Raw genomic sequence first — 288358 nt, 5'->3', positions numbered from 1 at the left:
ACTGCAGGCCAGTCAGTTTAACCTTAGTGGTGGGGAAACTTTTAGAAACGATAATCCGGGACAGAATTAACAGTCACTTGGACGAGGATGGATTGATTAGGGAAAGCCAGCACAGATTTGTTAAAGGCAAATCATGTTTAACTAACCTGATAGAGTTTTTTGATGAGGTAACAGAGAGGGTAGATGAGGGCAATGCAGTTGATGTGGTGTATATGGACTTTCAAAAGGCGTTTGATAAAGTGCCGCACGGTTGGCTTATCATCAAGATTAAAGCCCATGGAATAAAGGGGGCAGTAGCAACATGGATACAGAATTGGCTAAGAGACAGGAAACAGAGAGTAGTAGTGAATGGTTGTTTTTCAGACTGGAGGGAGGTGTACAGTGGTGTTCCCCAGGGGTCAGTGCTGGGCCCAGTTTCAAAATTTGCAGATGACACAAAACTTGGAAGAGTAGTAAACAGTGAGGAGGATATTGACAGGCTGGTGGAATGGGCAGACACGTGGCAGATGAAATTTAATGCAGAAAGATGTGAAATGATACATTTCGATAGGAAGAATGAGGAGAGGCAATATAAACTAGAGGGCACAACTCTAAAAGGAACAGAGAGATCTGGGGGTATATTTGCACAAATCGTTGAAGGTGGCAGGGCAGGTTGAGAAAGCAGTTAAAAAAGCATACGGGATCCTGGGCTTCATAAATAGAGGCATAGAGTACAAAAGCAAGGAAGTCATTATGAACCTTTTTTAAAACATTGGTTTGGCCACAACTGGAGTATTGTGTCCAGTCTGGGCACCGCACTTTAGGAAAGATGTGAAGGCCTTAGAGAGGGTGTAGAAGAGATTTAGTAGAATGATTCCAGGGATGAGGGACTTTCGTTACGTAGATAGACTGGAGAAGCTAGAGTTGTTCTCCTTGGAACTGAGACAGTTGCGAGGAGATTTGATCGAGGTATTCAAAATCATGAAGGGTCCAGACAGAGTAGATAGAGAGAAACTGTTCCCATTGGTGAAAGGGTGAAGAACCAGAGGACATAGATTTAAGGTGATTGGCAAAAGAACCAAAGGTGACATGAGGAAAAACTTTTTTACACAGCGAGTGGTTATGATCTGGAATGTACTGCCCGAGGGGGTGGAGGCAGATTCAATCATGGCTTTCAAAAGGGAACTGGATAAGTACTTGAAAGGAAAAAAATTGCAGGGCTACTGGGAAAGGGCGGGGAGTGGGACTAGCTGGATTGCTCTTACAAAGAGCTGGCATGGACTCGATGGGCCAAATGGCCTCCTTCCGTGCTGTAACCTTTCTATGATTCTAGGACTGAAGCCAAAGTGCAAAGTTCAATGATAAAAACAGGTTCTTTGATGAAGTAACGGAGAGGGTTGATGAGGGGAGTGCGGTTGATGTTGTGTTTCTGGACTTTCAAAAGGTGTTTGAAAAAGTGCCACATAATAGACTTGTTAGCAAAATTAAAGCCCATTGGATTAAAGGGACAGTGACAGTGTGGATACAAAAATTGGTTAAAGGACAGAAAGCAGAGAGTAGTGGTGAACGGTTGTTTTTCAGACTGGAGGGAAGTATACAGTGGTGTTCCCCAGGGGTCAGTATTAGGACCACTGCTCTTTTTAATAAATATTAATGACCTGGACTTGGGTATAGAGGGTATAATTTCAAAGTTTGCAGATGATACAAAACTCAGGAATGTAATCAACAGTAAGGAGGACAGAGACAGACTGGTGAAATGGGCAGACACGTGGCAGATGAAATTTAATGTAGAGAGAAGTGTGAAGTGATGCATTTTGATAGGAAGAATGAGGAGAGGCAATATAAACTAAATGGTACAATTTTAAAGGGGGTGCAGGAACAGAGAGACCTGGGGGTGAACAAACACAAATCTTTGAAGGTGGCAGGACAAGTTGAGAAGGCTGTTAAAAAAACACATGGGATCCTGGGCTTTATTTATAGATTGTAAACAATTTTACAACACCAAGTTATAGTCCAACAATTTTTATTTGAAATCTACAAGCTTTCGGAGGCTTCCTCCTTCCTCAGGTAAATGTTTATTAATAGAGGCATAGAGTCCAACAGCAAGGAAGTTATGCTGAACCTTTATAAACACTGGTTAGGCCTCAGCTGGAGAATTGTGTCCAGTTCTGGGCCCCTCACTTTAGGAAGGATGTCAAGGCCTTAGAGAGGGTGCAGAAGAGATTTACTGGAATGATTCCAGGGATGAGGGGCTTCAGTTATGTGGAGAGACTGGAGAAGCCGGGATTGTTCTCCTTAGAACAGAGAAGGTTAAGGGGAGATTTGATAGAGGTGTTCAAAATCATGAATGGTTTTGATAGAGTAAATAAGGAGAAACTGTTCCCATTGGCAGGAGGGTCGGTAACCAGAGGACACAGATTTAAGGTGATCGGCAAAAGAACCAGAGGTGAGATGAGGAAACATTTTTTATACAGCGAGTTGTGATGATCTGGAATGCACTGCCTGAAAGGGCGGTGGAAACAGATTCAATAATAACTTTCAAAAGGGAATTGGAGAAATACTTAAAGGGGAAAAATTTGCAGGGCTCTGGGGAAAGACCAGGCAAGTGGGACCAATTGGATAGCTCTTTCAAAGAGCTGGGTCAGGCATAGTGGGCTGAATGGCCTCGTTCTATGCTGTAGCATTCTCTGATTCTATGATTCTACTCTGACCAAGTGAAATGCACCCTATCGTACACTGAGTCCCGCTCCCTATCACCCCCTCCTTGCTGACCTTCATTAGCTCCCATCTCCCAATGCATTTAATTCAAAATCCTCATCCTCATCTACAGGCCTGTCCTCTTAACCCAGTGCGCACCCCACTCTTCGATTTCTGGCCTCCTGATTGTCCACCCTCTCTGTTCTATCATTAGCAGCCGAGCCTTCACCTGCCTCAGCCCCACTCTCTCGAACTCTCTCCTTAAACCCCTCGCCCTTGCTACCCCTCTCCCCAACATCAACAGCTTCCTCAAACCTCTTTAACAAAAACAGAAAGTGCTGGGGACGTTCAGCCAGGCAGACAGCGTCTGTGGAGAAAGAATCAGAGTTAATGTTTCAGACACTGCCTGACCGGCTGAGCTCCTCCAGCACTTTCTGTTTGTGTTTCAGATTTCCAGCATCCGCAGTATTTTGCTCTCCCTTTAACTGTGTTTTCAGCCTCCCCTAACTCTCCTTCTACTGCTCAGTATCTCTTTCTCCAATCTGAAATGCTTTAGGATCTTTTCTACATTAAAGTGATTCAGAAGTTCCTGTTGCTGATTTTGTTAATGGGTGCTGTGTATCTCCAGCATTTCCTATTATTACTTCAGACTTTAGTATTCCCAGTTTTTTAAAAATTCCAATGCAAACTGCCTTCAGTTTGTCACCTCTCCCTGCCACGAGGCACACTGCTGCTAACAAATCTGGTGAGATTGTCACAGTCGGCGACACTGGCCCCATGAATGGCAATCTGCAACCGCAGGGGAAGGTAGAGCTGCAGGTGTGATTTGTGGGCCTTGTTTCTGGAATAGGGTGAGAGCATCACTGGGACAGAACTCAGCGTTTGGAAAACACACACTGCGTGTGGAGGACGCAGGCCGTCTTGTGGCTGTCGGCCAGCAGACAAATCACAACAGTTTGATTCTGAAATGAGGCAAGTGGACATGGAGTATGTGCCAGTGGGGAGAGAGAGCCAGACAGGACTGCTAATGAATCCAGTGAAGTGAGGAGCTGGAATCAGCAACATTCCCTGTGTTCCATCCTCCTCCGAGTGGGAGGGAGAGGAGGGGCAGATAGATAGTGCTCGAACACTGTCAGATAAATCATTCTTTCTTGCACTTGTTACAAACCCTGCCATTTTGTTCTTGTTAGCTGACACCATTATTTTTCTGAACATTTCCAATTTCACGCACTGTGACCAGGTTGGAAAAGGTGAGGTGAACACAGCAGCCTTTACTCCTGTAAAGGAGTACGTGTTGCCCACTGACACGAGCACACTGCAGCTGAGACTGTCCCTTCTTTCATTCCACTCTAGACCCCCATTACAGGCCATTCTGCTCTCCTCTCTTCACCACCCCGCCTGATGGCCTCACATTGTGACTCAGCCCAATCCCCTTGAGGCCCTTAACCAGCCCCCCTCCTCCCAACAATCGTGACCTTGCCCAGTCTGCTCTCCATCCTCAGGTGCCAATGAGACTGGCTGGTCTCCTTTCATTCTCGGCCCCTATTATTACTGTACTCCATCTTATCTTCACTCTTTACTCTCATCGTAGCCAAGCCCAGTCTCCTCACGTTGCAGCTCAGTCAGTCTCCTCTCCAACCTGAGACCCCATTGTGACTCAGTCTGGGGGTCTCTCCATCCTTGATCCGATCGCAGCTCAGACGGGTCTGCTCTCCGCTCTTGCACAGTGTGAACACGCTGAATGTAACTATCTGCCCTCCCTTGTAGAATGAATTAAGCAGGTGCTGCAATAATCTTTTCTCGATTTCCTCTCCTCGAGGCACCGACTATTGCTGGGGTTCACTCCCCAGGCACGAGTTACTTTCTGGTACCCCACCCAAAGAAGTAACAGAAAAAGGGTGGAAGGAATTTGAGACCAGGGGTGGGTCAATGTGATTCGGACTATTTGCTCGGATGGAGGATAAATGGTAACATGGACTGGTTGTGCCGAATAGCCTGTTTCTGTGTTATAACTTCGATGTATTTCATTGGCCGCCACACTCTGGGGGACCCACGACGTTGAACTCTCTGAGGTTGGATGCCGAGAGGGGCTGAGACTGGATTATCACTGACTCCGGCAGGGCTGCAGAGCCATCCACCTCCCCTTCCTATAAACTTGGATTCCATCCAGAGACTCAGCACAAAGCATCTCAGAGACTTTTTTTCCCTGAAATAATAACGCACACAGGAGAAATCTGTGAAATTAGGTTAAAGGTACAGCATCCCCCAGCCTGGGCCTCTCAGACCAGCATTCCAATCTGCCTTAAAGGGGCAGGCACCACATTCATATCTTCTTTAATATTTTTTCTCAACATCTGCTTTTTTTAAATTGCTTTAGAAGAACCATGTGCTTGCTTTTTTATTTACTTGTTGAAATGAGGTTGGATTTATGTGTCTCCAATCCCTCATCTCACTCTTGTTAAAATTTCCCTCTCCTCCTTGACTCGAACAAGTTCCACAGGCTCTGACCGCCCTCTGGTACCTCCCCAGCGCTCATTCTGTGAATTCGGACTGGAAGTGTCAGCAGGTTATTCGACTGTGGGGAGCATCACAGCTGAGTACAATGCTATCCTCACCTGACACACACACACCTGTACTTTCCAGCAGGTGTCACGCGATGGTGATCAGGAGCAGGAACCCTGGCTGCTTTTCTTACCCCCGTGCCCCACCCCCACCACATCATGGAAGCCGAGGCCAATTCAAACACCCATACCGCTGCCCCACTGAGATTGGCAAACTGAGCAAAGACTAGAAACAGTTTCAAAATCTGGAAATAAAAAGCTGGTCTCAGTAAAAGTGACCATGAAGATGGCAGATTGTCGTAAAAACCCATCTGGTTCACTAATGACCTTTAGGGAAGGAAACCTGCCGTCCTTACCCGGTCTGGGCCTATAGGTGACTCCAGACCCACACCAATGTGGTTGACTTTTAACTACCTTCTGAAGTAGCCCAGCAAGCCACTCAGTTGTATTTTTGTTTTATTTGTTCATGGGATGTGGGCGTCGCTGGCGAGGCCAGCATTTATTGCCCATCCCTAATTGCCCTTGAGAAGGTGGTGGTGAGCCGTCTTCTTGAACCGCTGCAGTCCGTGTGGTGACGGTTCTCCCACAGTGCTGTTAGGAAGGGAGTGCCAGGATTTTGACCCAGCGACGATGAAGGAACGGCGATATATTTCCAAGTCGGGATGGTGTGTGACTTGGAGGGGAACGTGCAGGTGGTGTTGTTCCCATGTGCCTGCTGCTCTTGTCCTTCTAGGTGGTAGAGGTCGCGGGTTTGGGAGGTGCTGTTGAAGAAGCCTTGGCGAGTTGCTGCAGTGCATCCTGTGGATGGTACACACTGCAGCCACTGTGCGCCGGTGGTGAAGGGAGTGAATGTTTAGGGTGGTGGATGGGGTGCCAATCAAGCAAGAGTGTGATGGAATACTCTCCACTTGCCTGGATGAGTGCAGCTCCAACAACATTCAAGAAGCTCGACACCATCCAGGACAAAGCAGCCCGCTTGATTGGCACCCCATCCACCACCCTAAACATTCACTCCCTTCACCACCGGCGCACTGTGGCTGCAGTGTGTACCATCCACAGGATGCACTGCAGCAACTCGCCAAGGCTTCTTCGACAGCACCTCCCAAACCCGTGACCTCTGCCACCTAGAAGGACAAGAACAGCAGGCACATGGGAACAACACCACCTGCATGTTCCCCTCCAAGTCACACACCATCCCGACTTGGAAATATATCGCCGTTCCTTCATCGTCGCTGGGTCAAAATCCTGGAACTCCCTTCCTAACAGCACTGTGGGAGAACCTTCACCACACGGACTGCAGCGGTTCAAGAAGGCGGCTCACCACCACCTTCTCAAGGGCAATTAGGGATGGGCAATAAATGCCGGCCTCGCCAGTGACGCCCACATCCCATGAACGAATAAAAAAAGTCATCCCTCCTCACAGCCGTAATTGTTTCTATAACCGAAATTGCCACCCCCCCTTATCTCATCTGAAAACCCTGCAACCAGGAACGTTGAGTTGCCATTCCTGCCCCTCTTTAAGACGTGTTCAGCTCATCTGCCGTATTCACTATACTCCTTGCATTGAGGTATATGCCTTTAAGCACTGCCAAACTCCTGTGTTGTTTATTTTCTAACCTTTGTTTCCTCTGCCTTCCTAAGTCACTTACTAATTTTCTGCCTTCCATTTCCAGTTCTGCTTCTGTCCCACCTGGATCTACACTCAGGTTCCCATCCTCCTGCCAAGTTAGTTTAAACCCTCCCTAACACCACCAGCAAACCTCCCTGCAAGGATATTGGTCCCGGCCCTTTTGAGGTGCAACTCGTCCGGCCTGTACAGGTCCCACCTCCCCCAGAACCGGTCCCAATGCCCCAGGAATCTAAAGCCCTCCCTCCTGCACCATCTCTCCAGCCACACATTCATCTTCATTCAGTTCATGGAGACAGCCGAGTTGATATATATGGCAATATGCGTGCAGTCAGTGGCACTCTGCACCATGGGGAAGCCTGCAATGTGAGCAAACCCTCGTGCTCGCTCGTTCTGCTTGTCTCTACCAGGAGGGAACGTGATGAACCTATTCCGCATCCCGTATAGTGCGTCTGTGACCTCCCTTTATGTAGCAGTGTACTGCATACTGCGAGATGTTGCACAGATCACCAGCAGAGGCCTGAAAGGATCCACAGCAATCGAAGTTCAGCATCGCGATTACCTTCACAGCCAGAGGTAACGCTGTCCTTGCACTGCTTTGAGGCTGTAGTTGTGGCTGCAGCAGTTGTCATATCTCCGTCATGACCTCCTTGGTGAACCCAACCTGGCGGATGCACTGATCTTCGCTCATGTTGAGGTAAGAGAATTGGTCCTTGAAGGTCCAAATGGGATACGGCCTTCTGCTCAGTGCCCTGCGCCTCCTCCTCTCTCTCCTCGTAGTTTGACCTGCTGTGTGTAGCCTCTCTGCATGCTCCCAATCGTGTTCAATGCTCAGCAGGAGCCCGAGCAATCCACCCGTGGTTGCCTAGAGTGTTGTTCAACCACTGTTGTAACTTTCCGAACCATAAGGCAGTAGCTGCCAAACCACTCTCAAATGTACTTTAAGAATTCTCAGTAACAATAGGGAGTTCAAAAAACACTTCCTACTCCTCCAGCAGCCAGAAGCAATAATCCAGCAACTAACCTGCAACACCTGCATGGTCCCTTTAAATAGCACTGGAGGGGGGTCCTTCAGGCACTCTAAGACATGTTCAGGTGTGCATGGTTAAGACTGTGCGTTGAGTTGAGCATTAAGTTCCAAAATGGTGTCTATCACTTTAAATCGTTGTTGCACACTGATTACATGCATTTTCTCCCTACTTTAAATGACACCATCGCTCGCTCTCTGCGCATGTGCTAATACCTTGACCAAGATGGCGTCCGGCGCACGCCACACTAGAAGCGTGCGCTACTTGGCCCAATTTTGCGCCCGATGTTTCCACTTGTGGGGAGACCAGAACTAGGGGCCATCAATATAAGATAGTCACTAATAAATCCAATAGGGAATTCAGGAGAAACCTCTTCACCCAGAGAGTGGTGAGAATGTGGAACTCGCTCCCACAAGGAGTAGTTGAGGCGAATAGTGTAGATGGATTTAAGGGGAAGCTCGATAAACACATGAGGGAGAAAGGAATAGAAGGATATGGTGATAGGGTGAGATGAAATAGGAAGGGAGGAGGCTCGTGTGGAGCATAAACACCAGCATGGATCTGTTGGGCCGAATGGCCTGTTTCTGTGCTGTACATTCTATGTAATTCGATGTAATGTTCTATGTAATTCTAGAATAGTACATTTCTAGTCCAACAAGGATTCACTGCTTGATTTAGTTCTGGGAAATAAGAACATAAGAACATAAGAAATAGGAGCAGGAGTAGGCCAATCGGCCCCTCGAACCTGCTCCGCCATTCAATAAGATCATGGCTGATCTGATCCCAACCACAAATCTAAAGAACACAAGAAGTAGGAGCAGGACCCGGCCACTCAGCCCCTGGGCCCACTCCGCCACCCACAGGGCCTTGACCGATCCGAACTCAGCCTCATGTCCAATTTCCTGCCAAATAATTGAAGTAAGAGAAGGAGAACACTAACGACCTCAACTTCGGTTAAATATAAAATCGTAAAGCTTAATGAAGTCAAAGACAAACATGCTGGACTGGAAGAGGGCAAAGTTCAGTGAAAGAGGGAGGATCTGACCCCAAATTACTGTACAGAAAGTTTAGTGAATCGACCGTGTGGACAATCTTCAATATGAGCTAGACCGAGTACAGAATAGATGTATTCCAAATGGACAAAAAGCAGGTTCATCAAAGAATAAAGTTCCATGGATACAGGGAGATTAAAACCAGACAAATTTAAAAGGGCGGCATATGATAAGATTCGGATTAACAATACCGAACCCGTCACCCTCCCACCCTTGCCCTGAACTCCTGTCTTTATCTAGTTTCCTCCACATTGTCCTCTGGTCAGATCACAACTTGACTAATGTGCCAGTTCTGGTCACTGAGACAGAAGGAAGACATTCAAGAATTGGAGACAATATAGAGGAGCCAAAGTGTCAAACCTTAGTATTCGAGGTCTGAGCTAAGAGGAAAGATTGAAGAAACTTGGGGGTTTGAGGCTTGAAAGGAGGTGTCTGTGAAGTGAGCTTAGAAAAATATGTAAGATCGAAAACAGCATGGAAAAGGAAAATTTGGAAAACCGCTTCAAACTACATTGCAAGAAAGCGACAAGGGGACACAGATGCACACTGGTAAAAGGCAACTTTCAGACTGATATCGGAGTTCTTCACATTGATTGATTAAGAAAGGGAAGATAGATTATGAAAATAAATCAGCAAAAAATATAAAAACAGATAGCAAGAGTTTCTATAGTTATATAAAAAGAAAAAGGGTGGCTAAAGCAAACGTAGGTCCCTTAAAGGATGAGACCAGGAAATTAATGGTGGGAAACATGGAGATGGCAAAAATGCTGAACAAATATTTTGTTTCAGTCTTTACGGTCGAGGACACTAAGAATATCCCAACACTGGACAAACAGGGGGCTCGAGGGGGGGAGGAGCTAAATACGATTAAAATCACGAAGGAATTGGTACTCAGTAAATTAATGGGACTCAAGGCGGATAAATCCCCTGGACCTGATGGCTTACATCCCAGGGTCTTGAGGGAAGTGGCAATAGGGATTGTGGATGCTTTGGGAATAATTTTCTAAAATTCCCTGGACTCGGCAAAGGTCCCGGCAGATTGGAAAACTGCTAATGTAACACCCTTATTTAAAAAGGGTAGTAGGCAGAAGGCTGGAAATTATAGACCAGTTAGCCTAACATCTGTGGTGGGTAAAATTTTGGAGTCTATTATTAAGGAGACAGTAGCAGAACACTTGGATAAACATAATTTAATAGGACAAAGTCAGCATGGCTTTACGAAGGGGAAGTCATGTCTGACAAATTTGCTTGAGTTCTTTGAGGACATAACGTACAGGGTGGATAAAGGGGAACCAGTGGACGTAGTGTATTTAGACTTCCAGAAGGCATTCGACAAGGTGCCACATAAAAGATTATTGCTCAAGATAAAGAATCACTGGATTGGGGGTAATATTCTGGCATGGGTGGAGGATTGGTTATCTAACAGGAAGCAGAGAGTTGGGATAAATGGTTCATTCTCGGACTGGCAACCAGTAACCAGTGGTGTTCCGCAGGGGTCGGTGCTGGGTCCCCAACTCTTTACAATCTATAATAACGATTTGGAGGAGGGGACTGAGTGTAACATATCAAAATTTGCAGATGATACAAAGATGGGAGGGAAAGTGGAGAGTGAGGAGGACATAAAAAACCTACAAGGGGATATAGACAGGCTGGGTGAGTGGGCGGAGATTTGGCAGATGCAATACAATATTGGAAAATGTGAGGTTATGCACTTTGGCAGGAAAAATCAGAGAGCAAGTTTTTTTCTTAATGGCGAGAAACTGGAAAGTACTGCAGTACAAAGGGATCTGGGGGTCCTAGTGCAAGAAAATCAAAAAGTTAGTATGCAGGTGCAGCAGGTGATCAAGAAGGCCAACAGAATGTTGGCTTTTATTGCTAGGGGGATAGAATATAAAAACAGGGAGGTATTGCTGCAGTTATATAAGTATTGGTGAGACCGCACCTGGAATACTGCATACAGTTTTGGTGTCCATACTTAAGAAAAGACATACTTGCTCTCGAGGCAGTACAAAGAAGGTTCACTCGGTTAATCCCGGGGATGAGGGGGCGGACATATGAGGAGAGGTTGAGTAGATTGGGACTCTACTCATTGGAGTTCAGAAGAATGAGAGGCGATCTTATTGAAACATGTAAGATTGTGAAGGGGCTTGATCGGGTGGATGCGGTAAGGATGTTCCCAAGGATGGGTGAAACTAGAACTAGGGGGCATAATCTTAGAATAAGGGGCTGCTCTTTCAAAACTGAGATGAGGAGAAACTTCTTCACTCAGAGGGTTGTAGGTCTGTGGAATTTGCTGCCCCAGGAAGCTGTGGAAGCTACATCATTAAATAAATTTAAAACAGAAATAGACCGTTTCCTAGAAGTAAAGGGAATTAGGGGTTACGGGGAGCGGGCAAGTAATTGGACATGAATTTAGATTTGAGGTTAGGATCAGATCAGCCATGATCTTATTGAATGGCGGAGCAGGCTCGAGGGGCCGATTGGCCTACTCCTGCTCCTATTTCTTATGTTCAAATGGAATAGTAGAGGTGACAGCCCCAGAATTGTTTAAGAACCAATTGGATGCTGCAGTGGATGAATTTAGGGACCTTCTGGATTGATAAACGAAGAGAAGCTGAATGGCCTTTTTTATTCATAAACATCTTGTGATAGAGAGGTCCATGTCTGTGTTACTGTTTCATTCCGTTCCGTGTTCTCCTCAAAAGAGATAAATAAAAAACACAGGCTATTTTCTGATTTTTTTTCAGAATTCCCAGTAAGCAATCTCTGTATCCAGAGCATGAATTTGTAAAATGGTCCTTGTAAGTTTCCATTTAAATCTGCAATGCCCTATTTCAATTCTTTTGGAGCCATAGACTTTTACAGTGCAGGAGGAGGCCACTCGGCCCATCGTGCCTGTGCCGGCTCTTTGAAAGAGCGATCCAATGAGTCCCACTCCCCTGCTCTTTCCCCCTAGCCCTCCAATTTTCTCCCCTTCAAGTATTCGCCCTGAGGGCATCTCGCTCTCTAGTTCCGAATACTGCTGGGGGGAGAGGGTTCCTCTGGGGAGTGCAGCCAGACCCAAGACCACAGCACCATGGGGTGGCTCAGCTGTACAGGGGGGGGGGGGAGGAGACAGGTCAGGAGAACGATAGTGAGAGGGGTTTCTGTAGTTAGGAGATTCCAGGATGGTATGTTGCCTCCCTGCTGCCAGTATCAAGGATGTCACTGAGCTGCTGCAGAATATTCTGGGGTGGGGGGGAGGGTGAACAGCCAGAGGTCGTGGTCCATATCTGTACCAACGACATAGGTAGGAAGAGAGATGAGGTCCTACAGGCAGATTTTAAGGAGTTAGGAAAGAGATTAACAAGCAGGACCTCAAAGGTAGTAATCTCCAGGTTACTCTTGGTGCCACGCGCTAAAGGTTGGTCTTTAAAGGAGAAGATGGTTCAGGTACAGTCCAGGTACATTCCCACGAGGCAGAAAGGAGGGCAACTAAAGCCAGAGCTCCCTGGATGACAAAAGAGATAGAGAGTAAGATGAAACAGAAAAAAGGGGCGTATGCCAGTTGTCAGGTTGATAACACAAGTGAGAACCAGGCTGAATATAGAAAGTTCAGAGAGGAAGTGAAAAAGGAAATAAGAGGGGCAAAGAGAGAGTATCAGAATAGACTGGTGGTAAATATAAAAGGGAATCCAAAGGTCTTCTCCAGGCATGTAAACGGGTAGTAAGAGGAGGGGTGGGGCCGATTAGGGACCATAAAGGATATCTACTCATGGAGGCAGGGGGAATGGTCGAGGTACTAAATGAGTACTTTGCATCTGTCTTTACCAAGGAAGAAGATGCTGCCAGAGTCTCAGTAAAGGAAGATATAGTTGAGATACTGGATGGGCTAAAGAAGAGGTACTAGAAAGGCTAGCTGTACTTAAAGTAGATAAGTCACCCGGTCCGGATGGGATGCATCCTAGGTTGCTGAGGGAAGTAAAGGGTGGAAATTGCGGAGGTACTGGCCATAATCTTCCAAACATCCGTAGATACAGGGGTGGTGCCAGAGGACTGGAGAATTGCAAATGTTACACCCTTGTTCAAAAAAGGGTGTAAGGATAAACCCAGCAACTATAGGCCAGTCAGTTTAATCTCAGTGGTGGGGAAACTTCTGGAAACGATAATCCGGAACAGAATTAACAGTCACTTGGACAAGGATGGATTGATTAGGGAAAGCCAGCACAGATTTGTTAAAGGCAAATCGTGTTTAACTGACCTGATAGAGTTTTTTGATGAGGTGACAGAGAGGGTAGATGAGGGCAATGCAGTTGATATGTATATGGATTTTCAAAAGGCGTTTGATAAAGTGTCAAATAATAGACTTGTCATTAAGATTGAAGCCCATGGAATAAAGGGGGAATAAAGCCCATGGATACAGAATTGGCTAAGTAACAGAAAAGAGAGAGTAGTGGTGAACGGTTGTTTTTCGGACTGGAGGGAGGTGTACAGTGGTGTTCCCCAGGGGTCGGTGCTGGGACCACTGCTTTTCTTGATATATATTAATGACTTGGACTTGGGTGTACAGGGCACAATTTCAAAATTTGCTGATGACACAAAACTTGGAAGTGTAGTGAACAGTGAGGAGGATAGTGATAGACATCAAGAGGATATAGACAGGCTGGTGGAATGGGCGGACACGTGGCAGATGAAATTTAACGCAGTGAAATAGGAAGTGATGCATTTCGGTAGGAAGAATGAAGAGAGGCAATATAAACTAGAGGGTACAATTCTAAAAGGGGTACAGGAACAGAGAGATCTGGGGGTATATGTACACAAATCGTAGGTGGCAGGGCAGGTTGAGAAAGTGCTTTATAAATAGAGGCATAGAGTACAAAAGCAAGGAAGTCATCATGAACCTTTATAAAACACTGGTTTGGCCACAGCTGGAGTATTGTGTCCAGTTCTGGGCACCGCACTTTAGGAAAGATGTGAAGGCCTTAGAGAGGGTGCAGAAGAGATTTACTAGAATGATTCCAGGGATGAGGGTCTGTAGTTACGTGGATAGACTGGAGAAGCTGGGGTTGTTCTCCTTGGAACAGAGACGGTTACAAGCAGATTTGATAGAGGTGTTCAAAATCATGAAGGGTCTAGACAGAGTAGATAGAGAGAAACTGTTCCCATTGGCAGAAAGGTCAAGAACCAGAGGACACAGATTTAAGGTGATTGGCAAAAGAACCAAAGGTGATATAAGGAAAAACTTTTTTACACAGCGAGTGGTTATGATCTGGAATGCACTGCCCGAGGGGGTGGTGGAGGCAGATTCAATCATGGCCTTCAAAAGGGAACTGGATAAGTACTTGAAAGGAAAAAATTTGGAGGGCTACGGGGATAGGATGGGGGACTGGGACTAGCTGGATTGCTCTTGCAGAGAGCCGGCACGGACTCGATGGGCCGAATGATCTCCTTCCGTGCTGCAACCTTTCTATGAATCTATGATTCTATTTCTCCAATTCCCTTTTGAAAGTTATTATTGAATCTGCTTCCACCGCCCTTTCAGGCAGTGAATTCCAGATCAGAACAACTCTCTGCGTAAAAAAAAAATAATTTTCCTCGTGTTGCCTCTGGCTCTTTGCCGATCGCCTTAATTTATCCTATTTTTTGTGGCTTGGTGATACCTGGACAATTATGCTTTTTTAACAGCCTTATCAACTTGTCCTGCCACCTTCACAGATTTCTGTTCCTGCACCCCCTTTAAAATTGTACCATTTTGTTTATATTGCCTCTCCTCAATCTTCCTTCCAAAATGTATCACTTCACACTTCTCTCCACATTAAATTGCATCTGCCGTGTGTCTGCCCATTTCACCAGTCTGTCTATGTCCTCCTGAAGTCTGTTACTATCCTCCTCATTGTTTACTACATTTCCAAGTTTCGTGTCATCTGCAAATGTTGAAATTATACCCTCTATACCCAAGTCCAGGTCATTAATATATATCAAAAAGAGCAGTGGTGCTAATACCGACCCCTGGGGTACACCAGTATATACTTCCCTCCAATCTGAAAAACAACCGTTCACCACTACTCTCTGCTTTCTGTCCCTTATCCACACTGTCACTGTCCCTTTAATCCAATGGGCTTTAATTTTGCTAACAAGTCTATTATGTGGTACCTTATCAAACGCCTTTTGAAAGTCCATATACACAATATCAACCACACTCCCCTCATCAACCCTCTCCGTTACTTCATCAAAGAACTCAATCAAACTCGATTTGGCTTTAACAAATCAGTGCTGGCTTTCATTGATGAACCCATGTTTTTCCAAATAACAATTCATTTTGCCGTATTATTGCCTCTAAAAGTTTCCCCACACCAAGGTTAGGCTGACTAGTCAGTAGTTACCTGGTTTATCACTCTCCCCTTTTTTGAACAGGGATGAAACATTTGCAATCCTCCAGTCCTCTGGCACCATTCCCATATCTAAGGAGGATTGGAAGATTGTGGCCAGAGTCTCCATAATTTCCACCCTTCCCTCAGTAACCGAGGATGCATCCTATCCGGACCGGGTGACTTTTCTACTTTGAGTACTGCCAAACTTTTAAATCCCTCTTTATCTATTTTTATCCCATCCAATTTCTCAACCACCTCCTCCTTTACTGCTACAATGGCAACATCTTCTTTAGTGAAGACCGATGCAAAGTGCTGATTTAGTACCTCAGCCATGACCTCTGCCTCCACAAGAAGATCTCATTTTTGGTCCCTAATCGGACTCACCCTTCCTTTGACTATCCCTTTACTCTCTATATCTTTATAAAAGACTTTATTGTTCCCTTTTATGTTACCTGCTAATCTTTTCTCATACATTCTCTTAGCCTCTCTTACATTGTACAGTACATTGATTGCTGCTTCCTCCTCTAACCCCAGATTGGAAAATGTCATCAACATTGCTTCCAATTTCCATGCCTGTAGAAGTCTTTTGGATTCCCTTTTATGTTGGCCGCCAGTCTATTCTCATACTCTCTCTTTGCCCCTCTTATTTCCTTTTTCACTTCCCCTCTGAACTATCCATGTTCTGCCTGATTCGCACTTGTGTTATCATACGGCCCTTTTTTCTGTTTCATCTTACTCCCTATCTCTTTTTTCATCCAGGGAGCTCTGGCTTTAGTTGCCCTACCTTTCTCCCTCGTGGGAATGTACCTAGACTGTACCAGAACCATCTCCTCCTTTAAAAGCCGCCCATTGGTCAATTACAGTTTTCTCTGCCAATCTGTGATTCCAATTTACCCGGGTCAGATCAGTTCTCATCCCACTGAAATTGGCCCTCCTCCAATGGAGTATTTTTACTTTAGAGTGGTCCGTGTCCTTTTCCATAGCTATTCTAAACCTTATGATACTATGATCGCTGCTCCCCAAATGCTCCCCCACTGACACTTGCTCCATTTGGCCCGTCTCATTCCCTAGAACCAAGTCCAGCAATGCCTCCTTCCTCATTGGGCCAGAAACATACTGGTTAAGAAAGTTAACCTGAACATATTTCAAAAATTCCTCCCCCTCTGTGCCCCTTATATTATTATTGTTATCCCAGTCTATATTAGGATAGTTGAAGTCCCCAGTTATCATTACTCTATAGCTTTTGCACCTCTCTGTAATTTCCCTGCAAATTTGCTCCTTTATGACCTTCCCACTAGTTGGTGGCCTATAGAATACACCCAGTAGTGTAATGGCACCTCTATTATTTCAGGAACTGTCCCTCTAGATTGGAAAATTGCACATGTTACTCCGCTTTTTAAGAAAGGAGAGAGAGGGAAACCAGGGAATTATAGACCAGTTAGCCTAACATCTGTTGTGGGGAAAATGCTGGAGTCTATAATTAAGGATAGGGTGACTGAACACCTCGAGAATTTTCAGTTAATCAGAGAGAGCCAGCATGGATTTGTGAAAGGTAGGTCGTGCCTGACAAACCTGATTGAATTTTTTGAAGAGGTGACTAAAGTAGTGGACAGGGGAATGTCAATGGATGTTATTTATATGGACTTCCAGAAGGCATTTGATAAAGTCCCACATAAGAGACTGTTAGGAACATAGGAACAGAAGTAGGCCATTCAGCCCCTCGTGCCTGCTCCGCCATTTGATAAGATCATGGCTGATCTGTGGTCGAGCTCCATTTACCTGCCTTTGGCCCATATCCCATAATCCCTTAATAGCTAAGATAGAAGCCCATGGAACCAAGGGAAAAGTACGGACTTGGTTAGGAAGTTGGCTGAGCGAAAGTCGACAGAGAGGAGGGATAATGGGTAAGTATTCACATTGGCAGGATGTGACTAGTGGAGTCCCGCAGGGATCTGTCTTGGGGCCTCAATTATTCACAATATTTATTAACGACTTAGATGAAGGCATAGAAAGTCTCATATCTAAGTATGGCGATGACAAAGATTGGTGGCATTGTAAGCAGTGTAGATGGAAACATAAAATTACAAAGGGATATTGATAGATTAGGTGAATGGGCAAAACTGTGGCAAATGGAATTCAATGTAGACAAATGTGAGGTCATCCACTTTGGATCAAAAAAGGATAGAACAGGGTACTTTCTAAATGGTAAAAAGTTAAAAACAGTGGATGTCCAAAGGGACTTGGAGGTTCAGGTACATAGATCACTGAAGTGTCATGAACAGGTGCAGAAAATAATCAAGAAGGCTAATGGAATGCTGGCCTTTATATCTGGAGGACTGGAGTACAAGGGGGCAGAAGTTATGCTGCAGCTATACAAAACCCTGGTTAGACCGCACCTGGAGTACTGTGAGCAGTTCTGGGCACCGCACCTTCGGAAGGACATATTGGCCTTGGAGGGAGTGCAGCGTAGGTTTACTAGAATGATACCCGGACTTCAAGGGTTAAGTTACGAGGAGAGATTACACAAATTGGGGTTGTATTCTCTCGAGTTTCGAAGGTTAAGGGGTGATCTGATCGAAGTTTATAAGATATTAAGGGGAACGGATAGGGTGGATAGAGAGAAACTATTTCCGCTGGTTGGGGATTCTAGGAGTAGGGGGCACAGTCTAAAAATTAGAGCCAGACCTTTCAGGAGCGAGATTAGAAAACATTTCTACACACAAAGGGTGGTAGAAGTTTGGAACTCTCTTCCGCAAATGGTAATTGATACTAGCTCAATTGTTAAATTTAAATCTGAGATAGATAGCTTTTTGGCAACCAAAGGTATTAAGGGATATGGGCCAAAGGCAGGTATATGGAGTTAGATCACAGATCAGCCATGATCTTATCAAATGGCGGAGCGGGCACGAGGGGCTGAATGGCCTACTCCTGTTCCTATGTTCCTATGACAACATCCAGGATTGGGCTGATAAGTGGCAAGTAACATTCGCGCCAGACAAGTGCCAGGCAATGACCACCTCCCCTTGACATTCAATGGCATTACCATCACCAAATCCCCCACCATCAACATCCTGGGGGTCACCATTGACCAGAAACTTAACTGGACCAGCCATATAAATACTGTGGCTACAAGAGCAGGTCAGAGGCTGGGTATTCTGCGGTGAGTGACTCACCTCCTGACTCCCCAAAGCCTTTCCACCATCTGCAAGGCACAAGTCAGGAGTGTGATGGAATACTCTCCACTTGCCTGGATGAGTGCAGCTCCAACAACACTCAAGAAGCTCAACACCATCCAGGACAAAGCAGCCTGCTTGATTGGCACCCCATCCACCACCCTAAACATTCACTCCCTTCATCACCGGCACACTGTGGCTGCAGTGTGTACCATCCACAGGATGCACTGCAGCAATTTGCCAAGGCTTCTTCGACAGCACCTCCCAAACCCACGACTCTGCCACCTAGAAGGACAAGAGCAGCAGGCACATGGGAACAGCACCACCTGCACGTTCCCCTCCAAGTCACACCCCATCCCGACTTGGAAATATATCGCCATTCCTTCATCGTCGCTGGGTCAAAATCCTGGAACTCCCTTCCTAACAGCACTGTGGGAGAACCGTCACCACACGGACTGCAGCGGTTCAAGGCGGTAGCTCACCACCACCTTCTCAAGGGCAATTAGGGATGGGCAATAAATGCCGGCCTCGCCAGCGACGCCCACATCCCATGAATGAATTAAAAAAAATGTTCTATTTTCTTAACTCTAACCAAATAGATTCTGTCCTTGACCCCCTCCAGGACATCCTCTCTCTCCAGTACTGCAACATTCTCCTTAATCAATACTGACACCCCCCCCCTCCTTTCTTTTCTTCCCTATCTTTCCTGAACAACTTGTATCCAGGAATATTTAGTACCCAGTCCTGCCCTTTTTTGAGCCAGGTCTCCATTATCGCCATGACATCATATCCCCATGTGATTATTTGCTCCTGCAGCTCACCAACCTTGTTTACCACGCTTCGTGCGTTTATACACATGCACTGCAAAGCAGTCCTAGACTTTCTTGTACTCTGTCTTAGTCTGATCCCACGTAATACTGTACCATTACTTGCTCTAGTGCTATCTTTCTCTCCCGATCCTTTGTGCCCCTTGTTTTTCCTTTCCAATGCTACATCCTAATGCCCTTCCCCCTGCCAAATTAGATTAAACCCCCCCCACAGCACTATTGAACCTCCCTGCGAGGGCATTGGTCCCAGCTCCATTGAGGTGCAACCTGTCCGGCCTGTAGAGGTCCCACCTTCTCCAGAACCTGTCCCAATGCCCCAGGAATCTAAAGCCCTCCCTCCTGCACCATCTCTCCAGCCACACATTCATCTGCTCTATCCTCCTATTTCTATACTCACTAGCACGTGGCACTGGGAGTAATCCGGAGATTACTACCTTTGAGGTCCTGCTTCTTAATCTCTTTCCCAACTCCTTAAAACCTGCCTGCAGGACCTCATCCCTCTTTCTACCTATGTCGTTGGTACCGATAGGGACCACAACCTCTGGCCCTCCCCCCTCAGAATGTTCTGCAGCCGCTCAGTGACATCCTTGACCCTGGCACCAGGGAGGCAACATACCATCCTGGAATCACGTCTGTGGTCGCAGAAACGCCTGTCTGTTCCCCTAACTATATGAGGACAAACATTTTTACACAGCGAGTGGAATGCACTGCCCGAGGGGGTGGTGGAGGCAGATTCAATCGTGGCCTTCAAAAGGGAATTGAATAAGTACTTGAAGGTAAAAAAATTGTTGGGCTACGGGGATGGGGCGGGGGAGTGGGACTAGCTGGATTGCTCTTGCAGAGAGCAGGCACGGACTCGACTGGCTGAATGGCCTCCTTCTGTGCTGTAACCATTTTATGATTCTCTATCTCCATTTCTGAGGATAGGCTGTCAACTAATATCTATTCTCAGCCCAATAACTCCCACAGCTACCTTGATTACACTCCCACCCTGCTTCCTGTAAGGATTCTATTCTCTTCTCCCTGTTTCTCCATCTCCATCGTATCTGTTCTGACGATCCCACCTTCCACACCAGTGCTTCCGATATGTCTTCCTTTTTCCTCAACCGAGGATTCCCCCCCACTGCAGTTGGCAGGGCCCTCGGCCATGTCCGTCCTATTTCCCGCACTTCTGCCCTCACCCCTTCCCTTCCCTCCCAGATAGGGTCCCCCTTGTCCTCACCTTCCACCCCACCAGCCTCCACATTCAACGTATCATCCTCCGCCATTTCCACCACTTCCAGTGCGATCCCACCACCAAACACATCTTACCCTCCCCTCCCCTTTCAGCATTCCGAAGGGACCGCTCCCTCCATGACACCCTGGCCCACTCTTCCATCACTCCAAACACCCGCTCTCCTCCCCACGGCACCTTCCCATCCGAGTGCAGGAGATGCAACACCTGCCCTTTCACCTCCTCCCTTCCCACTGTCCAGAGTCCCAAACACTCCTTCCAGGTGAAACAATGATTTACTTGTACTTCTTCCAATTTACTATACTGTTTTCGCTGCTCACAATGCGGTCTCCTCTACACTGGGGAGACCAGACGCAGACTGGGTGATCGCTTTGCTGAACACCTCCGCTCTGTCCGCAAGTGTGACCCTGACCTGCCGGTCACTTGTCATTTTAATTCCCCGTCCCACTCCCCCTCTGACCTCTCTGTCCTCGGCCTCTTACTCTGTTCCAATGAAGCTCAACAGAAGCTCAAGGAACAGCACCTCATCTTTCGATTGGGCACTTTACAACCTTCTGGACTCGACATTGATTTCAATAACTTCAGATCAGAACGACTGCTCCCATTTTTTCGGTCAGTTAGTGCTGGTGGTTCTGCTGCCATTTACAGCTACTCCTGACCAATCTTTTGTTTCTTAACCTGTCCCATTATCACCCTCCTTGCCTTGCACCATCATCACTTTTATCATTTAATCATTCCTGCCCTCACCCTCTCACAGACCTTCCCTCTTGTTCTCTCCTTCCCTCTCCTCCCACCCCCCTTCCCCTGGCTCTGTACTTGCTCAAAAACTTTAACATCTTCCAGTTCTGATGAAAGGTCTTTGACCTGAAACGTTAACTCTGTTTCTCTCTCCACAGACGCTACCTCACTTGCTGAGCTTTTCCAGCATTTTCTGTTTTTAGTCCTTATCATTGTCCAAACAAATCAAAATAATCACCAAACATGAGAGACAAAAAACAAAGACATTGCAATTCTAGAATAAGAACAGACAGTGCTGCAAATACACAGCAGGTCAGTCAGCAACAGTGAGTTCAAAGGTCGGTTAACGGCCAAGGAAGGATTATCCAGAGAACACATTTAGACAAAGTCAGTCCTGCTTTAAACAGGCCAGTGACACCCTGTGTAGGAGCTCGGTGTTGAGTGTAACTTTTAAGAGTTCAATGTTTGTATTTCTAGTGACACAGCAGATGTGAGCAGCCTCAAACCTTAATATACTCACCTCTGACATTCGACAAAGAGAATCAGTCTAGGGAAATCCAGTTAATCCGATATTACAGTACAGGAGAGAGAGATGGAGCCACTGACTGGGATTCACAAGGACAATCTGAGAAAGGACCTGGCAAATATGAGGCCTCACAATATCATTAGGTTTAGAGTAGTTATGGAAAAGGACAAGGAACAATCATCCATAAAAATACCCAACTGGAGGAGGGCTAATTTCCGTGAGTTGAAAGGGGATCTAGCCCATGGATTGGAATCAAAGGTTGGCAGGTAAAACAGTAAATGGGCAATGGGAGGCCTTCAAAGAGGAGATAGTTCAGGTGCAGAGTAGTCACAGTCCCTCGTCACCAATGACATCCTATGTAACTGTGACCGAGGTAAACTATCCCTCCTCATCCTTTGACACATTGACCACACCATCCTCCTCCGATCCAGCGTCCAGCTGGGTGGGACTGCGCTCGCCTGGTTCCAATCTTATCCATCCAGTCGTAGCCAGAGAATCACCTGCAATGGCTTCTCTTCCCACTCCCTCACCGTTACCTCTGGAGTCCCCCCAGGATCTATCCTTGGCCCCCTCCTATTCCTCATCTACATGCTGCCCCTCGGCGACATCATCCGAAAACACGACGTCAGGTTCCACATGTACGCTGACAACACCCAGCTCTCCCTCACCACCACCTCCCTCGACCCCTCCACTCTCTCTCATTGGTCACACTGCTCGACTGACATCCAGTACTGGATGAGCAGAAATTTCCTCCAATTAAATATTGGGAAGACTGAAGCCATTGTCTTCAGTCCCCGCCAAAAACTCCGTTCCCTCGTCACCGACTCCATCCCTCTCCCCGGTCACTGTCTGAGGCTGAACCAGGCCGTTCGCAACCTTGGCCTCCTGTTTGACCCTGAGATGAGCTTCTGACCCCATATTCTCTCCATCACCAAGACCGCCTGCTTCCACCTCTGTAACATCGCCCGTTCCTGCCTCAGCTCATCTGCTGCTGAAACCCTCATCGATGCCTTTGTTACCTCCAGATGTGACTATTCCAATGCTCCCCTGGCCGGCCTCCCATCTTCCACCCTCCATAAACTTGAGCTCATCCACAACCCTGTGCCTGTACCCTAACTCGCACCAAGTCCCGTTCACCCATCACCCCTGTGCTCGCTGACCTACATTACCTCCCGATCAGGGAATGCCTCGATTTTAAAATTCTCATCCTTGTTTTCAAATCCCTCCAAGGTCCTCCCTATCTCTGTAACCTCCTCCAGCCCTACAACACTATGAGATCTCTGCGCTCCTCCAATTCTGGCCTCGTGCGTATCCCTGATTTTAATCGCTCCACCATTGGCGGCCGTGCCTTCTGCTGCCTAGACCCTAAGCTCTGGAATTCCCTCCCTAAATCTCTCCGCCTCTCCTCCTCTCTCTCCTCCTTTAAGATGCTTCTTAAAATCTACCTCTTTGACCAAGCTTTTGGTTGTCTATCATAATATCTCCTTAAATAAAAACAGAAGCTCAGCAAGTCAGGCAGCATCTGTGGACAAAGAAACAGAGTTAATGGTTCAGGTCGAAGACTTTTCATCAGAACTGGAAGATTTTGAAAGAGTTAAAGATTTTGAGCAAGTACAGAGCCAGGGAAATGGGGGGGAGGGAGGGAAGGAAAGGACAAAAGGGAAGGTCTGTGATAGGATGGAGGGCAGGAGTGATTAAATGACAAAAGGGATGATGGTGCAAGGCAGGGAGGGTGGGAATGGGACAGGTAAAGAAACAAAAGATGGGTCAGGAGTAGCTGTAAATGGCAGCAACAGAACCATTGCCAGCACTCGCTGACCGTAAAAATGGGAGCAGTGGTTGTGATCTGAAATTATTGAAATCAATGTGCTGCCCCTCGAGCCTCACCTTTCATTCAGGCACTTTACAACCTTCCAAACTCAACATTGAAAGTACATTAACACCATATTCCTAACTTTATTGTTTTTGGTTGAAAAGGGGGCAATGTGGATCATTTCCAGTCCCACTCAGGTCCCTTTCCTCACCTCTTCAGCCGTCCTTTGACAGGAGTCCGTTGCCATGATAATGTGATGATGTTGTGTGAGCTATTGGTGAATTGGTGGTGCCCCTCAGACAGAGCTGCGTGGCAACGACATTCATCCGTTTACTCGTGCAACCGTGCTGGGGGTTTCACCTCCAGATGGGGAGGATTCTGAAAGCTTCTCCAATGAGTTCAGGTCCCCAGTGAGCAGGTGGGAGCCTTATGGAATTATGTTTGACTGTAGCCTCCAGCAGAAGCAGCGATGGAACAGAAGGGAAAGAATCAGAGAGGAAAAAAATGGAGAGAGGGCGGGAAGGATAAGAAAATATCAAGTTCGAGTGTCTGGTTACAGGAGTAAGACAGAAGGGCAAGGACAGGTAATAAAACCACGCCAGAACCCTGGAAAATCAGTGTCAGTTAGGAGTGGAGGCAGTCCCACCCTAGGAGATCCAAGGGGATATGCCCCTTTCTGGAATTGGAAAAATTGCAGATATAAGGGTTCGTGTACAAGAATATCTGTTGCGGTGCTTGCCAAGGAGGGGAGATGCTTGGTGCAATGTATGATGCGTTTTGTCCTTGGACTGCAGATACAGGGTCAGCTGTGGAGAAAAGGAGCATCTGATAAGATTCTCGTAAGCAGCTTTGCAGAAACATTGAGCTGGGCTGATAAAAGATTACTGTGGCCACTTAATACATAATGTCCAATTGTCACCCTGTAATCTCTGCACAGCTGGTTCCTGACAATGCAGATTGTATTCTTGCTAAAAGCAGAGGAAACATTATTCGGACAAAGTTCCCTGAGCCATGAGGGCATGGCGTACCTCAGCTTTGTTCACACTCTCGAGCGTGTCAGTGCTGCACAGTTTATTTTACTCATATCCTCCCAGTTTTCTCCACTCTCCTCCTTAAAGCACTCACTCATGGTGGGCACTGCTATCCCATCAGGGATTTGCGAGGATGCTGACTTCAACCTTGGAACATCTGGCCTTTGGTGAAGGACACGTTGATCTTTTTCACCTTTCCTCACTGACAACAAAGTTCCAGTGCAGGTTAAGTTTGTGGCAGATGAGTGGCAGTTCTCAAACTGTTTTCATACATGGTTCAGAACTCCTCGGCGTGTAACTCAAGAGTTTCTCTGGTTTGTATCAGATCCACGACTAAGTTGTGAGGTAGATTTGTGGCAAAAAAGGGACAGTGGCTGCAAGGAGAGAGGGCTCCCCCGAGACCTACCCATCACTGAATACCTGAATACCTGAAGGCACAGCTATCTGCTCGAACTTGAATTGCCATAGCCTCTCACATAAGGGCCTGGATCAGCAGTTGGTGATGAGTGAACCTGATACGCAGTGCCAGACTTGGACTCCGAGAACATCAAGGTGGCTGGCATGAATATTACGTGCTGCCTGAGTCACTTGCTCCTCGCCCCCCAGCGGCCCAAATACCAGGCAAGATCGGATTTCTAGGCCTTTGTCTTTCCAGTATGAAACTGAAAAATTTTAATGAATATTCGACCTTCATACCTCTATAGTGTCTCTCCCGACCTCAAATAAGAGTCAGACGGGTGCGGATAAAAACTAATTCCGCCAAGGCAGCTGGGGAATTTAAATTCAATTAATTAAATAAAATTCTGGAATTAAAATAATATCAGTAATGATGGCCATGAAACTACCGGATTGTCGTAAAAACCCATCTGGTTCACTAATGTCCTTTAGGGAAGGAAACCTGCCGTCCTTACCCGGTCTGGCCTAGATGTGACTCCAGACCCACAGCAATGTGGTTGATTCTTAATTGCCCTCTGAAATGGCCTAGCAAGACACTCAGTTGTACAATCTCACTAAAAAAAAGTCATAATAAGAATAAAACCGGACGGACCATCTGACATCGGACCACGAGGCACCGGACACGACAACGGCAAACCAAGCCCAGTCGACCCTGCAAATTCCTCCTCACTAACATCTGGGGACTTGTGCCAAAATTGGGAGAGTTGTCCCACAGACTAGTCAAGCAACAGCCTGACATAGCCATACTCACAGAATCATATCTTTCAGCCAACGTCCCAGACTCTTCCATCACCATCCCTGGGTATGTCCTGTCCCACCGGCAGGACAGACCCACCAGAGGTGGCGGTACAGTGATATACAGTCAGGAGGGAGTGGCCCTGGGCGTCCTCAACATTGACTCTGGACCCCATGAAATCTCATGGCATCAGGTCAAACATGGGCAAGGAAACCTCCTGCTGATTATCACCTACCGCCCTCCCTCAGCTGATGAATCAGTCCTCCTCCATGTTGAGCGCCACTTGGAGGAAGCACTGAGGGTAGCAAGGGCACAGAATGTACTCTGGGTGGGGGACTTCAATGTCCATCACCAACAGTGGCTCGGTAGCACCACTATTGACCGAGCTGGCCGAGTCCTGAAGGTCATAGCTGCCAGACTGGGCCTGCGGCAGGTGGTGAGCGAACCAACACGAGGGAAAAACTTACTTGACCTCATCCTCACCAATCTACCTGTCGCAGATGCATCTGTCCATAACAGTATTAGTAGGAGTGACCACCGCACAGTCCTCGTGGAGATGAAGTCCCGTCTTCGCACTGAGGACACCATCCAACGTGTTGTGTGGCACTATCACTGTGCTAAATGGGATAGATTCAGAACAGATCTAGCAGCTCAAAACTGGGCATCCATGAGGCGCTGTGGGCCATCAGCAGCAGCAGAATTGTATTCCAGCACAATCTGTAACCTCATGGCCCGGCATATTCCTCACTCTACCATTACCAACAAGCCAGGGGATCAACCCTGGTTCAATGAGGAGTGTAGAAGAGCATGCCAGGAGCAGCACCAGGCATACCTAAAAATGAGGTGCCAACCTGGTGAAGCTACAACTCAGGACTACATGCATGCTAAACAGCGGAAGCAACATGCTATAGAGAGAGCTAAGCGATTCCACAACCAACGGATCAGATCGAAGCTCTGCAGTCCTGCCGCATCCAGTCGTGAATGGTGGTGGACAATTAAACAACTAACAGGAGGAGGAGGCTCTGCAAACATCCCCATCCTCAATGATGGCGGAGTCCAGCACGTGAGTGCAAAAGACAAAGCTGAAGCATTTGCAACCATCTTCAGCCAGAAGTGCCGAGTGGATGATCCATCTCGGCCTCCTCCCGATATCCCCACCATCACGGAAGCCAGTCTTCAGCCAATTCGATTCACTCCACGTGATATCAAGAAACGGCTGAGTGCACTGGATACAGCAAAGGCTATGGGCCCCGACAACATCCCAGCTGTAGTGCTGAAGACTTGTGCTCCAGAACTAGCTGCGCCTCTAGCCAAGCTGTTACAGTACAGCTACAACACTGGCATCTGCCCGACAATGTGGAAAATTGTCCAGGTATGTCCTGTCCACAAAAAGCAGGACAAATCCAATCCGGCCAATTACCGCCCCATCAGTCTACTCTCAATCATCAGCAAAGTGATGGAAGGTGTCGTCGACAGTGCTATCAAGCGGCACTTACTCACCAATAACCTGCTCACCGATGCTCAGTTTGGGTTCCGCCAGGACCACTCGGCTCCAGACCTCATTATAGGCTTGGTCCAAACATGGACACAGGGGTTGAATTCCAGAGGTGAGGTGAGAGTGACTGCCCTTGACATCAAGGCAGCATTTGACCGAGTGTAGCACCAAGGAGCCCTAGTAAAATTGAAGTCAATGGGAATCAGGGAGAAAACTCTCCAGTGGTTGGAATCATACCTAGCACAAAGGTACTGGCTACTGTTGGAGACCAGCCTGCTGTTATAAATTTCAGGTCTGTCTTAGATATTCTCTCGAGTTGAGCAGAGCTGATCACTCCTGTAAGTCTCTTGAATTCAGGAATGTGCCTGTACTGCCTAGTATCTAATCATATGATAGCCTAACCTGGGTGGGGTGGGGGTGACGACAGTTCCCCGTGACCTGAACTGGATATCATGTTTTCCACATGTGTCCTCATGTCCACTCCTCCAATCTTTCAGTAGATGGACTAATATAATTTCAATGAGACAAGGCCATAGACGAATCATTAAGCTGCGTTACAGGCAGCAAGTGATTATAATCAATGATCATATCTTATAATCAGTGATTATAATCAGTGATTATAAGATATTATAATCCAAACTCTGCCTCACTGATGTCCAATCACCATTTGTTGATGTTACCATCTCACTGATTTTCCTTGTGTGGGTGCTACTGCCTTGTTGATGTACAATATCTCCAAGTGTTGGTCTTACCATCTCATTTGGGAAGGCCGCTTCTGAAAAAGTCAGAGTCCAACTCAATTTCCAGCTTTCTTCATTAGTTGTCAGAGACATGTTTGCATAACTCTAGGAATATTGAACTGGAAAGACAAATACACAGAGAACATAGTGTGCAGACTCAATGCAAATATCTAATCAAAACAACCAAAGTAAGAGGCACTTCTTTTATCCAGCGGTCAGCGAGTGTACAATGGGAGACGGTCATTTTAAGCTGAAATCCAGTGTATTGATCAGCTTGTGTTCCATAATATAGAAAGGAAGCTGCAGCACTGACTGGTCAGCTCCATCTTTTGATGGCTAACTCCCTGTCCTCTTCCCTCTACACCTGACCACTCTCCAGCTCCTCACCCACTCCAATATTGTCACTCTGCAACTTCTTTCCCATCTCACTCACTCCCTTTCCACCCTCATGTCTTCTATGAGACCTCCTGGTCCCTCAAACCCCATTTCACTCAACTTCCCTTCCTGGCTGCCATGCTAACTGGAGGGGTAATTGTTATTGGCTCCCTTTGCTCAGGTCCCATCACTCGTCTTTTTAAAACTGCCATCAGTAGCTCAGTCTTTAAAAAGCGCCCATGCTCAAACCGTCTGTACTCTCCAGCTCGTGTCTCATCCCTAACCCCCTTTTCCTCCAGGTTTCTCGAACGTTTAGTTGCCTCCCAGCTCCATGCCCATCTCTCCCACAACTTTCGATTCAAATCCCTTGAGTCTGGTTTGAACCCTGTTTAGCACCAAGACCACTTTGATCAACCTCACCCACTATATGCTGTGTGACTCCCATCGTGACGTACTCTCCATTCTTGTTCTTCTTGCCCTCTCCACACGGTTGACTGCATCATTCTCCTCCACCCCCTTATATCTTATGGTTCCACTCCTATCCGACACAGTCCAGCCAGCACATCTCCTCCCAGCTCTGCATCGTCACCTCCAGTGCATCCCTGGCCCTCTCTCTTTCCTCATTCACGTGTTGCCCCTCAGCGCACCATCTGTAGATATGGAGAGAGTTTCTCTAATGTACAGCGATGACACACAGAACTATCTCACTCAACCCGACGGCCTCCTCTGTGCTGTCAGGCCGCCCGTCTGGTATTAAATCGTAACGAGCCCTAATTTCCTCGAGTTGAATATTTGGGAAGCCATTGTTTTCAAGCCCCGAAAGATAATGCACTCTCCTGCCAGAGGAGGGAAATTGAGGTTGGGATGGTGAGATGGTTTTGTCCCATTCTCCGCCCGCTATCCTGCTTTATTTTAGATGGGAACAAGGATGGAGAATCCAGCCCAATGGCTCAGGAGCTGTTGCATAAACTCATCCTCCCCCTGTAGGTTGTGGATTGGAAGCACGACCCCCCCCGTAGAAATTCCTATCCTTTGTTTGCAGCAATTAAATTACAGCTGCCAGCAGCGATACTGGGACAAAGGCTTTTGAAAAGTAAGATCTTATTCAGGAATGGTGCTTTCCCAGTGCAGGTGTACAATGTAGCAACACTTGATGAAGAAAAGCCACAACTTTGGTCGCACCTTTGCTGCAGAAACTTTGTTTTAAGAATCCAACGTCGATCGGCCAAGCCAATGAATTCATCATACACTCATTTTATTCAGGTGAGGTGAGTGCTGGAGTTAATGGGAACTTCGGTCTGGGGCAATTCATTTCTGGGGCTGACGCCGGCACATAATGCACACTGGGTCCAATCTGGGGCCGTGCTCACGCACACATAGAGGCCCTGCACTGCCAGTAAAGCCTTGCAAAATCAAATAATGGGCCCACTAATGGAATAATCCAATCTAGTCGAGGGACTGGAATGATTTATATACAAAATAAGAGATACTCGGGAGTGAGTTACAGGCTGGAATCTAATTTAGGTGGATTCAGTGTTGAATATGAGGGATTCTTGTAACAGTGGGATTGTGCATTGTGACAATGAAACGAATCCCTGACACAGAATTCCCATTTTTGCTTCACCCCTCCACACATGGGGCTCGATTTTAAAACCAAAGTCCGGGTGCGTTGGGGGCTGGGGGACAAAGAAAACCGGGATCTTCTGGAGCGGGCAGGAATCCCGGCTCCAACACACTGAAGAACACGACAGCCCAGAGTCACCAGGGGGCGCGCGCCGTCCCCGAACCGGAAAGTCCCGTCTGCAATTAAAGCCGACGGGCTGATAACTAAAGGAGTAAATGTACCTCATTGAGGTAATTAAGGTAGTTTATTTTTTGCATATTGGACAGTTAAAAAAATGTTAACGTTACCTGGGCAGCTTTCCCGTGGCTTCCGATTCACACCTGGTGAAAGCAGACGGGAAGGGCCAGCTCAGTGAAAAATGAACAAAATAAATTCAATAAAATTACATTTCCCATTGTAAAAAAATATATAAACATACCTTACAAACAATGTCACCTGCACCCACCTGCCTCCGATGTCCGATCTCTCCCCCCCCCCGATGTCCGATGTCTCCCCCCCTGATGTCCGATCTCTCCCCCCCCCCGATGTCCGATGTCTCCCCCCCTGATGTCCGATCTATCCCCCCCCGATGTCCGATCTCTCCCCCCCCGATGTCCGATCTCTCCCCCCCCCGATGTCCGATGTCTCCCCCCCTGATGTCCGATCTCTCCCCCCCCCCGATGTCCGATCTCTCCCCCCCCCCCGATGTCCGATGTCTCCCCCCCTGATGTCCGATCTCTCCCCCCCCCCCGATGTCCGATGTCTCCCCCCCTGATGTCCGATCTATCCCCCCCCGATGTCCGATCTCTCCCCCCCCGATGTCCGATCTCTCCCCCCCCCAATGTCCGATGTCTCCCCCCGATGTCCGATGTCACCCCCCCGATGTCCGATGTCCCCCCCCCCAATGTCCGATGTCTCCCCCCGATGTCCGATGTCCCCCCCTGATGTCCGATGTCTCCCCCCCCAATGTCCGATGTCTCCCCCCCCAATGTCCGATGTCTCCCCCCGATGTCCGATGTCACCCCCCCGATGTCCGATGTCCCTCCCCGATGTCCGATGTCTCCCCCCGATGTCCGATGTCTCCCCCCGATGTCCGATGTCTCCCCCCGATGTCCGATGTCCCCCCCGATGTCCGATGTCCCCCCCGATGTCCGATGTCTCCCCCCGATGTCCGGTGTCTCCCCCCGATGTCCGGTGTCTCCCCCCCCCCCGATGTCCGGTGTCTCCCCCCAATGTCCGATGTCCCCCCCGATGTCCGATGTCACCCCCCCAATGTCCGATGTCTCCCCCCGATGTCCGATGTCCCCCCCGATGTCCGATGTCACCCCCCCAATGTCCGATGTCTCCCCCCGATGTCCGATGTCCCCCCCGATGTCCGGTGTCTCCCCCCCCCCGATGTCCGGTGTCTCCCCCCGATGTCCGATGTCTCCCCCCGATGTCCGGTGTCTCCCCCCCCACCGATGTCCGATGTCCCTCCCCGATGTCCGATGTCTCCCCCCGATGTCCGATGTCACCCCCCCAATGTCCGATGTCTCCCCCCGATGTCCGATGTCCCCCCCCGATGTCCGATGTCCCCCCCGATGTCCGATGTCTCCCCCCGATGTCCGGTGTCTCCCCCCGATGTCCGGTGTCTCCCCCCCCACCGATGTCCGATGTCACCCCCCCGATGTCCGATGTCTCCCCCCCGATGTCCGATGTCTCCCCCCCGATGTCCGATGTCCCCCCCGATGTCCGATGTCTCCCCCCAGATGTCCGATGTCCCCCCCCGATGTCCGCTGTCTCTCCCCCCCCCCCCCGATGTCCGATGTCACCCCCCCGATGTCCGATGTCCCCCCCGATGTCCGACGTCTCCCCTCCTGATGTCCGATGTCTCCCCCCCCCGATGTCCGATGTCTCCCCCCAGATGTCCGATGTCTCCCCCCGATGTCCGATGTCTCCCCCCCCCGATGTCCGATGTCTCCCCCCAGATGTCCGATGTCTCCCCCCCGATGTCCACTGTCTCTCCCCCCCCCCCCCGATGTCCGATGTCTCCCCCCCCCCCGATGTCCGCTGTCTCTCCCCCCCCCCCCCCCGATGTCCGATGTCTCCCCCCCCCCGATGTCCGATGTCCCCCCCGATGTCCGATGTCTCCCCCCCCCGATGTCCGTTGTCTCCCCCCCCGATGTCCGATGTCTCCCCCACCGATGTCCGATGTCGGATGTTCCCCCCGATGTCCGATGTCTCCCCCCTCCGATGTCCGATGTCTCTCCCCCCCACAGATGTCCGATGTCCCCCCCGATATCCGATGTCTCCCCCCCCCGATATCCGATGTCCCCCCCCCCGATGTCCGATGTCTCCCCCCTCCGATGTCCGATGTCTCTCCCCCCCACAGATGTCCGATGTTCCCCCCGATGTCCGATGTCCCCCCCGATGTCCGATGTCTCCCCCACCACAGATGTCCGATGTCCCCCCCCCGATGTCCGACGTCTCCCCCCGATGACCGATCTCTCCCTCCTGATGTACGTTCTCCACCCGCCCCCCCAGATGTCCGATGTCCCCCCCACTCTGATCTTTGTCTGTCCCCCTGCCCCCCACCCCCAAATCTCTCTCCCAGAGATGGAAGATGCAGCATCAAATTAATGCACTGGGGCTCTGGGGAATGGCAATATTACCAGACTGACAGATTGCAGAATATACGTTAACCAGAAGATTTTTAGACTTGGACTAGAACTTCTGGAAAAAACACACATTGCAATATCGACACAAATTAGTCACATTTTATGAGCAGTTAATGAACTGCCCATTAACCACATTATCTGACCATGGCCAAGTATTTATCAAATCCAAAATGTTGCCGGTTTCTTTAAACTCAAGCTCTTTCTTTCTTGTCGCTGACCATGAATCGACCCCCAGCACTGAAGTACAAGTTCCCAACAGGAAAGTAAGTGTAGCCTGGACACTAGTTTTGTTTCAAAACAAGTTCATGTAACTTTCTTGTGCCAGGATATTAACGGGATGAGGAAAATAATACCTGAGGAAGAGAGCCCGGTCCATAATCAGATTATCACTCTCCCAGCGGCCGATGAGGTCTCTCTCTCTCTCTCTCTCCCTTTCTCCCCACCGCCCCCCACCCCCCCTCGGATGTGCAGCGTCGGCAGCCAGCCTGTCAATCACCTGCAGCACCCGCCTACTTCCCTTCCGGGATTGGCGCCGGAAAATCACCACCGCCGGAATATTAAAATGGTGCCCATGGCAAATCAGGAGATTCTGCACAGCCAGCCTGAGCTTTTCTGTCCATTAAAGTGAATCGATGGTAAACCTTGGGCTGTGCCGGGAGTGTTGAATTGAATCGATGGTAAACCATGGGCTGTGCCGGGAGTGTTGAAGTGAATCGATGGTAAACCTTGGGCTGTGCCGGGAGTGTTGAAGTGAATCGATGGTAAACCTTGGGCTGTGCCGGGAGTGTTGAATTGAATCGATGGTAAACCATGGGCTGTGCCGGGAGTGTTGAAGTGAATCGATGGTAAACCTTGGGCTGTGCCGGGAGTGTTGAAGTGAATCGATGGTAAACCATGGGCTGTGCCGGGAGTGTTGAAGTGAATCGATGGTAAACCATGGACTGTGCCGGGAGTGTTGAATTGAATGGATGGTAAACCATGGGCTGTGCCGGGAGTGTTGAATTGAATCGATGGTAAACCATGGACTGTGCCGGGAGTGTTGAAGTGAATCGATGGTAAACCATGGGCTGTGCCGGGAGTGTTGAAGTGAATCGATGGTAAACCATGGGCTGTGCCGGGAGTGTTGAATTGAATGGATGGTAAACCATGGGCTGTGCCGGGAGTGTTGAAGTGAATCGATGGTAAACCATGGACTGTGCCGGGAGTGTTGAAGTGAATCGATGGTAAACCATGGACTGTGCCGGGAGTGTTGAAGTGAATCGATGGTAAACCATGGACTGTGCCGGGAGTGTTGAATTGAATGGATGGTAAACCATGGGCTGTGCCGGGAGTGTTGAAGTGAATCGATGGTAAACCATGGACTGTGCCGGGAGTGTTGAAGTGAATCGATGGTAAACCATGGGCTGTGCCGGGAGTGTTGAAGTGAATCGATGGTAAACCATGGGCTGTGCCGGGATTGTTGAAGTGAATCGATGGTAAACCATGGGCTGTGCCGGGAGTGTTGAAGTGAATCGATGGTAAACCATGGGCTGTGCCGGGAGTGTTGAAGTGAATCGATGGTAAACCATGGGCTGTGCCGGGAGTGTTGAAGTGAATCGATGGTAAACCATGGGCTGTGCCGGGAGTGTTGAAGTGAATCGATGGTAAACCATGGGCTGTGCCGAGAGTGTTGAAGTGAATCGATGGTAAACCATGGGCTGTGCCGGGAGTGTTGAAGTGAATCGATGGTAAACCATGGACTGTGCCGGGAGTGTTGAAGTGAATCGATGGTAAACCATGGGCTGTGCCGGGAGTGTTGAAGTGAATCGATGGTAAACCATGGGCTGTGCCGGGAGTGTTGAAGTGAATCGATGGTAAACCATGGACTGTGCCGGGAGTGTTGAAGTGAATCAATGGTAAACCATGGGCTGTGCCGGGAGTGTTGAAGTGAATCGATGGTAAACCATGGGCTGTGCCGGGAGTGTTGAAGTGAATCGATGGTAAACCATGGGCTGTGCCGAGAGTGTTGAAGTGAATCGATGGTAAACCATGGGCTGTGCCGGGAGTGTTGAAGTGAATCGATGGTAAACCATGGGCTGTGCCGGGAGTGTTGAAGTGAATCGATGGTAAACCATGGGCTGTGCCGGGAGTGTTGAAGTGAATCGATGGTAAACCATGGGCTGTGCCGGGAGTGTTGAATTGAATGGATGGTAAACCATGGGCTGTGCCGAGAGTGTTGAAGTGAATCGATGGTAAACCATGGACTGTGCCGGGAGTGTTGAATTGAATCGATGGTAAACCATGGGCTGTTCCGGGAGTGTTGAAGTGAATCGATGGTAAACCATGGGCTGTGCCGGGAGTGTTGAAGTGAATCGATGGTAAACCATGGGCTGTGCCGGGAGTGTTGAAGTGAATCGATGGTAAACCATGGGCTGTGCCGGGAGTGTTGAAGTGAATCGATGGTAAACCATGGGCTGTGCCGGGAGTGTTGAAGTGAATCGATGGTAAACCATGGGCTGTGCCGGGAGTGTTGAAGTGAATCGATGGTAAACCATGGACTGTGCCGGGAGTGTTGAAGTGAATCGATGGTAAACCATGGGCTGTGCCGGGAGTGTTGAAGTGATTCGATGGTAAACCATGGGCTGTGCCGGGAGTGTTGAAGTGAATCGATGGTAAACCATGGACTGTGCCGGGAGTGTTGAAGTGAATCGATGGTAAACCATGGGCTGTGCCGGGAGTGTTGAAGTGAATCGATGGTAAACCATGGGCTGTGCCGGGAGTGTTGAAGTGAAGGATCTCCCCTCTGGTGTTTCAGACTGTACATCAAGAACGATTGGAAAAGATCATAACATACAAATGCTGATCTCAAAACACAACTGCAGCCAGCGGTTCGAGCTGGAATGGAAGCTGTTTATTATTGTGAATGAGTGAGCACAGGGAATTTTTCTTGGCTATTAGATAAGTGCTGTGCTGTGTAAAGTCTGAAACAGAAGAGTGCCTCTTTTACCTTAACCCTTTTGGGGTTTAAAGCTGCATTATCTCCCTCCTCCACTGAAGATGCCTACTCTTGCTGGGTTAGGTCTCCCTGCTGTTAGCATGTCAAATGGCCATTCTTCACATGTATTCCTAGAAACTGAAACTCGGACTTTCACTTCAGCGCCCTGGTGCACTTTAGGAGATATTGTGAGAAATTCATGATTTACCATTGGTCAGAAAATTGGGGCTGAGGGTACTCAGTAGGAGCGTCGCCACAGAACACCGCGGCCTGAGAGTCAGCAGCATGGTGACAACCATCGCAGATGGAAAAATCTTCACTTTTATTTTTGGTGTTTTTATTCCATAGCTCAGATCTCCTACTCTCCTGGATCAAGAGGATGACCCTCTCCTGGCCTCTGCTAATGCAATGCAGCTCTGAAACTAGGGTCCTGAGAGGAGCCAGGCATAGCAGGTTTTCACTCCAGCTGTACCCTCCTCTCCCATGGGGAAGAGCCTGGTCTTCATGTGGCAACTTTGTGCAGTAATGAGGCTAAAATTGGCACCAGCGAAGCATAGACTGTATTGTCAAATTGGAGGGCAGGTGAGGGAAGAGCTGGAGAGTGTTTGACCCCTGCCAGCTATCCCCATCACTTCGGTACAGTTTAGTTAAGTGGGTAGCACACTCCATGCAGGCACATTGAGCTCATAATCTAGGCTGACACTCCAATGCAGTACTGAGAGAATGCTGCATTGTCAGAGGAGCCATGTTTTGGATGAGACATTAAACCGAGGCCCTGTCTGCCTGTTCCGGTAATTCAGGTGGATGTTAAAAGGTCAAACGGCACTATTGAAGGAGGATGAGGGAATTATCCCGGTATCTTGGCCAACATTTCCCCCACAGCTAGCACGACCAAATACAGATTTTTTTTTCTGATGGGCATAGAGGGAGATTGGTAAAGATCGTGGAGCAGGGAGCAGTTTCACCGCTTGGGCTGGAAACAGTGCGTTAAAAATGGGGCAACAAGAAACCAACACTGCCAAATTGATGGTGAATCTTGCTGAACACAAGCCTGAACCATATCAAACTGTGCTTCAATAACCTCATAAACCCATGCACTGTCATCTTCACAGAACTGCTGTGGAGGCCACATCGCTGATAAATTTATTAATTATTTACCAAGGAATGTTGCATTTAGATTGGGATTTCAAATCAAAATAACCACTTTCTTTATCTCTATCCTGCTGTCATGGATAAAGAAATGAAAGAGTTGAATAAATACCTGGGTAGTAAATGGATTGAAAGTTTGTTAAACCTGGAGATCGGCCTTTGTAAAGGGGACCAGCATCGCCAAACTTACGGTGGTCGATCAGGAGATCCACAGTGGGAATTCTCCCCTCTGACTCTCATCCAAGAAGGAAAGTTCTGGGAAAGTGAAACCGGTCTCCAGATGGGCGAAAGTAGCCCCCATTGGTGGGTCCAAGCCACGGGAGCAGCCTAGACCCCAGGTGGTAAAGTTTAATCCCCGGGGACGGGTGGGTTGGGGGCGGTGAAAATGGTAAGTTTTCGGAGCGGGGCCGCATCCCGGCTCCAACACCCCCACTCCAGATGTGTTTGGATGTGCGCGCTTCTGTCACCCAGAATTAGGGTGATATTTAAAGGGGCAATTTAGGCATTTAAACCACTTAAAGTGATTAACGTATTGATTGTATTGTATTGATTGGCAGAAACCATTTTAACTTCTCCTGAACGTGTCTCTCTTGGCCTCTGAAACGCGCCATGGAAACGGAGGCGAGTTGCAGCCGGCACCCATTTGGACCTTTAAACCAGTGATTAACACATGGGGATAAAAGATGAGTTTTTGCAGCAAGACAATCAGTTCTCTCAGACAAAACTTTGGCTGGGAGTTCTTTGTGTTTAGACTGAGATTTCTTTGTTCGCACTCAGAATTCTTGTGTCCAAACATATTTACCTACTTTTTGGACACCCTCATGGATGGGGGTGCGTAATGGATTTATTCAGCAGTACATCTGAGGAGGAGGCATATCACTATCCGTGGCAGGCATGTCATGCAGTTCGAGGAGTTGCAGCTCCACAAGGCAGAGGTGTGTCACAAGGACCTGCAGAAGAGCAGAAAAGGGACCAACGGAGGGGCCAAGGTCACAGGAGGCACTACTCTCATGAGAGGGTCTACGGACAGAGGCTGAGCTTTCTGGACCTCTCTGAGGAGCAGTTCCTACAAAGGCTCAGATTGAGTCGCCAAGTGGTCGCAGACATCTGCAGGCTGCTTCATACAGAGCTGCTCCCGGCTGGGTCTGGTGGCCACGCATTGTGACAGTGATGGTGAGAATTAGAACATTTAATGTGCATTTAACAAAAAGCAAATATAAATGACATTCAGTCAGACACCCTTGTGCGTCCCCTTGGTGATCACAAAACCTTCGCCTTCCACTTCCTACCGCTTCTACGTGGTGCATCCCCTGTGGCTGCAGCAGAGGTAGTGGCAGGTTGCTCTTGTTCATGCCCTGATCGATTAGATGCTTTGGGCCTACGCCCTCTGGGTCTTGGAGCCCGTGAGGGCCCCTCCGAAGACTGCTCCACATTCGCCTGTGCAGGGGCAGACTCGGCCATCAGGAGAGGAGGCAGCATGTTGGGTACTGGTTGAGAGGGGGGCAACGGGCGAGACGTGGAAACACTTTGAGTGGCGTCCCCACTTCCATGTCCCCTTTCGCCATCATCCCTCTCCCAGGCCAGGGCCACATCACTCCCACCACTCTGCTGGACAGAAGGCTGGTGAGGAGAGGTGGCACTTTCTAAGGCCACCGATGAAGTTTCTGTCTGCCTGTTTATGGCGGCAGACACGTTGGCATCCAGAGTCCGCACGGCCGTTGTCAGGGCCTGAATGGACTCACTTGTGAGCCGTGCTTGAAGCTCACTGGAGGCTGCCCTTCTCTCCATCGCAGATATTCCTGCACTTGCCTGTGCCACCAATCCACCAGCGATGGAGTCGGGCTCCTCCATCCTATCCGTTATTGTGGAGAGTGTGCATGACACGTTTTCCATTACCTCACTGTACCTCGATCATTCTCACTCTCAACAATGTCCCCCAGGGTTCATCGTCTGGGTCCAGCTGAGCACAGCTTGGGGACGGGTGTGCGCCCCCCCCGACGCGGACTCTCCACCACTGACACTGCCACCAGTGTCTGCTTGTATGAGTGTTGAATCACCAGGTGACAACCCAACTATCTGCCTAACAGGACCCACCGACCTGCCAGTATCTGCGCTGGTAAATGGCTCACTGTGATGTGACGATGTACCCTCAGAGGAATTGAGCTCCTCTGAGGAATCGCCTTCTTCCATGGCCTGTGCCTCCTCACAATCCTTGAAGGCCCTGGAAAAGAACATACAGCAATATTAACAATCATCGTGGAAGTGAGTTTGCGATGAGCATCCTGAGATGTGCAACAGGTCAATCATTAATAACATCAATTCACGTTTAGTGTGAAGGATGTTAAAGTTCTGTCACCAGCCAGTTGTGGGTTGCCAATCTCTCCATCCCCGACGGCCAGGTGTTCAACCGTCCGGCTCAGATCTAACGCCTCCTCCGCCCCTGTCAGGGCCATTTTTTGTGGTGGCCCCCCCCCTCCAGTCCCACTCCTCTCCCATGCATTTTGTGCTCTCTTCTCCTACAAGGAGAGAAAGAACAGACTTGTGAGTGAGTGAGGGTGATGGGGTCACTCGATGGATGCATTGCTCTGGGTGAGGCTGACAACGAAGCAGATAGATCAGAGGGTGAGTATCAGACAGATTCATCACATTGCGTCAGGATTGGGGTGAGTGGGAGCGGTGGGTTCATAAATGGGGAGGTGAGGAAGTGCATGGAAAGTGAAGGTAAGTTGATAATGAGCCTTAAGTGGGTGTGAGGAGTGATGTGATGGAGCAGGCTTGGCAAGACAGAGTGAGAGGGGGGTAATGTACACCACAGGATGTGGGTGAATCAGAACCGTACTCACCTATCCTGACCTAGTTAGGTCATTAAAGTGCTTCCTGCATTGTACCCACAACCTTGCCACTGTGCTCCTGCTGCTCAGCTCCTCTGCCACCTCCAGCCATGCCTTCTTGGTGGCAGAAGCAGGGCTGACCGGGTTTCATATCTCCCTCCTGCTCCTCGCACCAGCCAATAGCAACTCAAGAGAGGAGTCTCTAAAACGGGGTGCTGCCTTACACCTGTGATGCTGCATCTCTGAACACACCTCCTTTCTCCCTCAAAATCCATGCTTGCACTGGCCCTTTAAATACTCCAGTTCACTGCACATCATTCGGGTGTGCAGTACGCCTGCTGCACAGCTTGGAGATGCTAAACTGAAAGTTACATTAAAGGCCATCAATTTAGTCACAATCGCTCGAGCCGACACACAGAAAATTTTTCCAGGTTTCCCATGTGACAATTCACACCCCCCCACCCCCGCCCCTGCTGAGTTCCCACCGCCATGTTAAAATTATGCCCCAGATCTCTCTCTCTATCTTATCCCCAATGTTTAATGGCCTGTAATGCACATCAGGATTTATACAAATTCCCTTCCTATTGCGTAACTCTATCCATATGGATTCTGCCTTAACAAAATGTGCAGACACTTAGGTTATCAACTTGCTGAGCCTTGGAATTTCTTTCTCCTTTGCTGCCATGTTCAATAAGAGCATAAGATATAGGAGCAGAAGTAGGCCATTCGGCCCCTCGAGCCTGCTGCACCATTCAATTAGATCATGGCTGATCTTCAACCTCAACTCCACTTTCCCGCCCGATCCCCATATCCCTTGATTCCCCTAGAGTCCAAAAATCTATCGATCTCAGACTTAAATATACTCAATGACTCAGCATCCACAGCCCTCTGGGGTCCAGAATTCCAAAGATTCACAGCCCTCTGAGTGAAGAAATTCCTCCTCACCTCAGTCCTAAATGTCCGACCCCTTATCCTGAGACTATGCCCCCTAGTTCTAGACTCTCCAGCCAGGGGAAGCAGCCTCTCAGCATCTACCCTGTCAAGCCCCCTCAGAATCTTATATGTTTCAATGAGATCACCTCTCATTCTTTTAAACTCCGGAGAGTATAGGCCCATTCTACTCAATCTCTCCTCATAGGACAACCCTCTCATCCCAGGAATTAATCTAGTGAACCTTTGTTGCACCGCCTCTAAGGCAAGTATATCCTTCCTCAGGTAAGGAGACCAAAACTGTACACAGTACTCCAGGTGAGGTCTCACCAAAGCCCTGTACAATTGTAGTAAGACTTCCTTACTCTTGTACTCCAACCCCCTTGCAATAAAGGCCAACATGACATTTGCCTTCCTAATTGTTTGCTGCACCTGCGTGTTAACTTTCTGTGATTCATGTACGAGGACGCCCAAGTCTCTCTGAACACCAATATTTAATAGTTTCTCACCATTTAAAAAATATTCTGTTTTTCTATTCTTCCTACCAAAGTGAATAACCTCACATTTCCCCACATTATACTCCATCTGCCACCTTCTTGCCCACTCAGCTAACCTGTCTATATCCCTTTGCAGACTCTTTGTGTCCTCCTCACAGCTTACTTTCCCACCTAGCTTTGTATCGTCAGCAAACTTGGATACATTACACTCGGTCCCCTCATCTAAGTCATTAATATAGATTGTAAATAGCTGAGGCCCAAGCACTGATCCTTGCGGCACCCCACTAGTTACAGTCTGCCAACCTGAAAATGACCCGTTTATCCCTACTCTCTGTTTTCAGTCCATTAACCAATCCCCAGTCCATGCTAATATATTACCCCCAACCCCATCAGCCCTTGTGTAACATGTATATCTAAGATAACATTCACATGCATTGCCAGCTCCGGGCCTTATGTGCATTGGCCAGTAATGGAGGCTGCCCCTGAGATCCAAAGAGGACAACTCTTCCTTCCCGTACCTTATAGAATAAGGCCTTCAAAGCAGCGGCCTCTAAAGGAGCAGTCCTGCACCCCACCCTCCTTACTGCCATGGTTAATTTGATTGTGTAAGTTGCAGATAAATCAACGTGCAGGACAGCTCCAAGAGAGTGATGAGCAACTACTCCTGTCAGACATGTTGCACACATTGATCCCATAGGTGATCCGCGCAGGGAGTGTTGCAAAAATATCGACATCATCTGAACTCGGGCATGGTCAGGTCAGTTTGCTGGTCTGTGTGAAGAGGAGTGGCCTTGATAGGGCCGCATAATCAGCCCATTATTCACAAGCATTAGGTCAATTTTGATTTGTATGCTGACACCTAGGTGTATCTCCCCACTGCCACCCTCAACTCCATGGCCACCTCTGCCTTGTCAGATTGCTTTTGTGGCTTCAAGTCATGGTGAACCAGATCTTTCTCCAGTTGAACACTCAGAAAGCTGAACCCACCTTATGTGCTGAAGGAGCCATAGAAATAGCACTTGCTGTCAATCAGAAAACAGATACATCCCGGGAATTGTTCTTTCTACTTTGTTGGATCCCTCCATATAACTGAGTCATATTTCGGGGAAATACTACAAACTCAAATACCAAGCTTTTTGAAAAGACATAGGCTGTGAACAAAAAAAATTGCTGGAGACATTTGAAACTTACAAAATATTGGAATCTGATTCCCTCACTGGCACTTCATTTATCTGCCCTGCCCCCCGCCATGTATGAGCAGGCACATTTCCATCAACGTGCCGGGAAATTGAGGGGAAGCCGAGATAGAGAATAGTATGTCCTCGAGCAATATTCCAGTCCTTGTCATCCTAGATCAACGAAGAAACTGGCAGGTGGGGGACCTATTATCCAGACATTGAGAATGACAAGTCTGTTGTCACTCCCAGGTTACATCTTCCTGTGCTAATTCTGTTCCATTCTTTGTATACCCGTGAACCACATGTTTTGTCCAATGAGCTTACAGCTATCGGTGTCTGTCCAGATGTATTGCCTATGTAAATTCAACTGTAAACCTATGCTGCATCGTCTGTCTCCACTCTCTACTTTAGTGTCATCATCAAATCTCACAAGCTTACATTTGATTTCAATATTCAAGTCATTTACATCGATTAGAAACAAAAAGAGGTACAATTACTGACCTCTGCCAGACACAAATCAGCACCTCCTCCCAGAATATATAAACCCAATTCAGAGAGGTTTAGCTCATAGCAGACGGCATGAGGCAGGGTGAAGTGCTCTTTATATTGTGTAGGGGCAATCCACTAATAGCCACAGTATGAAGCAAGATGGGAGGCCAGGGCCTCGAAAGTCAACAGGACATATATCTGGAAAAGTAGGATATCCACAAATCTGCATCTGACTTGATGACCGTGAGTAACTGGGAGCCTGCTGTCACATACACAGTAAACTATCGATGACCGTGAGTATCTGGGAGCCTGCTGTCACATACACAGTAAACTATCGATGACCGTGAGTAACTGGGAGCCTGCTGTCACATACACAGTAAACTATCGATGACCGTGAGTAACTGGGAGCCTGCTGTCACATACACAGTAAACTATCGATGACCGTGAGTAACTGGGAGCCTGCTGTCACATACACAGTAAACTATCGATGACCGTGAGTAACTGGGAGCCTGCTGTCACATACACAGTAAACTATCGATGACCGTGAGTAACTGGGAGCCTGCTGTCACATACACAGTAAACTATCGATGACCGTGAGTATCTGGGAGCCTGCTGTCACATACACAGTAAACTATCGATGACCGTGAGTATCTGGGAGCCTGCTGTCACATACACAGGCCAGGACCTACTCCGTTAATGGTAGGGTGTTGGGGAGAGTTATAGAACAAAGAGATCTAGGAGTACAGGTTCATAGCTCCTTGAAAGTGGAGTCACAGGTGGATAGGGTGGTGAAGAAGGCATTCAGCATGCTTGGTTTCATTGGTCAGAACATTGAATACAGGAGTTGGGATGTCTTGTTGAAGTTGTACAAGACATTAGTAAGGCCACACTTGGAATACTGTGTACAGTTCTGGTCACCCTATTATAGAAAGGATATTATTAAACTAGAAAGAGTGCAGAAAAGATTTACTAGGATGCTACCGGGACTTGATGGTTTGACTTACAGGGAGAGGTTAGACAGACTGGGACTTTTTTCCCTGGAGAGTAGGAGGTTAAGGAGTGATCTTATCGAAGTCTATAAAATAATGAGGGGCATAGATAAGGTCGATAGTCAAAATCTTTTCCCAAAGGTAGGGGAGTCTATAACGAGGGGGCATAGATTTAAGGTGAGAGGGGAGAGATACAAAAGGGTCCAGAGGGGCAATTTTTTCACTCAAAGGGTGGTGAGTGTCTGGAACGAGCTGCCAGAGGCAGTAGTAGAGGCGGGTACAATTTTGTCTTTTAAAAAGCATTTGGACAGTTACATGGGTAAGATGGGTATAGAGGGATATGGGCCAAGTGCAGGCAATTGGGACTAGCTTAGTGGTATAAACTGGGCGACATGGACATGTTGGGCCGAAGGGCCTGTTTCCATGTTGTAACTTCTATGATTCTATGATTCTAATTACCATAGCGGAGAACTCGTACGGTAAGACAAAAAGGAGAGCTTAGAATGGCTCAGCTGAGAAATATTCAAGTCCGATTATAATTATTTACATATATATCTGACAATTACACGTCTGTCAAACATTTTATTATAAAGTTTCTGTAGCCATAATACTTTATGCATAATGATGTAAAACTACCACAGCCTGAAATAAACAGCACAAAATATCCTCTCAATCAACAACAACTTGCATTTATATAGCGCCTTTAACATAGTAAAACATCCCAAGGCGCTTCACAAAATTTGACACCGAGCTACATCAGGAGGTATTAGGACAGGTGATCAAAAGCTTGGTCAAAGAGGTAGATTTTAAGGAGCATCTTAAAGGAGGAGAGGGAGGTAGAGAGGGGGAGAGGTTTAGGGAGGGAACTCCAGAGCTTAGGGCCCAGGCAGCTGAATGCACGGCCGCCAATGGTGGAGCGATTAAAATCAGGGATGCGCAAGAGGCAAGAATTGGAGGAACGCAGAGATCTCGGAGGGTTGTAGGGCTGGCGGAGGTCACAGAGATAGGGAGGGGCGAGGGCCATGGAGGGATTTGAAAACAAAGATGAGAATTTTAAAATCGAGGCGTTCCTGGACCGGGAGCCAATGTAGGTCAGTGAGCACAGGGGGGGATGTGTGAACGGGATTTAGTGCGAGTTAGGATACGGGCAGCAGAATTTTGGATGAGCTCAAGTTTATAGAGGATGGAAGATGGGAGGCCGGCCAGGAGAACATTGAGATAGTCCAGTCTGGAGGTCACAAAGGCATGGATTAGGGTCAATGTATGATTTTCTTCTTAGGAACATAGAAACAGGTCTAGGCCATTCAGCCCCTCAAATCTGCTCCGCCATTCAATTAGATCATGGCTGATCTGTACCTCAACCCCATTTACCCACCTTAGCTCCATATCCCATGACACTGTTACCGGGGCTAAAAGGGTTAAGTTATGAGGACAGGTTGTATAGACTAGGCTTGTATTCCCTTGAATATAGAAGATTAAGGCGTGATCTAATTGAGGTGTTTAAGATGATTCAAGGATTTGATAGGATAGATAGGGAGAAACTATTTCCTCTGGTGAAATAGTCCAGAACAAAGGGGAATAACCTTAAAATTAGAGCTAGGCCGTTCAGGGGTGATGTCAGGAAGCACTTCATCACAAAGGGGAGTGGAAATCTGGAACTCTCTCTCCCCAAAAAATCTGTTCAGGCTGAGGGTCAACTGAAAATTTCAAGACTGAGATCGCTAGATTTTTCTTCGGTAAGGGTATTAAGGGTTATGGAACCAAGGCAGATAGATGGAGTTAAGACACAGATCAACCATAATCTAATTGAATGACGGAACAGGCTTGAGGGGCTGAATGGCCTACTCCTGTTCCTATGTTCCTTACCTAACAAAAATCTATCGATCTCAGTCTGGAAAGCTCCAATTGTCCCCCAGCATCCACAGCTTTTTGGGGGAGAGAGTTCCAGATTTCCACTCCCCTTTGTGTGATGAAATGCTTCCTGACATCACTGCTGAACGGCCGAGCTCTAATTTTAAAGTTATGCCCCCTTGTTCTGGACTCCCCCCACCACAGGAAATAATTTCTCTCAATCTACCCTATCAAATCCTTTAATCATTTTAAACACCTCAGTTAGATCACTCCTCAACATTCTGAACTCATGAGCCAAATTTATGCAACCAGTCCTCATAATTTAACCCTTTAAGCCCTGGTATTATTCTCGTGAATCTGTGCTGCACCCCCTCCAAGGCCAATATATCTTTCCTGATGTGCGGTGCCCGAAATTGAACACAGTCTTTAGATGGGGTCTGACTAAGGTTTTATGTAACTGAAGCATCACTTCCTCACTTTTGTAATCCAGCCCCCTTGAGATAAAGGCCAACATTGCATTAACCTTTTTGATTACTTTTTGTACCTGTCCACCAGCTTTTAGTGATTTGTGTACATGGACACCTACATCCCTTTGCTCCTCCACAGTTCCTTGTCTCTCGCCATTACGAAATATTCCGATTTGTCTTTCTTGGAGCCAAAGTGGATGACCTCGCACTTCCCTAAATTGAACCCCATCTGCCCCAGTTTTGCCACTTACTTAATCTACCAATGTCCCTTTGCAACTTCCTGCTGCCATCCATACAATTTACTGTGCCTCCTAACTTAGTGCCATCTGCAAACCCAGATATACAAACTCTCTACTCCTTCATCTAAGTCATTAATATAGATGGTGAAAAACTGAGGCCAGTACAGATTCATGGGGACACCACTTGTCACATCCCACCAATTAGAGTATATTCCCTTTATCCCCACTGGATTAAAAACTGGTTAGAAGGGAAAATGGAGAGTAGAAGTTAAGGGCGGTTTCTCTGAGTGGTTGGAAGTGGGTAGTGGCATCTCATGGGGTTCAGCTCTGGGGCTACTTGGGTTCACTGTGTATAGCAATGAGTTCGACACAGGCCTAGAGGGAGAGATGTTGAAATTTGCATTTGATACCAAAATAGGAAGTATAGTTCATTCTTTAGAAGACCAAAGGAAACTGTAAAAGGCTATTGATCAGATGGGGAAATGGGCTGAAACGTGGGAGCTGGGAATTCAGTGTAAGTGTGAGGTGATGCATTTTGGTAAAAATAATAACAATGGTAGTTATACTCTAAACGGAAGTTCGCTCAGTGGACGTGGGCTGGGGAGGAGCAGAGGGACTTGGGGGCCAGGTTCGCAGGACCACGTTGATATATTTTCTGCCTCAACCACTAACCCTGGTCATGAATCCCACAGCCTCACAACTCTCTATGCAAAAACTTTTCTACTGCTCCCTGTTCTAAATCTCTTACATTTAATGTTGTATCGATGGTTCTTGACTCTTTAACTACGGGAAACAGTCTGATTCTATCTACTCTGTCCCATCTATTCATCATTTCCAAAGGCAGCACCTTAAGTTGAAAAGGCCACAAGGTAAGCTAATGAAATTCTAGGTTTTATCACAAGAGGCACAGAATATAAAAACCAATCGGTAAGGATGTGTCAATATTAAACCTTAATTAGACCTCAGTTGGACTATTTATGGGAAGGATATTGAGGTTTTAGAGAGGGTCTAACACAGATTCACTAGGATGCTGCCTGGAACAAGGAAATTCAAATAGAAAAAAAGACTTGAAAAACTGGGGCTTTTTTGTTCAATGATGACAGGGTGAAATGATAGAAATATTTAAAATGATGAAGAGATGGGACAGAGTAGATAGAATCAGACTGTTTCCTGTAGTTAAAGAGTCAAGAACCATCGATACAACATTAAATGTAAGAGATTTAGAACAGAGAGCAGTAGAAAAGTTTTTGCATGGAGAGTTATGAGGCTGTGGGATTCATGTTCAGGGTTAGTGGTTGAGGCAGAAAATATGTCAACATTGGAGATTAGATTAGAGAGGTGGATGAAGGGATATGGGAACAGGATGGGTAAATGTGATTAGAACTATTTGCTGTGTGGAGGGTAAACCAGACACGGACTGGTGGGGCCACTTCCATGTTGTAACTTCTGGCAACAGCTAATGCAGGACCTGCAGGGTGCACTGAGTCTCTCACACTTTAACCTGCGTCAGTCGGAACAAAAAGCAGGTGCCTGTTGCGGGCAGCATCAGCCAAAGCTCCCAGCTCCCAGCTCCGAGCACGGCCAGCACTCTAAGCACTAGGTCGGCAGCAGTACTGCAGGTGAGTCCTCACTGGCTCTTCAGAGGAGTGTTAGTTGTGCACTGTGTGTTCCCTGTACACCGAGAATTTGCGCTGCCTTTAGCAACTATCTTTATAATATTTTTTTTTAAAATCTCATTTGTAAGGTCTTCTAGATGAGTTATTAATTGTGAATTTGACTCGGTTTCAGCTGAAGTGACCGGCTCCAGTCAGTCTGTCCCTTTCCCAAGTTACAATAACTATTTTCAATATGTGATTCATAATTTGTCCTATCGACAGGGAAAAAAACTTTCATTTATATAGGAAAAAAACTTGCCTTTATATAGGAAAAAAACTTGCATTTATATAGCGCCTTATTTGTCTTTAAACGCCTGGAAGTACCTCCTATACTGAGGTCAGTTTTATAAACTAGCAGCCCTTTTTGCAGAGCTCCACACAACAGGACCATGTCTTGGGGATCAGTCATTTGATGCAATGGCCCAGGCATCAGGTGTGAATGAGCGGCGCGGAGATCCTGATGCTGCGGGGCATTGTATTAAATCACTGATCTCCCCCCCAAGACATGGTCCTGTTGGTGAAACCACCGCTCCCAATCCAGGGTGTGAAGCCCAGGGAGAGTGACAGGAGAAAGGGGATCCTCCAGTTCCCGGGCTGTGCCTGGGGATCAGATACAATGGCCATTTCTGTGCCTTCCTCGTTTAATTGTTTGATGATTTTTTGAAAAAATCTGAGAGTTGCCTCCTGATCCATGTGTCCCTGTTATTAATCCTGGGTGTGCTGGGATATATCCCGGGCTTTCCCGGTGCAGGGCTGGTGGTTTGTGCACAGAGGGCGCAGTCTCCCAGACTGGGCTTCAAATTTCAGGCTTCACGCAGTTTCTAGCAGGGTCAGAGGGAGAGGGAGGGAGTGAGTGAGACAGAGAGGGAGTAAGAGAGAGACACAGAGTGAGAGGGAGACACAGAGAGTGAGAGAGAGACACAGAGAGTAAGAGAGAGACACAGAGAGTAAGAGAGAGACACAGAGTGAGAGTGAGACACAGAGAGTGAGAGAGGGAGAGAGAGGGAGACACAGAGAGTGAGAGGGAGACACAGAGAGTGAGAGAGAGAGAGAGAGTAGCGGTGAGGGGTTGCTGCGGAATGCGGAGAGACCTCCGCTGTTTGCTGCCAGCCAGCGAGCCCGGCTCCACCGTAGCCTCCGACCCATGGACTCCCTCCCCTGGGAGGGAGCTAGACGCCTGATACGGAGGTTCTCCATTGCCGCAAGGAGAACTCCGTCTTCGGGGTGAAGAGCGGAGCCCGTTGCTGGGCAGACGGGGAGAAGAAGGACTGGAGCCTGAGCCAGGCTGAGGACCCGCAGGTAAGAGCGGCTCCCGCACACTCTGGCAGGCTGTGCCCGCCAGTCTGCAGGGTGATTGCCATTTGTGTTGTGTTGGGTCTGGTTTGTACCCCCCTCCCTCCCTGTGTATTTAATAAATGGATTTAGTGATCTGGTTTATTATTCTGAATTTAAATCCGTGCAATCTGCACATCTGTCTGCAATTTTCAAACCGTTTTCTGCTCAAATATTTTTCATTTTTTGCAACTTTGGGGACTTTTTTTTTAAAAAAATCAATTTTCAGAGGGGTGCTGGGAGAGATTTACGGTGCCAGTGATTTAAAGGGGTTTCTGTCTGTGGGGGAAAACCTGCATTTGGTGAAGTTTGGTTGTATTTTTTTGTTTGGGAGGGTGTGTGAGAGAGAGAGAGAGAGAGGGGGGTCTCATGACATGTGATACTGTGTTGTATTTTAGTGTAGCTCACATTCCAGGTTCTTTGGGAGATGCTGACCACCTTAATGGTGGCCTTTTAAACAACATGAAATATCCCAAGATAAGATCATGGACATGAATTTAGGTTTGAGGTTAGGATCAGATCAGCCATGATCTTATTGAATGGCGGAGCAGGCTCGAGGGGCCGATTGGCCTACTCCTGCTCCTATTTCTTATGTTCTTATAAGTGTAGGAAACTGTGCAAGCAGGGGTGGGGGGTGGAGAGGGGGTTAGGCAGGGTGACCGTGAGCTTGGTTGAAGAGATGAATTTTGAGGAGATTCTGAAGGAGGAGAGAGAATTGTAAAGTTGGCCGCCTGGACAATAACCTGGTGGAGTGGTTTGCCTGTCCTTTACGGCACCTGCCCAGTTCTTGTTCCAGGCGGCCAAGTGAAAAATGTGGAGGTGACAAAGGGTTTTGGTGCTGGCGGGGCTGAGATAGACTTTGTGATGGAGCGGAGCAGGGCTGTGGTTGCAAACAGGTTCGGCCTGAGACAGTGGCCAAGAAGGGAGTTGGACTCGGTGCCAAGGGTGCGAGGTCTGTGCAGGGGCTGTGGAAGATAATAGCTTCAGTCTTTCGATATTGAGCTGAAAGAAGTTTAAGATTCGTCCAGAACTGGATGTTGGTTCAACAGACTTCGAATACAGAGGCGGCCGACATCGAGCGAGCGCTGACGTCGAGCTGGGTGTCAGTGGCATCAGTGTGGCAGCTGACCCGGTGCTGCTGAGGGGCAGCGTGTTGATAGGGAAGAGGAAGGGGCCGTGGGCAGATCCTTGGTGGACTCTGGAGGTAAAAGTGTCGGATAGGAAAAAAAACAAATGGTAAAAATGCTTTGGCACTGACCAGACAGACGAGTGGTCCCATAGAACCAGCCAATGGAAGAGCAGTGTTCGAGGAGGATGGCATGGCCGACCATGTCGAAGGCTACAGACAGGACAAGGAGGGACAGTGCATCATGGTCACAGCCCCAAAGGTGTCAGTGGTGACGTTGATTAGGGCAGTTTGATGCTGGGGGAGATGTGGAGGCCTGATGAGAGGGATTGAAACAGGATGTTTGTTGAGAGAAGGGAACAAAGGGGACGTGACTACATTCAAGAAGTTTGAGAGGAAAGGGAGGTTGGAGAGGATGGAAGATTGAAGGTGGTTTTTTTGAGGAGGCAGTGATCATGGCAATGATGAAGGGGAGGGAGCCATTGATATGTTTCAAAAAACATTTTTTTATTCATTCTCAATGTGGGCATCACTGGCAAGGCCAGCATTTATTGCCCATCCCTAATTGCCCTTGAGAAGGTGGTGGTGAGCCGCCTTCTTGAACCGCTGCAGTCCGTGTGGTGAAGGTTCTCCCACAGTGCTGTTAGGAAGGGAGTTCCAGGATTTTGACCCAGCGACGATGAAGGAACGGCGATATATTTCCAAGTCGGGATGGTGTGTGACTTGGAGGGGAACGTGCAGGTGGTGTTGTTCCCATGTGTCTGCTGCCCTTGTCCTTCTAGGTGGTAGAGGTCGCAGGTTTGGGAGGTGCTGTTGAAGAAGCCTTGGCAAGTTGCTGCAGTGCATCCTGTGGATGGTACACACTGCAGCGGTGGTGAAGGGAGTGAATGTTTAGGGGAGTGGTGGACGAGGTGCCAATCAAGCGGGCTGCTTTGTTCTGGATGGTGTCAAGCTTTTTCAGTGTTGTTGTAACTACACTCATCCAGGCAAGTGGAGAGTATTCCATCACACTCCCGAGTTGTGCCTTGCAGGTGGTGCGGAGGCTTTGGGGAGTCAGGAGGTGAGTCACTCGCTGCAGAATACCCAGCCTCTGACCTGCTCTTGTAGCCACAGTATTTATATGTCTGTTCCAGTTAAGTTTCTGGTCAATGGTGACCCCCAGGATGTTGATTGTGGGGAATTTGGCGATGGTAATGCCGTTGAATGTCAAGGGGAGGTGGTTAGACTCTCTCTTGTTGGAGATGGTGATTGCCTGGCACTTGTCAGCCCAAGCCTGGATGGTGCCTAGGTCTGAACACTGTGCAATCATCAGCGAACATCCCCATTTCTGACCTTATGATGGAGGGAAGGTCATTGATGAGGCAACTGAAGATGGTTGGGCCTCGGACACTGCCCTGAGGAACTCCTGCAGCAATGTCCTGGGGCTGAGATGATTGGCCTCCAACAACCACTACCATCTTCCTTTGTGCTAGGTATGACTCCAGCCACTGGAGAGTTTTCCCCCTGATTCCCATTGACTTCAATTTTACGAGGGCTCCTTGGTGCCACATTCGGTCAAATGCTGCCTTGATATCAAGGGCAGTCACTCTCACCTCACCTCTGGAATTCAGCTCTTTTGTCCATGTTTGGACCAAGGCTGTAATGAGGTCTGGAGCCGAGTGGTCCTGGCGGAACCCAAACTGAGCATCGGTGAGGAGGTTATTGGTGTATGTGCTGCTTGACTGGGGTGGCCCCTGGACAGTGAGCAGGAGTTAGGGGAGGTGACAGAAGGGGCAGGCTTTGATGATGCTTCTGTAAAGCAATGTGTTAATAAACACTCTTCTGGTAAACTGAAAATATGATTTTTTTTCCAGTTAAGGTGTCCCAGCTGTAACTCAGTGGTAACACACTCACCTCTGAGTCAAAAGGTCATGAGTTTGAACCTCACTCCAGAGACATGAGCACATAATCTTGCCTGACATTCCCGTGCAGTACTGAGGGAGTGCTGCACTGCTGGAGGTGCCGGCTTTCGGATGAAAAGTTAAACTAAGGCCCTGTCTACCCTCTCAGGTGGATGCAAAAGATCCCACGGCCACTTTTTTGCAGAAGAGCAGGGGAATTCTCCCTGGTGTCCTGGCCAATATTTATCTCTCAAACAACATCACTAAAAACAGATTATCTGGTCATTATCTCATTGCTGTTTGTGGGATCTTGCTGTGCGCAAATTGGCTGCTGTGTTTCCTACATTACAACAGGGACTACACTTCAAAAGTATTTCATTGGCTGTAAACTGCTTTGGGACACCCAGAGATCGTGAAAGGCATTATAGAAATGCAAATCTTTCTTATTAGCAGCAAGAAGTTTCCCTTCAAAAGCAAATATGGTAAATAGTTGATAGTGTGGAGGCCTGCTCAATGTAAAGAGCTGATGGTTTACAGGCTTGATATTTGGATAGTGGTGCTGAGCCTTGTTTTGTTATACTCTTGCACTGGATGTTTGCTTTGTGCGTGGAGTATGTGATTGAATTAAAGGGACAGGCACTGTTCCTGAACCAGACACTGACCAGAATTACTGACATTGATATTTCCCTCTGACATTCTATTATGTTGAAGGTGTCAATGTTATTTTCTTTTAAAATTCATTTCAAGTGGGGCAGGGCTCCTTCTGTTCTGTCAGGCCGTACATTTGTGAATTACCCGGGGCAGTGCCCGGGAGCAGCTCCGTGTCTCAGCCGACTTGCACCTTGACCTTCCCACACGAAGCACACCAGGTTTAAGAAGCTTGATTTGCAGGGTATGTGGAATCTGGAGGGTAACTGCATCCAAAGAAATACTTGGTTCATTAGTAATATAAAAGATATAAACTAATCTCCTTTAATACAAATATTACTCTTACAGATTTCAGTGTGTAATTCCGTCCAGACAGGGCTGAGCTTTCTACATGTCTGTTTAAAAACACGATTCAGCCCCGAGGGGAGTGGTATATCCATAATGCAGCTGGAATAAACTGTAATCAGGACAGATAGCTCATCAATTGACCGTTGTGGTAGCTGGACACACAGAAATTGTACAACACCGTGGATTTAATTCGACTGGAGGTTCCAGCAATCACCCACAGACAGGAGGAGCAGAGTGTGAAGTCTCACTGATCACTGGGGGGGGGGAGAGTTGTGTGGGGGGGGGGCAGAGTGTGAAGTCTCACTGATCACTGGGGGGGGGGGGAGTTGTGTGGGGGGGGGGGCAGAGTGTGAAGTCTCACTGATCACTGGGGGGGGGGGAGAGTTGTGTGGGGGGAGGGGGGGCAGAGTGTGAAGTCTCACTGATCACTGGGGGGGGGGGGAGAGTTGTGGGGGGGGGGGCAGAGTGTGAAGTCTCACTGATCACTGGGGGGGGGGGGAGAGTTGTGGGGGGGGGGGCAGAGTGTGAAGTCTCACTGATCACTGGGGGGGGGGGGAGAGTTGTGGGGGGGGGGGCAGAGTGTGAAGTCTCACTGATCACTGGGGGGGGGGGAGAGTTGTGTGGGGGGAGGGGCAGAGTGTGAAGTCTCACTGATCACTGGGGGGGGGGGAGAGTTGTGTGGGGGGAGGGGGGGCAGAGTGTGAAGTCTCACTGATCACTGGGGGGGGGGGAGAGTTGTGTGGGGGGGGGGCAGAGTGTGAAGTCTCACTGATCACTGGGGGGGGGGGAGAGTTGTGTGGGGGGGGGGCAGAGTGTGAAGTCTCACTGATCACTGGGGGGGGGCAGAGTGTGAAGTCTCACTGATCACTGGGGGGGGGGGAGAGTTGTGTGGGGAGGGGCAGAGTGTGAAGTCTCACTGATCACTGGGGGGGGGGGAGAGTTGTGTGGGGGAGGGGCAGAGTGTGAAGTCTCACTGATCACTGTGGGGGGGGGGAGTTGTGTGGGGGGAGGGGGGGCAGAGTGTGAAGTCTCACTGATCACTGGGGGGGGGGGGGGAGTTGTGTGGGGGGGGCAGAGTGTGAAGTCTCACTGATCACTGGGGGGGGGGGGAGTTGTGTGGGGGGAGGGGCAGAGTGTGAAGTCTCACTGATCACTGGGGGGGGGGAGAGTTGTGTGGGGGGGGGGCAGAGTGTGAAGTCTCACTGATCACTGGGGGGGGGAGAGTTGTGTGGGGGGGGGCAGAGTGTGAAGTCTCACTGATCACTGGGGGGGGGGGAGAGTTGTGTGGGGGGGGGGCAGAGTGTGAAGTCTCACTGATCACTGGGGGGGGGAGAGTTGTGTGGGGGGGGGCAGAGTGTGAAGTCTCACTGATCACTGGGGGGGGGGAGAGTTGTGTGGGGGGAGGGTCAGAGTGTGAAGTCTCACTGATCACTGGGGGGGGGGGGGGGAGAGTTGTGTGGGGGGAGGGGCAGAGTGTGAAGTCTCACTGATCACTGGGGGGGGGGGGGTGAGTTGTGTGGGGGGGGGGCAGAGTGTGAAGTCTCACTGATCACTGGGGGGGGGGAGAGTTGTGTGTGGGGGAGGGGCAGAGTGTGAAGTCTCACTGATCACTCGGGGGGGGGGGGTGGGGAGAGTTGTGTGGGGGGGAGGGTCAGAGTGTGAAGTCTCACTGATCACTGGGGGGGGGGGGGTGAGTTGTGTGGGGGGGGCAGAGTGTGAAGTCTCACTGATCACTGGGGGGGGGGGGTGGGGAGAGTTGTGTGGGGGGGAGGGTCAGAGTGTGAAGTCTCACTGATCACTGGGGGGGGGGAGAGTTGTGTGGGGGGGGGCAGAGTGTGAAGTCTCACTGATCACTGGGGGGGGGGAGAGTTGTGTGTGGGGGAGGGGCAGAGTGTGAAGTCTCACTGATCACTGGGGGGGGGGAGAGTTGTGTGTGGGGGAGGGGCAGAGTGTGAAGTCTCACTGATCACTGGGGGGGGGGGAGAGTTGTGTGGGGGAGGGGCAGAGTGTGAAGTCTCACTGATCACTGGGGGGGGGGAGAGTTGTGTGTGGGGGAGGGGCAGAGTGTGAAGTCTCACTGATCACTGGGGGGGGGGAGAGTTGTGTGTGGGGGAGGGGCAGAGTGTGAAGTCTCACTGATCACTGGGGGGGGGGGGAGAGTTGTGTGGGGGGGGGGGCAGAGTGTGAAGTCTCACTGATCACTGGGGGGGGGGAGAGTTGTGTGGGGGAGGGGCAGAGTGTGAAGTCTCACTGATCACTGGGGGGGGGGAGAGTTGTGTGGGGGGAGGGGCAGAGTGTGAAGTCTCACTGATCACTGGGGGGGGGGGTGAGTTGTGTGGGGGGGGCAGAGTGTGAAGTCTCACTGATCACTGGGGGGGGGGGGTGGGGAGAGTTGTGTGGGGGGGAGGGTCAGAGTGTGAAGTCTCACTGATCACTGGGGGGGGGGAGTTGTGTGGGGGGGGGGCAGAGTGTGAAGTCTCACTGATCACTGGGGGGGGGGGAGAGTTGTGTGGGGGGAGGGGCAGAGTGTGAAGTCTCACTGATCACTGGGGGGGGGGAGAGTTGTGTGGGGGGGGGCAGAGTGTGAAGTCTCACTGATTACTGGGGGGGGGAGAGTTGTGTGGGGGGAGGGTCAGAGTGTGAAGTCTCACTGATCACTGGGGGGGGGAGAGTTGTGTGGGGGGGGGGGCAGAGTGTGAAGTCTCACTGATCACTGGGGGGGGGGGAGAGTTGTGTGGGGGGGGGGGCAGAGTGTGAAGTCTCACTGATCACTGGGGGGGGGGGAGAGTTGTGTTGGGGGGGGGCAGAGTGTGAAGTCTCACTGATCACTGGGGGGGGGAGTTCTGCAGGCAGGAGGAGCAGTGCTCTCTGTGCCGGAGGATTGGAGGATTGTTAACGCTGTATCGTTGTTTCAGGAGTGAGAGAGGGACAGACCGAGTAATTCCAGGCCAGTCAGTCTCACCTCGGTGGTGGGAAAGTCATTGGAATCAATTCTGAGGGACAGGATAAACCGTCACTTAGAAAGGCACGGAGTTATCAAGGACAGTCAGCATGGATTTGTTGAGTGAAGGTCGTGTCTGATTAACTTGATTGAGTTTTTTGAGGAGGTAACAAGGAGGGTTGATGAGGGTAGTACATTTGATGTAGTCTATGTGGATTTTAGCAAGGCTTTTCACAAAGTCCCACATGGCAGACTGGTCAGAAAAGTAAAAGCCCATGGGATCCGAGGGAAAGTGGCAAATTGGATCCAAAATTGGCTCAGTGGCAGGAAGCAAAGGGAAATGATTGGGTGTTCTTGTGTCTGGAAGGATGTTTCCAGTGGGGTTCTGCAGGGCTCAGTATTAGATCCTTTGCTTTTTGTGGTATATATCAATGATTTAGACTTAAATGTAGGAGGCATGATGAAGAAGTTTGCAGGTGATACAAAAATTGGCCGTGTGGTTGATAGTGAGGAGGAAAGCTGTAGACTGCAGGAAGATACGAATTAAGAGCAGGAGTAGGCCATTCGGCCCCTCAAGCCTGCTGTGCCATTTGATAAGATCAACCCTACTTTCCTGTCTACCGACTATAACCTTTGACTCCCTTGTTAATCAGGAATCTATCTAACTCAGTCTTAAAAATATTCAATGACCCTGCCTCCACCGCTCTCTGGGGAAGGGAGTTCCACAGACTCACGACCCTCTGAGAGAAAACATTTCTCCTCATCGCCCGTCTTAAATAGGAGACCCCATATCTTTAAACTGTGGCCCCTAGTTCTAGTCTCTCCCACAAGGGGAAACATCCTCTCAGCATCAACCCCTTCTCGTCCCCTCAGGATCTTATATGTTTCAATAAGATCACCTCTCATTCTTCTAAACTCCAATGTGCACAGGCCCAACTTGTCCAACCTTTCCTCATCAGATAACCCCCTCATCCCAGGAATCAGTCGAGTGAACCTTCTCTGAACCCCCTCCAAAGTAATTATGTCCTTTCTTAAATAAGGAGACCAAAACTGCACACAGTATTCTCGATGTGGTCTCACCAATGCCCTGTACAACTGGAGCAAAACATCTCTACTTTTATATTCCATTCCCCTTGCAATAAATGACAACATTCCATTTACCTTCCTAATCACTTGCAGTTCCTGCATACTAACTTTTTGCGATTCATGTATTAGGACACCCAGATCCCTCTGTACCTCAGAGTTCTGCAATCTCTCTCCATTTAAATAATATACTGCTTTTCTATTCCTCCTGCCAAAGTGGATAAGTTCACATTTTCCCACATCATACTCCATCTGCCGAATATTTGCCCACTCACTTAACCTATCTATATCCCTTTGCAGACTCCTTATGTCCTCTTCACAACTTACTTTCCTACCTACCTTTGTGTCATCAGCAAATTTAGCAACCATACATTCAGTCCCTTCATCCAAGTCATTGATATAGATTGTAAATTGTAAACAATTTTACAACACCAAGTTATAGTCCAGCAATTTTATTTTAAATTCACAAGCTTTCGGAGATTTTCTCCTTCCTCAGGCAAATGTTTCAAGAGCTCCTTGAAGCCTACGCATTTATACATATTGAACAATACATGGTGTTTACAGACTGCCCCTGCAACTGCCCGTTGCCAAGGCAATCACCGTGTTCAGACAGAGAGGTGTCACCTGCAGAAGCCCCGAATACACATTCAACAAAAAAACAAACAGGGAAAAAAAAACAGAGAAAAAAAAACACAGAGAGAGGCAGAAACATCCGGAAGGCAGAGAGAGCCAGCAAATGACCCATTATATTAAAAACAGATAACATTTGTTCGATGGTGGGGTAACGTGTAGCGTGACATGAACCCAAGATCCCGGTTGAGGCCGTCCTCATGGGTGCGGAACTTGGCTATCAACTTCTGCTCGACGATTCTGCGCCGTCGTGTGTCTCGAAGGCCGCCTTGGAGTACGCTTACCCGAAGGTCGGTGGATGAATGTCCATGACTGCTGAAGTGTTCCCCGACTGGGAGGGAACCCTCCTGTTTGGCGATTGCTGCGCGGTGTCCGTTCATCCGTTGTCGCAGCGTCTGCATGGTCTCGCCAATGTACCATGCTCTGGGGCATCCTTTCCTGCAACGTATGAGGTAGACAACGCTGGCCGAGTCACAGGAGTATGAACCATGCACCTGGTGGGTGGTGTCCTCTCGTGTGATGGTGGTATCTGTGTCGATGATCTGGCATGTCTTGCAGAGGTTACCGTGGCAGGGTTATGTGGCGTCGTGGACGCTGTTCTCTTGAAAGCTGGGTAATTTGCTGCGAACGATGGTCTGTTTGAGGTTGGGTGGCTGTTTAAAGGCGAGTAGTGGAGGTGTGGGGATGGCCATAGCGAGGTGTTTGTCCTCATTGATGACATGTTGAAGGCTGCGGAGAACATGGCGTAGTTTCTCCGCTCCGGGGAAGTACTGGACGACAAAGGGTACTCTGTTGGTTGCGTCCCGTGTTAGTCTCCTGAGGAGGTCTATGCGATTTTTTGCTGTGGCCCGTCGGAACTGTCGATCGATGAGTCGAGCGTCATATCCCGTTCTTACTAGGGCGTCTTTCAGCGTCTGTAGGTGTCCATCGCGTTCCTCCTCGTCTGAGCAGACCCTGTGTATTCGCAGGGCCTGTCCATAGGGGATGGCCTCTTTGACGTGGTTAGGGTGGAAGCTGGAAAAGTGGAGCATCGTGAGGTTGTCCGTGGGCTTGCGGTAGAGTGAGGTGCTGAGGTGCCCGTCTTTGATGGAGATTCGTGTGTCCAAGAAAGAAACTGATTCTGAGGAGTAGTCCATGGTGAGCTTGATGGTGGGATGGAACTTGTTGATGTTATCGTGTAGTCTCTTTAGTGATTCCTTGCCGTGGGTCCATAGAAAGAAAATGTCGTCGATGTATCTGGTGTATAGTGTTGGTTGGAGGTCTTGTGCAGTGAAGAAGTCCTGCTCGAACTTGTGCATGAAAATGTTGGCGTATTGGGGTGCGAATTTGGTCCCCATGGCTGTTCCGTGTGTTTGGGTAAAGAACTGGTTATCGAAGGTGAAGACATTGTGATCCAGGATGAAGCGGATGAGTTGTAGGATGGCTTCCGGAGATTGGCTGTTGTTGGTGTTGAGTATTGATGCTGTCGCAGCGATGCCGTCATCGTGGGGGATACTGGTGTATAGTGCCGAGACGTCCATCGTGGTGAGAAGTGTTCCTGGTTCAACTGGTCCGTGGGTACTGAGTTTTTGTAGGAAGTCTGTAGTGTCACGACAGAAGCTGGGGGTTCCCTGTACGATGGGTTTCAGGATGCCCTCGATGTATCCAGAGAGGTTCTCACACAGGGTTCCGTTGCCTGATACGATGGGACGTCCGGGTGTGTTGGCTTTGTGTATCTTTGGGAGGCAGTAGAAGTCTCCCACGCGGGGATTACGTGGGATGAGAATGCGTAGGATGCTTTGAAGGTCTGGATCGAAGGTCTTGATCAGTTTGTTGAGCTGGTGGGTGTGTTCTTTGGTCGGATCTGCGGGTAACCGTCTGTAGTGTTCCTGGTTGTCCAGTTGTCGGTATGCTTCTTTGCAATAGTCTGTTCTGTTCTGTATGACTATGGCTCCTCCTTTGTCCGCTGGTTTGATGACGATGTTGCGGTTGGTCTTGAGAGCGTTGATGGCGTTGCGTTGTGCTCGGGTGACATTCTGGACTGTCTTCTGAGTGCGGCTGATGAATCTGGCATTGACGCATTTCCTGATTGTAAATGATGAATCTGGCATTGACGCATTTCCTGATTGTAAATAGTTGAGGCCCAAGCACTGATCCCTGTGGCACTCCACTTGTTACATCTTGCCAACCTGAAAATGACCCATGTATTCTTACTCTCTGTTTCCTGTTAGCTAACCAATCTTTTATCCATGCTAATATGTTACCCCCTACACCATGAGCTCTTATTTTGTGTAATAGCCTTTGATGTGATACCTTGTCAAAAGCCTTCTGGAAATCCAAGTGCACCACATCCACAGGATCCCCTTTATCCACGTTACTTGTTACTTCCTCAAAGAACTCGAATAAATTAGTCAAACACGATTTCCCTTTCACAAAGCCATGTTGACTCTGCCTGATGGCACTTAGAAAATCTCAATGCCCTGCTATAACCTCCTTAATAATAGATTCTATCATTTTCCCTATGACAGATGTTAAGCTAACTGGCCTGTAGTTTCCTGCTTTCTGTCTCCCTCCTTTCTTGAATAGAGGAGTTACATTCACTATTTTCCAATCTGATGGGACCCTTCCAGAATCTAGGGAATTTTGGAAGATTAATACCAATGCATCTACTATCTCTGCAGCCACTTCTTTTAAGACCAGAGAACCACAGAGAAGATACAGCACAGAAGGGGGCCATTCGGCCCATCGTGTCCGTGCCGGCTCGAAGAACAACCAGGTGCCCATTCTAATCCCACCTTCCAGCACCCGGTCTGTAGCCCTGCAGCTTACAGCACTTTAGGTGCAGGTCCAGGTACTTTTTGAAAGAGTTGAGGGTCCCTGCCTCTACCACCCTAGGATGAAGTCCGTCAGGATCTGGGGACTTGTCAGCTTTTAGTTCTAATATTTTTTTCAGAACCCTTTCCCTGGTGATTGTAAATATTTTAAGTTCCTCTCTCCCTTTCACCTCTTGATTCACAATTATTTCTGACATGTTATTTGTATCCTCTACAGTGAAGACGGATGCAAAATATCTGTTCAATTCATCCACCATTTCCTTATTCTCCATTATTAATTCCCCAGACTCACTCTCTAGAGGACCAACACTCACTTTACTTACTCTTCCTTTTTAAATGCCTGTAGAAACTCTTGCTATCTGTTTTTATATTTCCAGCCAGCTTTCTCTCGTACTCGAATTTCTCCCTCCTTATTATTCTTTTAATCATTCTTTGCTGTTTTTTATATTCTGTCCAATCTTCTGACCTGCCACTAATCTTCACGGAATTGTATGCTTTTTCTTTCAATTTGATACTATCTTTAACTTCCTTAGTTAGCCACGGATGGTGCGTCCTTCCCCTGGAGTCTTTCTTTCTCACTGGAATGTATCTTTGCTGAGTGTTATGGTACGGTAGCATAGTGGTTATGTTACTGGACGAGTAATCCAGAGGCCTGGACTAAAATCCAGAGTCATGAGTTCAAATCCCGCCACGGCAGCTGGCGAATTTAAATTCAATTAATTAATTAAAATTCAATTAATTAAATAAAAATCTGGAATTAAAATACTAGTATCAGTAATGTTGCCATGAAACTACCGGATTGTCGTAAAAACCCATCTGGTTCACTGATGCCCTTTAGGGAAGGAAACCTGCCGTCCTTACCTGGTCTGGCCTAAATGTGACTCCAGACCCACAGCAATGTGGTTGATTCTTAATTGCCCTCTGAAATGGCCCAGCAAGACACTCAGTTGTAAAATCTCGCTACGAAAAGTCATAATAAGAATAAAACCGGACGGACCACTAGGCACCGGACACGACAAAGGCAAACCAAGCCCAGTCGACCCTGCAAGATCCTCCTCACCGTCTGGAGATTTGTGCCAAAATTGGGAGAGCTGTCCCACAGACGAGTCAAGCAACAGCCTGACATAGCCGTACTCACAGAATCATACCTTTCAGCCAATGTCCCAGACTCTTCCATCACCATCCCTGGGTATGTCCTGTCCCACTGGCAGGATAGACCCACCAGAGGTGGCGGTACAGTGATATACAGTCAGGAGGGAGTGGCCCTGGGAGTCCTCAACATTGACTCTGGACCCCATGAAATCTCATGGCATCAGGTCAAACATGGGCAAGGAAACCTGCTGATTACACCTACCGTCCTCCCTCAGCTGATGAATCAGTCCTCCTCCATGTTGAGCACCACTTGGAGGAAGCACTGAGGGTAGCAAGGGCACAAAATGTACTCTGGGTGGGGGACTTCAACATCCATCACCAAGAGTGGCTCGGTTGCACCACTACTGACCGAGCTGGCCGAGTCCTGAAGGACATAGCTGCAAGACTGGGCCTGCGGCAGGTGGTGAGCGAACCAAGGGAAAAACTTACTTGACCTCGTCCTCACCAATCTACCTGTCGCAAATGCATCTGTCCATGACAGTATTGGTAGGAGTGACCACCGCACAGTCCTCGTGGAGATGAAGTCCCGTCTTCGCACTGAGGACACCATCCAACGTGTTGTGTGGCACTACCACCGTGCTAAATGGGATAGACTCAGAACAGATCTAGCAGCTCAAAACTGAGCATCCATGAGTCACTGTGGGCCATCAGCAGCAGCAGAATTGTATTCCAGCACAATCTATAACCTCATGGCCCAGCATATTCCTCACTCTACCATTACCAACAAGCCAGGGGATCAACCCTGGTTCAATGAGGAGTGCAGAGGAGTGTAGAAGAGCATGCCAGGAGCAGCACCAGGCGTACCTAAAAATGAGGTGCCAACCTGGTGAAGCTACAACTCAGGACTGCATGCAGGCTAAACAGCGGAAGCAACATGCTATGGACAGAGCTAAGCGATTCCACAACCAACGGATCAGATCAAAGCTCTGCAGTCCTGCCACATCCAGTCGTGAATGGTGGTGGACAATTAAACAAATAACGGGAGGAGGAGGCTCTGCAAACATCCCCATCCTCAATGATGGCGGAGTCCAGCACGTGAGTGCAAAAGACAAGGCTGAAGCGTTTGCAACCATCTTCAGCCAGAAGTGTCGAGTGGATGATCCATCTCGGCCTCCTCCCGATATCCCCACCATCACGGAAGCCAGTCTTCAGCCAATTCGATTCACTTCACGTGATATCAAGAAACGGCTGAGTGCACTGGATACAGCAAAGGCTATGGGCCCCGACAACATCCCAGCTGTAGTGCTGAAGTCTTGTGCTCCAGAACTAGCTGCGCCTCTAGCCAAGCTGTTACAGTACAGCTACAACACTGGCATCCACCCGACAATGTGGAAAATTGTCCAGGTATGTCCTGTCCACAAAAAGCAGGACAAATCCAATCCGGCCAATTACCGCCCCATCAGTCTACTCTCAATCATCAGTAAAGTGATGGAAGGTGCCGTCGACAGTGCTATCAAGCGGCATTTACTCACCAATAACCTGCTCACCGATGCTCAGTTTGGGTTCCGCCAGGACCACTCGGCTCCAGACCTCATTACAGCCTTGGTCCAAACATGGACAAAAGAGCTGAATTCCAGAGGTGAGGTGAGAGTGACTGCCCTTGACATCAAGGCAGCATTTGACCGAGTGTGGCACCAAGGAGCCCTAGTAAAATTGAAGTCAATGGGAATCAGGGGGAAAACTCTCCAGTGGCTGGAGTCATACCTAGCACAAAGGAAGATGGTAGTGGTTGTTGGAGGCCAATCATCTCAGCCCCAGGATATTGCTGCAGGAGTTCCTCAGGGCAGTGTCCTCGGCCCAACCATCTTTAGCTGCTTCATCAATGACCTTCCCTCCATCATAAGGTCAGAAATGGGGATGTTCGCTGATGACTGCACAGTGTTCAGTTCCATTCGCAACCCCTCAGATAATGAAGCAGTCCGAGCCCGCATGCAGCAAGACCTGGACAACATCCAGGCTTGGGCTGATCAGTGGCAAGTAACATTCGCGCCAGAAATGTGCCAGGCAATGACCATCTCCAACAAGAGAGAGTCTAACCACCTCCCCCTGACATTCAACGGCATTACCATCAGCGAATCCCCCACCATCAACATCCTGGGGGTCACCATTGACCAGAAACTTAACTGGACCAGCCACATAAATACTGTGGCTACGAGAGCAGATCAGAGGCTGGGTATTCTGCGGCGAGTGACTCACCTCCTGACTCCCCAAAGCCTTTCCACCATCTACAAGGCACAAGTCAGGAGTGTGATGGAATACTCTCCACTTGCTTGGATGAGTGCAGCTCCAACAACACTCAAGAAACTCGACACCATCCAAGATAAAGCAGCCAGCTTGATTGGCACCCCATCCACCAAACTAAACATTCACTCCCTTCACCACCGGCGCACTGTGGCTGCAGTGTGTACCATCCACAGGATGCACTGCAGCAACTCGCCAAGGCTTCTTCGACAGCACCTCCCAAACCCGCGACCTCTCCCACCTAGAAGGACAAGAGCAGCAGGCACATGGGAACAACACCACCTGCACGTTCCCCTCCAAGTCACACACCATCCCGACTTGGAAATATATCGCCGTTCCTTCATTGTCGCTGGGTCAAAATCCTGGAACTCCCTTCCTAACAGCACTGTGGGAGAACCGTCACCACACGGACTGCAGCGGTTCAAGAAGGCGGCTCACCACCACCTTCTCGAGGGCAATTAGGGATGGGCAATAAATGCTGGCCTCGCCAGCGACGCCCACATCCCGTGAACGAATTTTTAAAAAAATGTCTCATTAAATGTCTAAAAAATGTTAAAAGCTATCAATGGACTGGTCAGAAAAGTGGCAAATGGAATTCAATCCGGAGAAGTGTGAGGTAATGCATTTGGGGAGGGCAAACAAGGCAAGGGAATACACAATGAACGGGAGGATACTGAGAGGTGTAGAGGAAGTGAGGGACCTTGGAGTGCATGTCCTCAGATCCCTGAAGGTAGCAGGACAGGTCGATAAGGTGGTTAAGAAGGCATATGGGATACTTTCCTTTATTAGCCGAGGTAAAAAATATAAGAGCAGGGATGTTATGCTGGAACTGTATATAACACTAGTTAGGCCACAGCTTGAGTACTGTGTACAGTTCTGGTCACCACATTACAGGAAAGATGTGATTGCACTAGAGAGGGTACAGGGGAGATTTACGAGGATGTTGCCAGGGCTGGAGAATTTTAGCTATGAGGAAAGATTGGATCGGCTGGGGGTGTTTTCTTTGGAACAGAGGAGGCTGAGGGGAGTTTTGATTGAGGTGTGTAAAATTATGAGGGGCCTGGATAGGAAGGACCTATTTCCCTTAGCAGAGGGGTCAATAACCAGGTGGCATAGATTTAAAGTAATTGGTGGAAGGATTAGAGGGGAGCTGAGGAGCAATTTTTTCACCCAGAGGTTGGTGGGGGTCTGGAACTCACTGCCTGAAAGGGTGGTAGAGGCAGAAACCCTCAACTCATTTAAAAAGTACTTGGATGAGCACTTGAAGTGCCGTAACCTACAGGGCTACGGACCAAGAGCTGGAAAGTGGGATTAGGCTGGGTCGCTCTTTTTCGACCGGCACAGACGCGATGGGCCGAATGGCCTCCTGTGCTGTAAATTTTCCATGTTTCTAAGCAGTGAGTGAAGTTTCATTGATTACTGTGAGAGAGCGTTCCCCACAGGCAGGAGAAGCAGTGGGTGTGGCTTTGTCTTTGGTGTTTTCTGAGGACGTTTCGGGCTGATGCCAAGGTACAGACTGTGAACTGATACATAAAGAAATCACTGGCGATGATTTGAGAATCAGGTAAAACAGGCTTCACTTGAATGCTGCAGAAATTTAAACGACAGTTAGCCCGAGTGTGGATAATTGTACCGTCTCCTTAAAGCGACATGCTCTCTTTTGAAAACTGACTTATAAGATGGAAATTTCACCCCATGTAAGACAACCCTGATATCAATCGTAATATTGATGTCAGTTTGTTAGCTTGTCTCAGTTGGTCAAAAGGTTGTGGGCTCAAACTCCACTGCAGGAGTTGATTCCATAATCGAGGCTGATACTGTAATACACTACTGAGGAGTGCTGGAATGTGAGAGGGGACATCTTTCCAATGAGACATTAAATCAAGGCCAAGACTGCCTGTTCAGTTGGATGCTGGAGATACCATGGCAGGGCTTCTCTCAGTACCTTGGGCCAGCTTTCCTCCCAAGGCCATCATTGCTCCTCGGCCAAAACGACCAAAAGAACTGATTAACTGGTTGTTCAGCTCAGGAGACGGGGCTTGTGTTTAGTATCTTATCTGAAGTTCTACTCTGACAATGCAGCATTCTTTCAGTACTGCACTGAAATGTCAGCACAAATTATGTTCTCAAGTGCTGGGATGGAACTTGAATAAGCAAGCCACATAAGGGGTTCGATTGGGACCATCACTGTATGGAGGGAATCTTTCTATAATGCCTGGAAACGTGAGAGTTTTGATTGATGTTTCATTCATCTGGGAATAAATATTTGGGTGGACCTATTTCCTCAATATGGAATGGACATTCGCAAAGGAGAGGAAGTGTTCTGAGATCACCACAGGCAGTTTTTTCTTATTCGTTTATGGGATGTGGGCGTCGCTGGCGAGGCCGGCATTTATTGCCCATCCCTAATTGCCCTTGAGAAGGTGGTGGTGAGCCGCCTTCTTGAACCGCTGCAGTCCGTGTGGTGAAGGTTCTCCCACAGTGCTGTTAGGAAGGGAGTTCCAGGATTTTGACCCAGCGACGATGAAGGAACGGCGATATATTTCCAAGTCGGGATGGTGTGTGACTTGGAGGGGAACGTGCAGGTGGTGTTGTTCCCATGTGCCTGCTGCCCTTGTCCTTCCAGCTGGTAGAGGTCACGGGTTTGGGAGGTGCTGTCGAAGAAGCCTTGGCGAGTTGCTGCATTGTATCCTGTGGATGGTGCACACTGCAGCCACAATGCGCCAGTGGTGAAGGGAGTGAATGTTTAGGGTGGTGGATGGGGTGTCAATCAAGCGGGCTGCTTTGTCCTGGATGGTGTCGAGCTTCTTGAGTGTTGTTGGAGCTGCACTCATCCAGGCAAGTGGAGAGTATTCTATCACACTCCTGACTTGTGCCTTGTAGATGGTATTTATGTGGCTGGTCCAGTTAAGTTTCTGGTCAATGGTGACCCCCAGGATGTTGATGGTGGGGCATTTGGCAATGGTAATGCCATTGAATGTCAAGGGGAGGTGGTTAGACTCTCTCTTGTTGGAGATGGTCATTGCCTGGCACTTATCTGGCGCGAATGTTACTTGCCATTTATCAGCCCAAGCCCAAGGATGTTGTCCAGGTCTTGTTGCATGCGGGCACGGACTGCTTCATTATCTGAGGGGTTGCGAATGGAACTGAACACTATGCAATCATCAGCAAACATCCCCATTTCTGACTTTATGATGGAGGGAAGGTCATTGATGAAGCAGCTAAAGATGGTTGGGCCGAGGACACTGCCCTGAGGAACTCCTGCAGCAACGCCCTGGGGCTGAGATGATTGGCCTCCAACAACCACTGCCATCTTCCTTTGTGGTAGGTATGACTCCAGCCACTGGAGAGTTTTCCCCCTGATTCCCATTGACTTCAATTTTACTAGGGCTCCTTGGTGCCACACTTGGTCAAATGCTGCCTTGATATCAAGGGCAGTCACTCTCACCTCACCTCTGGAATTCAGCTCTTTTGTCCATGTTTGGACCAAGGCTGTAATGAGGTCTGGAGCCGAGTGGTCCTGGCGGAACCCAAACTGAGCATCGGTGAGCAGGTTATTGGTGAGTAAGTGCCGCTTGATAGCACTGTCGACGACACCTTCCATCACTTTGCTGATGATTGAGAGTAGACTGATGGGGCGGTAATTGGCCGGATTGGATTTGTCCTGCTTTTTGTGGACAGGACATACCTGGGCAATTTTCCACATTGTCGGGTAGATGCCAGTGTTGTAGCTGTACTGGAACAGCTTGGCTAGAGGCGCAGCTAGTTCTGGAGCACAAGCCTTCAGCACTACAGCTGGGATGTTGTCAGGGCCCATAGCCTTTGCTGTGTCCAGTGCACTCAGCCGTTTCTTGATATCACGTGGAGTGAATCGAATTGGCTGAAGACTGGCTTCTGTCAGGGTGGGGATAGCAGGAGGAGGCCGAGATGGATCATCCACTCGACACTTCTGGCTGAAGATGGTTGCAAATGCTTCAGCCTTGTCTTTTGCACTCACGTGCTGGACTCTGCCATCATTGAGGATGGGGATGTTTGCAGAGCCTCCTCCTCCTGTCAGTTGTTTAATTGTCCACCACCATTCACGACTGGATGTGGCAGGACTGCAGAGCTTTGATCTGATCCGTTGGTTGTGGAATCGCTTAGCTCTGTCTATAGCATGTTGCTTCCGCTGTTTAGCATGCATGTAGTCCTGAGTTGTAGCTTCACCAGGTTGGCACCTCATTTCTCGGTACGCCAGGTGCTGCTCCTGGCATGCTCTTCTACACTCCTCATTGAACCAGGGTTGATCCCCTGGCTTGTTGGTAATGGTAGAGTGAGGAATATGCCGGGCCATGAGGTTACAGATTGTGCTGGAATACAATTCTGCTGCTGATGGCCCACAGTGCCTCCTGGATGCCCAGTTTTGAGCTGCCAGATCTGTTCTGAATTTATCCCATTTAGCACGGTGGTAGTGCCACACAACACGTTGGATGGTGCCCTCAGTGCGAAGACGGGACTTCATCTCCACGAGGACTGTGCGGTGGTCACTCCTACCAATACTGTCATGGACAGATGCATCTGCGACAGGTAGATTGGTGAGGATGAGGTCAAGTAAGTTTTTCCCTCGTGTTGATTCGCTCACCACCTGTCGCAGGCCCAGTCTAGCAGCTATGACCTTCAGGACTCGGCCAGCTCGGTCAGTAGTGGTGCTACCGAGTCACTCTTGGTGATGGACATTGAAGTCCCCCACCCAGAGTACATTCTGTGCCCTTGCTACCCTCAGTGCTTCCTCCAAGTGGTGTTCAACATGGAGGAGGACTGATTCATCAGCTGAGGGAGGGCGGTAGGTGGTCATCAGCAGGAGGTTTCCTTGCCCATGTTTGACCTGATGCCATGAGATTTCATGGGGTCCAGAGTCAATGTTGAGGACTCCCAGGGCCACTCCCTCCTGACTGTATATCACTGTACCACCACCTCTGGTGGGTCTGTCCTGCCAGTGGGACAGGACATACCCAGGGATGGTGATGAAGACACAAATACAAAGTTAACCAGCTTTAAGTAAGACTACAGACTGTGAGTAATGTTTTCCCGAGGTTCTCGGCTGGGATGACATACACTCCGGCTGTTTGCTGTGCTGGAACTGAAGAACTGTTATCTGTGGAAAGCAATCGGTCGGGGTTAACAGTGTAGATTGTAATAAATTGATGTCCGGATGTTAGTGGGAAGCCCTCGGGGATTAAGCAGAAATTTTCCAGGGACGTTTTCCCTCTGAGCGTTTCATCTTGCTCAGCAGATTCAGCGAGACACCATGAAAGCGGATTGTACATGACAGAAATACTTGAAAATACAGACATGAGTTAAGCAGCAGTGTGTTGCGCTGAAGCACTTCACACACAGTTACATCTGGAGTGCAAAGACTGGTATTTCGACAATTTGGTCCATGGAAAGAATGGGCTTGATGGGTTAAAAGGCCACGTTTCGTTCAGTGTTACATTCTTTGCAGAAGCCATGACCTGTTCTCTTTGTTTCTTTTAAATTTGACACCAGTTTCCAGAGGCCGAAGGTTACGGTATAAAGGCCGTTGAAATTGCGAGGTGTAACACAACTGATGTTTTTAATATCCTGCAGCAGTGGGATGATGTATGTGTCGTGGGCCTCTCAATCTGATTTCCATCAGGTTTGATTGGGGAGAATGGGAATCACAGGAAAAAGAATCCTTTATTTTTATTTGCTCCTGGGATGTGGGAAACTCTGCCAAGACTGCATCTATTGCTCATCCCTTGCTTCCCAGAGAAAGTGGCGATGGGCCATAATCTGGATAAATGAGTGGCTAGCTGGGCATGGGCCTGGAATCAAGTGTAGGCCAGATCAGGGAAGAGAAAGAAAGAGAGAGCTTGCATTGAAATATCCCAAAGCGCTTTACGGCCAGTGAAGTGCTTTATGTTTTGAAGTGTAGTCACTATTGTAATGTAGGAAATGTGGGCAGCCAATTTGCGCACAGCAAGATCCCACAAACAGCAAGATAATCAATTTTTTAAGTGACATTGATGAGGGACCAATATTGGCCAGGACTCCCTGCTCTGCTTCGAATATTGCCATGGGATATTTTACATTCACCTGACAGGGCAAATGGGGCCTCGGTTTAACGTCTTATCCGAGAAACGGCACCTCTGATAGTGCAGCACTCCCTCGGTGCTGCAGTGAAGTGTCGGTCTGGATTATCTGCTCTAGAGTCACATGAACCTGCGACCGTCTGACCCAGAGATGAGAGTGCAACCACTGAGACAAGGCTGACTCCAAAGCTAGGGGTGGGAGGTTCATAGAAAGGTTACAGTACGGAAGGAGGCCATTCGGCCCATCGAATCTGTGCTGGTTCTATGCAAGAGCAATCCAGCTAGACCCACTTCCCCACCCTTTCCCTGTAGCCCAGCAAATTTTTTCCTTTTCAAGTACTTATCCAGTTCCCTTTTGAAGGCCATGATTGAATCTGCCTCCACCACCCCCTCGGGCAGTGCATTCCAGATCATAACCACTCGCTGTATTTTTTTTAAAAAAGTTTCTCCTCATGTCACCTTTGGTTCTTTTGTCAATCACCTTAAATCCATGTCTTCTGGTCCTTGACCCTTCCACCAATGGGAACAGTTTCTCTCTATCTACTCTGTCTAGACCCTTCATGATTTTGAACTCCTCGATCAAATTTCCTCGCAACCATCTCTGTTCCAAGGAGAACAATCCCGGCTTCTCCAGTCTATCCACATAACTGAAGTCCCTCATCCCTGGAATCATTCTACTAAATCTCTTCTGCACCCTCTCTAAGGCCTTCACATATTTCCTAAAGTGCGGTGTCCAGAACTGGACACAATACTCCAGTTGTGGCCGAACCAGTGTTTTATAAAGGTTCAACATGACTTCCTTGCTTTTGTACTCTCTGCCTCTATTTATAAAGCCCAGGATCCCGTATGCTTTTTTAACCACTTTCTCAACCTGCCCTGCCACCTTCAGTGATTTGTGCACATATAACCCCAGATCTCTCTGTTCCTGTACCCCTTTTAGAATTGAGCCCTTTAGTTTATATTGCCTCTCCTCGTTCTTCCTACCGAAATGTATCACTTCACATTTTCCTGAACCAGTTGGGATTTTTTGACAAAATGATAGTTTTTTGTGACTAGCCACAAATTACCAGATTTATTGAATTAAATTTCACAATTTGCAATTGTGGGACTTGAACTCTGCTGGATTGAAAGTCCAGTGCCATAAACCACTGGGCTACAGTATTACAGATTTCTACCCTAGCTGGGTTATGTGAGATGGAGAATAATTGTACCCAATCTGGTTCATTTGTGTCTGCCATCAAGGCAGATGGTTGAACAGGAAAAGGGAATAGTTTGTAATTGAACAGTGGCGGAGGGGGGATTCTAATTAAAGGGAGCCAGAGATTCGAATCCTTTCAGCATTGACGCACGGACTCAGAACCTCTCTTCCAAAGAATTCTAAACACATTTAAGGGAAGTTATCAGACCCTGCAGAGTATTTGGCACCATCCTGCTCTCAGTTCACTTTGGTAATTCCCTGCTAAGGAAGTATTGGCGCCAAATTTAGCTTGTGCGAATCATGCTTGAATGTAAAGTGTGTTAGGACCAGGGAGGCGGTGCCATGGTTGTGTTAGTGGGGTGCACACTTTACTGCTGGGTGTGTAGACTCATGTAAGAAATGTACAGACTGACCGCTGCTGTTCAAGTGCTTGAGTGTATGGATTTGTGTCAGTGGGTTTGTCGCTGTATCATAGTATGTTACGGAGCAGAAGGAGGCCATTCAGCCCATCGTGTCTGTGCCGGCTCTTTGAAAGATCTATCCAATTAGTCCCACTCCCCTGCTCTTTCCCCATAGGCGTGTAAATTTTTTCCCTTCAAGTATTCGATAAAGTCCCGCACAGGAGACTGGTCAAGAAGGTACGAGCCCATGGAGTCCAGGGTGCCTTGGCACTTTGGATACAAAACTGGCTTAGTGGCAGAAGGTAGAGGGTGATGGTCGAAGGTTGTTTTTGTGACTGGAAGCCTGTGGCCAGTGGGGTACCACAGGGATCGGTGCTGGGTCCCTTGCTGTTTGTGGTCTACATTAATGACTTGGATATGAATGTAAAAGGTATGATCAGTAAGTTCGCTGATGATACAAAAATTGGTAGGGTGGTAAATAGCGAGGAGGATAGCCTCAGTCTGCAGGACGATATAGATGGGTTGGTCAGATGGGCGGAACAGTGGCAAATGGAATTTAACCCGGAAAAGTGCGAGGTGATGCACTTTGGAGGGACTAACAAGGCAAGGGAATACGCAATGAATGGGAAGACCCTAGGCAAGACAGAGGGTCAGAGGGATCTTGGTGTGCAAGTTCACAGATCCCTGAAGGCGGCGGAACAGGTAGATAAGGTGGTAAAGAAGGCATATGGGATACTTGCCTTTATTAGCCGAGGCATAGAATATAAGAGCAAGGAGGTTATGATGGAGCTGTATAAAACACTGGTTAGGCCACAGCTGGAGTACTGTGTGCAGTTCTGGTCGCCACACTACAGGAAGGATGTGATCGCTTTGGAGAGGGTGCAGAGGAGATTCACCAGGATGTTACCAGGGCTGGAGCGCTTCAGCTATGAAGAGAGACTGGGAAGATTGGGTTTGTTTTCCTTGGAGCAGAGGAGGCTGAGGGGGGACATGATTGAGGTGTACAAAATTATGAGGGGCATAGATAGGATGGATACTAAGGAGCTTTTTCCCTTCGTTGAGGGTTCTATAACAAGGGGACATAGATTCAAGGTAAAAGGCGGGAGGTTTAGAGGGGATTTGAGAAAGAACTTTTTCACCCAGAGGGTTGTTGGAGTCTGGAACTCACTGCCTGAAAGGGTTGTGGAGGCAGGAACCCTCACAACATTCAAGAAGCATTTGGATGAGCACTTGAAATGCCATAGCATACAAGGCTATGGACCAAATGCTGGAATATGAGATTAGAGTAGACAGGGCTTGATGGCCGGCGCGGACACGATGGGCCGAAGGGCCTCTATCCGTGCTGTATAACTCTATGACTCTATTTCTCCAATTCCCTTTTTGAAAGTTATTATTGAATCTGTTTCCACCACCCTTTCAGGCAGTGCATTCCAGATCATCACAACTCACTGTGTAAATAAATATTTCCTCATGTCGCCTCTGGTTCTTTTGCCGATCACCTTAAATCTGTGTCCTCTGGTTACCGACCCTCCTGCCACTGGAAACAGTTTCTCCTTATTTACTTTATCAAAACCCTTCATGATTTTGAACACCTCTATCAAATCTCCCCTTAACCTTCTCTGTTCTAAGGAGAACAATCCCAGCTTCTCCAGTCTCTCCACATAACTGAAGTCCCTCATCCCTTGCACCATTCTAGTAAATCTCTTCTGCACCCTCTCTAAGGCCTTGACATCCTTCCTAAAGTGTGGTGCCCAGAATTGAACGCAATACTCCAGCTGAGGCCTAACCAGTATTTTATAAAGGTTTAGCAAAACTTCCTTGCTTTTGGACTCTATGCCTCTATTATTAAATGTAAGGAATCTTACAACACCAGGTTATAGTCCAACAAATTTATTTTAAAATCACAAGCTTTCGGAGATTATCTCCTTCTCCACATCATGTCTATTATTAAAGCCCAGGATCCCATATGCTTTTTTAACAGCCTTCCCAACTTGTCCTGCCATCTTCAAAGATTTTTGTACATCTGTCCCCAGGTCTCTCTGTTCCTGCACCCCCTTTAAAATTGTACCATTTAGTTTATATTGCCTCTCCTCATTCTTCCTACCAAAATGTATCACTTCACACTTCTCTCCACATTAAATTGCATCTGCCGTGTGTCTGCCCATTTCACCAGTCTGTCTCTGTCCTCCTGAAGTCTGTTACTATCCTCCATATTGTTTACTATATTTCCGAGTTTCATGTTACCTGCAAACTTTGAAATTATACCCTCTATACCCAAGTCCAGGTCATTAATATATATCAAAAAGAGCAGTGGTCCTAATACTGACCCCTGGGGTACACCACTGTATACTTCCCTCCAGTCTGAAAAACAACAGTTCACCACTACTCTCTGCTTTCTGACCCTTGACCAATTTTGTATCCACACTGCCACTGTCCATTTAATCCCATGGGCTTTAATTTTGCTAACAAGTCCGTTATGTGGCACTTTATCAAACGCCTTTTGAAAGTCCATATACACAACATCAACCGCACTCCCCTCATCAACCCTCTCCGTTACTTCATCAAAGAACTCAATCACATTAGTCAAACACGATTTTCCTTTAAAACATCCATGCTGACCTTCATTTATTAGTCCATACTTTTCCAAGTACGAATTAATTTTGTCCGGGTTTATTGCCTGTAAAGGTTTCCCCACCACTGACGTTAGGCTGACTGGCCTGGAATTGCCAGTTTTCACTCTCCCCTTTTTTGAACAGGGTGTAACATTTGCAATCCTTCAATACTGTGACACCGTCCCCATATTTAAGGAGGATTGGAAGATTGTGGCCAGAACCTCTGCAATTTCCACCCTTACTTCCCTCAGTAAGAAAAAGTACTGGAGAAATTAATCTGACTGAAGGCTGACAAATCCCCTGGACCTGACGGCCTACATCCTAGGGTTCTAAAACAGGTGGCTGCAGAGATAGTGGATGCATTGGTTATGATCTTCCAGAATTCCCTTTATTCTAGAACGGTCCCCGCGGATTGGAAGGTAGCAAATGTAACCCCACTATTCAAGAAAGGAGGGAGAGAGAAAACAGGGAACTACAGACCAGTTAGCCTGACATCAGTCATCGGGAAAATGCTGGAATCCATTATTAAGGAAGTGGTAACAGGACACTGAGAAAATCATAATATGATTAGGCAGAGTCAACATGGTTTTATGAAAGGGAAATCGTGTTTGACAAACTTATTAGAATTTTTTGAGGATGTAACTAGCAGGGTAGATAAAGGGGAACCAGGGGATGTCGTATGTTTGGATTTTCAAAACGCCATTCGATAAGGTGCCACACAAAAGGTTGTTACATAAGATTAGGACTCATGGGATTGTGGGTAATATTTAGCATGGATAGAGGATTGGTTAACAGACAGAGAACAGAGAGTAGGGATAAACGGGTCATTTTCAGGTTGGCAGGCTGTAACTAGTGGGGTGCCTCAAGGATCAGTGCTTGGGCCTCAGCTATTTACAATCTATATTAATGACTTAGATGAAGGGACCGAGTGTAATGTATCCAAGTTTGCTGACGGTACAAAGCTAGGTGGGAAAGTAAGCTGTGAGGAGGATAGAATCAGAGAAAATTTACAGCACAGAAGGAGGCCATTCGGCCCATCGTGACCACGTCGCCTGAGAAACGAGCCACCCAGCCTAATCCCACTTTCCCGCATTTGGTCCATTGCCCTGCAGGTCACGGCTCTTCAGGTGCACATTCAGGTATTTTTTAAATGAGTTGAGGGTTTCTCCCTCTCCCACCCTCTCAGGCAGTGAGTTCCAGACCCCCACCACCCTCTGGGTGAAAAAAATTCTCCTAATTTCCGCTCTAATCCTTCTACCAATCACTTTAAATCTGTGCCCCCTGGTTATTGACCCCTTCGCTAAGGGAAATAGGTCCTTCCTATCCACTCTATCTAGGCCCCTCATAATTTTGTACACCTCAATCAAATCACCCCTCAGTCTCCTCTGTTCCAAGGAAAATAACCCCAGCCTATCCAAACTGTCATCATAGCTAAAATTCTCCAGTCCTGGCAACATCCTCGTAAATCTCCTCTGCACCCTCTCTAGTGCAATCACATCTTTCCTGTAATGTGGTGACCAGAACTGTACACAGTACTCAAGCTGTGGCCTAACCAGTGTTTTATACAGTTCCAGCATAACCTCCCTGCTTTTATATTCTATGCCTCGGCTAATAAAGGAAAGTATTCCATATGCCTTCTTAACCACCTTATCTACCTGTCCTGCTACCTTCAGGGATCTGTGCACATGCACTCCAAGGTCCCTCACTTTCTCTACACCTCTCAGTATCCTCCCACTTATTGTGTATTCCCTTGCCTCGTTTGCTCTCTCCAAATGCATTACCTCACACTTCTCCAGATTGAACTCCATTTGCCACTTTTCTGACCATCTGACCAGTCCATTGATATCTTCCTGCAGTCTACAGCTTTCCTCCTCACTATCAACCACATGGCCTATCTTTGTGTCATCCGCACATTTCTTAATCATGCTCCCTATGTTAAGTCCAAATCGTTAATGTATACCACAAAAAGAAAAGGACCTAGTACCGAGCCCTGCGGCACCCCAATGAAAACAGCCTTCCAGTCGCAAAATCACCCGTCGACCATTACCCTTTGCTTCCTGCCACTGAGCCAATTTTGGATCCAATTTGCCACATTCCCTTGGATCCCTTGGGCCTTTACTTTTCTGACCAATCTGCCACGTGGGACCTTGTCAAAAGCCTTGCTAAAATCCATGTAGACTACATCGATTACGCTACCCTCATCGATCCTCCTTGTCACCTCCTTGAAAAATTCAATCAAGTTAGTCAGACACGACCTCCCCTGAACAAATCCTTGCTCGCTGTCCTTGATTAGTCCGTGCCTTTCTAAGTGACAGGGATATAGACAGGTTAAGTAAGTGAGTGAGAAGGTGACAGATGTATATAATGTGGGGAAATGGGAAGTTATCCACTTTGGTAGGAAGAATAGAAAATCAGAATTTTTTTTTAAAAGGTGAGACTAAGAAATGTTGGTGTTCAGAGGGATTTGGGCGTCCTCGTACACAAATCACAGAAAGTTAACCTGCAGGTACAGCAAGCAATTAGGAAGGCAAGTGGTATGTTGGTCCTTATTGCAAGGGGGTTGAAATATAAGAGTAAGGAAGTCTTGCTGCACTTGTACAGGGCTCTGGTGAGACCTCACCTGGAGTACTGTGTACGGTTTTGGTCTCCTTATCTAAGGAAGGATATACTTGCGTTAAAAGGGGTGCAACGAAAGTTCACTAGATTGATTCCTGGGATGAGAGGGTTGTCCTATGAGGAGAGATTGAGTAGAATGGGCCTATACTCTCTGGAGTTTGGAAGAATGAGAGGTGATCTCATCGAAACATATAAGATTCCGAGAGGGCTTGACAGAGTAGATGCTGAGAGGTTGTTTCCACCGGCTGGAGAGTCTGGAACTAGGGGGCATAGTCTCAGTATAAGGGGTCGGCCATTTAGGACCGAGATGAGGAGAAATTTGTTCACACAGAGGGTTGTGAATCTTTGGAATTCTCTATCCCAGAGGGCTGTGGATGCTGAGTCAATGAGAATATTCAAGACTGAGATGGATAGATTTTTGGACTCGAGGGGAATCGAGGGATATGGGGATCAGGCGGGAAAGTGGAGTTGAGGTTGAAGATCAGCCATGATCTGATTGAATGGTGGAGCAGGCTCGAGGGGCCATATGGCCGACTCCTGCTCCTATTTGTTATGTTCTTATATAACCTAGGATGCATCCTATCTAGACTGGGTGACTTTTCTACTTTGAGTACTCCCAATTTTTTAAGTACCTCCTCTTTATCTATTTTTATCCTCTCCAATATCGCTCCTACCTCCTCCTCTACTGCTACATTGGCAGCATCCTCTTCTCTAGTGAAGACGGATGCGAAGTATTCATTTAGTGCCTCAGCCATGCCCTCTGTCTCCACAAGAAGATTTCCTTTTTTGTCCCTAATCGGTCCCACCCTTTCTTTGAGTACCCTTTTACTATTTATATGTTTATAAGAGACTTTTGGGATCCCTTTTATATTAGCCGCTAATCTATTCTCATACTCTCTCTGTGCCCCTCTTATTCCCTTTTTTAGATCTCCTCTGTACTTTCTGTATTCAGCTTGGTTCTCCACTTGTCATTTGTCATAAGCCTCCTTCTTCTGTTTCATTTTTATCTCTCTATCTTTAGCCATCCAGGGAGCTCTACCTTTGGACACCCTTCCTTTCCCCCTTGTAGGCATGTGTCTACTCTGTACCCGAACCAACTCCTCCTCGAGGCCTCCCCTTGTTCAGTTACTGTTTTATCAGCAATCAGTTATTGTTTTGCCTCCAGTGTTGCAGTATGTTGCTCATTCTTCACTCCATATACTATAGTCAGAATATTATCAGTTATATTAAGCGGTTTTAGATGAGTGTTGGGTTTATGTATTTGCCAATATTTCACAGCTCAAAATCTGGAGTATCTCCATGGAGAAAGGCTGAGAGTATCTCAGTGACGTTGGAGATACTGAGAGCAACTCCATCACTGAGAGTATCTCCATGGGGAAAGGCTGAGAGTATCTCAGTGACGCGGGAGATACTGAGAGCAACTCCGTCACTGAGAGTATCTCCATGGGGAAAGGCTGAGAGTATCTCAGTGACGTTGGAGATACTGAGAGCAACTCCGTCACTGAGAGTATCTCCATGGTGATACTGAATAGATGTGTGAGGAGAGGACGTTGAGAGTATTCCAATGAGGGGAATGCTAATCACGGCTGTGGGGGTGATCTTGAGAATCAATTTCAAGATTTTGATCCCAATAAACAAATCCAAATAATTTATTTTAACCAAGAACAAAAGCGGACCCAGCACTGACCCCTGCAATACACCACTTCCAACACGTCTCCAGTCTGAGCAACACCCATTCACTCTCGCCCTTTGTTTCCTGTCCGTCAGCCGACTTTCTATCCATGCTGCAACATGAAGTAACGGAGAGGGTTGATGAGGGGAGTGCAGTTGATGTTGTCTATATGGACTTTCAAAAGGCATTTGATGAAGTCACACATAATAGACTTGTTAGCAAAATTAAAGCCCATGGGATTAAAGGGACAGTGACAGTGTGGATATAAAATTGGCAGAAAGCAGAGAGTAGTGGTGAACAGTTGATTTTCAGACTGGAGGGAAGTGTACAGTGATGTTCCCCAGGTGTCAGTATTAAGAAAGAACATAAGAACATAAGAAATAGGAGCAGGAGTAGGCCAATCGGCCCCTCGAGCCTGCTCCGCCATTCAATAAGATCATGGCTGACTGATCCTAACCTCAAATTTAAATTCATGTCCAATTTCCTGCCCGCTCCCCATAACCCCTAATTCCCTTTACTTCTAGGAAACTGTCTATTTCTGTTTTAAATTTATTTAATGATGGAGCTTCCACAGCTTCCTGGGGCAGCAAATTCCACAGACCTACTACCCTCTGAGTGAAGAAGTTTCTCCTCATCTCAGTTTTGAAAGAGCAGCTCCTTATTCTAAGATTATGCCCCCTAGTTCTAGTTTCACCCATCCTTGGGAACATCCTTACCACATCCACCCGATCAAGCCCCTTCACAATCTTATATGTTTCAATAAGATCGCCTCTCATTCTTCTGAACTCCAGTGAGTAGAGTCCCAATCTACTCAACCTCTCCTCATATGTCCACCCCCTCATCCCCGGGATTAACCGAGTGAACCTTCTTTGTACTGCCTCGAGAGCAAGTATGTCTTTTCTTAAGTATGGACACCAAAACTGTATGCAGTATTCCAGGTGCGGTCTCACCAATACCTTATATAACTGCAGCAATACCTCCCTGTTTTTATATTCTATCCCCCTAGCAATAAAAGCCAACATTCCATTGGCCTTCTTGATCACCTGCTGCACCTGCATACTAACTTTTTGATTTTCTTGCACTAGGACCCCCAGATCCCTTTGTACTGCAGTACTTTCCAGTTTCTCGCCATTAAGATAATAACTTGCTCTCTGATTTTTCCTGCCAAAGTGCATAACCTCACATTTTCCAATATTGTATTGCATCTGCCAAATCTCCGCCCACTCACCCAGCCTGTCTATATCCCCTTGCAGGTTTTTTATGTCCTCCTCACTCTCTACTTTCCCTCCCATCTTTGTATCATCTGCAAATTTTGATATGTTGCACTCGGTCCCCTCCTCCAAATCGTTAATATAGATTGTAAAGAGTTGGGGACCCAGCACCGACCCCTGTGGAACACCACTGGTTACTGGTTGCCAGTCCGAAAATGAACCATTTATCCCAACTCTCTGCTTCCAGTTCGATAACCAATCCTCCACCCATGCCAGAATATTACCCCCAATCCAGTGATTCTTTATCTTGAGCAATAATCTTTTATGTGGCACCTTGTCGAATGCCTTCTGGAAGTCTAAATACAATACGTCCACTGGTTCCCCTTTATCCACCCTGTACGTTATGTCCTCAAAGAACTCAAGCAAATTTGTCAGACATGACTTCCCCTTCGTAAAGCCATGCTGACTTTGTCCTATTCAATTATGTTTATCCAAGTGTTCTGCTACTGTCTCCTTAATAATAGACTCCAAAATTTTACCCACCACAGATGTTAGGCTAACTGGTCTATAATTTCCAGCCTTCTGCCTACTACCCTTTTTAAATAACGGTGTTACATTAGCAGTTTTCCAATCTGCCGGGACCTTTGCCGAGTCCAGAGAATTTTGGAAAATTATTACCAAAGCATCCACAATCCCTACTGCCACTTCCCTCAAGACCCTAGAATGTAAGCCATCAGGTCCAGGGGATTTATCCGCCTTGAGTCCCATTAATTTACTGAGTACCAATTCCTTAGTGATTTTAATCGTATTTAGCTCCTCCCCCCCTAGAGCCCGCTGTTTGTCCACTGTTGGGATATTCTTAGTGTCCTCTACCGTAAAGACTGAAACAAAATATTTGTTCAGCATTTTTGCCATCTCCATGTTTCCCACCATTAATTTCCCGGTCTCATCCTCTAAGGGACCTACGTTTGCCTTAGCCACCCTTTTTCTTTTTATATAACTATAGAAACTCTTGCTATCTGTTTTTATATTTTTTGCTAATTTATTTTCATAATCTATCTTCCCTTTCTTAATCAATCCTTTAGTTACTTTTTGCTGTCTTTTGAAGCCTTCCCAATCTTCTATCCTCCCACTAAGTTTGGCTACCTTATATGTCCTTGTTTTTAGTTGGATACTATCCTTAATTTCTTTACTTAGCCACGGATGGCTGTCATTTCTTTTACATCCTTTTTTCCTCAGTGGAATATATTTTTTTACAAAGTTGTAAAATAACTCTTTAAATGAACACCACTGCTCATGTACCGTCTTACCCTTTAATCTATTTTCCCAGTCCACTTTAGTCAATTCCGCTCTCATACCATCATAGTCTCCTTTATTCAAGCTCAGTACGCTTGTTTGAGAACCAACCTTCTCACCCTCTAATTGGATATGGAATGTAACCATGTTATGGTCACTCATTCCAAGGGGGTCCTTAACTATGACATTATTAATTAATCCTGGCTCATTACACAGGACCAGGTCCAAGGTTGCCTGCCCCCTTGTAGGATCAGTTACATACTGCTCAAGAAATCCATCCCTAATACACTCAATAAACTCTTCCTCAAGGCTGCCCTGCCCAATTTGATTTGTCCAGTTAATATGATAGTTAAAATCCCCCATAATTATAGCTGTTCCCTTATTACATGCCCCGATTATTTCCTGATTAATACTTCTTCCAGCAGAGTTGCAACTATTAGGAGGCCGAGATACTACGCCCACTAGTGTTTTTTTCCCTTTATTATTCCTTATCTCTACCCAAACTGTTTCATTATCCTGATCTTTTGTCCCAATATCTTTTCTCTGTATTACAGTGATTCCTTCCTTTATTAACATAGCCACCCCACCTCCCCTTCCTTCCTGCCTGTCCTTCCTGATTGTTAAATACCCTGGCATATTTAATTCCCAGTCGTTGTCACCCTGCAGCCATGTTTCTGTAACGGCCACAAGATCATAGCCATACGTAGTTATTTGTGCTGTTAACTCGTCCATTTTGTTACGAATGCTACGTGCATTCAGATAAAGAATTTTCAAATATGTTTTGTGACACTTAGTTCCTGCTTTTTCCTTTTTTAACACTTTACCTTTTACTCCATACCTTCTGTCCCTTCCTGACACGCTTTCCTCTGTCTCCCTGCTCAGGTTCCCAACCCCCTGCCACAGCTTTGATGCTGGGTTAATCGCCTTGCGCCTTCTAGTTTTTATTTTATCTCTCGTGCCTAAAGTGCACTTTCTTTCCGCTGCTCTACGCTTTTCCCTCTCACTTGTTCTTGAACAACTGTTTGTACTATTTGTATTGTAGATTTCCCCTGGGCCTTCCCCTCTCTTGCTGCTCTCAACTTTATTCTCTTCTGACTCCCTGCTCAGGTTCCCACCCCCCGCCACTGTAGTTTAAACCTTCCCCAACAGCACTAGCAAACACCCCCGCGAGGACATTGGTCCCAGTCCTGCTCGGGTGTAACCCGTCACGTTTGTACAGGTCCCACCTTCCCCAGAACCGGTCCCAATGTCCCAGGAATCTAAATCCCTCCCTCCTACACCATCCCTGCAGCCACGCATTCATCCTGTCTATTCTCCTGTTCCTATACTCACTAGCACGTGGCACCGGTAGTAATCCTGAGATCACTACCTTTGAAGTCCTGCTTTTTAATTTATCTCCTAACTCCTTAAATTCACCTTGCAGGACCTCATCCCTTTTTTTACCTATGTCGTTGGTACCAATATGGACCACGACTACTGGCTGTTCACCCTCCTCCTCCAGAATGCCCTGCAGCCGCTCCGTGACATCCTTGACCCTAGCACCAGGGAGGCAACATACCATCCTGGAGTCACGTTTGTGGCCGCAGAAACGCCTATCTATTCCCCTTACAATTGAATCCCCTATCACTATAGCCCTGCCACTCTTCTTCCTCCCCTCCTGTGCAGCAGAGCCACCCGTGGAGCCCCGAACTTGGCTCTTGCTGCTTTCCCCTGATAAGCCATCTCCCCCAACAGTACCCAAAGCGGAATATCTGTTTGAGAGGGAGATGGCCCCAGGGGACTCCTGCTCTACCTGCTTGGTCCTTTTAATCTGCTTGGCGGTCACCCATTTCCTTTCTGCCTGCGTAATCTTTACCTGCGGTGTGACCACCCCACTGAACGTGCTATTCACCATAGTTTCAGCATCGCGGATGCTCCACAGTGAATCCACCCGCAGCTCCAGCTCCGAAATACGGTTAGCCAGTCGCTGCAGCTGGACACACTTCCTGCACACATGGTCGCCAGGGACACTGGTAGTGTCCATGACTTCCCACATAGTGCAGGAGGAGCATATCACTGGTGCGAGCTGTGCTGCCATCACTTGCCTTAGACTCCCAGATTCTCCTCCCGCTCTTGGTCTCTCCATGTATTAGGACTACTGTTTTTTTATATATATATTAATGACCTGGACTTGGGTATCGAGGGTATAATTTCAAAGTTTGAAGATGACGCATAACCCGGAAATGTAGTAAACAATGTGGAGGTTAGTAACAGACTTCAGGAGGACATAGACTGGTGAAATAGGCAGTCACATGGCAGATGAAATTTAATGTGGAGAAAAGTGTGAAGTGATACATTTTGGTAGGAAGAATGAGGAGAGGCAATATAAACTAAATGGTACAATTTTAAAGGGGGTGCAGGAACAGAGAGACTGGGGGTACATAAACACAAATCTTTGAAGGTGGCAGGACAAGTTGAGAAGGCTGTTAAAAAAGCATATGGGATCCTGGGCTTTATTAATAGAGGCATAGAGTACAAAAGCAAGGAAGTTATACTAAACCTTTACAAATCACTGGTTAGGCCCCAGCTGGAGAATTGTGTCCAGTTCTGGGCCCCACACTTTAGGAAGGATGTCAAGGCCTTAGAGAGGGTGCAGAAGAGATTTACTGGAATGGTGCCAGGGATGAGGGACTTCAGTTATATGGAGAGACTAGAGAAGCTGGGATTGTTCTCCTTGGAACAGAGAAGGTTAAGGGGAGATTTGATAGAGGTGTTCAAAATCATGAAGGGTTTTGATAGAGTAAATAAGGAGAAACTGTTTCCAGTGGCAGGAGGGTCGGTAACCAGAGGACACAGATTTAAGATAATTGTCAAAAAAACCAGAGGGGAGATGAGGAAACATTTTTTTTTACGCAGTGAGCTGGAATTCATTGCCTGAAAGGGCGGTGGGAGCAGATTCAGTCATAACTTTCAAAAGGCAATCGGATAAATACTTGAAGGGAAAAAAATTACAGGGCTGTGGGGAAAGAGCGGGGGAATGGGACTAATTGGATAGATCTTTCAAAGAGCCGGCACAGGCACGATGGGCCGAATGGCCTCCTCCTGTGCTGCACCTACTATGATATCTCCTCATAACACATGCCTGAATAGTTCCATCGAGCCTGTTGTGAAGGAGATTGAATGGGTGTGGTATCCATGATTGGGTAGAGCATAACAATACAGAGGTAATAATTAGTTACTTTTGTACATTACTGTACCGTGTTGAAACATCTCTTAAAGCACTTCACACAATTATTTGCGTTAGTTTCGATGTGCTGTGACTTGTTATGTCATCAAATCTGGTAACCATTCTGCACTAGCAGTGAGATAAACAACCAGTTTGAGTTCTTTGTTGAGGGAGGGGTGTTGGGCAGGACACTCTTGACAAGAATGACATTCTTGGTAAAGACTCATGGGATCGTTAGCATTCACCCGAACAGGCAGACAGCACCTTGATTCAACATTTCCTCAAAAAGGCAGCCCCTCTGACAGTGCTGCATGTGGGTGTCAGCCTGCATTATGTACTCGAGGCTACATTTGGGCTTGAACTCACAGTCTCATGACTCAGATGGAAGCACTACTGACTGAGTCAAGTTTGCTCCTACGTTGCACAACTTTTGGGACTGTGAAAAGTGTTGAGGGTAGGGTTCAGTGGGATGAAGAGTTAGAAAATAAAGTAACAGAAGGAAAATAGAATTTTTAAGGAAAAGAAAATTTCAGAATAAAAGAGAAAGATAATGGGGCCTAGAGCATAAGGCAAGAACCAAAGGGAAAAGTGTGAAAAACACACAAGCTGGAAGGTTGACAAATGTTTGTTAAGGCAGTTTATACGAATTTGCATTTCCAGCATGGAGCTTTGCATGCTGAGAATGTACATTGGCAATTTGGATGGGCCCGAAGGATTGTTTATCCATTAGTATTAACTAATTAATAGTACGAATTTGTAATGTCTGTTGCAAAAAGTTGAGAGCAACATTGGAAAGCAGATTGCAGATGAGAGGTAGGGGGAAATTGTGAGAAAGTGGGGAGGAGGAGGATTGAAGGCATCAGAAAATGGTCTGAGAGCAGCTAGGCATTAACAAGAAGCAGTGAACATCCAAAGTCTGAATGTCTCTACATTTTGATCAGTAATCCAAAATGGGTGCTGGCTTTGAGGAGCTCAGTGTTTTGTTATTTTAATTAGTGTATTTTATTTATGATGTACAATGTAGAGCAGCTTTGGATATAAGATTGACATGGACTATCTGTGTATAACTGTCTTCATCAGTGTAGTTCATGGGAAAGTACATTTTCATTACATTTGCAGAGGGTTGTTGGAATACGGAATGCTTTCCCACAAGTGGCTACTGAGGCAGAGACTATAACATCATTTAAAATCGTATAAATATTTGAAAAAGATTATTAGAAAAGGACGCAGGAAAGGGCAAGGAAATGGAATTGAGTAGATGGCTCCAGTAAAGGAGCCAGCACAAGCACTATGGGCCAAATGGCCTCCTTACATGTTGTAATTTCTATGATTCTGTGATTGATAAGAAAGCAACAAATCACTCGTTAACTGAGTGATGGTGATTACCTCAAATTTAAGTGAATGGGGAGGACGGGAAGGAGCAAGGAAATCGGAAAGGCTTCAATCAGCAGGGAACAACAACCTGAAAGATTCTTTTCCCAACTGGTTCGGTCACAATTTCCAAACCAGCTGAATAAAAATCCCTCTAATTAACTCTTCTAATGCAAGAAACATATAAAAAAAATACAATCATTCCAAAAAATTCATCATACTTATCCATGGGGGAATTTTATGAGTTTGTGTTCCAGGCAGGAATATCGCCTGCCTTCAGTGCGTATTGGAAAGTTGCAGGCGGACTGGCTGCTCATCGTGGGCTTACTTAATGGGAAATTACTCCCATCAAATAAGCCGACGTTCCTGAGAAGTGCCTCCAGTAGTTTCTCCACAGGAGCCCCTACCTCTTGCTGGAGCATAAGGTTTGAATTCAGCTGCTTGCCCCGGTTTTGTTACTGCACCACTGCCTGAATAAAGAAGCTGAGCCCAGATGTGGACTCCCAGATGTGCCAGTGGCATTCTCTGCATGTCCTGCTGATGGCCACCAACCCCCACAGTACAATATTCTCACTTGCATCAATCTGCTGGATTATAATTTACACAATGCACTGGTCTAATGTGTGTCACACTGATTACAACTCTCTGAATATACTAATGCCACTGCATTAACTGGAGGAGGGCTAATTTCAGTGAGTTAAGAACGGATCTTGCCCGGGTGGATTGGAATCAAATTGACAGGCAAAACAGTTATTGAACAATGGGAGGCCTTCAAGGAGGAGATGGTTCGGGTACGGAGTAGACAGAGAGTTGTAATGATCTGGAAAGCACAGTCTGAGAGGTGGAAGCAGATTCAATAATAACTTTCAAAGGGGAATTGGAGGGAAAAATTTACTGGACTATGGGAAAAGAGCAGGGGAATGGGACTAATTGGATAGCTCTTTCAAACTGCCAGCACAGGCACGATGGGCCAAATGGCCTCCTCATACCTACTACGATCTCTGAGACCTGGAGGGTGGTGAGGATCTGGTCCCTGAGAGTTCACTGCCTGACTCTAGGGGTGGTGCCTGATGAAGGAGGGGGTCTGCAATGTCTGACCTCCGATGGAGCGGTGTCTGACCTCAGGTGGTTCAATTTCTGACTCTTGAAAGAGAGGAATAACCACAGGGTTACCTTTTGAAGAAGGTAAAAACAATTGACCTTTCTCCAGGACCTGCCTGTCTGTTCTGGTGGTTTCAGTGGATATTAAAGATTCTATGGCACTAATTGAAGAAAAGCAGGAACTTTTCCTGGTGTCTTGGCCAACAGTTTTCTCTCTCTCTCTCTCTCTCTCTCGAGCAATACCACAAAATAACTATTGACTAGTCATTGATCTGGGATTTGGCTGTGTACAAAATGGTTACCTTATAAAAACAGTCGCTGCATTTCAAAACAATTTCTTGTACGTGAAATTAAAACAGAAAATGCTGGAAATACTCAGCAGGTCAGGCAGCGTCTGTGGAGAGAGAAACAGAGTTAATGGTTCAGGTCGAAGACCCTTCGTCAGAACTGGAAGAAGTTAAAGAATTAACAGTTTTTAAGCAAATACAGAGCCAGGGATGGGGACGGGTGGGGGGGGAGGAAAGAACAAAAGGGAAGGTCTGTGATAGGGTGGAGGGCTGGAGTGATTAAATAATAAAAGGGATGATGGTGCAAGGCAAGGAGGGTGGGAATGGGACAGGTAAAGAAACAAAAGATGGGTCTAGAGGAGCTGTGAATGGCAACAGCAGAACCATTGCCAGCAACTGCTGTCCGAAAAAATGGGAGCAATGGTTGTGATCTGAAGTTACTGAAATCAATGTTGAGTCCGGAAAGTTGTAAAGTGCCCAATCGAAAGCTGAGGTCCTGTTCCTCGAGCTTCCATTGAGCTTCATTGGAACGGTGTAAGAGGCCGAGGACAGAGAGGTCAGAGGGGGAGTGGGACGCAGAATTAAAGTGGCAGATGACCGGAAGGTCAGGGACAGAGCGGAGATGTTCAGCAAAGCGATAACCCAATCTGCTTTTGGTCTCCCCAGTGTAGAGGAGAGCGCATCATGAGCAGCGAATACAGTTTATTAAATTGAAAGAAGTACAAGTAAATCATTGTTTCACCTGGAAGGAGTGAATGTTTCGTGACATTTGAGACATAGTGAAAGTCTTTAATTTGTCTCTGGTTTTTGATCGGTAAATGAAAAGCAGCCATTTTCTGTCGTGCCAATAAATTGGGGACCCTTGTGCTAGTTGCCATATTCTACCATCACCATGGTGAGAACTTGTTAAAGTTACAGAACAAGTGAATAGGAGATACAGCTACACATCGACCGTAGAGCTGTTGGCAAGTTTTATTTACCCTCAAAAATATTCTTAATGCAATGATGGTATTGTGCATTGCACCCCTCTGTTTATTGATTCCAGCAGCCAGTTTTAGGATGACGATGTGCCTTTAAAAACCCATGTCTGCTTAAAGTGCAATTATGTGTGAACCCATTGACGCCTGCTCAGGTACCAATGAATCATTCATTAAACTCCTGGACAAGTCAGCAAACAAACCAGTCTTTATTCTCCAAATAACCCTTTACGGTCTCGGCCATGTAGTTATCTGATGCTCAGTACTGCCTCAAACATGACTGCACTGTCACCCAGACTCAGCTCTGTTCAAATTGAAGAACGTTATTTATGAAGGGAATAGCCTCTTTTAAAATTATTTTGTTCCCATTTCGTTTAATTTCTTGGTTTCTCTGTGTTTCGTACCACCCATAGAGATAGCATGAGAACCAGGGGATGGAGGTGCAGGGGATGTTTTGTTCTGTCGTTGTGTAAAGGATCAAGCTTTCAAACAAAGCCAACGGGGTGGGCACAGGAGGAGAGCTGTGAAAATCACTGGCCAAATCACGTGGAATCATAAAATGATACAGCACAGGAGGAGGCCATTTGGCCCATCGTGCCTGTGCCGGCTCTTTGAAAGAGCTATCCAAATAGTCCCATTCTCTTGCTCCCCCTCTCCCTGCAAATGTTTTCCCTCCAAGTATTTATCGGATTCCCTTTTGCAGGTTGCTTTTGAATTTGCTTCCACTCCAGATCATAACAACTCGCTGCGTAAAAAATCTTTTCCTCATGTCGCCTCCAGTTCTTTCACCTTAAACCTGTGTCCTGTGGTTCCCAACCCTTCCCCCACTGAAAACAATTTCTCCTTCACATATCTTCATGTATTCATTGGGCTGCCTGACCAGATGGTTGGCCCTGCACTGGTGTAATTTCAGCCCCCCTTCTCCTTCTGGAACTTGTTCCCCAATTGTGCACCCACCTCTCCGCTGCCACAAGCCTGGTCACCTGTGGTCTCTATTCCTCTGCTCTCTTCACCTCCTTTTTTGAGTTCAACTTTGCACAAGCTGTGATTTGTTCACACTCCCAGTTTGCATGTTCTGTTTGGCATTAGCCCTGCTCCCGCTGCCAGTCACCCTTGTCAATGTCAACCTTCATTAACCACCATCCCCCAGCATGTGAATGTCAAAATCCACTTATTTTCCCTGTGAACCACCTTGGGACGTTATATTATATTAAAGCACCGTATGAGTGCGAGTTGCTGGTCTCTCACACCCTCAGGTATCGGCCTTCACAGCAGCTGTTGTTTTTGTTGGACCAGCTGTCACAGCAGCAGTTGGACCCACACATCAACATGGAATACTGGCCTTCACTACAGTGCTCACACTTTGGACACTGGCCTTCACTACTGTGCTCACACTTTGGACACCGGCCTTCACTACAGTGCTCACACTTTGGACACCGGCCTTCACTACAGTGCTCACACTTTGGACACTGGCCTTCACTACTGTGCTCACACTTTGGACACCGGCCTTCACTACAGTGCTCACACTTTGGACACCGGCCTTCACTACTGTGCTCACACTTTGGACACCGGCCTTCACTACAGTGCTCACACTTTGGACACCGGCCTTCACTACAGTGCTCACACTTTGGACACCGGCCTTCACTACAGTGCTCACACTTTGGACACTGGCCTTCACTACAGTGCTCACACTTTGGACACCGGCCTTCACTACTGTGCTCACACTTTGGACACCGGCCCTCACTACAGTGCTCACACTTTGGACACTGGCCTTCACTACTGTGCTCACACTTTGGACACCGGCCCTCACTACAGTGCTCACACTTTGGACACTGGCCTTCACTACAGTGCTCACACTTTGGACACCGGCCTTCACTGCAGTGCTCACACTTTGGACACTGGCCTTCACTACAGTGCTCACACTTTGGACACTGGCCTTCACTACAGTGCTCACACTTTGGACACCGGCCCTCACTACATTGCTCACACTTTGGACACTGGCCTTCACCACAGTGCTCACACTTTGGACACCGGCCCTCACTACATTGCTCACACTTTGGACACTGGCCTTCACTACAGTGCTCACACTTTGGACACTGGCCTTCACTACAGTGCTCACACTTTGGACACCGGCCCTCACTACATTGCTCACACTTTGGACACCGGCCTTCACTACTGTGCTCACACTTTGGACACCGGCCTTCACTACAGTGCTCACACTTTGGACACCGGCCCTCACTACATTGCTCACACTTTGGACACCGGCCCTCACTACATTGCTCACACTTTGGACACCGGCCCTCACTACATTGCTCACACTTTGGACACCGGCCCTCACTACAGTGCTCACACTTTGGACACTGGCCTTCACTACTGTGCTCACACTTTGGACACCGGCCCTCACTACAGTGCTCACACTTTGGACACTGGCCTTCACTACAGTGCTCACACTTTGGACACCGGCCTTCACTGCAGTGCTCACACTTTGGACACTGGCCTTCACTACAGTGCTCACACTTTGGACACTGGCCTTCACTACAGTGCTCACACTTTGGACACCGGCCCTCACTACATTGCTCACACTTTGGACACTGGCCTTCACCACAGTGCTCACACTTTGGACACCGGCCCTCACTACATTGCTCACACTTTGGACACTGGCCTTCACTACAGTGCTCACACTTTGGACACCGGCCCTCACCACAGTGCTCACACTTTGGACACCGGCCCTCACTACAGTGCTCACACTTTGGACACTGGCCTTCACCACAGTGCTCACACTTTGGACACCGGCCTTCACTGCAGTGCTCACACTTTGGACACTGGCCTTCACCACAGTGCTCACACTTTGGACACCGGCCTTCACTACAGTGCTCACACTTTGGACACCGGCCCTCACTACAGTGCTCACACTTTGGACACCGGCCTTCACTACAGTGCTCACACTTTGGACACCGGCCCTCACCGCAGTGCTCACACTTTGGACACCGGCCTTCACTACAGTGCTCACACTTTGGACACCGGCCCTCACTACAGTGCTCACACTTTGGACACCGGCCTTCACCGCAGTGCTCACACTTTGGACACCGGCCCTCACTACAGTGCTCACACTTTGGACACCGGCCTTCACTACAGTGCTCACACTTTGGACACCGGCCCTCACTACAGTGCTCACACTTTGGACACCGGCCTTCACTACAGTGCTCACACTTTGGACACCGGCCCTCACTACAGTGCTCACACTTTGGACACCGGCCCTCACTACAGTGCTCACACTTTGGACACCGGCCCTCACTACAGTGCTCACACTTTGGACACCGGCCTTCACTACAGTGCTCACACTTTGGACACCGGCCTTCACTACAGTGCTCACACTTTGGACACCGGCCCTCACTACAGTGCTCACACTTTGGACACCGGCCTTCACTACAGTGCTCACACTTTGGACACCGGCCCTCACCGCAGTGCTCACACTTTGGACAATGGCCTTCACCACAGTGCTCACACTTTGGACACTGGCCTTCACCGCAGTGCTCACACTTTGGACACTGGCCTTCACCGCAGTGCTCACACTTTGGACACTGGCCTTCACTGCAGTGCTCACACTTTGGACACCGGCCCTCACCGCAGTGCTCACACTTTGGACACTGGCCTTCACTGCAGTGCTCACACTTTGGACACCGGCCCTCACCGCAGTGCTCACACTTTGGACACCGGCCTTCACCACAGTGCTCACACTTTGGACACTGGCCTTCACCGCAGTGCTCACACTTTGGACACTGGCCTTCACCGCAGTGCTCACACTTTGGACACTGGCCTTCACTGCAGTGCTCACACTTTGGACACCGGCCCTCACCGCAGTGCTCACACTTTGGACACCGGCCTTCACTACAGTGCTCACACTTTGGACACTGGCCTTCACTGCAGTGCTCACACTTTGGACACCGGCCCTCACCGCAGTGCTCACACTTTGGACACTGGCCTTCACTGCAGTGCTCACACTTTGGACACCGGCCCTCACCGCAGTGCTCACACTTTGGACACCGGCCCTCACCGCAGTGCTCACCCACGGTTAGGCCCAGCGATACAGCAGGATGTTCCTGAATGTATCTCCATCACTGATCTTTGGAAGTTGGGACGAGCTGGTAAAATAACCTTTTGTGAGTTGCTGCAGTGCATCTCAGAGAATGAACATACAGCAACCGCCAGTGATTGTGGGGGAGGTGCTGGATATTCAGTCCAGTGCCAGAAATGCAGTTCAAATGAACAGCTGTGTTCTTGGTGGTGTTGAGTTTCTTGAGTGTTGTTGTGGCTGCACCCATCCAATGTTGATAAGTATTCGATCACCCTCCTATCATGAGATCTGTAGATGGTGGAAAGCCTTTGAGCAGTCAGGAAGTGAGCCAGTCATTGCAAAGTATCCAGCCTCTGTCCTGCTCTTGCAGCCACAGCATTGATATCGCTGGTCCAATTCAACTTCTGATCAATGGTGATCTCTCAGATGTTGAGGGTGGGGGGCTTGGCGATAGTGATGCTTTTGAAGGTCAAGGTGAAGATGGCTGGGGTTTCTCATATTCTAGATGGTGGTCATTGCTTCCCTGAGGAACTCCTGCAGAAATGTCCTGTGGCTACGATATTTGGAGTCCAACATCTCCCGTCTTTCTTTGTGTCGGGTATGACCCCAGCCCTTTGACCCACATTGACTTATTGACCCCCACATGGGGGGTCCTTGTTGCTATGATTGATTGAATGTTATCTTGATGTCAAGGAAAAACTACTCTGGCCTCCTATCTGCCATTCAGCTCTTGCATCCATGTCTGAGTCAAGGTTGTGAAGAAGTCTAGAGTGGAGTGGTTTTGGTGGTAAGTCAGATATTTGTGGGTAGGTGTCCGTTGATTGCTTCTGTTGCTTTACTGATGATGGAAGGAGGCTGATAGGGTAGCATTTGGCCATGTTAGATTTCATAGTTTCATGGTAGGTACAGCACAGAAGGAGGCCATTCGGCCCATCATGCCTGTGCCGGCTCTTTGAATGAGCTATCCAATTAGTCCCACTCCCCTGCTCTCTCCCCATAGTCCTGTAATTCTTTTCCCTTCAAGTATTTATCCAATTCCCTTTTGAAAGTTATTATTGAATCTGCTTCCCTTTCAGGCAGTGCATTCCAAATCATCACAACTCAGTGCATAAAAAATAATTTTCCTCGTGTTGCCTCTGGCTCTTTGCCGATTTACCTTAATTTATCCCATTTTTTTGTGGCTAGGTGATACCTGGACAATTTTCCACAATCAGACGTGTTTCCGACACTGTTTGGATGCGGATGATTGCCCCCTAAATTGGTCCCATGTGCCCATGTTCTCCTCCTGGAATACAGGCACAGCAAGGTCCTGTGTGTGCGTGTGCGTGTGCGTGTGCGTGTGCGTGTGCGTGTGTGTGTGTGTGTGCAAAAGACAGATACACAGACCAAGACTGAAGGTCTATCCGGCCTCTGGCCTTTATTTGGTATTGCTTTGTCTGCTGACACCCTATTTAGGGAGCCTATGGACTCATGCAGGAATACAGCAGCTCATGAGGAACACAGGATCAATCACTTCTCCATCATTGCTTTTCCATAGCCGACTCTTTTCAGTCCTGTTGCATGGTTTTGCTGGCCTACAGAGGCTGAGTATAGATAGTCACTGTTTCATGTGTTTTAAAGGTCAGCTCTGTAAAGTAAAGTTGGACAATCTAGATTACCACTGGGAGCGGGGAGCTGAGGTTAGAATTCTTAACGTTACCTTGTAATTTGCACATAACCAAGTCCTTGGGCACCTGGCAATAATCTTGTTAGCGCTGAAGGAGCCCGCAGCTGTTTAACAAGGCTTTGCATGTTACCCTGACATCTAGGATTTTAACTCCCGAACTCCCAGTAACAAGGTAGCTTGTCCTAGAATGCCAACCCATACCGAGTAAGCAGCGACTGGCTTTTGCTGCATGTGTTAACCAAATTCATTGGAGGGTTGGCTGAGGCAGTTGATTATCACTGGTCCAAACTGCTGAGAGATGGAACTGTTCTTTTTAAAAAAAACCAGTCGTGTGCATTGGATGGGTCTGGTTTAGCTTGTGTGAAATGTGTCCAATTGAATACCAGTGAACGTGAAAGTACAGCAACTGAAAGCTGGAAATGTAGTCTCTTCCTCCCCCCTCCCCAGTCCCTGTTTCTGTGTCTTTGTTTGTACGCTGGCTCCCTGTCATAATTCCAGCAGAGACTTGCTGCATGTCAGCTGTGGCTTGGTGTTAACACACTCGCCTCTGAGTCACGAAGGTTGTGGGTTGAGGTCCCACTCCAGAGACCTAATGCAGGCTGACACTCCACTGTAGTACTAAGGGAGTGCAGCACTGTTGGAGGCGCCATCTTTCAGATGAGACATTAAACCGAGGCTCTGTCTGGATGTAAAAGATCCCATGGCACTATTCAAAGAAGAGCAGGGGAGTTCTCCCCAGTGTCCTGGGTCAATAATGATCCCTCAATCAACATCACTAAAAACAGATTATCTGGTCATTATCATATGTCTGTTTGTGGGATCTTGCTGTGCACAAATTGGCTGCTGTGTTCCCTACATTACAACAGGGACTACACTTCAAAAGTGACTGTAACGAAGATCCTGAGGTTGTAATATAAATCTTGTATTTTTTAGGGCACCATCTTCAGGGAGGGGGGGAGGGGGAGGCATCAAGGAAAAGGTTCTTGTGTGTTTAACTTATGTTAAATGAGATGGACTGTGTTTGAGAGCAGGTCCCCGTTAGAAAAAGTCTTAATGATGAGTTTGACTCTGAGAGAGTTGAGTAGTTCTGAGGTCAGCTGTTAAATGTAAGTCAATATGGTAATAAATCAGGCCGTTCCTGGCAGCACTGTGTAAACAGCACAACCAGCACTCTCAAGGGTCGGAAAGTCAGCTGGCTGCTGGATCCAGGCGAGTCACAGATCTGTGTTATGAAGTATTTTATTGAGAAGCAAAATGAAGGACCAAGGCCCAAAGTGCAGCAGGAGTAAAACGGGAGAAGGAGAGGCCAATCAGCATGACTGGCAGTGCCAACCCTGGGCCTTCTAAATCTGAAGATCAGAGGAGGAAAGGAGCACTGAAGGAGATGATGGGAGTCACAAAGAATGGGTTGGAGTAGGAGAGAGTGGTGGGAGGTGTGTCACTGGTGGGACTCTTTTGCTGATGGATTAAGTGCGGCCTATGGGAATACAGGGCAATGACAGAGCATTCTGGCCCAACTGTGATTACATTGGCCCCAACACTTGTGTCTATGCGATGTGTGACTCTGCACCTGTGTCTTTGTGGGTGCGACTGTGCAGTTCTCTCAATGGGTGTAATTCTTTGAGGGTGTGGCTCTGCAGCTCTGTCAATCTGACTGAGAGAGACTGGGGAGACTTTTAACCCCCCCCCGATGCCTGGTGGAAACCGGGGCGAGAGGGGATGGGCAGTTAAAATAAGGCAGCGGTTTGCCTGGGATTGGATTTTAAGCTGCTGCGTTCAGCAGGCACACTGGATATCTGCCAGAAGGCAGTGGGGCCCTGCTTTAAATATGCACCGATGATGTAATCGAACTCAATTTTAGCCTGAGGCCTGATTGGGAGAGCAGTGGTGCCTTCCCGGCCACGAGCTGCATCAGGGGCCAGAAGAGCAGGTGCTCCTCTGAGCCCCAGGGGTTCCTCGACTGCGATCGCCCACCATCTCCCGGTCAATCCATTGGTGTCGGTGACTGTCCCTGGCAGCAGCCTCCTGCGGCCTGAAATCCCCCTCCTGCCCATCTGCCGGATCGACGAGCTACATGGAAATGAGGCATTGATTTTATTAAATATGTAATTCAAAATAAACTTTATTCATAAAATTTGTAAAAGTACATTCAATACAATTTCAAGTCACACTTCAAACAATACAATATGGGTTGTACAGTTTGCAGTGGAACACACAGTACAGTTCAATGGTCCCAGTACAATCAATGCAACCATGCACCATACGTTGTACGTAAAGTTCATGGCACCCTCGGGTGCCTCATTGCATTACAGCCATTACTGGTTACGGATACAGTACATTTTGTTAAATTCATTTATCATTTTACATTTTGACCGTTTGGCCCCATTGATCCCCCACCCAAGGTAAAATCGACCAGAGAGAGAGAGACTCTGGGCAAAACTGTGTGTGTTAGTACTTTGGATCGGCTCCTATATTTGGCTGGGTAGTTGTACATTTAGTGCCTGATTTTAGATGTGGTGAGACCGGTTGGACAGAGCGAGGTGGAATGATTTAAACCAGCTGTTAACCGGTGGAGGAGAGAGCTTAGCTGAGGACCAGGCTCTGAATTCACTTCTCGTGAGGCTCTGATGGGGTTGGTATTAGAGGGGGGGGAGGGGTCTCCCACAGTTCTAATGTGGGGTCTATATGAAGGGGAGTTGTGTGGGCAGCTGGGTGGGCTTTGTGTTGGTCACGTTCCAGAGGACTGCCTTCCTCTGGGGTTGGGCTGCCCAGTTGTGGTAGTGCCTGAGGTCATGTTTGTGAAGTTGCAGGATTTGAGGGATATCGTGACATATTTTCCACTCCCAGCAATATGGATTTTTGCATTCGAAGAGGTGGACAACAGGGAACCAGATGTTCACAGTATCTGCCAGCAGTGCTCCCAGTTGTCTGCCCTGTGAATATCAATGCTTTTCAAATGTAATACCTCCTGTCCATTAATGGTTTGCTAAGGGCTAACGGTCAGGATTTGCACTTTTCCTGCTGGGTGAGATAGATAATCCCATGGTGCCCTTTCTTTCCCAAATCATAGAATCATAAATAATTTACGGCACAGAAGGAGGCCATTCGGCCCATCGTGTCTGTGCCGGCTGAGAAACGAGCCACCCAGCCTAATCCCACTTTCCCACATTTGGTCTGTATCCCTGTAGGTTACGGCACTTCAGGTGCACATCCAGGTACTTTTTAAATGAGTTGAGGGTTTCTCCCTCTACCACCCTCTCAGGCAGTGAGTTCCAGACCCCCACCACCCTCTGGGTGAAGAAATTTCTCCTCAGCTCCCCTCTCATCCTACCAATTACTTTAAATCTATGCCCCCTGGTTATTGACCCCTCTGCTAAGGGAAATAGGTCCTTCCTATCCACTCTATCTCAGCCCCTCATAATTTTGTACACCTCAATTAAATCTCCCCTCAGTCTCCTCTGTTCCAAGGAAAACAACCCCAGCCCATCCAATCTTTCCTCATAGCTAAAATTCTCCAGTCTGGCAACATCCTCGTAAATCTCCTCTGCACCCTCTCTAATGCAATCACATCCTGTAATGTGGTGACCAGAACTGTACACAGTACTCAAGCTGTGGCCTAACTAGTGTTTTATACAGTTCCAGCATAACTTCCCTGCTCTTATATTCTATATCTCGGCTAATAAAGGAAAGCATTCCATATGCCTTCTTAACCACCTTATCTACCTGACCTGCTACCTTCAGGGATCTGTGGACATGCACTCCAAGCTCCCTCACTTCCTCTACACCTCTCAGTATCCTCCCATTTATTGTGCACTCCCTTGCCTTGTTTGCTCTCCCCAAATGCATAACCTCACACTTCTCCAGATTGAATTCCATTTGCCACTTTTCTGTCCATCTGACCAGTCCATTGATATCTTCCTGCAGTCTACAGCTTTCCTCCTCACTATCAACCACATGGCCAACTTTTGTATCATCTGCAAACTTCTTAATCATGCCCCCTACATTCAAGTCCAAATCATTGACATGGACCACAAAAAGCAAGGGACCCAGTACTGAGCCCTGCGCAACCCCACTGGAAACAGCCTTCCAGTCACAAAAACACCCCTCGACCATTACCCTTTGCTTCCTGCCACTGAGCCAATTTTGGATCCAATTTGTCACTTTCCCTTGGATCCCATGGGCGTTTACTTTTCTGACCAGTCTGCCACGTGGGACCTTGTCAAAAGCCTTGCTAAAATCCATGTAGACTACATCAAATGCACTACCCTCATCGACCCTCCTTGTTACCTCCTCAAAAAATTCAATCAAGTCAGTCAGACACGACCTTCCCTAAACAAATCCGTGCTGACTGTCCTTGATTAATCCGTGCCTTTCTAAATGACCTGTGCCTCAAAATTGATTCCAATAATTTGCCCAGCACCGAGGCTAGGAAGCTGTCGGAGTTCTTTTCTCTGGTGAAGGTAAAGATTCTACCTGTGAATGTGGCTGTTGTAATCCTTCCTGTCCTGCGTTGATGCTTGAAATGTGAGCAGAGGCCGTCTGGGGGCCTGTTTACAGGCCCAGGTGCAGCTTCCTGTCATGGATGGAGTAGGAGTGTCTTGCTGGGCTGAGACTAATCATGGAAGAAGCTGATTGAACTCGCCCACCTCTTGAATGAAGGGTTTTAGGAGCAGTCGGCAGTGAGCACCACCCTCCCTACGCCGGTCCAGCTCATGACTCCAGTCCATTGTTACGCAGCTAACAACTTCCAGATATCAAGTCCTGTCGCAGGGTCACCAGCCTGAGACATTAACTCTGATTCTTTCTCCACAGTCGCTGCCTGACCCGCTGAGTATCTCCAGCATTTTCTGTTGTTATTTCAGATTTCCAGCATCCGCAGTATTTTGCTTTTGATCAAGTCTGACAGTGGTTGGAATGGGTAGCAGTGTCCCACTGGGATTACTACTATTCATATGTGTTCGGATATAGGGCTAGAGGGAGTCCAAGTTTGTGGATGATACTAAAATAAGAGGCACAGTAAATAATTCCGAGGACCAAAGGAAGCAGCAAGGAGAGATTGAGACGATGGTGGAATGGGTGAAAAAGTTGCAGGAAGTATTTTGTGTCAGTAAAGGTGAAGTGGTACATTTTGGTTTAATAAGAAGTATTGTGTATACTTTTGGGAGAAGCTGGGTGATGTGGAAGAACAGATGGGGTTTGGGAGGTTCAGCTACACACGTCCTTTAAAAGCAGCACCTCAAGTGGATAAGGCCATTAAGAATAGACACTGGAGGAATGGAACACTGGATTTAATGGCAAGGGGTATACAATATATAAGTTGAGATGTAATGGTGAATCTTTATAAAACCTTTAGTAAGACCACAGTTGAAGAACTGTGTGCAGGATTTGGCTCCACACTATAGGAAGGATGTTGAAGAAATGTAATCATGGATTCACTCGGACGCTCTGAGAACCATCTCAAACCCCAACAGTGAATCATCCCTTGCAGCTAAGTAGTAAACTTACAATTGACCAGATAGCCTGTTTGCGGTGGCCTTGGTTGAGGGCGAATGTTGGTTCGGACACTGGGAGAACCCCCTGGTCCTCTTTAATAATGTTGTACGATCTTCGATGTCCACCGGAATCACCAGAATAGGCAGAAGGGCGCTCAGATTCTGGTCCAAAGGTTGATTTAAATGTAGCTCTCCCTTAGGACTGCATTGAAATATCAGCTGGACTGTGCTTTTGGATCCTAAAATGAGGCTCGAGTCCACGAGCACCTAACTGCAAGACGTGAGTCGTACTATCCGAGTCAGGCTGACTCTGCTCACTGTGTCCAGTGAATTTAATATTTAAAAAAAAGTCTTCACTTGAATCATGACACAAGTGATGGCAGGCTTTGCTGAGCCGCACTATCGAGTATTATGGTTTGTGCCGGTGATTTCTCTGCTTATCGTTCCTGGGCTGCATTATAAGAACATAAGAAATAGGAGCAGGAGTAGGCCATTCGGCCCCTCGAGCCTGCTCCGCCATTCAATAAGATCATGGCTGATCTTCAACCTCATCTCCACTTTCCTGCCCGATCCCCATATCCCTTGATTCCAGAGTCCAAAAATTAGTGTCCAAAAATCCATCGATCTTAGTCTTGAATATACTCAATGACTGAGCATCCACTGCCCTCTGGGGTACAGAATTCCAAAGAATCACAACCCTCTGAGTGAAGAAATTTTTCTTCATCTCAGTCCTAAATGGCCGACCCCTTATCTTAGGACTGATCCCTAGTTCGAGACTCTCCAGATCTACCCTGTCAAGCCCTGTTAAGAATTTTATATGTTTCAATGAGATCACCTCTCGTTCCTCTAAACTCCAGAGAGCATAGGCCCATTCTACTCAATCTCCTCTCATCCCAGGAATCAATCTAGTGAACCTTTGTTGCACCATCTCTAAGGCAAGTATATCCTTCCTTGGGTAATATGGAGTATTATGATGCTGCTTTGTGCCTGTGGTTTCTCTGCATACACTTCCTGACCTTGCCTGGGGTGCATTATGGAATATTATGATGCTGGTTTGTGCCGGTGATTTCGCTGTGAATAGTTCCTGACTTTGTCTGTCTGTTCCATCTAACCCGTGCTGTACCTGCCCTGGGAGTGTTTGATGGGACAGTGTAAAGGGAGCTTTACTCTGTATCTAACCCGTGCTGTACCTGCCCTGGGAGTGTTTGATGGGACAGTGTAAAGGGAGCTTTACTCTGTATCTAACCCGTGCTGTACCTGCCCTGGGAGTGTTTGATGGGACAGTGTAAAGGGAGCTTTACTCTGTATCTAACCCGTGCTGTACCTGCCCTGGGAGTGTTTGATGGGACATTGTAGAGGGAGCCTCACTCTGTATCTAACCCTGTACCTGCCCTGGGAGTGTTTGATGGGACAGTGTAGAGGGAGCTTTACTCTGTATCTAACCCGTGCTGTACCTGTCCTGGGAGTGTTTGACGGGACAGTGTAGAGGGAGCTTTACTCTGTATCTAACCCGTGCTGTACCTGCTCTGGGAGTGTTTGATGGGACAGTGTAGTGGAAGTTTTAATCTTTATCTGTGCTGGGAGTGTTTGATTGGTAAAGTCACATATATCTGTGGGTTTCAGGCTTGATTGCTGAGTTGGTTGATCTCAGCCTTGGTTTGTTCGATGCTACAATTGCTGTCAGCACCGAGGGATTGGAATTTAGGAGGGTTTGTGCTTCTGGTGAAAGTTCAGCGACCCCTGCTGTACGTGTATGGATGTCAGATGAGGACAGGATCGGGCTTAGTCACAATGATCCTATGGTAAAATAGCCTGCCACCACTCACTGTGTAGAGTCTGAACTGAACTGGGACTTGGGTGACACCTATGGAATAGTACAACGAAGAACAACCAGGTTGGAGGAGAGGAGGAATAGGGGTAGAAAGATGGAATGTCAAAGTTAGTCATTGAGTTTGTTCCTCTTGCAGGTCATTCTGGATTGAAGTATGGGAGCTCTCCATGTGGTCTGGTACTTACTGGCTGTGACCTTCTGTGACTCGGTTTACTCCTCAGATGGTAAGTTAATTTATGTCAGTGATTTTCTCAGGTGTTTGATGAAAGTTAGTACGGTTTGGAAGGAAATGGGCAAAACGTCTAGTTTTTAAACTACTAAGACAGGGCGGGGGGACAGATCTGGTAGAAATAACAGGAGCCTGCAATTAAAGGAAAAAGGAGATGAGAGTACAGGTTCCTTATTCCGAAACGGTCAGGGAACAGATAAAGTTGTCGAACATAATTACAAAATAACTGTTAAAAATAAAGCGAGAGGAATGATTAATAAAAACAAATCAAATTGCCTGTACAGCAACGTACACAGCATCCGAAACAAGACGGGGGAACTGGAGGCAATAACTCGTCCAGGAACCAGATGTAGTAGATATCTGAAACATGGCTACATAAAGGACAGGATTGGCAGTTAAATATTCAGGATATAACTTATTTAGAAAGAATAGGGAAGGAAGAAGAAGGGTTAGGATAGCTGTACTAATCATGGCAGTAGAAGAAAATGACATAACTAACATTAACATAGAAACAGAATCCATATGGATTGAGTTAAAGGATAAGAAGGGATCGATCACGCTGATAGGGGTCTATTACTGACCACCTAATAGTGCAAGGAATGGGGATGGAGAAATATATAGGCAAATCTATCAAATGAGTAAAAGATATCGAATAATAATTATGGGAGATTTCAACGAACCCCAAATAAACTGGCAAGAAGAGGTGGGGAAAGGGGAATGGACTTTCTCATTGTGTACTGAACTCCTTTCTTATCCAGTACATAAGAAGCCCAAAAAGAGAGGAATCACTCTGGATCTAGTAATGGGAAATGAACTAGAGCAGATAAGAGAAGTAAGCGTAGGGGAGCATCTAAGCAATAGCGATCATAACATAATAAGGTTTTAGATAATTATTGAGAGGGACATAGTATCATAGTAGGTACAGCACAGGAGGAGGCCATCTGGCTCATCGTGCCTGTGCTGGCTCTTTGACTGAGCTATCCAATTAGTCCCATTCCCCTGCTCTTTCCCCGTAGCCCTGTAAACTTTTTCCCTTCAAATATTTAACCAATTCCCTTCTGAAATTTGTTATTGAATCTCCTTCCACCACCAGGCAGTGTATTTCAGATCATAACAACTCGCTGTGTAAATAAAATGTTTCCTCATGTCGCCTCTGGCTCTTTTGCCGATCTCCTTAAATCTGTGTCCTCTGGTTACCGACCCTTCTGCCACTGGAAACAGTTTCTCCTTATTTACTCTGTCAAAACCCTTCATGATTTTGAACACCTCTATCAAATCTCCCCTTAACCTTCTCTGTTCTAAGGAGAACAATCCCAGCTTCTCCAGTCTCTCCACATAACTGAAGTCCCTCATCCCTGGAATCATTCTAGTAAATCTCTTCTACACCCTCTCTAAGGCCTTGACATCTTTCCTAAAGTGTGTTGCCCAGAATTGAACACAATATTCCATCTGAGGTTTTATAAAAGTTTAGTATAATTTCCTTGCTTTTGTACTCTGTGCCTCTATTAATAGAGCCCAGGATCCCATATGCTTTTTTAACAACCTTCTCAACTTGTCCTGCCACCTTCAAAGATTTGTGTATGAGCAACCCCAGGTCTCTCTGTTCCTGGACCCTCTTTAAAATTGTACAATTTCGTTTATGTTGCCTCTCATTCTTCCTATCAAAATGTATCACTTCACACTTCTGTGTTAAATTTCATCTGCCACGTGTCTGCCCATTTCACCAGTCTGTCTCTGTCCTCCTGAAGTCTGTTACTATCCTCCACATTGTTTACTATATTTCCGAGTTTTGTGTCATCTGCAAACTTTGAAATTATACGCTCTATACCCAAGTCCAGGTCATTAATATATATCAAAAAGAGCAGTGGTCCTAATACTGACCTCCAGTCTGAAAAACAACTGTTCACCACCACTCTCTGCTTTCTGTCCCGTAGCCAATTTTGTATCCACACTGCCACTGTCCCTTTAATCCCATGGGCTATACGTAGGTAAGACAAAGACCAAAGTAATAGATTAGGAAAAAGCTAATTATAAGGGGATGAGGATGGAAGGAGAGAAGGTAAATTGGAAAGAATATTGACAAAGTCAGAGAACAGCAGTTGGAAATATTTAAATTGATAATTTAAATATCTATTTAAATATTTAAAGAGATAAAACTTAGAGACAGTAAAACCCTTGATCCAGACGGATCCAGCAGAGGCACTATTACATATTTATAAAAATTCACTAGAAAAGGGAATAGTGCCAGAGGACTGGTGGACAGATAATGTGATGCCTATGTTTAAAAAGGGAGATAGAACAAGTCCCGGGAACTATAGACCAGTTAGCTTAATGTTATTGATAGGAAAGATAATAGAATCTTTACTCAAAGATGTAATAGAAAAATATCCAGAAAATATAATAAAGGATAGTCAGCACGGATTTCAAAAGGGAGAGTGATGCTTGACCAATCTTATTGAATTCTTTGAAGTAGTAACAGAAAGGGTAGACAAGAGTAATGTAGTAGATGTAATATATTTGGATTTTCAAAAGACCTTCGATAAGGTACTGCATAGTAGACTCATGACTAACGTCAGAGCATGTGGAGTCAGGGGACAAGTAGCAGAATGGATAGCAAGCTGGCTACAAAACAGAAAACATAGAGTAAGAGTTAAAGGTAGTTACTCAGACTGGCAAAAGGTGGGAAGTGATGTTCCACAGGGATCGGTGCTGGGACCACTGTGGTTCACCACTTACATAAACGATTTGGACTCGGGAATCAGAAGTACAATTTCAAAATTTGCGGTGACAATAAACTGAAGGGTATAGTTAATACCGAGGAGGACCGCGACAAAATACAGGAAGACATCAATAAACGTGCAGAATGGGCATATATTGGCAAATTAATTTCAATATAGGTAAGTGAAGTGATGCATTTTGGTAGGAAGATTAAGGGAGCCACATACTGCTTGGATAATAAGAGTCTAAATGGGGTAGAGGAGCAGAGGGAAAAAAAAGCAAACCAGCACTGGGGTTCACGTCTAGAGGGACAGAATTGAAAAGCAGAGGAGTTATGTTAAACCTGTAAAGAACCTTGGAGTGCAGCGAACACTTCTGGTCTCCATATTATAAAAAGGATGTAGAGGCACTGGAGCAGGTGCATAAGGATTTCCTCAGATCATACCAGAACTGAGAGGTTATACTTATCAAGAACGATTGAGCAGGCTGGGGCTCTTTTCTCTGGAAAAGCGAAGGCTGAGAGATGACCTGATAGAGGTCTTTAAGATTATGAAAGGATTTGATAGGGTAGATGTGGAGAAGATGTTTCCACTTGTGGGGGAGACCAGAACTAGGGGCCATAAATATAAGACAGTCATTAAATCATCCAGTATAGAATTCAGGAGAAACTTCTTTACCCAGAGAGTGGTGAGAATGTGGAACTTGCTACCATAAGGAGTAGTTGAGACGACTGGCGCAGATGCATTTAAGGGGAAGCTTGATAAACACGAGGGAGAAAGGAATAGGATGAAGTAAAGTGGGAGGAGACTCATGTGGAGCATAAACGCTGGAATAGACCAGTTGGGCCGATTGGCCTGTTTCAGTGGTGTAAAATTCTATGTATGTAATTTTATATCGGATCCAAAGAATTGAAAATCGGGATTGATGGATATCCCATCAGGTTAGGTTATTTTATTTCCCCCCAGAGTGAGTTATCTGTGGCCCAGAATCCCAGTGTCAGTGGTCAGCGTTGTCCCAGCTCCTAAAGTCAATGGTGGTCACTGTGCCAATTAACATCTACAAAACGGAGCTGCTGAGATCTGTGGTTGGTGATAGGATCAGATGCTAGAAAGGCAGGTGTAGACTGAGATGGTCAAATACTCTACAGGACAGCTCCTATGCTGTTGTGATATGGTAATGTAATCTGTTATGTGTAACTGGTCAGAAGTGAAGAATGGGGTTGTGTTGTTGGACTGAGATCCTGCAGAGGATTAACGTGGATCATTGCAATGTTCAGTCACCACCTTGGCCTTCCAAATGTGTTCACAATTTGAAAAGGTGGTGTTCTGACTGACTTGAGTGTCATAGTTTCAAACTCATAGAATCAGAGCAGTTTACAACATGGAAACAGGCCCTTCGGCCCAACATGTCCATGTCGCCCAGTTTATACCACTAAGCTAGTCCCAGTGGCCTGCACTTGGCCCATATCCCTCTATACCCATCTTACCCATGTAACTGTCCAAATGCTTTTTAAAAGACAAAATTGTACCCGCCGCCACTACTGCCTCTGGCAGCTCGTTCCAGACACTCACCACCCTTTGAGTGAAAAAATTGCCCCTCTGGACCCTTTTGTATCTTTCCCCTCTCACCTTAAATCGATGTCCCCTCGTTATAGACTCCCCTACCTTTGGGAAAAGATTTTGACTATCTACCTTATCTATGCCCCTCATTATTTTATAGACTTCTATAAGATCACCCCGAAACCTCCTACTCTCCAGGGAAAAAAGTCCCAGTCTGTCTAACCTCTCCCTATAAGTCAAACCATCAAGTCCCGGTAGCATCCTAGTAAATCTTTTCTGCACTCTTTCTAGTTTAATAATATCCTTTCTATAATAGGGTGACCAGAACTGTACACAGTATTCCAAGTGTGGCCTTACTAATGTCTTGTACAACTTCAACAAGACATCCCAACTCCTGTATTCAATGTTCTGACCAATGAAACCAAGCATGCTGAATGCCTTCTTCACCACCCTATCCACCTGTGACTCCACTTTCAAGGAGCTATGAACCTGTACTCCTAGATCTCTTTGTTCTATAACTCTCCCCAACGCCCTACCATTAACGGAGTAGGTCCTGGCCTGATTCGATCTACCAAAATGCATCACCTCACATTTATCTAAATTAAACTCCATCTGCCATTCATCGGCCCACTGGCCCAATTTATCAAGATCCCGTTGCAATCCTAGATAACCTTCTTCACTGTCCACAATGCCACCAATCTTGGTGTCATCTGCAAATCCACTCAGTGGATCACATTTGGTAACAAAGAACAACCAAACACTTTTTAATGTCCTCAGTAGCAGCAATACGTTGTAGTCATTATCTGACTAAGCATTGTGGGAGCAGCAATATGGGAAGGATGCAAAAGGCCAAATCATCAATGGTTTCTGCATGAAAGTTGGAGGCGAAGAGTTTAAAAACTCCAGTTCATTAGATGTTCTCTTACCCAGTTATTGCACCGCCTCCATGTAGCTGAAGAGGGTTTCCTGATTTGTACGGTTTTATGTTGTGGTTCTTTGTTGAAGCTACACATTTGGGGTTACTTGGGGTTCAACTTGTAACAGAGCCTCATTGAATTGATTTCATCTCTAATCACTAAGGCTACTCCTCCCCCTATTCCATTTTCCCTATCTCTCCTGTGGATCTTATACCAGGTTACAAGGTCTACAGGAGAGATAGGGAAAATGGAAGAGGGGGAGGAGTAGCCTTAATGATTAGAGATGAAATCACTTCAATGATAAAGGAGGATATAACGAGAGATAAGCAGCCAACAGAGACCTTATGGGTTGAATTGAGAAATAGGAAAGGATCTAAGACTATTGTGGGAGTTGTATATAGGAGCCCTGGCAGCAGCTCTGAAGTGCTAGATTGTATAAATGTAGAGATTAGACAAGCATGTAAGAAAGGCATAGTGGTCTTAATGGGGGACTTTAACCTTCACATAGATTGGGAAAATCAGACTAGCAACTGTCAGAAAGGTAGTGAATTTCTTGAGTGTGTCCGGGATAGTTTTCTACAGCAGTATGTCCGAGAGGCAACAAGGGGGCAAGCCATACTAGATTTAGTAATGAGTAATGAACCAGATTTAGTTAACAGCTTAACTGTGCGTGAACATCTATCCAATAGCGATCATAACATGATCGAGTTCAATGTCGTGTTTGAAAGGGAAAAAAGTGAGTCAGCTGCTAAGATTCAAGACTTTGGTAAGGCCGACTTCAATGGGATGAGACAGAGACTGTCCACAGTAAACTGGGCAAATTTGTTAATGGGTAAAATGACTGATGATCAGTGGGAAATGTTTAAAGAAACATTTAACGTGATACAGAATCGGTTTATACCCCCGAGAGGCAAGAACTCTACTTGTCAAAAAAAAAGCCATGGACAACTAAAGAGGTAAGGGATAGTATAAGACATAAGGAAAGGGCATACAAAAAGGCAAAAAATGGCACAGATCTTGGCGAATGGGAAAGATACAAAGATCAACAAAACAGATAGTAAGGACTACAAAAAGAGAGTATGAAAAGAAACTTGCAAGGGATATCAAAACTAATACGAAGAACTTTTATAGTTATATTAGGAAAAAGAGGGTGGTCAGGAGCAGTGTTGGCCCCTTAAAACTGAAAGTGGGGATATTGTCATTGACAATGGGGAAATGGCGGACATGTTGAACAATTACTTTGCGTCAGTATTTAAAGAAAATACCGGAAATCCCAAGAAAACTAATATTGAATCGGGGACAGGGACTCAATAAAATTAACATAAGTAAAGCAACAGTAATGAAGAAAATAATAGCACTAAAGAGTGACAAATCCCCAGGACCAGATGGTTTCCATCCCAGGGTTTTGAAGGAAGTAGGTGAGCACATTGCGGATGCCCTAACTATAATCTTTCAAAGTTCTCTAGATTCAGGAACTGTCCCTCTGGATTGGAAAATTGCACATGTCACTCCGCTTTTTAAGAAAGGAGAGAGAGGGAAACCGGGGAATTATAGACCAGTTAGCCTAACATCTGTTATGGGGAAAATGCTGAGTCTATAATTAAGGATAGGGTGACTGAACACCTCGAGAATTTTCAGTTAATCAGAGAGAGCCAGCATGGATTTGTGAAAGGTAGGTCGTGCCTGACAAACCTGATTAAATTTTTTGAAGAGGTGACTAAAGTAGTGGACAGGGGAATGTCAATGGATGTTATTTATATGGACTTCCAGAAGGCATTTGATAAGGTCCCACATAAGAGTCTGTTAGCTAAGATAGAAGCCCATGGAATCGAGGGAAAAGTACGGACTTGGTTAGGAAGTTGGCTGAGCGAAAGGCGACAGAGAGTAGGGATAATGGGAAGGTACTCACATTGGCAGGATGTGACTAGTGGAGTCCCGCAGGGATCTGTCTTGGGGCCTCAATTATTCACAATATTTATTAACGACTTAGATGAAGGCATAGAAAGTCTCATATCTAAGTTTGCCGATGACACAAAGATTGGTGGCATTGTAAGCAGTGTAGATGGAAACATAAAATTACAAAGGGATATCGATAGATTAGGTGAATGGGCAAAACTGTGGCAAATGGAATTCAATGTGGACAAATGTGAGGTCATCCACTTTGGATCAAAAAAGGATAGAACAGGGTACTTTCTAAATGGTAAAAAGTTAAAAACAGTGGATGTCCAAAGGGACTTAGGGGTTCAGGTACAGAGATCATTGAAGTGTCATGAACAGGTGCAGAAAATAATCAAGAAGGCTAATGGAATGCTGGCCTTTATATCTGGAGAACTAGAGTACAAGGGGGCAGAAGTTATGCTGCAGCTATACAAAACCCTGGCTAGACCGCACCTGGAGCACTGTGAGCAGTTCTGGGCACCGCACCTTCGTAAGGACATATTGGCCTTGGAGGGAGTGCAGCGTAGGTTTACTAGAATAATACCCGGACTTCAAGGGTTAAGTTACGAGGAGAGATTACACAAATTGGGGTTATAGTCTCTAGTTTAGAAGGTTAAGGGGTGATCTGATCGAAGTTTATAAGATATTAAGGGGAACAGATAGGGTGGATAGAGAGAAACTATTTCCGCTGGTTGGGGATTCTAGGAGTAGGGGGCACAGTCTAAAAATTAGAACCAAACCTTTCAGGAGTGAGATTAGAAAACATTTCTACACACAAAGGGTGGTCGAAGTTTGGAACTCTCTTCCGCAAACGGCAATTGATACTAGCTCAATTGCTAAATTTAAATGTGAGATGGATAGCTTTTTGGCAACCAAAGGTATTAAGGGATATGGGCCAAAGGCAGGTATATGGAGTTAGATCACAGATCAGCCATGATCTTATCAAATGGCGGAACAGGCTCGAGGGGCTGAATGGCCTACTCCTCTTCCTATATTCCTATTAATGCTCGAGGCAGCTGGAGTGCCCAGAGCATGTGTTTGGCAGTGTGGTAGTAATCAATCATCATCACCAGTACTTTTGTATCCTCGGACAAACTGGTTTGAGTTTGGATGTCAGAATGTGCGTGCCTTACCAGATAACAGCTGAGCACAAGTTGGGTGTGTGTGTGTGTATATGTGTGTGTGTTCTTCCTAAGTTCCAAATCGGCCATCGTACATGTTCTTCCTGTACCTCACTGTGTTGAAATCAAGATTCATTCCACCATTTCCCAATCTAAGTCATTCTTTCCCAGGACCTCAAAGCTGTGGAATTCCCCACCTCCCTCAGACTTCCCTTTTTCCTACAATCTACAGGCTTTTAAAATCTAAGCTTGGTTTCATCTAATCACGACTTCGGTAAGATGAGTTTGAGCAGCCTCAGTCAGGTTCCGAATGGACATGTATCCGACAAACACCAGACTGCTGATATTTCAGCACAGATTGGCAATGCTGCTCAGTCAAGGTGTTAAGATGGGGTGGGGAATTTTAAAATGCCACCCCTTTTGCAGAAATGGGCACTAGTCTGAGTTTGGGGATGAGGCACATTGTTGCAGCAAGCAGAGGAAGCTTTTCTGTATCTGGTTGTTCTACACGTGACCTGGGAATGATTGATCTCTGACATGGAAAGTTTTCTAGCACTGATATCTCTCTCACTTTGATGGATAAAAATCATTAAAAATGTGGCTTCTCCTTTTTTAATGCCAGAGCAGAAATCTGATTTTCTACCTGATCAACTATTCCCATTTGGAAATAGCCACAACACGAAGCCGGTTACTGGCTAATTGTTGTGGAGGAAAACTTGAGGGTGAGCAGCGTTGGTCTGTCAATACCTAGATTGGCGGCTGCTTGTAAATCCCCTGCTCCTCACCTTGGGGAGAGGCCAGGTTACCAAAGTCAGGAAGAACCAGTAGAAGATGAGTGGCTTTCTTTTCTTTTACAATTTATTCAGTTGTGATTTGCAGTTCTTTTATGAATGATATTTGAGACAATCAGATCCAGGAGTGTCGTACACTTTGCAATATGGCAAATGTGCCAGATGTACTAGATGCAAGACTTTTATTATATTCAGGTTTTAATACATAAAAATACTACTTATGAAGTGTTTTGGGACTCCTTGAGGTCATAAAAGGCATTATATAAATGCAAGTTTGTTCTTTCTTTGTAGAAGATCTGAATATTTGTAACCAACATTGGTTAGAATGTTGCATGCGGCCTTGGCCATTTAATTCTAGATAGGATATGAGAACCATTGCGAGGGTACAGTAATCACAAGATTGAAACGGAATGAGAGCTTGTAATTATAAGGAAAGGGTCAAAAATGTTGGGTCTTTCTCACTGGAATAGAGAAGGTTAAGATAGGATCTAATACAGGTTTGCAAAAACGATGAGTGATTTTGAGAGGGTACATAGTGAAGCATTGTTTTCAATGGTTGGTGAATCAGTTACGAGGGGCAATGGTCCAGGATTATCCGGTGTCAGACTTGGCTCAGTGGTAGAATTTGAGTCAGAAAGTGTGGGTTTTAACCCCACTCCAGAGACTCCAAACACATAACCTAGGCTGACTCATCAATGCAGAAGGAGTGCTGCAGTATGGGAGGTGCCATTTTTCAGTTGAGACGTTACATGAGGCCCTGTCTGCCCCCTCAGACGATATAAAAGATCTCATGGCACTACTTAAAGAAGAGCATGGGAGTTCTCCTGGTGTCCTGGCCAAAATTTATCCTTTAACCAATGTCACTAGATCAGATTATCTGGCCATTTATCTCATTGCTGTTTGTGGGGCCTTGCTGTGATCAAATTAGCTGCCGTGTTTTCCTACATTACATCAGTGACTTCACTTCAAAGTACTTAACTAGCTGCAAAATGCTTTGGGAGGTCGTGAAAGGCAATATATAAATTTGTTTTCTTTCTTTCTTATCACTAAAAGAATGAACCAGAGCGAGCCAGCATGGATTTGTAAAGGGTAGGTCATGCCTGAAGAACCTGATTGAACTTTTTGAATAATGGACAGGGGGATGTCTATAGATGTTTCTATGGACTTCCAGAAGGCCTTCGATAAAGTACCTCACACAAGACTGTTAACTAAAGTTGAAGCTCGTGGAATTGAGGGCAGATTATTGACCTGGTTAGGAAATTGTCTGAGCAGCAGGAGACGAGACAGAGTAGGGATAATGGACAGGTACTCAAATTGGCAGGATGTGACTAGTGGAGTCCCACAGGGATCTGTGTTGGAGCCTCAACTATTCACTGTATTTATTAATGACTTAAATGACAGAATAGAGAGCCACATATGCAAGTTTGCCGATGACACAAAGATAGGCAGCATTGTAAGCAGTGTAGATGGAAGCATAAAATTACAGAGATATTAATAGATTAATTGAATGGGCAAAACTGTGGCAAATGGATTTCTATGTCGGCGAGTGTGAGGTCATCCACTTTGGATCTAAAAAGGATAAATCAGAGTATTTTCTAAATGGTGAAAAGCTCGAAACAGTGGAGGTCCAAAGAGACTTTGGGGTCCATGTACATAGATCATTAAAATGTCATGGACAGGTACAGAAAATAATCAAAAAGGCTAATGGAATGCTGGCCTTTATATCTAGAGGACTAGAATACAAGGGGATAGAAGTTATACTACAGCTATACAAAACCCTGGTTAGACCACACCTGGAGTATTGTGTTCAGTTCTGGGCACCTCACTTTAGGAAGGATATATTGGCCTTGGAGGGAGTGCAGTGTAGATTTACTAGAATGATACCTGGACTCCAAGGGTTAAATTACGAGGAGAGATTACACAAACTAGGGTTGTATTCCCTGGAATTTAGACGATTAAGGGGTGATTTGATCAAAGTTTTCAAGATATTAAGGGGAACTGATAGGGTAGGTAGAGAGAAACTATTACCGCTGGTTGGGGAGTCTAGGAGTAGGGGACATAGCCTAAAAATTAGAGCCAGGACTTTCAGGAGTGAAGTTAGGAAACACTTCTACACACAAAGGGCGGTAGAAGTTGGGAACTCTCTTCCGCAAACGGCATTTGATGCTAGCTCAATTGTTAATTTTAAATCTGAGATTGATAGATTTTTGTTAGCCTCATATTCCTTAATACTTTTGGTTAAAGTGGGTATATGGAGTTAGGTCACAGATCAGCCATGATCTCATTGAATGGCAGAACAGGCTCGAGGGGCTGAATGGCCTACTCCTGTTTCTATGTTCCTAAAGGGTAAGTTAAAAGAAATATTTTGACAGAGTTATTAGAACGTACAGTGCTTTCCCACAACTGGGTATTGAGGTAATTATAACATCTTTTGAATGGGAATTGGCTGTTTGAAAAGGAGGAATTTAAAAGGGATTCATGCAAGGGTAGGGAAATGGGATTTAAAAAGGTACCTCGGGTTGAAAACCTAGTCGTAGCCCAGGCAAGTTGGGATGAATGGCCTCCTGTGCTGTAATTGCTATGATTCTATGATATGCATGTGTATACAAGAGAGTATTTGGAGAATGCTCAGCCTAGATTGAATGAAGCCTGGTTAATTGGCCGAACTTTTACCCCGAACAACAGTCACTGCACGTCAAAGTAACTGATTGTATGTGAAGCTCTTTGGGACATTTCTGAGATGTGGTAAGTGCTACCTAAATGCAAGGCTGTCTTGAACAGAGACTGTCATTTTACAAGGCTGATTTGGCTGCGAATCTAATACCCGAGATCAGTTTGTTTTATTTTTTGCACTTGTTCCACTGGCAGAGCAAATGCAGTTTTAAAAATGAATGGTGAACTGGCAGGCACAACGCATCAGGCATTAACTGCATCACATGGCCGGTGACTCACCCGGGTCTGTGAACGGCAAACTGGGCATCCATGAGGCGCTGTGGGCCATCAGCAGCAGCAGAATTGTATTCCAGCACAATCTGTAACCTCATGGCCCGGCATATTCCTCACTCTACCATTACCAGCAAGCCAGGGGATCAATCCTGGCTCAATGAGGAGTGTAGAAGAGCATGCCAGGAGCAGCACCAGGCGTACCTAAAAATGAGGTGCCAACCTGGTGAAGCTACAACTCAGGACTACATCCATGCTAAACAGCAGAAGCAACATGCCATAGACAGAGCTAAGCGATTCCACAACCAACGGCTCAGATCAAAGCTCTGCAGTCCTGCCACATCCAGTCGTGAATGGTGGTGGACAATTAAACAACTAACGGGAGGAGGAGGCTCTGCAAACATCCCCATCCTCAATGATGGCGGAGTCCAGCACGTGCGTGCAAAAGACAAGGCTGAAGCGTTTGCAACCATCTTCAGCCAGAAGTGCCAAGTGGATGATCCATCTCGGCCTCCTCCCGATATCCCCACCATCACAGAAGCCAGTCTTCAGCCAATTTGATTCACTCCACGTGATATCAAGAAGCGGCTGAGTGCACTGGATACAGCAAAGGCTATGGGCCCCGACAACATCCCAGCTGCAGTGCTGAAGACTTGTGCTCCAGAACTAGCTGCGCCTCTAGCCAAACTGTTCCAGTACAGCTACAAGACTGGCATCTACCTGACAATGTGGAAAATTGCCCAGGTATGTCCTGTCCACAAAAAGCAGGACAAATCCAATCCGGCCAATTACCGCCCCATCAGTCTACTCTCAATCATCAGCAAAGTGATGGAAGGTGTCGTCGACAGTGCTATCAAGCGGCACTTACTCACCAATAACCTGCTCACGGATGCTCAGTTTGGGTTCCGCCAGGACCACTCTGCTCCAGACCTCATTACAGCCTTGGTCCAAACATGGACAAAAGAGCTGAATCCCAGAGGTGAGGTGAGAGTGACTGCCCTTGATATCAAGGCAGCATTTGACCGAGTGTGGCACCAAGGAGCCCTAATGAAATTGAAGTCAATGGGAATCGGGGGGAAAACTCTCCAGTGGCTGGAGTCATACATAGCACAAAGGAAGATGGTAGTGGTTGTTGGAGGCTAATCATCTCAGCCCCAGGGCATTGCTGCAGGAGTTCCTCAGGGCAGTGTCCTAGGCCCAACCATCTTCAGCTGCTTCATCAATGACCTTCCCACCATCATAAGGTCAGAAATGGGGATGTTCGCTGATGATTGCACAGTGTTCATTTCCATTCACAACCCCTCAAATAATGAAGCAGTCCGAGCCCGCATGGAGCAAGACCTGGACAACATCCAGGCTTGGGCTGATAAGTGGCAAATAACATTCACGCCAGACGAGTGCCAGGCAATGACCATCTCCAACAAGAGAGAGTCTAACCACCTCCCCTTGACATTCAACGGTTTTACCATCGCCGAATCCCCCACCATCAACATTCTGGGGGTCACCATTGACCAGAAACTTAACTGGACCAGCCATATAAATACTGTGGCTACGAGAGCAGGTCAGAGGCTGGGTATTCTGCGGCGAGTGACTCACCTCCTGACTCCCCAAAGCCTTTCCACCATCTACAAGGCACAAGTCAGGAGTGTGATGGAATACTCTCCACTTGTCTGGATGAGTGCAGCTGCAACAACACTCAAGAAGCTCGACACCATCCAGGACAAAGCAGCCCGCTTGATTGGCACCCCATCCACCACCCTAAACATTCACTCCCTTCACCACCGGCGCACTGTGGCTGCAGTGTGTACCATCCACAGGATGCACTGCAGCAACTCGCCAAGGCTTCTTCGACAGCACCTCCCAAACCCGCGACCTCTACCACCTAGAAGGACAAGGGCAGCAGGCACATGGGAACAACACCACCTGCACGTTCCCCTCCAAGTCACAAACCATCCCGACTTGGAAATATATCGGCCGTTCCTTCATCGTCGCTGGGTCAAAATCCTGGAACTCCCTTCCTAACAGCACTGTGGGAGAACCTTCACCACACGGACTGCAGCGGTTCAAGAAGGCGGCTCACCACCACCTTCTCAAGGGCAATTAGGGATGGGCAATAAATGCCGGCCTCGCCAGCGACGCCCACATCCCATGAACGAATAAAAATAAACGTGACCCACGACTCACCCGGGTGTTGGTCTTATGGTGAAATTGGTTTTCTTCTTTCCACTCACCAAGAGCCATGTGATTTTCAGAATCCACTGCACGTTCTAGCATCACAACATCAAAGAACAACGGTCGTTGCACTGTTGATACCTCCCTCCCGCTGGGAGTTGGATTGCTCAGGTTAAGAGACAGTTACCTCGGAGCTAGGTGAGGTGAGTAACTCTGTTCAGTTATGCTGGGCACACCAGCTTTCTGTGAACTTCAGAGCACTGCCTGCAGATCCGTGCACGCAGTTACTCCGTGTAACCGCCTACAAGTCCCTGCGTGCCCAGTGCTGCTCTGGATATCTGTGGATAGCTCAGCTGAGGCACCTTCAAAAACACTGGATTCAGTAAGTTAATTGGATGTAACTCTGCAGCACAAAGCTGACTTGGCAATTCCCAAGTGTAATTTTACTTAATAACTAACTGTTTGTTTGGTATTGCTCATTGCTACTTTCTTTATGTTATCACCTTGAGATGTTTGGACTCATTTGAAACATTCGCATTCTGAGAAATAAATGATAGTGAACCAGCACAGATACAAGTGAAGAAAATAACAAAGAAACAACTCAGTAATAGTGACATTTGAAAGTGAAGGATATCACTGAGAGTCAGGGTTATCATTGGTGCACCCACAGAATTCCAGCCTCCACTACGATATTATTCACCACCATTGTGTGCACAGGAAAGTAACAAAGATGGCCCCTAGTTTCAGGAATTTAAGTTACAGGGAAATGTTAAGGGAGTCGGGCTTGATTTCTTTAGAAAAGATTGTTTGAGCTGATCTGAAATTTGCTCGATTTATGTTGGGGATTGATGAAGGTAAACCAGGCAAATTGTTCAACTCTCAAGGGCACATTAAACATCGGGAAGTTGGGAGCTAGAAGGGAAATCAGGGACAACTTCTTCACCCAAAGGGTAATTGAGTTGTGGAATTTTACCAGGAGAGGCCGTTGAAGTGGAGAGTATCTGTAGGTTTGAGACCATTCGATGTGAACCTGGCTAGAGAACAGGTCACGGTGAGGTCAGTCTGTTAAAAGGATGTGGAGATGCCGGTGATGGACTGGGGTTGACAATTGTAAACAATTTGACAACACCAAGTTATAGTCCAACGATTTTATTTGACATTTACAAGCTTTCGGAGGCTACCTCCTTCCTCAGGTAAATGTCAGGAACTCCTCGAAGCCTACGCATTTATAAATCACAGAACAATACATGGTAATTACAGATTGTCTTTGCAACTGCCCGTTGCCAAGGCAGTCACCGTGTTCAGACAGAGAGGTGTCACCTACAGAGCCCCCGAATATACAGTCAACAAAAAAAAACAAACAGAAAAAAAAACAGAGAGGCAGAAAAATCCGGAAGGCAGAGAAAGCCAGCAATTGACCCGTTATATTAAAAACAGATAGCTTTTGTTCGCTGGTGGGGTTACGTGTAGCGTGACATGGACCCAAGATCCCGGTTGAGGCCGTCCTCATGGGTGCGGAACTTGGCTATCAATTTCTGCTCGACGATTTTGCGTTGTCGTGTGTCTCGAAGGCCGCCTTGGAGTACGCTTACCCGAAGATCGGTGGCTGAATGTCCTTGACTGCAGAAGTGTTCCCCGACTGGGAGGGAACCCTCCTGTCTGGCGATTGTTGCGCGGTGTCCGTTCATCCGTTGTCGCAGTGTCTGCATGGTCTCGCCAATGTACCATGCTCTGGGGCATCCTTTCCTGCAACGTATGAGGTAGACAACGTTGGCCGAGTCACAGGAGTATGAACCATGTACCTGGTGGGTGGTGTCCTCTCGTGTGATGGTGGTATCTGTGTCGATGATCTGGCATGTCTTGCAGAGGTTACCGTGGCAGGGTTGTGTGGTGTCGTGGACGCTGTTCTCCTGAAAGCTGGGTAATTTGCTGCGAACGATGGTCTGTTTGAGGTTGGGTGGCTGTTTAAAGGCGAGTAGTGGAGGCGTGGGGATGGCCATAGCGAGGTGTTCGTCGTCATCGATGACATGTTGAAGGCTGCGGAGAACATGGCGTAGTTTCTCCGCTCCGGGGACGTACTGGACGACGAAGGGTACTCTGTTGGTTGCGTCCCGTGTTTGTCTTCTGAGGAGGTCTGTGCGATTTTTCGCTGTGGCCCGTCGGAACTGTCGATCGATGAGTCGAGCGTCATATCCCGTTCTTACTAGGGCGTCTTTCAGCGTCTGTATGTGTCCATCGCGTTCCTCCTCGTCTGAGCAGACCCTGTGTATTCGCAGGGCCTGTCCATAGGGGATGGCCTCTTTTGAAAGAGCAGTTGCAAAGACTATCTGTAATCACCATGTATTGTTCTGTGATTTATAAATGCGTAGGCTTCGAGGAGTTCCTGACATTTACCTGAGGAAGGAGGAAGCCTCCAAAAGCTTGTAAATTTCAAATAAAATCGTTGGACTATAACTTGGTGTTGTAAAATTGTTTACAATTGTTGAAAGGATGGCAGTTGCTGATCCAAAGCACTTTCTCTGCACCTGAAATTCACTTTCTAACTTCTGTTTTTTAAATTGCTATTGTTTTCCAAGCTCCTTCCATAGCCATCTTCATGTACCAATAGTATCTCGATCGAACGGCTGATGGTGAAATGAGACAGTGCAGCCCCCTCCAGCGAATAGTCAGATGAGACCATATAACCTTCCTTCAGTGTGACTGCTGCATCCTTCCTCATCTCCATCATACACACGTTTCAAATTTCACACTTTTTGAAGTCAAACTCATTGCACCATCTCCTACTCAGGCTCTCGAAGAGGAGGCAGTAGCTTAGTGGTCGTGGCAGTGAACTAACGACAGAGAGGTTGAGAGTTCCAATCCCATCCTGGTAAACTGCGACGTTGAGTTAAATAAATCTGGTAATTTGTGGCCTGGCCCTAGGAAAAAATGACCATGAGAGCTGCCGGATTATCGTAATAAGCCAACTGGATCACGAATGTCCTTGGGGAAAGGGAACTGCCCCCCCGACGCCTGATCTAAACTACATGTGACTGGTGCCTCTTAATGCCCTGAGGAGAATAAGGGACAATAAATACTGCCTCACCAGAGTCACCCACATCCCAAGAACAAATTTTATTTAAAAATTCTTTCCCAGGACATTTCCCTGCAAAACTCACCACCTCAGTCAGTCCTTCCTTTTTCTTACAATACAGGATTATCGAACCCAAGCTCAGTGACATCCAACCTCTACTTGCTGATTGGCCTCACCGCCTCTCCTATTGTCTAACTCGGGGTGCTGAGAGCCATGGCCCTTTGTCTGGTTTTCTTGAGGGGGAAAGAACATTGAAAAAGCCGGGTCAGAGCATGTGGCGGGTCAGTACAGGGCAAATGTTGAAATTGGGAGTTATCTAAGGTAAGAGCATGACAAGTAGTCTGAGGAGTCGGGTACCGGCCGAGCCAGCCGAGCCGGCCAGCGGAGAGGTGTGGAGCGTTGGCCAAGACCCTCACTGTGGAGAAGGAAGGAAAAGCATTAGTGGAGCCTGATGATGTTGACCAGAGGCATAAGACCTGTCAGCCCTTGGCTGTAGAGCACGTAACTCATGATCTCGAGTCCTGCCATGATGAGGTGGCTGCCAGCAGAGCATCCGATACATATGGAGGTTCATGTTCGACTTCCCATTGACGTGCAGCAAATGGTGGAATGTGCAGCCCTGTTGTGATCATGTTCTGTGTCACAGTGAGAGCCCTCGGTGCTGTGGACATTGGTTGCAGATTTGGCTGTAGCAGAGAATGCAGCTCCTCCAAAGCTTCATAACTGAAGCACAGCTGCCTGAGACAAAGCTCCTGGGAAAGGCTTTGCATCTTAGGGCTAGGATATAGATCCCGGAGGGTGAGTAGTGCTGGGTGGTCTGGCTCTCCTCTGGTATTACCTATTAATCTGGCTGTTTTTTAAATTCATTTTCGGAAGTAGGTGTCACCAGTAAGGTTGCCATTTATTGCCCATCGCTGATTACCTTGAGAGGGTGGCAGTGGGCTGCCTTGAAAGTTTTGAAATAACGGAGTGGCTCGTCACGAGCTCAGAGTCTGCCGGCTCTTCAACAAATGACGGCCATCTCTGTAGCTGAGGTATTGGCCTTGGCTCAGCGATGGTACCCTCGCCTCGGAGTCAGCAAATCCTGTGCTCAAGCCCCACTCCACAGACTTAAGCACATAATCTAGGTGATGCTTCAGTATTGTACTGAGGGAGTTGTTAAATCAAGGCCCTGTCTGCCTGCCCCCTCAGGTGGACGTAAAAGATCCTGTGATCGAAAAGACGCAGGGGAGCTCTCCCATTGTATTGGTCAACATTTATCCCTCGCTTTTTAACGCAGCGAGTGGTTATGATCTGGAACGGTTGTTTTTCGGACTGGAGGGAGGTGTACAGTGGTGTTCCCCAGGGGTCAGTGCTGGGACCACTGCTTTTCTTGATATATATTAATGACTTGGACTTGGGTGTACAGGGCACAATTTCAAAATTTGCAGATGACACAAAACTTTGAGGGGTAGTAAACAGTGAGGAGGATAGTGATAGACTTCAAGAGGATATAGACAGGTTGGTGGAATGGGCGGACACGTGGCAGATGAAATTTAACACAGAGAAGTGTGAAGTGATACATTTTGGCAGGAAGAATGAGGAGAGGCAATATAAACTAGAGGGTATAATCCTAAGGTGGTGCAGGATCAGAGAGATCTGGGGGGGTATATGTGCACAAATCGTTGAAGTTGGCAGGGCAGGTTGAGAAAGTGGTTAAAAAGCATACGGGATCCTGGGCTTTATAAATAGAGGCATAGAGTACAAAAGCAAGGAAGTCACGATGAACCTTTATAAAACACTGGTTTGGCCACAACTGGAGTATTGTGTCCAGTTCTGGGCACCGCACTTGAGGAAAGATGTGAAGGCCTTAGAGAGGCTGCAGAAGAGATTTACTAGACTGATTCCAGGGATGAGGGACTTTAGTTACGTGGAGAGACTGGAGAAGCTGGGGTTGTTTTCCTTAAAGCAGACAAGGATAAGAGGAGATTTGATCGAGATTTTCAAAATCATGAAGGTCTAGATATTGTAAACAAAGAGAAACTGTTTCCATTGGTGGAAGCAGATTCAGTCGTGCCTTTCAAAAAGGAATTGGATAAATATTTAAAGGGAAAAAATTTGCAGGGCTGCGGGGAAAGAGCGGGGGAGTGGGACTAACTGGATTGTTCTTATAAAGAGCCGGCACGGGGTGTACGGCCTCCGTCTGTGCTGTGACCATTCTATGATTCTATCGTGTAAAAATTAGAGTCAGGAGTGACGTTAGGAAAAACTTCTATACGTAAAGTGGGGGAGAAGTTTGGAAAATTCGTCCACAAATGGCAGCTGATGCTAGCTCGGTTGTGCATTTTAAATCTTGAGATTGATCAATTTTTGTTAACTAAGGTATTAAGGGATATGGGGCTAAGGCGGGTAAATGGAGTTAGGTCACAGATCAGCCGTGATCTCATTGAATGGCGGAACAGGCTCGAGGGGCTAAATGGCCGCCACCTGTTCCTATATTTCTCATCATTCCCGCTGGGTTGGGGTGTGAGTCCGTTTTGGAAGATGGTAGTGAGTCTCGCGAGTTAAAATAGCCTCAAGCCTGAAACCAGTGCCGTTGTGGTTGCCTCCCACCCGCCCCGGCCCCCCCATGCCCCACACTCACCCCAGGTTAAAATCAGGGGCTTTAGAGTGTGAACCTACTTCAGGATGTCAGCCAGAACACACACACACAAAGTGAACAGCAGACAGGGCTCATCCACATCATTCCTGATGAAGCAACCGCCTTTTAAATATTAACTAACTCTTCAGTCTGACTCCTGCGACAGTAACTGATAAGAATCATAAGTTAGCCAACTGGGTGAGTTTGTTTTCCAGCAGGTCTGATTAAGTGAAGGTCATCAGTGGTGTGGAGTGTTGCTTCTTCAGTTCTTATTGATTAACTGAAGTTTGCTCTGCCATGGAAGGTATAAGTAATACAGCAGGTGAGAATACAGAGTCCTGACGAAGGGTCTTCGACCTCAAACGTTAAATCTGTTTCTTTCTCCACAGATGCAGCCTGACTTGCTGAGTATTTCCAGCATCTTCTGTTTTTATTTTGGATTTCCAGCATCCGCAGTATTTTGCTTTTGAATACAGAAGCTTGGTTGGGTATGTGGGGTAGGGGCCTGTTGTGTATTGGAGTGAGGGAATGATAGGAAGGGCCATTGGTTTATAGAGACTGAGGAAGTCCAATTCAATTTTTATTGCATGGGATTTAAATATAGAAAAGGAATGGTAAAGTCACAGGAACTTCTGGCTGAAGATGGTTGCAAACACTTCAGCCTTGTCTTTTGCACTCGTGCCGGGCTCCGCCATCATTGAGGATGGGGATGTTCACGGAGCCTCCTCCTCCCATTAGTTGTTTAATTGTCCACCACCATTCACGACTGGATGTGGCAGGACTGCAGAGCTTTGATCTGATCCATTGGTTGTGGAATCGCTTAGCTCTGTCTGTAGCTTGCTGCTTCCGCTGTTTAGCATGCATGTAGTCCTGAGTTGTAGCTTCACCAGGTTGGCACCTCATTTCTCGGTACGCCTGGTGCTGTTCCTGGCATGCTCTTCTACACTCCTCATTGAACCAGGGTTGATCCCCTGGCTTGTTGGTAATGGTAGAGTGAGGAATATACCAGGCCATGAGACTCTGTTCCCTCTAACTGGTTTATAGTGACTAGTAAAGATACATTCTGTTTTAATCACTGGTTATTCTGAGGCTTTTACTGTGATTAAGAATTACATTCCACTATTCAGTTAATTTTTATGTGACAATCATATACTTGATGATAAGACATTGTGATGCAGTATGATTCCCTATACAGTTAGCTCTCAGTCTCCGTCCTCAACAGCTGAACCACTGACTGGTGAAAGCAGGATGTAACTTTTGTAGCCACTATAGACCAGTGTCCCGATTATGGGATAAACCAGTGTATTTAGGAATGAACAGGTGACCGTTCTCTTATTGGAATCTGGCAGCTGTAATGGTACAAGTGACACGAGTGGTGTTCGGACTATTAAATGTGAAGATCATCTTACAGACCTTTACCCTTTCTGCTTTCCACACATTGCCCTGTCATTCAGCAGTAGTTTGAAGAAGCTGCTTCACCAATGATACCCTGAAAGTAACCTCTTAACTATGTAGAATGTCCTGGCACGGAGCCTCTCATGTTGCTGATCCCAGCTGGAACAGCCTAAGTTCTGCTCAGTGCCCGCTCGTGATGGGGAGCTCAGCGGCAAAGCTGTTGTAAATATCAGTCACTGATGCAAAATAAAGTACATGGGACCAGGAGAAGGCCATTCAGACTACAACAACTTGCATTTATATAGCGCCTTTAACACAGTAAAACACTTCGCAGGAGTGATTATCAAGCATAATTTGACACCAAGTCACATGAGATATTAGGACAGGTGACCAACAGCTTGGTCAAAGAGGTAGGTTTTAAGGAGAGTCTTAAAGGAGGAGAGAGAGGCGGAGAGGTTTAGGGAGGGAATTCGAGAGCTTGGGGCCTACATGGCTGAAGGCACGGCCGCCAGTGGTAAAACGATGAAAATCGGGGATGTGCAAGAGGCAGGAACTGGAGCAGCACAGAGATCTCGGAGAGTTCATCATATTATAGTATGGTACAGGAGGCCATTCGGCCCATTGTGCCTGTGCCGACTCTTTCAAAGATCTATCCAATTAGTTCCACTCCCCTGCTCTTTCCCCATAGCCCTGTAAGTTTTCCCCCTTCGAGTATTTATCTAATTCCCTTTTGAAAGTTATTATTGAATCTGCTTCCACCGCCCTTTCAGGCAGTGAATTCCAGATCATCACAACTCGCTGCGTTAAAAAAAATGTTTCCTCATGTTGCCTTTGGCTCTTTTGATGATCACCTTAAAACTCCTCTGGTTTCCGACCCTTCTGCCACTGGAAACAGTTTCTCCTTATTTACTCTATCAAAACTGTTCATGATTTTGAACACCTCTATCAAATCTCCCCTTAACCTTCTCTGTTCTAAGGAGAACAATCCCAGCTTCTCCAGTCTCTCCACATAACTGAAGTCCCTCATCCCTGGCACCATTCTAGTAAATCTCCTCTGCACCCTCTCTAAGGCCTTGACATCCTTCCTAAAGTGTGGTGCCCAGAATTGAACACAATTCTCCAGCTGAGGCCTGACCAGTGTTTATAAAGGTTTAGTATAACATCCTTGCTTTTGTAATCTATGCTTCTGTTAATAAAGCCCAGGATCCCGTATGCTTTAACAACCTTCTCAACTTGCCCTGCCACTTTCAAAGATTTGTGTACATATACACCCAGGTCTCTGTTCCTGAACCCCCTTTAAAATTGTACCATTTAGTTTAGTTTGTTATCTCTAGACTTGACTATTCCAATGCTCTCCTGGCCGGCCTCCCATCTTCCACCATCCATAAACTTGAGCTCATACAAAACTCTGCTGTCCGTATCCTAACTCGCGCCAAGTCCCGTTCACACATCCCCCCCTGTGCTCACTGACCTACACTGGCTCCCGGTCCAGGAATGCCTTGATTTTAAAATTCTCATCCTTGTTTTCAAACTCCTTCATGGCCCTCGCCCCTCCCTATCTCTGTAACCTCCGCCAGCCCTACAACCCTCCGAGATCTCTACGTTCCTACAATCCTTGCCGCATGTGCATCCCTGATTTTAATCGCTCCACCATTGGCGGCCGTGCCTTCAATTGCCTCAGCCCTAAACTCTAGAATTCCCTCCCTAAACCTCTCTGCGTTTCTACCCCTCTCCCCTCCTTTTAAGACACTCCTTAAAACTTACCTCTTTGACCAAGCTTTTGGTCACCTGTCCTAATATCTCCTTATGTGGCTCGGTGTCAAATTTTGTTTGATAATCGCTCCTGTGAAGCACCTTGGGACATTTTACTACGTTAAAGGTGCTATATAAATGCAAGTTGTTGTTATATTGCCTCTCCTCATTCTTCCTACCAAAATGCATCACTTCACACTTCTGCATTAAATTTCATCTGCCATGTGTCTGCCCATTTCACCAGTCTGTCTCTGTCCTCCTGAAGTCTGTTACTATCCTCCACATTGTTTACTACATTTCCGAGTTTCGTGTCTTCTGCAAACTTTGAAATTATACCCTCTATACCCAAGTCCAGGTCATTAATATATATCAAAAGGAGCAGTGGTCCTAATACTGACCCCTGGGGAACACCACTGTATACTTCCCTCCAGTCTGAAAAACAACCGTTCACCACTACTCTCTGCTTTCTGTCCTTTAGTCATTTTTGTATCCAGGCTGTCACTGTCCCTTCAATCCCATGGGCTTTAATTTTGCTAACGTGGTGTGGATGGGAGTGAGCCAGCCGTGCACTATAGGTGGCAGAGAGCCACTCGAGTGGGTTATATAGTTAAAATACAGTGGCTTTAGAGTGAGCACCACAGTCTCCAAGTGCTGCTCTCCTGTTTTTTCTTTACCAACCTGCCTCTGGTCCCCCCAAAAAATTGGGCCTGTTGGAGGGCCTATAGCAATGAGGCTTGTGTTTGGCCTCCCTCCCATGCCTGCTCTTGGGAGCTAGGTAAAGTCAGACCATTACATAAAATTACACAGAATGTACAGCACAGAAACAGGCCATTCGGCCCAACAGGTCCATGCCGGTGTTTATGCTCCACACCAGCCTCCTCCCTCCCTACTTCCTCTCACCCTATCAGGGTATCCTTCTATTCCTTTCTCCCTCATGTGTTTATCGAGCTTCCTCTTAAATGCATCTATTCTATTTGCCTCAACTACTCCATGTGGGAGCGAGTTCCACATTCTCACCACTCTCTGGGTAACAAAGTTTCTCCTGCATTCCTATTGGATGAATTAGTGACTATCTTATATTTATGGCTCCTAGATCATGGGTGTTTTTGGCACTGCATTCCCCTCCTTTATACTGGTAACATGCTGTCACCATTGAGAATTAATAGATTAAGTGAATGGGCAAAACTGTGGCAAATGGATTTCTATGTCGGCGAGTGTGAGGTCATCCACTTTGGACCTAAAAAGGATAAATCAGAGTACTTTCTAAATTGTGAAAAGCTCGAAGCAGCGAAGGTCCAAAGAGACTTAGGGGTTCAGGTACATAGATCATTAAAATGTCATGGACAGGTACAGAAAATAATCAAAAAGGCTAATGGAATGCTGGCCTTTATATCTAGAGGACGAGAGTACAAGGGGGCAGAAGTTCTGCTGCAGCTATACAAAACCCTGGTTAGACCGCACCTGGAGTACTGTGAGCAGTTCTGGGCACCGCACCTTCGGAAGGACATATTGGCCTTGGAGGGAGTGCAGCGTAGGTTTACTGGAGTGATACCCGGACTTCAAGGGTTAAATTATGAGGAGATTACACAAATTAGGGTTGTATTCTCTGGAATTTAGACGATTAAGGGGTGATCTGATCGAAGTTTATAAGATATTAAGGGGAACTGATAGGGTGGATAGAGAGAAACTATTTCCGCTGGTTGGGGAATCTAGGAGTAGGGGACACAGTCTAAAAATTAGAGCCAGACCTTTCAGGAGTGAAGTTAGGAAATACTTCTACACACAAAGGGTGGTAGAAGTTTGGAACTCTCCTCCGCAAACAGCAATTGATACCAGCTCAATTGTTAATTTTAAATCTGAGATTTATAGATTTTTTTTCTAAGCAAAGGTATTAAGGGATACGAGGCTAAGGCAGGTATATGGAGTTAGGTCACAGATCAGCCATGATCTCATTGAATGCCGGAACAGGCTCGAGGGGCTGAATGGCCAACTCCTGTTCCTATGTTCATGCACGTGATGCCTGTGACACATTATCAATGTAAAAGTGCAAAGAGACCTGCAGCCATTGTGCCCTGTTAGAATTCAGGTTCTCCAAAGCATCATCTCTCTCTCTCTCTCCCTGCACTCCCAGCGTGCTGACCTTGGCCCTGACAGTCTGGAAAGCTGTATTTTCTGCATCTGCTTCACAGATGGTATACAGCTCAATCTAACAACGAACTTAATTTGCCGTAATTAGAACAGAAAATACAGGGAACACTCAGCAAGTCAGGCAGCGTATGTGGAGAGGGGGAAGTCGGGTTAATGTTTCAGGTCGATGACCCTTCAGAACAACTTTTATTTCAAATTTCCAGCCTTTGCAGTTTTTTGCTTTCTGATTTGCTGTAATTTGCATATCAGAATTCTCGGAAAATGAAATATCCACAACAATCGGAATATTGACTGTTTGAAATGAAACCACTATTTATTTATTTAAAATTTAAAGAGGAACAGAAGTACAGCAGCCAAATTAAACTTGGGCAAAAACTAAATGATAAATCTCTTGTTCAAAACATCATCAGAGGATCGTCTACTCAGTCACCACAGAACTGGGCACGCAGCCTGCTCTCGGTCTCAGCAGTCCATTAAACAGATCAGCCATGATCTCATTGAATGGCAGAACAGGCTCGAGGGTTAAATGGCCTCCTGCTGTCCCTCGGTTCCTCCCCTCTGTGCTAGCTTTCATGTTTCTTCTAAGCTGTCCTGCTCTCAAGAGCAGCAAAATCTTCCAGTTTACAAACCATCATTCTTCAATTTCTGCACTTAAAATATCAGATTACCAGAAGAAATTAAAACGCAGAAAATGCTGGAAATACACATCAAGCATTTTCAAAGAGAAAAGTCAGGTTAACTATTTTGGTGTAAAAAACCCTTTCTCGACACAGAGATAAAGTGAGAGCCCCTTAAAAGCACGGAGCAAAATGAAGGCAGAGGAGCAGAATAATCTACAGGTGAAGAGTCTGGGTGCTGACTGTTATCAGAGTGTCGAGGTTAATGGGTTTAATTAGCTGGGTATTTTAAAGAGCTGAAAAGTGCTGAATTTGTAAAGTAATTGAAAAGACAAACAGGGAGCGAACGCAGCTCCTTGTGCTGACTGAACGTCTACATTCAAAAGGTTAACCTGTTGTTTGCCAGGTATTTTTTTTACACTGCCTGAGATGCCTAGGGGAAGGTGGGGCTACAATAGGTGCAGACCTGTTGCTGTTATGAGGCAGGGAAGGGGTGTTCCTGGCCTCCTTTCCAAAGGGAATTGGATATGTATTTGCAAAGGAGAAATTTGCAGGGCTACGGGGAAAGAGCAGAGGAGTGAGACTAACTGGATAGCTCGTTCGAGGAGCCAGCACAGGCACGGTGGGCCGAATGGCCTCCTTCTGTGCTGTATGAATCTGGTGAAGGACTGGCACTGGGAATCCCCTCAGGCTGGAGGGTCTGAGGGACCCTCCCCGAAGGCGTTTACTTTTTTAAAAACCTACCATCAGATCTTCGGGGTTTAGGGCCTCGCTGTTCCAAAGACTTGTATCCAGGATCACAACTCTGTTACCTACTGTTTTCTGATGCTAGGGTGCCCAGGTCCTGGACAGGTTCAGTGCACCAGGTCCGCTGCCCCTGTTCTACACCAAGACAGGAAGGGAAGGACAGTAAAATGAGCCCTGGAGATTTTTAATCGTACAATTACCAACGATGATGAGTGATTGCAGAGGAACCACATTTTGCATGCGTTCAAAATCAAAAACAACTTGCATTTATGCAGTGCCTTTAACGTATTAAAATGTCCCACGGTGCTTTGAAGGAGCGTGTAATCAGACAGAATTGGCACCGAGCCAAAGAAGGAGACATGAGGACAGGCAACCAAAAGCTGCATTTTATTCGTTCATGGGATGTGGGCGTCGCTGGCGAGGCCGGCATTTATTGCCCATCCCTAATTGCCCTTGAGAAGGTGGTGGTGAGCCGCCTTCTTGAACGGCTGCAGTCCGTGTGGTGAAGGTCAAAGAGGTAGGTTTTAAGGAGCGCCTTAAAGAAGGAGAGAGAGGCAGAAAGGTTGAGGGAGGGAATTCTAGAGTTTAGGGCCTAGACGGGGCTGAAGGCACGGCTGCCAATGGGGGCGCACAGGAAGTGGGGGATGGACAAGAGGCCAGAGTTGGAGGAACATGGAGTTCTTGGAGGGCTGGAGGAGCTCACAGAGACAGGGAGGGGGCGAGGTTGGGAATTTTGAAATCCAGGAGTTACCGAATGGGAGCCAATGGAGGTCAACGAGCACGGGGTGATGGGTGAACGGGACCTGGTGTGAGTTAGGCTGAGCTGACGTTTACGGAGGGTGGAAGGTGGGAGGCCAGCCGGAAGAGCGATGGAATAGTGGAGTCAGGAGGTCACAAAAGCATGGATGGGAGTTTCATCAGCTGATGGGCTAAGGCAGGGCACCATTCAGTCAACAGCCTACAAAGGTGGATTACTACTATACTAGTAAAGTACAATGTTCTGAAATGTTATGAATATTTTCATAGTATGATACAGCACAGAAGGAGGCCATTCTGCCCATCGTGCCTGTCCTGGTTCTTTGAAAGATCTATCTAATTAGTCCCATTCCCCTGCTCTTTCCCCATAGCCCTGTAAATTTTTTCCTTTTCAAGTATTTATCCAATTCCCTTTTGAAAGTTATTATTGAATCTGCTTCCACCGCCCTTTCAGGCAGTGAATTCCAGATCATCACAACTCACTGCATAAAAAAATGCAAAGTTTTATACCTCAACCAAAACTATTTTCCTTGCGAGGGGGATAATGGTGTTAACAAATTTCGAAGCAACAAACATTTTTTTCTTAATTAATGAAAAGGCACATTCTGAACTGCTGATTCATTTATCCCGAGGTCTTTCCTTAACATCTGACCAGCCACAGCTAGGTGTGTTCTTTTATATAAATTCAAACTGCACAAACACGGAGTGGGATTGACAGGGGTTGGGAATAGGGGGAGTTGCAAAGTGCTGGGAGACTAATAGGAAAGAAAGGAAATTAACCAATAAAACACAGGATTGAGAATGCAACTCCTCAGTGCTGGCTGACACAGGTTGTGAGATCCCTCTTGGAGCTGGTTTGATGAGTATTTCTCCCAAGCAGGCAGAGCTGTGTGAGTGATTGTGGTGGGCTTGAGGCATTCCTCTGTTTGTGGTTTTAACAGCATGTGTGTTCTTGTGGTTATAGATTACCCTATTATATCACTCAGTTCATCTCCTGTTTCCGGCTCGCTCCTCTCCAGGAAGTGTGATTTACCCACAGCACAAGCCCTCAGTGGTCCAGGAGCAAGTAATCCATCAGCTGGAGCTCTCACTTGCTCTGACTGCAAGCTGTGCCCTTATAATCTCTGAGACCTCTCATTAGTGTTCAGTTCCATCTGCTCATTACGAACACTTTCAATCCAATTTTAATTTTATAGGATTGAAAGTCGTGGACAATATGTCTGTGATTTTTCAAAATGTGCAACCAGCAGGCAAGGAACCCCGCTATAGGGCAAAGGTTGTTATTAAATGCCCTGATGTGGAATTCAGTTTGAGACGATCTCAATCCAGTTTCCTATGGGGACTAATTCATCACTAATTGGCAATCTTACCTTATGAAGCCACCAGAGAGCAGGTGTGGGAAATGAATAATTGTCACACCGGTGAAACTCGGACTTAGGGATATTGATGGGACAGTGTAGAGGGAGCTTTACTCTGTATCTAACCCCCTGTACCTGCCCTGGGAGTGTTTGATGGGACAGTGTAGAGGGAGCTTTACTCTGTATCTAACCCTGTACCTGCCCTGGGAGTGTTTGATGGGACAGTGTAGAGGGAGCTTTACTCTGTATCTAACCCCCTGTACCTGCCCTGGGAGTGTTTGATGGGACAGTGTAGAGGGAGCTTTACTCTGTATCTAACCCTGTACCTGCCCTGGGAGTGTTTGATGGGACAGTGTAGAGGGAGCTTTACTCTGTATCTAACCCGTGCTGTACCTGCCCTGGGAGTGTTTGATGGGACAGTGTAGAGGGAGCTTTACTCTGTATCTAACCCATGCTGTACCTGCCCTGGGAGTGTTTGATGGGACAGTGTAGAGGGAGCTTTACTCTGTATCTAACCCCCTGTACCTGCCCTGGGAGTGTTTGATGGGACAGTGTAGAGGGAGCTTTACTCTGTATCTAACCCCCTGTACCTGCCCTGGGAGTGTTTGATGGGACAGTGTAGAGGGAGCTTTACTCTGTATCTAACCCGTGCTGTACCTGCCCTGGGAGTGATTGATGGGACAGTGTGGAGGGAGCTTTATTCATAAAAACATAGAAAATAGGAGCAAGAGTAGGCCATTCGGCCCTTCGGGCCTGCTCCGCCATTCAAAATGATCATGGCTGATCGTCTAACTCAGTACCCTGTTCCCACTTTTTCCCCGTATCCCTTGATCCCTTAGCATTAAGAAATATATCTATCTCCTTCTTGAATACATCTAATGACTTGGCCTCCACTGCCTTCTGTGGTAGAGAATTCCACAGGTTCACCACCCTCTGAGTGAAGAAATTTCTCCTCATCTCGGTTCTAAATGGCATTCCCTGTATCCTGAGACTGTGACCCCTGGTTCTGGACTCCCCAGCCATCGGGAACATCCTCCCTGTATCTAGTCTGTCCAGTCCTGCTGGAATTTTATATGTTTCGATGAGATCACCTCTCATTCTTCTAAACTCTAGTGAATATAGGCCCAGTCGACCCAATCTCTCCTCATACGTCAGTCCTGCCATCCCAGGAATCAGTCTGGTAAACCTTTGTTGCACTCCCTCCATGGCAAGGACATCATTCCTCAGATAAGGAGACCAAAACTGCACACAATACTCCAGATATGGTCTCACCAAGGCCCTGTACAACTGCAGTAAGACATCCCTGCTCCTGTACTCAAATCCTCTTGCAATGAAGACCAACATACCATTCACCTTCCTAACTGCTTGCTGCACCTGAATGCTCGCTTTCAGCGACTGGTGTACAAGGACACCAAGGTCTCGTACTCTGTATCTAACCCGTGCTGTACCTGCCCTGGGAGTGTTTGATGGGACAGTGTAGTGGGAGCTTTACTCTGTATCTAACCTATGCTGTACCTGCCCTGGGAGTGTTTGATGGGACAGTGTAGAGGGAGCTTTACTCTGTATCTAACCCTGTGCTGTACCTGCCCTGGGTGTGTTTGATGGGACAGTGTAGAGGGAGCTTTACTCTGTATCTAACCCGTGCTGTACCTGTCCTGGGAATGATTGATGGGACAGTGTAGAGGGAGCTTTACTCTGTATCTAACCCGTGCTGTACCTGTCCTGGGAATGATTGATGGGACAGTGTGGAGGGAGCTTTACTCTGTATCTAACCCGTGCTGTACCTGTCCCGGGAGTGATTGATGGGATAGTGTAGAGGGAGCTTTACTCTGTATCTAACCCGTGCTGTACCTGTCCCGGGAGTGATTGATGGGACAGTGTAGTGGGAGCTTTACTTTGTATCTAACCCGTGCTGTACCTGTCCCGGGAGTGTTTGATGGGACAGTGTAGAGGGAGCTTTACTCTGTATCTAACCCGTGCTGTACCTGCCCTGGGAGTGTTTGATGGGACAGTGTAGAGGGAGCTTTACTCTGTATCTAACCCGTGCTGTACCTGTCCCGGGAGTGATTGATGGGACAGTGTCGAGGGAGCTTTACTCTGTATCTAACCCGTGCTGTACCTGTCCCGGGAGTGATTGATGGGACAGTGTAGAGGGAGCTTTACTCTGTATCTAACCCTGTACCTGCCCCGGGAGTGATTGATGGGACAGTGTAGAGGGAGCTTTACTCTGTATCTAACCCGTGCTGTACCTGTCCCGGGAGTGATTGATGGGACAGTGTAGAGGGAGCTTTACTCTGTATCTAACCCTGTACCTGTCCTGGGAGTGTTTGATGGGACAGTGTAGAGGGAGCTTTACTCTGTATCTAACCCGTGCTGTACCTGTCCTGGGAATGATTGATGGGACAGTGTAGAGGGAGCTTTACTCTGTATCTAACCCGTGCTGTACCTGTCCTGGGAATGATTGATGGGACAGTGTGGAGGGAGCTTTACTCTGTATCTAACCCGTGCTGTACCTGTCCCGGGAGTGATTGATGGGATAGTGTAGAGGGAGCTTTACTCTGTATCTAACCCATGCTGTACCTGTCCCGGGAGTGATTGATGGGACAGTGTAGTGGGAGCTTTACTTTGTATCTAACCCGTGCTGTACCTGTCCCGGGAGTGTTTGATGGGACAGTGTAGAGGGAGCTTTACTCTGTATCTAACCCGTGCTGTACCTGCCCTGGGAGTGTTTGATGGGACAGTGTAGAGGGAGCTTTACTCTGTATCTAACCCGTGCTGTACCTGTCCCGGGAGTGATTGATGGGACAGTGTCGAGGGAGCTTTACTCTGTATCTAACCCGTGCTGTACCTGTCCCGGGAGTGATTGATGGGACAGTGTAGAGGGAGCTTTACTCTGTATCTAACCCTGTACCTGCCCCGGGAGTGATTGATGGGACAGTGTAGAGGGAGCTTTACTCTGTATCTAACCCGTGCTGTACCTGCCCTGGGAGTGTTTGATGGGACAGTGTAGAGGGAGCTTTACTCTGTGTCTAACCTGTGCTGTACCTGTCCTGGGAGTGATTGATGGGATGGTGTCGAGTGAGCTTTACTCTCTCTGGATATGTACATGATCATTGTCTTCTAATAGTTTCACAATTTAGTGACTTATTTTCATAAACTGACCCAGATAACTGTGAACCTTTTAGTTGTAACTCAATAATTAGTTCAAACAATGGAATGAATTGTTGATTAATTGAAGATTTCAGAAGCGGAGGATTGTACCTGACCGAAACCCTGCCTGTATTGAGGAAGTGACCGTCCCATCCCATCCATATGTGCCTAGACTTATCGCAAGTCTTTGACAGAGTTCCATAAGCTTAAAGCAGTGGAAATTCACTGTAAAACTCGGAAATGGATAAGGAATTGGTTTAAAGAAAGGAAGCAGCAGGTCCTTGTTTGGGGAATGGTGGGAGGTACTGAGTGGAGTCTCTCAAAAATCAGTGGTACTAACACTGTTTCTAATTTACATTAACTTCGATTGAGAAACTGGCCAGATTTTCAGAGTACAATAAATTGCTGAAGCTCTGAAGGAGCTACAAAATGAGCTGTATAAAATCTGCAAATAGGCAGAACACTGGCCGATGAAATTTAACACTGATGTCAGTGAAAGATAATATACACTGGAAGATGGGTGACTTCCCTTCTCTGAATGGTGTTGAACTAGCTACGGGTGAAATTAAGAGAGACTCAGCATGTCACGGGTGCAGTTACCGCAAAGCAGCAAACAACAAGGCAAAGGGAATGCTGGCTGACCTGTGTAGCCCAAACTATGGAGAAAAGCAGGAACAGGGTACTGAGTTAGACGATCAGCCGTGATAATTTTGAATGGCGGAGCAGGCCCGAAGGGCCGAATGGCCTACTCTTGCTCCTGTGTTTCTATGTTTCTAGAGTAGAGGTGGAGGAAGCCATGTTTAAACTGCACAGTGCTCTGGTCAGGCCATACCCTGACCATGATGCCCAGGTTTAGTCACCGAGACATAAGGGAAACATTCAAGAGCTGCCATTAGTGCAGAGAAGGCCAATGAGGCTAATTTCTAGTGTCAGTGAATCGAGTTATGAGGAAAAGTCAGAGAAACTTGGACTCTTCACCTTATGTTGAGCAGCTCACAATTTATTGACAGATGCCAACCAAAGTCCTGATCTGATCGACGTCATCACATTGGGCAATGAGGAATTAAAGGCGCCAAGCAAACAAAGTAGCTGAGCATGTGTTACTACCCAATGACTGATATCTTTGAGAAATAGCACAAAAGGCAGAATGGTTAAAATCAAGAAAAGCATAGAATGGCCACAGAGAAAATGAGAGAGACAGAAAGCAATGGAAGGAACAAGAGAGAATATAATGTACAGAAAAAGAGGATGAGACAACAGCCCAGAAAAATGAGAGAGTAAAAGAGAGTGTGAGAGAGAAAACAAGACAGGAAAGGTAATCGACAGAGGAAGGATGGAAAGGTACAAGAGATAGCGTGAAAGAGATAAAGTAAAATCAAGTGAGACAAAAAGTTCGAGGGAGAGAGAATAATGATGAGTGCTTGTGTGACTCTCTTCCTGCAGCGTGTGTTCATAGAAAATTTACAGAATAGAAGGAGGCCATTCGGCCCATCGTGTCCGCACCGGCCGAAAAAGAGCCATCCAGCCTAATCCCACTTTCCAGCACTTGGTCCGTAGCCCTGTAGGTTACGGCACTTCAGGTGCACATCCAGGTACTTTTTAAGTCTAGGGTTTCTGCCTCTCCCACCCTTTCAGGCAGAGCATTCCAGATCCTAACCACTCGCTGTGTAAAAAAGTTTTTCCTCATGTCACCTTTGGATCTTTTGCCAATCACCTTAAATCTGTGTCCTCTGGTTCTTGACCCTTCCACCAATGGGAACAATTTCTCTTTTTATTTTATCTAAACCCTTCGTGATTTTGAACACCTCGATCAAATCTTAACCTCTGTTCTAAGGAGAACAACCCCAGCTTCTCCACATAACTTAAAGTCCCTCATCCCTTGAATCATTCTAGTAAATCTCCTCTGCACCCTCTCTAAGGCCTTCACATCTTTCCTAAAGTGCGGTGCCCAAAATTGGACACAATACTCCAGCTGTGGCCGATCCAGTGTTTTATAAAGGTTCAACATAACTTCCATACTTTTGTACTCTATGCCTCTGTTAATAAAGCCCAGGATCCCATATGGTTTTTTAACCACTTTCTCAACCTGGCCTGCCACTTTTAAAGATTTGTGTACATATAACCCCAGGTCTCTCTGTTCCTGCACGCCCTTTATAATTGTACCATTTAGTTTGTATGCTTTTCCTCATTCTTCCTGCCAAAATGTATCACTTCGCAATTCTCTGTGTTAAATTTTATCTGCCACGTGTCCGCCCATTCTACCAGCTGTCTATGTCCTCCTGAAGTCTATCACTATTCTCCTCACTGTTTATACTTCCAAGTTTTGTGTCATCTGCAAATTTAGAAATTGTGCCCTGTACACCCAAGTCGCAGTCATTAATATATATCAAGAAAAGCAGTGGTCCCAGCACCGACCCCTGGGGAACACCACTGTACACCTCCCTCCAGTCTGAAAAACAACCGTTCACCATTACTCTCTGTTTCCTGTCCCTTAGCCAATTTTGTATCCATGCTGCCACTGCCCCCTTTATTCCATGGGCTTCAATTGTGCTGTCAAGCCCAATATGTGGCACTTTATCAAACGCCTTTTGGATGTCCTTAGACACAACATCATCTGCATTGCCCTCATCGACCCTCTGTTACTTCATCAAAAAACTCAATCAAGTTAGTTAAACACGATTTGCCTTTAACAAATCCGTGCTGCCTTTCCCTAATCAATCCACACTCGTCCAAGTGACTGTTAATTCTGTCCCGGATTATTGTTTCTAAAAGTTTCCCCATCACTGAGGTTAAACTGACTGGCCTGTCGTTGCTGGGTTTATCCTTACATCCTTTTTTGAACATCTGCAATTCTCCAGTCCTCTGGCACCACCCCTGTATCTACGGATGTTTGGAAGATTATGGTCAGCACCTCCGCAATTTCCACCCTTACTTCCCTCAGCAACCGAGGATGCATCCCATCCGGACCGGGTCACTTATCTACTTTAAGGACAGCTAGCCTTTCTAGTACCTCTTCTTTATCAATTTTATGTGTGTTGTTGATTGTTGCTCTCCATTGATTGGACACGGTGAGTGTCGATTCGACCAAGATTCCGAGGTTTCTTTCAGCGTCTTTACCTGTTTCAGCACCAATCACGGAGTACATGTGTTGTCTCCTTCTCCTTCCTCTTTACCGGACTTTACACTTGTCTGCATCAAATTCCATCGGCCATCGTTCTCCCCACTTACATATTTTGTCCAACCCATTCTGTAATTTCGGAACTGTGACCTCTGATCCCACTTCACCTCCTGGTTTGGTATCATCTGAAAATTTGACCGATTTTCATTGAGCTTCTGAATTCAGGTAATTTATTTAAATTAGTGACAGTTGCGGCCCCAGCACGAGCCCACATGCAACCTTCTCAGTACTTTCACCACCCCCCCCATCGCTCCCCCACTCCAATATAACCCCTCGAATGATTACATGCTATTTCTTACATTTTTTCAGATTTCAGCCTGCATGTTGACAGGCTTTTTGTCTTTTGGCATATTATAGCTGAGCCCAGCCAGTGCCTTACCCTGACATACTTTCCATTGGATGGTGATCAGAGCAGAATTGCTGGCTGATTTTGTTCCTTTCTGTCGGGAATTCCTTACTTTGTGTGATTCTTGGATGAATAGTCAAGCAAAGAAAGTCCCCCTCACTCATGGTAGTTTCGTTAATCAAAAGTAATTATTTAATGAAATGACTCATACGAGCATTGACAATGCAAAATCAAACCACACAAATGACTTTCCTCTACAAAATCCAGTTTACATAATAATGTTATGAATTATTAAGTGTATATGACTTAACGATTTATACACACATCAGGCAGATCATTAATACGTATACAACCTTTAAACCAAGGGTTTGTGCAGGAAGTGTCGTCAGCTGGAGGAGCTCGAGCTCCGGGTTTCAGACCTTGAGCAGCAGCTGGAGTCACTGCAGAGCATCCGCGAGGCTGAGAGTTTCGTGGATAGCACGTTTCAGGAGGTGGTCACCACACAGATTAAGAGAGTGCAGGCAGATGTGTACCCGACAATGTGGAAAATTGCCCAGGTATGTCCTGTCCACAAAAAGCAGGACAAATCCAATCCGGCCAATTACCGCCCCATCAGTCTACTCTCAATCATCAGCAAAGTGATGGAAGGTGTCGTCGACAGTGCTATCAAGCGGCACTTACTCACCAATAACCTGCTCACCGATGCTCAGTTTGGGTTCCGCCAGGACCACTCGGCTCCAGACCTCATTACAGCCTTGGTCCAAACATGGACAAAAGAGCTGAATTCCAGAGGTGAGGTGAGAGTGACTGCCCTTGACATCAAGGCAACATTTGACCGAGTGTGGCACCAAGGAGCCCTAGTAAAATTGAAGTCAATGGGAATCAGGGGGAAAACTCTCCATTGGCTGGAGTCATACCTAGCACAAAGGAAGATGGTAGTGGTTGTTGGAGGCTAATCATCTCAGCCCCAGGACATTGCTGCAGGAGTTCCTCAGGGCAGTGTCCTAGGCCCAACCATCTTCAGCTGCTTCATCAATGACCTTCCCCCCCCATCATAAGGTCAGAAATGGGGATGTTCGCTGATGACTGCACAGTGTTCAGTTCCATTCGCAACCCCTCAAATAATGAAGCAGTCCGAGCCCGCATGCAGCAAGACCTGGACAACATCCAGGCTTGGGCTCATAAGTGGCAAGTAACATTCGCGCCAGACAAGTGCCAGGCAATGACCATCTCCGCATCGTTCACCTGAGGAAGGAGGTAGCCTCCGAAAGCTTGTGAATTTAAAATAAAATTGCTGGACTATAACTTGGTGTTGTAAAATTGTTTACATCTCCAACAAGAGAGAGTCTAACCACCTCACCTTGACATTCAACGGCATTACCATCGCCGAATCCCCCACCATCAACATCCTGGGGGTCACCATTGACCAGAAACTTAACTGGACCAGCCATATAAATACTGTGGCAACGAGAGCAGGTCAGAGGCTGGGTATTCTGCGGCGAGTGACTCACCTCCTGACTCCCCAAAGCCTTTCCACCATCTACAAGGCACAAGTCAGGAGTGTGATGGAATACTCTCCACTTGCTTGGATGAGTGCAGCTGCAACAACACTCAAGAAGCTCGACACCATCCAAGATAAAGCAGCCCGCTTGATTGGCACCCCATCCACCACCCTAAACATTCACTCCCTTCACCACCGGCGCACTGTGGCTGCAGTGTGTGCCATCTACAGGATGCACTGCAGCAACTTGCCAAGGCTTCTTCGACAGCACCTCCCAAACTCACGACCTCTACCACCTAGAAGGACAAGAGCAGCAGACACATGGGAACAACACCACCTGCACGTTCCCCTCCAAGTCACACACCATCCCGACTTGGAAATATATCGCCGTTCCTTCATTGTCGCTGGGTCAAAATCCTGGAACTCCCTTCCTAACAGCACTGTGGGAGAACCTTCACCACACGGACTGCAGCGGTTCAAGAAGGCGGCTCACCACCACCTTCTCAAGGGCAATTAGGGATGGGCAATAAATGCCGGCCTCGCCAGCGACGCCCACATCCTGTGAACGAATTTTTAAAAAGAGAGGGACTGGGTGACCGCGAGACAGACAAGGAGGACCAGGCAGGTAGTGCAGGAGTCCCCTGAGGGCATCTCGTTTTCTAAGCAGTATTCAGTTCTGATGAGGGAGAGGGTTCCTCTGCGGAGTGCAGCCAGAGCCAAGTCCATAGCACCATGGGTGGCTCAGCTATGCAGGGGTGGCGGGGGGGGAGGAGAAAGGTCAGGAGAGCAATAGTGATAGGGAATTCTATAGTTCGGGGAGAGACAGGTGTTTCTGCAGCTGCAGATGAGGTTCCAGGATGGTATGTTGCCTCCCTGGTGCCAGGGTCATGGATCCCACACTCACCTGACGAAGGAGAAAGCCTCCGAAAGCTTGTGATTTTCAAATAAAACAGTTGGACTATAACCTGGTGTTGTAAGATTCCTTACAAGGGTCATGGATATCACTAAACGGCTGCAGAACATTCTGGAGGGGGAGGGTGAACAGCCAGAGATTAGGAACATAGGAACAGGAGTAGGCCATTCAGCCCCTCGTGCCCGCTCCGCCATTTGATAAGATCATGGCTGATCTGTGATCTAACTCCATGTACCTGCCTTTGGCCCATATCCCTTAATACCTTTGGTTGCCAAAAAGCTATCTATCTCAGATTTAAATTTAGCAATTAAAAACAGTGGATGTCCAAAGGGACCGAGGGGTTCAGGTGCATAGATCATTGAAGTGTCATGAACAGGTGCAGAAAATAATCAATAAGGCACTTGTTTACATTGAATTCCATTTGCCACAGTTTTGCCCATTCACCTAATCTATCAATATTGCTTTGTAATGTTATGTTTTCATCTACACTGCTTACAATGCCACCAATCTTTGTGTCATCGGCAAACTTAGATGAAGGCACAGTAAGTCTCATATCTAAGTCGTTAATAAATATTGTGAATAATTGAGGCCCCAAGACAGATCCCTGCGGGACTCCACTAGTCACATCCTGCCAATGTGAGTACCTTCCCATTATCCCTACTCTCTGTCGCCTTTCGCTCAGCCAACTTCCTAACCAAGTCCGTACTTTTCCTTCAATTCCATGGGCTTCTATCTTAGCTAACAGTCTCTTAAGTGGGACCTTATCAAATGATTGTGGTCCATATCTGTACCAACGACATAGGTCAGAAGAGGGATGAGGTTCTGCAGGCAGAGTTTAAGGAGTTAGGAAACAGATTAAGAAGCAGGACCTCAAAGGTAGTAATCTCCAGATTACTCCTGGCGCCACGCACTAGCGAGTATAGAAATAGGAGGATAGAGCAGATGAATGCGTGGCTGGAGAGATGGTGCAGGAGGGAGGGCTTCAGATTCCTGGGGCATTGGGACGAGTTCTGGGGAAGGTGGGACCTGTACATGCCGGACGGGTTACACCTCAACGGAACTGGGACCAATGTCCCCGGGGAAGTTCGCTCGTACCATGGGGGGATTTTAATCTAATTTGCCAGGGGGTTGGGCACCAGGATGTAGCATTGGAAAGGAGAAACAAGGGGCACAAAGGAGCGGGAGAGAAAGATAGCACTAGAGTAAAAAATAATAAGCAGTCTTAGACTTTCTTGTACTCTCTCTTGGTCTGACCCCATCGAAGATTGGTTTACAGTGCTTGTGTGTAAATGCATGAAGTGTGTTTAACAAGGTTGGTGATCTGCAGGCGCAAATAGCCACATGGGAATATGATGTAGTGGCGATAATGGAGACCCGGCTCAAAGAAGGGCAGAATTGGGTACTAAATATTCCTGGATACAAGGTGTTCAGGAAGATGGGAGGGTGTGGGTGGCAGTATTGATTAAGGAGAATATTGCAGTACTGGAGAGAGAGGATGTCCTGGAAGAGTCAAGGACAGAATCTATTTGGTTAGAGTTAAGAAATAAAAGAGGTGCCATTACACTACTGGGTGTATTCTATAGGCCACCAACTAGTGGGAAGGATATAGAGGAGCAAATTTGCAGGGAAATTACAGAGAGGTACAAAAGCCATAGAGTAGTGATAACTGGGGACTTCAACTATCCTAATATAGACTGGGATAACAATAATAATATAAGGGGGGGGGACGAATTTTTGAAATGTGTTTAGGATAACTTTCTCGACCATTAAGTTTCTGGCCCAATGAGGAAGGAGGCATTGCTGGACTTGGTTCTAGGGAATGAGGCAGGCCAAATGGAGCAAGTGTCAGTGGGGGAACATTTAGGGAGCAGCAATCATTTTTTTTTTATTCGTTCATGGGATGTGGGCGTCGCTGGCGAGGCCGGCATTTATTGCCCATCCCTAATTGCCCTTGAGAAGGTGGTGGTGAGCCGCCTTCTTGAACCGCTGCAGTCCGTGTGGTGAAGGTTCTCCCACAGTGCTGTTAGGAAGGGAGTTCCAGGATTTTGACCCAGCGACGATCAAGGAACGGCGATATATTTCCAAGTCGGGATGGTGTGTGACTTGGAGGGGAACGTGCAGGTGGTGTTGTTCCCATGTGCCTGCTGCCCTTGTCCTTCTAGGTGGTAGAGGTCGCAGGTTTGGGAGGTGCTGTCAAAGAAGCCTTGGCGAGTTGCTGCAGTGCATCCTGTGGATGGTACACACTGCAGCCACGGTGCGCTGGTGGTGAAGGGAGTGAATGTTTAGGGTGGTGGATGGGGTGCCAATCAAGCGGGCTGCTTTGTCCTGGATGGTGTCGAGCTTCTTGAGTGTTGTTGGAGCTGCACTCATCCAGGCAAGTGGAGAGTATTACATCACACTCCTGACTTGTGCCTTATAGATGGTGGAAAGGCTTTGGGGAGTCAGGAGGTGAGTCACTCGCCGCAGATTACCCAGCCTCTGACCTGCTCTTTTGGCCACAGTATTTATATGGCTGGTCCAGTTAAGTTTCTGGTCAATGGTGACCCCCAGAATGTTGATGGTGGGGGATTCGGCGATGGTAATGCCGTTGAAAGTCAAGGGGAGGTGGTTAAACTCTCTCTTGTTGGAGTTGTTCATTGCCTGGCACTCGTCTGGTGCGAATGTTACTTGCTACTTATGAGCCCAAGCCTGGATGTTGTCCAGGTCTTGCTGCATGCGGGCACGGACTGCTTCATTATCTGAGGGGTTGCGAATGGAACTGAACACTGTGCAAACATCAGTGAACATCCCCATTTCTGACCCTATGATGGAGGGAAGGTCATTGATGAAGCAGCTGAAGATGGTTGGGCCTAGGACACTGCCCTGAGGAACTCCTGCAGCAATGTCCTGGGGCTGAGATGATTGGCCTCCAACAACCACTACCATCTTCCTTTGTGGTAGGTATGACTCCAACCACGGCAGAGTTTTCCCCCTGATTCCCATTGACTTCAATTTTACTAGGGCTCCTTGGTGCCACACTCGGTCAAATGCTGCCTTAATGTCAAGGGCAGTCACTCTCACCTCACCTCTGGAATTCAGCTCTTTTGTCCATGTTTGGACCAAGGCTGTAATGAGGTCTGGAGCCGAGTGGTCCTGGCAGAACCCAAACTGAGCATCGGTGAGCAGGTTATTGGTGAGTAAGTGTCGCTTGATAGCACTGTCGACGACACCTTCCATCACTTTGCTGATGATTGAGAGTAGACTGATGGGGCGGTAATTGGCCGGATTGGATTTGTCCTGCTTTTTGTGGACAGGACATACCTGGGCAATTTTCCACATTGTTGGGTAGATGCCAGTGTTGTAGCTGTACTGGAACAGCTTGGCTAGAGGCGCAGCTAGTTCTGGAGCACAAGTCTTCAGCACTACAGCCAGGATATTGTGGTGGCCCATAGCCTTTGCTGTATCCAGTGCACTCAGCCGTTTCTTGATATCACGTGGAGTGAATCGAATTGGCTGAAGACTGGCTTCTGTGATGGTGGGGATATCGGGTGGAGGCCGAGATGGATCATCCACTCGGCACTTCTGGCTGAAGATGGTTGCAAACCCTCCAGACCCACAGCAATGTGGTCGGTTCTTAATCGCCCTCTGAAATGGCCTAGCAAGCCACTCAGTTGTAAAATCTCGCTGAAGAAAGTCATAACAAGAATAAAATCGGACAGATCACCCGGCATTGGACCACTAGGCACCGGACACGACAACGGCAAAACACCAAGCCCAGTCGACCCTGCAAAGTCCTCCTCACTAACATCTGGGGAGTTGTGCCAAAATTGGGAGAGCTGTCCCACAGACTAGTCAAGCAACAGCCTGACATAGCCATACTCACAGAATCATACCTTTCAGCCAACGTCCCAGACTCTTCCATCACCATCCCTGGGTATGTCCTGTCCCACCGGCAGGACAGACCGACCAGAGGTGGCGGTACAGTGATATACAGTCAGGAGGGAGTGGCCCTGGGAGTCCTCAACATTGACTCTGGACCCCATGAAATCTCATGGCATCAGGTCAAACATGGGCAAGAAAACCTCCTGCTGATTACCACCTACCGCCCTCCCTCAGCTGATGAATCAGTCCTCCTCCATGTTGAACACCACTTGGAGGAAGCACTGAGGGTAGCAAGGGCACAGAATGTACTCTGGGTGGGGGACTTCAATGTCCATCACCAAGAGTGACTCAGTAGTCACCACTACTGACCGAGCTGGCCGAGTCCTGAAGGACATAGCTGCCAGACTGGGCCTGCGGCAGGTGGTGAGCGAATCAACACGAGGGAAAAACCTACTTGACCTCGTCCTCCCCAATCTACCTGTTGCAAATGCATCTGTCCATGACGGTATTGGTAGGACTGGCCACCGCACAGTCCTCGTGGAGATGAAGTCCCGTCTTCGCACTGAGGACACCATCCAACGTGTTGTGTGGCACTACCACCGTGCTGAATGGGATAGATTCAGAACAGATCTAGCAGCTCAAAACTGGGCATCCATGAGGCGCTGTGGGCCATCAGCAGCAGCAGAATTGTATTCCAGCACAATCTGTAACCTCATGGCCCGGCATATTCCTCACTCTACCATTACCAACAAGCCAGGGGATCAACCCTGGTTCAATGAGGAGTGTAGAAGAGCATGCCAGGAGCAGCACCAGGCGTACCTAAAAATGAGGTGCCAACCTGGTGAAGCTACAACTCAGGACTACATGCGTGCTAAACAGCAGATGCAACATGCTATAGACAGAGCTAAGAGATTCCACAACCAACGGATCAGATCAAAGCTCTGCAGTCCTGCCACATCCAGTCGTGAATGGTGGTGGACAATTAAACAACTAACAGGAGGAGGAGGCTCTGTAAACATCCCCATCCTCAATGATGGTGGAGCCCGGCACGTGAGTGCAAAAGACATAGTATCATAAGGTTTAGAATAGCTATGGAAAAGGACACGGACCACTCTAAAGTAAAAATACTCCATTGGAGGAGGGCCAATTTCAATGGGATGAGAACAGATCTGGTCCGGGTAAATTGGAATCAAAGATTGGCAGAGAAAACTGTAATTGAACAGTGGGCGGCCTTTAAAGAGGAGATGGTTCTGGTACAGTCCAGGCACATTCCCACGAGGCAGAAAGGTAGGGCAACTAAAGCCAGAGCTCCCTGGATGACAAAAGAGATAGAGAGTAAGGTGAAGTGGAAAAAAGTGGCGTATGCCAGATGTCAGGTTGATATCACAAGTGAGAACCAGGCTGAATATAGAAAGTTCAGAGAGGAAGTGAAAAAGGAAATAAGAAGGGCAAAGAGAGAGTGTGAAAATAGACTGGCGGCCAATGTAAAAGGGAATCCAAAAGTCTTCTCCAGGCATGTAAACAGTAAACAGGTAGTAAGAGGAGGGGTGCGGCCGATTGGGGACCATAAAGGAGATCTACTCATGGAGGCAGAAGGCATGGCTGAGGTACTAAATGAGTACTTTGCATCTGTCTTTACCAAGGAAGAAGATGCTTCCAGAGTCTCAGTAAAGGAAGATATAGTTGAGATACTGAATGGGCTAAAAATTGATAAAGAAGAGGTACTAGAAAGACGAGCTGTACTTAAAGTAGATAAGTCACATGGTCCGGATGGGATGCATCCTAGGTTGCTGAGGGAAGTAAGGGTGGAAATTACGGAGGTACTGGCCATAATCTTCCAAACATCCATGGATACGGGGGTGGTGCCAGAGGACTGGAGAATTGCAAATGATACACCCTTGTTCAAAAAAGGGTGTAAGGATAAACCCAGCAACTGCAGGCCAGTCAGTTTAATCTCAACTTTTGGAAACGATAATCCAGGACAGAATTAACAGTCACTTAGATGAGTGTGGATTGATTCGGGAAAGCCAGCACAGATTTGTTAAAGGCAAACCATGTTTAACTAACCTGGTAGATGAGGTAACAGAGAGGGTTGATGTGGGAAATGCAGTTGATGTGTATATGGACTTTCAAAAGGCGTTTGATAAAATGCCGCACGGTAGGCTTATCAAGATTGCGGCCCATGGAATAAAGGGGACAGTAGCAACATGGATACGGAATTGGCTAAGTGACAGGAAACAGAAAGTAGTGGTGAACGGTTGTTTTTCGGACTGGAGGGAGGTGTACAGTGGTGTTCCCCAGGGGTCAGTGCTGGGACCACTGCTTTTCTTGATATATATTAATGACTTGGACTTGGGTGTACAGGGCACAATTTCAAAATTTGCAGATGACACAAAACTTGGAAGTGTAGTAAACAGTGAGGAGGATAGTGATAGACTTCAAGAGGATATAGACAGGCTGGTGGAATGGGCGGACACGTGGCAGATGAAGTTTAACGTGGAAAAATGCGAGGTGATGTATTTGAGTAGGAAAAATGAGGCGAGGCAATATAAACTGGAGGACACAATTCTAAAAGGGATGGAGGAACAGAGAGATCTGGGGGTATATTTGCACAAATCGTTGAAGGTGGCAGGGCAGGTTGAGAAAGTGGTTTAAAAAAGCATACGGGATCCTGGGCTTTATAAATAGAGGCAGAGAGTACAAAAGCAAGGAAATCATGATGAACATTTATAAAACACTGATTCGGCCACAATTGGAGTATTGAGTCCAGTTCTGGACACCGCACTTCAGGCACGATGTGACGGCCTTAGTGACGGTGCAAAGGAGATTTACTAGAATGATTCCAGGGATGAGGGACTTTAGTTATGTGGAGAGACTGGAGAAGTTGTTCTCCTTGGAACAGAAACGGTTGCGAGGAGATTTGATAGAGGTGTTCAAAATCATGAAGGGTCTAGACAGAGTAGATAGAGAGAAACTGTTCCCACTGATGCATGGGCCAAGAACCAGAGGACATAGATTTAGGGTGATTGACAAAAGAAGCAAAGGTAACATGAGTGGTTGGGATCTGGAATGCACTGCCCGAGGGGGTGGTCGAGGCAGATTCAATCATGACCTTCAAAAGGGAACTGGACAAGTACTTGAAACGAGAAAATGTGCAGGGCTACGGGGAAAGGTGCGGACTCGATGGGCCGAATGGCCTCCTTCCGTGCTGTAACCTTTCTATGATTCAATGATTTTGCTCCTCGGGCCTGAAGGTTGATCAGCTCTTCAGAACTCGAGATCCCCTTCTCCTTGTGTGATGTTTAACTGCAGTGTGCGTTCCTTGTGACTGCCGAGTGGTGGAGAGAGGAGAGAGTGTTCATCTCTCAGTCTTTTCATATTGTTTTTACCAATGGGGCTGGGATTGGGGAGGGTCATTCTTTTTGTCCAATCACTCCCTGTTGTTACGCCTCAATCATTAACATACCTCAATGATTGACAGTTTAGGTTTGATCATGTGACTGGAGACCTTTTGATGTAGAAAAGACCGGGGGCATCATTTTAGCACCCGCTATCGGGTGTGTTCCTGGCGGGGGGAGGCTCCGAAAATCGGGGAATCGCGGAGCGGGACCGGAGCCCGGCTCCAACCTGCCCACTTCCGGGTTCCCCACAGACCTGCCGACGTGCGCGCGCAGCCCCCGCAGGTGGGAATCCCGCAGGCAATTAAAGCCAGCGGGATGCCACTTAACAGTATTTATGTTGCTCGTTCAGGTCGTTTACAGACCTGATTGAGCTGTTTTATTAGGAGGGGTGGGATTTTACACTGAACTGAGACTGTTTCCCACACTGGGGGCAACATTCCCAGTTCAAACGGAGGAGTTGCAGCCAGCAGCCTGTGGCAACTGCAAAGGTCCATTCGACAGGTGGAGGGGGGAGACCCTCACTCATTGCAGGAGACCACTCCATCACATTGGACAAAGTTTGGCCTCCACCACCCTCCTCCTAACAAGAAAATTCACCGACCTGGAACCGCAACCCCGGTGTCCAGACACATGTACCTACCTTGCGGACCCCCTCAGATGTACATCTTCCGGATGGGGGCCGCCGTAGCTGCAGTCATGACCTCCTCGGAGGGTGAACAGCATCACCAGCCTCACCATCCACGCCGTCCACCTCTGACACGTGGAGCTCCACAACACAGTGCTGTGACACATCACCTGCACAGCAGGAGGGAGGGCAACCGCAGAGAGAGATGCGTCGCAGAGGGCACTACCCTCGCCACAGGGTCCACAGACCGAGGCTCAGCTTCCTGGACCTCTCTGAGGAGCAGTGCACACGGAGGCTCAGAGTCACTCGACATGTAGTCGTGGACATCTGCAGCCTCCTTCATGCCGAGCTGCTCCTGGCTGGCCCGAGCACCATCTTCTTACCTGTCACTGTCAAAGTCACCACTGCCCTCAACAACTTCTCCTCCGCATCCTTCCAGGGTGCAACCGGGGACATCGCCGACGTCTCTCAGTCATCTGCACAAAAGAGCCCTGCAAATACACCTACACCCACCCTGCGGTGACACAATGGGTGGCATCAGGTGTGGGTCTTCATTGTGATCCTCAGGAAAGGGCATTATTGCACAGACCAGACAAGATTCGCGAAGACGTGGCAGTAGTGGTGCCAATATAATATGTAATGTGAGTTGGTCAGAAATTAAATATAAGTAACAACCATGACAAACCCTCAAACACCCTTGTGCATCCCCTTCATGCTCACGACACGTTTGCCTTACGCTGCCTACTGCACATATGTGATGCATGCCCTGTGGCTGCAGCACAGGTAGTGGCAGGTTGAGTGAGGCTGGCCGTGAAAGAGATGCACGAGAGGGTGAGTATGAGATAGAGCCATGAGATTGTATGAGGATTGGGTTGAGTGGTAGTGGTGGGATGAGTACTGGCGAGGTGAGTAAGTGCAGGTAAGATGAGGATGAGCTTTGAGTGGGTATGAGGGGTGATGTGACAGAGTTGTGTTGGCAGTGCTGAAGGAGATGTGGGGTGGGGGCAGTGATGTGGCAGACGGAGTGTAGGGGAAAGACTACGTGTACTCACTTTGGCTGACCTACTGAGGTCGTTGGAGCGCCTCCTGCACTGTATGCAGGTGCGCGATATGTTGGTGGTGCAGGTGACCCCCTCTGCCACCTCGAGCCAGGCCTTCGTGGTGGCAGAGGCAGGCCGCTTCCTCCCGCCCGCCGGAGGGAAGATCTCTGTCCTCCCCCTCCTCCTCACCCCATGTATTGATACCTGGAGTGAGGCATCATTAAACTGGGAGCAGCCTTCCCCCTGGGCTGCTCCATGCTGTGATTTTTTTCTGTTTGTTGCAGCATCTGTCAGTGGAGGACTGCCCCTTTAAATAGAGCTCCTCCAGCTGACAGACCTTACTGCACATGCGCAGCCCGCCCGACGCGCAGCTCAGCAGCGGGGAACCCAGAGGAGCGGGTCAGTGGATCCAATTAGGCTGCGATCGCGCAGGGGGCAGACTGATTTCACAGGCGCGTTACCCACGCGCCCAATAGCCCCCCCGCCGTGAACCCGCTGCCCTGGTAACATCGAGCCCCATGTGCTCGAACTATGGGTTGTAAAAGTCCCCTTTACTGTCTCTGTTTATGGCCATTCGTGTCGAGAGAGCTCCTTGCATTTCTACACACACATTCTGAATGGTCCTGATCTCTTCCAATTTTAATTACTCCAATGGCCTCAAATCCATTCCTTGTACCATTTGACCATATGTTGGGTGCAATACTATTTAATCTTTTACAAATCGCTCTTCTTCTGAACAGATTACCAGATAGGAATGAGGGGCCCGTGCTTTTTCCACACCTATATATTTAAGAAGGAGCTCGATAGATTTCTAGACACAAAAGGCATCAAGGGGTATGGGGAGAGAGAGCAGGAATATGGTATTGAGATAGAGGATCAGCCATGATCATAGTGAATGGTGGAGCAGGCTCGAAGGGCCGAATGGCCTACTCCTGCTCCTGTTTTCGATGTTTCGATCATTGCTGTCCCGATCCGAAGCCTTTGATCTGTGTCCTTGTTGCCTTTTCTCACATCACCCCCTGTTGTGTTAGGAAGCTCGTGCTTCCAAAAGCTGATGTGTTTTAAAAACCGGACAATGCTTTGAGCTCAATATTATCCATTATCCAGCTTATTTATTTAATAATCTAGATATCTGTCCGCAGTCCAATGTCTCCATTCCCGAAACTCAGACTTCTCCAATGCCATCAGCATCAGTGAGGGAAAAACAGGATTTGCGAGAGTCCAGTTTATCACATTACTGTGTCTGCAGGTTTTCAAATGTCTTTGTTTAAAAGGGGTACAGTTAACCCTTTCCTTCAAATGTCTTCTGTTAAAGGGGGTTTGAACCCCACAATCCCTCCTCACGTGGGTCTGTTGAATCTTTTGACTGATCCACCTCATACCCTGAGCATTGATCGTGGTTATTAGGTTTTCATCACCGATTCCCGTTTAGGTCGGGTTTGCCGTGACATGTGCAAAAAGAGTATTCCTTTTCCATGTTTTCTGATTAAATGTCACATTACATAAGCAAATTATCATAATAAACACTGGAATACATTGCGTACATTTGAAAATCACACTGCTCATTCTAACCCAGGGGGTGTTGCCCAATATTATATACCTGCCTCCCACTGTCCAATGATCATCCAGCACCTTTTATCACTTTCTCAACGTTCTCATTGTCTGGCTGCATTTTTACAAGGTGCTTCTGGGAAGTTTTAGTACGTTCTATAATGGATTTAAGACTCCAGTATAGTGGGGATATTGGATGGCCAAACTGGACCACTGCTTTCAGTGCCTCATGCTGCATTGATATGTTAACTTGGATCATGGTGATATCGTGGGTCACCACAGGTATCCGCACGATCGGACCTACCTTGGTCAATTCCGTCGGTACGAAACAAGAGGTTGGGGATTCTATCGGGCAGACTTGGTCCCCATGCTCATTGGTGGATTTTGTGGTGTCACACAATATTCCCCACCTCCTAGAATAGACACTTTTCACCTGATGGGTGCCCCATGTCTGCAGTTGCACTGTACACATAGGAGACTGGCCATCCAGGGTAAACCCAAGGTGGATATGCCTGGGATTGGGCGATCACACCTACATATCCAGGATCCTCTTGACCTGGTACAATGGTCCAGGTTAGGGGCCTTCCATGTGGCTCCCTTTCTCATAATCCGTTTGGGGAATTGTATAAATTCCTTCTGCTCATCCCCTTCAATACTTCCGATGGATTCCACCTTAAACATTTCCCATTTATCCTTTTCTATTAACTGTGGTAACCATCTAACCACTGGTACCAACCCACTCTCTCTTTTATTGTCTGCACCTATTTTACACAATTGCCGGGCATAATAGGTTGACCCATTTCTCCTGATTTTGCACCGGTCGGTACTCGTCACATTTTCATGGTGTTTGGACCAAGTCTGATCACTTACAAAGTTGAGTTAACTATTATTTTCACTATCCGCCAAGCCCTGTTGTACCTGATTCAATAAAAACCCTCCATAAATAGCACAGGTAATGGCCTTTGACACGTTCTAATCTTAGACTTAGTTATTATGTTGTTGGATTATTTCATTAATCCTCCCGCTTATCTTAATCATTCCATCCACCATTTCCTTTATGGACTTCTGTCCTCCTTGTTCCGGAATTTAATTTCTCTGCCCTTTGTTTGTTTTACTCAGGATCACCTTCGTTTGCTGTCTCATAACCTCATTGTGTTCCCACATGCTCTCTATGTGGTCCATATTGATACCAACGACATAGGTAGAAAGAGGGATGAGTTCCTGCAGGCAGATTTTAAGGAGTTAGGAAAGAGATTAAGAAGCAGGACCTCAAAGGTAGTAATCTCCAGATTACTCTTGGTGCAACGCGCTAGTGAGTATAGAAATAGGAGGATAGAGCAGATGAATGCTTGGCTGGAGAGATGGTGCAGGAGGGAGGGCATTCTTGGGGCATTGGGACCAGTTCTGGATGAGATGGGACCTGTACAGGCCGGATGAGTTGCATCTCACTGAAGTTGGGCCCACTGTCCTCGCGGGGAGGTTCACTAGTGCTGTGGGGGAGGGTTTAAACTAATTTGGCTGGGGGATGGGCACCAGGATGTAGCATTGGAAAGGAGAAACAAGGGGCACAAAGGATCGGGAGAGAAAGATTGCACTAGAGCAAGTAATGGTACAGTATTACGTGGGATCAGACTAAGACAGAGTACAAGAAAGTCTAGGACTGCTTTGCAGTGCATGTGTATAAACGCACGAAGCATGGTAAACAAGGTTGGTGAGCTGCAGGAGCAAATAATCACATGGGGATACAATGTCATGGTGATAATGGAGACCTGGCTCAAAAAAGGGCAGGACTGGGTACTAAATATTCCTGGATACAAGGTGTTCAGGAAAGATAGGGAAGAAAAGAAAGGAGGGGGGGGTGTCAGTATTGATTAAGGAGAATGTTGCAGTACTGGAGAGAGAGGATGTCCTGGAAGAGTCAAGGACAGAATCTATTTGGTTAGAGTTAAGAAATAAAAGAGGTGCCATTACACTACTGGGTGTATTCTATAGGCCACCAACTAGTGGGAAGGATATAGAGGAGCAAATTTGCAGGGAAATTACAGAGAGGTGCAAAAGCTATAGAGTAATGATAACTGGGGACTTCAACTATCCTAATATAGACTGGGATAACAATAATAATATAAGGGGCACAGAGGGGGAGGAATTTTTGAAATGTGTCCAGGAGAACTTTCCTAACCAGTATGTTTCCAGCCCAATGAGGAAGGAGGCATTGCTGGACTTGGTTCTAGGGAATGAGGTGGGCTAAATGGAGCAAGTGTCAGTGGGGGAACATTTAGGGAGCAGCGATCATAGTATCATAAGGTTTAGAATAGCTATGGAAAAGGACACGGACCACTCTAAAGTAAAAATACTCCATTGGAGGCGGGCCAATTTCAATATGATGAGAACAGATCTGGTCCGGGTAAATTGGAATCACAGATTGGCAGAGAAAACTGTAATTGAACAGTGGGCGGCCTTTAAGGAGGAGATGGTTTGGGTACAGTCCAGGCACATTCCCACGAGGCAGAAAGGTAGGGCAACTAAAGCCAGAGCTCCCTGGATGACAAAAGAGATAGTGAGTAAAAGAGGCATATGACAGATGTCAGGTTGATAACACAAGTGAGAACCAGGCAGAATATAGAAAGTTCAGAGGGGAAATAAGAAGGGCAAAGAGAGAGTATGAGAATAGACTGGCGGCCAACATAAAAGAGAATCCAAAAGTCTTCTACAGACATGTAAACGAGTAGTAAGAGGAGGGGTGGGGCTGATTAGGGACCATAAAGGAGATCTACTCATGGAGGCAGAGGGGATGGCTGAGGTAACTTCCAAACATCCGTAGATACGGGGGGTGGTGCCAGAGGACTGGAGAATTGCAGATGTTACACCCTTGTTCAAAAAAGGGTGTAAGGATAAACCCAGCAACTACAGGCCAGTCAGTTTAACCTCGGTGGTGGGGAAACTTTTAGAAACAATAATCCAGGACAGAATTAACAGTCACTTAGATGAGTGTGGATTGATTAGGGAAAGCCAGCAAAGATCTGTTGAAGGCAAATCATGTTTAACTAACCTGATAGGGTTTTTTGATGAGGTAACAGAGAGGGTAGATGAGGGCAATGCAGTTGATATGATGTATATGGATTTTCAAAAGGCGTTTGATAAAGTGCCACACGGTAGGCTTATCATCAAGATTGAAGTCCATGGAATAAAGGGGGCAGCAGCAACATGGATACGAAATTGGCTAAGTGACAGGAAACAGAGTAATGGTGAACGTTTGTTTTTCGGACTGAGGGAGGTGTACAGTGGTGTTCCCCAGGGGTCGGTGCTGGGACCACTGCTTTTCTTGATATATATTAATGACTTGGACTTGGGTGAACAGGGCACAATTTCAAAATTTGCAGATGACACAAAACTTGGAAGGGTAGTAAACAGTGAGGAGGATAGTGATAGACTTCAAGAGGATATAGACAGGCTGGTGGAATGGGCGGACACGTGGCAGATGAAATTTAACACAGAAAAATGCGAAGTGATACATTTCGGTAGGAAGAACGAGGAAAGGCAATATAAAGTAGAGGGCACAACTCTAAAAGGGGTACAGGAACATAGAGATACAGGGGGGTATATGTGCACAAATCATTGAAGAACGTAGGATAGGTTGAGAAAGTGGTTAAAAAAGCATACGGGATCCTGGGCTTTATAAATAGAGGCATAGAGTACAAAAGCAAGGAAGTCATGAAGAACCTTTATAAAACACTGATTCGGCCACAACTGGAGTATTGTGTCCAGTTCTGGGTAATGCACTTAAGGAAATATGTGAAGGCCTTAGAGATGGCGCTGAAGAGATTAATAGAATGATTCCAGGGATGAGGGACTTCAGTTACGTGGATAGACTGGAGAAGCTGGGGTTGTTCTCCTTGGAACAGAGAAGGTTGCGAGAAGATTTGATCAAGGCATAGATTTAAGGTGATTGGCAAAAGAACCAAAGGTGACATGAGGAAAAACATTTTTACACAGCAAGTGGTTAGGATCTGGAATGCACTGCCCAAGGGGGTGGTGGAGGCAGATTCAATCATGGCCTTCAAAAGGGAACTGGATAAGTACTGGAAAGGAAAAAATTTTGCAGGGCTGCAGGAATAGGGTGGGGGAGTGGGACTAGCTGGATTGCTCTTGCATAGAGCCGGTGCGGACTCGATGGGCCGAATGGCCTCCTTCCGTGCTGTAACCTTTCTATGATTCTCTGGTTCCAGGCTGCTGTTCATGCCGTGGCTCTGATCCCTAACCATTCTCCTAATCCTCACCTCTTTCTACTGTGGGTCCCTGTACTATTGGTTATTGGGGTAACTGTAAACATTGTCCCAGACAACATGAATCAAGAGTTCTCGAATGTCCGGGGGGGGCCCAGGCTTATCCAGATCTCGGCCTGCATTTCTCCGGACAAAATCCTTAATCTGTTATCCTACTAATTGTTGATAAAATTCTTTGTGTTTTGGGTCATAGAGCCCTGGGGACATGTGTATGGCACTCAGATTAAACACCCGGTACAGTCTCATACCTCACCTATTATACAGTGCCTTGAGGGTGCGAGTTACAACCAGACCGTTCCTGGGGTCTGGCTTCTGTGGAGGGCACAATATTTTGGTTGCCCTCCGTTGATGGGGCTTCGCTAAAAATATTACTAGACCACCCCTATTGTCATATTTGTTAAAGATGGTGCCACAGCTAAGCTGTCTCATGTTTTTTATTAAATGCCGGCCAATTCAAATCACTTTCTACACTATCCTCCATTTCAGGGGTGGTTTCCATAGAGTAGGGGACCCCCTACATGTCCCACCTTTTTGTTAAGTGGGCCCAGTATGATAGCATGCCCTGACTCATCCATTTCCTTTTCCACCAGATAGAATCAGAGAAAATTTACAGCACAGAAGGAGGCCATTTGGCCCATTGTGTCCGCGCCGGCTGAGAAACGAGCCACCCAGCCTAATCCCACTTTCCTGCATTTGGTCCATAGTCCTGCGGGTCACGGCTCTTCAGGAGCACATCCAGATATTTTTTTAATGAGTTGAGGGTTTCTGCCTCTCCCACCCTCTCAGGCAGTGAGTTCCAGACCCCCACCATCCTCTGGGTGAAAAAAATGTTTCCTTATTTCCGCTCTAATCCTTCTACCAATCACTTTAAATCTGTGCCCCCTGGTTATTGACCCCTCTGCTAAGGGAAATAGGTCCTTCCTATCCACTCTATCTAGGCCCCTCATAATTTTGTACACCTCAATCAAATCACCCCTCAGCCTCCTCTGTTCCAAAGAAAACAACCCCAGCCTATCCAAACTGTCATCAGAGCTAAAATTCTCCAGTGTGGCAACATCCTCATAAATCTACTCTGCACCCTCTCTAGTACAATTACATCCTTCCTGTAATGTGGTGACCAGAACTGTACGCAGTACTCAAGCTGTGGCCTAACCAATGTTTTATACAGTTCCAGCATAACCTCCCTGCTCTTATATTCTATGCCTCGGCTAATAAAGGAAAGCATTCCATATGCCTTCTTAACCACCTTATCTACCTGTCCTGCTACCTTCAGGGATCTGTGGACATGCACTCCAAGGTCCCTCACTTTCTCTACACCTCTCAGTATCCTCCCATTTATTGTGTATTCCCTTGCCTTGTTTGCTCTCCCCAAATGCATTACCTCACACTTCTCCAGATTGAACTCCATTTGCCACTTTTCTGACCATCTGACCAGTCCATTGATATCTTCCTGCAGTCTACAGCGTTCCTCCTCACCATCAACCACACGGCCTATCTTTGTGTCATCCGCACATTTCTTAATCATGCTCCCTATGTTAAGTCCAAATCGTTAATGTATACCACAAAAAGAAAAGGACCTAGTACCGAGCCCTGCGGCACCCCACTGGAAACAGCCTTCCAGTCGCAAAATCACCCGTCGACCATTACCCTTTGCTTCCTGCCACTGAGCCAATTTTGGATCCAATTTGCCACATTCCCTTAGATCCCATGGGCCTTTACATTTCTGACCAATCTGCCATGTGCGACCTTGGTAAAAGCCTTGCTAAAATCCATGTAGACTCCATCAATTACGCTACCCTCATCGATCCTCCTTATCATCACCACGAAAAATTCAATCAAGTTTGTCAGACACGACCTTCCCTTAACAAATCCGTGCTGACTGTCCTTGATTAGTCCGTGCCTTTCTAAGTGACAGTTTATCCTGTCCCTCGGAATTGATTCCAATAATTTGCCCACCACCGAGGTTAGGCTGACTGGCCTGTAATTACTCGGTCTATCCTTCACTCCCTTTTTAAACGGTACAAAGTTAGCAGTCCTCCAATCCTCCGGCACTACGCCTGTATCCAGTGAAGTTTGGAAAATGATTGTTAAAGCCTCCACTATTTCCTCCCTGGCTTCTTTTAACAGCCTGGGATACATTTCATCCGGCCCTGGTGATTTATCCACTTTCAAAGATGCTAATCCCCTTAATACCTCCTCTCTCATTATGTTTATCCCATCCAATATTTCACAATCCTCCTCCTTAACTTCAATCCCTCTATTATCCCTCTCCTTTGTGAAGACAGATGCAAAGTATTCATTAAGAACCATACCCACATCTTCCGCCTCCCATAGTTTACCTTTTTGGTCTCTAATAGGCCCTGCTCTTAGTTATCTTAATGTATTTATAAAACATCTTTGGGTTTTCTTTGACTTTACCTGCTAATATTTTTTCATGCCCTCTCTTTGCTTTCCTAATTTTCCTTTTTAACTTCACCCCTCCACTTTATATACTCCTCTAAGCTTTCCGTAGTATTGAGTTCCCGATGTCTGTCATAGGCTTTCTTTTTCTGCCTTATCTTACCCTGAATGCTTCTTGCCATCCAGGGGAAGATCAGGGGAAGTTGTTTGGTATTCTGTTCTTTTTTGCACCTACAATGTAACCTGATGCCTGTTCCTGTTCAAACCATAAGGTTTCCAGCCATGTCTTTGTTCCATTCCATGATATTGTCCACGTCTGCCCTTTACCCTCACTACCTTGGTTTGCCGTTATGCTGCAGTCTTCACTTTTTACTTGATATCCGTTTACACACAATATTAAAATATTATCATTACAAACAGGAATTTCATTCTTGATGTTTTGTTTGCCTTTCCCGATATTGGTCTCAAGTCAGGACCTCGGACAAAACAAAACATATGGGTAATGTCTGCTCTTTGTTAATATCTTGGTACTTTTATTCCTGATTATCTCTGTATCATGGCCATCTTTTGTTTGGTCTCATTTGATTCAGGCTCCACACAATGGAGGGATCCCCTCCACGGTGGGTGAGGCCTCGGCCTTAATTGCCATGGGCCAGTACGTTTCTGTCCTACCATAGGTGGGTGTAATATCTCGTCGTCCCTTTCATCCCACATCATGGGTGAAACTTGAGGAATTGTTTCCTCCAGCGGATTGACCACACCGAGTATAACTCCCGTATACTCTTCACTGATCGATCACACCGAGTATATCTCCCGTATACTCTTCACTGATCGATCACACCGAGTATATCTCCCGTATACTCTCTACTGATCGATCACACTGAGTATATCTCCCGTATACTCTTCACTGATCGACCACACCGAGTATATCTCCCGTATACTCTTCACTGATCGATCACACCGAGTATATCTCCCGTATACTCTCTACTGATCGATCACACTGAGTATATCTCCCGTATACTCTTCACTGATCGACCACACCGAGTATATCTCCCGTATACTCTTCACTGATCGATCACACCGAGTATATCTCCCGTATACTCTTCACTGATCGATCACACCGAGTATATCTCCCGTGTACTCTCTACTGATCGATCACACCGAGTATATCTCCCGTATACTCTTCACTGATCGATCACACCGAGTATATCTCCCGTATACTCTTCACTGATCGATCACACCGAGTATATCTCCCGTATACTCTTCACTGATCGATCACACTGAGTATATCTCCCGTGTACTCTCTACTGATCGATCACACCGAGTATATCTCCCGTATACTCTTCACTGATCGATCACACCGAGTATATCTCCCGTATACTCTTCACTGATCGATCACACCGAGTATATCTCCCGTATACTCTCTACTGATCGATCACACCGAGTATATCTCCCGTATACTCTTCACTGATCGATCACACCGAGTATATCTCCCGTATACTCTTCACTGATCGATCACACCGAGTATATCTCCCGTATACTCTCTACTGATCGACCACACCGAGTATATCTCCCGTATACTCTTCACTGATCGATCACACCGAGTATATCTCCCGTATACTCTTCACTGATCGATCACACCGAGTATATCTCCCGTATACTCTTCACTGATCGACCACACCGAGTATATCTCCCGTATACTCTTCACTGATCGATCACACCGAGTATATCTCCCGTATACTCTTCACTGATCGACCACACCGAGTATATCTCCCGTATACTCTCTTCTGATCGATCACACCGAGTATATCTCCCGTATACTCTTCACTGATCGATCACACCGAGTATATCTCCCGTATACTCTCTACTGATCGATCACACCGAGTATATCTCCCGTATACTCTTCACTGATCGATCACACCGAGTATATCTCCCGTATACTCTTCACTGATCGATCACACCGAGTATATCTCCCGTATACTCTCTACTGATCGACCACACCGAGTATATCTCCCGTATACTCTTCACTGATCGATCACACCGAGTATATCTCCCGTATACTCTTCACTGATCGATCACACCGAGTATATCTCCCGTATACTCTTCACTGATCGATCACACCGAGTATATCTCCCGTATACTCTTCACTGATCGATCACACCGAGTATATCTCCCGTATACTCTCTACTGATCGACCACACCGAGTATATCTCCCGTATACTCTTCACTGATCGATCACACCGAGTATATCTCCCGTATACTCTTCACTGATCGATCACACCGAGTATATCTCCCGTATACTCTTCACTGATCGACCACACCGAGTATATCTCCCGTATACTCTTCACTGATCGATCACACCGAGTATATCTCCCGTATACTCTTCACTGATCGACCACACCGAGTATATCTCCCGTATACTCTTCACTGATCGACCACACCGAGTATATCTCCCGTATACTCTTCACTGATCGATCACACCGAGTATATCTCCCGTATACTCTTCACTGATCGATCACACTGAGTATATCTCCCGTATACTCTTCACTGATCGATCACACCGAGTATATCTCCCGTATACTCTTCACTGATCGATCACACCGAGTATATCTCCCGTATACTCTTCACTGATCGATCACACTGAGTATATCTCCCGTGTACTCTCGACTGATCGATCACACCGAGTATATCTCCCGTATACTCTACACTGATCGATCACACCGAGTATATCTCCTTATACTCTTCACTGATCGATCACACCGAGTATATCTCCTTATACTCTTCACTGATCGATCACACTGAGTATATCTCCCGTATACTCTCTACTGATCGATCACACCGAGTATATCTCCCGTATACTCTTCACTGATCGATCACACTGAGTATATCTCCCGTGTACTCTCGACTGATCGATCACACCGAGTATATCTCCCGTATACTCTCTACTGATCGATCACACCGAGTATATCTCCCGTATACTCTTCACTGATCGATCACACCGAGTATATCTCCCGTATACTCTTCACTGATCGATCACACCGAGTATATCTCCCGTATACTCTTCACTGATCGATCACACCGAGTATATCTCCCGTATACTCTTCACTGATCGACCACACTGAGTATATCTCCCGTATACTCTTCACTGATCGACCACACCGAGTATATCTCCCGTATACTCTTCACTGATCGATCACACCGAGTATATCTCCCGTATACTCTCTACTGATCGATCACACCGAGTATATCTCCTTATACTCTTCACTGATCGATCACACCGAGTATATCTCCCGTGTACTCTCTACTGATCGATCACACCGAGTATATCTCCCGTATACTCTTCACTGATCGATCACACCGAGTATATCTCCCGTATACTCTTCACTGATCGATCACACCGAGTATATCTCCCGTATACTCTTCACTGATCGATCACACCGAGTATATCTCCCGTATACTCTTCACTGATCGACCACACCGAGTATATCTCCCGTATACTCTTCACTGATCGATCACACCGAGTATATCTCCCGTGTACTCTCTACTGATCGATCACACCGAGTATATCTCCCGTATACTCTACACTGATCGATCACACCGAGTATATCTCCCGTATACTCTCTACTGATCGATCACACCGAGTATATCTCCCGTACACTCTCTACTGATCGATCACATCGAGTATATCTCCCGTATACTCTTCACTGATCGATCACACCGAGTATATCTCCTTATACTCTTCACTGATCGATCACACCGAGTATATCTCCCGTGTACTCTCTACTGATCGATCACACCGAGTATATCTCCCGTATACTCTTCACTGATCGATCACACCGAGTATATCTCCCGTATACTCTTCACTGATCGATCACACCGAGTATATCTCCCGTATACTCTTCACTGATCGATCACACCGAGTATATCTCCCGTATACTCTTCACTGATCGACCACACCGAGTATATCTCCCGTATACTCTTCACTGATCGATCACACCGAGTATATCTCCCGTGTACTCTCTACTGATCGATCACACCGAGTATATCTCCCGTATACTCTACACTGATCGATCACACCGAGTATATCTCCCGTATACTCTTCACTGATCGATCACACCGAGTATATCTCCCGTATACTCTCTACTGATCGATCACACCGAGTATATCTCCCGTATACTCTCTACTGATCGATCACACCGAGTATATCTCCCGTATACTCTTCACTGATCGATCACACCGAGTATATCTCCCGTATACTCTTCACTGATCGATCACACCGAGTATATCTCCCGTATACTCTTCACTGATCGATCACACCGAGTATATCTCCCGTATACTCTTCACTGATCGATCACACCGAGTATATCTCCCGTGTACTCTCTACTGATCGATCACACCGAGTATATCTCCTTATACTCTCTACTGATCGATCACACCGAGTATATCTCCCGTACACTCTTCACTGATCGATCACACCGAGTATATCTCCCGTATACTCTTCACTGATCGATCACACTGAGTATATCTCCCGTATACTCTTCACTGATCGATCACACTGAGTATATCTCCCGTGTACTCTCGACTGATCGATCACACCGAGTATATCTCCCGTATACTCTACACTGATCGATCACACCGAGTATATCTCCTTATACTCTTCACTGATCGATCACACCGAGTATATCTCCTTATACTCTTCACTGATCCATCACACTGAGTATATCTCCCGTATACTCTCTACTGATCGATCACACCGAGTATATCTCCCGTATACTCTTCACTGATCGATCACACCGAGTATATCTCCCGTATACTCTTCACTGATCGACCACACCGAGTATATCTCCCGTATACTCTTCACTGATCGATCACACTGAGTATATCTCCCGTGTACTCTCGACTGATCGATCACACCGAGTATATCTCCCGTATACTCTCTACTGATCGATCACACCGAGTATATCTCCCGTATACTCTTCACTGATCGATCACACCGAGTATATCTCCCGTATACTCTTCACTGATCGATCACACCGAGTATATCTCCCGTATACTCTTCACTGATCGATCACACCGAGTATATCTCCCGTATACTCTTCACTGATCGACCACACCGAGTATATCTCCCGTATACTCTTCACTGATCGACCACACCGAGTATATCTCCCGTATACTCTTCACTGATCGATCACACCGAGTATATCTCCCGTATACTCTCTACTGATCGATCACACCGAGTATATCTCCTTATACTCTTCACTGATCGATCACACCGAGTATATCTCCCGTATACTCTTCACTGATCGATCACACCGAGTATATCTCCCGTGTACTCTCTACTGATCGATCACACCGAGTATATCTCCCGTATACTCTTCACTGATCGATCACACCGAGTATATCTCCCGTATACTCTTCACTGATCGATCACACCGAGTATATCTCCCGTATACTCTTCACTGATCGATCACACCGAGTATATCTCCCGTATACTCTTCACTGATCGACCACACCGAGTATATCTCCCGTATACTCTTCACTGATCGATCACACCGAGTATATCTCCCGTATACTCTACACTGATCGATCACACCGAGTATATCTCCCGTATACTCTTCACTGATCGATCACACCGAGTATATCTCCCGTATACTCTTCACTGATCGATCACACCGAGTATATCTCCCGTATACTCTTCACTGATCGATCACACCGAGTATATCTCCCGTATACTCTTCACTGATCGATCACACCGAGTATATCTCCCGTGTACTCTCTACTGATCGATCACACCGAGTATATCTCCTTATACTCTCTACTGATCGATCACACCGAGTATATCTCCCGTATACTCTTCACTGATCGATCACACCGAGTATATCTCCCGTATACTCTTCACTGATCGATCACACCGAGTATATCTCCCGTGTACTCTCTACTGATCGATCACACCGAGTATATCTCCCGTATACTCTCTACTGATCGATCACACCGAGTATATCTCCCGTATACTCTCTACTGATCGATCACACCGAGTATATCTCCCGTATGCTCTCTACTGATCGATCACACCGAGTATATCTCCCGTATACTCTTCACTGATCGATCACACCGAGTATATCTCCCGTATACTCTTCACTGATCGATCACACCGAGTATATCTCCCGTATACTCTCTACTGATCGATCACACCGAGTATATCTCCCGTATACTCTTCACTGATCGATCACACCGAGTATATCTCCCGTATACTCTCTACTGATCGATCACACCGAGTATATCTCCCGTATACTCTCTACTGATCGATCACACCGAGTATATCTCCCGTATACTCTTCACTGATCGATCACACCGAGTATATCTCCCGTATACTCTCTACTGATCGATCACACCGAGTATATCTCCTTATACTCTTCACTGATCGATCACACCGAGTATATCTCCCGTGTACTCTCTACTGATCGATCACACCGAGTATATCTCCCGTATACTCTCTACTGATCGATCACACCGAGTATATCTCCCGTATACTCTTCACTGATCGATCACACCGAGTATATCTCCCGTATACTCTTCACTGATCGATCACACCGAGTATATCTCCCGTATACTCTTCACTGATCGACCACACCGAGTATATCTCCCGTATACTCTTCACTGATCGATCACACCGAGTATATCTCCCGTATACTCTTCACTGATCGATCACACTGAGTATATCTCCTTATACTCTTCACTGATCGACCACACCGAGTATATCTCCCGTATACTCTTCACTGATCGACCACACCGAGTATATCTCCCGTATACTCTTCACTGATCGATCACACCGAGTATATCTCCCGTATACTCTTCACTGATCGACCACACCGAGTATATCTCCCGTATACTCTTCACTGATCGACCACACCGAGTATATCTCCCGTATACTCTTCACTGATCGATCACACCGAGTATATCTCCGTATACTCTTCACTGATCGACCACACCGAGTATATCTCCCGTATACTCTTCACTGATCGATCACACCGAGTATATCTCCGTATACTCTTCACTGGTCGATCACACCGAGTATATCTCCCGTATACTCTTCACTGATCGACCACACCGAGTATATCTCCCGTATACTCTTCACTGATCGATCACACCGAGTATATCTCCCGTATACTCTTCACTGATCGACCACACCGAGTATATCTCCCGTATACTCTTCACTGATCGACCACACCGAGTATATCTCCCGTATACTCTTCACTGATCGATCACACCGAGTATATCTCCGTATACTCTTCACTGATCTACCACACCGAGTATATCTCCCGTATACTCTTCACTGATCGATCACACCGAGTATATCTCCGTATACTCTTCACTGGTCGATCACACCGAGTATATCTCCCGTATACTCTTTTAACTGATTGACATGGAACCATTTTTCCCCCTTTCCCAGGATTACTGGGTACACTGACGTACTGACTTTATCCATAATGGAGTATAGTCCAGAAAAACCAGCCGCAAATGGCCCTTTCTGTTGGTGTGTTTTTACCGTCTCCCTTCTGCCCCACGTCCCATTCTACTGCTTTGACTTTGGTATCAAAATACATTTTGTTGGCCTTTTTAGATTGTCCAATATTAGCGGCTGCAAAGACCATTGTCTGTTGCAATTGGTCAAGTAATTGATTAACATACCATTCCTGAGTCAAGGCCTGATACAGAGGCTCAGGCATATCCTGATCCATCCAATGTTCAAGGGTTCTCATCACCCTCCCTGTCGTTAACTCATGGGGTGAAACCTTTGTGGTTCGTGACTCAGGATCTCGTCGCCATTAATGTCAAGGGCAACAACTGGGCCCATGTTTTTGGGGAGTGTCGAATCAACTTCCTTCTCATTGTTCTCAGCGTTTAGTTCATTCTTTCCACTGTGCCTGATGAGGTGGGATTATGGGAGATATGGAATTGTGTTTTGATTCCTAACAGCTGCATAACAGCTTGCATTAACCCCCCCCCTCCCCCGCCCTGTAAAATGACGTCCCTGGTCCGAGTCAGTGGACTTTGGGAGTCCCCATCTGGTGAGTATGTGGTTCACCAGTGTCTTCGCAGCGGCCTGTGCCATCGCACTGCTTCCACCCACTTTGAGAATGTGTCGACTATCACCAATACATACTGATTACCTCGAGAGGACTGGGGATTGGGCTCGATATAATCTCTGTGGATCTGTCCAAGGGCCGGCTGTTAGCAGAGTGTGGCGCAACAGTGCCTTCTTGGTATTCGCATCTGGGTTGTTGTACACAAATTAAACAGTTTTGACAGTAATGCTCCCCCTGGTCTTTCATTCCTGGCCACCATGCTACTTGCTGGAGCCTTTCTAATTCAGCTATCTTGTGTTTACCATGGGAATGGGATATTTCTGGTCCTCAATGGCTTTTTTTTGTTGGCTCTCATCTGTACTCACACGGCTGCTTTTCGAGCGTCCTGCTACAGCTCTACTTTCCTTAATTGCTCTAAGAACTCATGTTGAGTTGCCCGACTTTGAATCAAATCATTTTCTTTAACTACCACTTGAGTTTGAAAATATTCTACGTGGCCCTCTAGAGTATGGATACATTTTTCACTATTTTGTCCCTCCTGTTTCCAATTATCAAGTGTCTTTCCCAACTCTTTCTTTACCTCTTCCAATTCCCACTTTAGATCAGATACTGCTATTTCTAACCTTTGCTTTGCCTTCTCATCACTTTTTCTTTTTGTTTAATGAGGTAAGTAGACATACGGCTTGAGCCCATTTTTTAAATGTCGACCGTCTTTTATCATATCTGCCCACCTAGCGTTGAATGCTTCGAAGGGGTCTGACTGATGGTTCCCCACTTGGAACCATTCCTCGTTCCTTGGGAACTCCTTTGCTCTGTATTTTTGAATTGCCGCTTCCATTGTTATATTTCACCCGTCTCTACCTGTTTCTGATTCTCAAACATTGCCCTTTAACCTTCCCATTATACCTTCCACCCGTCCCCGTCCAGAAAACTATCTTTCTGTCTAAATGTTAGCTCCAGTATTGTTTTAACTTGTTCTGTTAGACCTTCCACTCGTACGTTAGCTCCTGTATCACCCTTTCTGCTAGGACACGATATTTTCATTTTCTTTGACTATGTCAGTGTCCCATCTGGGATGTCATTAATTAATTGTAGGGAATTCCTTATTTTGTGTGATTCTTGGATGAATAGTCAAGCAAAGAAAGTCCCCCTCACTCATGGTAGTTTCGTTAATCAGAAGTCATTATTTAATGATATTATTCATACGAGCATTCATGAAGCAAAATCAAACCGTACAAATGACTTTCCTCTACAAAATCCAGTTATACACTTAATAATTCGTAACGTTATTATGTAATGACTTAACGATTCATACACACATCAGGCAAATCATTAATACATATACAACCTTTAAACCAAGGGTTTTGCTCCTCGGGCCTGAAGGTTGATCAGCTGTTCAGAACTCGAGATCCCCTTCTCCTTGTGTGATGTTTAACTGCAGTGTGCGTTCCTTGTGACTGCCGAGTGGTGGAGAGAGGAGAGAGTGTTCATCTCTCAGTCTTTTCATATTGTTTTTTACCAATGGGGCTGGGATTGGGGAGGGTCATTCTTTTTGTCCAATCACTCCCTGTTGTTACGCCTCAATCATTAACATACCTCAATGATTGACAGTTTAGGTTTGATCATGTGACTGGAGACCATGTGCTCGAACTATGGGTTGTAAAAGTCCCCTTTACTGTCTCTGTTTATGGCCGTTCGTGTCGAGAGAGCTCTTCGCATTTCTACACACACATTCTGAATGGTCCCGATCTCTCCAATTTTCATTACTTCAATGGCCTCAAGTCCATTCCTTATACCATTTTTTTTATTCATTCATGGGATGTGGGCGTCGCTGGTGAGGCCAGCATTTATTGCCCATCCCTAATTGCCCTTGAGAAGGTGGTGGTGAGCCGCCTTCTTGAACCGCTGCAGTCCGTGTGGTGAAGGTTCTCCCACAGTGCTGTTAGGAAGGGAGTTCCAGGATTTTGACCCAGCGACGATGAAGGAACGGCGATATATTTCCAAGTCAGGATGGTGTGTGACTTGGAGGGGAACGTACAGGTGGTGTTGTTCCCATGTGCCTGCTGCTCTTGTCCTTCTAGGTGGTAGAGGTCGCGGGTGTGGGAGGTGCTGTCGAAGAAGCCTTGGCGAGTTGCTGCAGTGCATCTTGTGGATGGTACACACTGCAGCCACTGTGCGCCGGTGGTGAAGGGAGTGAATGTTTAGGGTGGTGGATGGGGTGCCAATCAAGCGGGCTGCTTTGTCCTGGATGGTGTTGAGCTTCTTGAGTGTTGTTGGAGCTGCACTCATCCAGGCAAGTGGAGAGTATTCCATCACACTCCTGACTTGTGCCTTGTAGATGGTGGAAAGGCTTTGGGGAGTCAGGAAGTGAGTCACTCGCCACAGAATACCCAGCCTCTGACCTGTTCTTGTAGCCACAGTATTTATATGGCTGGTCCAGTTAAGTTTCTGGTCAATGGTGAATGAGAACATGGGAACAACACCACCTGCCGTTGACCATATGTTGGGTGCAATACTATTTGATGTTATACAAATCGCAGTTCTTTGAACAGATTACCAGATAGGAATGAGAGGCCCGTGCTTTTTTCACACCTATATATTTAAGAAGGAGCTCGATAGATTTCTAGACACAAAAGGCATCAAGGAGTATGGGGAGAGAACGGGAATATGGTATTGAGATAGAGGATCAGCCATGATCACAAGTCCAGGGACACAGATCAATTATAATGCTCCAGTTTTTGCCTCGGCTGAGATTAAATAGGCCAGCTGTGACCTTTTTGGTCTGTATTATGCCACATGTTGCATCCACTTAGTGAGCCGATAGGGTGCATCAAATATCTTCGGTTTGATGCAGGATTTTCGATTTGTCATCCTTGGATTGAATTCTATCCAAAGGGTGTGAATGGGAAGGGGTTTGGTCCATTAGAATAAGACTGTGTGAGACCGTTAGTGTGTGAATTCTTGCTGCTGATGTGGAGATATTTTGAAGAAAAGAGAAATAAAGTTGCATTTCTGAAGTGCCTTTCATGTCTCAGGTTGTCCCAAAGTGTTTCATAGCCAATGAAGTGCAGTCACTAGTGCTTTTTAGGCAAGTGTGGCATGTCACTTTGTGCACGACAAGGTCACAGACAGCAAATGAGATAAATGGCCGAGCTTTAGTTCAGGGAGAAATGATGGCCAGGAGAAATCTCTGTTCTTTGAATAGTGCCATTTGGTCTTTAATGAAGGCAGATGGGCCTAAGCTTAGTCCCTTATCCGAAAGAAAGCTCCTCTGACAATGTGTCCTTCAGTACGGTACTGGAGCGTCAGCCTGGATTCTGTAGTCAAGCTCTGTTTTGGGACTCGAACCTACTGACTTAGGGTTAGGTTGTTACCAACTGAACCAAAATGACTGGGAGTGATGATGTACAGCTGCAGCTGCTCCTGTTTTGAGTAGGTGGGTTACATATTAACAATCCTGTCGTGCTGCTCCAGTTATAATCTGGTACAACGCTGGCTGCCCCATCACAAGTCTCGGGTGAACTCTGGCTTGGAGCGGGCCATTTTCCTCAAGTCTAGTTTGGGCTGTATTGGGTTAGGGGCAAGAGATGGGTTTTCATGCCCCCTCCCCCCTCCATAAGCCTATCAGATAGGGCTAACGTTTTCCATCAGTGTCAGCTTTGTGGATAAAGTTGGATTGACGACAGAGGACAGAGGGTGGTTGTAGAGGGTTGTTTTTCAAACTGGATGCCTGTGACCAGCGGTGTGCCTCAGGGATCGGTGCTGGGTCCGCTGTTATTTGTTATTTATATTAATGATTTGGATGAGAATTTAGGAGGCATGGTTAGTAAGTTTGCAGATGACACCAAGATTGGTGGCATTGTGGACAGTGAAGAAGGTTATCTAGGATTGCAACGGGATCTTGATAAATTGGGCCAGTGGGCCGATGAATGGCAGATGGAGTTTAATTTAGATAAATGTGAGGTGATGCATTTTGGGAGATCGAATCGGGCCAGGACCTACTCCGTTGATGGTAGGGCGTTGGGGAGAGTTATAGAACAAAGAGATCTAGGAGTACAGGTTCATAGATCCTTGAAAGTGGAGTCACAGGTGGGTAGGGTGGTGAAGAAGGCATTCGGCATGCTTGGTTTCATTGGTCAGAACATTGAATACAGGAGTTGGGATGTCTTGTTGAAGTTGTACAAGACATTAGTAAGGCCACACTTGGAATACTGTGTACAGTTCTGGTCACCCTATTATAGAAAGGATATTATTAAACTAGAAAGAGTGCAGAAAAGATTTACTAGGATGCTACCGGGACTTGACGGTTTGACTTATAGGGAGAGGTTGGATAGACTGAGACTTTTTTCCCTGGAGAGTAGGAGGTTTAGGGGTGATCTTATAGAAGTCTATAAAATAATGAGGGGCATAGATAAGGTAGATAGTCAAAATCTTTTCCCAAAGGTAGGGGAGTCTATAACGAGGGGGCATAGATTTAAGGTGAGAGGGGAGAGATACAAAAGGGTCCAGAGGGGCAATTTTTTCACTCAAAGGGTGGTGAGTGTCTGGAACGAGCTGCCAGAGGCAGTAGTAGAGGCGGGTACAATTTTGTCTTTTAAAAAGCATTTGGACAGTTACATGGGTAAGATGGGTATAGAGGGATATGGGCCAAGTGCAGGCAATTGGGACTAGCTTAGTGGTATAAACTGGGCGACATGGACATGTTGGGCCGAAGGGCCTGTTTCCATGTTGTAAACGTCTATGTCTATGATTCTAGAGCACTGAAGCAGTGCTGATGTTTCCCGAGTGCTCTCACCCCTCAATACAAATATGTTTACCAAGTCATAGAGTGGAGCATTTGCAATTGAAGACAGTTTCGAGCACTCACTGAGCGAATGGAGTGGGGAACCTCATATATTGTCAGAGATTTTGGCTGAGCCGATGGTAGAATGGGTGTGTTGGACTATCCATTATCCAGTTTTGTCTGTCACTACCTGGAGTTGTTCATTAAATTGTTTTCCTTTTTACTTGAAAGGACATTCATAGCTGGACAAATTCAAAAATATCAAATCTGTTCTCTTTATTTAGGCAAGACGAGCAGAGCAGGATGAAATTCTTCAGGTTCTGGCCCGCTTTCCACATTTCTGAGGATTGTGTCATTTACAGTGTCTCTGCCAACTTGTGGCAAAAGCTTCACAGCCCTTCCAAAACACAGCTGTTTCAAAACTCTCCCAATGAAAAGCTATTCATATTACTTAATGTAATTTAATCATCAAATCTAACAGCAGCGCAGAGACAGTGTGGGTCAAACCTCACATACGTATTCTCAGACCTTCAGGTTCTCTGGAAGAGTCATTTTATTAAAAAAAACAGCAAATAAGACGGTGATAAGTGAAAACCAGTTTGATCTGTGGGGTGATTTTGTACCCTGCAGAATCTCTGGAGGTTTAAACACACTGGAGGGTTGGAGATGGAGGGATGGAGACACTGGAGGGTTGGAGATGGAGGGATGGAGGGGTGGAGGTGGAGGGGTGGAGGTGGAGGGATGGAGACACTGGAGGGACGGAGGCACTGGAGGGACGGAGGCACTGGAGGGACGGAGGCACTGGAGGGACGGAGGCACTGGAGGGACGGAGGCACTGGAGGGACGGAGGCACTGGAGGGACGGAGGCACTGGAGGGACGGAGGCACTGGAGGGGCGGGGATGGAGGGATAGATACGTTGACGCTGCTTTGATTAGAATCAAGAACTGTAACCCTGCAATATTCTGGAGGCATTTTCTAATCCTGAGCCCCCTCCTTCCTCGATGGTTTGACGGTGGCTCTGTAAAATTGAAAGGCTGATTGACAATCATTGTTTAATGCACTTTGTTAGATACAGTAATTCTGTGTGATCTGAGAACACTCTCTTCTGGGGCTTGTCAAACAGTTTATTTTGAAGAGGCAGGATAACAAGAATAGTTTTCTTACTTTTAAATAATGTATAGATTGATCAGTTTTTGTGACTTTCCTCCTTTTTAGTAGAAGAAAGAAACTCTGTTTAAAAAAAAAAAAAAAATCTGTTCCCATGTTAGCTGCTGCAGGATCGGGTGGGAGTGGGAGTGGGGGTCGAGCTGCTGCAGGATCGGGTGGGAGTGGGAGTGGGGGTCGAGCTGCTGCAGGATCGGGTGGGAGTGGGAGTGGGGGTCGAGCTGCTGCAGGATCGGGTGGGAGTGGGAGTGGGGGTCGAGCTGCTGCAGGATCGGGTGGGAGTGGGAGTGGGGGTCGAGCTGCTGCAGGATCGGGTGGGAGTGGGAGTGGGGGTCGAGCTGCTGCAGGATCGGGTGGGAGTGGGAGTGGGGGTCGAGCTGCTGCAGGATCGGGTGGGAGTGGGAGTGGGGGTCGAGCTGCTGCAGGATCGGGTGGGAGTGGGAGTGGGGGTCGAGCTGCTGCAGGATCGGGTGGGAGTGGGAGTGGGGGTCGAGCTGCTGCAGGATCGGGTGGGAGTGGGAGTGGGGGTCGAGCTGCTGCAGGATCGGGTGGGAGTGGGGGTCGAGCTGCTGCAGGATCGGGTGGGAGTGGGAGTGGGGGTCGAGCTGCTGCAGGATCGGGTGGGAGTGGGAGTGGGGGTCGAGCTGCTGCAGGATCGGGTGGGAGTGGGAGTGGGGGTCGAGCTGCTGCAGGATCGGGTGGGAGTGGGGGTCGAGCTGCTGCAGGATCGGGTGGGAGTGGGAGTTGGGCTGCCCAGTGACAGTACATGAGTGACTGCTCTTTTTAAACAGACCAATCTCCTTTTCCTCTCATTTCTTTTCCTGGTGCTGGCTGTCGCTGGGTTATAGATGCATGGACCTGGGCCACCCTCCTGCTTCTGCTCTCGATGTTGTGTGCTCCACACCTCTTTTATAGCTGTTCCTCAGACCAGCTCCCCGGACTGGTCCTGTGGGTTTCCTTTTGCCCCTCCCTGCCTGGACGTCACTGGGTTTGATTCCTGCTGCCCCCTCACTCCTCTGCTGGTTTATCGACGGCCAGATCCCTGGATTAACATCTGGTTTATGGTCAACTCTCCACTCCTCCTCAGCCCTCCAATACCACTGGACGACCCCCAGCAGTGTGTAGTCCCCTGATACTCTGCCCCTCAAATGGCTCCTGGATCCACTCTTTCCGCAACTGAATTTGAGCCTGGACACTGTTTTATGGATGCTCTAAGCTGACCACACTGTCTACAAGTCAACTTCATCCCATCACAGGGCCTCAGACTTCAACCTTGGACTCTTTCATAGTCTCTCTTCCCTGTCCTTTGTTTGTGACCAGGACACGTCTCTTCTAATCTCTGCCATGCCAATATAACCTCAATTCCTTCCCTGTCTATTTGCATGTTCATTTTGACTAATGCCCCAGACCTGAGCTATAACTTCGATCTCCTGCTTTTATTGCTCTGAGCCCCATTTGGGCCCTCCTTTCCTGTCCCCTTCTGTTCCTGTCAACCCACCATGCTCCCTCCCCTCTCGGATGTCCTACCCCAACCCATCATTACACCTCTGCGTGTTCCTACTTTCCTGGCTTTGCATCAATTTTTTTTTGATTAGGCCTTTGTGAAGCACTTTGGGACGTTTTTCGACGTTAAAGGTGTGATATGAGTGGAAGTAGTTATTATAAACAGATGAATGTTTTGTGAGGGTGTTAATCATTGTATTTTACATAAGATTTCAGAGCATATTTCGGTGTGGCGTGGGATCTGACTGTGGCTCAGTCATGCTGGTTACAGGGAGCTGCTAAAACAGCCCAAGTGTTTTGTTCTGAGGCGCTAACTATTCGTAATTGGTGCTAAAATGAAACCCTTTCCTCAGCTTCCCCCCTGAACGACCACTCAACTGCATTTTATTCCTAATTTCATAGGACCCCAATTTGCATTTATTAATGAGGATCCCACCAGAGTCGGGCCTAAAAGGGCCCAGTTTTTTTTTTAATATTCGTTCATGGGATGTGGGCGTCGCTGGCGAGGCCGGCATTTAGTGCCCATCCCTAACTGCCCGTGAGCAGGTGGTGGTGAGCCGCCTTCTTGAACCGCTGCAGTCTGTTAAGGTGGCAGCAGGCAGGAAGGGGGTGGGAAGTTTTCGGAGGCGATTTAACTGTGCAGCCACCCCATTCCCACCAAGCGGGGTGAATTATGATTGCCCCTTTATTTCTGTTTAGGTGGCGTCCCTCTCAGTGACGGTCAGTCAGAAGGTGCACGTGTACATGTGTGAGTGAAACCTGTGCCCAGTAACGTATGGAAATCAGCTCATCACACCGTCTCCCACTGTGGTGTCCTTCACCTGGGTTTCCCAATTTTAAAAAAAAAGGGACACACAAAACAAATGCTGCAATCGGGTTATTGGAGCCTCTGTAAACAAGTGGGATGAGAGAATGTTTAAAATCAGGACTGTACAGCCTGGGACTACACAGCACCAAACCCTGGTGGTTGTTTATATAAATATATAATCACCATCTACATCTCACACGTTTTGCTAATCACTGGCAAAGTGAACACATTCACACTCCGCTGGTGTAAAGTGTTTTTGCAACCGATTCCATTGGCTGGCGAGCACCAATCATGTTTGAAGTTTCTTGGCAGGGACTTTTTGTGAAACGATCCCTGAACTTCAAGCTGTCCAATCCCTGCCCTCGATACCCAGGGCAAAAGAAAATGGGCCCTGTGGGTTTCAGGACCCGGGTGGTGGGTGTGTGAAAGTGGCGGAAGGGGTTTCTCACTCATTCCCCAGTGTGGTGTGAAATCGCCCCACCGTCTGAAGGACAGGCAGTGTTGCAGTCTGGAGGGGGAGAGGCAGGAACACTCAGCGGGCAAATGACAAACACACAGGAAAAACTCATCTTAAACATTACAGTCTGCAAATTCCTCGAAACCCACTCCTGGCGTAAGAGCGGGGGAGCGGAATTTATACCTGTCAAAGTGGGAGGAGGCTGGCCCCCATCAGAAACTTCAGTGTCAGCTAATTTAATCTGAGGACAGATTGCTTGATCCTGAAACCGGGTGTAGGAAAATACATTCGATTGGACCGACATCTTTCACCTCGATGAGCACAGAGATTTTAGCAAACGGATCGAATTTCAATGTTTGTTTTTCTAGAAAAAGTGTTGTTTGGTCTGAATTGTTTGATGATGAATAACATTGAAGTGTTCATCTTGGCACTATTCCAGTGATCGGCACTACTCCAGTGATCGGCACTACTCCAGTGATCGGCCCTGTTCCAGTGATCGGCGCTGTTCCAGTGATCGGCGCTGTTCCAGTGATCGGCGCTGTTCCAGTGATCGGCGCTGTTCCAGTGATCGGCGCTGCTCCAGTGATCGGCGCTGCTCCAGTGATCGGCGCTGCTCCAGTGATCGGCACTGTTCTGTTCCAGTGATCGGCACTGTTCTGTTCCAGTGATCGGCGCTGTTCCAGTGATCGGCGCTGTTCCAGTGATCGGCGCTGTTCTGTTCCAGTGATCGGCACTGTTCTGTTCCAGTGATCGGCACTGTTCTGTTCCAGTGATCGGCACTGTTCTGTTCCAGTGATCGGCGCTGTTCCAGTGATCGGCGCTGTTCTGTTCCAGTGATCGGCACTGTTCTGTTCCAGTGATCGGCACTGTTCTGTTCCAGTGATCGGCACTGTTCTGTTCCAGTGATCGGCCCGGTTCCAGTGATCGGCACTGTTCTGCTCCAGTGATCGGCGCTGTTCTGTTCCAGTGATCGGCGCTGTTCTGTTCCAGTGATCGGTGCTGTTCTGTTCCAGTGATCGGCACTGTTCTGTTCCAGTGATCGGCGCTGTTCTGTTCCAGTGATCGGCGCTGTTCTGCTCCAGTGATCGGCACTGTTCTGCTCCAGTGATCGGCGCTGTTCTGTTCCAGTGATCGGCGCTGTTCTGCTCCAGTGATCGGCACTGTTCTGCTCCAGTGATCGGCACTGTTCTGCTCCAGTGATCGGCGCTGTTCTGTTCCAGTGATCGGCACTGTTCTGCTCCAGTGATCGGCGCTGTTCTGTTCCAGTGATCGGCGCTGTTCTGCTCCAGTGATCGGCACTGTTCTGCTCCAGTGATCGGCACTGTTCTGCTCCAGTGATCGGCGCTGTTCTGTTCCAGTGATCGGCACTGTTCTGCTCCAGTGATCGGCACTGTTCTGCTCCAGTGATCGGCGCTGTTCCAGTGATCGGCGCTGTTCCAGTGATCGGCGCTGCTCCAGTGATCGGCGCTGCTCCGTTCCAGTGATCGGCGCTGTTCCGTTCCAGTGATCGGCGCTGTTCAGTTCCAGTGATCGGCGCTGTTCTGTTCCAGTGATCGGCGCTGTTCTGTTCCAGTGATCGGCGCTGTTCTGTTCCAGTGATCGGCGCTGTTCTGTTCCAGTGATCGGCGCTGTTCTGTTCCAGTGATCGGCGCTGTTCTGTTCCAGTGATCGGCGCTGTTCTGTTCCAGTGATCGGCGCTGTTCTGTTCCAGTGATCGGCGCTGTTCTGTTCCAGTGATCGGCGCTGTTCTGTTCCAGTGATCGGCGCTGTTCTGTTCCAGTGATCGGCGCTGTTCTGTTCCAGTGATCGGCGCTGTTCTGTTCCAGTGATCGGCGCTGTTCTGTTCCAGTGATCGGCGCTGTTCTGTTCCAGTGATCGGCGCTGTTCTGTTCCAGTGATCGGCGCTGTTCTGTTCCAGTGATCGGCGCTGTTCTGCTCCAGTGATCGGCACTGTTCTGCTCCAGTGATCGGCACTGTTCTGCTCCAGTGATCGGCGCTGTTCCAGTGATCGGCGCTGTTCCAGTGATCGGCGCTGCTCCAGTGATCGGCGCTGCTCCGTTCCAGTGATCGGCGCTGTTCCGTTCCAGTGATCGGCGCTGTTCAGTTCCAGTGATCGGCGCTGTTCTGCTCCAGTGATCGGCACTGTTCTGCTCCAGTGATCGGCGCTGTTCTGCTCCAGTGATCGGCACTGTTCTGTTCCAGTGATCGGCGCTGTTCTGTTCCAGTGATCGGCACTGTTCTGCTCCAGTGATCGGCGCTGTTCCAGTGATCGGCGCTGTTCCAGTGATCGGCGCTGTTCCAGTGATCGGCGCTGTTCAGTTCCAGTGATCGGCGCTGTTCTGTTCCAGTGATCGGCGCTGTTCTGCTCCAGTGATCGGCACTGTTCTGTTCCAGTGATCGGCACTGTTCAGTTCCAGTGATCGGCGCTGTTCTGTTCCAGTGATCGGCGCTGTTCTGTTCCAGTGATCGGCGCTGTTCAGTTCCAGTGATCGGCGCTGTTCAGTTCCAGTGATCGGCGCTGTTCTGTTCCAGTGATCGGCACTGTTCTGCTCCAGTGATCGGCGCTGTTCTGTTCCAGTGATCGGCGCTGTTCTGCTCCAGTGATCGGCACTGTTCTGCTCCAGTGATCGGCACTGTTCTGTTCCAGTGATCGGCGCTGTTCTGTTCCAGTGATCGGCGCTGTTCTGTTCCAGTGATCGGCACTGTTCTGCTCCAGTGATCGGCGCTGTTCCAGTGATCGGCGCTGTTCCAGTGATCGGCGCTGCTCCAGTGATCGGCGCTGCTCCGTTCCAGTGATCGGCGCTGTTCCGTTCCAGTGATCGGCGCTGTTCAGTTCCAGTGATCGGCGCTGTTCTGTTCCAGTGATCGGCGCTGTTCTGTTCCAGTGATCGGCGCTGTTCTGTTCCAGTGATCGGCACTGTTCTGTTCCAGTGATCGGCGCTGTTCTGTTCCAGTGATCGGCGCTGTTCTGTTCCAGTGATCGGCGCTGTTCTGTTCCAGTGATCGGCGCTGTTCTGTTCCAGTGATCGGCGCTGTTCTGTTCCAGTGATCGGCGCTGTTCTGTTCCAGTGATCGGCGCTGTTCTGTTCCAGTGATCGGCGCTGTTCTGTTCCAGTGATCGGCGCTGTTCTGTTCCAGTGATCGGCGCTGTTCTGTTCCAGTGATCGGCGCTGTTCTGTTCCAGTGATCGGCGCTGTTCTGCTCCAGTGATCGGCACTGTTCTGCTCCAGTGATCGGCACTGTTCTGCTCCAGTGATCGGCGCTGTTCCAGTGATCGGCGCTGTTCCAGTGATCGGCGCTGCTCCAGTGATCGGCGCTGCTCCGTTCCAGTGATCGGCGCTGTTCCGTTCCAGTGATCGGCGCTGTTCAGTTCCAGTGATCGGCGCTGTTCTGCTCCAGTGATCGGCACTGTTCTGCTCCAGTGATCGGCGCTGTTCTGCTCCAGTGATCGGCACTGTTCTGTTCCAGTGATCGGCGCTGTTCTGTTCCAGTGATCGGCACTGTTCTGCTCCAGTGATCGGCGCTGTTCCAGTGATCGGCGCTGTTCCAGTGATCGGCGCTGTTCCAGTGATCGGCGCTGTTCAGTTCCAGTGATCGGCGCTGTTCTGTTCCAGTGATCGGCGCTGTTCTGCTCCAGTGATCGGCACTGTTCTGTTCCAGTGATCGGCACTGTTCAGTTCCAGTGATCGGCGCTGTTCTGTTCCAGTGATCGGCGCTGTTCTGTTCCAGTGATCGGCGCTGTTCAGTTCCAGTGATCGGCGCTGTTCAGTTCCAGTGATCGGCGCTGTTCTGTTCCAGTGATCGGCACTGTTCTGCTCCAGTGATCGGCGCTGTTCTGTTCCAGTGATCGGCGCTGTTCTGCTCCAGTGATCGGCACTGTTCTGCTCCAGTGATCGGCGCTGTTCTGTTCCAGTGATCGGCGCTGTTCTGTTCCAGTGATCGGCGCTGTTCTGTTCCAGTGATCGGCACTGTTCTGCTCCAGTGATCGGCGCTGTTCCAGTGATCGGCGCTGTTCCAGTGATCGGCGCTGCTCCAGTGATCGGCGCTGCTCCGTTCCAGTGATCGGCGCTGCTCCGTTCCAGTGATCGGCGCTGTTCAGTTCCAGTGATCGGCGCTGTTCTGTTCCAGTGATCGGCGCTGCTCCGTTCCAGTGATCGGCGCTGTTCAGTTCCAGTGATCGGCGCTGTTCTGTTCCAGTGATCGGCGCTGTTCTGCTCCAGTGATCGGCGCTGTTCTGTTCCAGTGATCGGCGCTGTTCTGTTCCAGTGATCGGCGCTGTTCTGTTCCAGTGATCGGCACTGTTCTGCTCCAGTGATCGGCGCTGTTCCAGTGATCGGCGCTGTTCCAGTGATCGGCGCTGCTCCAGTGATCGGCGCTGCTCCGTTCCAGTGATCGGCGCTGTTCAGTTCCAGTGATCGGCGCTGTTCTGTTCCAGTGATCGGCGCTGTTCAGTTCCAGTGATCGGCGCTGCTCCGTTCCAGTGATCGGCGCTGTTCAGTTCCAGTGATCGGCGCTGTTCTGTTCCAGTGATCGGCGCTGTTCAGTTCCAGTGATCGGCGCTGCTCCGTTCCAGTGATCGGCGCTGTTCTGTTCCAGTGATCGGCGCTGTTCTGTTCCAGTGATCGGCGCTGTTCAGTTCCAGTGATCGGCGCTGTTCTGTTCCAGTGATCGGCACTGTTCTGCTCCAGTCATCGGCGCTGCTCCAGTGATCGGCGCTGTTCCAGTGATCGGCGCTGTTCCAGTGATCGGCGCTGTTCTGTTCCAGTGATCGGCGCTGTTCTGTTCCAGTGATCGGCACTGTTCTGTTCCAGTGATCGGCACTGTTCTGTTCCAGTGATCGGCACTGTTCTGTTCCAGTGATCGGCACTGTTCTGTTCCAGTGATCGGCACTGTTCTGTTCCAGTGATCGGCACTGTTCTGTTCCAGTGATCGGCGCTGTTCTGTTCCAGTGATCGGCGCTGTTCTGTTCCAGTGATCGGCACTGTTCTGTTCCAGTGATCGGCACTGTTCTGTTCCAGTGATCGGCGCTGTTCCAGTGATCGGCGCTGTTCCAGTGATCGGCGCTGTTCCAGTGATCGGCGCTGTTCCAGTGATCGGCGCTGTTCTGTTCCAGTGATCGGCGCTGTTCTGTTCCAGTGATCGGCACTGTTCTGTTCCAGTGATCGGCGCTGTTCCAGTGATCGGCGCTGTTCCAGTGATCGGCGCTGTTCCAGTGATCGGCGCTGTTCCAGTGATCGGCGCTGTTCTGTTCCAGTGATCGGCGCTGTTCTGTTCCAGTGATCGGCACTGTTCTGTTCCAGTGATCAGCGCTGTTCCAGTGATCGGCGCTGTTCTGTTCCAGTGATCGGCGCTGTTCTGTTCCAGTGATCGGCCCTGTTCTGTTCCAGTGATCGGCGCTGTTCTGTTCCAGTGATCGGCCCTGTTCTGTTCCAGTGATCGGCGCTGTTCCAGTGATCGGCGCTGTTCCAGTGATCGGCACTGTTCTGTTCCAGTGATCGGCACTGTTCTGTTCCAGTGATCGGCACTGTTCTGTTCCAGTGATCGGCACTGTTCTGTTCCAGTGATCGGCACTGTTCTGTTCCAGTGATCGGCACTGTTCTGTTCCAGTGATCGGCACTGTTCTGTTCCAGTGATCGGCCCTGTTCCAGTGATCGGCGCTGTTCCAGTGATCGGCACACTCTGACTGTGAGGACCTGAACTGTTAAAGGAAAAGTTAAGGAAATTGACTTTTGTTTTCCTTTGGAAAACAGGAGACTTGGAGGCGAGTGTGAAGGGATTTGATCCACAGAAATTGTTCACTGGCTTCACTCCCATAGATCACAGGTGATACACCAGGAAGTTACAATTAAGATGGGAAGTCCGGGTAATTGAAATGTGGAATAAGTTACCAGGGGAATATATTGAAGCATAAAATATAAATGCTTCAAGAGACAATTAGGTGTGATTCTTTAGAGGTTTGGGTCAGCCCCTAACTGGAGATACTGCATTCCATTCTGGGCAGCATACCTCAGGAAAGATTTATTGACCTTGGAAGGGGTGCAGCACAGATTCACCAAAATGATACCAGGGCTTAAAGGGTTATTTATGAGGACCGGTTTGGTAAACTTGGCTTGTATTCTCTAGAGTTTAGACGGTCGAGGGGAGATCTAATTGAGGTATTTAATATGATAAAAGGTTTGATACTTTCTCTGTATCTACCCTATTTTCTCTGGTACAGAAACGGCTCTTATCAAAGTCACAAATGACATCCTATGTGACTGTGACCGAGGTAAACTATCCCTCCTCATCCTTTGACACATTGACCACATCCTCCTCTGGTGTCCAGCTGGGTGGGACTGCCCTCGCCTGGTTCCATTCTTATCCATCCAGTCGTAGCCAGAGAATCACCTGCAATGGCTCCTCTTCCCACTCCCTCACCGTTACCTCTGGAATCCCCCCAGGATCTATCCTTGGCCCCCTCCTATTCCTCATCTACATGCTGCCCCTCGGCGACATCATCCGAAAACACGACGTCAGGTTCCACATGTACACTGACAACACCCAGCTCTCCCTCACCACCACCTCCCTCGACCCCTCCACTCTCTCTCATTGGTCACACTGCTCGACTGACATCCAGTACTGGATGAGCAAAAATTTTCTCCGACTAAATATTGGGACGACAGAAGCCATTGTCTTCAGTCCCCGCCACAAACTCCGTTCCCTCGTCACCGACTCCATCCCTCTCCCCGGCCACTGAGGCTGAACCAGGCCGTTCACCCTATTTGACCCTGAGATGAGCTTCCAACCAACATATGAGCATATCCGCTCCATCACCAAGACGCCTACTTCCCCCTCCGTAACATCGCCCGTCTCCACCCCGGCCTCAGCTCATCTGCTGCTGAAACCCTAGTCCGTGCCTTTGTTACCTCTAGACTGGACTATTCCAATGCTCCCCTGGCCGGCCTCCCATCTTCCACCCTCCATAAACACGAGCTCATCCAAAATTCTGCTGCCCGTATCCTAACTCGCACCAAGTCCCGTTCACCCATCACCCCCTGTGCTCGCTGACCTACATTGGCTCCCAGGCTGGCAAAGCCTCGATTTTTAAAATTCTCATCCTTGTTTTCAAATCCCTCCATGGCCTCTCCCCTCCCTCTCTCTGTAACCTCCTCCAGCCCTACGACCCTCCGAGATCTCTGCACTCCTCCATTTCTGGCCTCTTGCGCATCCCTGATTTTAATCGCTCCACCATTGGCGGCCGTGCCTTCAGCTGTCTAGGCCCTAAGCTCTGGAATTCCCTCCGTAAACCTCTCCACCTCTCTCTCCTCCTTTTAAGACGCTCCTTAAAACCTACCTCTTTGACCAAGCTGTCCTAATATTTGCTTATGTGGCTCGGTGTCGAATTTAGTTTGATAATCGCTCCTGTGAAGCTCTGTGGGACGTTTTAACCCTCCGTTAAAGGCGCTGTATAAACACAAGTTGTTGTTGTGGGGGAGGAATTGAGAGCAAAGGTGCATAATTTTAAAATTAGAGTTAGGCCCATTACTGTGAAACCAGGAAGCATTTCTTCGCACAAAGGGGAGTGGAAATCTGCAACACTCTTTCCCCAAAAAGGCTGTGGGTGCTGGGCCAATTGAAATTCTCAAGACTAAGATCACTAGATTTTTATTTGGTGAGATTATGGAGCAAAGGAGGGTTAATGGGGTTAATGGAGAATCAGATCAGCCATGAACTAATCGAATGGCGGAACAGGCTCGATCATGTACTCCTGTCCCTGTGATTGGGTAAAATGGTGAGCAGGTTTTTCGGTGGGATTAAGGGATATGGTGAGAAGATGGCTGAGATTGATGGAGAGGTGAAAACATTAAAAGTTGCAAATAAGGTTGAGCACAAGATAGTAACTACTCCGAATGATCATCACAAGGGAAGACAGGATCTGCACGCCCTCCTCAAAAACAAGTGCCAAGGCGAAATTCAGAACTTTAATATCAATAAGGTGGAGGCCCAGGCAATGAAAGGACTTAAAACAAATAAATCCCCAGGGCTACATGGTATTTATCCCAAAGTGTTGCAAGACTAGTGAAGAGATTTGTGAGACACTCACAATCACCATTGGTGAACTATTGGACATTGGGAAGAAGCCTGACCCACACAGGTGTTAGAATCAAAAGCAAAATGCTGCAGAGGCCGGGAATCTGAAACAAAATCAGAAAACCCTGGAGACACTCGGCAGCTCAGCCAGTGTCGATCGTGAAATCACAAGGCAGTTGATATTACAGGAATAAACCCTTCCTCAGATGGGAGCATTCTGAGAATGGGTTTACACCTCCTGTGGGCTTTCAGGGCAAAACTTAGGTATGAAAAAGAAGTTGGGTTTAGGATAGAAGACAGTGGGTGCTGGTTAAACGGGTAACGTCAACTGGTGGGGGGAATATCGAGTGTGGTACCCCAGAGTCTGGTGTTTCTAATTTAAATCAATGACTTGGAATTAGAAAGTTCTATGGGTTGGGGCGTGACGGGGGGACGGTGTGTGACGGGACGGTGTGTGACGGTGGGACGGTGCGGGTCGGGGTGTGACGGTGTGACGGGGGGACGGTGCGGGTCGGGGTGTGACGGGGGGACGGTGTGTGACGGGGGGACGGTGTGTGACGGGGGGACGGTGCGGGTCGGGGTGTGACGGTGTGACGGGGGGACGGTGCGGGTCGGGGTGTGACGGTGTGACGGGGGGACGGGGTGTGACGGGGGGACGGTGCGGGTCGGGGTGTGACGGGGGGACGGTGCGGGTCGGGGTGTGACGGGGGGACGGTGCGGGTCGGGGTGTGACGGGGGGACGGTGCGGGTCGGGGTGTGACGGGGGGACGGTGGGACGGTGCGGGTCGGGGTGTGACGGGGGGACGGTGCGGGTCGGGGTGTGACGGGGGGACGGTGCGGGTCGGGGTGTGACGGGGGGACGGTGCGGGTCGGGGTGTGACGGGGGGACGGTGCGGGTCGGGGTGTGACGGGGGGACGGTGCGGGTCGGGGTGTGACGGGGGGACGGTGCGGGTCGGGGTGTGACGGGGGGACGGTGCGGGTCGGGGTGTGACGGTGGGACGGTGCGGGTCGGGGTGTGACGGGGGGACGGTGCGGGTCGGGGTGTGACGGGGGGACGGTGCGGGTCGGGGTGTGACGGGGGGACGGTGGGACGGTGCGGGTCGGGGTGTGACGGGGGGACGGTGCGGGTCGGGGTGTGACGGGGGGACGGTGCGGGTCGGGGTGTGACGGGGGGACGGTGGGACGGTGCGGGTCGGGGTGTGACGGGGGGACGGTGCGGGTCGGGGTGTGACGGGGGGACGGTGCGGGTCGGGGTGTGACGGGGGGACGGTGCGGGTCGGGGTGTGACGGGGGGACGGTGGGACGGTGCGGGTCGGGGTGTGACGGGGGGACGGTGCGGGTCGGGGTGTGACGGGGGGACGGTGCGGGTCGGGGTGTGACGGGGGGACGGTGCGGGTCGGGGTGTGACGGGGGGACGGTGCGGGTCGTGGTGTGACGGGGGGACGGTGGGACGGTGCGGGTCGGGTTTGACGGGGGGACGGTGCGGGTCGGGGTGTGACGGGGGGACGGTGCGGGTCGGGGTGTGACGGGGGGACGGTGGGACGGTGCGGGTCGGGGTGTGACGGGGGGACGGTGCGGGTCGGGGTGTGACGGGGGGACGGTGCGGGTCGGGGTGTGACGGTGTGACGGGGGGACGGTGCGGGTCGGGGTGTGACGGGGGGACGGTGCGGGTCGGGGTGTGACGGGGGGACGGTGCGGGTCGGGGTGTGACGGGGGGACGGTGCGGGTCGGGGTGTGACGGGGGGACGGTGGGACGGTGCGGGTCGGGGTGTGACGGGGGGACGGTGCGGGTCGGGGTGTGACGGGGGGACGGTGCGGGTCGGGGTGTGACGGTGTGACGGGGGGACGGTGCGGGTCGGGGTGTGACGGGGGGACGGTGCGGGTCGGGGTGTGACGGGGGGACGGTGCGGGTCGGGGTGTGACGGGGGGACGGTGCGGGTCGGGGTGTGACGGGGGGACGGTGCGGGTCGGGGTGTGACGGGGGGACGGTGCGGGTCGTGGTGTGACGGGGGGACGGTGGGACGGTGCGGGTCGGGTTTGACGGGGGGACGGTGCGGGTCGGGGTGTGACGGGGGGACGGTGCGGGTCGGGGTGTGACGGGGGGACGGTGGGACGGTGCGGGTCGGGGTGTGACGGGGGGACAGTGCGGGTCGGGGTGTGACGGGGGGACGGTGCGGATCGGGGTCTGACGGGGGACGGTGCGGGTCGGGGTGTGACGGGGGACGGTGCGGGTCGGGGTGTGACGGGGGGACGGTGGGACGGTGCGGGTCGGGGTCTGACGGGGGACGGTGCGGGTCGGGGTGTGACGGGGGGACGGTGGGACGGTGCGGGTCGGGGTCTGACGGGGGACGGTGCGGGTCGGGGTGTGACGGGGGGACGGTGGGACGGTGCGGGTCGGGGTGTGACGGGGGGACGGTGGGACGGTGCGGGTCGGGGTGTGACGGGGGGACGGTGGGACGGTGCGGGTCGGGGTGTGACGGGGGGACGGTGCGGGTCGGGGTGTGACGGGGGGACGGTGCGGATCGGGGTCTGACGGGGGACGGTGCGGGTCGGGGTGTGACGGGGGGACGGTGGGACGGTGCGGGTCGGGGTGTGACGGGGGGACGGTGCGGGTCGGGGTGTGACGGGGGGACGGTGCGGATCGGGGTCTGACGGGGGACGGTGCGGGTCGGGGTGTGACGGGGGGACGGTGGGACGGTGCGGGTCGGGGTGTGACGGGGGGACGGTGGGACGGTGCGGGTCGGGGTGTGACGGGGGGACGGTGCGGGTCGGGGTCTGACGGGGGACGGTCGGACGGTGCGGGTCGGGGTCTGACGGGGGACGGTGGGACGGTGCGGGTCGGGGTCTGACGGGGGACGGTGGGACGGTGCGGGTCGGGGTGTGACGGGGGGACGGTGCGGGTCGGGGTGTGACGGGGGTACGGTGCGGGTCGGGGTGTGACGGGGGGACGGTGCGGATCGGGGTCTGACGGGGGACGGTGCGGGTCGGGGTCTGACGGGGGACGGTGCGGGTCGGGGTGTGACGGGGGGACGGTGGGACGGTGCGGGTCGGGGTGTGACGGGGGGACGGTGGGACGGTGCGGGTCGGGGTGTGACGGGGGGACGGTGCGGGTCGGGGTCTGACGGGGGACGGTCGGACGGTGCGGGTCGGGGTCTGACGGGGGACGGTGGGACGGTGCGGGTCGGGGTCTGACGGGGGACGGTGGGACGGTGCGGGTCGGGGTGTGACGGTGGGACGGTGCGGGTCGGGGTGTGACGGGGGGACGGTGCGGGTCGGGGTCTGACGGGGGACGGTGGGACGGTGCGGGTCGGGGTGTGACGGGGGGACGGTGTGACGGGGGGACGGTGTGACGGGGGGACGGTGTTTTGTGAGGCTCAGTATTCATTCTTATTATTAACTTAGAAATGACCAGCAGCTTGAGTGAGTGGCGCTGAGTGTGTGAGTGTGTGAGTGAGTGTGTGAGTGAGTGGCGCTGAGTGTGTTTCTTATTAACGTGTATTTGTCACTCTTTATGCCAACTTCCAAATCACGAAACATTGTAGAACTCAAACAGTAAAGACCTACGACCAAGGTCACTGCTCCAAGGCGACTGAATGTGTCTCTGATCGCGTTGCATCTACTGAAATAGCTTTTGCCGATCACCTTAAATCTGTGTCCTCTGGTTACCGACCCCCCTGCCACTGGAAACAGTTTCTCCTTATTTACTCTATCAAAACCCTTCATGATTTTGAACACCTCTATCAAATCTCCCCTGAACCTTCTCTGTTCCAAGGAGAACAATCCCAGCTTCTCCAGTCTCTCCACATAACTGAAGTCCCTCATCCCTGGCACCATTCAATAAATCAAAAGCAAAATGCTGCGGATGCTGGGAATCTGAGAAGAACAGAAAATGCTGGAAACACTCAGCGGGTCAGGCAGCGTCTGTGGAGAGAGAAACAGAGTTAATGTCTCAGGTCGATGACCTTTTGTCAGAACTGGAAGAAGTGAAAGATTTAACAGTTTTTAAGCAAGGGAAAGTGGGGGGGGGAGGAGGGGAGGCAAGAACAAAAGGGAAGGTCTGTGATGGGGTGGAGGGCAGGAGTGATTAAATGACAAAAGGGACGATGGTGCAAGGCAAGGAGGTGATATCGGGACAAGTAAAGAAACAAAAGATGGGTCTCGAGGAGCTGTGAATGGCAACAGCAGAACCATTACCAGAAACCGCTGTCTGAAAAAATGGGCAAATGTAAGGAGTCTTACAACACCAGGTTATAGTCCAACAGTTTTATTTAAAAATCACAAGCTTTCGGAGGCTTTCTCCTTCGTCAGGTGAGTGTGGGATTCCATGAAAGGAACCGCATATATAGTCAGAGAACAATGCCTGGTGATTATATATGCGGTATATATAGAGGCTGACTATATATGCGGTAACCTTCAAGGAATCCCACACTCACCTGACGAAGGAGATAATCTCCGAAAGCTTGTGATTTTCAAATAAAACAGTTGGACTATAACCTGGTGTTATAAGATCCCTTACATTTGTCCACCCCAGTCCATCACCGGCATCTCCACATCCTGAAAAAATGGGAGTAGTTACTAGAATTTACCATTCCATTAAATCCCCTCCGCTCCCTCCAAGGCCAAAAAAAACCGCAAGCCAGTGGCAGTTAACAGCCAATCAGCTGTAGGCGGGTCCCTGACTTGGTGTTAATTATTGTGACTGAAAGTTGATTGACCAGTTGTAATTAGTGTGTTTCTGAGGGTATATATTAGAGAGATAGCTGCAAAAGCACAGAGCTTGGTGAGAGTTGGGTGTCGAGATAGCCTCTGGTGTTGATGAGCTGATGAGCTGCTAGTCGTTGCTTGTGGCTGTTACATGTGCTGTTGCTACAAAGTGGACCTGGAGAGCAAAGAGACAAGAAGGACATCGTTCCTAAAGTGTGGGGCCCAGAATTGGCCACAATACTCCAGCTGAGGCCTAACCAGCGTTTCATAAAGGTTTAGCATAACTTCCTTGCCTTTTGTACTCTGCCTCTATTTGTAAAGCCCAGGATCCCATATGCCTTTCTAACAGCCTTCTCAACCTGCCCTGCCACCTTCCAGGACTTTCAGGAGGATATCTGCTACTGTCACTAGGTAGCACACGATGCTTGCAATGATGACGGCACATTATCAGTACAAAAGATGCACACTCCAATGTTCAGCATTCCATTTCACAGGTCCCAAGGGATGTAAGAAAAACTTGGCTACTTAAATGGGCCCTCCAATGATCACAGTAAAGACCAGCGGATGCTGGAAAAGTACAAAGAGTAGAGTGATTGTAGAGCGATCTCCTGCCTCACTGGTATCTGTGCATAAACACCATATAACACGTTCTGTAATCTGATAGCCTGGTTGCTTAGCAACCTACAAGACTTTGACCCAGCAGATCACATCAGCAGAGCATGAATCCAGTGTTAAAATGTGCCTAATAATCATTGCTTCTATCACAAGGCTTCTCAGCATGTTTCTTCGCAGAGTAATGTGAATTTCTTTCTAAACGAGGGACTGGCCGTCCGTGTGCATTGGAAGACTGTCCACTTACCTCCAGAACCTGGAATTGAATAATTTTGTTATATTGGGAACAGCTTGTGAAAGTTTAAGGCCAACTGGGTAGGACATCATCAAGGCTGAAAAAACAGGAGATGAGATAAAGAGGGAGTTTGATTTTATAAGCACCTTCCACGACCTCAGGATGTCCCGACATGCTTCACAGCCAATGAAGTACTTTTACACAGAATTACATAGAATGTACAGCACAGAAACAGGCCATTCGGCCCAACAGGTCTATGCTGGTGTTTATGCTCCGCATGAGCCTCCTCCCTCCCTATTTCATCTCACCCTATCGGCATACCCTTCCATTCCTTTCTCCCTCGTGTTTATCCAGCTTCCCCTTAAATGCATCGCTGCTATTCGCCTCAACTACTCCTTGTGGGAGCAAGTTCCACATTCTCACCACTCTCTGGGTAAAGAAATTTCTTCTGAATTCCCAATTGGATTTATTAATGACTATTTTATATTTATGGCCCCTGGTTCTGGTCTCCCCCACAAGTGGAAACATCTTCTCTATGTCTACCCTGTCAAACCCTTTCATAATCTGAAAGACCTCGATCAGGTCACCCCTCAGTCTTTTTTCTAGAGAAAAGAGCCCCAGCCTGCTCAATCTTTCTGGATCGATATAACCTCTCAGTTCTGGTATCATCCTAGTAAATCTTTTTTGCACCTTCTCCAGTGCCTCTATATCCTCTTTATAATATGGAGACCAGAACTGTTCACAGTATTCCAAGTGTGGTCTAACCAAGGTTCTACACAGGTTTAACATAACTTTTGAAGTGTAGTCCCTGTTGCAATGTGGGGAATGTGGCAGTATTCGGCAGCAGGGTTCCCTGAGGGCACACCCTGGTGCTTTCGCCAGGATACTGTAGCAACGGGTGAAGACGGATCAGAGTCAGCTATGATGGCTGCCATAGTTGAATAGACAGCCATCGATTATTGTCTAGGTTCACACATGAATGGTCACTCGGCTGAGGTACCAGATGGCTGCTGGTGGGGAGGGGACAGAGATGACAAAAACTGGGGGGAAAACATCAAAGGAACAAGCAGCAGCATTTCACAATGGAGAAGCTCAGCAGGCCAGGCAGCATTGTGGAGATCTTTCGCCAGTTCTGACGAAGGCTCATTGACCTGAAACCTTATCTCTGATTCTCTCTCCACAGACGCTGCCTGACCCGCTGAGCTTCTCCAGCACTGTCTGTTTTTATTTCAGGTTTCCAGCATCCGCAGCATTTTGCTTTTGATTTCACAATAGGGCCCTGTTTAAACAATTCATGATAATTGAAGCTGGAATATGGCCATGAGGATAGGCAAACTAACCACAGACAAATTATCTATTATTGCCAAGACTTAGTAGCAAATTCAAAGACGAGCCAACAAGAGATTTGGCTGCTACAGCCGACCTCATACCCATCTCTCTGGGGTATCAACCGGTTTCTTAGCTACATTTAAAGTAGTACATTTTTTAGGAACACACACTGATCTAATAATGATTCTGTCAGCACAATTGCACATATCAGTTCAAAATTTTTATACACATTAGGACCAGGAGAGAAGGGGGGGGCGGTGGGGGTAGTTAGCTTGGGGTGAACGTGAGCTATTTTACCTTTTCCAGTGATCTCATTTTGTTGTTTCACTATTCTTCGATTGCCACGAGCAGATGTTTTGTATTCCCATCTTTCCTATTGTGTCAATCTGCCCCTTCCTTTGCAGAGGTCTGTTACACGGTTAGTGTAAGGAGGGTCCATGTTTTAAAGGGGATGATCCAACATCCTCCCAAGATGATACAAACTGAAAGAAGTTTGGGAGTTTACACAAGACTGAGTTTAAAATGTAACCCAAAGTTTCCCTAATCAGGCGTGATTTTCTAAATCATAAAGAGGAAAAACGTTTGAAAGTTGAAGCATCAAAATAGTTTATCTCCCCGGACCCTGTTTCATACAAGCCCTGACTTTCTTCATCCTTTTCTCCCCATTTTCCCCCCCTGCCCTTTTCTCCTGTCGGCTGTGACTCGTGCTGCAGGTATGGTTCCAGGGGCATCCCCTTACCCTCTGGTACCTCGTTCAAATGGCCATTCTCCATGAGTGAGATACACTCCACATCAATGGGGAGTGACTGTCTTGCCAGTTTTTCCTCTGTTTAATGTTTGTAGGGTGTCACCCGTGGCTCAGTGGTAGTGCCCTCACTTCTGAGGTTGTGTGGGTTCAAATCCTCACTCCAGAAACTTGAGCACTAAATCTAGACTGACGCTCCAGTGCAGTACTGAGGGAGTGCCGCACTGTTGGAGGAGTCGTCTTTCGGATGAGACGTTAAACTGAGGTGGACTTAAAAACTAAATTGGCGCAGGAGCAGGGGAGTTCTCCCCGGTGTCTTGGCCAATATTTATCCCTCAACCAACATCACTGAAACAGATGATCTGCTCGTTATCTTCTTGTGGGGCTTTGCTGCCTACAAATTGACTGCCATATTTCCAACACTTCAAAAGTACTTCGTTGGCTGTTATGAGCTTTGGGACGTCCTAAGAGCGTCAAAGGTGCAATATAAATGCAAGTTTTTAAATTTTCTTTCTCTGCAGCCAGTTGTCTGGTGTTAGAAATCGAGTTGCCAATCCTCCTGGATTACCCAGGAATCTCCCTGATTGAGAGTTGCTCTCCTAGGCACTGCTGCTAGCAACCTGGGGGGAAAGTTCTTTGTCTTTGTGGCATGTGGAACTTCACGCCGTCCCTGTTCTCTCTACTTGCGATTGCCGCTCCCACCATCGTATGTGATGGTGCTCGAGGAGCCTGTCAGGCTGTCTCAGCCATTCCTTGCCTCCCAGAAACAGCCTGGAAATTCTTCACAACTGGTCGCACCCCATGACCCCGCACATCTGGCGGAGTTACGCCGCGGAGTGGGACCAGACCCAGCCACGAGGAAATTCGCTGCCTCCGAATTTCAACTCTGTTCCCTCTTCTCGCCTCAGTCCAGCCTGCGAGGATTGGGACTGACGTTTGAATCGGTCGGAGCAGGGTGAACATCTCGTAAACTTTACACTGGTTCAAATGTAACTTCCCTTTTTGATATAGCTGCAAAAAGTACCAAAACCCAACCGTGCTGCTGCTAAGTCAAATTTGGGGGTAGAGTTTTCACTTATTTCCTCTATTCTTGTGCCCAGATTCCAGCGCAAAAGATTGGGGAATTTTAAATGTAAGCGAGTTATGCCCAAAACCACTTACATTCGGGTTTTCCGCGATCTTTTCTGCTGGTTTAAAATTCAATTTGCCCTAATCAGGCCCCCCCCTGCTGTCACGTTCCCCAGGTCGACATCACATGATTCTGCCAAATGTGCTGGTTCAGGAAGGAGCTTCAAATTACGCTCATTTCATGAGGTGCACAGGCACCAATCGGCTCGTTTCAAAAGTTTTTACTTATCAAAAAATACTTAATTTACTAAGAAACTGACTAGTAAATGACAAACTAGTAAATGGTTCAGTATTTTTTTTAAGTAATTTTCAGTGATTTGAAATCGGGTGACTCACAGGTGGGGGACTGGACTGTTTTATTAAAAATGCTTATTTTTTTGTGATGAGCCAATTTTCAGCTGTATTAATAAACCTGCACCGGGTTATCACTTAAATACATCAAGGGATATTTTTTAATAGAAAGTAAATGATTCCGTTCCATTACGCTGCCCGATTGTGCTGGTTCGTGGAAGACTTGAACTGTGACCAAACCAGCCCAATTTTCAGGTGCCTTCTGGGTGCAATTTCCCGATTGCGCCCAAAGCAGAGACTCCACTGTCTGGTGTTTCTTTCTAGGGCCTCATGAAGTTTGTTTTTACTGACTGAAGATTAAGTTCCTCGCATTGTGTTTGAGGGTCCGCTTCCCCCAAGTTGGCTCAGACCCTTGGTACAAAACTCTGAAGAAACAGTTCCTTAGATGATTGTATTTTATTGGCTGCTTCCTTTTCCTGCTCAGTGAATGAGGCTAAGGAGCTGCTATCCAAGGCAAAATACATGTTGGGGGTAGGAATTGGACCTCGTTTTACAGGCGTAAAGTAGACACCACGAGGCCCAATTTCAGGGACCAACACCCCAAGGACGCCTCAAAAAACGTCTGACCCGAAATTGGGTCGGGTCATTTTACAGGCAGCTGTGGAAAACAGACGCTGGGTCCCTTATATATCTAAACGAGAGGCCCAGCATTTGTTTGAAATTGGTCTGCGACGAGAGGGGCAGGCGTCCGGATTCTTCAGCGGCCACCAACTAAAGGGAATTTTTTGTTAAAAAAGGAATGCTCCTCCCGCTTCCACATCACTGCTGGCGGCCGTGACGGAGCCCCCGCTCCGGCGGCCCTGACTCCCTCCCGACACTTCCCTGAAGCCGTTACCAGCGAGGCAGGCGGCCTGAAATTAGTTGCTGTGCCAGTGTGCCTCCTCAGACAGCTTGGCCACGTTATTTAGATGAGGCCCAAGGCCCAATTTCAGGCCGGCCTCGAGCCTCCCGCTCAGGCAAGCGTTGCGGCTGCACTGCTCTCTTTGCACTCCAACGATTTTCCATCCAGTGGTCTCTTGATTTAAAGACCATTTGCTGAACCCAAGTTTCTTGTGAGAATTGAAAAAGCAAAACGTGTCTACACAGCGAGGGTGGGTGTCCTTTTGATCTTTTGGATTCCTTGCCTCTCTTGGTAGGGTTATGACTGTCCTGAGCAGTTAAAGCTCCTCGATTATCACAGGACTGTAGTCACAGAGCCCTGAGCAGTTAAAGCTCCTCGATTATCACAGGCTCGGATGGATCGACATGACACAACAAAGCAACTAATTTGTCTCAATGTCTCTTGTTACCTATTGATCACATCTGGGTACAGACTGTTCCGGAAGTTGGCAGCACCAGTTGGAGAGCAGACAAATAAAGGTCATTAAGAGCTGCAATTGAGAGCAAATTGGCGAGAGCAGAGCTCTCTGAGGTCCCAGTGGACTCCTCCAGCATAATTCCACCCCCACAACCACAGGCAGAACTCAAATAACATCAGCAACAACGACACTTTGCATTTTTATAGCACCTTTACATCCCAGGGCGCTTTACATCAGCAATTATCAAACAAAAATTATGAGCCAAAGAAGGAGAAATTAGAACTGTATCGTAATCAACAAGTTGAAGGTGCTGAAACTGTAGCTGGACACAGGCGAAAAGGGAGATTCAGCAAAAACTGGGTGTTCTCTGAACGTATTCTACACAATGTAAAAGGACTTTTACAACTCCTTTATTTATTTTTATCGCTACGTTCGAATTTATTCCATCTTCTTTAACTCTTGATTGAAACCTTCCCCTCCACTCTGGGGCTTCAACCATCACATTCTTTTCTCAATTTAAAAAAAATGCCCACTGTTATAGGAACATAGGAACAGGAGTAGGCCATTCAGCCCCTCGTGTCTGCTCCGCCATTTGATAAGATCATGGCTGATCTGTGATCTAACTCCATATCCCTGCCTTTGGCCCATATCCCTTAATACCTTTGGTTGCCAAAAAGCTATCTATCTCAGATTTAAATTTAGCAATTGAGCTAGTATCAATTGCCGTTTGCGGAAGAGAGTTCCAAACTTCTACCACCCTTTGTGTGTAGAAATGTTTTCTAATCTCACTCCTGAAAGGTCTGGCTCTAATTTTTAGACTGTGCCCCCCTACTCCTAAAATCCCCAACCAGCGGAAATAGTTTCTCTCTATCCACCCTATCTGTTCCCCTTAATATCTAGAGAACTTTGAAAGATTATAGTTCGGGCATCTGCAATGTGCTCACCTACTTCCTTTAAAACCCTGGGATGGAAACCATCTGGTCCTGGGGATTTGTCACTCTATAGTGCTATTATTTTCTTCATTACTGTTGATTTACTTATGTTAATTTTATCGAGTCCCTGTCCCCGATTCAATATTGGTTTTCTTGGGATTTCCGGCATGCTATCCTCTTTTCCTACTGTAAATACTGACGCAAAGTAATCAACATGTCCGCCATTTCCCCATTGTCAATGACAATATCCCCACTTTCAGTTTTTAAGGGGCCAACACTGCTCCTGACCACCCTCTTTTTCCTAATATAACTATAAAAGTTCTTCGTATTGGTTTTGATGTCCCTTGCAAGTTTCTCTTCATACTCTCTTTTTGTAGCTCTTACTATCTGTTTTGTGACCCTTTGTTGATCTTTGTATCTTTCCCATTCGCCAGGATCTGTGCCATTTTTTGCCTTTTTGTATGCCCTTTCCTTATGTCTTATATTGTCCCTTACCTCTTTAGTTGTCCATGGCTGTTTTTTTTGGCAAGTAGAGTTCTTGCCCCTCAGGGGTATAAACCAGTTCTGTATCACGTTAAATGTTTCTTTATACATTTCCCACTGATCATCAGTCGTTTTACCCATTAACAGATTTACCCAGTTTACTGTGGACAGTCTCTGTCTCATCCCATTGAAGTCGGCCTTACCCAAGTCTAGAATCTTAGCAGCTGATTCACTTTTTTCCCTTTCAAACACTACATTGAACTCGATCATGTTATGATCGCTATTGGATAGATGTTCACGCACAGTTAAGCCGTTAACTAAATCTAGTTCATTACTCATTACTAAATCTAGTATGGCTTGCCCCCTTGTTGCCTCCAGGACATACTGCTGTAGAAAACTATCCCGGACACACTCAAGAAATTCACTACCTTTCTGACAGTTGCTAGTCTGCTTTCCCCAATCTATGTGAAGGTTAAAGTTCCCCATTAAGACCACTATGCCTTTGTTACACGCTTGTCTAATCTCTGCATTTACACAATCGAGCACTTCAGAGCTGCTGCCAGGGGTCCAAACACAACTCCCACTATAGTCTTAGATCCTTTCCTATTTCTCAATTCAACCCATAAGGTCTCTGTTGGCTGCTTACCTCTCGTTAAATCCTCCTTTATCATTGAAGTGATTTCATCTCTAATCACTAAGGCTACTCCTCCCCCTCTTCCATTTTCCCTATCTCTCCTGTAGACCTTATAACCTGGTATATTTAGTTCCCAATCCTGACCATCCTGCAGCCAAGTCTCAGTAATAGCTATCATGTCATACCCTCCAATTTGAATTTGAACCTGTAGTTCATTTAATTTATTCCTTATACTCCGTGCATTTGTACATAGAACTCTTAGTTGGGCCACACACCCTAGCCTGACCTTCAGCTTTGATGCTGGGTTAATCGCCTTACGCCTTCTAGTTTTTATTTTATCTGTAGTGTCTAAAGTACACTTTCTTTCTGCTGCTCTACACTTTTCCCTTTCACTTGTTCTTGAACAACTGTTTGTACTATTTGTATTGTAAATTTCCCCTGGGTCTTCCCCTCTCTTGCTGCTCTCAACTTGATTCCCTTCTGATTCCCCGCTCAGGTTCCCACCCCCCTGCCACTCTAGTTTAAACCCTCCCCAACAGCACTAGCAAACACCCCCGCGAGGACATTGGTCCCAGTCCTGCTCGGGTATAACCCGTCACGTTTGTTCAGGTCCCACCTTCCCCAGAACCGGTCCCAATGTCCCAGGAACTGAAATCCCTCCCTCCTACACCATCCCTGCAGCCACACATTCATTCTACTCCCTATTTTTGTGATAAACTTTACGAGTAGAGGCAGAGAGAAACTTGGGGATTCAACAACAACAACTTGCATTTAAATAGCGCGTTTAACGTAATAAAACATCCCAAGGTGCTTCACAGGAGCGATTATCAAACAAAATTTGACACCGAGCCACATAATGAGATATTAGGACAGGTGACCAAAAGCTTGGTCAAAGAGGTAGGTTTTAAGGAGCGTCTTAAAGGAGGAGAGAGAGGTGGAGAGGTTTAGGGAGGGAATTCCAGAGCTTGGGACCTAGACAGCTGAAGGCCTGGCCGCCAATGGTGGAGCGATTAAAATCGGGGATGCACAAGAGGCCAGAAATGGAGGAGCAGAGAGATCTCGGAGGGTTGTCGGGCCAGAGGAGGTTGCAGAGATAGAGAGGCGATGCCATGGAGGGGGTTACAGAGATAGAGAGGCGATGCCATGGAGGGGGTTACAGAGATAGAGAGGCGATGCCATGGAGGGGGTTACAGAGATAGAGAGGCGATGCCATGGAGAGGGTTACAGAGATAGAGAGGCGATGCCATGGAGGGATTTGAAAACAAGGATGAGAATTGTAAATTCGATACAAAAATCATTAAAAATAAAAAGGCAAGTTGATAAAGTCATATGAAGAAAGAACTTGCAATTATATAGTGCTTTTCACAACCTCAGGACATCCCAGAGTGATTCACAACCAATGAAGTGCAGCAATATTCCAGTAATAGCAATGAGATAAATAACCAGATCCCCTGTTGGTGTTGATTGAGGAATAATTATTGCCCAGGGCAGTGGGAGAAGCCCGTGCTCCTCTTCAAATAGTGCCAGGGGATCTTTTAAATCCACCTGAGGGCAGATGGGACTTTGGCTTGAAGTTTGATGTGAAAGACAGCACCTTTGGCAGTGCAGCACTCCCTCAGGACTGCACTGAAGTATAAAAAGCATTTAAGAAAATCGTAGGTTTGACCAATAGGGGCACAGGGTACAAAAGCAAGAGGTGATGCTAAACGTCGACAAATTATTGATTCGGCTCATGTTGGAATATTGTCCCTCGTTTTGCGCACCTCAGTTTAAGATGGATGTTGAGGTGATGACAATTGCAGAAGAGTTTCACTGAGATGATACCAAGAATGGGGAGCTTTAGTTATGAGAATAAAGAAGGTTAAATGGAGATCTAATAGTGGTGCTCCCAATGATGAGAGGAGTTGATGAGATAAATAGAGAAAAGCTCTATCCACCGGTCAGTAGATCAGTAACGAGGACATACAGTTCAGATCACTGAAAGATCACAGCGAGAGGTTAAGAGATGTTGCAATGCAGAGAGTTGTTAGGATTTAGAAACTGGGGGAATTAGAATCTGTAACACCAATCAAAAGGGAATGGGATAAGTATTTGAAAAGAAAAAACTTAAAAGGGCGGGGGAATAGAATAAGTGGATACAGTTAGAGAGAGTGTGGTGGGCCCAATGACCTCATGTTGTAAATTCTGTAAGTTGATCTCGGGCATTATATTGTTCGTCAGCAGGAATGAGAAAAGACCGTTTAGCCCATCCCTCGAGAACATTCACTCTCCCATCGAAGCCCATCCCTCGAACACTAACTCTCCCATCGAAGCCCATCCCTCGAACACTAACTCTCCCATCGAAGCCCATCCCTCGAGAACACTAACTCTCCCATCGAAGCCCACCCCTCGAACACTAACTCTCCCATCGAAGCCCACCCCTCGAACACTAACTCTCCCATCGAAGCCCATCCCTTGAGAACACTAACTCTCCCATCGAAGCCCACCCCTCGAGAACACTAACTCTCCCATCGAAGCCCACCCCTCGAGAACACTAACTCTCCCATCGAAGCCCACCCCTCGAACACTAACTCTCCCATCGAAGCCCAACCCTCGAACACTAACTCTCCCATCGAAGCCCACCCCTCGAACACTAACTCTCCCATCGAAGCCCATCCCTCGAGAACACTAACTCTCCCATCGAAGCCCATCCCTCGAGAACACTAACTCTCCCATCGAAGCCCAACCCTCGAGAACACTAACTCTCCCATCGAAGCCCAACCCTCGAGAACACTAACTCTCCCATCGAAGCCCATCCCTCGAACACTAACTCTCCCATCGAAGCCCATCCCTCGAGAACACTAACTCTCCCATCGAAGCCCATCCCTCGAGAACACTAACTCTCCCATCGAAGCCCATCCCTCGAGAACACTAACTCTCCCATCGAAGCCCACCCCTCGAGAACACTAACTCTCCCATCGAAGCCCAACCCTCGAGAACACTAACTCTCCCATCGAAGCCCATCCCTCGAACACTAACTCTCCCATCGAAGCCCATCCCTCGAGAACACTAACTCTCCCATCGAAGCCCAACCCTCGAGAACACTAACTCTCCCATCGAAGCCCAACCCTCGAGAACACTAACTCTCCCATCGAAGCCCAACCCTCGAGAACACTAACTCTCCCATCGAAGCCCAACCCTCGAGAACACGAACTCTCCCATCGAAGCCCAACCCTCGAACACGAACTCTCCCATCGAAGCCCAACCCTCGAACACTAACTCTCCCATCGAAGCCCATCCCTCGAACACTAACTCTCCCATCGAAGCCCACCCCTCGAACACTAACTCTCCCATCGAAGCCCACCCCTCGAACACTAACTCTCCCATCGAAGCCCATCCCTCGAACACTAACTCTCCCATCGAAGCCCATCCCTCGAACACTAACTCTCCCATCGAAGCCCATCCCTCGAGAACACTAACTCTCCCATCGAAGCCCATCCCTCGAACACTAACTCTCCCATCGAAGCCCATCCCTCGAACACTAACTCTCCCATCGAAGCCCATCCCTCGAGAACACGAACTCTCCCATCGAAGCCCAACCCTCGAGAACACTAACTCTCCCATCGAAGCCCATCCCTCGAGAACACTAACTCTCCCATCGAAGCCCATCCCTCGAACACTAACTCTCCCATCGAAGCCCACCCCTCGAACACTAACTCTCCCATCGAAGCCCACCCCTCGAACACTAACTCTCCCATCGAAGCCCACCCCTCGAACACTAACTCTCCCATCGAAGCCCACCCCTCGAGAACACTAACTCTCCCATCGAAGCCCACCCCTCGAGAACACTAACTCTCCCATCGAAGCCCACCCCTCGAACACTAACTCTCCCATCGAAGCCCACCCCTCGAGAACACTAACTCTCCCATCGAAGCCCATCCCTCGAGAACACTAACTCTCCCATCGAAGCCCACCCCTCGAGAACACTAACTCTCCCATCGAAGCCCACCCCTCGAACATTAACTCTCCCATCGAAGCCCATCCCTCGAACACTAACTCTCCCATCGAAGCCCATCCCTCGAACACTAACTCTCCCATCGAAGCCCACCCCTCGAGAACACTAACTCTCCCATCGAAGCCCACCCCTCGAACACTAACTCTCCCATCGAAGCCCATCCCTCGAGAACACTAACTCTCCCATCGAAGCCCATCCCTCGAGAACACTAACTCTCCCATCGAAGCCCACCCCTTGAACACTAACTCTCCCATCGAAGCCCACCCCTCGAGAACACTAACTCTCCCATCGAAGCCCATCCCTCGAGAACATTAACTCTCCCATCGAAGCCCACCCCTCGAACACTAACTCTCCCATCGAAGCCCATCCCTCGAGAACACTAACTCTCCCATCGAAGCCCACCCCTCGAGAACACTAACTCTCCCATCGAAGCCCACCCCTCGAGAACACTAACTCTCCCATCGAAGCCCATCCCTCGAACACTAACTCTCCCATCGAAGCCCACCCCTCGAACACTAACTCTCCCATCGAAGCCCATCCCTCGAGAACACTAACTCTCCCATCGAAGCCCATCCCTCGAGAACACTAACTCTCCCATCGAAGCCCATCCCTCGAGAACACTAACTCTCCCATCGAAGCCCATCCCTCGAGAACATTAACTCTCCCATCGAAGCCCACCCCTCGAGAACACTAACTCTCCCATCGAAGCCCATCCCTCGAGAACACTAACTCTCCCATCGAAGCCCACCCCTCGAGAACACTAACTCTCCCATCGAAGCCCACCCCTCGAGAACATTAACTCTCCCATCGAAGCCCACCCCTCGAACACTAACTCTCCCATCGAAGCCCATCCCTCGAGAACACTAACTCTCCCATCGAAGCCCACCCCTCGAGAACACTAACTCTCCCATCGAAGCCCACCCCTCGAGAACACTAACTCTCCCATCGAAGCCCACCCCTCGAACACTAACTCTCCCATCGAAGCCCTCCCCTCGAACACTAACTCTCCCATCGAAGCCCTCCCCTCGAACACTAACTCTCCCATCGAAGCCCAACCCTCGAGAACACTAACTCTCCCATCGAAGCCCACCCCTCGAGAACACTAACTCTCCCATCGAAGCCCATCCCTCGAGAACACGAACTCTCCCATCGAAGCCCACCCCTCGAACACTAACTCTCCCATCGAAGCCCATCCCTCGAGAACATTAACTCTCCCATCAAAGCCCATCCCTCGAGACCATTAACTCTTCCATTGTGCCATCTTATATTTTGAATAACCTGTCTTTGCCTTTATTATTTTGTCCTCATTTGGTGGATTATTACAAACATCTTTGAGTTTTTTCTGAGATTGGTTTGAAATTTACTTTCCACGACTTTCCATTTACCTTCTCTGTCTCTATATTTCCTGGGGTACTTGGAAGCAGTATTATGGGTGTAACTGTTGTGTACCATTTAACATTTTATATATCGTGTATTTCTACACTATATTGTGGTAAAGCTTCTCTATTGTTTCTTGCAGCCCATCGCCTTGACATTGGCACCAGTCTTGCTTTCTATATCTATTCTAATACAAGTATATATTTTTGTGGCATAGTGACCATAATTGAGTCTGGCACTCCCAACTGGGGTCTCACCAGTGCATTGTGAAGCTTTAGCTTAATGCCAGTTGCCTTTTTATCTTAATACTTTATTGGGATTTTTAATTTTTCGTTGAATGACATGATGTTGCATTCTGGAGCAGTTTACATTATCATATTGTGGTGTTTATAAATGAACAAGAAAGTGTTTGGCAAACAGAATTTTGGAAATACAGTGCCCCTTTAATTGTGTGCGTCAGCTGCAACTGATTACATTTACGGTCACATGCTAAGACTTGAAGCCAGTTCATTTTTACAAACTTTGCAGACGACGTGATGTTTTTCTGTCTGCAGCATTAGCTCTACAGCGACACACCTGCTTAACCAGTGAACTGCAGCAGAAATGGAACCGAGGCCTGTTCAAGGACACGCAACATCCTTATCACAAGATCACAGACACTCACTGACGAGGAAAGCCATTCATCCCATCTTAATTCATCCGTCCAGATTAACTCGACACTCTCCCATCACTGCGTCCAATTGTTTCTTAAATGGTTCCAGGGTTTATCCTCCGCCACTGCCAAAGGGGAATTCTGGGTGGTGTTCACTCTCAGCTCCAAGAACCTCCTGAAAACAGTCCTAAAGTAACCCTTTATTAGTTGGAACCTGTATCCAATTCCCAGTTTAATTTAAAGTAGTATTCCAGATTAACCTATTCCATGCCATTTACTGTCTTGTATCCCTCGAAGATCTCCCCTCAGACACCACCTTTCCACGCTGAAAAGCCCACATCTGGCCAGTCTTTCCTCAAAAATGTTTAAATACACACACTTTTAGGGGATTGCATTGACAAAAGCTTGATGAGAGGTTTAGCTGTCAGAGTGGCTTTCCCTCTGATTCTCTGTCCCTCCCTCTCTGTGGGGAAGTAGATATCCTCCACACATGCCACCCATCTATGTTTGACACTGTCTGTGCAACCCATGTTTAAGGCCAAAAATCTCTCGACCTTCCACCACAATCTTCGGAGAGATTCCAACCTCCGATTCCTACTCCAGTTTTGAATACTGCTGCACAGAGTGATGAGAACTCTAGCAGGGAGGGAGGGAAGGCTGCAAGTAGCATTGAAGGGGGGGGAGAACGGAGAAGGGGAGGGAGGGAAAGAGGGAAGTCTGCAAGTAGCATTGAAGGGGGGGGAAGGATGGAGAAGGGGAGAGAGGGAAAGAGGGAAGTCTGCAAGTAGCATTGAAGGGGGGGGGAAGGACGGAGAAGGGGAGGGAGGGAAAGAGGGAAGTCTGCAAATAGCATTGAAGGGAGGGAAGGACGGAGAAGGGGAGGGAGGGAAAGAGGGAAGTCTGCAAGTAGCATTGAAGGGGGGGAAGGACGGAGAAGGGGAGGGAGGGAAAGAGGGAAGTCTGCAAATAGCATTGAAGGGAGGGAAGGACGGAGAAGGGGAGGGAGGGAAAGAGGGAAGTCTGCAAGTAGCATTGAAGGGGGGGAAGGACGGAGAAGGGGAGGGAGGGAAAGAGGGAAGTCTGAAAGCAGCACTGAGGTGAGCAGACAAGGTTGGAGATGTTGGCTCTGGTGCTGCAGATATTTGTTGAAAATGAAGTGGACCAAAAAAATATCGAATGAGACGGGCCTTGAACTGGTGCAGAGATAAGTGATGAGGTTCATTAAGATGAGAAAAATGACAGTGACATTCAGTGCTGTGAGGATGTGTGTGTGATTATGGCAACGTTTTGGGAAGAAGCAGTCCTGTGGGATTGTTGTATGAACTTGTTAATCCTTCAGCTAATGCATACATGCTGTGCCATATTCATTGAAAATGGACAGTGTGTATTCCTGGAACGCAGCTGGAATCCGTCTTGTTTACGACACAGGACTACTGCAAGTCTTTCACGTTGTATTTCAGTGCACTGTCAATCTTTCATCCTTTCTCATTTCCCTTTGAAGGGCCTAGGATCACAGAATGCCGCTCACTGGAACAGGAGACTTTCACGTGCAGGTGGAGTGTGGGAAATTACCACAACCTGACAGAATACGGCCAACTGAAACTCTTCTATACGAAGGGGTGAGGGTCGACACTGATCATTTCTGCATTTTTCAGACTTTGCTATTTATTTTTGTAGCAATGTTGTGTCTACGTTCTACACAGTTGAGACTCTCAGCACATTAATGTAGACATACAATTCTAAAAATATCCAGCAACTAGATTAACTCAAAAGCACAATTCTTCATTTTCAGCAGTTATGTTGACTAAGTCTTTCAGAGCCATTAAGTAGGAAGCAATTACATTTTACAACCCAAGCAGATGCCCCCATTTGACGACATTAAGCAGATCTTGAGATTTCCAGGGTTCCTCCTGCTGTCAGGTGATGCACTCTCTCATTGAGACATGGTATTGAGTCTTACGGGTCAGGGAGGTTCTAGGTTCAACCCCTGTTCTGTGCTGATAACAGCCTGGGTGGCAGGGGGTATATTGACTAAAATACATTCAATGACCCTGGTTTACAAATGAGAAAACTCAGTCAGGGCTCCTGACGTCTATCCAGTGATCACTGTTGGAGAGGCGTAGCCATCAAACACCCAAGTGAAATAACTTGCTGCCACTCACTGTCCAGGTGTACACGGATAGCCACTTGGACAAAGAATTGGGACCCAGGGCACTGTCCCCAGATAGAGTCAATACTCAGGAGAAAAGGAAAGGCAACAAAGGGTTAAAAAAATCTTTGTACTTATACAAGCAGGACAAATTTTTAATCCATCTTCCAATGAGTGCACTCACAAAAAAAATTACCGCCAGGGGCTCAGTAGTTCAGTGGATTAGCAGACTGTATTTTAATTTTCAAGATCTGGGTTTGAATTCAGGTCTGGTCAATGAGATGAAAGGACTCCAGCAATGTGTTCTCTTCCCATCCCATCCCATCAGCTTCAAAATCCACCAAGGATCTATCCTCGGCCCCTCCACTTCCTCACCCTACATGCTGCCTCTCAACGACACCATCTGCAGACACGGGGTCAGCTTCCATATGTACATTGAGGACACCAAGCTGCACCTCTGCGCTATCCCTCGACTGCCTGCTTATCAAACATCCAGTCTTGGATAAGTCTTAATCTCCCCCAACTTGAGACTGGGAAGACCAAAGCCCATCATCTTTGACCCCCACCACAAACTCTGCTCCCTCCCTTAACCAGACTGCTCGCAACTTTGGTATCCTTTTTGACCTGAGCTGAGCTTCCAACTTCATGTGTGCTACATCACAAATACTGCACATTTCTGTTAGAAGCTGGTTAGCCCAGTGGTGAAGGATCGAATACTAGAACCTAGATTTCAGCTGCTTCCACACCTTTATTCACAGAGCTCCACACTACACCCGAGATCAGCTCTCTTATAAATGGATACAAGAGAGTCCCCAATTGATATACACCACCTGAATACAATTAACACTAATTGTTATAAATCACATGGATGCAATTAACAATTTCCAGCTCCACGCTTTGCCTGCTTCCGCCCTTATCTCAGCTCATCTGCCACTGAAACCCTTATGTGCTTTTTTTCATCTCCAGACTCTTAACACTCACTTTACTGGCCTCCTATCCTCAAACCCCCATGAACTCTAACTTGTCCAAAATTCCTCTGCACATTCCCAACACCTGAAATGTAAAATACTCTGCTTTGTGTTTACATCCCTCCATGACCTCGCCCTGTGCCATTTCTACAATCCCCTTTGGCCCTATATTTCCCGCCATTGTGTATCCCCCACCGCCCTTTGGCATCAGAACCTGCAGCTGCTTGAGTCCTACTTCCTGGAATTTCCTCTTTAATTGCCTCTGGCTCTCCACATCTCTCCTCTTTTGGAGAACCTCCTGAAATCCCATCTCTTTGACCAAGCTAACCAACTCCAAGTGGTTTTGGCCGAGGCATAAAACTGTCCATTAATAGGTACTAAATTGACAATCTTAGTCAGAGGGGCTACAGGGATGGCTGGTGTGGGAAATGAACTGGTGCAGAAGCGAGTTGTGATGATCTGGAATTCACTGCCTGAAAGGGCAGTGGGAGCAGATTCAATAATAACTTTCAAAAGAGAACTGGATAAATACTTGAAAAGAAAAAAATCTACTGGGCTATGGGGAAAGAGTAGAGGACTGGGACTAATTGGATAGCTCTTTCAAAGAGCAGGGACAAACACGATGGGCCGAATGGCCTCCTGTGCTATATGATCCTATGATTATATTATACCTGAATGAGGAGTGTTTGATGGGACAGTGTAGAGGGAGCTTTACTCTGTATTTAACCCGTGCTGTACCTGCCCTGGGAGTGTTTGATGGGACAGTGTAGAGGGAGCTTTACTCTGTATCTAACCCGTGCTGTACCTGCCCTGGGAGTGTTTGATGGGACAGTGTAGGGGGAGCTTTACTCTGTATCTAACCCGTGCTGTACCTGCCCTGGGAGTGTTTGATGGGACAGTGTAGAGGGAGCTTAACTCTGTATCTAACCCGTGCTGTACCTGCCCTGGGAGTGTTTGATGGGACAGTGTAGAGGGAGCTTAACTCTGTATCTAACCCGTGCTGTACCTGCCCTGGGAGTGTTTGATGGGACAGTGTAGAGGGAGCTTTACTCTGTATCTAACCCGTGCTGTACCTGCCCTGGGAGTGTTTGATGGGACAGTGTAGAGGGAGCTTAACTCTGTATCTAACCCGTGCTGTACCTGCCCTGGGAGTGTTTGATGGGACGGTGTAGGGGGAGCTTAACTCTGTATCTAACCCGTGCTGTACCTGCCCTGGGAGTGTTTGATGGGACGGTGTAGAGGGAGCTTTACTCTGTATCTAACACCAAAAATAGTTGTGTGCCAACTTGTGTGGTAATTATTGAATGATTGCTATTTCTGTCTAGGAAAAATTCCAACTGGAGAGAATGTCCAATGTATGTCAGCGGAGAAAACACCTGCTATTTCAATCAGTCCTACACTTCGGAGAAGACTGAATACTGTCTGCACCTAAAATCTAACAACACCACACACGAGCCACGATGCTTTACACTCGATGATATTGGTAAATAAACGGCTGCTCATCGCGGTAGAGGACTGAAATTATCATTGCTTATTTGTAAGTGGTGGCTGAGTGGTGTGTCTTTCAGATACACTCTGCACCTTGTGAGAACCTCACTGTATCACAAGGATATTCATATCATGCAGTCAGGAGCCACTTGCTGCCCCCCTCCCACCGTACCCCCACCACACCCTACCCTCCCACCGTGCCCCCCCTCCGCCCCCTCCCACCGTACTCCCCACTCCCACCGTGCCCCCCCCCCTCCGCCGCCACCACCCCCCACCCCACCCCCGCACCCTCCTGGTCTCACCATATCACATAAAAACCTAAGAAATAGGAGTGGGAGTAGGCCATTCGGCCCCTCGAGCCTGCTCTGCCATTCAATCAGATCATGGCTGATCTTCAACCTCAACTCCACTTTCCCGCCCGATCCCCACATCCCTTGATTCCCCTCGAGTCCAAAAATCTATCCATCTCAGCCTTGAATATATTCAATGACTCAGCATCCACAGCCCTCTGGGTCAGAGAATTCCAAAGATTCACAATCCTCTGAGTGAAGAAATTCCTCCTCATCTCAGTCTTGAATGACCGACCCCTTATCCTGAGACTATGCCCCCTAGTTCTAGACTTTCCAGCCAGGAGAAACAATCTCTCAGCATCTACCCTGTCAAGCCCCCTCAGAATCTTATATGTTTCAATGAGATCACCTGTCATTTTACTGAACTCCAGAGAGTATAGGCCCATTCTACTCAATCTCTCCTCATAGGACAACCCTCTCATCCCAGGAATCAATCTAGTGAACCTTCATTGCTCCATCTCTATGGCAAGTATATCCTTCCTTAGGTAAGCAGACTAAAACTGTACACAGTACTTCAGGTGAGGTCCCACCAAAGCCCTGTGCAATTGCAGCAAGACTTACTTATTCTTATACTCCAATCCCCTTGCAGTAAAGGCTAACATTCCATTTGCTGTCCTAATTGCTTGCTGTACCTGCATGTTGACTTTCTCTTTCGTGTTAGAACACAGAGCAGCCATGATCTTATCAAATGGCGGAGCAGGCACGAGGGGCTGAATGGCCTACTCCTGTTCCTCTGTTCCTATGTGTACAAAGACACCCAAATCTCTCTGAACACCAACATTTAATAGCTTCTCACCATTTTAAAAAATATCCTGTTTTTCGATTCTTCCTAACAAAGTGAATAACCTCACATTTCCCCACATTATACTCCATCTGCCACCTTCTTGCCCACTCACTTAACCTGTCTGTATCCTTTTGCAGACTCTTTGTGTCCTCCTCACAGCTTACTTTCCCACCTCGCTTTGTATTGTCAGCAAACTTGGATACATTACACTCGGTCCTTTCATCTAAGTCATTAATATAGATTGTAAATAGCTGAGGCCCAAGCACTGATCCTTGTGGCACCCCACTAGTTACAGCCTGCCAACCTGAGAATGACCCGTTTATTCCTACTCTCTTTTTTCCACTGTTAACCAATCCTCTAACTATGCTAATGTATTATCCCCAATCACATGAGCCGTTATCTTGTGTGGCACCTTATCTAATGCCATTTGAAAATCCAAATATACGACATCCACTGGTTCCCCCTTATCTACATCCTCAACCAACTCTAATTGATCTGTCAAATATGATTTTCCTTTTGTAAAACCATGTTGACTCTGCCTAATCATATTATGATTTTCTCAGTGCCCCGTTACCGCTTCATTAATAATGGATTCCAGCACTTTCCCGACGACTGATGTCAGACTAACTGGCCTATAGTTTTCTCTCTCCCTCCTTTCTTGAATAGCGAGGTTACGTTTGCTACCTTCCAATCCTCTGGGAGTGATCTCGAGTCTAGAGAATTTTAGAAGATCACTTTCTCTGCAGCCACCTCTAACGTAGGCCATTAGGTCCAGGGGATTTGTCGGCTTTTAGTCCCATTAATTTCTCCAGTACTTTTTCTTTACCAATATTAATTACTTTAAGATCCTCACTCTCATTTACCCCTTGGTTCCCCGTTATTTTTGGTTTGCTTTTTGTGTCTTCTACTGTGAAGACAGACACAAAATGTTTGTTTAACGTCTCTGCCATTTCCTTATTCCCCCATTATAATTTCTCCTGTCTCAGCCTCTAAGGGACCAACGTTTACTTTTGCTACTCTTTTCCTTTTTACATATTTGTAGAAGATCTTATAAACTTTTTATACTTCTTGCTAGTTTACATTCATATTCTACTTTCTCCCTCTTTATCCATTTTTTGGTCGTCCTTTGCCGGTTTCTAAAACTCTCCCAATCCTCAGGCTCACTACTCTTCTTGACAATGTTACAAGCCTCGTCTTTTAATCTATTTCTATCCTTAACTTCTTTAGTTAGCCACGGATGGATCACTCTTCATGTGGAGTTTTTATTCCCCAATGGAATGTGTATTCATTGAGAATATTGAAATATTTCTTTAAATGTTCGCCATTGCTTATCTACTGTCATATCTTTTAATCTAATTTTCCAATCAACTGGAGCCAACTCGCCCCTCTTAGCTATGTAATTGGCTTTGTATAAGTTTAGGACTTAAGTATGTCACTCTTGAACTCAATGTGAAATGCTATCATATTATGATCACTCTTCCCCAGAGGATCCTTTACTATGAGATTACTAATTAACCCTTTCTCATTTCACAAGATAAGATCTAAAATAACCTGTTACCTGGTTGGTTCCACGATGTATTATTCTAGGAAACTGTCTCGAATGCATTCCATGAACTCGTCCTCCAAACTAAGTTCGCCAATTTGATTTGCCCAGTCTATATGAAGATTACTGCATTTCCTTTGTTACAAGCTCTTCTTATTTCTTGATTAATACTCTGTTCAACAGTATAACTATTGTTAGGGGACCTATAAACTGCTCCCACCAGTGTTTTCTGCCCCTTGTTATTTCTTATCTCCACCCAGACTGATTCTACTTCCTGACCTTCAAGCTAAGATCCTTTCTCACGACTGTCCTTATGTCATCCTTTATTATCAGGGCTACACCCCCTCCTTTAATTTAAACTTTTTACTATTTTTCCCTGATTTGACCCTTTTCACTGATGCACAATTGCCGTTAAACTCTCCATCCCTTCCTGACACACTCTGCTTATCTTTACCCAAATCACTACATTGTGCTTCGGCCTCTGCACACTCGTGGCGTCACATCGCCCCCGCGCGCTCCGGGCGTGGCGTCCCATCGCCTCCGCGCGCTCCGGGCGTGGCGTCCCATCGCCTCCGCGCGCTCCGGGCGTGGCGTCACATCGTCCCCGCGCGCTCCGGGCGTGGCGTCACATCGCCCCCGCGCGCTCCGGGCGTGGCGTCACATCGCCTCCGCGTGCTCCGGGTGTGGCGTCACATCGTCCCCGCGCGCTCCGGGCGTGGCGTCACATCGCCCCCGCGCGCTCCGGGCGTGGCGTCACATCGCCCCCGCGCGCTCCGGGCGTGGCGTCACATCGCCCCCGTGCGCTCCGGGTGTGGCGTCACATCGTCCCCGCGCGCTCCGGGCGTGGCGTCACATCGCCCCCGCGCGCTCCGGGCGTGGCCGCAGCTCCCATGCGCGCTCCGGGCGTGGCGTCACATCGCCCCTGCGCGCTCCGGGCGTGGCCGCAGCTCCCATGCGCACTCCGGGCGTGGCGTCACATCGCCCCCGCGCGCTCCAGGCGTGGCCGCAGCTCCCCCGGGCGTGGCGTCACATCGCCCCCGTGCGCTCCGGGCGTGGCGTCACATCGCCCCCGCGCGCTCCGGGCGTGGCCGCAGCTCCCCCGGGCGTGGCGTCACATCGCCCCCGTGCGCTCCGGGCGTGGCGTCACATCGCCCCCGTGCGCTCCGGGCGTGGCGTGTCATCGCCCCCGCGCGCTCCGGGCGTGGCCGCAGCTCCCCCGCGCGCTCCGGGCGTGGCGTCACATCGCCCCCGCGCGCTCCGGGCGTGGCGTCACATCGCCCCCGCGCGCTCCGGGCGTGGCGTCACATCGCCCCCGCGCGCTCCGGGCGTGGCGTCACATCGCCCCCGCGCGCTCCGGGCGTGGCCGCAGCTCCCCCGCGCGCTCCGGGCGCGGCCGCAGCTCCCCCACGCGCTCCAGGCGTGGCCGCAGCTCCCCCCTCCCCCCCCCGCGCGCTCCGGGCGTGGCGTCACATCGCCCCCGCGCGCTCCGGGCGTCACTGTACCAGATCTCTCTTTATCTTTTTTTCTTGTTAGTGAAACCAGATCCTCCAATCTCATTGAACTGGGCGCTCTTGAACATCAGCCAATCAGGATTGTTCATGGACATCCAGCTGTGGTGGGAGGACGGAGCCACTGCTGACATCAGCTCCGGATGGCTCCCACGCAAATATGAAATCCAGTATAAACCCAGGGAAGCTGAGCACTGGAATTCGGTATGTAGTCCGGGCACCAGTAGCAAAGACAACCATTCTCCTTGTGTGAGTTAGCAGATTTTTCACTTTAGACCTTGCTGCCATGATCTTTCTCAGTGCAGTGAAAACCCTTTCATGTGGAATTTTAGGTGCAAGAAAAAAACTATGGGAGTCCCTCGACGGGCTGTTGTTGAGTGCTCCTCCCTCGACGGGCTGTTGACGAGTGCTCCTCCCTCGACGGGCTGTTGTTGAGTGCTCCTCCCTCGACGGGCTGTTGTTGAGTGCTCCTCCCTCGACGGGCTGTTGTTGAGTGCTCCTCCCTCGACGGGCTGTTGTTGAGTGCTCCTCCCTCGACGGGCTGTTGTTGAGTGCTCCTCCCTCGACGGGCTGTTGTTGAGTGCTCCTCCCTCGACGGGCTGTTGTTGAGTGCTCCTCCCTCGATGGGCTGTTGACGAGTGCTCCTCCCTCGACAGGCTGTTGTTGAGTGCTCCTCCCTCGACGGGCTGTTGTTGAGTGCTCCTCCCTCGATGGGCAGTTGACGAGTGTTCCTCCCTCGATGGGCTGTTGTTGAGTGCTCCTCCCTCGACGGGCTGTTGACGAGTGCTCCTCCCTCGATGGGCAGTTGACGAGTGCTCCTCCCTCGACGGGCTGTTGTTGAGTGCTCCTCCCTCGACGGGCTGTTGACGAGTGCTCCTCCCTCGACAGGCTGTTGTTGAGTGCTCCTCCCTCGACGGGCTGTTGACGAGTGCTCCTCCCTCGACAGGCTGTTGACGAGTGCTCCTCCCTCGACAGGCTGTTGTTGAGTGCTCCTCCCTCGACAGGCTGTTGTTGAGTGCTCCTCCCTCGACGGGCTGTTGTTGAGTGCTCCTCCCTCGACGGGCTGTTGACGAGTGCTCCTCCCTCGATGGGCAGTTGTTGAGTGCTCCTCCCTCGACGGGCTGTTGACGAGTGCTCCTCCCTCGATGTAGGGCTGAGTCGTGCAGACCAGCTAGATCTCGGGATCATCCTGGGACTGCTCAGATTGTTAATCTCAGCCAGGACAGTGTGGGAGTGCTGCAATTGGCCTGGAGGATTGGACTTGGTCTGAAGTGCCTGTGGTTAAATTATCTGCTGACACTCAGTCACAGGTGAGGTATTAGTACCTGTGGAATTAGATCTATCTATTGCACGAGTTTGTTGGGATGGAAGGACGTTTTCTCCTATGTTTCTGAAATCAGTCCCCACGGTATGAATGAAAAACTGCAGATGCTGGAAACCTGAAGAAGGACCCTACCAGAAACATTAATCTGTCTTTGCTCTCCACAGATGCTGACTGACCTGCTGTGTCTTCAGGATATTGGTTTTGTTTCATCTTCTCTGCATGATGTATTAACGTTCATGAGTTAGTAAATGTTGAGACACTAAGAGCCCTGGAAAAAGCAGACAGCAGGGTTTGCAATGATCAGCGGGAAGAAACCCAGACTGTCTATTTGTTGTGGCTATGTTGAAGGTAGAGTTCATTGTGTAAACTGCACTCACTGCCACCTGAGCACCATCAGGGAGCAATCCCAGTGAGAGGCTCGTGTGTATCGAGTGGAATTTGAGGTAAACAGATAAGCAAATCCACCTCTCATTCAAGGGTCCATTCATCACAAGCAGACCGACTGGGGGCTCGTGCAGTCATGTGTTCAAACTGCAAGTCTCTGTCCAACTGCTGTTTTGAAATGAGTGTTGCTGGAGAATTCTTTACTGGGAAAGATCTTTTCTGTTCTATTTTCTGCCTTTTTCTTTCATCGCCTTCTGACACGGTGAGGCACTAGCAGTCCTCGAGGACCTGGCTTGAGTGACCATTCTGCATGTGGAAGCCTTGACGTTGATTGCCTTTGGGAATTGAGCTTGATCTTGTGCTTGTCCAACATCAACACTCACACTTTCCAGTCACTGGAATCCAATCTGTAGAGGGGGCTCTGGCTGATTATCCTCACCACCTGAGGGAAACTGAGGCCAATTGTAACTTCCTCACTGCGGTAAAGTACACACAGACCAGTCTGACTTGTGTGGCTCAGTAGCACGTCATGCAGTTGGAGGGTCTCTTGTTACAATATTTAAGGCACTTTCCTCTCCACTCATACATTTGCACAACGTGTGATTCTATTTTTTACTCAGACATTTGACTGGTTATCAGCATGTTAGCCAAGTTCAAAAATGCTGCAATCTTTGATGGTTAGATTTGTAATATTACAGTGTCACTCCCTAGGACCTGCGATAGTAATTTGTAATATTACAGTGTCACTCCCTGGGACCTGCGATAGTAATTTGTAATATTACAGTGTCACTCCCTGGGACCTGCGATAGTAATTTGTAATATTATAGTATCACTCCCTGGGACCTGGGATAGTAATTTGTACTATTACAGTATAACTCCCTGGGACCTGGGATAGTAATTTGTAATATTACAGAGTCACTCCCTGGGACCTGGGATAGTAATTTGTAATATTATAGTATCACTCCCTGGGACCTGGGATAGTAATTTGTAATATTATAGTGTCACTCCCTGGGACCTGCGATAGTAATTTGTACTATTACAGTATAACTCCCTGGGACCTGGGATAGTAATTTGTAATATTACAGAGTCACTCCCTGGGACCTGGGATAGTAATTTGTAATATTACAGTATAACTCCCTGGGACCTGGGATAGTAATTTGTAATATTATACTACCAGTCGCCTGGGACCTGGCATAGTCCTGGGATCTGGGACCTCGTCCTCACCAATCTACCTGTTGCAAATGCATCTGTCCATGACAGTATTGGTAGGAGTGACCACCGCACAGTCCTCGTGGAGACAAAGTCCCGTCTTCACACCGAGGACATGGTCCATCGTGCAGTGTGGCACTACCACCGTGCTAAATGGGATAGATTCAAAACAAATCTAGCAGCTCAAAACTGGGAATCCATGAGGTGCTGTGGGCCATCAGTAGCAGCAGAATTGTATTCCAGCACAATCTGTAACCTCATGGCCCGGCATATTCCTCACTCCACCATTACCAACAAGCCAGGGGATCAACCCTGGTTCAATGAGGAGTGTAGAAGAGCATGCCAGGAGCAGCACCAGGCGTCCCTAATAATGAGGTGCCAACCTGGTGAAGCTACAACTCAGGACTACATGCATGCTAAACACCAGAAGCAACATGCCATAGACAGAGCTAAGCGATTCCACAACCAACGGATCAGATCAAAGCTCTGCAGTCCTGCCACATCCAGTCGTGAATGGTGGTGGACAATTAAACAACTAACGGGAGGAGGAGGCTCCATGAACATCCCCATCCTCAATGATGACTGAGTCCAGCACGTGAGTGCAAAAGACAAGGCTGAAGCGTTTGCAACCATCTTCAGCCAGAAGTGCCGAGTGGATGATCCATCTCGGCCTCCTCCCGATATCCCCACCATCACAGAAGCCAGTCTTCAGCCAACTCGATTCATTCCACATGATATCAAGAAATGGCTGAGTGCACTGGATACAGCAAAGGCTATGGGCCCCGACAACATCCCAGCTGTAGTGCTGAAGGCTTGTGCTCCAGAACTAGCCGCGCCTCTAGCCAAACTGTTCCAGTACAGCTACAACACTGGCATCTACCCGACAATGTGGAAAATTGCCCAGGTATGTCCTGTCCACAAAAAGCAGGACAAATCCAATCCGGCCAATTACCGCCCCATCAGTCTACTCTCAATCATCAGCAAAGTGATGGAAGGTGTTGTCGACAGTGCTATCAAGCGGCACTTACTCACCAATAACCTGCTCACCGATGCCCAGTTTGGGTTCCGCCAGGACCACTCAGCTCCAGACCTCATTACAGCCTTGGTCTAAACATGGACAAAAGAGCTGAATTCCAGAGAGTGACTGCCCTGTTGGAGACCAATCATCTCAGCCCCAGGGCATTGCTGCAGGAGTTCCTCAGGGCAGTGTCCTAGGCCCAACCATCTTCAGCTGCTTCATCAATGACCTTCCCGCCATCATAAGGTCAGAAATGGGGATGTTCACTGATGATTGCACGGTGTCCAGTTCCATTTGCAACCCTTCAGATAATTATAGCAGTCCATGCCTGCATGCAGCAAGACCTGGACAACATCCAGGCTTGGGCTGATAAGTGGCAAGTAACATTCATGCCAGGACAAAGCAGCCCGCTTGATTGGCACCCCATCCACTACCTTAAACATTCACTCCCTTCACCACCGGCGCACTGTGGCTGCAGTGTGTACCATCCACAGGATGCACTGCAGCAATTCACCAAGGCTTCTTCGACAGCACCTCCCAAACCCGCGACCTCTACCACCTAGAAGGACAAGAGCAGCAGGTACATGGGAACAACACCACCTGCACGTTCCCCTCCAAGTCACACACCATCCCGACTTGGAAATATATCGCCTTTCCTTCATCGTTGCTGGGTCAAAATCCTGGAACTCCCTTCCTAACAGCACTGTGGGAGAACCGTCACCACACGGACTGCAGCGGTTCAAGAAGGCGGCTCACCACCACCTTCTCAAGGGCAATTAGGGATGGGCAATAAATGCCGGCCACATCCCATGAACGAATAAAAAAAATAGTATCTGGAACCTGGGATAGTAATTTGTAATATTATAGTATTAGCTGTCTGGGACCTGGGATAGCATTTGTAATATTATAGTATTAGCTGTCTGGGACCTGGGATAGCGTTTGTAATATTATAGTTTTAGCTGTCTGGGACCTGGGATAGCATTTGTAATATTATAGTTTTAGCTGTCTGGGACCTGGGATAGTGCTTGTAATATCAAAGGAACATAACTCTGGCCGGCCTCCCATTCTCCGTCCTGTGTAAACATCAATTCATTCAATCTCTTCTGCCCATGTGCTCGGTCTACACTGGCTCCCGCTCCCCCAGCGCCTCCATTTTAAAATTCTCCTGTTTAAATCCATTCATGGCCTTGCCCGCATCTTTCTCTGTAACCTCCTCCTGCCCTACAGCACCCCGCCCCTCCCCCCCCAACCCCCAAACTCTCCAGTCTTCTGACTTTGGCCTTTTGGTGATGTTCCTCCAGCTGTCTAGGACCGGTGCTCTGGAATTCCCTCCCTAAACCCTTCCCCCCCCCTCTCCTCCTCCTTCTCCTCCACTTCTTCGACCAAGCTTTTGGTCACCCTTGCTAATGATTCCGTCCTTGGCGAGGTGACTGTTTTTGTCTGACAACGCTTCTGTGAAGATGCCTTGGGATGTTTTTCAATGGCGCTGTATTAATGCAAGTTATCTGTAGAATGTGACTGGTTCTGGATGAATAGTATAGATTCTAATGCTTCAGAAAGAAAAACTGCAAATGTTGGAATACACAGCAGGGGTCGGTCAGCATCTGAAATGAGAAAACACAGATCAGTTCAGTCAAGGAGTTGTTTAGTTTGAGATCCTGCAAAAGAACCAATTATAATGCCAGCTTTCATTTTATTATAGGCGGGGGGAGGTCAGAAGAAATTTCAGGGTATTACGTCTTTGAGTTTTACTCGTGTCCCCAGGAGATTAAATAAGTTGAGAAGACGTATTGGAAATTGTACCTGGTCTGTTGGAAGGAGTGGGCGTGATGGGCCAAATGACACTTTCTCATTTCATATTTGCTTATGTACACTGGAGGCCTGACCATTAACAACTGCATCAGCAGCGACCAATGAAAATGGCCAGGCCAGTGTGTAAGGTATGCATGATGGACATTTAAAACATTTACATTTTGCTTTTCTGTCAATAAAACATAATGAGTGAATGTGGGGGTTGGTTCTGGAAATCTAATGCGAACTTGGTTTCTAATTCCTGCCCTTGCTGCCTCTTTGTTTCATCCCCTTCTCTGCAACGAAATGGTGACTGTGAGTGTGCCCTTTGCTGAATTCCCCTGTCTTCACAGATTGAAACTTTGCCGAGCCAGCATCCACCGCAGCCACTCTACGGCTTTGCGACGGGCAAGGACTACGTGGTCCGACTGCGATGCAGATATCCCAACGTCGGCAATTTCAGTGAATTCAGCAACGTTTTAAAAGTCTTCCTTCCAACATCACAATCAATAGAAGGTGAGTTGAGTAATAAAAAGCATGATAATTAATAACGTGAGAGACCACACAAAGTATTGTTAGGGTTTATTTCAGAGACTCTCCTTAAACAGTATGTTAAAAGTGAGTGAGTTAGACAGTCACTAACTGACTACTCTCCATTGCCTTTGCTGGTTTAGGTAATCAATAGCTGAGTCATCGATCAAGAAGGTCCCAAGGTTGTGCTGAGTTAGCTGATTTCATCTGGTGCAGTGTTAGGGGCACTACAGTTGATGTTAATATCACTGGGTTAGGGTGGGGGAGATGAGCCAGGGGTCCCACTACTGTTAACATGATCTACTGACCCCTGATGGTATGTCACTGTCAGGTGAGGACGGGATTGGACTTTCCGGTGTTGCCCCCATGGTTGAATAGTCTGCTGACACTTTCTGTCAAGGTTAGCACAGGAAGGATGATCAATTTCGTAAAGTACCAGAGGGCGATTTGTGCCTGTGGAATCATAGCACAGAAAGGAGTCAACGCCTTCAACAAAGGAGGAAGGGCAGTGAAAGATATTGGAGGAGAAAATACAATCAGGAACCATGTGAAGGGACGGGAAGCTGTAGGTTTGTATTCTGAATGGAATCCAGGGTGTTTCTAGGTGGTTATTTCTTCAGCATCTCCCTGCACCATGCACCCTCCCTGCCCGAGAGCAGGCAACCTGTTCCCAGACCTCTGACCTGAAAGAGGCTTCTAGGAGGTCTACAAAAGAGCAACCAAGTGCGGCAACTCTTCCTTCCATTCCCCTGCTTCCCTTCTCTGTGCCAAGGCCTATGGTTGAAGAATGAGGCATCCATGGGCGGCTGGCCACTGTCGAACCACAGCGTGGCTCAGTTACTTTGGGAGAAAAGGAGAGATTGACCTGGGTGGGAAAGAGTCGCCATGAACAGATCAATATGAATTCTGTATTGAGGGTTCAAGTATTGGCATTGCCAGATTACTGATCCCTCCATCATAAAACAGATTGTGTAATGGCAGAGTGTGCTTCAAGGAGTGAAAGAGGTGCAGGATTTCAGTAATGTTCTGTTAGTCTTTTGTGTCACAAACAATTGTGCACTGTGTGCAAGGTCTTAGAAAACAGACTGAGTGCATTCCTGGAACATGGTTAGAGTGTTTTTCAATGTGTTGCACTATCCCCAGTATATCCCTCCTTCCCCTACAGTTCCTTTGGAAGGGCCCAGGATCACAGAATGCCGCTCACCAGAACAGGAGACCTTCACGTGCAGGTGGAGTGTCGGAAACTACCACAACCTGACAGAACGAAGGCAGCTGAGATTCTTTTATACAAAGGGGTACGGTTTGGTGATTATTGCATTTTATGGTATTCATTTTTCCGTACTAGTGATTTGTCTGTGTTCAGGAGAATTATCTGATTTGGCTAAGTATTAGGACCCTCAACATATGTATGTAAGGAGTCTTACAACACCAGGTTATAGTCCAACAGATGTTGTCCACAACATTCAAAGATTTGTGTGCGAGAACTTCCAAGTCTCTCTGTTTCTGCACCCCGTACAAAGTTGTACCATTTAGTTTATATTGCCTCTCCACACTCTTCCAGAATGTATCACTTCACACTTCTCTGTGTTAAATTCCATCTGTCATGTGCCTGCCCATTTCACCAGTCTGTCTGTGTCCCCCTGAAGTCTGTTGCTATCCTCCATAGAACAATAGAAAAGATACAGCACAGAAGGGGGCTATTCGGCCCATCGTGTCCGTGCTGTCTCGAAAAACAACCAGGTGCCCATTCTAATCCCACCTTCCAGCACCCGGTCTGTAGCCCTGCAGCTTACAGCACTTTAGGTGCAGGTCCAGGTACTTTTTAAAAGAGTTGAGGGTCCCTGCCTCTACCAACAATTCGGGCAGCAAATTCCATACACCCACCACCCTCTGGGTAAAAAAGTTTTTCTCATGTCCCCTCTAATCCTTCCACCAATCAGCTTAAATCTATGTCCTCTAGTTCTTGAACTCTCCACTAGGGGAAACAGGTACTTCCTGTCTACTCTATCTGGGCCCCTCATAATTTTGTACACCTCAATCAAGTCTCCCCTCAGCCTCCTCTGCTCCAAGGAAAACAACCCCAGCCTATCCAATCTCTCCTCGTAGCTGCAATTTTCAAGCCCTGGCAACATTCTTGTAAATCTTCTCTGCACTCTCTCCACAGCAATTACATCCTTCCTGTAATGTGGTGACCAGAACTGCGCACAATACTCCAGCTGTGGCCTTACCAGCGTTTTATGCAGTTCCATCATTACATCCCTGCTTTTGTATTCTATACCTCAGCTAATAACGGAGAGCATTCCGTATGCCTTCTTCACAACCTTATCTACCTGTACTGCCACCTTCAGGGACCTGTGCACATGCACTCCAAGGTCTCTCACTTCCTCTACCCCTCTCAATATATTCCCATTTACTGCGTATTCCCTTTTACTGTTTGCCCTCCCTAAGTGCATTACCTCACACTTCTCCGGGTTGAACTCCATTTGCCACTTTTCCACCCACTCCACCAACCCATTGATATCATCTTGGAGTCTACAGCTATCCTCTTCACTATCAACTACACGGTTCATTTTTGTGTCATCTGCAAATTTGCCAATCATGCCCCCTACATTCAAGTCCAAATCATTAATATATAGCACAAACAGCAAGGGACCCAACACTGAGCCCTGTGGCACACCACTGGAAACAGATTTCCATTCGCAAAGACATCCATTGACTTTTACCCTTTGTTTCCTGTTACTGAGCCAATTTTGGATCCAATTCGTCACATTTCCCTGTATCCCATGGGCTTTTACCTTTCTGACCAGTCTGCCATGTGGGACCTTGTCAAATGCCTTACTAAAATCCATGTAGACAACATCCACTGCACTACCCTCATCAATCCTCCAAGTCACTTCCTCAAAGAATTTAATTAGATTTGTAAGGCATGACCTTCCCTGACTATCCCTGATTAAACCATGCCTTTCCAAGTGACAGTTTATCCTATCTCTCAGTATTGATTCTAATAGTTTGCCCACCACCGAGGTAAGACTGACCGGCCTATAATTGTTCGGCCTTTCCCTCGTACCCTTTTTAAACAATGGTACTACGTTTGCAGTCTTCCAATCCTCCGGTACCTCCCCTGTATCTAGTGAGGATTGGAAAATGATCCTCAGAGCATCCGCTATTTCCTCCCTGGCTTCCTTCAATAGCCTGGGAAACAATCCATCCGGCCCTGGTGACTTATCAACTTTCAAGGATTCCAGTCCCTCTAGTACTTCCTCTCTCGTTATGTTTACCTTATCCAATATTTCACACCTCTCCTCTTTAACTACTATGTCCAGATCATCCCTTTCCTTTGTGAATACGGAGACAAAATATTCATTTAAAACCCTACCCACATCCTCTGCTTCTACACACAAGTTACCCTTATCATCCCTGATAGGTCCCACCTTTTCCTTAGCTGTCCTCTTGTTCCTAATGCACTGATAAAACATCTTTGGGTTTTCTTTAATCTTACTAGCTTATATTTTTTCATGCCCTCTCTTTGCTTTCCTTATTTCCTTTTTTACATCATCCCTGTACTTTCTATACTCCTCTAGGCTTTCTGCAGTATTTAGTTTTCTATGACAGTCATAAGCTTTCTTTTTCTGCTTTATCTTGCCCCGTATACTTCTAGACAACCAGGGGGCTCTAAATTTGGCAGCGCCACCCTTTTTCTTTGAGGGGAAGTGTCTGCATTGTACCCATAGAATTTCACTTTTTAGTGCCTCCTGGGATCCAAGTAAGCTTTCATGCTATGTGCAGAACTTAAGCACAAGGGGTCATATTTACAAATTCAGGACAACAAAAGAAAATAGTCAATGCAGGAAGAACTGTTTTACTAAAAGTGTGGTTAAATATTTGGAACAGATTACTGGCTCTGGTGGAACAAGAAACATTAATGGGTTTCAAGAAGGAACTGGGCAGGTTTTTGTCAACAAATGGGATTCAGGATTACTAGAAATGCACTAAGGAAACACTGTGGATAGTGAAAATCTGGAAAACTCTTTTCCCCTCCCCCCCTCCCCAATACGGCATGAGGATTCTGGGCCAATTGAAATTTTCAACGCTGAGATTGACAGGTTTTCGTTAGTTAACAATATCAAGGAACATGGAGAAAAAGACGGATAAAGTTGAGTTGAGCAACAGATCAGCCATTATCTAATAGAATGGCAGAACGGGCTTGAGGGGCTGAATGGCCCACTCCTGTTCCTATAGGTGGACTAGGGGCACTAAAGATATGCTTGAAACTGTTGCTATGTTACTCGCCCTGTCAGCCTTGGCTCAGTGATAACACTCTCCCCTCTGAGTCAGAAGTTTGTGGGTTCAAGCCCCACTTCAGAGACTTCAGCACAAGATCTAGGCTGATGTTCTAATGCAATACTGAAAGAGTGCTGCACTGTCAGGGGTGCCGTCTTTCGGATGAGATGTTAAACTGAGGCCCCTTCTGACCCCTCAGGCGGACATAAAAGATCCTATGGTACTTTTCGAAGAAGAGCAGGGGAGGTTTCCCTGGTGTCCCATATTTAGCCCTTAGCCAACATCACTAAGACAAATTATCCGGTCATTATCACATTGCTGTTTGTGGGATCTTGCTGTGCGCACATTAGCTGTGTGTTTCCTACATTACAACAGGGACTACACTTCAAAAAGTACTTCATTGGTTGTAAAGTGCTTTGGAGCGTCCTGAGCACGTGAAAGGCGCTATAGAAATGCAAATCTTTTTTTTCTTCCAACTACAAAATTGACTGGAAATTTTCTGTGCACATGGCTGCACATGAGAAAGACCAACATAGAGAGAGAGAGAAAAAAGACGGATTCACTGCAAGAAAATATTTTGCTAACCAGTTGCAACAGTAAGTTCTCATAGAGAATCATAGAAAATTTACAGCACAGAAGGAGGCCATTCGGCCCATCGTGTCCGCGCCAGCTGAGAAACGAGCCACCCAACCTAATCTCACTTTCCCGCATTTGGTCCATTGCCCTGCAGGTCACGGCTCTTCAGGTGCACATCCAGGTATTTTTTAAATGAGTTGAGGGTTTCTCCCTCTCCCACCCTCTCAGGCAGTGAGTTCCAGACCCCCACAATCCTCTGGGTCAAAATGTTTTTCCTCATTTCCTCTAATCCTTCTACCAATCACTTTAAATCTATGCCCCCTGGTTATTGGCCCCTCCGCTAAGGGAAATAGGTCCTTCCTATCCACTCTATCTCAGCCCCTCATAATTTTGTACACCTCAATTAAATCTCCCCTCAGTCTCCTCTGTTCCAAGGAAAACAACCCAGCCTATCCATTCTTTCCTCATAGCTAAAATTCTCCAGTCCTGGCAACATCCTCGTAAATCTCCTCTGTACCCTCTCTAGTGCAATCACATCTTTCCTGTAATGTGGTGACCAGAACTGTGTGCAGTACTCAAACTGTGGCCTAACTAGTGTTTTATACAGTTCCAGCATAACCTCCCTGCTTTCATATTCTGTGCCTTGGCTAATAAAGCAAAGCATTCCATATGCCTTCTTAACCACCTTATCTACCTGTCCTGCTACCTTCAGGGATCTGTGGACATGCACTCCAAGCTCCCTCACTTCCTCTACACCTCTCAGTATCCTCCCACTTATTGTGCACTCCCTTGCCTTGTTTGCTCTCCCCAAATGCATCACCTCACACTTCTCTGGATTGAACTCCATTTGCCACTTTTCTGCCCATCTGACCAGTCCATTGATATCTTCCTGCAGTCTTCAGCTTTCCTCCTCACTATCAGCCACAAGGTCTATCTTTGTGTCATCCGCACATTTCTTAATCATGGCCCCTATGTTTAAGTCCAAATCGTTAATGTATACAATGTATAATGTAATCTTTTATAGTTTCTTTCTCAAGTGTAAAATAGAGCAGCTGAACCAAATCGGATCAGTTGATAATACCTTGGGGTCACATTGCTTCATTTCCCTACTGGCTCCCACATTGAGCATCTGTTCCTCAGATGACAGTTTGTCTCATCTGGTCAACAACAACAACAACAACAACAACACCTTCATCCACTGCCTCCTTTCTGTTTTTAAAAATTCAAATCCTTGGCCACGAGAACGATCTGTGTCACGTGGAGCACGATTTTAGCACGGCGGTGGGAACTCAACGGGCGGATAAATAATCGCGTGGGAAACCCGGAAATAATTTTAGCACAAACAAAAACACAAAGTGCTGGAAAAGTTCAGCAAGTGAGGCAGCATCTGTGGAGAAAGAAACAGAGTTAATGGTTTCAAGTCGAAGACCCTTCGTCAGAACTGGAAGAAGTTAAAAGAGTTAATGTTTTCCAGTTCTGACGCAAGGTCATCGACCTGGACCATTAACTCTGTTTCTTTCTCCACAGACACTGCCTCACTTGCTGAACCTTTCCAGCATTTTCTGTTCTTATTTAAGATTTCCAGCATCCACAGGATTTTGCTTTTGAATAATTTTAGCGCGTTGGATTGAGTAATCGCAACTCGATTGAAAGCACTTAATTTTATTTCCGGCTTTTGCGTCTCCAAGCCGCGCAGCAGGCGTAACACGGACCCCCAGACCATGATGTGAACTCCACTAGTTAAAGGGCCAATGCAAAAATGGATTTTGAAGGAGAAAGGAAGAAACATTGAGACGGAAGGGCATCGAGTAAGGGCAGCACCCAGGTTCACCAATGTGTCCCTTGAGGTTCTACTGGCTGCTGTGCGAAGCAGGAGGGAGGTGCTGGACCCAGCTAATAGGAGCAAGAAACTTGCTCTGTCACCAAGAAGGCGTGGCAGAGGAGGTGAGCAGCAGGAGCACGGTGCCCAGGTCTTGGCTACAGTGCAGGAAGTGTTTTAACGGCCTAACCAGGTCAGGAAAAGTGAGTACATTTTCTGATTCACCCACATCCTGTCTTGTTCAACACCCCCCTCCCCCGTCACGGTGTGTTGCCATGCCCACTCCATCACATCACTCCTCACACCCACTTAAGTTTCAGCATCAACCATCCTTCACTTTCTATGCACTTCCTCAACTGCCCATTTATTCACCCACCACTGCCACTCACCCTGATGCAATGTGATGAATCTGTCTGATAGTCACCCTCTGATGCATCTCTTTCATGGTCAGCCTCACCCCAAAGCAATTCATTCATAGGGTGAATAGGTCACATTCAGCCACTCACAGGTCTGGTGTTTGTCCCCTTGTCGGAGAAGAGAGCGCAAAACGCAAGGGAGAGGACCAGAACTGGAGGTGGTCCCCCACATAGTGGAACTGACAGATGTGGAGGAGGAGGAGGCAATGGAGATAGGTCGGACTCTTCCATTCCTTTCCATTGGAAATAGGAGAGACTGGCAACCCACAGATGGCCAGTGACAGAACTTTAACATCTTTCACATGCACGATGAATTGATTTGATCAACGATTGAACTGTTCCAGACCTCAGTACGGTCATTGGAAAGATTGTCACTTTTCCAGTGTCAGTTTGTCTTGTCTCTCGGCGCCTTCCCGCCTTCAAGAAGAATCTGCCGAAATGGAAGAAAGTGATTCCTCAGAGGATCTCATTTCTTCTGAGGATGCAGCGTCACATGACTTACAGCCACGCACCCCCGCAGATCCTGGCACTTCGGTGGTTCCTGTTGGACAGATAGTTGGGTTTTCACCACTCACAAGTGAGCACGAGCAGGCACTGGTGACAGGGGCAGCTGTGGAGAGTCCGTGTCGGGAGGTGCACTCCTCTCCAAGCTCTGCTCAGCTGGACACAGATGTTGAACCCCAGCGGGGGGCCATCGTTGAGAAGGAGATTGATTGAGGTACAGCTGCACCTTTGCGAGGTACTGGCAAACATGCCACGCACACATTCTATAATAGCAGAGAGGATGGAGGAGCCCAACTCCATCACTAGTGGATTGTTGGTGCAGGTAAATAGAAGAATGTCTGCGATGGAGAGAGTAGCAGCCTCCAATGAGCTTCAAGCACGGATCTCAAATGAGTCCACGCAGGCCACGACAATGGCCATGCAGACTCTGGATGCCAAGGTGTCTGCCACTTTAAACAGGCTGACAGATACCTTATTGGCGGCCTTACAACGCAGCACATCTGCTCACCAAGCTGCTCTCCAGCAGAGTGATGGCAGTGATGCTGCGCTGACCCGGGAGGGCTCATGGCAAATGGGGACATGGAAGTGGGGACTCCACTCAAAGCACTCCCATATCTCATCCATTGCCCCTCCCCCCCCCCCCCCCCCCCCCACAACCAGTACCCGCAATGCTGCCTCCACTCCCAATGGCCGAGTCTGCCCCTGCACAGGTGCAGGTGGAGCAGTCTTCTTTGGCGGGGCCGTCACGGGCTCCAAAACCCAAATGTCATAGGCTGAAAGCATCTCAGCAGCCAGGGCAGGGATCTGAGCAGCCTTCCTCTACCTCTGCTGAAGCCACAGGGGATGCACCACATAGAAGCACTAGAAAGAGAAAGGCTAAGCCGTTGTAGTACGGGTACGGTAGCATAGTGGTTATGTTACTGGACTAGTAATCCAGAGGCCTGGACTAAAATCCAGAGTCATGAGCTCAAATCCCGCCACGGCAGCTGGCGAATTTAAATTCAATTAATTAATTAAATTCAATTAATTAAATAAAAAATCTGGAATTAAAATACGAGTACCAGTAATGATGGCCATGAAACGACCGGATTGTCGTAAAAACCCATCTGGTTCACTAATGTCCTTTAGGGAAGGAAACCTGCCGTCCTGACCCGGTCTGGCCTATATGTGACTCCAGACCCACAGCAATGTGGTTGATTCTTAATTGCCCTCTGAAATGGCCTAGCAAGACACTCAGTTGTAAAATCTCGCTACGAAAAGTCACAATAAGAATAAAACCGGACGGACCACTAGGCATCGGACCACGAGGCACCGGACACGACAAGGGCAAAACACCAAGCCCAGTCGACCCTGCAAGGTCCTCCTTACTAACATCTGGGGACTTGTGCCAAAATTGGGAGACTTGTCCCACAGACTAGTCAAGCAACAGCCTGACATAGCCATACTCACAGAATCATACCTTTCAGCCAATGTCCCAGACTCTTCCATCACCATCCCTGGGTATGTCCTGTCCCACCGGCAGGACAGACCCACCAGAGGTGGCGGTACAGTGATATACAGTCAGGAGGGAGTGGCCCTGGGAGTCCTCAACATTGACTCTGGACCCCATGAAATCTCATGGCATCAGGTCAAACATGGGCAAGGAAACCTCCTGCTGATTACCACCTACCGTCCTCCCTCAGATGATGAATCAGTCCTCCTCCATGTTGAGCACCACTTGGAGGAAGCACTGAGGGTAGCAAGGGCACAAAATGTACTCTGGGTGGGGGACTTCAATGTCCATCACCAAGAGTGGCTCGGCAGCACCACGACTGACCGAGCTGGCCGAGTCCTGAAGGACATGGACATAGCTGCTAGACTGGGCCTGCGGCAGGTGGTGAGCGAACCAACACGAGGGAAAAACTTACTTGACCTCGTCCTCACCAATCTACCTGTCGCAAATGCATCTGTCCATGACAGTATTGGTAGGAGTGACCACCGCACAGTCCTCGTGGAGATGAAGTCCCGTCTTCGCACTGAGGACACCATCCAACGTGTTGTGTGACACTACCACCGTGCTAAATGGGATAGATTCAGAACGGATCTAGCAGCTCAAAACTGGGCATCCATGAGGCGCTGTGGGCCATCAGCAGCAGCAGAATTGTATTCCAGCACAATCTGTAACCTCATGGCCCGGCATATTCCTCACTCTACCATTACCAACAAGCCAGGGGATCAACCCTGGTTCAATGAGGAGTGTAGAAGAGCATGCCAGGAGCAGCACCAGGCGTACCTAAAAATGAGGTGCCAACCTGGTGAAGCTACAACTCAGGACTACATGCATGCTAAACAGCGGAAGCAACATGCTATAGACAGAGCTAAGCGATTCCACGACCAACGGATCAGATCAAAGCTCTGCAGTCCTGCCACATCCAGTCGTGAATGGTGGTGGACAATTAAACAACTAACGGGAGGAGGAGGCTCTGCAAACATCCCCATTCTCAATGATGGCGGAGTCCAGCACGTGAGTGCAAAAGACAAGTCTGAAGCGTTTGCAACCATCTTCAGCCAGAAGTGCCGAGTGGATGATCCATCTCAGCCTCCTCCCGATATCCCCACCATCACAGAAGCCAGTCTTCAGCCAATTCGATTCACTCCACGTGATATCAAGAAACGGCTGAGTGCACTGGATACAGCAAAGGCTATGGGCCCCGACAACATCCCAGCTGTAGTGCTGAAGTCTTGTGCTCCAGAACTAGCTGTGCCTCTAGCCAAGCTGTTCCAGTACAGCTACAACACTGGCATCTACCCGACAATGTGGAAAATTGCCCAGGTATGTCCTGTCCACAAAAAGCAGGACAAATCCAATCCGGCCAACTACCGCCCCATCAGTCTACTCTCAATCATCAGCAAAGTGATGGAAGGTGTCGTCGACAGTGCTATCAAGCGGCACTTACTCACCAATAACCTGCTCACTGATGCTCAGTTTGGGTTCCGCCAGGACCACTCGGCTCCAGACCTCATTACAGCCTTGGTCCAAACATGGACAAAAGAGCTGAATTCCAGAGGTGAGGTGAGAGTGACTGCCCTTGACATCAAGGCAGCATTTGACCGAGTGTGGCACCAAGGAGTCCTAGTAAAATTGAAGTCAATGGGAATCAGGGGAAAAACTCTCCAGTGGCTGGAGTCATACCTAGCACAAAGGAAGATGGTAGTGGTTGTTGGAGGCCAATCATCTCAGCCCCAGGGCATTGCTGCAGGAGTTCCTCAGGGCAGTGTCCTAGGCCCAACCATCTTCAGCTGCTTCATCAATGACCTTCCCTCCATCATAAGGTCAGAAATGGGGATGTTCGCTGATGACTGCACAGTGTTCAGTTCCATTCGCAACCCCTCAGATAATGAAGCAGTCCGAGCCCGCATGCAGCAAGACCTGGACAACATCCAGGCTTGGGCTCACAAGTGGCAAGTAACATTCGCGCCAGATAAGTGCCAGGCAATGACCATCTCCAACAAGAGAGAGTCTAACCACCTCCCCTTGACATTCAACGGCATTACCATCGCCGAATCCCCCACCATCAACATCCTGGGGGTCACCATTGACCAGAAACTTAACTGGACCAGCCATATAAATACTGTGGCTACAACAGCAGGTCAGAGGCTGGGTATTCTGTGGCGAGTGACTCACCTCCTGACTCTCCAAAGCCTTTCCACCATCTACAAGGCACAAGTCAGGAGTGTGATGGAATACTCCCCACTTGCCTGGATGAGTGCAGCTCCAACAACACTCAAGAAGCTCGACACCATCCAAGATAAAGCAGCCCGCTTGATTGGCACCCCATCCACCACCCTGAACATTCACTCCCTTCACCACCGGCGCACCGTGGCTGCAGTATGCACTATCCACAGGATGCACTGCAGCAACTCGCCAAGGCTTCTCCGACAGCACCTCCCAAACCCGCGACCTCTACCACCTGGAAGGACAAGAGCAGCAGGCACATGGGAACAACACCACCTGCACGTTCCCCTCCAAGTCACACACCATCCCGACTTGGAAATATATCGCCGTTCCTTCATCGTCGCTGGGTCAAAATCCTGGAACTCCCTTCCTAACAGCACTGTGGGAGAACCGTCACCACACGGACTGCAGCGGTTCAAGAAGGCGGCTCACCACCACCTTCTCAAGGGCAATTAGGGATGGGCAATAAATGCTGGCCTCGCCAGCGACGCCCACATCCCGTGAACGAATAAAAAAAAAGTTCACCAAGGGTGTGTGACGAGATGTCATGTTCATTTATTTATTTTGTTTGTTGTGACACATTAGATTTAATCGTTATCACCATTGCCACGTCTTGGCCATCATTGCATCGCGTGTGTGAAATCGCCATTTTATTTGCTTGATCATGAATGCCAAGATTTGATGACACCCATTGGACCCAATGGGGTTGGAGGTGGCGGTTGTTCCAGGCGGCCAGAGTACCTCAAAGTCTTCAATTTGCACATCTCATTACGAGAACCTGTAAGGAGATGAGGGAATTCCTGGCATCACAGGCAGCAATTGTTCTGGCGATGGGTTCCCCATCTTCATTTTCCTCCTCCTCTTCCTCTTCCTCTTCCTCTCTTCAATGTTGCTGCCAGATGAGGATGCTTGATGAACGCATTCGACCTCCTCCACATGTAACTCTGCTGTTCTATGTTGTGCAGGACAAAGCGCATCATGATTATTCTGACACCCTTAGTGGCGAGCACTGAATGGCTCCTCCAGTTCAATCCAGGCACCCGAAATGCATCTTTAACATTCCTATGGCTTGTTCAATGATACACCTGGTGGTGATGTGGCTCGAGTTGAACCGCTGCTGTGCCTCGTTGGTGGGGTTTCTGAGAGGTGTCATGAGCCATGTCTGCAGGGGGTATCCCTTGTCTCCAAGGAGCCAGCACCTAAGTCTGTCATGTGCGTGGAAGAGGGCCGGGATGTTGGACTTGCGCAAAATGACAGCTGCCAGGGAATCTGGCACACACCTGCAGAAACCTCCTCTGGTGGTCACACACCAGCTGTGCTTTGATGGAGTGATATCCCTTTCAGTTTATGAACAGTCCTGGCTCATGTGCAGGTTCTCGGATTGCAACATGTGTGCAATCAATTGCACCCTGTACCCGTGGGAAGCCAGCCAGAGAGTTGAAACCCACTGCCCTCTCAGTCTGGCTGATGTCGCGGGGAAGTTGATGTCGTCGGATGCCCTGGCAAACAAGCCATCCGTCACCTCCCTTGTGCGTTTATGTGCAGACGGCTGACACACCCTGGAAATGTCACCAATGGAGGATCCGGAGGCGAAGAAATTGAGGGCAGCGTTGACTTTAACTGCGACGGGCAATGCCACCAGACCCAGCCGGGAGCAGCTGTTCCTGAAGGAAGCTGCAGATGTCTGCGACCACCTGCCGACTCAATCTCAGCCTGCATTGGCACTGCTCCTCAGAGAGGTCCAGGAAGCTCAGCCTCTGTCCGTAGACCCTCTCACGTGGGTAGAGCCTCCTACGACCTCAGCCCCAACGTTGGTCCCCTCTCTGCTACTCTCCAGGTCCTTGTGGCACACCTCTGTCTTGAGCAACTGCTGATCCCAGAACTGCACAACATGCCTGCCGCAGATGGTGATGTGCCTCCCCCTCAGATGTACTCTGGAATTCATCCATTGCGCACCCCCCCTCCCCCCCCCCATCCTGATCTTGTCAGTTTCAGGGGGTCCAAACTGTTGGTAAATTAGTCTGAAGAAAAGAATTCTCAGTCTCAACAAAGAACTCTGTCTAAAAACACAGAATTCCCAGTTCTCTCAGGAAAACCTTTGGCCGAGTGCCTGCTGCAATACCTCACCTTTTATTGAGATGTGTCAGTCACGGGTTTAAAGGGCCAGATGAGCTTCGGCAGCAACTCTCCTCCAATACTATGGCGTGATTCAGAAGCCGTTGGAGACACGTTGAGGAGAGGTTAAATCCGTTTCTGTTTCAGAATACATCAAATGTTTAAAGTACCTAAATTGCCCCTTTAACTATCGGCCCGCCGGCTTTAAGTGGGAACGGGACTTCCAGGTTCCTGTTGCGTGCGCATACGCATCCTAACACGCCTGGGTCACACCAGGAAGTGGGCCCATTGGAGCCGGGATGCGATCCCACTCCAAAAAAGCAACTATTTTTTACTCCCAATCCTCCCATTCTTGGGGGTTAAAATTATCCTCATGATATCTCCATTAGATTACCACTTGTGCTGTTCTGTCTTTGTTGCTATGCATAGAGGCACAAATGTACAAATATAAGTAGTTGCTCTGAATGCTGTGTGATAAATGGGTGAACAAAATGTATAACCTTATAGGGAGTGATTTCATCTCCACCACAGATCATAGGTAACAGCTGGTACTATTAAAGGATGAATAATGGTATAGAATGTTCTTTCTAATCTAGACTTGGGGCCATTACCAATTTAAGATGAAAGTACTTTTCTGGGTCAGCAGTCTCAATCTCAGTCGAATTACTAGTTGATGCAAGTCGACAGCTTATTCGGGAAGGCCATAAAGCTGACTGGCAAGGGAAGTGCAAATGTTAACTGGAACATTGGAGAGAAGGCTGTCTTCTGAGATTGAGATTAAAGTCCATTGTGGGAGCATGAGAAAAGAGAGCTTTATTCTGCAATGAACCCAACTTTATTTAACCTGGGAGTGTCTGATGGGACAGTGTAGAGGGAGCTTTACTCTGTATCTAACCCGTGCTGTACCTGCCCTGGGAGTGTTTGATGGGACAGTGTAGGGGGAGCTTTACTCTGTATCTAACCCGTGCTGTACCTGCCCTGGGAGTGTTTGATGGGACAGTGTAGAGGGAGCTTTACTCTGTATCTAACCCGTGCTGTACCTGCCCTGGGAGTGTTTGATGGGATGGTGTAGAGGGAGCCTTACTCTGTATCTAACCCGTACTGTACCTGCCCTGGGAGTGTTTGATGGGACAGTGTCATAGAGTCATAGAGTTATACAGCACGGATAGAAGCCCTTCGGCCCATCGTGTCCGCGCCGGCCATCAAGCCCTGTCTACTCTAATCCCATATTCCAGCATTTGGTCCGTAGCCTTGTATGCTATGGCATTTCAAGTGCTCATCCAAATGCTTCTTGAATGTTGTGAGGGTTCCTGCCTCCACAACCCTTTCAGGCAGTGAGTTCCAGACTCCAACCACCCTCTGGGTGAAAAAGTTCTTTCTCAAATCCCCTCTAAACCTCCCGCCTTTAAACCTGTCGAGGGAGCTTTACTCTGTATCTAACCTGTGCTGTACCTGCCCTGGGAGTGTTTGATGGAACAGTGTCGAGGGAGCTTTACTCTGTATCTAACCCGTGCTGTACCTGCCCTGGGAGTGTTTGATGGGATGGTGTAGAGGGAGCCTTACTCTGTATCTAACCCGTACTGTACCTGCCCTGGGAGTGTTTGATGGGACAGTGTCGAGGGAGCTTTACTCTGTATCTAACCCGTGCTGTACCTGACCTAAACTGATGAGACAGTGTAGTGTTGAATATAACAAAGAATGTTGAGCACAATATAAAAAGAATTTTTGTTCACTAACAGTAGTTAGGGAAGAAATTAGGATTGGTGTCAGGCTTGGCTCAGCAGTAGCACTCTTACCTCTGAGTCACATGGTGGTGGGAGAGATTTGAGCATATAATCTTGGTTGATTCTCCAGTGCAGTACTGAGGTGCCGTCTTTCAGACTTTAAAGAAATATCATCTGCCCTCTCCTGTGAACGTAAAAGATCCAGTGAGATTATTCAAAGAAGAGTAGGGGGTTCTCCCTGTGTCCTGTCCAACATTTATCCCTCGACCAACTCCACTAATAAAACAGTTTAATTGTTCATTTATTTGTTTGAGGGAACTTGCTGTGTGCAAATTGGCTGTCACGTTTCCTACATTATAACTGTGGCCACACTTCAAAAAGTAATTAATTGGCAGTGCAGCGATTTGGGATGTGTAGAAGTCATGAAAGGTGCTATGTAAATCCAAGCTTTTTCTTTCTTTAATTGTAAAGAATAAAAGTGGCAGCAAGATTGAGGAGAAGAAAATAGTTGAGGTACTTCAATAAATAATTTCCTGAAGTTTTCACTAAAGAGGATGACACTAAATTGCCATCCAGTTTCTGTATTTCACCCAGTATCATAAAGGATTTTGAAAGCAGCGACAGAGATATTTCAGAAGTTAGAGACTAACAAGCCTCCTGGGCCAGGTGGCATGTATCCTAAGGCTCTAAAAGAGACAAAGGAGGAAATTTGTGCAACTGGCTATCAACATGAAGGAATCACCGAGTACTGGTGAGGTTCAGTTAGACTGGAAACAGCAAGCAGAGTAAGTATAGGCTATAAATTCCTGTAGCGATGTTAGTGGATATATGCTTAATATGTTTATGTAATATTCCTGTGTCCATTATTTTAAAAGAGGTATTAACAGTTAAAATGAACATTGTAACTTCGCCATTAAAATTATGGACATAATGTCATACAAAGGGGAACAAAAGTTACCCATGCATCTATAAGCCTTTAAGCATAGCATTAATAATCGATAAGTAATGGAAATCATTCTGAAGTATAGGTTGGAGGATTACCTGTGCAGCAATAAGAAGGAACAGAATTTAGGGCCGATACTGCTTGAGAAACCTCCTTACCCTCCTGCGTGGATATTACAAGTAAAGCAGACAATGGGCCTCCCTGTTACTAATTTGGACTTTCAGAAAGCTTTTGACAAAATGTCACAGGAAAAGACTTCGATTTGAACCGAAAGCTATAGCACCTGGGATTCTCACAAGGGTACTTGTGAAAGCTGTAGTGCCGGGGGTGAGTGTTAACTGTTGAGTGGAGCCCCATAGGGTTCAGTGCTTGGACCCCTATAGATTACATGGATGTCTGAAATCAATTGTAAACTTGTCAAATTTCCAAATGTAACTAAAATAGGGACAGCAGTAGAGACACAGGGTGCAGTTAAAATTTTAGATCAAGATTTAAGTCAGTTAAGTAACTGGACAGAGAAATAGCAAATTAAATATAATATAAAACTACTGTCTATTAGGTGAAATACATGCTATATATGAATACATGAATGGAATAGAATTATCCCAGAGAAGCTTAGAGGGAAATTCGGGAATAATGTCCTCACTTTGAATGTCCATACAATAAAGAAGAAAGAATTTGCTTTTATAAGATGCCTTTCGCATTCCCCAGGATATCCCAAAGTACTTCACAGCCAATGAAGTATATTTGAAATGTTGTATGTTGTTACTGATGTAATGCAGGCAAATGCTGCAACCAATTTGTCCACAGGAAGGCCTCTTAAACAGCCATGTAATTAATGACCTGTTTGTGGTGGTATTGTTAAGAGATGAATGTTGCCTAGGCCATCAGGAGAACTTTCCTGTTCTTCCTGGAATAGTGGCATGGGATTTCTTTTACATCCACCTCAGCGTGTTTAACATTCCATCTGAAAGACAGCACCTCTGACAATGCAGCATTCCTTTGTATAACACTGAAATGTCAGCCTAGATTAAGTGTTCAAATTTTGTGGTGTCACAAACCAAGTAAGAAAGCAAATAAAATGCTGAGATATCTGGCCAGTACAGCAGAAAACAAGCCTACACAGACTGTGCTGGGATTTTACACCGCACTGGAGTGGCCTACCACAAAAGGCCAAACAAGCCCCAAAAAGCTGATGCTGGGGCCAATTGAAAATTTCAAAACTGAGATTGATGGATTTTGGTTAGGCAAGAGTGTTAAGGGTTACGGAACCAAGGCGGGCAGATGGAGTTAAGATACAGATCAGCTGGATCTAAATGAATGGCGGGACAGGCATGAGCAGCTGAATGGCCTTATTCCTGTTGCTATGCATTGGAAAGGGTGAAGAGAAGAACATCGATGATCACAAGTGCAAAGGAGATGAGCTATGGGGAAAGATAAGGGAGCTCGAGCTCTGTAATCTAGAGAAGGTTAAGAACGACCTCATGAACACATAGAAAATTATAAATGGTATACACGAGGTTAATCTAGAATATTACTTCAAAGTAAGACAGGCTAACATTCCCAACAACAACAACTTGCATTTATATAGCGTCTTTAGTAAAACATCCCAAGGCGCTTCACAGGAGCAATTATCAAACAAAATTTGACACCGATTCACATAAGGAGATATGAGGACAGGTGACCAAAAGCTTGGTCAAAGAGGTAGGTTTTAAAGAGCGTCTTAAAGGAGGAGAGAGAGGCTGAGAGGTTTAGGGAGGATATTCTAGAGCTTAGGGACTAGGCAGCTGAAGGCACGGCCACCAATGGTGGGGCGATTAAAATCAGCGACGCGCAAGAGGCCAGAATTGGAGGAATGCAGAGATCTCGGAGGGTTGTAGAGCTGTAGGAGGTTACAGAGATAGGGAGGGGGCGAGGCCATGGAGGGATTTGAGAACAAGGATGAGAATTTTAAAATTGAGGCGTTCCCGGACCGGGAGCCAATGTAGGTCAGTGAGCACAGGGGGTGATGGGTGAACGGGACTTGGTGCAAGTTAGGATACAGGCAGCAGAGTTTTGGATGAACTCAAGTTTACTGAGGGTGCAAGGTGGGAGGCCCGGCAGGGGGGCATTGGAATAGTCAAGTCTGGAGGTAACAAAGGTATGGGAGAGGGTTTCAGCAGATGAACTGAGGCGGGGTGGAGACGGGTGATGTTACCAGAGGACATATGTTTAAATTAGTGGAAACTAAATTTAGATCAGAAATAGGAAGACCATCTCGTGGATGATTTTCCTGGGGGGGTGTTGGGAATGAAGCTCTGGCCGATGACCTCTTGACAAAAGATCTACTGAGTCACAGAGACTTACTTTTTGTTCCTCTTTGGCGCGCTGCCAGGCCTCCCTCAGACTGGGGGCAGGTTTCAGTGCAAGCCCCCCTGCAGCTGGGTGCCCATGGACATTGTAGCAGGCAATAGAGTTGGGAAGCCTGGACTGCCCCCGGGACAATGTAAAGGGGGCTAGAAGGATGAGCTTTGATGGGCCAAATAGTCTTTTACCCTTGACTGTACTTGTGTTCTGAAGTGTTCATAGGAACAGGAGTAGGCCATTCAGCCCCTCGTGCCTGCTCCGCCATTTGATAAGATCATGGCTGATCTGTGATCTAGCTCCATATCCCTGCCTTTGGTCCATATCCCTTAACACCTTTGATTGCCAAAAAGCTATCTATCTCAGATTTAAATTTAGCAATTGAGCTGGTATCAATTGCCGTTTGTGGAAGAGAGTTCCAAACTTCTACCACCCTTTGTGTGTAGAAATGTTTTCTAATCTCACTCCTGAAAGGTCTGGCTCTAATTTTTAAACTGTGCCCCCTACTCCTAGATTCCCCAACCAGCGGAAATAGTTTCTCTCTATCCACCCTATCCGTTCCCCTTAATATCTTATAAACTTCGATCAGATCACCCCTTAACCTTTTAAACTCGAAAGAATACAACCCCAATTTGTGTAATCTCTCCTCGTAACTTAACCCTTGAAGTCCGGGTATCATTCTAGTAAACCTACGCTGCACTCCCTCCAAGGCCAATATGTCCTTCCGAAGGTGCGGTGCCCAGAACTGCTCACAGTACTCCAGGTGCGGTCTAACCAGGGTTTTGTATAGCTGCAGCATAACTTCTGCCCCCCTTGTACTCTAATCCATCACAAACATTTCAGTTTCCCTTCTTCTTTACTCAAATCTTACACAATAAGAAAACCCCAACATAAAGTTACACACTAAATTTTAGCTGGAGATTTGGTGGTCATAATTATGGGGCCAAAATTACTGGAGTTGAATGAACTGTCCCAGCATTATCATAAAATAATGACCATGAGTGAAAGTGAATTTATGATATTTGATCCCTAATATTTTATTGGATCAGAAGTCATTTCTTTTACCTTGGAAAATGTACCTGGCAACCAATGAATGCTAGCAGCAGACCCAATAAACCCTATAATTACACAACAACAACTTGCATTTATATAGTGCCTTTAACATAGTAAAACGTTCCGTGGCGCTTCGCAGGAGCGATTATCAAACAAAATTCAACGCCGAGTCACATAAGGAGATATTAGGACAGGTGACCAAAAGCTTGGTCAAAGAGGTAGGTTTTAAGTTGCGTCTTGAAGAAGGAGAGAGAGGTTTGGGAGGGAATTCCAGAGCTTAGAGCCCAGGCGGCTGAAGGCACGGCTGCCAATGGTGGAGCGATTAAAATCAGGGATGTACAAGAGGCCAGAATTGGAGGAGCACAGAGATCTTGGAGGGCTATAGGGCTGGAGGATGTTAGAGATAGGGAGGGGCGAGGACATGGAGGGATTTGAAAACAAGGATGAGAATTTTAAAATCGAGACGTTGCCGGACTGGGAGCCAACGTAGGTCAGTGAGCACAGGGGTGATGGGTGAATGGGACTTGGTGTGAGTTAGGATACCTCATTTGAGTTTTGGATGAGCTCGACTTTACTGAGGGTGCAAGGTGGGAGGCTGGCCAGGATAACATTGGAATAGTTGAGTCTAGAAGTAACAAAGGCGTGGATGAGGGTTTCAGCAGCATATGAGCTGAGGCAGAGGCGGGCATTGCTACGGAGGTGGAAGTAGGCGGTCTTGGTGATCGAGAGGATATGGGGTTGGAAGTTCGGCTCAGGGTCATATAGGACGCCAAGATAGGGAACGGTCTGGTTCAGCCTCAGACAGTGGCCAGGGAGGGGGATCGAATCGGTGACCAGGGAACGGAATTTATGGCGGGGACCGGAGACAATGGCTTCGGTCTTCCCAATACTTAGTTGGAGGAAATTTCTGCTCAGCCAATACTGGATGTAGGACAAGCAGTGTGACAAATCAGAGACAGCGGAGGGGTCGAGAGACGAGGTGGTGAGGTAGAGCTTGGTGTCGTCAGCGTACATCGGGAGAAAGAGGAGTTGGAGGATGTTAAATCTGGTGTACAGAAACAAACACTGGCGGTTTGAAGTTTGCTTGGCTTTTTATGCAGATAGACAAGGCTCGGCACTGGCTGTATGCTGCACTGAAACTGATTTTCTTTGCATGAATAAATCTTCCTGTGTTAAGACACCCATTTTGTATTGAAGAAAATACAGTCAATGAGCAGTCCAGGCCCACACATGAGCCTATGTCATGCTGAGTTGTGTGATGTTTTGGAATTACTGCTGTTTATCAAAGATAGTAACAGATTGATGTCTCTTCAGGAATAATGCTGACTGGAAAGAATGTCCCAAATACATGCAGAACGAAAATTCCTGCTACTTCAACCAGACCTACACCTCCATCTGGATTTCGTACTGTGTACAGCTGAAATCTGACTTTCAGGATCAGAACATCACTTTCGACAAACGCTGCTTCTCCATCGATAACATCGGTAAAAGAAACTTCTTCATTGAAATAGTAGTGAGGCAACAGGTTAGAATAATTACATCAGAAGAGTCTGGAGACAGAATACAAACATGGTCAGGAATGGGACAAGCCTCTCAGGCCCCCTTTACCTCATTTTCACCATATCCCTCAATCTTTTCTCCAGAAACACATCTAATTATCTCTTGAACCTATTAACTTTATCTATTTCAATGTCCTTCCCTTGTAACTTATTTCACAATTTGATTGCCCTTTGGGTGAAAAAGTTCCTCCTGGCATCTCTTCTTCCTCCTAATTTAGTTTTTTATTTATATTCCCTGGGATTTGAGCCCTTCCCCACATTGAACAATTTGATCAATTTGTTCGATTCAAAGGGACTGGGATTGAGTTATTTCTTGCCTGCTTTGAACTTCACAATAGTTTTTGTTTGTCCAAGACAGATTAATTTGTCATGGTTTATAATCCTGGAAAAGCCCATTAAACTAACAGTCGAACTCACAGTGCCAGCTACAGATGTCAAATGCCCATTTGCCCTGTGCATGTGCAATATGGCATTTGTTGTTGGCACTGTGAACTCTTGTGGTGTTAGAGAAGAATATGTCACAAAGTAGGGGAAAGATGATGTAAATGATCCCACACAGTACATGGCTGTTACATTTTTCGGCTTTCACCTGTGTTTTCTCTTGTGTTCATTGTAAAGTACCACTCCTTTAACAAGGCATTGTTCCCTACGGACTAAAGTGGGGCCTCAGGCACACAGTATCTAGTACTGTAGCATTACCTACAGGCTGAACAGAAGCTGTTCTTACTCAATTTAACTTACCGGATATGACACAAGCCCTCTTATTATCTCTTTGGATAGCAGAAAAACAACCTGTAGCGTAGGCTGTGAACTATGGAACAGGCTTATTAAACGTAACAGACATACAGTGGCAAATAACGATACAGCATCTTGCACTAATTTTACAGAGCTTTTAACTCACATGCCTTCCTCGAGTACAAAAATCAATACAAGATGTAGCCCTTCACAAACACTATTGAGAACACTAAACCTGGACTAGTGTCTGTGCTGTAACTCTTGTACTGGATATTGGTCGTAACTGCTTGCAGCTCTTAAGACTCCATCGCCATATGAGCTGCCATCCAGCACTGACCAGCTGGGAGCACACTGCCTGGGATATACCCCTCGAGCCCTTTGAAGTTGGAAACTGAGACACAGGAAAACAAAAAGTGTCTTCCAGAGTTCAGGCAAATTTATCAAATTAATGCAGTGGGTTCCTGAAAGCCACCCAGTTCATTTGCATGTGTAACCAAGCACTTTAGCTTGACCTGACTGATTTCAGGTCTGTGCTAAGTGGTTCCCACTTCTAATCAAAATGTATTTGCATCAGAGTAATGCCTTTGAAGTGACATTTTACATACCAGACCAATGATGTGTAAAACAGTTTAGCACGACTCAAATTTAATGTGACCAGGCATAAATACTTAAAATAAATTTTCTAATGATTTGAATTGTGACAGAATTTCTATCCTTCACACAGATTGAAGGAACCATCATAGAAATATATAAAGTTACAGCATGGAAACAGGCCATTCCGCCCCATCGGTCTGTCTCAGCATTTACCCTCCACATTATCATTTTTACCTGATCTGTTTCCATATCCCTTTAGTCCTTTTTCCTGCATCTATCTGTCGAATCTAATCTTGAATGTGGACATACATCACAAATGCTTGCCCCTGTCCAGCAAAGGCAGGATCCTCTAGTCACCTACAGTATCATCAAGTCAATGAAAGCATCTGTGAAATCACACGGTCCAGGGAAGTCAGAATGAAACTCTTAACGAAAATAGAAATTGCTGGAAACACTGGACGCTCCCGGCCCCACTGCGTCACTGGACGCTCCCGGCCCGGCTGCGCCACTGGACGCTCCCGGCCCGGCTGCGCCACTGGACGCTCCCGGCCCGGCTGCGCCACTGGACGCTCCCGGCCCGGCTGCGCCACTGGACGCTCCCGGCCCGGCTGCGCCACTGGACGCTCCCGGCCCCGCTGCGCCACTGGACGCTCCCGGCCCCGCTGCGCCACTGGACGCTCCCGGCCCCGCTGCGCCACTGGACGCTCCCGGCCCCGCTGCGCCACTGGACGCTCCCGGCCCCGCTGCGTCACTGGACGCTCCCGGCCCGGCTGCGCCACTGGACGCTCCCGGCCCCGCTGCGTCACTGGACGCTCCCGGCCTCTCTAAACTAGATCCTTTTTTCACTCTTTCTTCCTCGTTTACAGTGAAACCTGATCGTCCGATTGCGCTGAACTGGACACTGCTGAATATCAGCCAGTCGGGATTGCTCGCTGACATCCAGGTCTGGTGGGAGGCGCCACCTACTGCTGATATCAAAAATGGATGGATCTCTCTCAAGTATGAGATCCAATATAAGACCAGCGAGAGTAACCACTGGGACTCGGTATGTTCAAATGAGTTTAGGAAATTCCACTTTCTTTGTAAATGCTGAAGTGTGAGTTAGGTGATTAACGTGCAATAAAAAGCATGCAGCTGACGATGTGGTGATGCCATAAATATTTCAGGTGAAAATGTAGATAGCAGTGCAGACATATGTAGCTGAAAAATATGTAGCATTTTTGTTGGAGGGGTGTGTTGTGTGCCCACAGCGAAGTTCCCAGCTATAATGGATGGAGATCTTTAAAATTGGCTGTTATTGTTGACGAGAGACCTGGGGGTAATTTTAACCCCAAAGAATGGATGGATTGGGGGTGAGCGGGAGGTACAAATTAAAGTTTGTGTTTTATGAAGTGGGACCGTAAACACGGAACCCAGAAGTCCCATCGTGGCTTACTGCCGGCGGGCGGATTGTTCAAGGGGCGATGTACCTCATTGCGATCATCCCGCACTGTTACCTCTGGAGTCCCCCATGGATCTATCCTTCGCCCCCTCCTATTTCTCATATACAAACTGCCCCTCGGGCGACGACATCCGAAAACACGTCAGGTTCCACTTGTACGCTGACAGCATGCAGCTCTACCTCACCACCACCTCCCTCAACCCCTCCACTGTCTCTGATCTGTCACACTGCTTGTCCGATATCCAGTACTGAATGAGCAGAAATTTCCTCCAACTAAATGATGGGAAGACTGAAGCCATTGTCTTTGATCCCCGCCACAAACTCCGTTCTCTAGCCACCGACTCCATCCCTCCATGGCCTCACCCCTCCCTATCTCTGTAACCTATTCCAGCCTTGCAACCTTCCGGATTCCCCCTGCCCCACCTCCATCAGACGGTAGACCACCCCCGGATCATCTCCGAGGCCTATGATCTCTCCCTCCCTCCTCTCCACTTCCTGTCTCCTTTCCCTCCCGAGAGGCAGACAGCCTGTCAATCTGATTCGCTCGATGTCCGGGTTCCCCACGCGAACATCCACACACGCGCTGGGTTCCCAGCTCCATGCTAAAATCATGCCCCAGGGTTCAATGCAGCCCAGATTGCCCCCCCCCCCACCCCACCCCCCATTTCATGTTGAAGTTGTCAGCTTGGTTCAGTTGGTAGTACTGTCCTTTTCGACTCAGAAGGTCATGGCTTCAAACCCCACTTCAGGACTGAGTACAGAATCAAGGTTGACAATTCAATGCTGAGGGACTGCTGTCTTTTAGATGAAACGTTAAACAGAGACCCCGTCTGCTTGTTCCAGTGGACATAAAAGATCCCAAGGCACTATTTCAAGTAGAGCAGGGGAAATCACCCAACAGCACCATCAAAACCAATCAACTAGTCATTCAGTTGATTGCTGTTAGTGGCATCTTGCCTTAAAAATATTCAATGACCCTGCCTCCACCACTCTCTGGGGAAGGGAGTTCCACAGACTCACGACCCTCTGAGAGAAAACATTTCTCCTCATCACCGCCTTATTTTTAAACTGTGGCCCTAGTTCTAATTTCTCCCACAAGGGGAAACATCTTCTCAGCATCTACCCCTTCAAGTCCCCTCAGGATCTTATGTTTCAATAAGATCATCTCTCATTCTTCTAAACTCCAATGTATACATAAGAACATAAGAAATAGGAGCAGGAGTAGGCCAATCGGCCCCTCGAGCCTGCTCCGCCATTCAATAAGATCATGGCTGATCTGATCCTAACCTCAAATCTAAATTCATGTCCAATTTCCTGCCCGCTCCCTGTAACCCCTAATTCCCTTTACTTCTAGGAAACTGTCTATTTCTGTTTTAAATTTATTTAATGATGTAGCTTCCACAGCTTCCTGGGGCAGCAAATTCCACAGACCTACTGCCCTCTGAGTGAAGAAGTTTCTCCTCATCTCAGTTTTGAAAGAGCAGCCCCTTATTCTAAGATTATGCCCCCTAGTTCTAGTTTCACCCATCCTTGGGAACATCCTTACCGCATCCACCCGATCAACCCCTTCACAATCTTATATGTTTCAATAAGATCACCTCTCATTCTTCTGAACTCCAATGAGTAGAGTCCCAATCTACTCAACCTCTCCTCATATGTCCGCCCCCTCATCCCCGGGATTAACCGAGTGAACCTTCTTTGTACTGCCTCGAGAGCAAGTATGTCTTTTCTTAAGTATGGAGACCAAAACTGTATGCAGTATTCCAGGTGCGGTCTCACCAATACAATACAGGCCCAACTTGTCCAACGTTTCCTCATAGGATAATCCCTTCATCCCAGGAATCAGTCGAGTGAACCTTCTCTGAACTGACTCTAAAGCAATTATGTCCTTTCTTAAATAAGGAGACCAAAACTGCACATAGTATTCTCGATGTGGTCTCACCAATGCCCTGTACAACTGTAGTAAAACATCTCTACTTTTATATTCCATTCCCCTTGCAATAAATGACAGGATTCCATTTACCTTCCTAATCACTTGCTGTTCCTGCATACTAACTTTAGTGATTCATGTTCTAGGACACCCAGATCCCTCTGTACCTCAGAGTTCTGCAATCTCTCTCCATTTAAATAATATACTGCTTTTCTATTCCTCCTGCCAAGGTGGACAAGTTCACATTTTCCCACATTATACTCCATCTGCCAAATTTTTGCCCACTCACTTAACCTATCTATATCCCTTTGCAGACTCCTTATGTCCTCTTCACAACTTACTTTCCTACATACCTTTGTGTCATCAGCAAATTTAGCAACCATACATTCGGTCCCTTCATCCAAGTCATTGATATAGATTGTAAATAGTTGAGGCACAAGCACTGATCCCTGTGGCACTCCACTTGTTACATCTTGCCAACCTGAAAATGACCCATGTATTCTTACTCTCTGTTTCCTGTTAGCTAACCAATCTTTTATCCATGCTAATATGTTATCCCTTACGCCATGAGCTCTTATTTTGTGTAGTAGCCTTTGATGTGGCATCTTGTTAAATGCCTTCTGAAAATCCAAGCACACCACATCCACATGATCCCCTTTATCCACGTTACTTGTTACTTCCTCAAAGAGCTCTAATAAATTAGTCAAAAACACGATTTCCCTTTCACAAAGCCATGTTGACTCTGCCTGATTGCATTGAGATTTTCTAAATGCCCTGCTATAACCTCCTTAATAATAGATTCTATCATTTTCCCTATGACAGATGTTAAGCTAACTGGCCTGTAGTTTCCTGCTTTCTGTCTCCCTCCTTTCTTGAATAGAGGAGTTACATTCACTATTTTCCAATCTGATGGGACCCTTCCAGAATCTAGGGAATTTTGGACAATTAATACCAATGCATCTACTATCTCTGCAGCCACTTCTTTTAAGGCCCGAGGATGAAGTCCATCAGGACCTGGGGACTTGTCAGCTTTTAGTTCTAATATTTTTTTCAGAACCCTTTCCCTGGTGATTGTAAATGCTTTAAGTTCCTCCCTCCCTTTCACCTCTTGATTCACAATTATTTCTGGCATGTTATTTGTATCCTCTACAGTGAAGACGGATGCAAAATATCTGTTCAATTCATCCACCATTTCCTTATTCTCCATTATTAATTCCCCAGACTCATTCTCGAGGACCAACACTCACTTTACTTACTCTTTTCCTTTTTAAATGCCTGTAGAAACTCTTACTATCTGTTTTTAGCTTTCTAGCTAGCTTTCTCTCGTACTCTAATTTCTCCCTCATTATTCTTTTAATCATTCTTTGCTGTTTTTTATATTCTGTCCAATCTTCTGACCTGCCACTGATCTTCACGGAATTGTATGCTTTTTCTTTCAATTTGATACTATCTTTAACTTCCTTAGTTCGCCACGGATGGTGCGTCCTTCCCCCAGAGTCTTTCTTTCTCACTGGAATGTATCTTTGCTGAGTGTTATGAAACATCTCATTAAATGTCTAAAAAATGTTAAAAGATATCAATGGACTGGTCAGGTGGGCAGAAAAGTGACAAATGGAATTCAATCCAGAGAAAAGTGAGGTAATGCATTTGGGGAGGGCAAACAAGGCAAGGGAATACACAATAAATGGGAGGATACTGAGAGGTGTAGAGGAAGTGAGGGACCTTGGAGTGCATGTCCACAGATCCCTGAAGGTAGCAGGACAGGTAGATAAGGTGGTTAAGAAGGTATATGGGATACTTTATTAGCTGAGGCATAGAATATAAGAGCAGGGAGGTTATGCTGGAACTGTATAAAACACTCATTAGGCCGCAGCTTGAGTACTGCGTACAGTTCTGGTCACCACATTACAGGAAAGATGTGATTGCACCAGAGAGGGTACAGAGGAGATTTATGAGAATGTTGCCAGGGCTGGAGAATTTTAGCTCTGACGGAAGATTGGATAGGCTGGGGGTGTTTTCTTTGGAACAGAGGAGGCTGAGGGGAGATTTAATTGAGATGCATAAAATTATGAGGGGCCTAGATAGAGTGGACAGGAAGGACCTATTTCCCTGAGCAGAGAGGTCAATAACCAGGGGACATAGATTTAAAGTAATTGGTAGAAGGATTAGAGGGGAGCTGAGGAAAAATATTTTCACCCAGAGGATGGTGGGGGTCTGGAACTCACTGCCTGAGAGGGTGGTAGAGGCAGAAACCCTCAACTCATTTAAAAAGTACTTGGATATGCACCCGAATTGCCGTAACCTCCAGGGCTATGGACCACGTGCTGGAAAGTGGGATTAGGCTGGGTAGCTCTTTTTCGACCGGCACAGACACGATGGGCCAAATGGCCTCCTGTGCTGTAAATTTTCCATGTTTCTAAGCAGTGAGTGAAGTTTCATTGATTACTGTGAGAGAGCGTTCCCCACAGGCAGGAGAAGCAGTGGGTGTGGCTTTGTCTTTGGTGTTTTCTGAGGACGTTTCGGGCTGATGCCAAGGTACAGACTGTGAACTGATATATAAAGAAATCACTGGCGATGATTTGAGAATCAGGTAAAACAGGCTTCATTTGAATGCTGCAGAAATTTAAACTACAGTTAGAGTTCTTTGAGGACGTAACAAGCATCGTGAGGAAGAAAGAACTCTATGAACGAAAGTTCCTTCCAGACGATTCTAATTAAAATGAGTTTTGGCAATTTCAACTCTGATCCCAGCAGGTGTGAACTGATAGCCTATAATTCATCACAATTCAACACTAATTGGTACCACTTAACACTCAGAAGCCATCACGTGGCTGGTATGGAATTTGTAAAGCTCTTTAGTGCAGCAGGAGGTTCTGGTTAATGGACATTGATGGGACAGTGTAGAGGGAGCTTTACTCTGTATCTAACCCCCGTACCTGCCCTGGGAGTGTTTGATGGAACAGTGTAGAGGGAGCTTTACTCTGTATCTAACCCTGTACCTGCCCTGGGAGTGTTTGATGGGACAGTGTAGAGGGAGCTTTACTCTGTATCTAACCCTGTACCTGCCCTGGGAGTGTTTGATGGGACAGCGTAGAGGGAGCTTTACTCTGTATCTAACCCGTGCTGTACCTGCCCTGGGAGTGTTTGATGGGACAGCGTAGAGGGAGCTTTACTCTGTATCTAACCCGTGCTGTACCTGCCCTGGGAGTGTTTGATGGGACAGTGTGGAGGGAGCTTTACTCTGTATCTAACCCATGCTGTACCTGCCCTGGGAGTGTTTGATGGGACAGTGTGGAGGGAGCTTTACTCTGTATCTAACCCGTGCTGTATCTGCCCTGGGAGTGTTTGATGGGACAGTGTAGAGGGAGCCTCACTCTGTATCTAACCCTGTACCTGCCCTGGGAGTGTTTGATGGGACAGTGTAGAGGGACCTTTACTCTGTATCTAACCCGTGCTGTACCTGCCCTGGGAGTGTTTGATGGGACAGTGTAGAGGGAGCCTCACTCTGTATCTAACCCTGTACCTGCCCTGGGAGTGTTTGATGGGACAGTGTAGAGGGACCTTTACTCTGTATCTAACCCGTGCTGTACCTGCCCTGGGAGTGTTTGATGGGACAGTGTAGAGGGAGCTTTACTCTGTATCTAACCCGTGCTGTACCTGCCCTGGGAGTGTTTGATGGGACAGTGTAGAGGGAACTTTACTCTGTATCTGACCCGTGCTGTACCTGCCCTGGGAGTGTTTGATGGGACAGTGTAGAGGGAGCTTTACTCTGTATCTAACCCATGCTGTACCTGCCCTGGAGTGTTTGATGGGACAGTGTAGAGGGAGCTTTACTCTGTATCCCCCACACACCGCCCTGTATGAGTACAGATGCTACTTGCTCTTCCTGATTTGTCGTTTGATCGTCCCTAACCAAATTTCCCTTCCTTCACATGGCAGATTGAATCTTTATCGACCTCCCATCCAGTTTACGCACTTGGTACTGGCAAGAGTTATGAGATCAGACTGCGATGTAAACAGATCGCCAATGGAGATTTTAGTGAGTTCAGTGACACGGCGCATGTCTTCATTCCAGCACCGCGATCGACAGAAGGTGAGAGGAACCAATAACCACATAGATGTGAACAGCCGTAGCTGTTCTCTCACAGCCATGCTGAACAACTTGTAATATATTTGTAAAATTACTGCTAAACAGAATCACCCGTAAGCAAATTACATCTTGAAAAGATTTTTTGGGTGCAGTATGGTGACCGAGTATTAGAACATTGATGCTGAGCATACTCGGTTCCTAATCTGTGCTTTGCCCGGAAGGTATGTGCTGGCCAGAATCTGCAGTATCCTCCTGTAACGGGGACGTAACAACCAGTGTAGGAGTCTCCCCAGGTCACTGGCCCACATTTTCAGACCAAAATGGACAACTTGAAGCAAACCAAATGCCCGCCCATATTCTGAGGGCACAGGTGTGATCTGTATACCAGGCCTTTATATAGGACCTGTGTACCAGAAGAGAACATTGAGAGTGTGTGTCATTCATTAAAGGGTGAAAACTCTCAGCGATAAAAAAAATATTTGAACTCTGGCTGCCCTGACATAGTCACTATCAGGGATTTATTAGCTCTGGTCATGTCAGCAGCTTGATTGCCCTTGTAGATCATATGAAAAAATAGCCTGACTGGGGGAAAACAGCAGAGCAGAGCTTTTGAGCAATGACACCTTGCGGCATAGAGTGCTGGGACCTCAGCTTGTTATCCTGAACCCTAGTCTTTCTGTAACCCTGCAAGTTGGCAGCCAGGCAGGAAAACCAACAGAAGGCGAGTGATCTCCAGCTTCCTAATGTGCCTCTAGGCAGCTGGTTCAGAGTCGGTTGGCGAAGGATTACAGTTGCCAACCTGCCCTCTCAGCAAGATTGGTGTTAGAAACGTAGAAACATAGAAAATAGGAGCAAGAGTAGGCCATTCGGCCCTTCGGGCCTGCTCCGCCATTCAAAATGATCATGGCTGATCGTCTAACTCAGTACCCTGTTCCCACTTTTTCCCCATATCCCTTTAGCATTAAGTTTGAGGCTTATTTAACCAAGGTCTCAAATTAACTCCAATTCGTTTCAATTTTAAACCCTACTAAAAGCCATGACAGCTACCATTAATGAGTCAGGAGTAATCATTTTCAGTGCAGACCAATGATAGATGGCTTATTTCATTAAAGGCTGCAGCAGGTCATGAGATTAGAGCTTACTTCTCATTGGATCTTTTATCTAAACAGTCACAGGAAGTCACCCTGTTTTCTCGCTGCTCATCATCGGTCTGGTATAAAAGCATGAAAAAAAAAATCGAAGAAGAAGGAGTCAGATAGCAGACTGTGAGGCTTTTTGGATTACTGTTGATGCATCATATTATGAGTAGTGCTGACACGGAGTTTCTAAGAGAGGTTGGTTCAGTTCACTTGCAGCCAGGTTTCTTCTTCTTCTGCGTAAAGCTAACGTGGAGACGGTGAAAACAATAGCAACCAACACGAGAGCTGCCACAATCCCCACCGTTATCATTTCCAACAATGAGAGCGTACGATTTGGCCATTGAACTTCATAGGTGTAGCCAAGGTTTTCAGGTGCTGTCAAAAACATTTCTACATTGGTTACAGGAGGCCAAAAGGGAACCATATTGTACCCTCGGTTATGTCCTATGGGAGCATTTTCAAATGGAAAAGATAGATAAATCTGCATTACTCCTCTTCAACCACTCATCAAATATTGCATCAGTAAATGTATGCAACAACACAAAGATAGGGTCATTTGGGGACAAGTGGGTTTGCCCACCAGTTCCATTAAGAAATAAATGTGCCAGATTATGCAAACTGCGAACTGCTGGATCATACCTTCCTGAAGGATCACTATAACCTTCCACCGTGTTTCGGAAACTATCGGTTGAATTGGAGTAGAAAAGTGTTGTGTCGTAAGAGATGTCTAAACATTGTGCTACATCCTGGGCATCAGGTAGACGCTGCACCATCGGTCGAGCAACATTCCCACCTGGATTCCGCCGAATAGGACCACCCTCAGTGCCATTGCATATAGTTCCGAGGGTATCGTAGTCTTCCAAACTTTCACATCGATTGCGCCACTGGGAAAAGACAGAGTTAGGACTTAGGAGAGTTGGGTCAAAATTGCTTCTGGCTCCCATTAGGTCATCCCTGCAGATGTCACAGGTGTTTCCTCCAGTGGCAAAATTCCAGTATGGGAGTGCAAAGGTGGGGTCCTGCAGCATCACCTGCATGTCCCGCTCCAGCTGCAGCAGGTGGTAGCGGTGCCAGGTGAGGAACTCGACGCCGCCGTCGGTGCGGCTGCCTCCCTGGTAGGTCTTGCTGACGGAGTAGTAGTGAGTCCAGACGAAGAGGTTGCAGATGGAGATGTTGTCGAACTGCGGGCTCCGGCCGTCGGACCCGTACAGGTCGGCGAGGTGGCGGGTGGCCACCACCAGGTCGGGGTGAGGGGTGAGCTTGGCCAGGTGGAGGGCCCTCCACCAGGCGCCTTTTCTCCTCGGGGCTGAGGCGGTGCACGTCCCGGCGCGGGGCCGGCCGCCGGCAGTCGGGCCCGCTCCAGCCGTAGCGGCACAGGCCGCAGTTGTGGCCGCGGAAGTTGGCGGCGCAGCGGCAGAAGAAGCGGAGCGGCCAGCGCTCGCGGTCGTCCAGGCCGTCGTGCGGGTACTGGGGGCCGTGCCGGGCCGGGCCGGGTCCGCCGTCAGATCGGCGCAGGAGCCCCGGCCCAGGCTGGAGCCGCAGCGGTCGGTGGGGTCGGCGGTGAGGGGCGGGCAGCACTCCCCGCTCCGGAGCACCTCGAACCGCACGCACTCCCTGGGGAATTGTGCGTGGACGGTTGCCGTGCAGAGGACACGAGCCCCGCAGAACTCATAATTTAAAAAAAAAACTCCTTTCCAATCCCCGGGTAATATTTCTGTTTCTAATTATTCCCTAAGGATAGTGGCGAGGATGGAACGGATTTCACTAACTCTACGTTTTCTGTTTTTATTCCAAACTTCCACCATTTGCAGTTTCTTTTTGAGCCACACCTTAAATATATATGGTTAGCAGTCATCGTACATCAATTGTCTCATTCAGGGATTCAACTGAAGTTATAAACCACAAGAATGAAACTAAACAAGTTTATTGTTGCTTAAGCCACGTGATGGGGAGATATTGTAAAAATCAGCTCGACCTGTTGTCGATCTGTGAAAGATATTTTTGCCCTGGTACCAGGTCTTGTGGCCAACATCGATAGGCAGGAATTTACATAATGGCATTTTCATTGAAGGACCAAACTTGAGGTGCAAGTTTCAAAAGGGTAGAAATTTAGACAGGCCTATTCCTGGGGGTGTAGGGTACATTCCTCCTCCCTGAATGGAGAAGCCCAAGGTACCTCTAATGTGGTAACGGCCCTCAGGGAAATGAAGCGGGAATCAGGTGATACGAGGCCAGTGGTGGGGGCGGGGGGGGTGAAGATCGGGCGTCGGGGGAGAGGCTGTGTGGAGGTGGGAGGCAGGGTCAGGCATCAGGAGGTAGGCCCATTGGGGGTCGGGGCGGGTGAGGCGATCAGGGGTTAGGAGTTAAGCCAGGAAAGATTAGGAGGTGGGGTCGGGAAATGGGAGGCCGGGGGGGGAGTGGGTTGGGAGATGGGAGGCCGGGGGGGGTGAGGGTCGGGAGATGGGAGGCCGGGGGGGGAGTGGGTTGGGAGATGGGAGGCCGGGGGGGGGGGGGAGGTCGGGGGATGGAAGGCTGGGGGGGTGAGGGTCGGGGGATGGAAGGCCGGGGGGGTGAGGGTCGGGAGATGGGAGGGCGGGGGGGTGAGGGTCGGGGGATGGAAGGCCGGGGGGGTGAGGGTCGGGAGATGGGAGGGCGGGGGGGTGAGGGTCGGGAGATGGAAGGCCGGGGGGGGGGTGGGTCGGGAGATGGGAGGCCGGGGGGGGTGGGAGGTCGGGAGATGGGAGGCCGGGGGGGGTGGGAGGTCGGGAGATGGGAGGCCGGGGGGGTGGGAGGTCGGGAGATGGGAGGGCGGGGGGGTGGGGGTGGGTCGGGAGATGGGAGGGCGGGGGGGGTGAGGGTCGGGAGATGGGAGGCCGGGGGGGGAGGATCGGGAGATGGGAGGCCGGGGGGGGGGGGAGGATCGGGAGATGGGAGGGCGGGGGGTTGGGGGTGGGTCGGGAGATGGGAGGCCGGTGGGGGGAGGATCGGGAGATGGGAGGCCGGGGGGGTGGGAGGTCGGGAGATGGGAGGCCGGGGGGGTGGGAGGTCGGGAGATGGGAGGGCGGGGGGGTGGGGGTGGGTCGGGAGATGGGAGGCCGGTGGGGGGAGGATCGGGAGATGGGAGGCCGGGGGGGTGGGAGGTCGGGAGATGGGAGGCCGGGGGGGTGGGAGGTCGGGAGATGGGAGGGCGGGGGGGTGGGGGTGGGTCGGGAGATGGGAGGCCGGTGGGGGGAGGATCGGGAGATGGGAGGCCGGGGGGGTGGGAGGTCGGGAGATGGGAGGCCGGGGAAGGTCAGGAGGTCGGATTGAGGGAAGTGATAACAATGAACGGGGGTGAGTGACTGTTTGCGTTCTTTATGGTGGGGGGGGCGGGAATCTCATGCTCCTCCCGGCTCCACTTTCAGGTAACTAAATTTCAAAAACAAAAACAGTCCGTCCCAATCTTGCGGTGGGGGCCTCAACAGATGTTCGACTCTTTGCATATGCAAATAAGGGACTGCTCACGAAGCCAGAAAATGTGTCCTAACGGGGTGACCCCTGTTATATCAACCAGGTAGATTAATCCAAATGATGTAGGTTCGGATGCCAGTGTTTAATCAACCTTTTGCTTTTATTAATATCAACAGTACAAGCAAGTATACTTACAAGTATGAAAGATCTAGCCAATTAGTCCCATTCCCCTGCTCTTTCCCCATAGCCCTGTAACTTTTTCCCCTTTAAGTATTTATCCAATTCCCTTTTGAAAGTTACGATTGAATCTGCTGCCACCGCCCTTTCAGGCAGTGCATTCCAGGTCATGTTCTGGGCTGCTGCAATGCTGATAAATCAGTGTCTCCGATGAAGCTATTTGGCACAGACTCCTGTTTTTAAAAAACCATTGTGAGCAATACCATAGAAGATTTGATAGTTTGATAAATAAAATGCTGCCTTGAAAATATCCCTCAGTACTGTACATATATTTCTCCACACAATTTCATCAAGTTGGATTTCTATATGTTGTTTCTTACAGAAGCAGGACTCTTGTTCAGGCTGATCCTTGTTTTAGTTTCACTGGGCATGGCCTTGGTGTTGCTGTTGATCCTATTTACCAAGAACCACAGGTATGTGGAACACAAACATGACTAGTAATGCACAATCATCAGATATTCCTGTTCAATGTATCCACTTATAGAATTTTACAGCACAAAATAGGCCTTTTGGCCCATCGTCCCTGTGCTGGCTCTCTGAGATATCTCTCCACTTAGTCCAATCCCTTGCCTTTCTGCATTTCACTCATTGTGCCTATGCTGACTGGAGGAGCTCTCCACTTAGTCCATTCCTCTGCCCTTTTCCTGTAAGCTTTTAAATATTAACTTACAAATATTTATCCACTTATCTTTTAAAAGCTATTATGGATTCTTGTTAGGAGACTCTGGCCTATAAATTCAGCTAACAGTGGCTCGATCCTGGAGTCTGAGGGAGGAGGCTCATATGGAGCATAAATGCCGGCATAGACCAGTTGGGCCGAATGGCCTGTTTCTGTGCTGTAGTTTCGATGTAGTTAGATGTAACTCTTCGCTGGCTAGCTCTTCGTGCCATGCCAGCTTCATTGAAATGAGGCCTGAGGACCAATTTCGGGGAGACCTCAGGCCTCACAATGCAGGCGCAGGGAATGTACCATGGCCCCCCCCTGCTGTGTGCCCCACACCCGGATTTCTACCCCTCCATATTCTAACAACAATCTGTTTTTTAAAAGTAAATGTTTATAAATTCAACTAACCTCTCCTTTTGTTCTTTGGTGAGGATATAAATTTATTCACTGCAGTTACCGATTCACTGATCAGTGGAAATAATTTTTCCCGATTTACTTTATCAAAACCTCTCATCATTTTGAACATTCTCATTATTTAATCAGATGTCCTCTTAATCTTATGTGCTCCAATGCAAAGAGCCCCAGTTTCTCTAGTCTTTCCTCATAACTAAAGCCTTTCATCCCTAGGATTGTCGTAGGAAATCTCTTCAGCAGCGTCTATAGGTCCTTGAAATCCTTCCTGAAGTAGGCCATTCAAAACTGGACACAATATTCCAACTGTGGCCTAACCAATAATTTGTATACATTTACATTACCTCTTTGAACTTTATTCCCCTATTTCAAAAACCTAGATTCCCATCTGCAGTACTGCGTTCAGTTCTGGGCACCGTACCTCAGGAAAGATATATTGGCCTTGGAAGGGGTACAGTACAGGTTTATCAGAATGATACCGGGGCTCAGAATTCAATTATAAGGACAGGTTGCATAAACTTGGTTTTTGTATTCCCTTGAATATAGAATCATAGAAGTTTACAACATGGAAACAGGCTCTTCGGCCCAACATGTCCATGTCGCCCAGTTTATACCACTAAGCTAGACCCAATTGCCTGCACTTGGCCCATATCCCTCGATACCCATCTTACCCATGTAACTGTCCAAATGCTTTTTAAAAGACAAAATTGTACCCGCCTCTACTACTGCCTCTGGCAGCTCGTTCCAGACACTCACCACCCTTTGAGTGAAAAAATTGCCCCTCTGGACCCTTTTGTATCTCTCCCCTCTCACCTTAAATCTATGCCCCCTCGTTATAGACTCCCCTACCTTTGGGAAAAGATTTTGACTATCTACCTTATCTATGCCCCTCATTATTTTATAGACTTCTATCAGATCACCCCTAAACCTCCTACTCTCCAGGGAAAAAAGTCTCAGTCTATCCAACCTCTCCCTATAAGTCAAACCATCAAGTCCCGGTAGCATCCTAGTAAATCTTTTCTGCACTCTTTCTAGTTTAATAATATCCTTTCTATAATAGGGTGACCAGAACTGTACACAGTATTCCAAGTGTGGCCTTATTAATGTCTTGTACAACTTCAACAAGACATCCCAACTCCTGTATTCAATGTTCTGACCAATGAAACCAAGCATGCTGAATGCCTTCTTCACCACCCTAGCCACCTGTGACTCCACTTTCAAGGAGCTATGAACCTGTACTCCTAGATCTCTTTGTTCTATAACTCTCCCCAACGCCCCACCATTAACGGAGTAGGTCCTGGCCCGATTCGATCTACCAAAATGCATCACCTCACATTTATCTAAATTAAACTCCATCTGCCATTCATCGGCCCACTGGCCCAATTTATCAAGATCCCGTTGCAATCCTAGATAACCTTCTTCACTGTCCACAATGCCTCCAATCTTGGTGTCATCTGCAAACTTACTAACCATGCCTCCTAAATTCTCATCCAAATCATTAATATAAATAACAAATAACAGCAGACCCAGCACCGATCTCTGAGGCACACCGCTGGTCACAGGCCTCCAGTTTGAAAAACAACCCTCTGTCTTCTGTCGTCAATCCAATTTTGTATCCAATTGGCTACCTCACCTTGGATCCCGTGAGATTTAACCTTATGTAACAACCTACCATGCGGTACCTTGTCAAAGGCTTTGCTAAAATCCATGTAGACCACGTCTACTGCACAGCCCTCATCTATCTTCTTGGTTACTCCTTCAAAAAACTCAATCAAATTCGTGAGACATGATTTTCCACTCACAAAACCATGCTGACTGTTCCTAATCAGTCCCTGCCTCTCCAAATGGCGCCCTTCGAGACACACGACAACGCAAAATCGTCGAGCAGAAATTGATAGCCAAGTTCCGCACCCATGAGGATGGCCTCAACCGGGATCTTGGGTTCGTGTCACGCTACACGTAACCCCACCAGCGAAAAAAAGTTATCTGTTTTTAATACAACGGGTCATTCTCTGTCTTTCTCTTCCTTTCGGATGTTTCTCTCTCTCTCTCTGGCTTTTGTTCTGGTCGTTTGTATATTTTGTGGTCCTGTAGGTAACATCTCTCTCCACTTGCTTGGATGAGTGCAGCTCCAACAACACTCAAGAAGCTCGACACCATCCAAGATAAAGCAGCCCGCTTGATTGGCACCCCATCCACCACCCTAAACATTCACTCCCTTCACCACCGGTGCACAGGCTTCTTCGACAGCACTTCCCAAACCCGCGACCTCTACCACCGAGAAGGACAAGAGCAGCAGGCACATGGGAACAACACCACCTGCACGTTCCCCTCCAAGTCACACACCATCCCGACTTGGAAATATATTGCCGTTCCTTCATCGTCGCTGGGTCAAAATCCTGGAACTCCCTTCCTAACAGCACTGTGGGAGAACCGTCACCACACGGACTGCAGCGGTTCAAGAAGGCGGCTCACCACCACCTTCTGAAGGGCAATTAGGGATGGGCAATAAATGCCGGCCTCGCAAGCAACGCCCACATCCCCATGAGCGAATAAAAAAAAACCCATCCCGTTATCTACCCTGCTAGTTACATCTTCAAAAAATACTAATAAGTTTGTCAAACACGATTTCCCTTTCATAAAACCATGTTGACTCTGCCTAATCGTATTATGATGTTCTAAGTGTCCTGTTACCACTTCCTTAATAATGGATTCCAGCATTTTCCTGACAACCGATGTCAGGCTAACTGGCCTTTAGTGCCCTGTTTTCTCTCTCTCTCCTTTCTTGAGTACTGGGGTTACATTTGCTGCCTTCCATTCTGCTGGGACCATTCTATAATCTGGGGAATTTTGGAAGATCATAACCAATGCATCCACTATCTCTGCAGCCACCTCTTTTAGAACCCTAGGATGTAGGCCGTCAGGTCCAGGGGATTTATTGGCTTTTAGTCCCATTAGTTTCTCAAGTACTTTTTCTCTACTGATATTAATTACTTTAAGTTCCTCACTCTAATTAACCCCTTGGTTCCCCACTATTTTTGGTTTGCTTTTTGTGTCTTCCACTGTGAAGACAGATACAAAATATTTGTTTAACGCACCTGCCATTTCCTGATTCCCCATTATAATTTCTCCTCTCTAAAGGACCAACTTTTGCTACTCTCTTCCTTTTTACATAATTGCAGAATCTCTCACAATCCGTTTTTATATTTCTTGTCAGTTTACTTTCATATTCTAATTTCTCCCTTGTTATCAATTTTTTGGTCATCCTTTGCTGGTTTCTAAAACTCTCCCAATCCTGAGGTTTACTACTCTTCTTGGCAACATTATAGGCCTCTTCTTTCAATCTAATACTCTCTCTAACTTCTTTAGTTAGCCACAGAAGGATCACTTTTCCTGTGGAGTTTTTATTTCTCAATGGAATGTGTATTGGTTGAGAATATTGAAATATTTCTTTAAATGTTTGCCATTGTTTATCAACCATCATATCCTTTAATCTAATTTCCCAATCTATCCAAAGTCTCACATCTAAGTTTGCCGATGAGAAAGTCTCATATCTAAGTTTGCCGATGACACAAAGATTGGTGGCATTGTAAGCAGTGTCGATGAAAACATAAAATTACAAAGTGATATTGATAGATTAGGTGAATGGGCAAAACTGTGGCAAATGGAATTCAATGTAGACAAATGTGAGGTCATCCACTTTGGATCAAAAAAGGATAGAACAGGGTACTTTCTAAATGGTAAAAAGTTAAAAACAGTGGATGTCCAAAGGGACTTAGGGGTTCAGGTACAGAGATCATTGAAGTGTCATGAACAGGTGCAGAAAATAATCAATAAGGCTAATGGGATGCTGGCCTTTATATCTAGAGGACTAGAGTACGAGGGGGCAGAAGTTATGCTGCAGCTATACAAAACCCTGGTTAGACCGCACCTGGAGTACTGTGAGCAGTTCTGGGCACCGTACCTTCGGAAGGACATATTGGCCTGGGAGGGAGTGCAACGTAGGTTTACTAGAATGATACCCGGACTTCAAGGGTTAAGTTACGAGGAGAGATTACACAAATTGGGGTTGTATTCTCTAGAGTTTCGAAAGTTAAGGGGTGATCTGATCGAAGTTTATCAGATATTAAGGGGAACGGTGGATAGAGAGAAACTATTTCCGCTAGTTGGGGATTCTAGGAGTAGGGGGCACAGTTTAAAAATTAGAGCCAGGAGTGAGATTAGAAAACATTTCTACACACAAAGGGTGGTAGAAGTTTGGAACTCTCTGCCGCAAATGGCAACTGATACCAGCTCAATCGCTAAATTTAAATGTGAGATAGATAGCTTTTTGGCAATCAAAGGCATTAAGGGATATGGGCCAAAGGCAGGTATATGGAGTTAGATCACAGATCAGCCATGATCTTATCAAATGGCAGAGCAGGTACAAGGGGCTGAATGGCCTACTCTTGTTCCTATGTTCCTACCTTAGCCAGCTTGCCCCTCATACATATGTAATTGGCTTTATTTAAGTTTAAGACTCTCGTTTCTGACTTAAGTACGTCACTCAAACTCAATGAGAAATTCTATCATATTATGATCACCCTTCTCCAGAGTATCCTTTACTGTGAGATTACTAAATAACCCTGTCTCATTACATGTTACAAGATCGAAAATAGCCTGTTCTCTGGTTGGTTCCATAACGTATTGCTTTAGGAAACCGTCTCAAATGCATTCCATAAACTCGTCCTCCAGACTACCTTTGCCAATTGTATTCGCAGTCTCTATGAAGATTAAAGTCCCCCATGATTACTGCATTTCCTTTGTTACAAGCTCCTGTTATTTCATGATTAATACTCTGTCCAATGGTATAGCTACTATTAGGGATCCTATAAACTACTCCCACCAGTGTTTTCTGCCCCTTGTTATTTCTTATATTTCTTATTTCCACCCATACTGATTCTACTTCCTGATCTTCCGAGCCAAGATCCTTTCTCACTGCCAAGATCCTGCCCTTATGTCATCCTTTATTATTAGGGCTATTCCCCCCCCCCCTCCTTTTCCATTCTGCCTGTCTTTTCTAAACGTCATGTACTCTGGAATATTTAGTTCCCAACCTTGGTCACTTTGCAACCATGTCTGTGTAATGGCTATTGGATCACATCCATTTATCTCTATTTGTGCAATTAATTCATCTTTCTTGTTACGAATGCTCTGTACATTCAGATAAAGAGCCTTTAATTTTGACTTTTTGCCATTTTTTTCTGCTTTGACCTTACTTGTTGTTGCACTATTATTGGTAAACTCTCTGTCCCTTCCTGCCTCACTCTGCGTATCTTTACCCAAATCACTACACTGCTCTGTTGCCTTGACTTTCCTCATTAGATTTCTAAATTTCCCCTCACCTGACCCTTCCCCCCCCCCGCCCTTTTTAAATTTAAAGCCCTATCTACAGCCCTAGTTATTCGATTCGCCAGGACAGTGAGTGGTTAGGATCTGGAATGCACGGCCCGAGGGGGTGGTGGAGGCAGATTCAATCATGGCCTTCAAAAGGGAACTGGATAAGTACTTGAAAGGAAAATATTTGCAGGGCTACGGGGAAAGGACGGGGGAGAGGGACTAGCTGAACTGCTCTTGCATAGAGCTGGCGCAGACTCGATGGGATGAATGGCCTCCTTCCATGCTGTAACCTTTCTATGATTCTATGATGCTGGTCCCAGCCTGGTTTAAGTGGAGCCCGTCCCAACAGAACAGCTCCCTCTTTCCCCAGTACTGGTGCCAGTGCCCCATGAATCAAAACCCCTTCCTCCCACACCACTCTTTGAGCCACACATTTAACTCTCTGATCTGTTTGTCGCTGTGCCAATTTGCATGTGGCTCAGGTAGTGATCCAGAGATTATTACCTTTGAGGTTCCGCTTATTAATTTCAATCCTTGCTCCTCAAGCTGTCATAGCAGCACCTCATTCCTAGCTCAACCTATGTTGTTGGTTCCTACATGGACCAGAACATGTGGCTCCTCCCCCTCATGCTCCAAGTTCTTTTCCAGCAGCGAAGAGATGTCCTTAACCCTGGAACCGGGCAGGCAACACAGCCTTCGGGACTCTCGGTCGCGGCTGCAGAGAACATAGGAACAGGAGTAGGCCATTCAGCCCCTCGTGCCTGCTCCGCCATTTGATAAGATCATGGCTGATCTGTGATCTAACTCCATATACCTGCCTTTGGCCCATATCCCTTCATACCTTTGGTTGCCAAAAAGCTATCTCAGATTTAAATTTAGCAATTGAGCTAGTATCAATTGCCAATTGCGGAAGAGAGTTCCAAACTTCTACCACCATTTGTGTGTAGAAATGTTTTCTAATCTCACTCCTGAAAGGTCTCGCTCTAATTTTTAGACTGTGCCCCCCACTCCTAGAATCCCCAACCAGCGGAAATAGTTTCTCTCTATCCACCCTATCCGTTCCCCTTAATATCTTATAAACTTCGATCAGATCACCCCTTAACCTTCTAAACTCTAGAGAATACAACCCCAATTTGTGTAATCTCTCCTTGTAACTTAATCCTTGAAGATCGGGTATCATTTTAGTAAACCTACGCTGCACTCCCTCCAAGGCCAATATGTCCTTCCGAAGGTGCGGTGCCCAAAACTGCTCACAGTACTCCAGGTGCGGTCTAACCAGGGTTTTGTATAGCTGCAGCATAACTTCTGCCCCCTTGTACTCCAGTCCTCGAGATAGAAAGGCCAGCATTCCATTAGCCTTATTGATTATTTTCTTACTATACTATCCCCTACCACTACCACATTCCTTCTCACTCCCCCGACTTGAATGGCCTCCTCTACCACAGTGCCGTGGTCAGTTTGCCTATCTCCCCTGCAACCCGTGTTCCAATCCACACAAGTAGCAAGTACCTCGTACCTGTTGGACAAGGTCAAGGGTCCAGGCTCCTCCATCACTACATCCTGGGTCCCCACACCTGCCTGACTCGCAGTCACATCCTCCTGTCCCTGATCACTGAACGAATCTAAACTACTACCTAATCTAAGGGGTGTAACTGCCTCCTGGATCAAAGTGTCCAGGTAACTCTCCTCCTCTCGGATGCATCGCAATGTCTGTAGCTCGGATATCAGCTCAACAACTCTGAGCCGAAGTTCCTTGAGTTACAGACAGTTACTGCAGATGTGGTTGCCTGGGATCACGCTCTCTCCACAAACTCCCATATGCTGCAGTTACGACACCACCGTTTTTTATTATTCGTTCATGGGATGTGGGCGTCGCTGGCGAGGCCAGCATTTATTGCCCATCCCTAATTGCCCTTGAGAAGGTGGTGGTGAGCCGCCTTCTTGAACCGCTGCAGTCCATGTGGTGAAGGTTCTCCCACAGTGCTGTTAGGAAGGGAGTTCCAGGATTTTGACCCAGCGACGATGAAGGAACGGCGATATATTTCCAAGTCGGGATGGTGTGTGACTTGGAGGGGAACGTGCAGGTGGTATTGTTCCCATGTGTCTCTTGTCCTTCTCGGTGGTAGAGGTCGTGGGTTTGGGAGGTGCTGTCGAAGAAGCTTGCCCTGCCATCCCCATCTAACCTTTTTTTTAAATTAATTAGTTAAGGTTTTTATTCAATCAGTTATTTTTAGTTTGATTAATTAGTTAATATGGATTAAGTTATTCATTTAATAAACTAATAGCAGGTATATTTTCTCAGCTCTTAATTTAACCCCCGGCCTAAGTTAGAGAGCAAATAAAACAGTGAAAAAAAAAGTACTATATCCACGAGTAATTGGAGCTCCATTTTAGTATTTAAAACAAATAATAATTCAGTCATGCGAAGAATGCAGCATATCACTCCATGATAGTCACTCATCTATCCTTTCCCCTATGTCCCTGTCACACATTCAGTCCCAAGCTCAATGTTGGGACAGGTATCACTTACCTTTCTCTCTGTTACACTACGCTTCCCTTTAACAGTGAACTCCCCTTTATGGTGTAGCATGCTGACATTCCACTGGCTGGTTTGACACAGTTTGGCACCATGAATCGCCACACAGTGAGTTCTCAATTTCAACCACGATATGGAGACATCAAGCGGCAACCGTGTACCTCAGAGTGGCCAAACAGAGGCATTGGCAAAATCCTGAGGGAAGGATTCTCACTCATCCTTTCACGTCCATGCTGCTGTGCTGCTACGAGATTTTTTTTAAAAAGGGAGAAAAATGTACTTTAAATGGGGAATTGACATCCTAAATACATTTCTTTTCAGACTGAAGCTGTTCTTTCTGCCCCCTGTTCCTGTGCCCAAAATCAAAGGAATTGATCCAGATCTTCTTAAGGTAATCTGAGTCTTCGAGAACAACATAACTTCTTAGTAAAAGCGGAAAGAAGGAACCACAACCACTTATGACCACTTTATATTGACCTGACAGAAACAGTAACAGTTACATCAGGAATAAAGGATAATTGAAGATGATACAAGGTAATAGCGAGGCTAGAGTGCAAAAACATAGGATAACGCACGGCTAGGAGTGCGTTACACCCAAGATAACGCACGGCTAGGAGTGCGTTACACCCAAGATAACGCACGGCTAGGAGTGCGTTACACCCAAGATAACGCACGGCTAGGAGTGCGTTACACCCAAGATAACGCACGGCTAGGAGTGCGTTACACCCAAGATAACGCACGGCTAGGAGTGCGTTACACCCAAGATAACGCACGGCTAGGAGTGCGTTACACCCAAGATATCGCACGGCTAGGAGTGCGTTACACCCAAGATAACGCACGGCTAGGAGTGCGTTACACCCATGATAACGCACGGCTAGGAGTGCGTTACACCCAAGATATCGCACGGCTAGGAGTGCGTTACACCCAAGATAACGCACGGCTAGGAGTGCGTTACACCCATGATAACGCACGGCTAGGAGTGCGTTACACCCAAGATATCGCACGGCTAGGAGTGCGTTACACCCAAGATAACGCACGGCTAGGAGTGCGTTACACCCAAGATAACGCACGGCTAGGAGTGCGTTACACCCAAGATAACGCACGGCTAGGAGTGCGTTACACCCAAGATAACGCACGGCTAGGAGTGCGTTACACCCAAGATAACGCACGGCTAGGAGTGCGTTACACCCAAGATAACGCACGGCTAGGAGCGCGTTACACCCAAGATAACGCACGGCTAGGAGTGCGTTACACCCAAGATAACGCACGGCTAGGAGTGCGTTACACCCAAGATAACGCACGGCTAGGAGTGCGTTACACCCAAGATAACGCACGGCTAGGAGTGCGTTACACCCAAGATAACGCACGGCTAGGAGTGCGTTACACCCAAGATAACGCACGGCTAGGAGTGCGTTACACCCAAGATAACGCATGGCTAGAAGTCAAAGATGTTACTTCGAAGAGTTGTTATGACTACGAAGATGATGGGGCCGATTTTATGCCTGCAAGCCCAACGAGAACAGGGCATTCAGAGGATTAAAATAGTTAGTTGACTTTGTTTTTGTACAGTTTTCCTGTGGGGCAGGAGGATCACCGATCAGCCTCTCCTGCACCAGGTTTTCCCCTCCAATCCACTCACCTCAATGTAACCTGCAGCTGGCAACCTGAACTGCTCAACCTCCACTAGGAGTGAGATGCCACTTGAGGAAAACATTGTAAAAATGAATACATACTAATACACAATTTAAAGAAAACAGAAAATGGTAGGAATACACAGCAGGTTCATCAGCATCTGAAAAGAACAAAGACGGGTTAATTAATGTTTCAGATGAACGGCCTTTGTTACAAAGCATGTTCACCCTAAACGTCAATCTAACCTTTCTCTTTTCAGATTCTGACAGACCTCCTGTATATTTCCACCATTTTCTCCATCGGTTTCGATTTCCAGTGTTCTGAAAACTCCTTTGTATCTTCACTAATATTTTTTATGTTTCTTTCTTACAGAAGGGTAAAATGGATGAAGTGAACTCAATCTTTGCAAACCACCTGAGCTACAAGGCTGACCTATATATTGATGATCCCTGGGTAGAGTTCATTGATATCGATCTTGATGATCCAGATGGGAAGACAGAGGTGTCGGATACAGACAGACTCCTTGGCCATGGCCACCCAAAGTCCGACAACTGCCTGAGCGTCAAGGACGATGACTCTGGCCGCGACAGTTGTTACGAACCAGATGTTTCTGAAGCAGAAGTCACAGGTGGTAAACAAAGTGCCATTGAATTAAGCAGCCTCCAGTTGGAAGCCAATGAAAGAAAAGAAATAATCAAGACCGATACTGGAATGCCTTTAGGCACGTCAAGTGCAGATGCCAAATGGAGCCAGCAACTAAATGATGAGGATTGCATGTGCAGTAAAGTGCAACTGGTAACCACAGACAGCGGATTGTCAACAGTAACTGAAAATGGGCACAATCAACCGCCTATACACAGTCAACTCAGCAACCAAAGCTCCTTTGGGAAAATGGACTTTTATGCGCAGGTAAGCGACATCACCCCTACAGGGGGTGTCCTCCTATCCCCAGGGCAACAGAACAAGATGGAGGTTCCCCTGGGCAAAGAAACCTCAGTAGATCCAAAGGCAAATCAGAAAACCAAACCATCAGACAGTGCCTACACGTCTGAGGTTGACGCGAAGCAGTTCTGTGCCATCAGCTCAAGCAAAGAGGGTATATCGGATGCAGAGAAAAACCTTAATCTAAGCAGCTATTTCACCACAGAAAGCCTTGCTAGTGCCATGGTTGGATCTTGTAAAGAAACAGAAAATACAAGGCAGCCAATAATACCTGTCCCAGACTATACCTCTATACACATGGTGGACTCTCAGCAGAGCCTATTGTTGAACCCAAATGTGCTGCCCAGCAAGAGTCAACCCACCCCAGCTGGATACCTGATGCCTGAACAACTTGGTAATGTTATCCCCTGAAGCTCTGAAGTGTAGGCCACACCGTCGCAAGCTTCTCTACTCAAACAAAAAACAATGGTGTCACATAGACTTTAAGAGTACTATTCCCCAAAAATCACAAAGGTACAACCATTATGAAATATTATGATTGATAAATCAAGACTAAGAATTATTTTTAAATGTCAGCTATATTTGTTAGAATGAGAAAAAAACCTGTATTTTTATAAAACAGAAACAATTTCTAAAATGAAAAATGTCCCATATAAAAGGAGCTGAAGTAGGATTGGAAGAGTGCTCTCTGTCCATCAGGCTGGAAGCACTGTTCCTCAGCAACACAACTCCTCTAACTCTTGGAAATGTCTGTACTCCTACAAACTGATCATTTAACTGTGCTGCTTCCTAGAAACTGTGTCCAAAGGAATTTGGGGATTGGGAATGGCCCAATGCCCTGAAAGCTTGCATTGTCTCTTTAAAATAATAGTGCTCACAATGACTGTGTCACCACTCGTACCAAAAAGGGGATGGTGACAGTTCATGACAACCTGCGACACTCTTCTGTTTGTTTTAGTTGAAATGGATCGGCAGGGTTTCAAACAGAAGCCATGCCTTGAAGAGGGGGTCTCAGCAAAATATAAACCTTTAAAGAGAGAATCTCACCATCAGAGCCTCCTTTAGATGGAATCTCACTATCAGAACAGTCTTTAGTGAGTCTCACCATTAGAACCCTCCTTAGAGGGGGGGGGCTGAGCTCTGTAAACAAAGTCCCAAGAGGAAATTCCCTCTACAAAACTCTCTTTCATTCACTGTTATATTATAGAAAGCCACATATTGTGGGTGGGTAGGTAGAAAGTTTGAGTGTCTCAGAAACTACAGTGAGCTGCAGAGTTGGCTTCACCTCAGCGTTCTATTACAACACAGCTTCAATGAAAGGCATTAGGTAGAAATGAAAGAACATTGCAACACAAACTCATTTGCTAACACAAAATATCATCTGCCTTTCTCAGCACTCAGCTTCACCTCATGCCAACCACCCCTCCCAGCAATTTGTTAAAACTCCCACTACATAGAAACCTTCTCTGACATAATCACTCATGTACCATCAGTGCAGTATGCTGAGAAGCAATGTATAAATAGTGGGATTGGATAAACTCTCTGTATCCTGCCATATGGGATTTAGGTGAAACATACTCGCAACATGATCTTAAAGTCAAATATGGATGTTGCATTCACTTCAGTGAGGGCTATGTCCCCGTCCCCCCGTTACTTTAACATGTGGGTGTGCTCAGAAGTTGAAGAGCTGCTCGCAGGTAACTCCACTCCAAAGTTGTAGACTAGGGATTCAGAGATTCTAGACAGTAGCGTGGGACCGCTCTGCAATAGCTCTCGGGCCAGCTAGAAGTTGGTCCCATCGTTGATTACTGTGGGCCTGCTTTAGGTTGCAAGGGCAATCAGCAGAGCGGCCTAGCAGTGCAGGGCATCCCTACTCAAGGAGCTTTGTGTGGATAAGAAACCTGACATTTTTATTAAAATGTGAAAATAAACCTTTATAAAATGGGGGTATATTTTGAACAAAATACTCTCCTCGGCTTTCCATGCCCTTTTTCTTTTAATGAGGGGGGGGGATCTTTACAGATTGATTGCACTTGTTACATTTTGAACTGTAGCCACATTCTAAATTCTAAAATTCACTAAATTGTAAAAAAAAACTCACCATTCTCAGAGAACAAATCTAGCGATTATTGATGAATAAGAAACAACATTTTATCTGTGCTTTTGTGGGAACAGAGGGTATAATAAATGAAAAGCATTTTGTTAAAATTCCCATTTTTTTTCTCAATCAATCACTGCAGGTGAAGCTGAATACAGGTGGGACACATTGCACTGGTCAAATAATTCATTGAGAAAACACAAAACCTAATCAAACACTGCTGTCCAACATCTTCAGTATATGAGTTGACTATAAATCTAGAATCTGGTGCACAATAGAAATTGTTTCATTTTTTTTTGTAACAAACTGATTGATTGTAATAAGTGCACTTTTACAAATGAGCAATACAGAAGAAATGTCAATAGTGATTTTTGCTTCTGTGCTCTGTAAGCTGTGATTGGACTGCAGTCTCTGTAGCCAGAGCAACTACATATTCCAAAGGATCAACACAGATGAAAATACTTGTGTATTCACTGCCTCACTTTATGTTTATATTCCTTTTGCATAGATCCTCATGAACTTGCTCTTGATTAGCCTTTAACAAAATCTTCATAGGCCTTAACCAGCAAAGAGTTTTTTTGTTTTCTCTAATTTCCATCAATAGAAATATGGTCTATGTTGGAGCTCTCAACTTTAGTTACACTAGATTGATGAGTTTCTAAGTGACCCTTTCACCTTCACAGTGAATGCTGGGATAATGCCATCCACTCCCCCCCCCCCCCAAATAGTATTTGGAATAGTCCCCCACCCCAATAATATTTGGGATAGCCCCACCCACCTCAGTAGTAATCCTTTGCTTTCCTCGAGAGGAAGCAGCAATAAATCCAAGCTCCAGAAACATCCCACAGCCAAGTGAGCCATGAATGGATAACCAGAGACACATGGAGCAGTGAGCCTGCCGAGAGTTACAGCTGAAGGGAAATGAGCCTTAGGCTATATCACAAGCACCACTGTACTTACACCCTTCAATCCCATTCTTAACTTGATGGTTATACAGCTGTGTTAGTTAACATTTTATTAACTGTTTTTGCTGGGAACCTATTCCATATATCTTTCTATCCATTCCAATATCTGTTTTGAGAAACAAAAGGCCCTGTGCCAACTAGAAAGCATCAGGGCTGACACAATATTGAATATTTTAGCTTGCACAAAGCCTTCCTCAGGGACAGTAAGAAGTGCTTTGCCCAAAGTTCAGTTACATTCAAACACTCTTAAGCAACTTTTTTTTTGACAAATGTAGCATATAATTATCTCCCTGGACAAATGTGAATCAAACTTAAGGTTAAGAAAGAATCTCAGTTATAATCTTTATTTTAGGCTACTTGATCTTGGCTCCCATCTCCTACAAACCACATTACAGTGTGGACAGGGTATAATCATGATGGGGAGGCACCAACTATCCTGTCACAGGATGGTGTGATGTAACTTACCAACCAATAACTCTTATGTAAAGGGAAACCAATAGACAAGTGAGCTTGTATTAGTAGCTTCCTTCCAGTATGTATCATGACAGTCTTGACACCATTAACCAGGCCCCAGAGATTGTCTGAATGAGGCTGAATGTTCAGGACCTTAAACTAAAGAAACGTTCTTTTTGAATGTGCGATCCTGGTATAGTACCTCACTCCCTTGGTAGCGCTTGTTGGGAAATCATGCGCATTTTCCCCATGATTTTCCAGCTGCCTATCATAAAAATATGGCCTATACGCTTAATTTTCTGCTAGTGTTTTCAAAAAAAAGGGGGGCTTCAGCAGTAAATTATAAAATGACGGTTCTTAAGAAATGTTCTAGCACTGCTCAAAATGTTCCTTTTATCAGTTCTTTACTGTAAGGGGGGAAATAGATATACTTGCAATATAAAAGACTCCATCTCCAGAAAAACTAGGAGACTGGTTCTTTTTAAAGATATATCTCCTATCTGAGGGCAGCTGCTTCAACGACGTCATATTTGAAAGCAGCCTTGTCAACCTGTTCTGTTCGAAAGGACCGGCTAGGGCAGCACACTTATGAACCTATTTCCAGCTGGCTGAATTGAGCTAGGGGAGAGATTGATATCTGCCCCACTCTTAGATACTGATTCTCAGTGCTGCACTTAAGGTCTCAAGTGCTGTTTGAGATGCTCATTATAATAGTGGCTGGCTAGAGACGTTCCCCTTTAACTAATACAAAAAAACTGAATGGACCACAGCCTAAAGCTACCAATTAATATGGTGCCCGGAATTGGTGTGTGCTGTACATACTTCCCATTGCCCTGCTAAGAGTTCAGATTGGCATTTTTGCTGGTCATGGCACAGATGTTGGGCCTGTGATATCTTCACTATGTAACAGTGCTGCTAGGGGCTACAAGATACAATTCCACTCGCTCACTGGGATATTCTTCAAGCATCACGCAGTGTTAACATGTACCTATTCTGTTTCCCATTCAAATGAATCCAGCAACAGTGCACTGGCAATGCCATGTTAATGATGTGAGCATCTTTCAGGAAGCTCCAGGTGTCACCTCCTCCTTCAAGGTGAAAAATACCAATTAATCAAACCTGGTTGCAGTTAATCAATCATAAGTCTCTAATTGTTGGACCACTAAGAGGAAAAGAAACTAACATCTGAATGTGCCAATAAATACTGGCTTCAGTCATTTAGCAAAGATGTGCTATCAACTTCTGAGTATTTATCATTGCACACAAATTACTGAGGCTCTTCTGGTGGGTAATTGTGTGGAACCAGTCTGGAAGAAAAATTACGGCAAATGAGTGACATTTTCTAGTTAGTAATAGTCCATACCTTTCTGTGTCTAATTTTCTTTAAATACCAGAGGATTTTCAGTGTCTAAGTACAAATAGTAACAAGTTCATGGCCTTAAGACTTTTGTTGCTCAGTTGTCATCAAGGCTTTTCCAGAGTTATACAGTGAATTGGTACCTGCATTATGCACATTATATACCTGAGCACGTTACATGAAGCTTAAAATTAAAGCATGTAAAAAATAAACAATGATAATGAATTATATTGCCAAAGTGCATTAGATATTGGTGTTGAAGGTTAAAAGGAAACTATCGGAAAAGTTAGGGCAATCTGGAGACATTTGGCGGCCTCTAATTGTCTACAGGGCTGTCACTCTGGATTTTTTCTTGCTCTCCCTGTAAAGAGGAAGATTCATCCTGCATTATCTTCCTGCTGCTATGGAATATTTTAAAGGAAGGGAGCTACTGCTTCATGTTGATAGGTTTTCTTCCTCCTCCATACTATGCTGTGAGACCATCTCTTGGAGACTGTGGTGCCTGACCTATTTTGGGACCGTATGTCACTAAAATGTGCAAAGAACTGAACACTCAAATCAGGTGGCTTTTTTGTTTGAGAGGTGAGGGAGGCAGTCTTACCCTGACTTCAATATACCACTGTCAAAAAAAAAAATCACATTACATTTTTGTTTGTGTTTGCTGCAATAATTGGCTCTACATGACGCTAAACAGAAAAAGGCACTCTGCAATTTTTCTCCCTACCTCTTCTCTCACCAAGGCATTGACTCATGCTTGGGCATGGGTGGAGGTGACCTTCATCCAATCTAAGGGGCCATTATTCATGAAAGAAACTAGACTGAGTGAATGCAGGCTATTCGACATGTAGAGCATCATTGCTGAGCCCAATCCTTCCTGTTCTGTTGTACACATACACAGTTCCAGCAGAGGTTTCTGGATAGTAATCATGAGCTGGAAGTCTGATTGATTTTATTTCGTCCGTCCCTAGGGATACTGTAGTGCCCAACCCCCACCCCTCAGGTACGGGCACGGAGGCATTCCAACACTTTATCAAACTGATATCGCTACCTTAAAAATATATATATATGGTTCTGTGTTCTATTGTGTATGTGAACTGAACAAACTGTGTGCTGTGAGCAGACAGCATACAATATGTACAGTATGTGTATATACCATGCTGCTGGCCAACTTCTGCAATATTTGTTTAGGGTACTAATAAGGTTAAACGAGTTTTACTTTATATCCAAGTTGCTGCTCTGATGGATGATGGTTTATTTCTTTGCACAAAGCCATTCTTCAGTCCTGAAGGTTAAACTATTCACCAGTGCCAAAAGGCCTGTTTTCACTTGGCCTCATCTTAGTTACTGGAAACCATTATATTTTTTTAAAAAACAGATTTGTACAAACTGGTACTTTGTTTCATCAAAACAGAATGTAGACAATAGCCAGGACTTCTTACCCAGTACTTTGGAGCTGTAGCAATGTTTTTTGTGAAAGTAGTTTCACATCACAGTGTTATCTTTAAATTAATGTAATGCTGGAGGGAGTGAGGAGGTGACTATAGTCTCAATTCATGGGTTGGGGTGGGGGGGGGTTCACCTTTTTGAAGAGTTTTGTACCTGCTTTTATGTAGAGTCCCCTCTTCCCATCATTTTTGAGTAAGAGGTTATAGTCTATGCAACTTGGGGGTCTTGTAGTCTTTCCTCCAGCCTAAATGTAGTGAAAATAGTTAGAGACGATTTTACCCAAATTGGTGCAGAGCAGCAGCAAGCTTTTCAATAATTTAAAACATACCATATTCATTCATTTATTTTTTCCAAAGCATAGATATGAACTCCAATAAAATAAATGTAGTCTCAGGACCATCTCTCATGAAGATAGGTGGGTTTTTCCTGTTAGAGGGCCTCAGCCCATTACTACCATGTCCCATCTCTTCCCCCTCCCATTTTTTCTCTGTGGGTTTCCCAGGGTATCATATGTCCTATGTTTGAGAGGGTGGGCATCCCTTAGCTCACTGCCAACGCTGATGTCAGACATATCCCATCTCCCCTGGGGAGGTGCTTTGCCTCGGTATATCTCAGTTAAGCAGTATAGTCAAACACATTCCACACTGTGCCGTTCTAATGAATTGTTCCTTTAATATGCTACACCACAGCACTAATCGAGGAATTGCAACTTAAGTAAGAACCTTACTCCCAATGTGACAGTTTACCAGAAAAGTGGATTCTGGCAACAGTTGATTCTTCATTTGATGGTGTGTGACTTTTAAAAGTCACAAAACCAACGGTACCAGTTCCAAATTGCAGGGATAAAGTCAAGGCTACCAACTACATCTCTTTTCTTTGTTCAAGTTGTCCAGTAACAGAAAGTGGCCTTGTTTCCGTAACAACATGACAACAAGTGTCAGAGTGTAGAGAACCTAACTCAGAGTATTATTTTTGCTGCGTAAAGTTCACGTTGTCTTAAAAACCTTCAGCACTTTATGAAATCTATCTTCTATTTTCAACACTTTTTGAAATCTATTTTCTATTCTCAGCACTTTATGAAATTTATCTTCTATCTTTGCCTTCATGTATAGACTAAAAGATAATATATTAAGGTATATCCCACCATTAAATGGGATATATTCATGGAACATAACTTAAAATATTTTTAAAATTCAGTATGTTGTAATTCTGCAGTCATGTTTTAATTTTATATTGTGTCCTGTAGCAAACTATTCCTTGAGGGCATGGGGGACTGCAGTAAGTACACCTCTTTTGTTAAAATGTAATGAGGCTGCCCAGTGGTAGCTACAGAGACATTAACAGCTTGTTCTCCCCTCACCTACTTACAAGAAAATACTTTGATCTAGAGAATTCCCTGGTTTGAGAGGGCACAAATAAAAACAAGGGGCTTGGGGCTGGGGCTTGGGGCTTGGGCTGTGCTCTGGATTAGACCTTCTACCTCCTGGGTTTAAATCACTCTAGTCTGATGGGGTAATAGTCGTATCTGCTAGCTCTAAGGGTCCTTTGTGAAAAGAATTTGGGAGTCCTAATACAGTCCCTGGAGCACAGCACAAACTGCCCCTGATTTGACACTAACCTGCCAGTTTCACTGAGAAGCTATTAAAATGGAAAAATGATTTATCAGAGTAACAGTTAGTGCTGAGGCACATTTCTGGAACCTATTCATGCTTTACCTCACCTGGGAATGCTTGATGTTGACACTGAGTGGTCCCAAGGACTAAGATTTTTCACCTTTACAAAAATAAAGAAAATAAGCCAATTTGTTAGGGAATTTAACATACTGCTATTCGTAGTTTGAAAATAAGATCAAATAATTTCTCATCGATTTGATCACAAACAATGGGAAAATAACTGATAACTCCATTAAAATCAATGAGATCTGATGTAATTTGGAAAGATGGCCTGTGAGAAACTGCAGAAGAAAACCCTGCTGCCTCTTACAGCGCACAATAGCGACGGCCCTACTGCTCTGTGACATCACTCTCACTTCAGAATAGCTGGTCTTGTGCTCGGAAATATTCCTGCAGCATGGATTCTAGGCAAATGCTTGCCACAGCCCGTGACTGCTGCATATAGAATCAAAAAGAAAACAATTTTAAGAAAAATTAGAAATAAGTTATGTTTCATGAACGGTTTTCTTTCAAGTTGGACAATGTGAAAAATATTTGAGGCAGATTAAAAAATACGCATAATTCTTTTCTCTAAGGCCAAAATCTGCACTAGCCAATCACTGCTCACATTTCTGACACTGGTTAAAGATGGAGATTACCCTTATTCTCTCACATGCTGCATCCTTCATTTTGTCACCACCGGACTCCTTATAATTGTCTTACTGCCTTCACCCTCTCATCATCTTCCACACTGTCGCCACCTCCTTCTCCGTCCTTTCAAAGCCTTTGCTGTACTGAAGATAACAGCTGCTAAATTTTATTAAGTCAGGGGAGGATGAAAGAAAACCAAGTCAAACAATCAACCCTTGTTTGCTCAGTATTTTTTTCTCTGTCTTAATTTTGTAGTTTAATAATTAAATTTGAAGAAGATGCAAGTGTACAAATATCAACATTTTGTGAAGTATATAATGGATTATATATTTTTAATCCAGAAAAACTGCATGTTCTATTTTTAAAAATGCTTATTTTCTGTGTACATACAGCTTCTGGTTTTGTAAAGCTCTTGGATTTGCATTGCCCTGATTTGCTGTAACTGAATGATGATTAAAAATTAAAACTGTGCCGATCAAAAAAAGCAATGACTGAACTACTATGAGAATGCACCATCTATTCTGAGAGAGACATCACATAAGAACATAAGAACATAAGAAATTGGAGCAGGAGTAGGCCAATCGGCCCCTCGAGCCTGCTCCGCCATTCAATAAGATCATGGCTGATCTGATCCCAACCACAAATCTAAAGAACACAAGAAGTCGGAGCAGGACCCGGCCACATAGCCCCTGGGCCCTCTCCGCCACCCACAGGGCATTGACCGATCCGAACTCAGCTTCATGTCCAATTTCCTGCCCGCTCCCCATAACCCCTAATTCCCTTTACTTCTAGGAAACTGTCTATTTCTGTTTTAAATTTATCTAATGATGTAGCTTCCACAGCTTCCTGGGGCAGCAAATTCCACAGACCGACCACCCTCTGAGTGAAGAAGTTTCTCCTCATCTCAGTTTTGAAAGAGCAGCCCCTTATTCTAAGATTATGCCCCCTAGTTCTAGTTTCACCCATCTTTGGGAACATCCTTACTGCATCCACCCGATCAAGACCCTTCACAATCTTATATGTTTCAATAAGATCGCCTCTCATTCTTCTGAACTCCAATGAGTAGAGTCCCAATCTACTCAACCTCTCCTCATATGTCCGCCCCCTCATCCCCGGGATTAACCGAGTGAACCTTCTTTGTACTGCCTCGAGAGCAAGTATGTCTTTTCTTAAGTATGGAGACCAAAACTGTATGCAGTATTCCAGGTGCGGTCTCACCAATACCTTATATAACTGCAGCAATACCTCCTTGTTTTTATATTCTATCCCCCTAGCAATAAAAGCCAACATTCCGTTGGCTTTCTTGATCACCTGCTGCACCTGCATACCAACTTTTTGATTTTCTTGCACTAGGACCCCCAGATCCCTTTGTACTGCAGTACTTTCCAGTCTCTCGCCATTAAGAAAATAACTTGCTCTCTGATTTTTCCTGCCAAAGTGCATAACATCACATTTTCCAATATTATATTGCATCTGCCAAATCTCCGCCCACTCACCCAGCCTGTCTATATCCCCTTGCAGGTTTTTTATGTCCTCCTCACTCTCTACTTTCCCTCCCATCTTTGTATCATCTGCAAATTTTGATATGTTGCACTCGGTCCCCTCCTCCAAATCGTTAATATAGATTGTAAAGAGTTGGGGACCCAGCACCGACCCCTGTGGAACACCACTGGTTACTGGTTGCCAGTCCGAAAATGAACCATTTATCCCAACTCTCTGCTTCCTGTTCGATAACCAATCCTCCACCCATGCCAGAATATTAACCCCAATCCCGTGATTTTTTATCTTAAGTAATAATCTTTTATGTGGCACCTTGTCGAATGCCTTCTGGAAGTCTAAATACACTATGTCCACTGGTTCCCCTTTATCCACCCTATAAGTTATATCCTCGAAGAACTCAAGCAAATTTGTCAGACATGACTTCCCCTTCATAAAGCCATGCTGACTTTGTCCTATTAAATTATGCTTATCTAAATGTTCCGTTACTGTCTCCTTAATAATAGACTCCAAAATTTTACCCACCACAGATGTTAAGCTAACTGGCCTATAATTTCCAGCCTTCTGCCTACTACCCTTTTTAAATAACGGTGTTACATTAGCAGTTTTCCAATCTGCCGGGACCTCTCCTGAGTCCAGGGAATTTTGGAAAACTATCACCAAAGCATCCACAATCCCTACTGCCACTTCCCTCAAGACCCTAGGATGGAAGCCATCAGGTCCAGGGGATTTATCCGCCTTGAGTCCCATTATTTTACTGAGTACCATCTCCTGAGTGATTTTAATCGTATTTAGCTCCTCCCCCCCGAGAGTCCCCTGTTTGTCCAGTGTTGGGATATTCTTAGTGTCCTCTACTGTAAAGACTGAAACAAAATATTTGTTCAGCATTTTTGCCATCTCCATGTTTCCCACCATTAATTTCCCGGTCTCATCCTCTAAGGGACCTATGTTTGTCTTAGCCACCCTTTTTCTTTTTATATAACTATAGAAACTCTTGCTATCTGTTTTTATATTTTTTGCTAATTTCTTTTCATAATCTAACTTCCCTTTCTTAATCAATCCTTTAGTTACTTTTTGCTGTCTTTTGAAGAATTCCCAATCTTCTATCCTCCCACTAAGTTTGGCTACCTTATATGTCCTTGTTTTTAGTCGGATACTATCCTTGATTTCTTTACTTAGCCACGGATGGCTCTCATTTCTTTTACACCCTTTTTTCCTCAGTGGAATATATTTATTTTGAAAGTTGTAAAATAACTCCCTAAATGAACACCACTGCTCATGTACCGTCTTACCCTTTAATCTATTTTCCCAGTCCACTTTAATCAATTCCGCTCTCATACCATCATAGTCTCCTTTATTCAAGCTCAGTACGCTTGTTTGAGAATCAACCTTCTCACCCTCTAATTGGATATGGAATTCAACCATGTTGTGGTCGCTCGTTCCAAGGGGATCCTTAACTAGGACATTATTAATTAATCCTGACTCATTACACAGGACCAGGTCCAAGGTTGCCTGCCCCCTTGTAGGATCAGTTACATACTGCTCAAGAAATCCATCCCTGATGCACTCAATGAACTCGTCCTCAAGGCTGCTCTGCCCAATTTGATTTGTCCAGTTAATATGATAATTAAAATCCCCCATAATTATGGCTGTTCCCTTATTACATGCCCCGACTATCTCCTGATTAATACTTCTTCCAGCAGAGTTGCAACTATTAGGAGGCCTATATACTACGCCCACTAATGTTTTTTTTCCCTTATTATTCCTTATCTCCACCCAAACTGTTTCATTATCTTGATGCTTTGTCCCAATATCATTTCTCTGTATTACAGTGATTCCTTCCTTTATTAACATAGCCACCCCACCTCCCCTTCCTTCCTGCCTGTCATTCCTGATTGTTAAATACCCTGGCATATTTAATTCCCAGTCGTTGTCACCCTGCAGCCATGTTTCTGTAATGGCCACAAGATCATACCCATACGTAGTTATTTGTGCCGTTAACTCGTCCATTTTATTACGAATGCTACGTGCATTCAGATAAAGAACTTTCAAATCTGTTTTGTGACGCTTAGTTCCTGCTTTTTCCTTTTTTAACACTTTACGTATTACTCCATACCTTCTGTCCCTTCCTGTTACGCTTTCCTCTCTCTCCCTGCTCAGGTTCCCAACCCCCTGCCACTTTAGTTTAAACCCTCCCCAACAGCACTAGCAAACACTCCTCCTAGGACAGCGGTCCCGGCCCTGCCCAGGTGCAGACCACCCCTTCACACTCAGGACAAAATACTCAGCACTTCATATAGCATCTTAACGCGACCTCAGGCCATTCCAAGGTTCTTAACAATCAAATAAATATTTTTGAAAAGCTGTCACTGTTATGTGGGCAAACACACCATCCAAATCATGCACAGTGAGATTCCATAAACAGCTAATGAGGTAAATAATCAGTTAATCTGTTTTTGGTGATGTTGGTTGTGGCAGGAATTTGCCCAGAATACTGGGAGAACACCCTGCTCTTCTAGTACTAGAAAAGCATCTTGAAACCAAAAATATAACAACGAATAGTCAGCATGGATTTCAAAAGGGAAGGTCGTGCTTGACCAACCCAATTGAATTCTTTGAAGAAGTAACAGAAAGTACACAAGGGGAATGTAATATAATTGGATTTTCTAAAAGCCTTCGATAAGGTACTGCATGGTAGACTCATGACTAAGGTCAGAGCATGTGGAGTCAGGGGACAAGTAGCAGAATGGATAACAAGCAGGCTACAAAACAGAAAACAGAGAGTAGGGGCTAAGGGTAGCTACTCAGACTGGCAAAAGGTGGGAAGTGGTGTTCCACAAGGATCGGTGCTGGGACCACTGTTGTTCACCATTTACATTAACGATTTGAACTCGGGAATTGGAAGTACAATTTCAAAATTTGCAGGCACTAAATTGGGGGTATAGTAAATACTGAGAGACTGTGACAAAATACAAAATGACATTAATAAACTTGCAGAATGGGTGTGTAATTGTCAAATTAATTTCAATATAGATAAATGTGAGGTGTTACATTATGGTAGGAAGAATAAGGAGGCCACATACTGCTTGGATAAGAATCTAAATAGGGTAGAGGAGCAGAGGGAGCTGGGGGTACAGATACACAAATCACTAAATATAGCGACACAGGTTAATAAGACCATTTTTTAAAAAAGCGAACCAAGCACTGGGGTTCAATTCTAGAGGGATAGAATTGAAAAGCAGAGAAGTTATGTTAAACTTTTATAGAACCTTGGTTAGACCACACTTGGAGTACTGTGCACAGTTCTGGTCTCTATATTATAAAAAGGATATAGAGGCATTGGAGAAGGTGCAAAAAAGATTCACAAGTTGATCCTCTCAGTTCTGGTAACATCCTTATCAGGAAAGACTGAACAGGCTGGGGCTCAAAGAGAAGGTTGAGGTGACTTGATAGAGGTCTTTAAGATTATGAAAGGGTTTGATAGGGTGGTTTAGAGAAAATGTTTCCATTTGTGGGACAATTCAAAACTAGGGACCATAAATATAAGATAGTCACAAATAAATCCAATAGAGAAGTGAGAAACTTCTTTACCCAAAGAGTGGTTAGAATATGGAATTCACTACCACACAAAGTAGTTGAGGGAATAGCATAGATGTATTTAAGCAGAAGCTAGATAAGCACATGGGAGAAAGGAATGGAAGGATATGCTGATAGGGTTAGATGAAGAGGGGAGGGAGGAAGCGCGTGTGCAGCATAAACACCAGCACAGACCAGTTGGGCTGAATGGCCTGTTTCTGTGCTGTAGGCTCTTATGTAACTCTATGTAGTGCTATGGGACCTTTTACATCTACCTGAACTGGTATAAAGTCCCACAGTTTAACATCTCATCTGAAAGCCAGAGGGGCCTAATTTTAACATTGTTGCACCTGTTTTATACCCATAATCAGTGACCACTGTTGGAAGGTGTGTGGATATTGGGCGAGGACCGGAATGAGTTCAGCGACCCGGCATATTGTCGAATAGCTTGTTAACATTCACTGTCTGGATTCACATTTGAAGAATGAGTACTTTGGTGAGGAACGGCAGGACCATGAGTCAGCACCTTCAGGAGAGAAGGGCAGAAAACAAGGGAGGAACAAATGAAATAAATGTAACCACCAGATACAACGGGGGGGATTTTAACCCCTCCCCCATGACAGCGGTGGGGGGGGAGGGGAGGGTTAAATTATTAAAAATATGAAACCCGACCCCAGCCCGCCGTGAACGCGCCTACTTCTGGTTTATCCACGGTGGGTTTGGGGGCTTCCGAGTAACTTGCTCTGGAAGCGGGTCAGTGACTTTAATATGTTAATAAGACTCCGTTCCTCAGATTTTGGCAGCCATTTGAATTTTACGGCTGCAGACCGGGTTTCCCAGGGCTCAAGAAGCCCGGCAGCTAAACGGAGACGGGAGCTGCCGGATCCAGCAGATAAGTGCTTTTCCAGCACTGCTTGTGGGCCAGGAGGAGCAGGAGTGCTTCCCCTGGCCCCCCCAAGCACATCTCCTGCCACCATTTCTTTCCCCGCACCCCCGCGATCGGCCGACCCCCACCCGTGATCTCTATCTCTCCCCATGCTCGGCCTCCCCTCCCCCCCGCTTCGAGATCTCCTCCTCACGATCTCTTTCCACCCCCGCCCCGGCGATCCCTCCCTCCTCACTGCCATAGTCTGATCCTCCCCACCTCACTGACCCCCGATTGCCCAGCATTCCCCGGCTGCTGCCTTCTACTGCAGGTTTTCCCGCCCGGCAGCCGGTCAGCCTCTCGACCTGTCCAGCAGCCGGTCAGGTAATGTAGTAAATAAATTCTAATGAGGATGTGCCGTTAAATTCGGCAGGATCTCCGCCTTCCCGGTATTTTTTGGTTTCCCTGCCGCTGACGTGCCTCCCCGTAAATATCAGGGTCAATTAGTCTGAAAACTTGTTGGCCTGACCTGGCGTAAGTGCCAGGATGCACACGCATGACCTCCAACGCTGACCCACTAAACAATGTGGGGTTAAGGAGAGGTCATCATTAAATATGCTTGGCAAGCTCCCACACCACGGGCCCATCTTGTGCGCCTGTCAAATGGGAGGCCACAAATTGCGGCAGTAACTGACCACTTCAGGAGGAGGGGGAATCGTTTCCCATCAATAGGCAACGAAAACTTCACAAATTTCAAAAATCTTCAAGCGCCCTTTTACTCAGTGTACGGGCCCACTGATGGTTCACCAAGCCAGGGACGAGGATACTCCAGGAGCTGGGAGTGCCCTCCTCTGACCATACCCCTTCTGGTGCAGGTGGCTTTATTTGGGCAGGCAACAACGTGCACTTCCTGTAAGTGTGATACTCGGGGTAATTTTAACCTAACTCGCCCGGCGGGAAGCTGGCTGGATCAGATCAGCTGTCTGTTTTACATCCCGCCCAATTTTACTTTCCATTAAAGTCAATTCTGACCGATTGGGGTAGATTTTGGTCTGTTTGGGTCCAGCCTTGACGCTACCCAGAACAAAAGCATGCCGAATGGTGGAAATTGATCCTTAGGGCATCAGCATACTCACTGTGAGCTGCCAACACTGGTCGCTCCTCACACGAGCAGAGAGCAATGTCAGGCCACCAGCCTTGTCGTCACCGGTTCTCACATAAGTCCCAGGAGGTGGGATTGGAGTGGGAGACGGGGTGGAGGGGATTGGAGTGGGAGATGGGGTGGAGGGGGATTGGAGTGGGAGACGGGGTGGAGGGGGATTGGAGTGGGAGACGGGGTGGAGGGGATTGGAGTGGGAGACGGGGTGGAGGGGATTGGAGTGGGGGAGGGGGATTGGAGTGGGAGACGGGGTGGAGGGGGATTGGAGTGGGAGACGGGGTGGAGGGGGATTGGAGTGGGAGACGGGGTGGAGGGGGATTGGAGTGGGAGACGGGGTGGAGGGGATTGGAGTGGGAGACGGGGTGGAGGGGGAGATGGGGTGGAGGGAATTGGAGTGGGAGATGGGGTGGAGGGGGATTGGAGTGGGAGACGGGGTGGAGGGGGAGATGGGGTGGAGGGGATTGGAGTGGGAGATGGGGTGGAGGGGGATTGGAGTGGGAGACGGGGTGGAGGGGGATTGGAGGGGGAGATGGGGTGGAGGGGATTGGAGTGGGAGATGGGGTGGAGGGGGATTGGAGTGGGAGACTGGGTGAAGGAGGATTGGAGTGGGAGACGGGTGGGGGGGATTGGAGCAGATGAGGTGGAGGGGGGATTGGAGGGGTGACTGGAGTGGGAGAATTGGTGGAGTGGGGATTGGAGGGGTGATTGGAGCGGGACACGGAGAGGGGGGGATTGGAGCGGGTGAGGAGGTGGAGGGTGGATTGGAGGGGTGATTGGACCGGGACTTGGAGCGGGGGAGATTGGAGCGGGCGATGAGGTGGAGTGGGAATTGGAGCAGGAGAAGGGGTGGAGGGTATTGGAGTGGGCGATGAGGTGGAGGGGGGAATTGGAGGGATGACTGGAGCGGCAGAAGGGGTGGAGGGTGATTGGAGCGGGCGATGAGGTGGAGTGGGAATTGGAGGGGTGATTGGAGCGGGTGATGAGGTGGAGTGTGGGTTGGAGGGGCGATTGGAGCGGGAGACGGGATGGGCGGGGGATTGGAGCGGGAGACGGGATGGGTGGGGGATTGGAGCGGGAGACGGGATGGGCGGGGGATTGGAGCGAGTGACGGGATGGGTGGGGGATTGGAGCGGGAGACGGGATGGGCGAGGGATTGGAGCGGGAGACGGGATGGGTGGGGGATTGGAGCGGGAGACGGGATGGGTGGGGGATTGGAGCGGGAGACGGGATGGGCGGGGGATTGGAGCGGGAGACGGGATGGGCGGGGGATTGGAGCGGGAGACGGGATGGGCGGGGGATTGGAGCGGGAGACGGGATGGGCGGGGGATTGGAGCGAGAGACGGGATGGGTGGGGGATTGGAGCGGGAGACGGGATGGGCGGGGGATTGGAGCGGGAGACGGGATGGGTGGGGGATTGGAGCGGGAGACGGGATGGGTGGGGGATTGGAGCGAGACACAGGGTGGGGGTGATTGGAGTGTGGGGGCGATTGTGATTCCTGTAATCGGCTCGGGTAAATTTTTGTTTGATAATTGCTCCTGTGAAGTGCCTTGGGATCTGTTACTACATTAAAGGCGTGAGGGCATGCAAGGTGTTGTTGTTGAAACTCAAAGTTATCAATGCAAGGAAGGCTGAAATGAAGCACATATATCTATCCATCTATGATATATTGGGCAGCATTTTAGCACCCGCCAGCGGGTGCGTTCCTGGCGGGGGGCCCCCGAAAATCGGGAAATCCCGGAGCAGGACCGGAGCCCGCCTCGAACCCGCGCACTTCCGGGTTCCCCACTGACGCGCCGGCGTGCGCGCGCAGCCCCCGCTGGTGGGAATCCCGCAGGCAATTAAAGCCAGCGGGGTTCCACTTGACGTTATTTATTCTACTTGTTCAGGTCATTAACTGACCTGATTAAGGGATTATGTGCAGAGGGGTGGGATTTTAGAGCAAACTGGGACTGTTTCCCACACTGGGGGAAACATTCCCAGTTCAAATGGACCTGTTGCAGCCATCAGCCTGTGGCAGCTGCAAAGGTCCATTTGACAGGTGGGGGTGGGAGACACTCACTCATTGCAGGAGGCCACTCTGTCACTTGGGACAAAGTTTGGCCTCCACCACCCTCCTCTTGACAATCAAAGTCACCAACTTGCACACTTACCCCGGGGTCCAGAGACATGTACCTACCTTGCGGACCCCCTCAGATGTATATCTTCTGGATGGGGGCCGCCGTAGCTGCAGTCATGACCTCCTCGGAGGGCGAACAGCATCACCGCTGACACGTGGAGCTCCACAACACAGTGCTGTGACACATCCAACTGCACAGCAGGAGGGAGGGCAACCGCAGAGAGAGATGTGTCGCAGAGGGCACTACCCTCGCCACAGGATCCACAGACCGAGGCTCAGCTTCCTGGACCTCTCTGAGCAGCAGTGCACACGGAGGCTCAGAGTCACTCGACATGTAGTCGTGGACATCTGCAGCCTCCTTCATGCCGAGCTGCTCCTGGCTGGCCCGAGCACCATCTTCTTACCTGTCGCTGTCAAAGTCACCACTGCCCTCAACAACTTCTCCTCTGCATCCTTCCAGGGTGCCACCGGGGACATCGCCGACGTCTCTCAGTCGTCTGCACAAAAGAGCCCTGCAAATACACCTACAACCACTCTGCAGTGACACAATGGGTGGCATCAGTTGTGGGTCTTCATAGTGATCCTCAGGAGAGGGCATTATTGCACAAACCAGACAAGATTCGCGAAGACGTGGCAGTAGTGGTGCCAATATATGTAATGTGCGTTGGTCAGAAATTCAATATAAGTAACAACCATGACAAACCCTCAAACACCCTTGTGCATCCCCTTCATGCTCACGACACGTTTGCCTTTTGCTGCCTACTGCACATATGTGATGCATGCCCTGTGGCTGCAGCACAGGTAGTGGCAGGTTGAGTGAGGCTGGCCGTGAAAGAGATGCATGAGAGGGTGAGTATGAGATAGAGCCATGAGATTGTACGAGGATTGGGTTGAGTGGTAGTGGCGGGATGAGTACTGGTGAGGTGAGTAGGTGCAGGTAAGATGAGGATGAGGTTTGAGTGGGTGTGAGGGGTGATGTGACATAGTAGTGTTGGCAGTGCTGAAGGAGATGTGGGGTGGGGGCGGTGATGTGGCAGACGGAGTGTAGGGGAATGAGTAAGTGTACTCACTTTGGCTGACCTACTGAGGTCATTGGAGCGCCTCCTGCACTGTATGCAGGTGCGCAATATGTTGGTGGTGCTGGTGACCTCCTCTGCCACCTCGAGCCAGGCCTTCCTGGTGGCAGAGGCAGGCCGCTTCCTCCCGCACGCCGGGGGGAAGATCTCTGTCCTCCCCCTCCTCCTCACCCCATGTATTGATACCTGGAGTGAGGCATCATTAAACTGGGAGCAGCCTTCCCCCTGGGCTGCTCCATGCTGTAATTTTTTCTGTTTGTTGCAGCATCAGTCAGTGGAGGACTGCCCCTTTAAATAGAGCTCCACCAGCTGACAGATCTTACTGCGCATGCGCAGCCCGCCCGACGCGCAGATCAGCAGCAGGGAACCCGGAGGAGCAGGTAAGTGGATCCAATTATGCTACAATCACGCGGGGAGCTGACTGATTTCGCCAGGCGCGTGGGTAATGCGCCCGATAGCCCCCCCGCCGAGAACCCGCAGCCCTGGTAACATCGGGCCCATTAAATCCATAACATATGCGTCTCCTGCAAATCCCTATAAAACTTTTCTGCTGCTCCTTTTCTGTCTCACTTTGTTCATTGGGTCAAAGTGGAGGTGGGGGGAGGTAGACTCAGGAATGCAGCTGCAGGGCTGGAGAGCCCAAAGGCCCGAAGCCCAAAGATCATCCGAGGAAGGAAGGGCAAAACATTTCTTTGTCTGTCCCATCACTGTCCCAGGGACTGACCTCAATTTGAGGCTGTTATCGCCCGGTTAATGCAGTCAAAATCAACCCCATGTTTGAAAATGACATGAAACTCATTTGTAGAAAAACACTTTTAAACATTAAATATAGGCCACATTTCACATCTAAACCATCACCAAATGCTTAATTTTTACATGGAGATAGCACCCTAGAGACCGCTAGAGAAAGAGTGAGTGAGCACGTGGGGGAACAACTGTGGTAACTTTAATAGGGTAATTCTGAAATACCTGTTTTTTCTGTGCATTCTAGAAAGCTTATTTCTGAGGGTTTTGTTTTCTTAAAAGACGTAAGCAGGCACAGGCTCGATGGGCTGAATGGCTTCCTTCTGTGCTGTAACCATTTTATGATTCTATGATTTGCTGAGGCCATTTAAATTCTGGTGGGAGAAGACGTGGACAGATGTTCTCCCCCCCCCCCCCCACATCGAGGGGACATGTCTGGGGGAGATCCCGGGGTACCCCGGGTATCCAGCATTTATACACTTTTAAAGGGCCTTAGTGGAGCCGGCATGAGTCTCACTAGGGCCTTAAAACCTTTACTAGGGAGAGGATAATTGATCCCAGAGGAGATCCTTCCCTAAGGCTCACTTCCTCTACTTGGAGCAGAAGACTACAAAGGATACATTACCTTGCAGGGTCTCCTCTCCTCTGCTCTGTCGGAGAGGCATTGCTCCACTCCCGGATTCCAGCCTTCAGTTTGGGTTGGGCACAGCTGACATGCCCTTGCTGGCACGACGGTCTGCCCTGGTCATGCAAATGACCCTGTCCAGTGTCCCCGCAATTTGGGACGGAATTTGCGGCTACCAGCAAGAGTAGACAGGGGTTCTGGGCCAGTGCAGCAGACACCCTGGAATTTCAGGACGAATCTGTATAATACGAATGTAATTAATGGTGACAATTGGATAGTACAGGTGGCGTAATTAGCTTCATGAAGACCAAGGTAAAGACAGTGCTAACCCCAGGGATCACCCTCAATGTTGCCAGACCCTGATCCTCCCTGAATGTTGCTCGACCCCGTGATCCAACTCCTGTGTACTCCAGGACCCCGGTAACCCATCCCCCCATGCTGCCAAACTCCAAGAGGTTTCTCTCCCCGGTGCTCCCAGCCCTGCCGCTGTACAACCAGACCCAATATCTCATCCCTCCTGCTACACACACACCCCATTGTTGGCCAGGGGCTGCAGTAACCTGAGATTCTCAGCTGCTGACAAACAGGCAAGAGCAACTTTTGAACTGAAGTAACCTGAGTTCAGTCGCTGGCCTGAGCTGGCTGGAACCGGTTTGAATTAGCTAAGTTTTGTGAAAGACAAAGGAGATGTGATAAGACACAAGTCCTTATTTAGAAAAGGAGTAATAAGGTAATGCTACCTAAGTCCTTGGGACAGAGCCAATGAGGAGAAGACACAGACTAGGCGAGCAAGCCTAAACCAACGGGAGAGACACCACAGCTTGAAGAGATAAGATTCGGCATAAGAATGAAGAATCTGGGGCGTGGAGCCAGAGCGAAGACTCCGGAGACCAACCATCGCGGAAGTGGAAGAACCTACGTCAGGGATGTAGAGACGTCGAGAGAGAGAATGGAAAGCCTGGCCAGCGTCAGCTCTCCTTTTCGGGTATTATCCTTTATATTCTGTGACCACTCAGGGAGTGTCAGAGAAACCTAGTGGGTGTGCGTTTAGATCCTAGTTTGGGTATAAAACTGTATAACCTGGTACAAACTGCATGTCTATATCTAACCAGATGTATAAGCTGTATGTATATGATCTAACGGCGTGAATAAAGCGAATTGAGAGTTAAGAGAGAATTGACTCTTCTCCTCTTTGTATTAAGCCAATAACCATAACCGGTAACCTCCGGTCAACACCATGAACCTCCCTTCTGGTACACAGACACCCCGGGAACCTCTCTCCTGGTGCAGGCTCACCCGGGAACCTTCCTGACACACCCTAATCTTCCTGCTCCAGATTCTATTCCCCTATCTCCAATGCGACCAGAACCTGGGCCCCTCCACATCAGGAACAGACCAGTCTTGGTACCTCCCCAAAAGCTGCAAGATGTAGGAGCACCCTGGAGAGCAAAGATAATCCCCACTTCTTTTCTCCATGCCAAGCTGAGAAAGGGGCAGAGCAACACACATCTTCCAGCGCTAGCTCTGGGTCCTTTGTGATCTTCAAAGGCTGCAACGTCTGTGGCCCACCTAAAGCAGTGTTACCTCATTCAAAGAGGACGTCCTTCCATTTCCTTCAGGAGGCAGGCCAGGGCAGGAGGAGGAAATGAGGCATCCAGCAAACCAGGCCACTGCTGTCATTTGCAGAGACAGGTGGGCAATTTGTGGGATGAGGATGGGGGCAGAGAAAATTTGTGCTGGCAGTTATTTGGCGGGAATTCCATGTTAGGCCCATTTCTCTCCACCCAACAATGGGTTAAATCCTGCAAGGCTATTCAACTGTAGGAAAGCGTAACAGTTGAACCCAATATAGTTCGCACCCAACTTCCACACATACTCATTTTACAACAGATTTCAGGAGCAGTGACCTTGACTGATTGCCCCAGTGTAGCACAGGGGAGCTTTTTTTTTAATATTCGTTCATGGGATGTGGGCGTCGCTGGCGGGGCCAGCATTTATTGCCCATCCCAAATTGCCCTTGAGAAGGTGGTGGCGAGCCGCCTTCTTGAACCGCTGCAGTCCGTGTGGTGAAGGTTCTCCCACAGTGCTGTTAGGAAGGGAGTTCCAGGATTTTGACCCAGCGATGATGAAGGAACGGCGATATATTTCCAAGTCGGGATGGTGTGTGACTTGGAGGGGAATGTGCAGGTGGTGTTGTTCCCATGTACCTGCTGCCCTTGTCCTTCTAGGTGGTAGAGGTCGCGGGTTTGGGAGGTGCTGTCGAAGAAGCCTTGGCGAGTTGCTGCAGTGCATCCTGTGGATGGTACACACTGCAGCCACAGTGCACCGGTGGTGAAGGGAGTGAATGTTTAGGGTGGTGGATGGGGTGCCAATCAAGCGGGCTGCTTTGTCTTGGATGGTGTCGAGCTTCTTGAGTGTTGTTGGAGCTGCACTCATCCAGGCAAGTGGAGAGTATTCCATCACACTCCTGACTTGTGCCTTGTAGATGGTGGAAAGGCTTTGGGGAGTCAGGAGGTGAGTCACTCGCCGCAGAACATCCAGCCTCTGACCTGCTCTTGTAGCCACAGTATTTATATGGCTGGTCCAGTTAAATTTCTGGTCAATGGTGACCCACAGGATGTTGGTGGTGGGGGATTCGGCGATGGTAATGTCGTTCAATGTCAACGGGAGGTGGTTAGACTCTCTCTTGTTGGAGATGGTCATTGCCTGGCACTTTTCTGGCGCGAATGTTACTTGCCACTTATGAGCCCAAGCCTGGATGTTGTCCAGGTCTTGTTGCATGCGGGCTCGGACTGCTTCTTTATCTGAGGGGTTGTAAATGCAACTGAACACTGTGCAATCATCAGCGAACATCCCCATTTCTGACCTTATGATGGAGGGAAGGTCATTGATGAAGCAGCTGAAGATGGTTGGGCCTAGGACACTGCCCTGAGGAACTCCTGCAGCAATGCCCTGGGGCTGAGATGATTGGCCACCAGCAACCACTACCATCTTCCTTTGTGCTACGTATGACTCCAGCCACTGGAGAGTTTTCCCCCGATTCCCATTGACTTAAATTTTACTAGGGCTCCTTGGTGCCACACTCGGTTAAATGCTGCCTTGATGTCAAGGGCAGTCACTCTCACCTCACCTCTGGAATTCAGCGCTTTTGTCCATGTTTGGACCAAGGCTGTAATGAGGTCTGGAGCTGAGTGGTCCTGGTGGAACCCAAACTGCGCATCAGTGAGCAGGTTATTGGTGAGTAAGTGCCGCTTGATAGCACTGTCGACGACACCTTCCATCACTTTGTTGATGATCGAGAGTAGACTGATGGGGCGGTAATTGGCCGGATTGGATTTGTCCTGCTTTTTGTGGACAGGACATACCTAGGCAATTTTCCACATTGTCGGGTAGATGCCAGTATTGCAACTGTACTGGAACAGCTTGGGTAGAGGCGCGGCTAGTTCTGGAGCACAAGTCTTCAGCACTACAGCTGGGATGTTGTCGGGACTCATAGCCTTTGCTGTATTCAGTCCAAAGATACACAAAGCCAACACACCCGGACGTCCTATCGTATCAGGCAACGGAACCCTGTGTGAGAACCTCTCTGGATACGTCGAGGGCATCCTGAAACCCATCGTACAGGGAACCCCCAGCTTCTGTCGCGACATTACAGACTTCCCACAAAAACTCAGCACCCACGGACTAGTTGAACCAGGAACACTTCTCACCACGATGGACGTCTCGGCACTCTACACCAGTATCCCCCACGATGACGGCATCGCTGCAACAGCCTCAGTACTCAACACCAACAACAGCCAATCTCCAGATGCCATCCTACAACTCATCCGCTTCATCCTGGATCACAATGTCTTCACCTTCAACAAACAGTTCTTTACCCAAATACATGGAACAGCCATGGGGACCAAATTCGCACCCCAATACGCCAACATTTTCATGCACAAGTTCGAGCACGACTTCTTCACTGCACAGGACCTCCAACCAACGCTATACACCAGATACATCGACGACATTTTCTTCCTATGGACCCACGGCGAAGAATCACTGACGAGACTACACGATAACATCAACAAGTTCCATCCCACCATCAAACCCACCATGGACTACTCCTCAGAATCGGTTTCTTTCTTGGACACACAAATCTCCATCAAAGACGGGCACCTCAGCACCTCACTCTACCGCAAGCCCACGGACAACCACACGATGCTCCACTTTTCCAGCTTCCACCCTAACCACGTCAAAGAGGCCATCCCCTATGGACAGGCCCTGCGAATACACAGGATCTGCTCAGACGAGGAGGAATGCGATGGACACCTACAGACGCTGAAAGACGCCTCGTAAGAACGGGATATGATGCTCCACTTGTCGATCGGCAGTTCCGACGGGCCACAGCGAGGAATCGCATAGACCTCCTCAGAAGACAAACACGGGACGCGACCAACAGAGTACCCTTCGTCGTCCAGTACTTCCCCGGAGCGGAGAAACTACACCATGTTCTCCGCAGCCTTCAACATGTCATCGATGACGACGAACACCTCGCTAAGGCCATCCCCATGCCTCCACTACTCGCCTTTAAACAGCCACCCAACCTCAAACAGACCATCGCTCGCAGCAAATTACCCAGCTTTCAGGAGAACAGCGTCCACGACACCACACAACCCTGCCACGGCAACTTCTGCAAGACATGCCAGATCATCAACACAGATACCACCATCACACGAGAGGACACCACCCACCAGGTACGTGGTTCATACTCCTGTTACTCGGCCAACGTTGTCTACCTCATACATTGCAGGAAAGGATGCCCAGGAGCATGGTACATTGGCGAGACCATGCAGACACTGCGACAACGGATGAACGGACACCGCGCAACAATTGCCAGACAGGAGGGTTCCCTCCCAGTCGGGGAACACTTGAGCAGTCAAGGACATTCAGCCACGGATCTTCGGGTAAGCGTTCTCCAAGGCGGCCTTCGAGACACACGACAATGCAAAATTGTCGAGCAGAAATTGATAGCCAAGTTCCGCGCCCATGAGGACAGCCTCAACCGGGATCTTGGGTTCATGTCACGCTACATGTAACCCCACCAGCAAGGGGGGAAAAGTTATCTGTTTTTAATATTCTCTCTCTCTGCCTTTTGGGTCTCTTTCTCTCTGTCTGTGTAATTTGACACAATGTATATTCAGCAGTTTTCCGTGGCAAACCTGTCTGAACACCAACGACACCTTTTGATTGGTGTGATGGTATCCCAGCCTAATATTGGTACCAACGACATAGGTAAAAAAAGAGATGAGGTCCTGCAAGGTGAATTTAAGGAGTTAGGAGATAAATTAAAAAGCAGGACTTCAAAGGTAGTGATCTCAGGATTACTACCGGTGCCACGTGCTAGTGAGTATAGGAACAGGAGAATAGACAGGATGAATGCGTGGCTGCAGGGATGGTGTAGGAGGGAGGGATTTAGATTCCTGGGACATTGGGACCGGTTCTGGGGAAGGTGGGACCTGTACAAGTGTGAGGGGTTACACCTGAGCAGGACCGGGACCAATGTCCTCGCGGGGGTGTTTGCTAGTGCTGTTGGGGAAGATTTAAACGAGAGTGGCAGGGGGATGGGAACCTGAGCGGGGAGTCAGAAGAGAATAAAGTTGAGAACAGCAAGAAAGGGGAAGACCCAGGGGAAATCAGAGAGCAGCAGAAAGTGTACTTTAGGCACGACAGATAAAATAAAAACTAGAAGGCGCAAGGCGATTAAACCAGCATCAAAGCTGTGGCAGGGGGTTGGGAACCTGAGCAGGGAGACAGAGGAAAGGGTGTCAGGAAGGGACAGAAGGTATGGAGTAAAAGGTAAAGTGATAAAAAAAGGAAAAAGCAGGAACTAAGTGTCAGAAAACATAATTGAAAGTTCTTTATCTGAATGCACGTAGCATTCGTAACAAAATTGACGAGTTAACAGCACAAATAACTACGTATGGCTATGATCTTGTGGCCATTACAGAAACATGGCTGCAGGGTGACAACGACTGGGAATTAAATATGCCAGGGTATTTAACAATCAGGAAGGACAGGCAGGAAGGAAGGGGAGGTGGGGTGGCTATGTTAATAAAGGAAGGAATCACTGTAATACAGAGAAATGATATTGGGACAAAGTTTCAGGATAATGAAACAGTTTGGGTAGAGATAAGGAATAATAAGGGGAAAAAAACACTCGTGGGTGTAGTATATAGGCCTCCTAATAGTTGCAACTCTGCTGGAAGAAGTATTAATCAGGAAATAGTCGGGGCATGTAATAAGGGAACAGCTATAATTATGGGGGATTTTAACTATCATATTAACTGGACAAATCAAATTGGGCAGGGCAGCCTTGAGGAAGAGTTTATTGAGTGTATTAGGGATGGATTTCTTGAGCAGTTTGTAACTGATCCGACAAGGGGGCAAGCAACCTTGGGGGGTCGCAATATTAATTAAAGAATCAATTACTGCCATAAGGAGGGATGATATATTAGCAGGTTCCTCTAATGAGGCCATATGGGTGGAGCTTAAAAACAAAAAGGGGGCAAGCACTTTGATGGGAGTGTACTATAGGCCCCCAAACAGTCAGGGAGAGATAGAGGAACAGATATGTAGGCAAATCTCAGAAAATTGTGCAAATAATAGGGTAATAATAGTGGGGGATTTCAACTTCCCCAATATTAACTGGGATACTCAGAGTGTAAAAGGCTTAGAGGGTACAAAATTCTTAACGTGCATCCAGGAGAGCTTTTTGAGCCAGCATGTAGAAAGTCCTACAAGAGAGGGGGCGGTACTGGACCTAATTCTAGGGAATGTGGCCGGCCAAGTGGAAGAAGTGCTAGTAGGTGAGCACTTTGGTGACAGTGACCATAATTCGGTGAGATTTAAGGTGGTCATGGAAAAGGACAGGGAGGGGCCGGAAATAAAGGTTCTAAATTGGGGGAAGGCCGATTTTAATAGGATAAGGCAGGATCTGGCCAAAATGGACTGGGATCAGCTGCTTGTAGGAAAATCCGCATCGGAGCAATGGGAGTCTTTCAGAAGGGAGATTGAGACCATACAATGGCAACATGTTCCCGTAAAGGTCAAGGGTGGTTCCAA

At 47.5% G+C, this 288358-nt stretch overlaps 1 protein-coding gene and 1 pseudogene across 2 annotated transcripts; one reads left to right on the top strand and one right to left on the bottom strand.

Annotated features, from left to right (window-relative positions):
* Positions 1–48788: 48788 nt before the first annotated feature.
* On the top strand, positions 48789–270076 carry LOC137320682 (growth hormone receptor-like). Of its 2 annotated transcripts, XM_067982360.1 has the most exons (13): positions 48789–49246; positions 101381–101468; positions 201197–201314; positions 204138–204295; positions 208511–208689; positions 214565–214727; positions 215908–216037; positions 235546–235715; positions 237986–238164; positions 244430–244583; positions 249729–249819; positions 258718–258787; positions 260401–270076. In XM_067982360.1, the coding sequence occupies exons 2-13, from the start codon at positions 101399–101401 to the stop codon at positions 261379–261381; spliced, it is 2463 nt and encodes an 820-aa protein (XP_067838461.1). In that variant the 5' UTR covers positions 48789–49246; positions 101381–101398; the 3' UTR covers positions 261382–270076. The 2 variants fall into 2 exon arrangements, with proteins under 2 accessions (XP_067838461.1, XP_067838462.1); XM_067982361.1 differs by lacking the exons at positions 48789–49246; positions 201197–201314 and having other exon boundaries at positions 101401–101468.
* On the bottom strand, positions 245837–247751 carry LOC137320679 (5,6-dihydroxyindole-2-carboxylic acid oxidase-like; annotated as a pseudogene).
* Positions 270077–288358: the final 18282 nt, after the last annotated feature.

The sequence above is a fragment of the Heptranchias perlo genome, chromosome 4 (assembly GCF_035084215.1).
Source record: "Heptranchias perlo isolate sHepPer1 chromosome 4, sHepPer1.hap1, whole genome shotgun sequence".
Taxonomy (NCBI): domain Eukaryota; kingdom Metazoa; phylum Chordata; class Chondrichthyes; order Hexanchiformes; family Hexanchidae; genus Heptranchias; species Heptranchias perlo.
Note: the sequence above shows the minus strand (reverse complement) of the source record. Positions and strands in the feature narration are given on the sequence as shown.

What these genes read in the sequence shown, in the direction of transcription:
- LOC137320682 (XM_067982360.1), top strand. Translation starts at nt 101,399, where the DNA reads ATGGGAGCTCTCCATGTGGTCTGGTACTTACTGGCTGTGACCTTCTGT. An exon ending in CTCGGTTTACTCCTCAGATG is followed by an intron (nt 101,469 to 201,196) that starts GTAAGTTAATTT and finishes TTCCCTTTGAAG; the next exon opens with GGCCTAGGATCACAGAATGC. An exon ending in TTGATCCAGATCTTCTTAAG is followed by an intron (nt 258,788 to 260,400) that starts GTAATCTGAGTC and finishes TCTTTCTTACAG; the next exon opens with AAGGGTAAAATGGATGAAGT.